The 288,358-nt window shown below is 37.1% G+C and overlaps 2 protein-coding genes, 1 long non-coding RNA gene, 1 other non-coding gene and 2 pseudogenes across 7 annotated transcripts; 3 read left to right on the top strand and 3 right to left on the bottom strand.

Annotated features, from left to right (window-relative positions):
- Positions 1–9,722: 9,722 nt before the first annotated feature.
- Positions 9,723–38,270, bottom strand: LOC144374196 (protein N-lysine methyltransferase METTL21D-like; annotated as a pseudogene). Its single transcript, XR_013433663.1, has 6 exons — positions 37,980–38,270; positions 37,774–37,884; positions 37,531–37,607; positions 36,115–36,234; positions 34,568–34,672; positions 9,723–10,698 (listed from the first exon to the last, which is right to left on the bottom strand). The product of XR_013433663.1 is annotated as a protein N-lysine methyltransferase METTL21D-like (transcript).
- Positions 38,271–104,152: 65,882 nt separating this feature from the next.
- LOC144374193 (axin interactor, dorsalization-associated protein-like) lies at positions 104,153–125,588 on the top strand. The gene is made up of 6 exons (XM_078037133.1): positions 104,153–104,159; positions 107,173–107,236; positions 107,495–107,601; positions 122,773–122,895; positions 124,522–124,644; positions 125,452–125,588. Exons 1-6 carry the CDS (start codon positions 104,153–104,155, stop codon positions 125,571–125,573), a joined length of 546 nt encoding a protein of 181 aa, XP_077893259.1. The 3' UTR covers positions 125,574–125,588.
- A 4,502-nt stretch (positions 125,589–130,090) lies between these two features.
- On the bottom strand, positions 130,091–248,067 carry LOC144374188 (transport and Golgi organization protein 1 homolog; annotated as a pseudogene). Its single transcript, XR_013433659.1, has 40 exons — positions 247,958–248,067; positions 244,912–245,024; positions 241,758–241,864; positions 241,138–241,252; positions 240,286–240,317; positions 232,661–232,742; positions 230,033–230,195; positions 227,270–227,425; positions 226,596–226,688; positions 225,208–225,304; positions 223,204–223,277; positions 221,810–221,920; positions 218,021–218,135; positions 217,081–217,234; positions 213,548–213,713; positions 177,668–177,801; positions 170,379–170,465; positions 168,078–168,636; positions 167,604–167,807; positions 165,282–165,427; positions 149,065–149,196; positions 146,735–146,756; positions 145,723–145,811; positions 145,403–145,480; positions 145,205–145,315; positions 144,050–144,121; positions 143,766–143,870; positions 143,000–143,122; positions 142,796–142,901; positions 141,734–141,789; positions 141,555–141,645; positions 141,245–141,383; positions 136,415–136,516; positions 135,492–135,552; positions 135,341–135,376; positions 135,197–135,264; positions 134,977–135,077; positions 133,634–133,710; positions 131,904–132,054; positions 130,091–130,895 (listed from the first exon to the last, which is right to left on the bottom strand). The product of XR_013433659.1 is annotated as a transport and Golgi organization protein 1 homolog (transcript).
- LOC144374202 (U6 spliceosomal RNA) lies at positions 162,146–162,252 on the top strand. Its single transcript, XR_013433666.1, has one exon. It is a non-coding gene; the product is annotated as a U6 spliceosomal RNA (small nuclear RNA).
- A 160-nt stretch (positions 248,068–248,227) lies between the features above and the next one.
- LOC144374187 (E3 ubiquitin-protein ligase TTC3-like) lies at positions 248,228–280,226 on the bottom strand. Of its 2 annotated transcripts, XM_078037128.1 has the most exons (8): positions 279,961–280,226; positions 259,322–259,445; positions 258,814–258,991; positions 257,349–257,412; positions 252,401–252,523; positions 249,992–250,084; positions 249,298–249,362; positions 248,228–248,432 (listed from the first exon to the last, which is right to left on the bottom strand). In XM_078037128.1, exons 4-8 carry the CDS (start codon positions 257,385–257,387, stop codon positions 248,228–248,230), a joined length of 525 nt encoding a protein of 174 aa, XP_077893254.1. In that variant the 5' UTR covers positions 257,388–257,412; positions 258,814–258,991; positions 259,322–259,445; positions 279,961–280,226. The 2 variants fall into 2 exon arrangements, with proteins under 2 accessions (XP_077893254.1, XP_077893255.1); XM_078037129.1 differs by lacking the exons at positions 248,228–248,432; positions 249,298–249,362; positions 252,401–252,523; positions 258,814–258,991 and having other exon boundaries at positions 250,033–250,084.
- Positions 271,080–279,520, top strand: LOC144374189 (uncharacterized). Its single transcript, XR_013433660.1, has 3 exons — positions 271,080–271,316; positions 279,008–279,059; positions 279,320–279,520. It is a non-coding gene; the product is annotated as an uncharacterized LOC144374189 (long non-coding RNA).
- Positions 280,227–288,358: the final 8,132 nt, after the last annotated feature.

Below are 288,358 nucleotides of genomic sequence, written 5' to 3'. Positions count from 1 at the left end.
TAACTACTCTTTTTATACATATTTTCTTTTATCTTCCTAAAACATTTTAGAATGTATAAATTTATAAATATATACATTGTAGAACAAGAGATCCTATGGCAATAAGTAATATATGAAAGTGACAAAACCTGGCAAATTCAGTGCTAGAATTAACAGTGTTTCCCTGAATTGCAGGTCAATGATGTCTCTAATGCAGATAGTAAGCAAAACATTAAAATAATTAAATAACTGTAATTGAAATGATTCTATTTGGCATGCTCATATATGTCCTCAATTTTAATCAAATATATATTAGATTTATTTCATAATATCTAGGTTAATTTATTCCTTTGTAATCATTTTCTCTTCTTTGAGAAATGACCTCTACTAAAGATCCTTATTTGGCCTCAGGATGTGTGTACAGTAAGCAAAAAAAAAAAAAAAATCTTAAGAGTTCTCCCTATTAAATTCATATTTTTCACATATCCATAAAGAGCACCTGTTACTTCCAATCTGTCTCTTCCATGTTGTCCCTATGTATATGTTCATCTGCACATTAGTCTCTTTGCTTTGATATTGTGTAAGATGGACAAAGGTGTTTCACAAATGTAAAAAAAAATCCAAAGTTTTTTTTAATGCTTGTTATCTTGAATGTGATCTTGAATGTGATTTAAACTGTAGATGCTTAATGTCTTCCACTTGCTCCAAACTGCTTGTCTAAAATGATTACTTAATTAATTCACTTTACTCATAACAATCATTTTACAGGTCCTTCACTCACTCTACTCTTTGCCATTCCTTTCATACTTCCATAAATTCCTTTCCTCATTTCTTGGCCAATCCTACCCTATTCAAATTTCCTTACTGAAGTTTTTTCTTTCAAAAAAGCCATATTGCCTGTCCACAACTCACTAACTTCTCTCCTTCTCTGAGCTCCTGTAGCATTTGCAGTGTACAGCATAATTTATGTATTGCCATAAATTTTGTCTTTCATTATTTATACCACCAAGTATTAGACAGCACACTTTTGAGGACAAAGGCCCTCTGTGTTCTTTTTGGAGCTTAGCACATAGTGTACACTCAGTGCACTGCGATTGACTAAGCAGAGTATTTAAAAGTGATAATCATTATTTTATATCCCTATACCTTCCCTGAAAACTTTGACAATAGCTTCTTTATCCCATAGGGAGAAGGGGCCACACAGCTTTGAAATCATAAAAAACTAAAAGAAAACAACAAATACTCACATGATTGCAACATATTTTATCAATAAAGATTTTTAAATCAGTGTACACACATTTGTAAGATATAATGTCATTGCAAAATTAATGCCCTACAATGTGTTGTAAATTTATTTTTTTAAATCTGCTTTGTATGTGTGAGGCAATGGCTCTGCTACTGAGCCACAAACTCAGCCTCTGCAAATGTATTTTTATACACCATAGAAAACCAAAACAATTGTAAAGCTCACTTTAATGTAGTATTTACCTTATTGCACTAAACTGGCACTTTTGAGGTATACTTACACTAGTTTCTATTTGCCTCTTCCAGAAATCCTAAAACAGACATCAATCAAAAATTTACTATATCACTTTTCACCCTGCCTACTTGGGAACCTTCATGTACAGTAAGGGTAGCCATACATGAATTCATGAACTATTTATACCTTTTTGAATGTACAGGATAGCATGCTACATTATGATCTTTTAGTTCACACAGCCTAAGGTTTAAATTCATTGTGCTCCATTAAATGAAACTTGAGCTATTAAGTAAAAAATAAATAAATAAATAATATGGTACATCAGTAGTGCATCACAGAACTTAATGGTAAGTCTGTTTTTTGTTAGAAGAATAAGAGTTGTATTATTATAGTTATCTGACTTCAGGACTTTGCCCAGGTATTTTTAAGATAATGGAAAGAAAGGAAGAATAAAAATTATCAAGTGTATGTGATGAACACTAACTCTTTAAGTGTAAATGAACACTTGAGTTTTGGCAGAGCTGGTCAAAATTATATATATGAGTTTTGGTATGCTCAATCTGAGCCAAAAATTCCCAACTGAACACAGATTAAGAATCTACCAACTGGGGATATATTTCAGTTGATAGAGTGCTTGTCTTGCATGCACAAGGCCCTGGGTTCAATTTTTCACCCAACAAATAAATAATAATAATAAATAAAAATATGAATATTCTGAATATACACATTCTTCAAAATCTCATGTAGTAATATGACTTGAGAAACTACTTTTCAACCAAAATCTATATTTGATTTTCATGAACACATTTTATAGATACCAAATCAAACCTGGAGATACAATTCAGGAAATTAAGTATTTTGTAACATTTATTTTATTTGTATATTAAAAATAATTTTGTTAAAATATAAATAGTATAAACTACTATTCAAACAATTATATTCAGGTATGTCTTAGTAAGTTGAATAACTGATAAGGCTCTAAAATTTCTATGTGTAAAGCAACAAACCATTAAAAAAGGAAGATTCAGATAAGGCATATTTATAGAGATACTACCATTCTATTTAATGTCCATAGTTCTAAAAGTTTCCTTCATTCAAGTTGGTTTTGTACTTTAGACCCTTTTAAAATCACTGTTCAAAACAAAGCAAGAATTTCCCATGTTCACACATGAGTCTCATTTTAATTCAAAGGTCTGTAGAAGAGACAAAAGGTGCTTAAGTAATTTTTTGGATGTGTGATTAAAAGGTATTGTAATAATCAGAATAAAACTTTTCAAATGAGTCATAGCAGAAAAAAAAATTATTGAGTATTTTTCAAGACACTATCACAGCACGAAAAATCAGGCAAATACAGAAAAAGTAGCAGTTCTTTCCTAAAAATATTTATGTAGTTTATGTGGGCCAGCCCAACACAAATGATGTTACAGAATTGATATTGTCTTCTGAAATTTTGTCCTCATAGCTTACTGTTCACATATCCATTAGTTTTAATTTAGTTTTTAATCTTTGAATTATTATGTCTAGAAAGATAAAAATTAAACAGCAATTCTTGATTTTACATTTATTAAATTTTACGGGATAGAAACTTCTGTATTTGTTATAAGAAAACATTTGCCAATAATTATGGTCAGAGAATATCTCATGGTGTTTATCTTCAGTGTCTAGCAGAGTAAGTTGTAACATGGTTGAATACCTGGGCCCAAAAAATCTTTTAAAATATTTGAAGAACCATTTTACCCTCATGCCTCTGTTTATGGCAACTTTCTTTTTAAATATTTAAAAATAGCTATTTTGGTTTTCTGTATGTTGATTCCTACATTTGGATCAAACACCTAATTGAAATTTACTGTGGTTGTAAAAATTCATAAATCATTTTTTACTTGCTTACTTTCAAAAGTCTTAAGTGCTTGGTTAATTACCATGATTTATTAAGATGTTTGCAAATATATGTTATGGTAGATGTTCCAAAATAGTTTCAACTTAATTAAAGAAATATATTATACATTTTCAGCTTCATGGTTGCAAGATTTTGTAACATATATATGTGTATGATACTTTACATTTTAAATTTTATGATTTTATTAACCTTGTTTCCTTATATTCTGGCAAAAATCTTGACAAACTGTGGCCTAAAACAGAGTTTAAACTAAACTGGAAAAGAAAAAAAACCAGGCATAATAGAATTGCTAGAATTGACACAATAATCTTTCATATCTTGAAAGCTCAGTTTTAACCTACTTTTAAAAAGCATCAGCAAAAGTGTTCTATGTGGATATATTGCAATTAAATCTTTCTTGCCTCTCAATTTTTTCTCTTTACATATGACAACACACCTTAGAGATCATTCAAGCAGAAACTCACCACATTATTCATATTAATTACCATAAAAACACATATGTTTTGTTGGATTTTCCATTTCATTTCATTTTATGTATGTATTTTGCTTTTAAACACTGTATATATTTTTACATTGAAAATATTCACTCTGAAGTCTCTTATTTCTCAATTGGGTAAAGAACAAACTAAGAAAGCAAGAGACACAAGTAAGCTACACTGTCCCTTATTTTGACCACATTAAAAACATTGGTGGGTTAGGTTTGGAGGAGCTTTAGATGTAAAAAAGGAGAGAAAGGGGAATGAGTCGGTAGAAAAGATGGTTAAATAAGATGGACATTCTTACCCTAAGTACATGTATGAAGACATGAAGTTTGTAACTCTACTTTGTATACTACCAGAGATGTAAAAAAAAATTGTGCTGTGTGTATGTACTAAGAATTGAAATGCATTGTGCTATCATATATAATAAATTAAAATAAATAATAATAAACATTGGTGGCAGTCTCACAAACTCTAGTACCTACAATTCAGAAACAAAAACACAAGCTCACAAAATAGACACAAACACATTTGCTCAGCACAAGAAATGAAAGAAGAAACATGAATGAGAAAATATCTTGTTCTCAATCAAGTACAAGACAGAAGCAAGATAGAAATCTGCCAATCCTCAAAAATAAAAACATGTCTGATAAGAAAATTTGTTGGTATCAACCCTACTGTTTTGATCACTGCAAAAGATAAAATATATTCTGATTTATTTTTGAAAATTATGTTTTATAAAGTAATGAGTCATTATTTCAAAGATTAAGAGAATACTTCCCAGGTCACTCCACATAAGTCACACACTCCGAAAGCAGCAGATAAGAAAAAAATTAAAATACTAAAGAATTTGAAGAATTTGCCTAAGCTATTGCCATTTCTGATAATAAGGTAGGCATCTTTCAATTATAATTTGTACATATGTACAATTATAATTTGTACATATGTACACAACCTGAAAACCTCTACTTATATTTGATAACTACCACTTCAGAAGCAGTCAGTTTGGTCAAAGAGTCTATTCAGCTTGCATAGAAACCCTGGATTCCTGTTACTACTAATGAAAATAATCACACACACACCAACTTAAAATAATAGAAAATCATTATTTTATGGATATTGACGTTTTTATTATCATGATACAGCATTAATATCAACTTGTTAGCAAAGCCACACTCCTTTCCAGAAGCTCTAGAAAAGAATCATTCTAGCTTTGAGTGGCTGCTTGTAAGTTTTTTTGTGGTTACAAATGTCTCTTCTTTCTTTATGGTGATGTAGCCTTCAAAAGCATAAAGAGAGAAAAACTATCTTTATATATATACATAGAACATGGTAATGTCACAACAGGTTTCTTTATTAAAACTTCACAGAATCTGATAGCACCATAGATGGCAGATACCCAATGAGATGATTCTTATACTTGCACAGAGTATCTGAGAAATTACAGAAACAATGTCATGCCCAGTGGATAAAGAAGGAGAGGGGAGAATGGGCCAGCAGAATCAAGTAAGACACATCAAAGATCCACAAAAGTGAATGAGATGGATAGAGTGGCATCATACATTGTCTCCAGATGCAGAGCAGAGGACAAAGCCATGTCCAGAGAGCAGGTCTTATTTATTTTTGCTGAGAACCATAAAAACTCTCCCAGTTTTCTGAAGGTTTGAATTCTCTCAACTAATACTCTATTTACTCTTAGTGCCTGACCTTGATCATACCCTAAAAATTAATATGCATGGTAATTTTTTGAATTCCAGTAAAAGAGAATCTACATATATCAGTGGTCTCTGCTACTCCATTTTAAAGACATTTCCCTGTGAATTTCTATGAATTTATATACCAGAAGGCCATTTTAAAAAAATTCTGAATGACGCACATCCAGTGATTCAAGCTAAAACATAAAGTGGGAGAAAATATTTGAGTACATATGTAGTGGAAAGTGAATATAATAGAATAAATGAGATTTTATATTTGTGAGGAAAAAAGACATACCAATAGAGTTAAGCACAATATATATACTGGGTCTGTAACTCAGTGGTAAAATATATAAAGTATATATATATATATATATATGAAGAAACTGCTGAGTATGTACAAGATGCAGAGATGGGAAAAAGTTGGATCCTAAGTGGGAGAAGAAAAGAAATATTTTGACAGCATCATACTTATGCAAGGGGTCTCATTTTTGGAAATTACTAAAAACAAGGAATTCATGATATAATCAAACAAGTATGCCACACACAAGACTCTCTGCTCCTCAAGCTTTAGCACAGATGCCACACTTTTTTCCCCTCAAAACTTCTAATTTCTTCCTCTCCAGGCACAGTTTATCCAGCTTAAATGTGCTGTTGCTCTTCTTCCTGACCTGGTATCTGAGCTCCCTCAGATTTTCTCCAGTAACTCATAACCACATTTTTTTTTCTTCAACCTATCCAACCAATTTATATGCTTAGATAATTTCTCATAACTAAACTTTAATGCCCAATCCCTGGCATTTTGAGATGCACCTCTGTCTTTTGATTTCTGGATCACCCTCAGATTTGCTCCACCAAAAGTGCATCAAGCATGATTGTTTTTAGGTCTGGTTTCCTACACAGTGGACTACCTAATGCTACCATTCTTAATATAATTAAATAAATAAGTGATCTCTCTTCTGTTTTTTGTTTTCTTTTTTTAAAATAGTACTTTTAAAAAGCCAGTTGAAAAAAATAGTTGAAGTTTCCACTAGGGAGAAATCAAGATGACTTGATGGGATTTTTGGTAGCATCATTAATGTTCTTTTTCTTGATAGAAATAGTGGTTATGTGTTATGTTCCCATTGTAATAATTCATTGATCTGTATAATTTCAATTCTGATCTAGTGTTGGCTTTGTTAAAATAATATCAAATTTATTTCATGAAATGTGATGGGGAAGAGCAAAACACAGAGATTATAAAAGCGTACTAGAGGGCTGGGGCTCTAGCTCAGTAAACTGGGTCTATACCTCAGTGGTAAAGCACTTGCCTTGCAAATGTGAGGCATTGGGTTTGAACCTCAGCACCACATAAAAATAAATAAATATACTGTGTTTTATCTACAACTAAAAAAAATTAAAAATGGTACTAGATAATACTTTGGGGGTAATACCTAAATTAATTGATTATTGATCTGGTTATTTGGATGTGTTCATATGTCAAAAAATAAAAATATACACCTTAAATAGAGCTTGGGATATAGATTACTCAGTCAAGTGGTTGACTCACATACACAAGGCCCTGGGTTCAATCCCCAGGACCACAGAAAAAATGTGTATAATTATATCAATAAACCTAAAAAAAAGTGTGTCTAAGTTGAGATTAAAAATAAAATACACTATTAAATGATAAATAAAAGTAAGGATTCACTAGCTAAATATCAATCTCAATATTTTGGGAAAGGCAATTTTTATAAATAGAGAATAAATACTAACAAAAGGAGCAAAATTGCAAACATTAACAGTAAACAGAGCATAGAAATTATCAGTAATGCCAGATGTAGGATTTAGATTACAAATTAAATTAAAAGAGCTCTGATAAATTTCAAAAGTAAAAATTTTATATTATTTATGCATTACATAATTGTAACTTGTAAGGTGTATATAATGATGCCTCAGTTAACGATGCAGATACATTCTGGAAAATGCATCATAAGGGGATTCTGTTATTTTAAAAATGATACAGCATACTGATACATTCTTAGGTGATATACCTAGGTTATAATTTAGACAGTAATGTACATGAAGTCCATTATTAATAAAAAAATTTTTGCAAAATGAATATAAGATTCAACATTATAGCAATGAATATAGACTTCATAATGAGATGAATTATTAGCACTGTGGAACTAAAGACAAAATGCTCTAAAAGAATCTGGTCATTTAGGCAATGGAATAAGAAAAGAAAACTGCACTGCATTAAAAATGAATAAAATGGTACTTTAAAAAACTGCTGAAACAGTGGGGTATCTGCCTAATAAAAAGTCATTGTATCCTTTTCTGATATGACGTATAAACCATATATATATATAAAACAAATAAAATGCTAGCAAATCAAATACAGAGATATATATTTTTAAAAACAAAACAAACTACAACAACAACAAAAAAACACCATGACCCAGTGAGATTTGTCCCAGGAATGTAAGATTGGTTCAATATATAAAAACCAATTATGTAATATGCCATAGTAACAGAATATATAATAAAAACAACACAATCACTAGACACAGAAAAAGAATTTGACAAAATCCACCACAATTTTATAAACAAAAATACTCAACAAATTAGGAATTCAGGGAACTTCTTCAACCAGATAAACAGCATCTATGGAAAACCCACAGCTAACATTGTACTTAATAGAAGGGGGTGGCTTAAATTTTCTTAATTAAGACCAGTATGTCCATTCTATGTAGTTTTATTCAACATCCTACTGGTTAGGAAAATCAGAAAAGAAAAGGAAATAATAATCATCCATAGTAAAATTCAAAACCTAGCCAAGCTAAGGGATGTCATGATTTTATATACAGAAAATCCTAAGAAATTCACTAAAAATAGATCCTATTAAAACTAATAAACAAATTCAGCAAAACTGAAGAATGTCAGATCAACATACAATGTCAATTGTATTTTTACATACTACTTTTAATGGATGATCTGAAAATAAAATTTCAAAAATCCCATTTTAATAGTACCAAAAGGAATAAAATATCTAGGGACAGTTTTTTAAAAAATAAATTTAAAAATATACTCTGAAAATTATAAAATATCATTGAAATAAATGAAGATTCAAATAAGTAGAAAGACATCCCATGAGTTGAAATGTTAATATTTTTAAGACAAAATTAATCCCTAAATTGATCTACAGATTAATGGAATCTCTATCAAGATTCCAGCTGATTGATAATATATATATATATATATATATTTTGCAGAAATTGACAATCTCATATGAAGTATAGATGAAAATGTAAGAGACTCAGAATAACCAAAAGAATATGAAAAAGAACATTGTTGGATAGCTTAAATTTCCTGACTTCAAAGCTTATTGTGAAGCTACAGAAATCAAAAGTGAGATGCTGTTGTAAGAATAGACATAAAGAAATTATAAATCATAAACAAATCCAGAGTCCAGAAATAAACCCTACATTTATGGCCAGTTTATTTAGAGATATCAACTGAAAATAGGGAAATCCATAGAGATGGAAAAATGGATTAGAGTTATCTGGGATTAGAAAGAGAGGTTTCTCTTTGAGTGATAAAATATTGTGGAATGTATAGTGGTAATAATTGTACAACTTTGTGAATATACTAATACTACTGAAATGCACACATTTTTTAAAAGGATGAATGGGTGGATATTCTGAATCATTCTCATATTTCTGGGCACTTATCAAAGTTTACCCTATTATATAATTATTTCTAAACATATATGTTCTCACCATACAGGTTGCATGAAGATTGAAGATATGAATTACATATCACTCACCATTGTGTCAAGCAAAATATTTGTACCTTGAACCTTGTTGAATTAATTGGTATCCCCAACATTTTGGGTTTTCCATCACCTAGTGTTTGTCTAAAAGCCTTGAGATGACTTGAGTAGACTCCAGAAACCACAGATCCAGCATCGCCCACACAACTTCTTTGTGATTTGCAGCATTTACTTGCCAAATAATTAGAACCAAGAGCTTGTTTATGTCAATGCTGATTTTAATCCATTCCTTGTCTGAAGAGTTACTTTGCTGGAGTGTTTTTTCATCAGGAGTTCAGTCATCCAATTTTCTCTAGTGGTCCTGACCAATAATCCAGTCTCTATACTTTTCTATCCTTCTTCCTCCTCCATCTCTCCTTTCCTTCTAACATCCCTTCAATTTGGAACTCTGTATCCAACAGTGAATACTTAACCTTTTTTTATTGTACTGGTCTAGTGCCAGGCTGACGGTTACCTCTATCTTCTGCTTCAGTACTCATTCATCCAGTCCGTCAGTCAGTCAGTCAATAAATTCATAGCAAGTAACTAGAATGTAAGTCATGCTGTTCAAGTTGCCCTGTTGCCTTGATTACCTTTTATGTTTATTCATGATGTGGAAATGGAGTGTTTATTTTCTTATGCAACCAAATGGATTTATGTCACATAGGTAATAATGTTGAAGGAATTTGGTGTTTGTAATGTTCTAATACCTAGTGATAAACCTGCAGACTCACTGATTAATAATTTCCATATTTGAAGGATCTCAAAAAATGAGTCAACTCTTTTCATCTACTATAGGCATCAGTATTTTAATCAATTCCAATTTCAAATCCATCTTGCAATTTAAGCAAATTGCCATCTGTTGCCTGGGTTGTACTGGTTATGGCTTCAGTGTTACTGTTACCTTCACAGCTTAAGTAAAAAAAAAAGAAAAATGAATAAGAAAAATTGTTGAGCATTAACATCTCGCTTGTATGTGCATTCATACTGTATAATTACTGGCAGCTCTCCAGAAAATGTGGCCTAGTTTCTAGAAGCCTCTTCAGTCTGTGATATTAAAAGATGCACAACAATTTAATCAACTCAATAATTTGATTATCTGCACTTATGTTTTTTTTCTTTTAATAGTGCAACAAAACCCTTCAGTCCCATTTGAAGAAGGTCCCAGGAAAAACTGGTGAGCTTCACAATGAGGCTGAGATTATTGGTCCCAGGGATCCCTGGATGTTCCTGGATGGCGGCCTGAGCAATGAAGGATAGGGTGGGCAGAAACTCCAGGTCTGGCCTGACAGATCCAGTTTCAGAGACAGTTTCTGAGCACAGTGCTTGCACAGGCCTGCCCCTTTCTCTCGCTTCTCATATTTTGTAGGTGCTGCCTGCAGAGAAAAGGAACAAAACAAAACAATTTAAATCAAGTCTCGTTTGGTCTTCATGAACAGCTGCCCACCTTCCTGGGCTGCCTCTCAGACTGTGTTTGAATACGTATTGTGCAGTATTCTTTCTTGGGTGTAAAAGGGATACAGAAGCATTTATTTATTAAAATCAAATTACAGGTAAGTGCCCCTTCTCCACACATTTATTTACTATTGAGTTTATTGTAGATTTCAGAAGACTCATTCTCATTATATAATTTAAGTTATTCTAAGAAGCAAGAGTGATATCACTTCTGAATTAAAATGAGAAAGAGAAAGGGATAAAAAATAGTGGAACTGTTAGGTCTAAGAATATTTGTATTTTATAATCACTTGCAAATGATGCTACAAAGACATTACACCAATTTGTTCTCAATGAGAAGGAACTTTAAATACTTAGTCTAGCTATCCTTTTTATCTGACTAGATTTTCATATACAGCTTTGCTGTATATTGTGATTGAGAAATCACTATGTAACAAATATATTGAACAAATGGGCATATTGATCCAAATATTTTAAACTGCATAGTGGGAGGGAGTGTGGGAGCTGGTGGACCCCTGGCAGTTATACTGTCTTGTCAGAAGAGAAGAATCAGGTGTGATTTTCATATCTGTTGCTTAGAAAATGGTCAGTTGTGCAAGATATTTACCATATTTTATTGGGACCTGCTAACACTATACTCCTTTGATCTAAACGCAGGTTGGTAAAGGAAATATCTGTGATATGAACCTGTACACTTCCCTATATGATAAGATAAGCATATAGAACTCCACTCTATAAAATCCACCTTCCCCCTGAAAGCCACATCTTGAGGTTTCATTCCACCATCAGGCTAAGCTGAAGATACTTACTTTTCTTCATCAAAGCCTCCTGAGAATGCATAATACCTTTACTTGTGGCTTTTACAAACTCCCATCTAGGCTGAAGGATTTAGTGTGTAAGGTAATTAGTGCCTGGGACTTATTTATCTCCATCTGAAGCTGTACAGAGGTAGAGAAAAACTGTTGGCTGCAGACTTATCAGGGGAGAAGATTAATGTTATCATCTATGATAAGCTTTGTAGATTAGCTATGATCTCCCCATGTTAAGTCCTATCCCCATTCTCCATTAGCAAGGATGGTAAAAAGCCAACTGTATTATTAACCTAGTCTATATCTATTATGATTTTGCTACTTCTCATCCTTTCAAGGCACACACCAGCAGATAAGACCTAGTCTAATCAAAAATCATATTTAGATGCTTGAAAAATAAATTTCCTATTGAGTCTGGCCCAGACCACTCTATTGACTAAATATCCTGAATCCCTGCCCAAGTCTGGCACTGGACCAGATCAACAGGGGACATAAAGTAAATAGAAAGCAGTCAGACATGGGCAAATTAGAGCAGAAAAGAGTAGACAGGGAATAGCTGGCAAGCAATTGTAGCCATTGAGGAAGAAGGTGGTGAAGGCCTGACCTGGGGTGGTGGTAGAAAAAAGAAGTAGAATAATCATCTTGGGGGCTGTATTTTTCAAAGCCTCCAGGTGACTCTGATACTAAGTAAAGTTTGAGAAACCCTGGCATGTCTGTTATCTGGTGCCACTCTCCATACCCTGACCTTGGCCTAAATCCTTTTCCCACCCCCCTCCCACATCCTGTGTCTTAGATTTCTGTTCCGTGGTTTCTTATCCCTTCTGCTTTATTTCTCCTAGATTAGGTTTTGATTCCAACCTCTACTGACTGCTCTACACTGAAGTCCATATTGGTACCTCATTCCTGCATTTACCCTCTCTTCTTTTTCAGTCTCTTACCTGCTGCCTATAAAAGCCAACTTTAAGCCTCCTTATCAACCTACTTCCTGCCCACAGCTCCTGACCTGATTGCAGAGGGTGAAATCTACACATGAAAGCCACCAGGGCATAGTGCCACTAACACAGGTCTCCAAAGTGCTCTCTGTCATCTGTCTTTCCCCTTGCTGTCCCACTTCCACATGGCTCCCACTTGCTTCCCTAAAGAACAAAATTGATATCGCCCTCTGCCTAAAATTTCCTGTGGATTTTTAGTTTTCTGTAGGATCGAATCCAAACTCCTTAGCATAACATCCAAAGCCCTCCACAAGCTGTAGCTAGTTTCATTGTTATTGCTCCCCTCACCCCAGCATCACCCCTCTGTCAATTCACTTTTCAGTCTCATCTAGCCATTCGCTTGTCAGACCTCAGTCCCTTTGTGCTTGCTATTTCCTCTGGCTAGATTGCTCCTCTCCTTACTTTTTCCCTGGGAAAATGTCTACTACTCAAGACTCAATTGAACTGCCGTCTCCATTCTTCTCACTGAAATATACTGCTTTCTTTAGGGTTGTACTGGTATGTTGTTGGAGGTAGGTGTCTTTTTTAAAAAAATCTATAATGTTGAATAATGCTGGCTCCTTATGCCATTTCTGGTCTGAAGAGCAGAACTGGGTCCTCATTTTCTTTCAGCTACATAAAGTAAGGGATGATTATAAAATACAAGATCTCACTCATGTTTCCAGGGAATTTCTAATCCAACACTGATAGGCAGACTAGAATAGTGGGAACCATGATGTTTCAGCTCCAAGTATCTAATCTTGGGACAGTGATTGTTAGGATGGAAAGCATACATTTATGAGGAATGTCTCAACATTTCCTGGTATAACTGGTTTGATCCCTTGACTCTCCCAAGGTAGAAGAACACAGCAGGTTAAGAAGATAGCTCTGAAGCCAGAACCAGGATGAGATTCTCAGGCTGCTATTCACTAGCTATTTGACCTTGAATAAGCTACTCTCTGGCCTTGTTTTTCTCATCTATAAAATGGAGTTAACTCTAGCACCTGTTTCCTAAAGTTGTCATAAAGATTAAACAAATAAATATAAGTAAAATATATAACAAGTACTTAATCCATGCAGGACATTGCTACACATTTAAATCTATTTCAGAAAGAGAAACAGTCATATTTCTGCTGAGCAAGCATTTAGCTTCAAACCCCTCACTGTTCTTCCTCTAGCCAAGTCCCCCTGCCCCAGGCCATTAATTAAAATAACAGACAAGATCTTTGTCTCTTAAAGTTCTATAGAACATTTTTTCCTAAGCAATGCTGTCTACTGCAATGCAAATAAACTCCTTATTTTATCATGAAATCATTTCTGGATCCCACAGTCATTAATTTCAAACTCAGACTTGTCTTTGTAGTTAATTATTAGTTTTCTCAGGAGTTGAGAATGTAGAGCTTTTATTAATTTATGAAAAGTTTAAGTACCCACCATGATGATGGTTACAGAGGTGACAGTGGTATCCAGGAAGATACAACTGACCATTGGTTCTGGTGCATTAGGAACTCCAATCTGCAGAATTAGACACTATCTCAGTGAAGCCTCTATTAAAAGTGTGGCAGTTTCCTACTGTGTAAGGCGGATGTGGGATTCCAGAAAAGAGGTTGCTGTGGGATCCTGAGCAAGCCTTCACTTGTCTGGACCTGTTTCATTATCTCTAAAACAAAAAGATTGAATTGAAGGCTCTTTTTTGTTCTTTTCTATCAAAAAGACTCTTAATGGATGTGAAGTCTGACTCAAAAAGCTAGGGTTTTTTCACTGAGACAGTTCCCTCAACCAAGTCTTACTACCACCCACTGAAGCACACAAAGGAGGTGAAATAACAGCTCCCATTTACTGAGTGCTAAGTGCTGAATGTTTTATATACATCATTGCACTTAATCCTCAAAATAAATCTGTGAAGTAGCTATTAACTTTTCAGTTGCCCAGAGAGTTCAAGTTGGAGGACAAATAGAGCCTGGCTTCTTTTTTCTGTTGTTTTGGTATCAGGGATTGAACTCAGGGGCACTCGGCCACTGAGCCACATCTCCAACACCATTTTATATTTTATTTGGAGACAGGGTCTCACTGAGTTGCTTAGTGCCTCGCAATTGCTGAGGCTGGCTTTGAACTCCCAATTCTCCTGTCTTAGCTTCCCTAGCCTCTGGGATTATACCCTGAAAGCCTGGCTTCTTCTTTGTAAAAGGGGAAAATAGACTAAATTACTAAAGCCATTCTATAAATGAAGATCCATTGTATCCAGTCAGCCAGTCCCAGGTTGGGGTCCAGAACTGTGGGATTCCTGGAGAAGGTGTGAAAACAGGATCATTCTTGGTTTCTTTGTTTACGTTGTTTTGTATCAGCCATACTGATTTTATGAAACAGAATCCAAGAAGTTCTAGAGTCTTTGAGATCCTCCAGGACAAACACTTGATTCCAGACCTCCTTCTCAAGAATTCAGATTCCTCCACAGTTCCTCTAGGGAGAGGTACTGAACGGAGTTCCCCTCCTGTGGGTTTTCAGTTTGCATCAGTGCCCTGATGCGACTTCACTTTTGGGTCTGGTTTCAAAGCATGCTTATGATTCTACCACAGCCACATATTTTCTGAGTCCATCTTCCTTCCCTGCAATAAGCATTTCAGTCTACAGAGCCAATCCATCTCTCTTTGTTTCTCTCTCACACACACTCACTCATATTCTCTCATTCTTCAAAGACATTTCACAGTTCAGAATAAACACGTCAAAATGAAGGCTATTGCATGAGACAAGAAAGTACATACAAAAGAAGTAAAAGCCTGATTTTTGAATCTTCAGCCAAGAACTGAGAGGTGTCTATAAAACCATGCTACTCTAAGGACTGAGGGCTGCAATAAATAGAACTCATCAGAGACTCAGACATTCTCAGAATGAAAAACACAAACATTTATTAGGAGCAGCTGCATGTGTCTGAGCTCCTGGAGGGATATAGGAGAGCACTGGCTTCATTCACTGTTATGGAAAAGGCTATGCGGTCAGTGCCAAAAGGAGCTAGCCAGGCAGCAGCATCCACTCCTCCCACCTCCTCTGGCTCTGGGCTACAGGCCCTCTTACCCCACAAGGCAACTGGTGACCTCGTGCCCCTGTCAGGCAGGAGAGTGTGGGGACTTCACGGGCATCTGGGGCAGGTGGGTCTGCTGGCCCATCTTCAGGTGGGCAGGGGCAGGATCTGACCTGGACAATAAGGAGTGGGCTCCCCTGCCCCTGAGGCAGAAGGACAATAAGGCATCCCAACAGGAAGCACAAACCCTGGCCTGTGGGCCAGTAAGGAGGTACTATTTCTTGTCACCTGGAAATGGAAGTCATCTTACTTCTGGTCAGACTTTCACTTCTGGTGGGTTCTCTGGATAGTACTTGGCAAATAGGAATATGAAACATCCACTTAAATTTGAACTTTGGATAAGCAAATGGTACTTTTTCAGTATACATTTGACCTAAATACTGGAGAGCATACTTATACTAAAACATTTGGATTTATCCTAAATTTAAATAAATTTGAGCATCTTTTACTTTATCAGCAGTTCTGTCCCCCTTGTAGCCTTCCCTCTGGATAAGCCTGGTCCCAGGTGAAAGTTTATTCAAGCTACTCACTCTTAAGCAGAAATCTGCTTAGTTCTGATTCTCCTGTAGTTTTTGGTGAAAAGGCAAAGACCCTAGACTATATCTGCTGAATAATGCCTCTGGTGTGGGGCCCCAGTACGCATTTTCTCAAGTTGTCATATAAGTGATTTAAATACATATTTATATTAATTATCTATGCTTCTGGACAAATTACCCTAAAAATTGAAGCTAAAAACCACCATGGGTGAGAAATTTACTGATTTAGCTTTATGATTCTGACTCATGGACCTCCATGATGCTGCAATCAAGGTGTTAGTTTAGGCCGAAGTCATCTCAAGACTTCACTGGCGCTAGAGAATCTGCTTCCAAGCTCACTCCTATGGACCCTGACAGGTCTCAGGTACTTGCTAGTTATGGCTGGAAACATCTGTTTCTTGCCACAGGAGCCTCTTTATAGGGACGGCATCTGGCTTTCCCAGAGTTAGGAATGAGGGGGAATAGGGTGAGGAAGTAGGACCAAGTTCATAAAAGTGAACCATCAACACAAATCCACCTAAGAAAGGAGGGAAGAGAATTATAAAAGTAAGAATAATACAGAGAGACAAAACTCATAAAATGCCATTGTAGAGATTGCCTACCTCTTCACTTTCTTTTGAGAATTATTACTACAGATCAGTCCTCAACACATCGCAACCAAGACCATATTTTGAAAATTAGACTTAAAAGTCTTTATTCACTTATTTTTTCCTGCTTTCATCCCTCCTCCTGATCTACCCTTTTGGTGATCTGAAGCAATAAAAATGGAAACTAAAAAGAAATAAAGAAGAAAAACAACTCAAAATGATGATCTTAGAAGAATAGCTAAATGTTAAAAATGTTCACATATATTATTTGAATACAAATCTCATGCATATATAGCTCTGTTCTCCTAAAAATATCTAATTATTCAATGTGGTCTTTGGAGAATCTCCCATGAAATATTAGAAATATATGAGCAGGCTGACCAATTAGGTGTTTGGTCATCTTCATAAGAAAGAGTCAAGAAGAGATCATGTCAGGGTAAAGCATCTGCTTAGTGTGCATGAGACCCTGGCTTCAATCAACACTGCTGCTGCTGCAAAAAATAAATAAATAAAATAAAATAAAATAAAATAAAAGAGATAACATTAGCTATTGTGCTCCTACCTGGAAACTGAGTGGATCCACTTTGTGATGCAGTGAAGAGGGCATGAGCTTTGAGCTGGAATCTAACCAATATGTCACTTTAGCTATCATCTCATTTAGAAAATAGGGACCATAAATCTGCTATAGTGAAACTTAAATGTAATGATGCATATGGAAATGCCTTATAAACCAAGAAGTGTCACTTCTGAAATGAAAGGTGGAACCAAAAACATCACTGGCTTTGTACTTTCACAACCAAGTCTGACATTTGCTCTTTCAATGTTTTAAGCAGGCAGATTCCGATGACTTCCTGGAAAAGTGAACATAGCCCACAGAAGCCATATGACACATATCTAATTTCCTTCCTTCTTTCCTTGTGCCCCCCCATCTTCCTTCCTTCATATATTTTTTTGTTGTGGTGGTGTAGGGGATTGAACCTAGGGCCTCTTTTATGTGATAGGCAGTTTGTATACATCAGCAATACCACAAACACTTGAATAATATATTATGCTACAATGTGACAACAGTTGCAACAATTTTCAGCTTTATTCTAATCTGTGTGTGTGTGTGTGTGTGTGTGTACATGTAGGCTCACACTGGGGAAGTAACTTGTTATTGCTAAGCAAGCACCTTACCACTGAGATACATCCTAGCCCCTTAATGTTCATTTTAATTTGCAACCCCAAACGGATCTACGTTGTTCCCTAGAAAATGCTCAGCTCCCGAAAAGGACAGTCATCTTTATTGTATCCTCGGTGACAAGTTTTACAGGAAATCTGTGCAAAGTTCTGATGAGAAAGACATGATTCATTTTTCACAGTTCTGATGGTATGACTCCCTCCTCTATCAGAAAGAACTGAACCTTCCTAGCAGTGCTTCTTCCCTAACTCTCTTCCACTCCCATTCTTCAATGTTTGGGAGGCATTCTGTTGGGTAAAAAAGGCAGTGATCTATAAATTGTTAAAAGTGTTCATCCCCTCTTTCTTTTTTCTTCCAGCTTTACCAATTCTGGTCAAGCCTGCCCAGTTATATAAACCCAAATTCATATTCAAAACCGACAATATTGTTTCGAACTGACTGCTTTTCTTTGAGGTGGTCAATTATCAAGAAGGGCTGTAATCTGCTTTTGGTCCTTCTGCCTCCTCCATTCACCCCTGTGCCCTGGCTGTGAGTCTGAGGCATCCTTCAAAGACACAGGACTGATTGTGATGCAAAGGAATGATGACCTGACTCTGTCTCTTCTGTTCCCTGCACAGATAAGTGATTCTGGACCTCTTTGTGTCTCAATAGGGAGAATGTTATCTTGCTATCCTATGTCATAGGTGTGGTGGTTTTAAAGATCAAATCAGATAGGATTAATATAAATAAAAGACCTTTTAAAATATTAGCATGCTATATAAATATGAGGTGGTTAGTTTATTAGAATTCTACCTTTGATGTGCTTCAGATATCTGGCCAGCTGAGCACTTAAAGTATTTTTATTTGCATTGGTTACTAGATGAGAATTTCTACTCATTGATCTTAGAAAACTTACCCAATAATTATAATAATATCAATACTTACACATGTGTTGCCTCACACTCTCTGTTTTGTAGTTTCAATGCCTAAGAGGTTGATTTTTCCCTAGTTCTTAATTGGTGGTGATGTGCCACAGACTAGATTCTAAGGTGTGCCTTTCCCGAACATTAAAGATGGTAATATTTCCTCTTATAGAGAACTTACTTTTTGATTTTATATCATTTCTAGATATATCATTGCTAGATTTGACGTGTTTTTAAAATCTATTTTCGAAATGAGCAGTTTTACCTCAATGACATTGAGTTTTTAAAAAAATTAGTAGTACTTAACCTAACCTTAGACAAGTACAATTAAAGAGAAGATTATAAACACATTTTTCCTGATTTGCTAAGTTGAATGCAACTTGCAATTAATATATAACTAAAACATTAAAACCATGTCAAAAGAAATGACAAAAGACAAAAATGTTTACCTACAACCTTAGTAGTCTGATATCAACAAGTGAATAGACTGAAAATGAAACAAATTGTTTGGATATCAGCATTTTCCTTCTGAAGAAGAAAGGATGAAAGAGCTGTGTTAAAAGATTCAGCTTCATCCCACAGCTCTTTTCATCTTTCCAGGGCACTTAGGGATTAGTGGGTAGGGTCAGCACCTTGCATAAGATCTTGCAACAAATTCTTGATGAAGCTGAGCAAAAAACATGGTGGTGTTGAACCCAAGTGCCTACATATTTGTCAAACATTATTTTGGATGTTTCTGGGAGGATGTAAACTCATATAGACATACAACTTTTAGACTCAGACAGGATCCTTAATTATTTTAAGTACACTGGCTGGTGAAGTGACTGTAAGGAGAAGTTTGCGGTTCTGCCCTACCAGGAGCCAAAAGGCTGGGCTGAGTTCCCTTCCTACCAAGTACAGGCTGGGAGATTTGGAATGAGCCACTGAACTTTTCTCATCTGAAAAACTGAAAGCACTTTAAAAATACTACTGTGTAATGTTTGGTATTATTTTACTTACTGTATTTCCTAAGTTAATAGTAATAGCTAAAGTGGGTGTGGTGGCATCTCCCTGTAATCACAGGGACTTGGGAGCCTGAGGCAGGAGGATCACAAATTTAAGGCCAGCCTCAGCAATTTAGGAAGGCCCTATCTCAAAATTAAAAAATAATAAAAAATGGCTGAGAATATAGTTCAGTAATAGATTGCCCCTGGGTTCAATACCACACACATACAAAATAAGAGCTAACATCTATCCAATTACTCCCATTAGGTGAGTAGTATGTCCTTATTATACAAATGAATGAACTGGAGCATAGAAAAGCTAACCATTGGCTTAGGTCATGCAGCTAGGATGTAGCAGAGCCAGGCTCTACAACTAAGTCTATCAGAACAAAGAAATGATTAGCTCTGTGACCATGGGGAGTTATGTAACTGCTTTTAATGGTGATATTCTTGTATGTACCATGGGATACCCATCTACCTCCTAGGCCTATCATGAGAATTCAGGAATGACATTTGGGGCAGAATCTAGCACAGTGACTGGTGTGTGCTCTGAATGTGATAAGAATTTCTATTACAGGCACCTGTATGGATTGCCTCCTCCCAAAATCTATATGTTGAAATAATACCCTCTAATGTGATGGCATTATGAGGTGAGCCTTGGGGAGGTGATTAGGTCATGAGGGTAGAGCCCTCATGAATGCCCTTGTCAAAATGCACAAGAGCTTTCTTTCTTTGCTCTCTGCCATGTGAGGACAAAACAAGAATAGAATCATCTGCATATTGGAAGAGAGCCCTCACCAGCCACCAGATCTGCTGGCACCTTGATCTTGGATGTCCCAGCCTCCAAACTGTGAGATACAAATGTCTAGTGCATAAACTACCTAGTCTGGGTATATTTGTTACAGTAGTACAGGCTAAGACAATAGCTCATGTCCCAAATCACCAGACCCTTTGCACAATCCAATTATATGCTAACAGGGGAAGCCACCTTATTTGCTGGAAATCAATGGCTAATCTGCCATATTTATCAAAATCTTAAGAAATTTTATACTTAGCCAGACTCGTGGCATACTTTCAGTGACTTGGGATGCTGAGGCAAGAGGATTGCAAGTTCGAGGCCAGACTCGGTAATTTAGTGAGCCCCTCAGCAATTTAGAGGGACTCTGTCTAAAAATAATAAAGAACTAAGGATACAACTCTTTGGTTCAATCCCTAGAACCAGACAAAAAACAAACAAAGAATATATAATGAAAAATCTAAGCTATTCTATAACTTGATTTTTGATAAATCAAAGATTCCTCAATATGCACCACCACAGTTTGCACAGGTGAGGGTGGGGAGATAAGGAAAATGGTGAGATTCTTAAAGGAGCATAAATTGGAGGCAATGGTAGTATACATGGGATTAGCAGGAAGTCTGTGAGAGAGCCTTCCAGGGGTCTGTCTGATACACCAATTTCCTGTAGAAGCAAAAGGACTAAAGATAGAGGATGGTGATGCCATTATTAAAATAAGGATGTGAAGCAGAAGAGTTAAATTTTGGAGAAATAGTGCTCATAAATGGACATACTACTGGTTGACAAACTGAAGAAGGTGCCAGACAGGGAGCTGAGGAGAAGAGGCCAGAGCTTGAGAAAGGAGTCTGAGTCAGAGGTCTACACAGGGTGTGTCTATAATAAGCTTGTAGTTAAAATCAAGAAAACTGAAGATCTATGAAGGAGAGTGTGTAGAGGTGAGTGGTCATAGGACAGGGATTGTGAGATATAGCAACAGAGAAAAAAAGATGAATTAAAGATGATGACAACTGAGAAAGGAAAAACAGATGGCTGGGCAGAGGGGAAAACCCAAATCTCCTTAAGTCACCAGGAGGGGCATTCCAGCCCCCAAAAGGAAATAAAGAATGAGAGTCCCCATGTTCAACACTAATATTTCCAGTGAGTGTTGGTTCTGTATTCCTCATACTCTCCACATTCCTTCTCACAAGTGAATTTAGAAACTAAGTCTAATGTATCACCATTAATGTTAAAGATTTACTGCTTTCTGAAAACCAGGGACTTCCATCCTGATCTAGGTTGTATTAATTTGAGACCAGAGCTTCTTATCATTAGTAACAACACATTTGGGAGGAGGTCTTCTCTCATTTTTATAGAATAAGGGACAGGTATTCAGTTGCACAAAGATGGCACTACTGCATATAACCCACTTGGAGACAGACATACCAAATATGAACCTGGCATATGAAAGGCAGGTTGGAAATATCAATGTATGAAATACAAATGAAGCTGTATGACCATCCACATATTTAAGAATTGTTGTTTCTAAGGCCAAAGCAGAAAACATTTCAATATTTCACCTTTATTCATTCTCTTTTTTTTTCAATTATTCCTGAAATTCTGGTATTTCCCTGGGCCTTATCATGGATGTTCAATCCATCTGTACATTTGGGGTGATTTATAAGACTTCATCTTTCAATATCTACCCATTACTCCCTCAAACCTAGTTATTATATGACAATTTCACATATCTAATCAGGTTTGCAGTGTGTGGTTGCTCAGGCTGGTTACTGCAAAGAGTACCATTGAGAGGGGATGTCATTCACACAGGAGACATTGTTACTGTTTTGAAGTTAAAGCAAAAAAATTCAAGTTATAACTGTTGACTCTAAAGTTGTATGATTGTGTACATAACAATTTTCTGGCAGAAGGCAATAAAATCTGTAGTTCTCATAAACTTACCACATTACAACATGAAGTTTTAAGGAAAAGGGTCTCTTTATGATGTGTACCAAGGTGCTATGTGGACTGAAGAGCCTTGACTCCATCAGGATGCTCTATGGACACCTATCTGACTTGCAACATCTTAGTCTAGCTCTATGATAGTTCCTGAAACCATCCCTTCCCCTCAATTCCTACTGCTACTGCCTGAGTGCAGACTCCACTTTCCCTGTCTCTTTTCTGGCCATGGTTAATGCTTCCTTCCTGATCTTTTTATGACATATCTAATCCTATCTAGTCCACCCTTCCTACTGTCAGAATGATTTTTCTACAATAATTTGACCAGGTGACTTCTCTGCTTAAAGTATTTAAATACTTTCTTATTGCTTACAGAATTCAATTTACACTTCTACATATGACATATAGGTGTTCCATATTCTTCCCCTGCCCTCATGCCTACCTATGAGTTACTTCCTCCACAATGATCTAACCACACAGAAACCAAGTTTGATATGCTTGCACTACTTGTCTATAACATTTCACAGGTTGTCCCATGAGTTTCAATTTATCCTTCAAAAATATCAGCACAAGTCTCCTCCATAAACTCTTCCCTTACCATTCAAGTAAAATTGACCATACTTCCTTTGCACTGCCACTATAACTTCTTTATATCTTTATTATTACAATTATCCCAAAATCACAATGATTTTTTTCCTATGTCTCTCTTATTATGGGTGAATGGACAGTTTAAGGATATGAGATACATCTTATTGATTTATTTGTCCCTAATATCCAAGAGAGTGATGTGTATCCCTGATACTTAGCATAGAGCCTGTTGATTGAATGGAATGGGAAAAAAAAGCATTGAGTTTCAGAGAAGCCATAGAGGGAGGCTTTGATAATGAGATAAGGGAAAAGAACCATATTGTGGATTTTATATAAGTTGTTCTAGACTCTTTATACATAGGACCTTAGCTTTGAGTTAAATCTGGAGAAAATGCAACAACAATGAACTACATTTCATTTGCTGTTTGTTCATTTATGTAAGTATTCTGAAAGGTCTCCAGAAACTTCTCTGCTAAGTTCTGCCCTCTGAAGCCTCCAAAAGTCTGCCACACTGGGCTCTACATGTTTTCACAAGTGGACTACTTCTCTTTTTTGGTACATTCTGCTGTGAACTACCAAACCAGTAATGTCCTAAACATTATTGATGTCAAACAGGATTTTTTTTAATGAGAGTAACCTCTTGATTCTTTCCCCCTGTGACTGCTTACTCTCTTCTGTGACAATGGTGGAGTCTAAAAGATAAAATGAAGAAATCTGGGTGAGCTGGACCTAGTGGTACATAATTGTAATCCTAGCTATTAGGGAGGCTGAGACAGGAGGATTGCAAGTTCCCGGCCAGCCTCAGCAACTTAGTGAGACTGTATCTCAAAATAAAAAAATAAAAAGCCTGGGGGAAAAACTCAGTGGTAGAGCAACCCTGGGTTTAATCCCCAGTATGTCCCCGACCAACAAAATAAATAAATAAATAAATCTGAGTGAGATATAAAAGTAAACAACAGGCACACTGCTATTAACTTGGAACTCTTTCTTTTTGACAACTGAAGATTATGTTTTCCTGGATCATGTTATATGCCGCTTACTTAGGACAGTGTCTTAAGTATCCCTCCAGCTTGCAAGAGTTTACCAGTCTGAAGTCTCAGAATGAAACAGTTGGGAGATTGCCTTCTTCCCTACCTTTGTTCCCATACATTACCTAGCTTAACTATAGTCACAATGCTAGTCAGTAGGTACCATTCTCACTTTACAGAAAGGAGAGCATTCAAAGAGTTTAAATGGCCTAAGGAAATACAGCTAGATTAGGTAGTAATCAAGTGAGCTGCTTTCTTTAGAGAAAAATAGACTATTCAAGCTTGGGTACATAAAGGGAAGGTGATCATATCTAGAACTTAAATGGAACTGTCTTCCAGAGTTAACTGGGAATTCTGTTCCTACCAGCTATACAACACCTCTCCATTTTGCTCCTGTTCCTTGGAATCCTAGGTTAGCAACCAGACACTTATTTTATAAGGGCAGAGAGTAAATAGACTGAATATGTGTATCTAGTACATACCTGAAAATAAAAAGCAAATTCTGAACAATTAAAAAAAATCCTGTAACAAAATTTAGAAATACGATAGCTATTTTACAAGAACATCATTATACTTACACAATAAATGTCACTGAAATCCAAAAACATTCTCTGGTTAAACATTTATTACTTGTGAGAATGTTCAACTTGTTTGTCCTGTTTGTAAGTTTCTAGATATCAGTCCTGTGTTCTATTGCATGAGATTATTCTTTACACTCATTCTGAATGCTAAGTGTAAAGCTTCTCATTTAAGCTTTGGATAAATCATGCTATTCTTATTTAGATCACTTTAATATGAAACTGTTCTATACATGCAGTACAAACAGATTTTCAGAACACATTATTTTGGGGGTGGGGGAGGTTAACTGGTCTTTAACCCAGGGGCACTTTACCATTGAGCTATATCCCTAGCCCTTTTTTATTTTTTGAGATGGGTTCACTAAGTTGCTGAAGCTGGCCTTGAACTTGCCATCTTCCTGCCTCAGCCTTCTGAGCCAGTGGGATTATAGTGTGCACCACTGCACCCAGTTCAGAACACATTCTTTAAAAGAACAATATCGAGTATTGAATGGTAGATATACAGTATTGTTGGTACTTTAACTATAACTCTGACAATGATTTATCTAAGCAATAATGAGCCAATATATGGGCCTGGAATTTAAGTAGATTAACAAATGAGTTAACCTTCGAAAAATTACTGAAGATTTCAAAGTACTTGGGCTGGGGTTGAAGCTCAGCAGTAGAGCATTCGCCTAGCATGTACGAGGCACTGGGTTTGATCCTCAGAACCACATTAAAAATAAATAAATAAAAATAAAGATTAAAAAAAAGAAAGTACTGACCCATCAAGAGTTTAATCAACTGCCAGAGGTAGCTCAATAGAACTAATAACCTGAAAGAAATTTGTTAACTACTCATTTATGTCTTGAGCTGTATCTAGCAATGTTTTCATCCTTGTGAATATTAAAAAAAAAGGTGAATTGATTCTTTATCAAAAGAAGTTAATAGATGTAATAAGAATTTTTAAAATTAAGACCAGCTGTTTAGTATTCACAATGATCTTTTCTATCAGTAGATAATAAAAAGGCTTGAAAGTTTAATATGTAGTAGAGCATATGTGTTACTTAACACTGCAGAGCAATTTAAGTTTTCTCATGTTGTCTGTTGATAGGTAGCTCGAGGAATTAGTTAAGACTTTGCATCCTATCACATACTTATTACACACATAGTAAAAGACCATTCATCCGAAAGCAACTTCTATGAAGCTCCTTTATAATTAATAGATCTAAACTCTGAAAATATTGTTATATAGACCTTAGAAATATGACCTTCTGCTGTACTTTAATTACTTGCTACCTAACTGCTCTCAGGTTTAACAGGGATAAGAACTAGAAGGCAGAATTGGCTAAGGGTTGGGGTCAATAGAATGTTAATATTGAAGCTCCAGCCAGCACACCCCGACTCCCTATTTAAAGAAGGTAATTTCTTTCTTTCTTTTTTTTAAAAATATTTATTCTTAAGTTTTAGGTGGACACAATATCTTTATTTTACATTATGTGGTGCTGAGGATTGAACCCAGTGCCTCGTGCATGCTAGGAAAGCACTCTACCACTGAGCCACAACCCCAGCCCCTAAAGAAGGTAATTTCTTTGGTCCTTGGCTTTTGAATGCTCATGGCACTTGCTTTAAAATTGTAAAAAAAAAAAATTAAGGGTAAACAATGATTCATTTCTACCATATTTTCCTCTTTCTAAAACTGCATACTTGTTCAAATAACTGTATGGTGGAACAGTGTTCTCAATCTTCCTTTATCCCAGTTTCCTCTCCTAACAGAAAGGAATGTTTACATGCATCCTATATTCTGAAAAAGATGCCCATATTTCACACTGCAACAAATAAAATCAATTGGCATTTTCCAAATTCTCCCTGTAATTGTACCCCTACTCTAATCACATTTATTGAACTTACTGTGTGCTAAGTATCTTCATGGACTACATGTATTAAACTAATTTAACCCCCATGGCATTGCATGATATAGATACTATTATGATCCTCAACTTACACATGAGGAAAATAAGGCACAGAGAGTTTAAGTAAGTTTCCCTAGCTAACACAGCTAGTAAATGTTAGAACTGGGATTCAAATCCAGATAATCTGGTCTTAGGGCCTACCCTCTGCCATGCAGTTTTCAGAATGAATATGAGAAAAAGATTATCATGCAGATAACTCAATATAGCATATTTTAAATCTATTATTTGCAAACTATCATATCTTGCTATTAGTAGTAAATTACTTAAGAGTATCTCACAATTGATGAATACTTCCTAGGTATTTACAGAACTCCATCAACACATGAGAACTTAAGACAGTGTCTTAACTCTAATCCCTGATAGTTAAACTTAACTATTGGAAATAGTTTGAAAATCTTACTGCTTTTCTATCTAAAATAATGAAAAGTAAAAACATTTCATTTTCCATTGCTTACTTTTCAGTAAGCTTTGTTGGCATATTTTCCCCCCTGTATTTGTATTAGGTCTCTATGGTATAAAATCTGGATATTCTACTTTTATAATGTTTGTTATCAAACAAATCAAAAATACTTTCAAATCCCAATGTTTCTTGAGGAGAAAAATCCCAAAAGGCAAATAGCTGACCTAAGATTATAGGATTGTGAGATAACCAAAGACAGGGCTTCAGTCTTTTGATGTAAAAGTGCTACTCTAATGAGAAAGGAACACTGATTTGAAAAACTAATTAAAATTAATTAGAAGTTTCAAGTCCTCAGATGTAAAACCATGTATTATGTAAAAGGTATTTTCAAGGTGAATTTAATTTTTTCAAAGGTTCACTTGAACTAATTTAGCCTCTTAAATGCCTGTATACCTGGGAAGCTGAGGCAAGAGGATCACAAGTTCAAAGCCAGCCTCAGCAACTTAGCAAGGTCCTAAGCAACTTGGTGAGACCCTGTCTATAAATAAAATGCAAAACAGGGCTGGGGATGTGGCTCAGTGGTTGAGTGCCCCTGGGTTCAATCCCCAGAACAACAACAACAAAAAAAAAAGCATATATCCCTCTTACAGAAGATATCAGTAGCAGATAAAATGTTTAATGAATTGTAATTCATGTACCTTTATGAAAGACATTCAAACGTATCAAAATGAAACAAAAATAGAGGCTTGGGTGGTAGCTCAGTTGTAGAGCTAGCATAGCTAGCATAGCTAGCATATGTGAGGCACTGGGTTTGATTCTCAGTACCACTCTTAAAAAATAAATAAAATAAAGGTATTCTGTCCATCTACAACTAAAATAAACACACACACACACACACACACACACGCCAAATATAATTTTATAAGAAAGTGATCCATGTTATCTTCTGAAAGGAGCTCATAATAGGCTTATTAAAAAAAAACAAATTTAGTTCACCTTAAAAAAATCTAACTGTGATTAATTCAAAATAGATTCTATTTTTACAACTTCCTTCCTATAAACTGTTAAACACAAAGAGAAGTAATGCCATCTACAGGGAACCTTCAGAACAAGTTATACTTCTATGACTCTTTAATATCCAAAATCTAAGTTAATATCATATGTAATGTCACTGAACAAGGAAATTTTCAAGAAAAGGGGTAAAAAAATTGAAAAGGTGTGTGATATAAAAAAAATCCCACTAACATTATGGATTATCAATACTTCTTAAAAGTAACCTAACTTCAAATTCACCTAACATGATTCACAGACACTTGGTTAGAAACTGCAGCAGGTTAAGATGCAAAGCTACACAACCTCAAAGGTCTTTAAAGTTACAGCTAGTAGAAAGACTCAAGTCTTTGGAGAATAAACCTGTGACAGTTTTCTTTTTCCAACTGTTGGATCACCCTTTCCTCTTGAGTAGCATCACCTTTACCTTCTTGGCTAAATTCTCTAAATTTTTAGGCATTTTAATAGTCCATTTCACTTTCTAAAGCTCATTCCTATTTTTAAGTCTCCTATTTCATAGACAATTATAAATCAAAGTTTTTCCTCTTTATGCAGCATATGCCTACTCTAACCACAGATGATTTCATTTTTATATACTCTCTGCTGTCTTCCCTGGCTAAAAGAGGTTTCCTTATTGCAATGGTTTCATTTAGGCTAAATTTTAAAACTATCTGGAGTCCTTTAGCAACAATACCACACCTCTAACTTCCTTGGATTGGGATGGGGCTTGAGTATGGATTTTGTGGCTTTCAATTTTACAAGTGATCTCTCATGCAACCTGGTTTGAGAAATAATGCCTTACTGTGGATTGTAGCCCTTTCCCTAATTGGCTCCAACAGCACTCTTAAGTGGTTTATGGGTTCCAATGTGCACAGTGGCAACCCCTCTTGCCCTCCTGGCTTGTTCTTGAGCTGTTTCCCCAGTCACTAGCTGTGCCTTGAGACGGACAGTTAGCTATATGGTAGCTGACCCCCAGGTAGTGGCATCATACCTCATTCGTTTGCTGCAGCTAACCCCCAGCTCCAAATTATGCTGTTGTAGAAGCTTTCTAGCTCCCAGCTCATGGATCAATTCTGGATCAATCCTCAGGCTGACAGAGTCCAACTGCTACACAGTGCCCACATCACCCCTCCAATTCTGTCTCCATGCCCTGGAATAAAACAACTGAGTTAATCTGGATAAATCCAAACAGAGGAGAAAATGTTGGTCTTCCCTTGTTACAATCATCTTGAATCTTGAGTATTGCCTCAGGCATCCTTCCTATGGTTTCTGAGTGCAGATACATTGTTTCCTCCCCCACACAATGGAGAATCTAAAGGACTAAACCTCATTCCCAAACACTGTATTCCTCCAAGAGGGAAATTCTCCCAAGGCTTCCATGATAGTTGGTGATAGAGCAAGTTCTTTCAATTGGTAGCCCTCAGTAAGCTCTCTACAGTAAGCTCTCTGCAGTACTCATTGGTACTGACACTAGTGGCTATTTGATCTTGTGGAACTGGCATGTTATGATGCCAATGTTGATATTTCAGAATGGGATGGGGGAAATCCCATTTGATTTTGTTACAAATCACTTTTATTGTCAGTGCCTTAGGTAAATTCCCCAGAAATACAATGAGATGAAAGTATGCAAGTGATTTATTATGCAAGTGATAAGTAAAGGGGTGGTACTAGCAAGGCAGGGAAGGCAAGCAGGGATGATTTCAGCAAATTTGTGTGGAAGCTGACTTCAGTCTGATTCACTCAGAAAGTTTTAGACTATAAATAGCACGTTTTTGAGATAAAGGAACTGGGCTTTCATATAGTAAATCTATGGGTACACTTCATGCCAAAGACTCACAAACACTATAAATTAAAAACCACAGTGAAGAAAGGAGGGCATAAAAATTGGAAGATGAAAAGGGATGTGAGAAATCCAGCTAGACTACTACAGTCAACGTCAAGTTTATCTTCACAATTCCATAATATTTTGGAACAAGCCAGAAAGTTGTCATTTGTCCTAAGACCTCACTAATGATAGATAGTGCTATCTGTAACTACCAAAAGCATCACACATTTAGGTTACACGAACTGCCTAGGGGGAAAAAGTGCTCAATGAAATGCTAGGGCAATATGAACAAAGTATTCTGACAAAAAACAAAGCAAACTTTAAAGACTAAAGTAAGCCTGAAAGGAGAGAACTATTTCCTTTGCTTTGATCCTCAAAGTCTCTAAACAGGGCTGTTTTTGCTCTTTCTGGAAGGCAGTCACCTGCTTTAGATGTTTATTTTCTTTAAAGCTATTTCTGAAACATTCACAAAGTCACAGGGTCTCAAAATCAATGTTTATTTTAACACATAAAATGTGACATCTAGCACCAATGCCGGTAAATACCAGAATTTCATCTGGTCACCACTCTGGAACCAGTGTAATGGAAGTCCTTGACTTTCAGTCCATGTGTGCTGAAGATTATCATAACACGAAATAGAAATGACACAGCATAAAAATAATTTGATAGATATGTATACAACTACATTTTTTTGTAGTTACGCAATAATCTTTTACTGTTTCATGTAAACAAGTTAACTTAATACCAGTGTTCTTAAACCAGATTTTCCTGGAAGACAATCACAAAGAAAAATGCATGAGCTATACCAGTGAATAACCCTGGAACTGGGCTTTCCATTCTCACTCCATTCCCAAATGAAAAATTTTGTAAAGGTACCTTTTGTTTCCCTAATCTCTTACTTTTTCTTCTTTGTAAATAATTATAATAATGTTCACTATTTAGAGTACTTACATATTTATTTGAAAAGAATAAAACTTTGGTAAATGTAAGTATACAAGACAATAGTTTTGTTTTTTAAGTAAAAGGACAATTAAGCATTAAAGATACCATATGAAGCAAAAGACAAAACTATTGCCTAATTATGTAAAAGTGAAATATTTAAAATTTACTTATTCCCAAGGCAAACTAATGTTTACTGGTTTGAATTTAGAAAATTATTCGATAGTGATATACTTCTAAAAATTGCATCAGTTTACCTCTAGTTTCCTGAAAATGTGTCAAATCAACCATGTTGCTTCACTATTTACTTTTGGCAAATTTTAGCCTAATCCTAATACCAGTTTTTATTTGAGTAACTGATCTCAATATTTCTTTTAAGCAGAACTTAATGCTGAGGCTAAGTAAACCTAAGATGGATTTCAGGCCCACTGAAAGGCAGGCAGTCATTTTTCATATTGCAGGCAGACCATGGTGGTTGTCATCCATATATCAGACCTCTAAGGACATGCTGGAAAAATCTGTAAACACAATCTTCCCATGCTGTATTCACATGCTTCATTCACATCTTTAGCTTACCCAGGTTGTTAGAGGTTTGGGTAAGATGACTAAAAGTTTCATGACGGCAATTTCTATAAGAAAAAAAAAAGTTCACCAACTATTTATGGAGTACTTAATACTAAGCAATATGCCCAGCAGTGGCTAAATGAAAGTCAAATGAATAACCAAGTATAATGTTTAGAAAGTTTTAAGCTGACACATATTAAAGCTGCAAGCAACTAAGGAAAAAAAAAAGATATACTGGACATTATCAAAATTCAAAACCTTTTTGATATAAAAGATATAATACCAAAACAAGAAAGACAACCTGCAGAATAGGAGAGAGTATTTTGCAAATTGAACATCTGATGTTCAGTATCCAAAATGTTCTCTTAGACTTAATGAAAAGACAAATAACTCAATTTGAAAATGGGTCAATGATATCTTGTCAAGTGAGACAAGATATTCAACATCTTTAATCTTTAGTTATTAGGGAAATGAAAATAAAAAACATAAGATCTGCCGGGGGCAGTGGCGCATGCCTGTAATCCCAGCAGCTCAGGAGACAGATAGGAGAACTGCAAGTTCAAAGCCAGCCTCAGCAACAGCGAGGTGGTAAGCAACTCAATGAGACCCTGTCTCTAAATAAAATGCAAAATAGGGTTGTGGATGTGGCTCAGTGACTGAGTGGCCCTGAGTTCAATCCCAAGCACACCCCCCCACAAACAAACAAACACAAGATCCTATTTCACACCTCCTAAGATGGCTGTAGTTAAAACGATGGACAATGGCTTAGGAATACAGTTTGTCAATTCCTTAAAATGTTAAACACAGAGTTCCCATATAACCAAGCAATACCACTCCAGGCATATACCTAAGAGATCTGAAAAGATGCTCACACAAAAAAAACTTCTACATAAATGTTCACAGCAACACCACTCATTACAGCTAAAGACTGAAAAAGTAAAATGCCACCAAATGATGAATGGATGGACAAGATGTACACATTCATACAAATAAATATTTTTTAGACATAAGAGTAAAAGCATGCCACAATATGGATAAACCTTGAAAACACTGTCTGTGTTGAGTAAAGAAGCTAGACGTAAGAGACCATATAATGTGAATAATTCATGACATGAGCACAATAGGCAGATAAATAGAAATAGAGGTTAGTGACTGCCAGGGGCTAGAGACTGGGGAGAAATGAGTGACTGCTAATGGTATGGAGTTTCTTTTGAGAAAGATGAAAACTTTGTTCTGTGAATATATTTATACTGAATTGTATACTTCAAAAAGGTGAATTTCATGGTATGGGAATTATTATCAATTAAAAAAAATGAAGCAAGGCGTTGTGGCACACTCCTATAATCCAAGCAGCTTAGGAGGCTGGGGCAAGAGAAGGATTGTGAGTTCAATGCCAGCCTCAGCAACAGCGAGGTGCTAAGCAATTCAGTGAGACCCTGTCTCTACATAAAATACAAAATAGGGCTGGGCATGTGGCTCAGTGGTTGAGTGCCCCTGAGTTCAATCCCTGGTACCAAATATATATATTTAGGAACCCAAAATCTTTATGCCTCAAAAATTTCTACTTGTAAAACTGTATAATGCTTTAGTTAAAACTGAATCCCTTAGCTGGCTGTGATGATGGACGCCTGTAATTCCAGTGACTTGGAAGGCTGAGGCAGGAGGATCACAAGTTTGCAGTCAGCCTGAGCAACTTGATGAGACCATGTCTCAAAAAAAAAAAAAAAAAGACTAGTAGCTCAGCAACATCTGTCTGGGTTCAATCCCCAGTACCAAAATCAAAAACTGGATACTTTAAGGCATAAAACATTTTAAAATTTTTGTCACATTTATAAAAGGTGCTGGAGTTACAAAATAGATGAGATACAGTTGTACAAGTTAAAAACTGTAGGTGTCACAGATGCAACTTGCATAAAATGTGATTGTTATATCATGTAAAGGAAGCACCAAACAAGGGGAACAAAAATGAATTCTAGGGCTGGGGTTGCGGCTCAGGGGTAGAGTGCTCGCCTTGGATGTGCAAGGCCCTGGGTTCGATCCTCAGCACCACATAAAAATAAATAAATAAAATAAAGGTATTATGTACAACTAAAAAAAATGAATTCTATTTAATTAGGTGCATTTTTCTTTATAAACAGATTGGTCTATTTTTTTTAAAGAGAGAGTGAGAGAGAGAGAGAATTTTTAAATATTTATTTTTTAGTTCTCGGCGGACACAACATCTTTGTTTGTATGTGGTGCTGAGGATTGAACCCGGGCTGTACATATGCCAGGCAAGCGCGTTACCGCTTGAGCCACATCCTCAGCCCCAGATCTGATTACATTTTACTTTGTTAAAAATAATTTGAATGACTGAAGAAAGTTCACAAAAGTATGAACTGGCATTTTAAAATCTGAGTTAAGAGAAACTACAATATAAAGAGCTAAGTCACCTGTCTGGGTTAATGCCCAATGCTATAGTCTGAATTAGTGTCTCCAAAGGGCCCATATATTAAAGGAGGAAGTGAAATCTTTCGAGATGAAACCTTGTGGGGGAGGTCTTCTGGTCATCGGGGATGTGTTTTCCATAGGACTCTGCCCTTTCCTCTTTCTTTCCTTTTCCTTCCCAGCTATGAGGTGATTGGGCTTTCTCTGTCATGACATACTGCCTTGTCATAAGGCAATGGAGCAAAAGGATTACAGACTAGAAATGTGAGCCAAAATAAACTTTTCCTCTTTTTAAGTTGTTACCTCAGGCATTGTTACATTAACTGCTGCTTACTAACACATCCCATTACAAAGCTATATTAAAAAAAAGCCTGCTGGGCTGGAGGTTTAGTTGAGTGGTAGAGTGCTTCCTTCCACATGCAAGACCCTGACTTCAATCCCCAGCACAGCATGAAAGAAAACAAAAAGCCTGCCTTACTTAGAACAAGAACCAAAGGCAAGACAGATAAGTGATCTTAATCCTGAGTCAATGCCTGAGTTCATTGAAGAGTCATAGCTGTTTTACCACATCAAAATCAAGGCCTTGACCACACATAAGCCAAGAAACAGTGACCAGATGATGAAATATCCTCAGAAGATGAAGAACTGGGAATGTACTTACTGATTTTTTCTTTCTGATGTATATAATATGAATATCTTCACTTCGATACTCTTCATCATGTTTTTCCAAGGGAATTTTTTCAAAATCAAAGTCTAGCTGAAGCAGCTATAAATTTAACAGATATACTTTAAACTCAATAATATGAACAGACCTGTGATAAAGAAGGTACAATGGTGGCTATCTTTGTAGGAATACTGATTAGGAAGGGGCACTGTGGAAACCTTCTGAGGTCTTAGAAATGTATATTTTTATGCTGGGTAGTAATTATGTGGCTGAGTGCTTGATATATATGCATTTAACTATGTTTTACCTCAATAAAAATTATTTTAACTATATAAAAAATTAATTAAGAGTCCCAAAAGCTCAGTAACATTCTTCATATTCAGGAAAAACATGAAGGCTGAGGCTGTAGCTCAGTGGCAGAACACTTGCCTAGCATGAGTAAGGAACTGGGTTCAATCCTTAGCACTGATGAAAAAAATAAATAAAAATACATCTACATCTATTACTACAAAAAAAATTTTTAAAAATTTATCATATATTATCTGAGGCAGTCATATTCTTGTTTTCTCATTAACCAAAGCAGTCCATCAGCAGACAAAAGTTGCAGAGCTATACAGATGTACAAAAAGATTTACTTGTAATGGGATGAATTTTTGCCCATAAAAAGGGCCTGGGTCACCACTGGGGGAAAAAGATTAAAAGATACGTAAGATGTTATGTATTGGGTGCAGTGGGGCATGCCTGTAATCCCAGCGGCTCAGGAGACCAAGACAGGAGGATCTCAAGTTCAAAACCAGCCTCAGCAATGGCGACAGGTTAAGCAGCTCAATGAGACCCTATCTCTAAATAAAATACATAACAGGACTGGGGATGTGGCTCAGTGGTTGAGTGCCCCTGAGTTCAATCCCCTGTACCAAAAATAGCTATGTACTACATTTGCAACTTCCTGTGAATCTTTCTATTAATTAAGTCCCTAAAAACAGGTATGTAGGTCAGAGGTTTCATAAAAATGTAGAGAAAAACAGAGAAGTACAAATTTATCACCTCCTCATTTCTATCATGAATTCTCTTTTTAAAAATATTTATTTTTAAGTTTTAGGTGCACACAATATCTTTATTTTACATTTATATGGTGCTGAGGATAGAACTCAGTGCCTCATGCATGCTAGGCGAGCACTCTACCACTGAGCCACAACCCCAGCCCCTCTATCATAAATTCTCTAAAAGCACTATATGTATCACTGATATGTTCCCCACAGCCAACAATTAAGAAATATTAAAAACTTTCTCAGAAAAGACAGTGTCACCATTATTATTTTACACGGTTCTGTAGATACAATATCAACTAATTAGATAAAAAATAAAGGATGAGAATAGAAAATGGGGATGGGCTTTGTGGAATAGTGGATTTTAAAGAGTCCCCTACTGGCTGGGTTCATACAAACAGATTGTCCAAATCTCCAAAATTGCCATAAAATACTAGATTAGTCATATATAGCCTCCCTGAAGGGTACTCACTACAAAGATAGATCTATAGTCCTTACCTCAACATATTTTTTCTCAATTTCTGGATTTTTCCCCATTGTACGTTGTTCATAGCAACATATGATACAAGTTTTAGAACCACTGAGATCTTTCAGTGTTTTCAGCAATGGTTCCAAAGACTATAAAAGAAAAACGTATTTCATGACTTCAAAAATTTTCTATTAAGAGAAGGTTAGGGGAGTAAAAGGATTAATTCCCCTATTATTAATTTTTGAATCAATACAACAAAGTACATGTAGTTAACATTTTCTAATAATGATTGGTAAACTCCTCTTAATAATTAATTATTGGCCTGGGTGGTGGCTCAGTGGTAGAGCACTTGCTTAGCATGAATGAGGCACTGGGTTCAATTCTCAGCACCGCATCAAAATAAATGAATAAAATAAAGTCCATCAACATGTAAAAAATTTTTTAAAAATTAATTATTATACTACAGTTTTCAGAAAAAGAATTCAAGTGACTGTGTTTTGAAGTTCCCATGGAAATAAACAAATAGTGTTGATTTCACTCTTAAAAGTAATTTCACTTACTCTAATTTAATGTAGGATTTAAACAATCAACAATTTTTCCTACAAAAGTAAATCTGAACTTAACTTGAACATGGATTGGCTCAATGCTCATTATTTTAAATATAAATGATACCCACAATGCTATCATAAACCAATATTTAAAGAAAAATATTGCAGTGGCACATGCCTGTAATCCCAGCAGTTTGGGAGATTGAGACAAAAGGATCCTGGGTTCAAAGCCAGGCTCAGCAATAGCAAGGCGCTAAGCAACTCAATGAGACCCTGTCTCTAAATAAAATACAAAATAGGGCTGGGAATATGGCTTAGTTGGTCATGTGCCCCTGAGTTCAATCCCTAGTTCCAAAAAAAGAAAAGAAAAAAGAAAAATATTTGATCTAGTAAATCTTGCCACAAAACCATGAATTTTTTTAAAAATGCAACTTAATTCTCCTGGTGAAACATTTCATTGGGAACAACTAAGGGCAGAGGTGGGAGGCTAAGGGGTGATTTTAGGGCTGGAGATGTAGCTCAGTAGTACAGCACTCACATGTGTAAGGCCCTGGATTTGATCTACAGCCCCCCTAATGTCTGCCATCCCCAAAAAAGTTTTTTTTTTTTAAAAAAGGTTATCATAGCTTTTCATAACAGATCCAAGTGGTAAAATCCTTTAAAACTTTTGAAGAAGCCTCTAATAAAATGCATATAACACTCTTCTAAACATGATTTGCAGGTATATATGAATGTATATACATAGTCTCTTGTGACTTTTGTTTTTTTTTTGCTACAACCATCTATCAACCATAGACAAATATCTGAATTCAGAGATGTTAAAATGTGAAGAAATGTAGTTTCAGAATACAAAAAACAGTTAATCGATTAGAGAGATTTCACTCACTGAACATTTACCTCCTCGTAGTATATGCAGTCAGCCATCAGTATGTATGTAGTCTGGTGGAGAAGGAAAGTCTTCTATTTCTTCCCCCCTTCAAAATGGCAAACAAGTATTTTAAACTGTTAATAATTTAAAATACTCTTGCTTTATAAGCAAGAGCCAATAAGTTCATTTCGTATTATCATGGCTTTAAAGAGATACAATTTAAAACAAACTATGAATTGTTATTTTAAAACAAGCTGAAAGGCCATACAAACCATTTCAGTACCTTGGCTTTAACAGAACCAGTGACAAGATGTTTGTTCATATTAATATTCATCTTCAGCAAGTCTTGCAATTCCTCAAGATCGGTGACCACAACATCTGCCCTATAAAATAACGTTGATTGAGGGGTAAGCACAGGGTGGGTAACTGGCAATATGAGTTTCAAAGCAAAGCGATGTCCCCTCCCTTCAATTCTTACCTGAGGGTAGCAGCCATGAGTCCCACCGCCCAGGTGCCTGAGCCCAACTCCAGCACCGACCGCCGGCTCAACACTTGGGCCCCGTCTCCGGAAAACCCCGGCGTTTCCAAGTATTTAGAGAGCACAATGGCAGCGTCCCAAACAATGCAACCCACACCACCGGAGTCATACTGCTGCAGTCGTAGTCCCATCCCGCTTCTCCAGAACTCTCACAAAGCTCCGCAGGGGACCCTCCACCACCGACTCCACAGCAGCCGCCATCTCTGCCGGCTAAAGGGTGCCGCTCGCTTAGTGACGACTCATCTGTGCGCCGCTCTCAGGCCAAGCCTTGAGAGGGGCCCGCGCCTCCTAGTGGCGGACTTGGCACCTCGCGTGTGCGCAAGTCAACAAAGCCCAGAAGGCTGCAGCACCTTGGGTGTAACCCAGCACTAACCGCCCTCTTCCATTCCTTCTCCTGTAAAATGCGCCTGGTTTGAGGAACAGCTAGTTTAAGTCACTTTCCCAGATAAAACTAATATAATCCGATCTGTGAAAAAACAAAGCAAACACTGGAGCATTTATACGTGGTTAGAGATTGACTCATACTGTAGTTACCTTAAATCCAGGCAGCTTACCAAAGGTGTCTATTATCTTTCTCAGGAAGTTTCCAAGTGTGCTCCTACTTTTTCCGTATGAATGCATAAAAAGGATTGCTGGAAACTTGCAGCTTGCATTTACCAGTTAAATTTTTTTTAATCCCTCTAAAATTTACATCATATAAATTATTTGGGATTATGTAGTTTTAAGTTGCATGAAATAACTCAATGTGTGTATACATATATCTACAGTACTCTAATATCCCCTTGTTCTTTACAATGAAAACACATTTCTTAAAAAGTCTTTTAAAAATTAAGACTGAGGTGATTTAATTAATCTTGTTAAGAACTCTGATACAAAGCACAGTAAAAGGCCACAGACCAGTAAATAAAGAATGTGGCTTTTGGCTACTTTACAACCACTGCTACAGCCTATCACATAACATACTTTTCATCACTTTGAGCGAAGGTATCCAAATGGCAAATAAAAGTTTTACTCGCTTCTGATTAAAAAGTTTAATAAAGCATTAAGTATTTGCTGGTTTAAATATTACCAATCTAAAAAAATATTTTTAAAAAATTTCAGTTAACACAAGATTTATAGAGAAAGTCACTAGGTTTTGAAGGCAAGGCAGTTGGTTCCTATGCCATAAGAACTTTTCCTCTGAACATATGAATTAGTAAAGTAGCAGATTGTATTATAGACCTCAAGTCATTTAAATGTATATAGGTTATTAACATTATCTTTAAATATACAATATAAACAAAACTGTACATACATGGCATATTAACTTTGTGTTCCAAAGCAATAGGCAACTTTTTGCAAAAACAAAAGGCACATCTGAATGAGATACATGCCCTTTGTTTCCTCTATAATTGGGTTATGTATTCTTTGTTTACATTTTGACAAAATAATATACACAGTGCACTCTATTATTTTCATTACACATTTCATTTTTGTCTTCAGCAGCAAATACTGGCATTTAAGACATGGCATTAAAGAATTTAAGAACAGTGGGTGTTATTCACAATTCTCCTAGATGTAAAAACTACAAGTAAAAACCTTCCAGAAGATGGTCAAAGAGATTTAAAAATCAGTAACACCATACACCTCTATATTTGTGTAAATTCATTACCTTAAAAAAAAGGCCTCTATTACTCAAATTTGAAAAATTCCACAAAAACACTATCCCCTTTCAGTGCAAACAAAGTCACTTTAAACCATATTTTAGCAGAGTCTACAGTGCAAATATAAACTCATTATACTGGCCTTTTGGCAGCACTGAGGATCCAAGACAAGGCAATGCAACTGATCACCTGAGGTTATTGGTAAAGGACTTTTGTATTTTATCTTTCCAATTCTTAAAAGCTTATTTGATCAGTAGCATTTCTGAAGAGCATTATTTGTAAAAACAAAAAACAAAAACCAAAAAAACTAAAATACTATGCCTTTTTGAATAAATTTTTTTAAAAAAAAGCTTTACAAATATTATTCCAGTGTCAATGACTACATATGGCTAAGGTCATTGAGGAGTTTCTGCATTTTCTACCATAGACAGTCTGTACAATGGGGGATGTGAAAACTCTCACTTGTAAGTCTTTGGTGGAAGTTTTGGTAGGTGAGGGCTTGAATTCTGCCTTGGTGGAACAGGGGGAGCTTGAGGATGAGCAAGACTGTTGTGATAGCATCGACATGGTACCCTTGGAGAGGGTGTGCTAGGAGGAGTGCTTGGTGAATTTGGACATGTTCTAATGTCTCTGAGCCAGTCTGGATCTCTGTGAAGATGTCCCAGTGGAGGTGGCTGAAGATTAAACAGACAGTTTATAAAGTGTTCTGGAGGTCGAAGGTGAACTGGTGGAGGGGTATCAGGAAGAGGATCTGTTGGCGGAGGTGGAGGTGGACTATGCAGAAGTCCATTAAATGCACTGGTAGGAACAGGAACTCTGGGTTTTATCTTTGGGGGAGGAGGCTGTCTTGGTGGAATAGCAGGAGGGTCGTCATCAGATTTCACAGTTCCCTTTAAAACAAAAAGTTATATAACTATACTTCTTTTCTCCTGAAAAACTTAAAAGGCAATTTTAAAAGACTGAAAAATTCTTCACACAGAAGAATTTTTTAACTCAACACACAAATTAAATCCAGAAGCTCAAAGTAAATTAATCTGGTTTAATTATCAGATTTATAAGTACATCACTTCTAGTTTAATCAAGGGCTCTGTTTAATACTTCTACATATGAGATATTTTAATTGAAGTCTTAAAACATAAAGCTTCAATTTATCTTGCTTTGTGTTACTATTTCATAAATTTAGGAAATTCATGAATTTTAATTATAAAAATAGGTAAGCAAAAATAATATAGAGTTTTGTAGATGTGAAAGGACATGATGTTAAGGAGACTTAATGTCCAGCTTCTCCTGATTAAGCATTTACTTCTACTTTTCCCAGTGACACTCAGAACAGTGGATTTGAAAGGGTCATCCAAGGACCAGCAACATCAGTACCAGTAGGGAACTTGTTAGAAAAGCAAATTTTTTAAAAAATTATTTGTTCTTTTTAGTTATATATGAAAGGAGATTATATTTTGAGATATCATACATACATGGAGTATAACTTCCGATTCTTCTGGTTGTACATGATGTGGAGTCATGTATTCATTTATGAGCAAAGGAAAGTTATGTCTGATTCATTCTACTGTCTTTCCTATTCCCATTCCTCGTCCCTTCCCTTCATTCCCCTTTGTCTGAGCCAGTGAATTTCTATTCTCCCCTCCCCACTGCTTATTGTGAGTTAGCAACTGCACATTGGAGAGAACACTGGGCCTTTGTTTAGAAAAGCAAATTTTTGAGCCCTCACTCCAGATCTACTGAATCAAAAACTCCTGGAGTAAGGGTTAACATATCAGGTTTTAACAAGCTTTCCAAAAATTAAATTTGAAAAGCTGATGGAAAGTTGGAAGAATCCTTCACATACTAGTACCAGAAAAAAAGTGTATTTCTGAGTCTGTGAATCAGCACCCCCCCCCCGCTTTTTTAAAGGAAAGGTTTTTTTATAAGAATTAAACAACTACTAAAAGCATTTTTCAAATACAACAATATAAATGTGGAAAATGATAAAGAAAAGCCAAAATACAACAAATTCGTAAAAATAAAGTCCTATCTTGAAAATCCATAAATTTTTAAATAAATTAAGGCAAAGCCAGGTCCTGTTGACTACCTTTGAATTTGAAGCATCTTGGTCAAACTTTCTTCGAGGAGGAAGTGGAGGAGGAATCAGTAGCTCTTCACTTGGTTTATTTAAACTACCACACGAACTGAAGACAGACTCTAGGGAGGCAAAGATTAGTTTAACCATAATTTACAGTGCAATTAATCCAACAAAACTTCATTGCAACTGTGATCACTTCTGCCATGGCATTTATCAGACTGTAATGCCTGTTATATATTATCTATCTTCTCTTCTAAAATGTAAGCTCTCTTAGGACAGCTCATTTATTTTGTATCCCTAGTACCTAACACAGTTCCTGGTACACAGGAACTATGATAGCTAAGTGAAGGCACACTATTTATTTATGATTAATAATGAGACTCCTCCTCCAAAAGTCTTTTTAAAATCTAAAACAAAACCAAACAAAAACATGAATGTATATATGTAGTTACTTTTAGAGAAAAATTATCCTAAGCAGAAAACATTTACTCTGAAGCAGCTACAATCAGGTTCATGACTACACAGGTAATAAAATCTCCATATAGGAGACCATAAAGTAGGGTTATATATCATATAACTCTCTTTGCAAATCTCTTAATAATAAGGTATATGTTATAGAGTCACACTGAAGAAAATTTACAAAATAATAAAGTATTAGAGGAAAATTACTCCTGAACAGGTCAACTAGGTACAGAATAAGAACTATTTTCATTTTGATCAATTTCTTTTGTCTTATTTATATGGTTTTAAAGAACTCTAAAATTATGGTCCAACTCCCCATTTAATTTTTCTCCACATTCACAGTTATTATAGAGACATTCATCATGTCTTATTTGTCATTATACTTAGATTGAGTTTGCAGGAATAAGTTGGGAAAGAAGTTGATGAATTTAGTTTTAAACATGCTAAGTGACTGCTTATGGGACATCAAAGTATAGTTTTTGTTTCCTTCTACCACAAAATAATTTTACTTTTGTCACTGACAATATGCATGACAATGTAATTGTATCATTTTTGGTTTATTAAATATTAAGCACACATTAAAAATGTTTTAAGAAATGTGATACATTAAAGAAGTCAAACATATTCCTTCTCAATATATTTTTTCTGTTTTGTTTCATATCCAAATAACAATCTACAAAGTCATAAATAAAACTATCAACTCTTACAATCTAGAAGTATACATAGATTTTGTAGTTTGACAAAAGTTTTCTTTTAGATTTTATAAAACAAACTTGAAATATTCACAGTGTTCATTATCAAATGACTTTATCACATGGTCTTATTGTTTCCCAACCCTTCTGCAGTAACAGACCTTCCAGTGCACTTTGTAAAGATACTAAGTTTAAGAGTCAGATGGGTGCCTGGCCCAGTGGCGCATTCCTATAATTCAAATAACTCAGGAGGCTGAGGTGGGAGGAATGCAAATTCAAGACAACCTCAGCAACTTAGCAAGACTCTAAGGACTTTGTGAGACCCTGTCTCAAAATAAAAAATACTAAAAAGACTGGGGATGTGACTCAGTGGTTAACTTACCCTGGGTTCAATCCCTGGTACCACCCTCCTCAAAAAAGCCAAAAGGGTGAAAAGCCTAGATTTTTAATAAAATAGCAAAGAAGGTTGCTATTTTAAAAATGCTACTACAGTGTAAATACTTATATTATCATTTAAATGATATATAACAAAATTCAAAATTTAAAAAATAAAATCAAATTCATATTAGTCTTTGTAAAAAAAAATTCCCGAGACTGTTAGAATAACAGAACAAATAATAGCCTAAATTTCCTAAAATTTACTTTTGGATCATTGCTTTGATGAGTTAAAACTGTAAGGATAAAAACAATGGCACACAAATAATTTTAGAAAGATATAACTCATAATTCCTACTTCTTCAGAAAATATTAAATACCTACTGAAAGACACTACCCACCTAGTAATTTGTTAAATAACCACTCAAGATTTACTAGGTATGCATTGCAATTTTATGTAATAAAAAGGAAATTTTATGTATTGTTTGTTTAATTTTATACATTTTTGCAGACCTTCACTGATAGCGCATAAAATTTAGAAAAAATATTCCAACTAGTATTAGATTTAAATGATTCAAATTGCAAATAATACTAAGTACTGCCATTATTTTAATAAATATAAGTTTATAGAAGTTTTACTAATCAATCAATACAAAAATGATCTGGTTCATACAATTCACTGCCTGCATAATGTTTAAAAATTAAATATTCTTTGCAAAAGAGCAGATTACAAGAAATATTTTCCATTCTTATATTTTAAAAGACAAGAGTTGCTGGACATGGTAGTGGCACACCTGAAATCCCACAGCCTCTTGAGACACTGAAGCTGGGGGATCATGAGTTCAGTCAGCCTGGGCAACTTAGCAAGACCCTGTCTCAAAATAAAATAAAATAAGGCTAGGGATGTAGTTCAGTGGTTAAAGCACCCCTGGGCTAAATCCCTAGTACCAGTAGAAAAATAAAAGAAAAGAGTTTGCTACATACACAATGAATCTAAATAAAAATTAAAAAGTGGTGGCTGAAAGCCTGTTAACTTTCAGCCCAATACAACACAAATCCACATTTGTAATGTATGTATAAACAATTTAATGGAAATGTCAACAAGTCATAGCTACTACTCATCACTACTCACAGATTCTACTACACTTCAACCAGGTACAATAGATGTATGCAGCGAATGACTGTTTAGAAAATTAAAGCTATCAGAGCTATAAATAAGGAATAAATAGAGAATAGCAATGCCAAAGCATTAGGGGCATTAAAAATAGTGTATAAGATGTGATATAAACACATCTGATAATTTTAAGTCACTTTCCACTGACTTATAGAGCTATGTTTTTTAAAAAAATTATTTTTTCTTTTTAGTTATACATGACAGAATGTATTTTGACAAATTATACATAATGGAGTATAACTTCTAATTCTTGTGGTTGTATACAATGTGGAGTTACACTGGTCATGTATTCCTATATGAACAAAGGAAAGTTATGTCTAATTCATTCTACTGTCTTTCCTATAAAGCAATGGATTTGTGTTTCTTTTAAAAAGGAAAACTTTTCTATACTGATGTATATAGTAATTTTACTGTACATTTTTTACTTCCAATCCTCTTGCAGAACTTGACATATCTCACTAGTATTTTTCAAGAATGTTACATTTTTAGCAGCCATTCATGGTCTTGGTCACTGCATTTAGATTCCCTCCTACCCCTCCACAACTGCTACATTTTTCATGATGAAGAACAAGGAGCCAGGAAAAGGGATTGACTCAGAATTGGAACTTTTTCCTCAAATACAGATATTAAATTTATTATTCCATGTCAAAAGTTGCTGCCCTGATTATGTGGACTCTGCAGTTACTTTCAGGGGTTCTGCTGGTTCAGGGACCCAACAGTTGATACGAAAAGTATACTTTTGGGAGTATTGATAAGAAGTGGGCACGGGATTCACTTTCTCATTTTCTTACCACAATCAGATTTTTATCCACCTTCTCATACATGTAGCCATGTGTGCTTCAGGGAAAGCTGACCTTACCCCTTAGCAACAGGAATAAGGCCTGATTAGTTCAAGTCTGAAAATTCCCGCTAAAGAAATGGAATTACTCTATTAAACTCATCACTTAGAACTCAACTGGTCACTGAAATACCAAAGGAGATTTTTCTGGAGGCTATTAAAAAGGATATCCCTTGGACTGGGGTTGTGGCTCAGTGGTAAAGTGCTTGACTAGCATGCGTGAGGCACTGGGTTCGATCCCTGGCACCATATAAAAATAAAACAAAATAAAGGTATTGTGCCCACTTAACAACTTAAAAACTTGTGCCCACTTACAACTTGTTATTTTGGAAAAGTACTTTGCCATTTTGTTTCTCAACCTTTCTCTATCTGCTGAATAAAGAAACATATAACTTTTATCATTCCTGCCAGCATTTTTTATGACCTTATGGAAAAACAGCTGTAGATAAAGATGTTAATCTGGACAAAACAATGAGAGTCAAAAGGAACTTCAGTCTTTAATAACATCATTGAGCCACTGAATCAACTAGTCCTAAAGCATCTTTCCTATACAGTTCCAATTATGTCTTTCAGAATGGGTTCTTACGGTTTAAGGTAGTCTTACATGAGTCTTTTCTTCTTTATAAACACATAGACTCATGGAAACAGAAGATATCTAAATGATGGTGGGACATATTTGATAGTTTCTGAATTTGAGTCTGACTCTATAGCCACCACATAACCACTATGTTTATACAAAGTAGACTCTCAATAACCCTTGTTGTGTGAACACAATTTTATTTTCAATGAAGAGCATTTTGTTACCAGATTGTTTTCATTAACATTGGGCTATTTACTATACTGCCAAATACTGTTCTACTTGATAGCAATATAATAGTGACTTGCTTATGGAGTTTATATTCTGGTTGGAGAGAAATAATAAATATGTAAAAGTAGCATAGCTATACACCATAAGAAGAAATAATTTGTAGGAAAGGGGTTCAGGAATAGGTGGATGGGAAGCAATTTTAAACAGGTGATTGGGGAAGAACTCACTAAGGAAACACTAAGCAAAAACTTGAAGGAGTCAAGGGAGCAGGCCATGATGCCAAGTGGTCAAAGAGCATTAGAAACAGAAGGAATAGCAAAAGCAGAAGTCCTAATGTAGTAATGTGCCTTTGTGTTCTAGAGGCAGAATAACTAAAGCAGTGAAGAGTAAGGGAAGAAAACAGCAGATTATTAGATCTCACAGATCAAAGGAAGCCAAGCCCTGTAAGGCCTTGTGGGCCCTATGAAGGAACTTTAACTTTTAATCTGAGTGAGATAGAAAGTTTTATATACAGGAGAGTTAAGGTCTTATTTATTTCCTAAAAGGATCAGTCTGGCTGTTGTATTAAAAACATACTGGAGGGGCTGGGGTTGTGGCTCAGTGGTAGACCGCTCGTCTAGCACGTGTGAGGCCCTGGGTTCGATCCTCAGCACCACATAAAAATAAAGAAAATAAAGGCATTGTGTCCAACTGCAACTAAAAAAAATATTTTTAAAAAATATATGTATACTGGAGCAGGTATAACCCTAACATCCAAACCAGATACCAAATGGCAATTATCAATTATCTAGGAAAGAAAACTACAGCCCAATTTCCTGATAAATATAGATGCAAAAATCCTTAATGAAATATTAGCAAATCACATTAAAACACATATAACGAAGAAAATACACCATGACCACAAGTAGGTTTCATCCTAGGGATGCAAGGTTGGTTCATCATACACAATTCAATAAATGTAATTCACCACTTAAATAGAATAAAGAACAAAAACCATATATATGATCATCTCAATAGATACTGAAAAGGCCTTTGATAAAATACAGCAACCATTCATGTTAAAATGCTGTAGAAACTAGGGATAGAAGGAACTTATCTAGCATTATAGAGGCTGTATACAACAAACCCAAAGCCAACATCATACTGAATGAAAAATAAATGAAAGCTTTTCCTCTAAAATCAGAAACAAGACTAGGATGTCCACCCTCACCACTTCTATTCAATATAGTTCTCAAAATTCTAGCCAGAGCAATCAGGCAAGAGAAGGAAATTAAGGAATACAAACAGGAAAATAAGAAGTCAAACTTATCACTGTCTGTTGATGACATGATCTTATATTTAGAAGACCAAAAAAATTCTTCCATAAAATTCCTAGAGCTAATGAATGAATTTAGCAAAGTAGCAGGATTCATTCATATATCAATAGCTTTTCTGTATTCCAAAAGCAATTCAGCTGAGAAAGAAATCAGGAAAATCATCCGTTTCACAATATCCTCAAAATTAAACAAACAAACAAACAACTGGAAATTAATCTAAACAAGGTGAAATATTTCTACATTGAAAAATGAAGAAAGAAATTGAAGATAATCTCAGAACATAAAAATACCTCCCATGTTCTTGGATAGGAAGAATTAATATTGTCAAAATGGCTATATTACCAAAAGCAATATACAGATTAAAAAACTCAATTCCCATCAAAATAACAATGACATTCTTCACAGAACTAGAAAAAAACAGTCCTTAAATTCATTTGAAAGATTAAGATATCCAGAAGAGCCAAAGCAATTCTGAATAAGAAAAGTGATACAGGAGGATCTCAAATTATATTACAGAGCTACAGCAGCAAAAATAGCCTGAAGATCAATGGAATAGACAGAAACAAACTCACATTTCTACAGCCATCCAATACTTGAAAAATATGCCAAAAATATATGTTAGAGAAAAGACAGTCTTTTAACAAATAGCTGGGAAAACTGGATATCTCTATGTAGAAGAATGAAAGTAGATCCCCATCTTTCATTCTGCACAAAAGTCAAATCAAAATGGATCAAAGAGTTAGAAATTATACCAGAAATCTTAAAACTGCTCAAAGAGAATAGGGTCAACACCCCATCTATAGGTGGAGGCATCAATTCCTCAGCAAGACCCCTAAAGCTCAAGAAATAAAACCAAGAATCAATAACTGGGATGTCATCAAATTAAAGGTTTCTTTCTACACAGCAAAGGAAATGATTAAGCGTGTGAAGAAAGAGTCTACAAAATGGGAAAAAATCTTTGTCAGCTGCTCCACTGACAGGGGATTAATTAATATTAATAATATATAAAGATCTCAAAAAACTCAATGCCAAAATAACCTCACAGTTATAAGGCAAAAAACAGACATACCTCAAAAGAAGAAACACAAATGGCCAACAAATATATGAAAAATGTTCAAAATCTCTAGCAATTAGGGAAATGCAAATCAAAACTACACTAAGCTTTCATCTCACTTAATCAGAATGGCAATTATCAAGAATATAGATAATATATGCTGATGAGGATATGGAGAAAAAGGTACACTCATACATTGTTAGTGGGACTGCAAATTAGTATAACCACTTTGGAAAAACCATATGACCCAGCTATATCCCACTCCTCAGTATTTGTTCAAAATAACTAAAATCAGCATACTATAGTGATACAGCCACCACAATGTTTACAGCAGCACAATTCACAATAGCTAAATTATGAAGCCAACCCAGATGCCTGTCAACAGATAAGTGGATCAAGAAAATGTGGCAAATATATATACACAATGGAGTTTTTACTCAGCCATAAAGAAGAGTGAAATAATGGCCTTTGCAGGTAAACAGATGAAGATGGAGAAAAGTATGCTAAGTGAAATAAGCCTGACTCAGAAAATCAAGGATCAAATATTTTCTATTATATGTGGAAGCTAGAACAAAATAAGGGAAAGAAGGCTTTGGGGGAGGAAAATAGATATCATAAAGATACAGGGAATATCACATTGGAGTAGAAGTAGGAAAACGAGAAGAAAAAAGGAAAGGAAAGTTAAAGAAACATGAAATGAATTTAACAAAATCATTTTATATACATATGTAAATGTGCCAAAGGGAATTTCTCCTTAATGTATATGTAGAAAATACCAGTTAAATATAGATAAATAACGGAGTGAAAGGAAGATAAGTAAGGGTCAGGGAAAATTCGGAGGAGAGGAAATCAAATTCCTTGTATGTATGATCTTGTCAAAATGAACCCAAATACTATGTAGAATTATAATGCTTTAATTTTTTAAAAAGGAAAAAATATACTAAAGCAAGAAAAATGGAAAATTAGGATGCTATCATATTGAAAAAGGTTAAGAGATTGTAGTGGCTATCAGCGTAGTAGCAGTAGAAATGGTAAGAGATAGTTAGATTCTTGATATATATTGAGGGTAATCAAGATTTGTTGATTGGGTCACATTTGAGGTATGAAGAAAGAGAGAAAAGCTACTTCTCATATTTTTGGCCTAAGTAACTGAATTGAGATGAGAAGGCGGTAGGAAAAACAGCTTTGGAGGCTCAGTTTTGGAAAGGTTAAGTTTAGATTCCTATCAGATATCCAAATGAAAATGTGGAACAGGTCATTGAATATATGAGTCTAAATCAAGTTGGAGATATGAACCTGGAAATTATCCCATAAATGATATATTAATGAATTAGGTAAGTGAGAAACAAAGAAACAAAGAGGTTTCAAGATCAAGTCTTTCCAATGTTAACAGTTTGGAAAGCTGAAGAGGAACTAACATAAGAGACCAAGGAGCTATAAATGAAGTAAAAAATCAAGAGAGGAAGATGAGCAATATAATCTGCATGCACATGATTTTTTTTCCAAAAAATTTGGAGGTATTTTGTATAAACAGGCAGAAAGTCTTTCTTGTTTGCCACCAAATCCCTTGTGCTTAGCTGAGAAGCTGTACAAAATAAGTGTAGGTTGAATACTGCTTATCCAAAATGGTTGGGACAGGAAGTAATAAGGATTTTAGACTTGGAATATTTACATATATAATAAGATATTTGGGGGTTGAGGCCCAAGTTTAAATAAAAAAAATTCATTTATGTTTCACTTTATACACATAGCCTGAAGGTAAACACAAAATTCATTTATTTTATTTTCCTTTTCTTTGTTGTTACTAAAGATTGAACCCAAGGGTGCTTAACCACTGAGCCACATCCTCAGCCCTTTTAATTTTTTTAATTTTGAAACAGCTTCTTACTAAGTTGCTGAGGCTGGCCTTGAATTTGCAATCTCCTGCCTTAGCCTTCCAAGCTACTGAGATTACAGGCATGTACCACCATGCCTGGCTTCATTTATGTTTCATCTTTGAGAGCCTGAAGGCAAATAATTTTGTGCATGAAACAAAAATCTGTGTACAATGAAATATCAGAAAGAAAATGTATACAAGAATTGCCAGCTAATACCAGAGGCTAAGAAAGCCTGTGTGGTTACAAACAGCATTTCTTAGCCTACCTTGCAGCTAGGTAAGCCCATGTGACTAAGTTTTGGAATAAGAGCAGAAGTGATGTATGCATGCTTTCATAACAAATGTTCTTGCTCTCCACCTTTCTGCTAGCTGAAAAATGGTAACTATTGGAGCAGTTGTTCAAGATAGAGATCGAAGCCACATCTTGAGAATTCTGAATCACCCTGCTAGCCTGAAAATCCTGTGGAGCAGAAATGTCTACTTGTTCTGGCTTTTGTGAGAAATAAACTTTTACTTCATTTAAATCCTTTTACAACTGTAGTTATACCTTGGCTATTTAAAAAAAAAAAGGAAACAGAAACTGTGGTCACTGAAAGAATAATTTTTGTCTATTTTGTTCACTGCCATATCTCTTGTACATATCAAGCATTCAGAAATATGTACTGAACTGGGCACAGTGGCACATGCCTATAATCCTAGATACTACAGAGTCTGAGGCAGGAGAATCACAATTTTGAGGTTAGTCAAGGCAGCTATCTCAAAATTTAAAAAAAACCCTATCTTAAAATAAAAAATAAAAAGGTTGTGTATGTAGTTCAGTGGCAGAGTATCCCTGAGTTCAACCTTCAGTACTACCAAAAAAAGAAAAAAAATTACATTCAATATGTGAATGAATTAATATGGTATTAGCAATTATAAAAGCTAGAAGACAGTAAAGATAATTTAAATTCTATACTCAGGCACACTATTAACAATTAAATGTATAATACACTTCCAGAAACTTAAGAACTTAAACATTTATATACTATAGTATACTTTAACAGGTTACTATGCAAGTATGTGCCCCTACCAAAATGAGGGAACACATAAAGAAAGGAATCTAAGAAACAAAAATTCAATACAGGAGGAAGGTGAAGGGAATTTCTGGATGATAAAGAAACTTCTAAGATGATGGTTGGGTCAGAGGCTAAGACAGCAACCAGTTCAAATTGGAAAATGTCAGGAAGGAGGTTTCCAAGTGGAAGAGGAGAAGGGGTGGAAAGGGGAAGATAAATGAAAACTCTGATAGGTTTTCTAATAGGCTTGATCTTATGAAAATGTGCTATAAAAGGGCATGGGAAGACCAAGCAATGTCTTAAACAAATCCATGCTTTAATGAGTAAATTCTTAACTCCAGGAAATAGAAGTGTATTAAAAAGGAAATACAATAAATACCATTTGATCTAATAGTGAATAATATCACATTGCCCTCAATGTGCTAAGTATAGGTAAGGCAGAACATAAAATCCTCATCAGTAAATAGTATGCAAAATTAATGATTCAAAAGAGGAAGCAATATAAAAAATCATTTTAGAAATGAAGTTTCAATGAGGAACAAGAAAAGGGGTGAAGAGACATGGGGTAGGGAGCTTCTGTTAATTTCATTTTAAATGTTTAACCAGTTTGCATTGGTTGCTGTCTCAGCCTCTGACTCAGAGCCATTGAAAAGACTGGAATTCCTGCTACTGTCTATAACATATACATTTTACTATGTTAGACGGGAGGTTCTCCAGATTGAGAGAATTATTCCCAAAGCTGCTGTGTTCCTTTTTGGGTTTTTTTTTTGTCTTAAACAAATTGCCACAGAAAGTTAATAACATTTTGATAATAAATGATGAAATAATTTAGAATGATAAAATACTGCTTTTCTTAAAATACTACTTTAACTAAGTAAGATATCAAGAAATAAATTATCAAACGCTATCCTGGGAACTTTAAATAAACATTTAATATAGTCATCCCTTGGTATCTGGGACTGATTATAGCATATTTCACAGATACAAACTCCACAGATGCTTAAGTCTCTTACAATGCATAATAATGTTATATAATGCAATTTACTATGATATATTTGCTTTTAACCTACATATATTCTGCAAATTTAAATCCTCTCTACATTATTAGTATTGTTTTGAGGTGGGGTACTAGGGATTGAACCCAGGGTGTCACATATGCTAGGCCAGTGCTTTAGCAGTGCAGGGTTTGTTTTTTTTTAAAAATACAAACCCTGGAGGTATTTCTAATTGTCCAGGGTGACACTGAATTTGCAATACTCCTGCCTCAGCCTCCTGGGTAGCTGGGATTACAGGTGTGTGCCTCCATGCCCAGTTCTAGATTATTTATAATACCTGCTATAGTAGAAATACTATATAAATAGTTACACTGTATTGTTTAGGAAACAATGACAATATAAAAAAGTCTATATGTGTTCAGTACAGATGCAAGCACTGTAGGTATAACTACATTTTCAATATGTGGCTGACTGAATCCATGGGTATGGAAACCACATATATAAAGTGCTGACTGTGTATTATTCCTACAGGAAAATGAATTGGAAGGGGTGGGGAAGAAGATAGGCAACTGATATGAAATAATTGTTCATTCTGTGCTAAGAAACAAATTAGGTATTCTAAATAGTTATTTCATTTGGTCCTTAATAAGTTTGGAGATAAAAAATAATTTGTTCAAGGTCACACAGTCCCTTGAACACAGGTCATAAAATAATTTTAAAAAACTATAGGAAAATTTAAATATTACATAATAATAAGCAAATAATTCAATTTATTTATAAAAATTTCTTTCAAGCTGGGAATATAGCTCATCGGTAGAGGGTTTGTCTAGAATGTATAGGGCCTGGGGCTCAATCTCCAGCACAACAGAAATAAAGAAGAAAAGAGGGATAGGGTGAAGGGGAGAGGGGAAGGAGGGAGGGAAAAAATTTTCTTATTCTTTCCATGTTGCTAAGCCCCAAAATGTTCAAATACAAATTTGGTCAACCAGATTATTATTATTATAGTAATTTCATTAGAATCATACTTACTTGAATGTGGCAAGAGCACTGTAGCAAAGATGCTATTGCTACCTATTGAAAAGAGAAAAATTAATTTGAAAAGATAGGTAACATGTATGGTTTTATTTTTACATGTCAGCATAAAGTAACATGTAATATACATAGCACAAAATTTTATCACCATCTTTTAATGTGTCAGTTTTTTTTAGAAAGATGAAACTAAGTATTCCTTGTACCTAGAATGTTTTTCTCTTTCTTAGTGTAAATGGTTCCCCTTCTGTCACAGTCCCTTTCAATTTTCCTCACTGAACTTATGTACTTATTTTTTTATTCACTGCCTGTTGCTCCCTTTCAAGTGGTGGTGAGGTCCCAAAAGTACTAAATAAATCTTTTTGAATGAATAAATCAGAAAACAACATGCATTAACAAATGCATAAGTGTGATAATCACCATTTTCACATTTAGATGCTACTTTTCATACTGATTTGATTACAAAGGATTCTGTAGTTTGTTAATTAAAATGATGAGAATTATCCGAAACAAAAATTCCTTTTTTACCAAATGGTTTGTATCAAATACTTACCACAGGAACTATTGAGATCCATATCTGAAAACACACTATGTTCTGAAGAAGCAGACACTGGTGGAGTAGATGTTGTATTTGGAGAGGTTGGTGCTGACACTGTTGATTCGAGCTCAGTTTCAGCAACTCGACTAAAGCTTATCTTATAAGGTTCTCTTTCTAATTGTGTTGGATGACCTCGTAAAGTGCCTGAGGTAGAGCCATGCCGTCCTGAATTAGGCCCTATTCCAGGAGATTTTAAGGAGTAGGTTGATTTCCTAGCCTAGGAAAAGTAAACATAATTAGTATCATTTATTTTCATGAGTTACATTATTAGTTAATTAGTTCTCAAGGAACCAGTTAATTAATTCTCAAGGAATAAATTAAAAGAGTGCAACAAAATACCAATCTGCAGGGGCAGTTTGTGGTATTCTAGTAATAACTTCTGGATTTAACTGGATTAATTTAAAAATGAACTTGAATATAAGTAAATCTCTTTCAATAACTGTAGAAATAAAATGCCTAAAAAATTGTGTCAAAACAACCTTTAGCTCCTAAAACACTTATATCTAAACTTTTTTTCAAATAACTTATATCAATTTAATAAATATTTACTGGTAACATAATTTATGTTTATATTATGTTATGTGCTTCACTTTTTAAAAAGTCCCCTTTTCCCCTTTTCTTATACTAAATGTTCAATCTCTATAACAGTGTTTTCAAAACCCTTTGGTGAAGAGGGCTATCATTGTTCCCTATCCTAAACTCCATCCCAATTTTAAAACTCTGGCAGTAGTAACTTGATGAAAAAACAAAAAACTCAGATTCATAAATTTGAGTTGGAGGCAAATGCTGTGGTAAATGCCTATAATCCCAGCTACTCAGGAGGATGAGGTAGGAGGATTGTCAAGTTTGAGGCCAGCTTGGATATTGTGGTTTGGATATGTGGTATCCCCCAAAAGTTGATGTGTGAGACAACGAGGGAATGTTGAGGGGTGAAATGATAAGATTATGAGACCTATAACATAATCAGTGGATTAATTCACTTCAATGAATTAACTGAGTCGTAACTATGGGCAGGTAGGGTATAGCTGAAGAAGTATATCACTGGGAGTTATACCGTTGGGTTTATATTTTGACCCTGGTGAGAAAGAGTGCTTCTGCTGCCTGGTTTCCATATCTTGAGCTGCTTTACCTCTTTCACGCTTTTCTGCTTCTGCCTGATGTTCTATCTCACCTCAGGCCCAAAATTAGGGGTCCACTGACCATGGACTGAACCTCTGAAACCATGAGCCAAAATAAACTTTTTCCTCTTGATGTTGTTCTTGTTGGTCATAGTGATGAAAAAATGACTAAAACACTGGGCAATGTAAGAGACATCCTGTCTCTAAAATTGAAAAAAAAAATAAAAAAGACTGGGGATATAGCTTAGTGGTAGAGCCCTTGCCTTCCATGCATGAGGCCCTGGGATAGATCCCTAGCACCCACTCAAAAAAGTTTGAGTTAAAATCTCAACTGTGCCAAAAACTAGCTGTTCAGTCTTGAAAAAGTTATTTAATCTCTTTGAGCCTCAATTTTTTTATTTATAAAGTAAAGATAATCTCTATCATATACTGATGTGAGAATGAGATACCATGCAACTACCTGGTTTACTGCTTTGCCAAAGGGAGTCTGTTTATAAATGATTTTTACTTTTTTCCAAATCTTGCTTCACTTTCAGTGACTTAGAATTAGTCTTCCATTATTTCTGTTGCCACTGCAAACCTGTGGAATAACTAGAAAGTGTAGAAGCAATTCCTAGTGTGAGAGATGGGTTTCACTGGCAACCACAGACCATGGAGCCCTAATGGCAAGAGCCAATGGTCAAGTAAAAAAAAAAAAACCTATATACTACTGCTTACTCTTTTCCCAGTTCTTTTCACTTCCTTTGTTCCATTCAGCTACTGCTAGGCTCTCATATTCTCACACCTGTTTCTCTTATACTAGAAGGGATCAAAAATTGACAGATAAATGGTAGTAGGACAAAGGATACATCAGATTTTATCAAAAAAGCTGATATCTTCCTTTACAGTATACATAATTTTAGAAATAGTACTATATAATATCTAAAAATAGCTATTTGATTACAATTTTAAGGAAATAGGTTGTTAAATATTAAAAATAATATTTTCCAACATTGTCATGGACTTACAAATCGAGGAGGCTGTTTGTAGTTTCGGGGTTCGATTTCTAGTGACTTGTTGAACAAATAATCTGTAAACTCTTTTTCAGATGAGCTTCGCATGGGGTTAAGGTTTTCAAAGAACCTCTGGAATTAAAGAAATACTCCTAAGTATATACTTACTCAAATTTTTAGTGAAAATTATTTATTTTATCATTTTTAAAACTAAAAAATTAAGAGATCACAATGTCTGGAAAGGTTACAAAGATTGTTTATTCCAGTCGCTCTACTTTTCAATAAGATTACATAATTTCTCTGGAAGTCATATTCTAGTCAAACATTATAAGATGAACAGGTTTTAATGGCTCAGTAGTTAACACTTATCCTTTAGTAGTCCTACTAATTATAACATAATGATCACGAGTAAGCTAACAAAAGTGTTTAGAACCAAAATTATAGTTTAAAAAACCACAATAGAACTTTGATAATTGGAAAGACATATTCAAAAGTAATCAAGAGAAATTATAATAAACTTTATAACTTACCTGTGTCAAATTCTAGTACAAAAGTATTTTTATCAAAAATATTTTATCTTTATCAAAAAATATTCACCAAATATTTTGCAAGTAAAAATTTAAGCTCCGAAGTAGGAAATTTAATACTTTAGCAAAGTACTTCCCTCAAAAAAAAAAGGAATCTCACTAATTAGAAACCACCCTGTTTATATTTTACTATATTTTCTGGTGTTTTATTATGTGTGATTATATATACATAAATAAATAAATAAATAGAAACTTTTTCTTTTTTGCAAAATTGGGTTAACACCGTATTTATTTTTAATCTTTTTAAAAGTTTATAGTCAAGTTGTTCCCATGTGGTTTACTTATCTTATAAAGTACAAATTTTAAGTCTATGGAATTTTATCAGACATGTTCCAGAATTCATTTCACTAATCCTTATATAGGCAGTTATCCAGATAAAAGCCTTTTAATTCTTTGCTATAATAATAATTATTAACTCCTGGTGCAAATATTTTTCTACATAATTCTTATGGTTATCTTTGAAAATTCCTTAGACGCAAATTTCTGGATTTAGATTTATTTCATTTTTGAGTGTTTAGAAGCAAGTAAAAGATATTTATTTGGTTTGGCTTTTGTAAGAGGCAAAATGAACTTGAAAAGTATATCACTCCTCTAACAGAAACAATTATTTTTTATACTCAAGTTAGCTAACTTATATTACACTAGCCAACGGTAATTTAAAAACTTTTAGAAAGCTTTATTTTTAATTTTCTCATCATTTGTTCTAACTTAAAAATATGATTTTGTTTGATTAATGTTGGTTTTGTAAAATGAATAGCTTAGTTTGTATATATTTTAAATGTACTTTGATTCAATCATAAAGAGGCATTTCCCCTTCTACAAAATGCTTTAAATGATGGTAAGAAACCTAGATCAGAACAAAAAAAACCTATTGGCATATATGCTACTGAGATACAAATGCTTAAAGTATTATTTCAAGTATACCCAATGACAATGTAAAATTATTTCTGTGGAAAAAAATATATTGTGAATTCTAATCTGACTTTAAGAACACATTTTCTTATTAGCCTTCTGAAGATCCACATAGAGAGGGTGGGCTCAATGAAATAGGCAACAAAAATTACTATTTACTTTAAAACAGTTATATGTCTGCATTTTAATTAATGGTATGCTTTAGGTCATTCTTTCTAAGGACTGTAGAGTATTTGAACTGGGAACAAAGAATAGTAACTATCTCATAATTCAGGAAGGTAGAAATGATAGTGGCTATTTTCATTCAATATGCCCAATTTGTAGATTCTTTTAAGAATGTAGCATAATTTTTAACATGAAAAGTTAAATTACAATATGTTCTCAATTTCAAATACATATGATATATTAAGCTCATTTAATATAAACGTGGTATCATAATGCACTCTAATTTAGATGGCATCCCACATTTTTCCCCTGTTAGAAAAAAAGTACAATCCTAACTTTCTTAGGACAAAAATTTCAATAAAGACAGAAATAGCAACAGGTCACTAGATAGATATATTGGCAGAGTTAAAACTAAAATAATGCATTCCTATAATGCTCAACTTAAAATGAGACAAAGCCATAGAATACACTAAGCATAATGTTTCTAAGAGGGTTCATCATGTGATTTCCACTACCAAAATATTAGCAAGAATGTATGTTCCCAGTGAATTAAAGTATACCTGTAGGAAAGCCAGAAAATGCACACTTATGATATCACAGTATCAGTATTATACACCATTGTTCAAAATAGAACATCAGTTGATAGAATATTAAAGCCCTTTCGTGCTATGCATATATACCACTCTTCCAAACTCTTCTCCTACTTAAGCATAGTCATCTTCTGAGAAGATAAGTTGTTTAATGTTATACTGGCTCACATAAAATATTTAAAATGGTTATCCATCAATGATGAAATTAGTAGTGGATTTTTACTACATGGACATCAGAAAGACTTCTTTTGTTCAACTTTGCCATTCGCTTTTTTGGAAGTGTTGCTTGAACCAACTCAACAAAGAAGTGATATTTTCAAGAGAAAGCACTTTGTATAAATAACTGCAGATAGTGTAGGTATAATATTTAACATTGTTAACTACCAATTATTAACTCATTTTATTTACAAAGCAAAATAAACAGCATGATATGTGATTATGGTATTTTGTAGAGATCACCGAGTACTTAACACATTCCCTTTTAAAGACAAGGAAAAAAATATTTACCCTCATTTCTGGTTCTATTTGTAAACAATAAGGCTGATTCTGATATTGCTGAATTTCTCCAGTAATTTCTGCCACTTTTCTCCTCTTACTGAAATTGTTCAAATCTTTCCCTTTCTTTTTTAAAAAATCATTATTCCCTTCTTCAGTCTTCAGAATATTTGTTAAATATATTCCTAGTGAAAAAAATATTTAAAGAAAATTTATTTTAAAATTGGTCATTTAATCAATCATTTGGGAAAACAATTTTGTAAAACTAAAAGACTTACTAGCAATTCCAGTCCATAATGTTGATAAGGCAAGGCTCTGATAGACTTTATGGTTATGATTAATTCTCCATTAATTTTTTTAACATAGAAAAAATTTAAAATAAAAAGAAAATAAAGGCTACTAGTCTAAGAAATAGCAAATTGAGCTTTCCTAAACCGTGTTTATAAAGTCTAAATTATAAGTTTTAAATCGAACCAAAATTTTTAATGCTTGATTTTATTTTATTTTATTTATTTATTTTCACATTACAACACTTTCAAATTTTTATTGAGTATGGTCTTATTACCTCTGTAATAATGCTTGATTTTAAATATTTATTTTCAATAATCTTTAAGTGATCATCAATATCATAAGCACTGCTGATTAATAAGAGTTCAGACTTAAATTGTTTTCTCAGAGCCCATGATTTAGATTTAAAAACCAATTATATTTTAATCTTTCACAATAGAAACTTTAATCTCCTTTTTCAAATAATTACTAATATATTTAAATTAGTAGTTATCAATTGATAATTTTGTTCCTAAGAGTGTATTGGAAATGTCTGGAGACATTTCTGGTTATCATGATGTAGGTGTTACCAGCATATAGTAAACAGGAAACTTGGAGGCTACTAAACATCCTACAAGCACATGACATTTACTCATTTATTTGATTCATATGCCAATAGTGCTGAGGTTGGAAAACCTTGATTTAAATAAATTATACAATTTCAACAGTTTAGTCATACATCACATTATTATATTTATATAAAAATGATCTATAAGGCTAGAATGGAGGGGCTAGTAATATAGCCTAGTGATAAGAACAGGTGCTTAGCATGTGAAATGCCCTGGGTTAAATCCCCAGCATGAATGTGTGTGCGCCCGTGCGTGTGTGCACGCACATACACACACACACACATACACACACACACACACACACAGACTAGAATTAAGCTGAAAAACTGCTGTAACATTATAGTACAATATGCTACTCAAGTGTTTGTGGTGATGCTGTTGTAAACAAACACACTGTTACTGCCCACCATATTAAAGTATAGCACATAAAACACACCACATATACGACAGTGGTCCCGTAAGATTATAATGGAACTGAAAAATTCTCATTGCCTAGAGATGTAGCTGTCATGATGCCAACATAACACATTTTTCAAGCCTCCATAAACAGACCTGTCAGAAAAGTATAGCATGTTTGTCTATGAACAGTACTTAATACTTGATAATAGTAATAAATGACTGTTACTGGTTTATGCATTTACTATACTACACTTTTTATCATTACTTTACAACAAAAACGTTTACTACAAAACAGTATTCCATATTATGCCACCAGCAGCCTCACATGTATCATCTATGTTGAATGCATCAAGAGATCACATTCAAAGCAGAGGCACACACCTAAAGTTCCAGCTACTCAGAAGGCTGAAGCAAGAGGATTGCTTGACCCAGGAATTTGAGACCTGTCTGGGATACATAGCAAGACCCCATTGCAAAGCAAAACAAAACAAACAGGCAATGTTGAGTAATTGATTTATACAATCTAGAATTGTGTGAATACACTGTTTGCAGAACAGAATTGCTGCCTACTGATGCATTTCTCAGAATATGCCCTTGTCATTAAGCAATGCATGAATGTATTTAAGAAAAGTTCACTTTATAAAACTTTGCCTAATATATAACAATTCTGAGTTTACTTTTTATTAGTGTATTAAAATTATACATAATAGTGGAATTAGTTGTTACATGTTTGTACATGCACACAATAATATGATTTGTTCAAAGTTGTTCCAATTCTGAGTTTTAACAAATCACTTAAAAGCCTTTAATAAAGAGAAAACGACCACTGTAGATATGACATAAATAGATAAAAACAATAGTTACCACTCTCTGAGTGCCTGTTCTGATAGAATTTGTATTAGGTTGTATAGATAAAATATTTTTAATTCTTACAACTCCATGAGGTAAGTATTATAACTTGCATTTTACAGGAAAATAAATAATAGAGTTTTAAGTTTTATTTATCAATACAGATGAAAATAGACAAGGTAATATAAAATATGAACAACTGACCTCTAAAGACTGGCCTCTTTGGACTATAACACATTTTGCCTCAAAATACAATATCCATCTTTAGTAACTTACCAAAAAAAGGCACACAAGGTGGATTGATTGACTTCAGTTTTACTAGGTATTTTTAAAAGTGATCTTGACTTAATTCCACAGCTTCATCTAAAATTTTCCATTTTCTTTCCTGTAATGCCTTAAAAACATATAAAATGAGCATAATCTCCGTTTATAGTTCAATCAAATGTATGGATACAGAAATTTAGAAATTATAAAATTTTGCAAACATTTGATATTAAATATTTTAAAAAATTAAAATAAGAGAGGTAATCCTTTGGGCATTTGCCTAAAGTGATTTTTCCTCTTTTTATCTATAATATGAAATTTAAAACCTTAAATTTTTCTAAAACAAATTAGAAGATTAAGCAATCAAAAAATTTCATCCTCAGGACCTTGATAGTCATAATTTTGATTAGCCAGAGTTTCAAGTCTTAGATGTAGGAAGCGAGAATCATAATTGTTCAGCATTTAAGTACTTTTCCACTGAAAGGTCTTTTGAGGACAAGGGTGGAATTTTGGTAAAGAGATGACTACAGAAGGGTAAGAAAGCATTAAAAAATTTAGTTAATGTAATAAACATAGGAATTTCTTTTTAAATTTCATTGTTAAATTTTCTTACTAGATGTTAGTTTATAACTTGATAAGAGCAAACATTATACTTGAGAACCATTCAATATATTTCCTTTAAGTTATGAAGAAAGAGTGCACCCATCGCTTTTATTCAAATCTATCCAAAAGTCCTAGCTAAAAGGGACAAGAAACAAAATAAATAACTAGGAATTGCAAAGAAAAGGAAAAAAAAAGAAAGAAAAACGTCACTATTTACAGAGATTATGACTATCCGCAAGGAAACTCCAAAACTCTATCTGCAAAGTGTTAATAAGAGAATTTACTAATGTTGCTGAGTCAAAAATCAACTAGATATGAAAATCTTTCATCAATAAGAAAAATAATTTTTTTAAAAAGTCTAACATAAATCTAACAAAAAAGTATGAAGTCTCTATCAAGAAAACCATAAGACAGAATTAAATGGGTAAATAAATGGAGAGATATACCATGTTCCCAGTTGGGAAGACTCATGACTGTAAATTGGCACTAATTGATTTTACAGATCTAATGCAACTTCTATTACAGTTCCAATTTTCAACTTGGCAATGGTGGCACATGCCTGTAATCCCAACAACACAGGAGGCTGAGACAGAAAGACTGCAAATTCAGCCTCAGCAATTTAGCAAGATCCTCAGCTACAAAGCAAGACCCTGTCTTAAAATAAAAAGGGCTACAAATGTGACTCAGTGGTAAAATGCCCCCTGGTTCAATCCTCAGTACCAATAATAATAATAAAATCCAATTTTTAAAAATGAAGCTTAAAATTATTCTAAAATTTATATATGAAAATAAAGGGCTAAGACCAAGTCAACCTTGAAAGATTGCTAAAAGATCTGCTATACTTTCTTTTCAAGAATTAGTATACAAGTAGGCTGGGGTTGTAGCCCAGTGGCAGAGCACTTGCCTAGCACATTTGAGGTACTGGGTTTGATCCTCAGCACCACATACATCTACAACTAAAAATAGAAAAAAATATAAAAAGACCAGAAACAGGACTACACATAAGGATACTAAATTTATGAGGGTTGATACTATAGGTCAATGGGGAAAAATGAATTAACAATAAATGAATGCAAACAACTGGGTAGCCTTATGGAAAAAAATGTAATAGTAGGGGTTGTGGCTCAGTGGTAGAGTACTTGCCTAGCATATGTGAGGCAGTGGGTTCAATTCTCAGCACTGCATACAAATAAATAAAATAAAGGTCCATTTACAACTAAAATTTTTTTTAAAAAAATGAAATAATATTCCAACCTCACCCCATATTCAAAACTCATTTCCACCTAGAGTAAGGATTTAATGAGAAAGATAAAACATTAGGATAATGGGGGGGGCAATTAAAGTGGAGAACAAAAGCATTAATAACAAAGAAAAAATAAGTAAATTTGACTACATTAAGAATTCTTGTTCATCAAAACATACCACAAAAAAGATGAAAAGGGGAGCTTTTATCTGGGAAAAGATAAATGATGATATTTTAGAATCCAGAATATAAGAGCATTTGTATATAACCATTTAAAGTTAAAAATTTTCCACAAGAAGAACGAAGAACCAAATAGAGGTTCAAACTCATTAAAAATCAGGAAAATATAAAACAAAACCACAATAATGGAAAAGATAAAGGCCTGAAAATATCAAGTATTGATGAGAATATAAAATAACTGGATTTCATACATTTCTGATGGGAGTGTGAATTGGTACAATTACTTGAGAGAACAACTTGGCATTATCTAGTAAAGTTGAAGACATCTATATCCTAAATTCTACTTTTAGAGTAATATATTTGGGTATATCAGGATATATATAAAGAATGTTAACAGCTATATTGTTCATAACAATTCCAAATTATTATTAACTAATTAAAAATGATTAAATTTTGGTAAACTAATTTCTATAATTATGATATAGTTATGAAAAAGAATGAACTATAGCTATAAACAACATGGATCAATCTTAGGAATACAGTGCTAAGAGTCATTGAAGAATTATAAAATTAAGAAACATGCAAAATAAAACAATATAGGTTAGATAAAAGCAAGAGAATTAAAAGCCTAAGATTCATTACAGTGAAAGAATGGAGGGGCTCTTAAACTGAATGCTAGGTACACAGATATTTTTATTCTTTATACCTTATATATAATTATAGAAATACTGTCAGGCTGGGGATGTGGCTCAAGCAGTAATGTGCTCGCCTGGCATGCGTGTGGCCCGGGTTCAATCCTCAGCACCACATACCAACAAAAGATGTTGTGTCCACCAAGAACTAAAAAATAAAATGAATAAATATTAAAAAATTCTCTCTCTCTCTCTCAAGAAAAAAAAAGAAAAAAAGAAATACTGTTGTCCAATAGTTTTTAAAATGAATGCTTAGCCTGTAAAATGAATAAAGTGCCTCAGAGTTTTTCAATATCTGAGTTGAAATAATTAATCTGAACAGATAGTTAATTTCTTTAATATATAAAGTTCATAAGTAAATAAAATGCGAATACCCAAATAGAAAAATTCAAACATAAAAATATTTTTTCTTCTTCTCCCTCCAATCACAACCCACTAAAAGAATTAATGAAGAAAGACATATTTTTCCACACTATTCTTAATATTCATGCAACTCCACTTAGAGGTTTAGGGTTTGTTCTGTTTTGTTGTACTAATATGGAATCACACTATAGTCATTCAGAACTTCCTTATGATTTTTTCCCCACAAATATCACATATATTCTTGCAAGATAATGTACAAAAATGACATCATTTTTTTCTATAGAACAATATTCCATGTTATAGGTATAAGATAATGTATTTAATTATTCTTCTGCTGATGGAAAGAAGAATATTTCTAGTTTTTTGCTACTAAAATAATGCTAAAATAACTATATCTTCATACATATAACTTTATGCTGTGGTGCTTTTATTTCTTTAGGATTTTATTTATTTAATATTCTGGGTCTGAGAGTATGTGTACTTTAAATTTTAACATACATTGCTGGGTTGCTTTCCACAAAGGTTTTACAAATTTATATTCCCAAAGGCAATATTAATATAGTTGAGTTTTTACCTTGTTAGCTTTCACTTAGAAAAAGTCTTTCATAGTAAAAACACAGGAAGACTCCATAAATTTGGATTGATTTATGAGTCTATATATCAAGGCAGTATAAAAATGTTTAAATTAAAAAGCAGTCAAAATAAAGAGACACTGAAAAGATATAGTTTGACTGTCTTCATATCTTTAATATATTAAAAAGTCCATAAGTAAAAATGCAAACATCCAAAAAATGAAAGAAGACATGAATTAAATAAATCATAAAGAAAAATAAAAATGACCAATAAATACATTTTAAAATATCCAATATCACTAGTAGCCAATAAATGCATTTGAAAATAGCTAACATCTCACCACTTTTTAAAAACACAAGTTTAAAAAGAGAATTTTTAATTTTGGCTGATAAAGTCTTTAAAGTTTTCAATACAGTAATACCCAGAACCATTTATCATATTTTTTGCTAGAAAACACTTGGCAAAAGTACCATCTTTAGAAACTTCTAAGGAAATAATCATATTCTTTTTTTTAAAGAAAGAGAGAGAGAGAGAGAGAGAGAGAGAGAGAGAGAGAGAGAGAGAGTTTTTTAATATTATTTTTTTTTTAGTTTTCGGTGGACACAACATCTTTTTTTTTATTTTTATGTAGTGCTGAGGATTGAATCCAATGTCCTGCGCATGCCAGGCAATTGCACTACCACTTGAGCCATATCCCCAGCCCCAGGAAATAATCATATTCTTAAAAATACATCTACATATGGGTGGTCCATGATAAATTATTTGTCACAACAATAAAATCCAAAATAACTTAATTGTTCCACAACAGAATGATGGAATAAATTATGGTTTATGTGTGAGACAGAAAACTATGTAGGCATTAACAATCTTGTTTTTGACAACAAACTAAAAAAAAAAGTGTTAAAGAGAAAAATATGTAGGCTACAAAAATCTACTTACAATATAATCTCAATTTTGTTATTAAAAGACATAAAATCTTTCTATACACTAAACACATTATTTTATAATTTAAAAGATAAAATTTTAGAAAGGGTTCTTTCCATATTATTTTTTTGACTATATCTAAAGGTGACACTTCTCAGAGGAAGATACACAATCTATCAACAAACATGAAAAAACGTTCAACATCTCTAATAATCAGAGAAATGCAAATTAAAACAACTCTAGGATTTCATTTCACTCTAGTCAGAAGAGTAGTTATCAAGAAAACATGCAAAAATTAGTGTTGGCGAGGATGTAGAGGAAAAGGCACATTCATACATTGCTGGTAGGACTGCAATTGGTACAGAAAATCTGGAAAACAGTATGGAGTTTTCTCAGAAAACTTAGAATGGAATCACCATTTTGACACAGCTATCCCACTCCTCGGTCTATTCCCAAAGGACTTAAAAACAGCATACTATTGGGACAAAGCCACATCAATGTTTATAGCACCACAATTCACAACAGCTAAACTGTAGAACCAAACTAGATGCCCTTCAATAGATGAATGGATCAAGAAACTGTGGTATATATACACAATGGAATATTACTCAGCAGTAAAAGAGAATAAAATTATGGCATTTGCAGGTAAATGCATGGAGTTAGAGAATACCATGCTAATCGAAGTAAACCAATCCCCAAAACCAAAGGTCGATTGTTTACTTTGATAAGTGGACACTAATCCATAATGGGGACAAGGGGATGGGTTGAGTGGAGGAAGTTTGGATTGGCCAAAGGGGAAGGGGCATGGGAATAGAAAAGATGGTAGAATGAGATGATCATCATTACCCTAGGTACATGTATGATTGCACGAATGGTGTGATCCTACTCTGTGTACAACCAGAAATGAAAAATTGTGCTACATTTGTGTACAATGAATCAAAGAACATTCTGCTGTCATGTATAATTGATTAGAACAAATAAATTTTTTAAAAAAGTTATTTGTGTGATTATATTTAATATCATTTGTCATTTATGGGAGACTATCAAAGTGCCATTGAAGAAATTCATGTGAAACTATTATATTTAGGTTAAGCACATTAAAAAGAGGTACAGGTCCTAAATTCTTTGACAAATCCTAAACTTACTAGTATATATTGATATATTTTTAAAAATATCTTTAAATTTCTATATTTAAGTGGAAAATATGGATTCATTCAAAGATAAATTCAAGCCAGGAGTGGTTGTAATCCTAGGTACTTGGGAGGGTGAGGCAGGAGAATCAGAAGTTTGAGGCGAGCCTCAGCAACTTAATGAGGCTGTAAGCAACTTAATGAGACCCTGTCTCAAAATAAAAAATAAAAAGGGCTGGGGGTGTTGTTCAGTAGTTGAGTGTCCCTAAGTTCAATCCCTGGTACCAAAAAGACAGGCAGTAGGAGCAATCTCTTTGATATTAATTTTATCTTTCCCCAAAAGGATGAAATATTTAAGCCTAAAACTTACCTAAAGGTATGGTCTAGTCTGTACACTGACACTGAATTTACTGCACTGACTATCTCCAGTACACCACTGAAATTATTCAAGTCTTGAAAAACTTGCAGAATTTCTATAATTCTACTTAGTACTGCCACCCGTTCTTCAAAATTTTCTGCTTCCACAATGCATCTAATAACAACAACAAAAAATCCATGGCTTAGAAAAGTTTCTCCACCTAACTTAAGAAATAAGAAACTTCATTAGAGCCAGAATTCAAGCTTAAATAGGACTTATTATGATGATGATTAAGAAGCAATAATAAAGAATAAACAAAACTTACTTTTCAAACCACAGGGTGAGGTTTCTGGTATGGCGAATCATTTTTAATAAATTTGGAGAATTTATCTCTTTATCTTCTTTGGTCCACACACTCCCTACAAGTTCAGAAGGCTGGACTTTCCTAGAAATAAATTTAAAAATATCAGTACAACCTAATCTATCTATAAAGGATTAGTATCAAGATTATTTAAAGATCTGCTAAACTTAATTTAAAAACAGATAATGACAAACATGAAAAAATATTTTCTCTCAGGAAAAAAAAAACTGCAATAAAATTCCATTTTATTATTGCCAAAGCCACAAAACCTTAATAATATCAAATTGGTAAGAAATGATAAAATAATCTCCAACTCCAATATGCAAGTAAAAATTGATACAATCACTTTGTAAAACAATTCAGCAGGATCTTCCATTACTAAAGATATACATACTAGCTGACCCAACAATTCCATTGCTAAGTACATTCCTATGTAAACTCTTACAGAAAGTTACAAGAACTCATTCACAAGACTGTTCACTGAAGCACTATTTACAGAAGGTAAAATGCCAAACAATCTACCAGTTCACCAAAAAGAGACTGAATAAACTGTGGAATACTCATAGAATGGCTAAAATAAGTGAACTAGAACTATATTCGTGGACTTTAACAGATATCAAAAAGAATATAAGTAAAAACATGATGCAGAATAAGTATGTTTAAAATGTACAAGCCAATACTATATATTATTTAGGAAAATGTGTGTGTGTATATAGAGAGAGACAAACAGAGTAAGCATCAAATTCTGGGTAGTTGTTATTTTTTTTTTATTGTTGGTTGGTAGTTGTTATTTCTTGCGGGGAAAGGAGAGCAATGAATTAGGGAGAATTATAGAATTTCAATTTCATTTGTAATGTTTTTGTTATACATGAGCACTCATTACATGGCTGCTTATCATTAGGATAACTTCTCTACATATTTATATTTCAAATGAGGGCTCCTGGATACAGAAAAGATTTTAATGGAATGATAGTGGCAGGGGCTTACTGTTGAATAGTTGTTACTATTGTAGTGCATTAGTCTTCCTACCATTCCTCTTGTGAAGGATTGCTCATCCTTAATCTAGGTCTATATAGCAACATGTTAGAAGACTTACGTACAGGACATACTGTGATTAAAACTGCTATGAGCTTCCCTCCAAACCCAGGAAAATAAATGAGATATTTTTAAGCTGTCATGATATGTAGCAAAATGTTTAAAAAATAGGTAAGAGGTATGCTCAAGGTTTTTGAAAATAGACCAAGAAATAACAATTACCTACCTGTAGAGATAAGATTCCAAAAGTGTTAGCTGACGAGCAATTTCTATTGGGTGAAGTGTCATAAGATCAAATGTTTCAAACTGCCCTGGTTTACTGATATGCCATTCAATTGGTGGAGGTGGACTTTCAAAGGTAATATTATGGCTTATTCCATTTGCCTGAGCTTGCTTCTTCCTCTTGATGATCTTAGCAATTGACTCTACCCATTTCTTCATAGCTTTCCCTAGAAAAAACACATAATTAGAATGTCTTTTACTTGACAGACATAACTGTAGATCTTCATATAATTTTTAACGTTCACTCAACTTCAACAATTATCAACTCATGGCAAATTTTTGCTTCATCTAACCCAAATCATGCCATTTCTTCACTCTGTTGTTTGTTTTTTTGGTACTAAGAACTGAACCCATGGATGTTTTCTCACTGCACTACATCTCCAGTCCTTTTTTGTTTTTCATTTTCAGACAAGGTCTTGCTAAGTTGTTGAGGATCTCACTAAATTGTTAAGGCTAGTCTTGAACTTGTGATTCTCCTGTCTCAGTCTCCTGAGTTGCTGGTATTATAGGCATACACCATTATACCCAGCTCTAGTTATTCTTTAAACAAATTCAAAAATCATATCATTTTGTCTATATTTAAGTCTTTTTAAAATAATCATTATGTCATTATGACATATAAAAAATGAATCATTTTTTTCTTTTTTAAAATTTGTTTTTATTATACATAACAGAATATATTTTGACATACTAGATGGAATATAACTTCCCATTCTTGTGGTTGTACATGAGGTGGAGTTACACTGGTCATGTATTCATTCATATATGAACATAAGAAAGTTATGTCTGATTCATTCAACTTTGTTTCCTATTCCCATCTCCACTCCCTCTCCTTCATTCCCCTTTATCTAATCAAATGAACTTTTATTCTCCATCCCTGTTATTGTGTGTTGGCATCCACATATAAGAGAGAACATTTGGCCTTTGATTTTTTGGCTTATTTCACTTAGCATAATGATCTCCAGTTCCATCCATTTACTGGCAAATGCCATACTTTCATTCTTCTTTATGGCTGAGTAATACTCCATTGTGTATATACACCACATTTTCTTTATCCATTCATCTTTTGAAGGGCACGTAGGTCGGTTCCATAGCTTAGCTATTTTGAATTGAGCTGCTAAATTTCTTTGTCAAAAAGTGAGATTTTAAAATCTTCAAATACTTGGTTAATATTCAAATTTCTATCTCTTAAATATTTTTCTTATAGTTAATTTGTTTTAAAAGGACATAAATAACATTTAATTAATTATATTTAGTCCATATGTCCTAAGTTTCCTTAGGACTACAGGTTCTCCCTTTATGTCTCATTTTTGCTTGCAATTTATTTGTTGAAGAAATGGAATTGCTTGTATTGTGGTGATTCTCAAATCTGTCTTGCCAACTGTACCCCTGTGGTATCATCTGCCATGTTTCTCTATCCCCCCTATTTTCTGAAAACCAGAGACATAGAGATTGATGTTTTTGTTTGTTTTAGTATTGGGGACTGAACCCAGGAGCACTTAACCACTGAACTTCATCCCCGGCTCTTCTCTTTTTATATTTTATTTTGAGACAGGGTCTTCTTAAGTTACTTGGAGACTTGCCAAGTTACTGAGGCTGATTTTTGATCCTCCTGCCTCAACCTCCCAAGGTGCTGGAATTATAGGCTTGTGCCACTGTGCCCAGCAAGATCAATGTTTTTACATGAATACTTGCCAAGAATACTTTAATAGGATTCTTAACCAATATCTTATACTGTTAGATAAAACACAAATGTTCTTAATATAACATATGTTTGATGACACATATTATAGCCTGGAATTTTATCACATAGGCTATGTTTGAAACTTCAAGTTGGAAATTCCTATCTTTTAGACACAAAAATGTATTCCTCTGGGGGCTGGGGTTGTGGCTCAGAGGTAGCACGTGCAAGGGCCTTGGTTTGATCCTCAGCATCGCAGGTGCTGGATTTGATCTTAGCACCACATAAATGTAAAATAAAGATATATGTCCACCTAAAACTAAAAAACCAATATTTTTAAAAAATGTATTCCTCTGGAATATGTTTCTAAGAGAGGAAATATTATTTTAAAAAGCTGATAATCATCTAAAATTAAAGTACCAGATTAAGGAGAATAAAAAAGCATAAAATTGCTGGGTGTGGTGATGCACACCTATAATCCCAGTGGCTGGGGAGGCTGAGGCAGGAGGATCATGAGTTCAAAGTCAAGCCTCAGCAACTTAGCAAGACCCTAAGCAACTCAGCGAGACCCTGTTTCTAAATAAAATATAAACAAAGGGCTGGGAATTAGGCTCAGTAGTCAAGTGCCCTGCCCCTGAGTTTAATCCCCAGTACCAAAACAACAACAACAAAAAGCATAAAATTATATATATATTATTTATTTAATGGAAACAAATGGCAAACTTGAGGGGACATAAAATTAAATAGCTTTAATTTATTAAAAAGGACTTTTGACATTTTTAAAAGCAATATTCTCCTTAAAAACTTAAAAGGGGGGGCTAGGATTGTGGCTCAGTGGTAGAGCGCTCTCCTAGCATGGGCGGGACCCAGGTTTGATCCTCAGCACCACATAGAAATAAAGGCATTGTGTTGTGTTCATTTGCACCTAAAAAATAAATTAAAAAAAAAAACTTAAAAGGGGGTTAAGAGTATAACTCAATGGTATAGCACTTGCCTAGCACGTGCAAGGGCCTTGATTTGATCCTCAGCATCGCAGACAAATAAAAATATGAGAAGACAAGGTTCTAAGACTTTATATGGTTCTAAATATATGTGAGCTTACTGGAGTCTATAAAGATCATTCCAAATGTTATTTCAGCTTCTTAAAAATGGAAAGCAATTTACATTCTTAGTCATACAATTTTGAAAATAAGCTCAAATGCAACATAAGAGCCAATCAAAACTTTAAATAATATACCTCTTACACTTGAAATGAAGGATTCCAGTCTTTTAAGCAATTCCACATCTCTTTCAAAGTCATAAAAATGGTGTTCAACCCAATGGTGAAATACATTTAAATCCTGGTAAAATAAAAGAATCACATTTTAGTGAAATCTTCAATTATACAGTTTTTACTTCTATACTTCTTCATTATACTTCTTTCATTTTTCTAATGCCATGGCGATAGTTTTATATGCAACAATCAATATAATACTTAGAGTCTCCCTTTTTAATGAATACCTTAAGTGCTTCAATAAGAAGAAGAAAATCAATCTCCAAACTGTACATTATTTTTAAATTATACTTTAGCCAAAAGTGGTGGCTAACACCTGTAATCCCAGCTACTTGGGAGACCGAGGCAGGAGGATTGCAAGTTCAAAGCCAGACTGGGCAACTTAGTGAGACCCTATCTCAAAAAAAAAATAAAGGGCTGAGGATGTAGCTCAGTGGCAAAGTGCCCCTGGGTTCAATCCCCAGTACTGCAAAAAAATAAAAATAAACATAAAAGTTATACTTTAAAATATGTATTTGTATAAAGATTATGGTTTCTGTGCTTAATCACCAATTAATGTTAAGGAAAAGTGTCTTTTATTTATTCATATATAGAAAATACATGCTCTATAATAGAAAAGCTATTTTAAGTTTTTAAATTGAAAAAGTATTTTAAGCTGTAAATTTTTAATGTATTTTTCATATAAAATGGAAAATTAACTAAGATTTATTGTATTTGGTTCTAAATTCAAGTGCTAGCCTAGTGTCATTGCACATGTCTATAATCCTAGTGACTTGGGAGACTACAGGAAGAAGACTGAACTTCAAGGCTAGACTAAGCAATTTAGCAAGGCCCTAAGCAACTGAGTGAGACCCTGTCTCAAAATAATAAATAAATAAATAAATAAATAAATAAATAAATAAATAAATAAATAGGGCTGGGTATGTAGCTCATTGGTAAAGCACCCCTCTGTTCAATTCCCAGTACCGCCCCCCAAATAAATAAATAAATAAATAAATAAATAAAAATAAATTCAAATGCTATCATCAAATTTCCCTGTAACCTACAAATATGCCTATAACCTTATTTCATTTTAAAAGACAAAAATATTTTTATCAAGAGAGTGATTTTGTTTTGCATATCACTAAAATGATTACTCCTGATCTTGCAAGTATTTAATTATCTATACAAATATAAAATGCTCTTTACCAGAGACATCCTAATAATATTACTTTTCTTCATTACTTCAACAAATGGCCATTTGCAGGTTAGATTTTTATTTCCCTACCACAGACAACTATATTTCTCTCAGACTATGCAAGTACATTTAATTACCAGTCTTCATCATGCTATTTATATTAAAACAACATTAAGTCATTATGGTCTGGTAAGTTCAGGAGCTTAGAAAATATATCAAAGATCATAAATTGTTAGCTTCTAATTTCCACTTATATCAGTTCAAACAGTTCTGCTTATATTTTCTTTCTAGTTTCTATAGTATTGATGTAATTTTAAAATTACGATCAGATAAAAGAAAAAAGTCTAATCAGACTTCATCAAACTTAAAAACTTCATCTCATCAAAGTATCATTAAGAAAACTAACAGGCAAACCACAATCTGGGAGAAAATATTTACAAAACCTTTTTCTGACAAAGGACTATATCCAGTCCTACTCGATATACTTATACAACTTAGTAATAAAAAGATAACTCAACAAATGATAGACATGAGTCAAACCTATTCTTCAAAGATGAAGAATGACTAGCCAATAAGAGACAGTAAAATGTTCTCAACATCATTAGTCAATAGGGAAGAACAAATTAAAACCACAGTGAGATACCACTATACACCCAACAGTATGGCTAAGGTATGAAGAATAACATCACTAAACAATGGTGAAGATATGCAGCAATGGAATACTCATATATTGCTAGTGAGAATGTTCAGAAGAAGTTTTGACAGTTTCTTTTTAAAAGAAAACACACATCTACATTATGTCCTAGCTATTCTACTCTGAGTTATTTACCCAAGTGGGAAAAAAAGAAATACACACACCCACCCACACCCACATTCACAATAAGACTTCTAAGATAAAGTTCATAGCAAATTTACTCATAATCAAACACTGGAAAAAATGCCCAGGTATTCTTCAATGGGAAAAAATACATGAACTGTGGTGTATTCTTATAAGGAAATAACTATCTTAGTAATAAAATTTAAAAAAACATTGATTCAAGCAACATGGATGAACCTCAAAAGCATGTTGAGTCAGGCATGAAAGTTATAGAATCCATACCTTTCTTTCCCATACTAGTCAGAGTCACACCCACAACAGGAATGAAGTAATTCAGACTTGGGGATGGCACCAAAAGATCTCAGAAATTATTATCTTCTAAATTAACAAGTGAATTACAACTCCTGAACAGAGAACAAGGAATGTAGCCTTTGAATGCTTCTTTAAAAACTCTTGTTCCCCCTGATCACCAGAATCAAAGCCTCTGGGACTGGAGTCCCCTGTGTTTCTTTTTTGCTAGCAAAGCAATAAAACTTCTCTCTCCTTTTCCTCAAAACAAAAACAAAAAAGTGTAAAAATCAATTTATACAAAATTCTAAGACAAGTAAAAGAGTCAATAGCAGGATAAATCAGAATACTGCCTTTGGGCAGTAGCAACAAAAATTGACTAGAAGGAGCACAAGGGAACTTTCTGGGTTGTGGTCTATCATTCTGTATCTTGAAAGGAGTTTGAATTACAAAGACATTAAAATTTAACCAAAGTACACTTAAAATGTGTGTATTTCATGTTATGAACATTTTAGAACAAATGAATAATAAATACTGAAATGTTATTGATATATAAGTTGAAGCATTTAAGAAATAGTGTATTTTGAAACACATTCAAAAGATTAGGTGATTAATGAACTGAGTGAAAAATGAAAAATAAATATATGTGATAAAAGTAAGTAAAATAAAATGTTAACAGTTGATCTGGTGGGTTTATCATTGTTCACTATGAAATTCTCTCAATTTTTCTCTTTTTTAAAATGTCAGAATAAATTGCTAAATAAAATATATTAGCTTACATTTTACTAAAATTCCTTCAATGCTCACAGAAAAAGTTTAACAAACTGGCTTGAATTTCAAAGCCATCTTCAACTCTACCCCAATATAGTTAATCTCCTCTATTACAACTTACAATACAATGTCTTCATTCCTCTAAGTTCAATTTCCTTACCTATTTCCTCTGCACACCATTCTCAATCCTGTCTTTTAACCTTTGTTCATACTACTTCTAGGTACCCTCCATACCTTCAATCACCTTTCTGCATATCTAAATTCTACACATCCCTTCGGGACAATCTCAGATTTTACCTCTTCTAAGATGTCTTCCCTAACTACTGGAGTCTAATCTTAGCTATTCCTGAAGTTTTATAGGAGTATATTTTTGTGAGCCATTGAACTATTCAAAGTAGTATAATGTATAACTATTTCATGTATATTTTTACCCCAATAAAATCATAATATTATGGAACCATATCATGACAGTCTATTATTTTTGTATTCACCATAAGTCGACAAGTATACAACTGAGAACATGCTTAGATATAAACATTTAAAGAATTCACATGACTGAGATCTAAGATCTTATTTCCTGTCTGCCCTATAATAGGGACCTCATAAATGTATGCCTCATTTGAGTAGATTAGTGCAAATGCATTACAGTTACTTGAGAAAAATTATTCTTCTTTCTTGCTAATGTAATGGGTAAAAAATCTCATTTTCTTATACAAAGAATGACATGTTAAAAGTTTTGGCTAAAAGACATATAGCTAGGAACACCAATATTCCTCTAAAATTGAATTTATTTATGGTAATTATCCTGGAAAATAATAAATCCAGCTCAAAGCTATAATTTATTAGTTAACAGTAATCAAGGAAACAATATTTAGAAAAAATATTTAGATCATATATAGTTAATATGATAACTCAATATCCAATGATAAGGGGTAGATAATACTTTAGTTTTCATTTGGATTATAAGAAGGTTAAAGGAGCTTCCAAATTTTAATGCTTAGTGAAACAAAAACACAATGGCTCAAGAGGTCATATATGGTCCCATCCTGTCACTCCCTTTACATGACCCAAGTTCAAATTACTTAATCATACTAAGCTTTCCATTTCTTCATATACAAAGTTAGAATAATCATTGTGTTGCACCATAAAAAAAATTGTGTTTTGAGGATGAGATTAAAAAAAGATAAAGCACTTAGGGTAATATCTAGCACAGAAAGTACCTAACTGGCAACTCTATAATTAAATCTATTATAGAAATTACTGCAATGATTCCTTAGGTAACTTTACATAAGATAAAGAGTAGAAAAAGCAGTAGAACTTCCATAAATATTAAAAATTATAAAAAAACAAACAAGGACCAAGTACCATTACAAAGGGACATAAGGGAAATAAAGTGGAAAGCTGACAGTAAGCAAGCTTATATATGTAAGTTTTACTTATAATAACACACATTTATTTTGATCTGTAAATATATCACATGTCAGAGAGAGCTGATGTAAATAACATGGTATACTTATATAAATTTCTTCAGGATATTTATTTAAAATAGCTTCACAGTGAAAGAAATTTGGAAATTTAACTGTCATAAAATTAACAATAATATTTATATTTAATTAAGAGCTAAGAATTTTGTGTTAACTATATACTGAAAATGGCACAAAAGAAATGTAATATTCAGGTCAAACCTAAGTTGTACTGGTTGGACATATTCCTTTCGGAATCTTTTAAGGTCTGCACTGATTGGCTGCTCACCTTTCTCTATTGCCAATTTGTCTGCTTCAGTAAGTTCTGGCTCTGGAATTTCAAATCTAAGAAGAAAACCAAAAGGACAGGAATTTGTTCATAAATAAATGAAAGATATTTTAAATACAACAACAAAAAAATTGACCAAAGAATCCCCTTTCCTATCACTTTGTAGAAAGTGCAATTACTGTTAAGCCTTCCCTGCAGTACTCCATACTACACAAGTACAAAAATTGCCTTCAGCTATATGATCCTAAGATTTTATATCAAATCTTTATAAAAAGTTATTTATGATTAGCATTAATCAACCAAAAAAGGGTTCATGGAAAAGATCCAAGAAAAGATCCAAGAAAAGAATCCACAGGAATATAACTTCTCTAAAGATCATAAAGAGCTGGGAGATTTAGTGTATGCCTGTAATCTCAACTACTAGGGAGTTGAGGCAGGAGGACTGCAAGTTCAAAGTCAAACTCAACAATTCAGTGAGACTGTCTCAAATAAAATAAAAGAGACTGAGCATGTAGCTCAGTGGTAGAGCTCTAGCTAGCTTCTGCGAGTCCCTGTATTCAATCCCCAGTACCATAATGTGAAAGAAAGGACTTATCTAACCATCTATCCTTAATATTTATATCATAAAATGAAAGCGGACTAATCAATTTCCTTAAATACGTGAGTATGAAATTCAAAAAGGAAGCCCAAGATGAACTTTTAAATTAAGAACATAACCTAAGTGGGTAAGGTAAAAAATCAAAATTAAAAAACCAAAAACCTTGCCTAACCAGAGGAAATAAAAGTTAGGAAATATAGCTATAATGTAAGTCTAGCAAATATACTTTCCTTATTTTGGACACAGAAATAGAACAATAGATTTTCAGAACATATTATACTAAGTCTTGTAAGTTTAATTTCATAGAACAAAATGGAAATAGGGGTCAAGACAAAATTTTAGTTAAGTTTATAAACGTAAAACAAAAATCATTTTGTAGTTCAGATTATATATGTACATATTCATATACATGTGTGTATATACATATGCATATACATATTTGTGTATGTATATATGTATTTTAGTACATTTTGTTTTTTGAAATTGGATCTCATTATGTTGCACAGGCAGTCTGAAATGATCCTTCTGCCTCAGTATCCCAAGTACCAGAATTATAGACCCATTCCATGACATCCAGCCAGGTTCTTCTTTTTAAACTACAAAGCATTTAAAGTATCACTAAGTAAAAACATTCAGTTAAAAAATTTTTTTTCAATTCAAAAAATGTTTAAATATTAATAAAGGAATTGTTTTTAGGCTTAATAATAATACATGATTTATTTAAAATAAAAATTTTTAACTTTCAGAGATACACATAGAAGTATTTACAGACGAAATATGTTTTCTGAGATCTACTTCAAAATAATCCTGGGGGTAGAATATTTAAATCTGTAGGGAAGCAGATAAAACATGTGTTGATAATTATTGAAGTTAGATAATGGATAAATGGGTTCATTATATTTTCTGTCTACTCTTGCACATGTTTGAAATTTTCCATAACAAATTTGTTTTAAAATCAAAAAGTGGAAAATTTCCTTAAATAACAGAACAAATTTTACTATAATGTTGTTTTTTTCCTCTCTAAATTGGGTCTTTAAGGGGCTGGGATTGTGGCTCAGCAGTAGAGCGCTCGCCTAGCACATGTGAGGTGCTAGGTTCCATCCTCAACACCACGTAAAAATAAATACATAAAATATTTTAAAAATAGTATTGTGTCCAACTACAACTAAAAAATATTTTCAAAAACTGTATTAAATTGGGTATTTAAGATTACCTCTTGGAATATTGCTAATAGCCGAAAATAACTATGTTACAAACAGCAAACACTACTTAAAAAGTATGGTAATACATCTAATGTAATGCCAAATAAATTATGTCAACACCTACCTGAGTAGGTACCAGCTACTAGGCACTTTGCAAGGTACAGAACAGTTAATTTTTTTCATAAAATATTAATGCAAGTAAAATATACATTTTTCTCACCATTCAATCAGTAAGCTTAGCAATTCCTGGTTTACAAAACGAACGATATGTAGTAAGAAAAGTATGAACAAAATTGGGATCTGAAAAAGTAGAGCATAAACATATTTCATGTTCAATTTTTCAGTTTAATTAATTCAAAATACCATATTTCCCTTCCTTTTTAGTTTGGTTCTTCCTGCCAACTGTGGTATTTTCTTGATAAATAAGGATTGTTTTCAAATTTTTAAAATTTGCATTAATATGCAAATTTTATGAGCACTTATTTAATAACTAATCAAGTTAATAATATTTAATTAGCTATTTATCCCTTTTGATTCTGCAGTATTTTAATATTCTGGAGGCAATTCATTTTTTTTTCCTGAGATCTTCTAAATAATTCTGGGAGTAGGTATTTAAATCTGTAATGAAACAGATGAAACATGAGTTGACAATTATTAAAGTTGGATGATGGATAAATGGGTTTATACATTATCTTTGAACACCATTTAAAAGCTTTTGGGAATTAGGCCCTAGGTAAGTACTCACAATGAGTTTCACATACCTGCATACATATGATATGTTAACCTTTCAATTAATTTCACCACAGTTCCTCCTTTAATAATGGGGATTCCACTTCTACTTTGCAAGTTGTCTTCAAAAACAATGTTTTCCTCAGAGTCTTTTACCACAAAACGATACACATCTGGACTTGGTAATCTCAGTGGCTGATCATTTTCTTCTTTCAATAAAACAGAATCTAGCATTCTATCTAGAGTACTACGATAATGAAGAGAAATAATGGTTGCCATCCAATTATTTTTCTCTTCTGCAGAATTAGCAGCAAATATTATGCTGTCTTTGGATACTAATTCAAAAGCATGTCTGCACTCACAAGTATCTTCCTTATCACAGATTTGTACTTTCCTTATGACAAACTTTTCTTTTAATCTATATTCTGCACTACTATAACCTGGAAGCGGGGTCTGGCCATGATTAGGTTTACAGCTGATCATTAAGCCATCAAAGAGAAAAATATGTCGTTCATGTTTAGCACCAGTTCTTGTCAATGGTCCTTCCATTATAAATTCATTGCAGCACTGTCCAATATCTTTGCCTTCCCATCCATCTATGTTTTTCTGAATTTCTTTCGTTTTTTTGATGGCCAGGTGCTTGCTTCTTAATTGATGATTATAAAAAGGGCAAACAGGATCCCTAATAAAAAAATGAATATAAGATTATTCAATGATTACACAGTTCTAATTCCTAATTTCTTCAAGTGAGAACTATCTCAAATCAAGTGACAAAAATATTAAGTTGGAGTGAGGGTGTAATCCAGTGGTAAAGCACACGGTTATTAGAATACATGAAATTATGGGTTAAATTTCCAGACTTTCAAAAGAAAAAATTAAACATCCAAATACTAAATTTTATATACAACATTTACTTTTTTTCATTACTGTGAAAGTGAAGTACTACAGACTATATTTCAAAATTCCTAATGCCATAAGTACTAAAATTACAAAAGAATCCTAAATTCTTATACTGATTATACAATTTTTTTTAGATTCATTAAGTGTATCTTAACATATGATCTTCTTTCTTTTGTAAAAATTCAAGGTTGGGTTTGGCAGTCCCTGGCTGTTGCTTTTGCATCTCCCCTTTATTCCCTACAGCAGCCACAGGGCTGCTTCCTAAATGCCATACAAACAGCCTCACTCCTTTGCTCCAGACTCTCCAATACCTTCTATCCACCCAGAACAGAGCCCAGAGCCCTCATCATGTCCTACAGACCATGGGGTGGGAGCTGAGCAGGAAACAGGGTGCCCAGGCTCCCAGACTTGTTTTCCTGGGGCTGTCAACAGAGCGGGGATCCAGACCTCGTCCTCTGGTGCTGCCCTGGTGGTGGGTGAGGTTCTGTCCTCAGGCACTGTCCCCAGAGTTTACCCTCCCATCTCAGCAGAACAGAAAGCTGGAAGCCTGGAACCTGGTCTCCTTCCTTGTTCATTCAGTGACCACCTAGCTGGAGGACTGGCCGAATGTCTTGCACAGACCAATGAGTGTTAAGTGTGCCTCCTTCCTGCACAGCAAGCCTAGGGCCTCACCAGGCGCAGAGCTACGCAGGGCCGGCTCTGCAGAGAATTTGTTTAGGAGGCAGGTGAGGCTTGGTGGGAGGGGACGTTCCCTTCCGCTCTCTTTCCCAAGTTGAGTTGGCATCTGAAAGACATGCTTCCACATTAAAAGAAGGAGAGAGAAGGCCATCATGGTGGTTACCCCAGCATCGATGTCCATACCCGCTGTGTCCGGCTGGTGGCAGGTTCTTAAAGTGGTCCGTGGATGTGCAATCACGCAGGATCAGGAAGCCAGAGAAAACCAAGGTTGGGAGAGGAAGGACATGGCCAAGGCTGTCGGGTCAGAGGGGCTCTTGCCTAAAACTCTCTGGACCATGCGTCTACATTTTTGCCAGAGTCTACATAAGAGTAATTTTTTTTCTTTGAATTCTCAGAAAGTAAGTTTTGTCTCATTTTTTTTTTGGAACAGTCAGAGGTTTTACATGTTTTACCACAAAAGCGGGAGCAACACCATCAAGTCCATGGTTAAACTGAGCTTTTTGTAAGACAGAGAAACAGAAAATAGATCGTTCTAAACACACGGAACTCTTTTACAGATATCTTTTCTGGCATCTTGTTAACAAGAACAATTATGGTGAGCTGGGGATGTGGCTCAAGCGGTATCACGCTGGCCTGGCATGGATGCGGCCCAAGTTCGATCCTCAACACCGCATACAAACAAAGATGTTGTGTCTGTCGAAAACTAAAACATAAATATTTAAAAAATTCTCTCTCTGTCTCTCTCAGTCTCTCTTAAAAAAAAAAGAACAATTATGGTGAGGGTCTTTGTAGAAGCTTAATTAAGATGCATTGGCGGAGAAGGGGGCGCCACTACAGGGCAGCAGTGAGGTCCCCCAAGAGGTGACTGGGTCCATAGGACTACAGGACATGACAGGAAGGCACATGGCTACCCATCTATGAAGAGGTGTCAGTGGTCACTCAAGGGAAGGGAGGTTGGGGTCCTTCTGCTGATGGATTGGACACAACATGGATGTCCTGGTGATGGGTACTTCTATCTCCAGGTGATGCTCGGAGCCTGGTGTACCATGGGCCCTCCAGCTGCGTCTGATCAGGCTGCATGGGGACATGGACTCCTCCCTCGCCTGCATCACTTCATCTGTAAAATGAGGAGGTAAGGGCCAGCTCGTCATGCCCACCGAGGACCTAAGCTGCAGCTGTCTGTCACCTCTGGTTTCAACACTTGCCTGTGTGGTCAGGATGGACCGTGCTGTAACACCACCAGGCTTTGTTCCCTTTGGTTCCTGTGGTGTCACAACAGAGCACCACATTAAGCAAGTCTGCAGTGTGCTCAGCTGGTGGCTGTGTGATAATGGATAATTCTGGGAGAAATGTCTTACCTTGGGGGATATTTATTCCATTTTCCAAATGAAGTGTGTCTCATGACCACCTTCAAGTCTTGGGATTTATTAGAAGGACTCACAAGACCAATTCACCATGATTTGCTAGAAGGACTCAAAGTCACTGTCCTGGCTAAGGTTCATGCCTGCAGGTGGACAGGAGGGACAGCAAGAGGTGTACCAAGCATGGAGGAGCGAGCTAAGACCTCCAGAGCCCTTCCTCAGGGAGTCACATGGGAAGTGGTTTTCTCATCTAGCCGTGACCTTCAGCAATCCATAAGAAACATTTTCACCCAGGGAAGCCCACCCAGGTCTTTAAGCCTGAGACTTTCGCCGGGGACCATGACACAGGTTCCACATTGGCAGATGACCACAGTCCAGTTGGGCAGGTTTCCCACTTTACAACTCTGGGGGATGATCATTCATATTGATAGTCCATGCAACATTCAACATGTATCATGTGATTTTCTTGCAGATTACTGCTAAGTATCTTACCAAAGAGGCAGATTTTTCTAATTTATAATTCAGTGTATCATTTGGAATAGTAATGGAGCTGGAAATAATGAGTCAAGTGGTACATATTTAATAATAAATATTAACAAAATGCTTATGTAATTTAAAATGTATATGCTCTAAGGACCAAATGTTTTTGGCTGATCAAGAGAAAATCTGTAGAATACTTTCTAAGTGATGATATTGGTTGCCCTTGGCAGTGGACTTTAGAGAGTTGGTCCTTGAGTAATTTTTATTTCATATATTTACTATGAAACATATATTTATAATAAAAGACTTAAGACCCATAAGCTTGAACCATACTGACTTGAGTGGTTTGCATTATGAGCATGCTAACAAACTTCCAACCAGTGAGGCACCTTGGAGCTTGACCTTTTAGGACCAGGTCATGGTTCCAAGGTGATTTCCAGGAGCTTCCGCACCTTGGCAATTCTCCAGGCCTGGAGCAGGCTTGCTCTGACTTGCCTGTGTAAATCCAAGTTCAGGATTCTCAATTTCATAATTGACTTAGAGGCTTCTTGTCCCTGGACACCAAGGAGACTCCACTTCCCCCTTTCCTGTGTCCAGCAATGATGACTGCAAGGCTGACTCTAGGTCTTTGTGATTTTACCCAGGTTTTACCGAAGATTAACTGAAAGGGCTCTAATGATGAATGCCAACCATGCTTCACACTCGTGACCTCCCAGGAATTGGCTTTTGTTAGCTGCAAAAAGAAAACCCCCAGTCTATCAAGCCCCTGCTCGGATCTGCCATTAGTATCTAACAAGTGAAATTCAGTTAAATCGTGTGTCACCAGGTTTCTTGCAAAGAAAACTTGAAGTTGAATTTTGCAATTGATTCCCCAGGCCCTCCCAGAACCCACTGAGAAAGAAAGATAATGGAAATGGATTGTTTCAAGCCCACTTCAGAAGTGTAATTAGGGACGGCCTTGGGCAGCTATGGCTTCTTAGGCATTCGAACAGAGTTTGGAATTTCTTGCCAAATTTGTGAAGTCATTTAAATTTTTTTTGTAAAGAGCTCTTTTGTTCAGATTCTCTGCCTTTTAAGAAGGAAGGCTTAGCTCTCATCAGCCAGGGACTTGGGCTGTCGCTTTCTGACAGTCCTCCCTTGGTCTGTTCTGTTCTTCCACTTATAGCTCCTGGTCTCAGGGGCTCCCAAATAACAGGTGCCAAGAAGGAGCCCCTTCCACCAGGCAACCAGGGGGGCTGGCGGCAGGTTCAATGAGGGGAGGAGCTGCTGTCTGAATCCATTTTTTTTCCCCAGAGAAAAACACAGAGAAGAAAAATATCTTCATTCAATATAGTGAATGTTCCCCAAGGTACCAATTGACCATCATCTCAGGTTCCACCTGCCAGGTGTGGCCACACCTGACAAAAGGCCATCTTGTCAAAGCCACCCCATGCTGCAAAGTGCAATTGACAACCTCCAGGAAAGGAGGGCACTGCACGTGCTACTCGGATGGTAAACAGGTAACACATCAATCCCTGTTTTTACAGCCTTCCAGGGAATTCTGAAGCAGGTCTTGCTTAGGAACCAGAGTGTATGGGGCTGGGGGGGGCAGCCTGATACTTAGGCTTTAAAGAACAAAACGAGTTGTGTCATAGTAGATCAATGGGCTCTCCTGAGGGATTCCTGAAGGTGGGGCTGGACCTCAGGAAGGGGGAGGGGCGAGACTCGCCAGCTCTGAAGATCAGACCCCACAAGCGTGGGCACTCAAGGGCCCACCCAGGGGCAACAGCAGCACAACCACTGGAGGGATCAGCCAGTGGCAGGGATATTGGGAACATGGGACATCTGATGGTCTGTCAGGCTTGGGTCATGGGAACAAGAGACCTTCCAGAACATTCTCACAGAAGGCTCAGGCCCCACTCTCTCCATTCTGTGCTGCTCCTCTCGAGGGCTTGGGCCTTACAGGCTTTGTCTCCATTCCCAGTGCTTTCTGTTCCCCTGTAAATCTTGTGTGTCTTCAACGGCCACCAAACCTATCTTCCTCCTAAACGGCCCTGGCCTCTGCACGTGCCTCTGTGCATGGCTTCTGGCTACAGGGGAGAGGATGCCTGAGCTCCAGCCCAGCATCTACCTCCCCAGCGCCTCCTCGCCCTGCTCCCCCTTCCAGCCCCTGGGACTGGGAACCTCTGGGGAGAACCCATCCTTCTCAGACATCGGTTTTCATATTTAGCAGTAACATGCCTCGTACTAAAAATCCTAAACTTGTTACCCCCGCGTCGCTCTCCTCTAAGCTGGATTATTTTTTCCAGTTACATTAACCTGCCTGTTTTGTTCTTTTATGAATCCGCATCAGGGCCAAACAGGGGTTGAAAGGACGACTATCCTAGGAAGAATCCTTGCAGAAGGACAGGAAAGCCCCATCACGAAGGGACTTCGCCACAGAGACAAGGACTTGAATTGGGTCTGCAAACCCCTGTCCCTGTGCCCTGTTGACAAGGTGACCTACAGTCCCCTCTGACAGGACTCAGGGCTTCCCTGGGATAAAAATGTTTGAGTGGTAAAGCCAGAAATGTCCCAGACAATCTGGGACCAGGTGACCGTCCTTCTGCATTCAAAGCTGTGGGGACAGCAGGACAGTGGGGTAGAGGAGGGTGGATTCTGCGTGAACCTAAAGGCTGTGTTTAAAGTCCAGTTTTCCTACCGCTTAGCAAGTGACTTTGCTTCTCTAAGACTAAAACTGCTGCATCTTCAACATGATATGCCTGCGCTCTTCCTGCTAGGTACCATAGTGAGGAGTAAATGGACCTTGAATAGGCCTGGCCCAGCATCAGCCCTGGGCAGCTTCTCCCTGAGCCTCATGATCAGTGCATCTCATCAGCAGCAGCTGGGGAACAGCAGATGCTGGGATTGGCAAGAAAACTTGGGCTTTCCTTGAGACACAGTAGTGAAGGGGTGTCACAGACACTAGCAATCAAGATCCAGGTCATTATAATAAATGCAGGAAAAAAATCCATGATGGACAAAATGTCAAAATGTCAAATAAGGACAAGGTGAGGTTCCCTGTGGGTCGTACTGAAGCCCGAGACCGAAGGCACTGTATATGCCTCTGCATGTGTGCTCCATGGATGTCTCAGTGACCAAAGCTTTAACAAAATTGATTTTGATGATTCAAGAGGTCAAGAAAGCAGTTATAATAACATCTGTGTGGGGTATAAGTGAAGTATTTGAATTTAAAAATATTATTACGACTTTTAAGACACCTACTTTTTAATTTTTTTGATTTTTTTTCAATTAATAGAATGTTCTGTGGAAAACTAACTGTGAAAAAAATCATGGAAATATCTACCCTTCAGATCTGGCTTCTTAAGCTAGCTGGGTGTTCCCAGGTTTGCCCATTCCATAGCACGGGTCTGAATTTCCTTCCTTTCCAGGGCTGGAGGACACCCCGGAATGTGGACGACTACCCTTTCCTTAGCCATTCTTTGGCTGAGGGATCTTGGGAAGGTTTAGTCCATGGTGACCAGCACTGCCTTGTGAGCCCCTATTTCTGACTCTGCCTGTGTGAAATGTCTAGCATATGTGAATCCAGAGGGAAAGAAAACAGACCAGTGAGGGTCAGGAGCTGGGAAAGAGGGAAGGGTGCAGAGGTACTGGCTTCCTGCTGAATGATGATGGGTCCATCATTTGGACTTGAATCCTGATTTGGTTTCATTGGGCTGATTTTTCTTTTCTGAGGCCTCAGGCACCTGCAGGATGAGCTGCTCCCATTGCTGAGTCCTTTGGAAAAACACCTAAGCCGCCCTCTGAACAAGGGCAGCATGTGTGTGGCTGAGGGCAGCATCTTACATCTCCAGATGGTGTTGGTCACTGGTCATCATGTGGCTGTGCTAGGTATGAGCACAGTATGAGCCTTTCTGACCACAGTGATGACCTAGTCATTTAGCACGAGCAGGGTCCACTCATGGGCGAGGCTCGATGTCTGTTCAACTTCAGGGCCAGTAGTACAGGAGGAGGTGGAGATTTCCTCTGCTCCCTAGAGTTGGTTGCCATGGCAACCGATGGACCATCGCTGCACAGTCCTGGAAGAACTGGGACAGGGGAATCAGTAGGTCTCAGAACACCCCAACTTTCACGGCGCTTCAAGGTCTGACAAGCCTGTTTGCCTCCCTTTGTTTTGCTGTCCTGGGAAAGGAGCCCAGGGCCCGTGCAGGCCTCCCTTCCCTCTGACAGATGAGGAAACTGGGGCTCTGGGGGGCAGGCAGCAGGCGGGGAGCCACTCAGCTGCAATCAGGCAGGTGAACATGCTGGGGACCATCAGAGCCCTCAGGGAGCTTGGGAATGCAGCCCCAGAACACTGCTTGGCTTCCGTGGAGATGGAGAAGAACAGGGAGGCAGGCCAGTCATTGCTACTCCAGTGTGCGAGTGCGCTGGAGAGCAGAGAGAATTCCTGGGGAGGTGTGGGCATGTGCTTTGCTTCTCAATTCACATCGTTTTCTTGTGAACATGAAATAAGAACTTAAGTAACAGCAGGGTGAATGTGCTTATGGCCCTCGCCGAGTTTCTACAACTGAGAACACCTTGTTGTATTCGCTTCCAAGCCTCCTTTTTAATTGCTCGCCATTTTCTAATTGTAGGTTGAGGGGGAAGTATAATTAGCACATCAAATGCATCCTTTCATGGGACAAACCATGAGTAAATATTTAAGTCAAGAAAACAAGTCAACTAAATTAAATGTATGAAACTGCAGATGGCTGCGTACCAAGGAGCCCAGGGCCACCTGCTGAGAGCCATAGCTGAGTTGGAATGACGCATGGCATTTTTGCCAGAATGGAGTGGTTGAGAGGTGAAGCCAGGGATGGTTATGTTAAGCTGTGTATACAATTGTATATTAGACCCCTGCTGTCCGCCTCAGGTGCTGGCTACTTGGGAGTTCTCGTGGGGATTTCTGGGGAGTTCTCATTGGTTGGAGAAGTGCCGGAGGAGGGATTTCCAGTTGGTATGTGGTGTGTCCCGGGAGAAGGCCATGTGGGTGGCATTTGAGGGAGAACAGAAATAAAGTTTGTTCCTTCTTGAGTGGCTCGTGATTTGTGCCCAGCCAGACTGTGGCAGCCACCAAGGCATCCTGACTGAATCTGCAGGACACCTGGGGTCACTAGGGCCATAGGCCAAAGGCTTTAGCTCTTGCTGTGGGTGTTCTCCAAAGTCTGTGGGAAACTGTGGTCCGAGGTGCCCAGCCCTACAGTGTATTTTATAAAACATGAAAATCATTCCTTCCAAAGGAACAACATACGATGTAATGAGCCAGCTGTTCTGCTCCGGGGTCAGGATGTGAGGGTGGCCTGCTGTCATCACTAGGCAGCTCTGCACTGGTCCTGGTCTCTGCCTCTTCTCCCCTGCCTGTTCTCTGTCATACTCACCTGAGCAAGTGAATGTCAGCAGCAGGAAATTTATGTTGCTCTACCCTAGAGGCAGGGCTCAAGCAGACTCTGTGTCCTTGCCACCTGTGTCCTTGAGTCCCCTGGGGCCAGAGATTTGGGTGCCTGTTCCCTTGCTAACAAGGGATCTAGAGCGTGGGTGGAACAAGCCTGGTCCTTGAAGAAGCTGGCCGTGCTGCAGCTCAGGATGACCTGCAATTTGTTCCCAAGGCCCCACAGTGACACCCTGAGACAGGCATGGGCTGTCAGAGGCTCTGCAGCCTCCACCTGTGCCTACAGGGGCAAGAATCTGGGTGCTTCCAACCGCCTGAGTGACCATAGAAGCACGCACAGAAAACTCAGCCCACATCAGCAAGGTCCAGAGCAAACCTGAAGGACCTTTCCAGAGTCCCCTCCCAGCAGGGTCCCACAGGATGAGCCTCGTTCCTCCAGCAAGGAGCTGTGACCACTCGTGTTCAAGTTGCGTGTCAGGCTGCGCTTCAGAGGCTCAAGGTCCAGGGCTGTCCTGGACGTGGGTCACTCGGGCACCTCTGGAAGCAGGTGCTCAGCATGAACCACATTGTCAGTGACAGCAGTAGGGTGTACTACACCATCCTGCACAGAAGGGGTGCCACACTCTAGAGAACCAAGTCCCACGTGCCATGGAAGCCTCTTTCTGAGGGTGGCAGCCCCAGGCCTGCTCTATTAACTCCTGCACAGGATCCAACACGGGTAAGTGAGCCATCAGGTCCAGAGAAACCTCAAGGACAAGGTGTCCTTGGAGTGGAGCCACAGCAGGCCTCAAAGTCACCCTGGGGTGGGGAGCATTGTGAGGCTGGGTGGTTCATGGGGAAGACATGTGCTGTAGTGAGCCAGCGGTTCTACTGCGGGGCCAGGACAACAAGGGCAGCAACCCCAGCACCTGCTGGGCAGCCCTGCTGGGCCCCAATGGCAGTCTGCTATGGTCCTGGTGTGTGAACATCTCAGGACCCTTTGATTCAGGGCTGACCATTGCTCCTCTCAGCTCTTCTCCCCCTCCAGCCTCCTCCAAGGAGGAAGCCACACCTCACAGCAGGCCAGGGACGCTCAGTGGGTACACCTTGCCCCCGAGGCTGAGGGCAGCAACCCCAGCCTGCCTTGCCCTGGGCAGCACTCTCCTCCTTAATTCTGGGATTCCTGCCAGGAAGGTCTGACAACACCCACCTCCATTCTCAGATGGCACCACTGGACTGGAGACAGGGGGGTCCTGTAAGGGGGCCATTAAGAGATGACTGTAATTTAAGATCTCCTTGATCAAGTGTGTCAATCATTTGGAAGGTTCTAGGCCAGGGAATGTTTTGGATTGTAAGGGTCCTTCGGAGCGTCGGAGAAAGAGACCACAAGTGACTGGCTTCATGAAAAACACACAAGGGGATTTTTTAATTTAGGATCCAATTCAGCGCGCTGAGACTCTAGGCCCACTCAAGAAGCAAGAGCAGCCCAAAGCCCAGAGCAGGAGTTGAACAATGCTTAAGTACACCTTTTGGGGAGGACTGGGGGGGGCTTTGCATACATCACAGTCTCCTTTAACAAATCACCTTACACCTCGGGAAAATCAAACAATAATTCTTAGACTTGATTAGTACATTTATTGGCGGAAACAGGGCTGGCTGGAGTGATAGGTCTTTCCTAAGGAGGGGGTTACATTTAAACTGATTGGTTTGGACCCTGAATATCTACGTGAGGAATTGCACAGGACTCCAGGCCATAATTCAACTAAATGGCCAGTGGAGCCTTGTCCTAACTGCCTCAGGAATTAACCCATGCTTTGCAGTTTAGAAACTTTACCCTTTCAGGATTAGCTATCAAAATCTAAAGTTGGGGGCTGGGGCTGAGGCTCAGTGGTAGAGCACTCACCTGGCAAATGGGAGGCACTGGGTTGGATCCTCAGCACCACATAAAATTAAATAAATAAAATAAAGGTATTGTTTCTGTCTACTACTTAAAAAAAATTAAAAAATCTAAAATTCAGGAATCCTCATAGACCAAATTTTCAGATCCTCCTAATTCAGGCAGAACTGTGCCCTGTGGCCATGCCCCCCAGCTGCCATCCCCGGATAGTAGCAGAATCACCCCAGGGGCACCTGTCTGGCCTGTTCTCCACCAGCCCCTGCTTCCCTGGCTCTGAGGCCCCCTCGAGAGGGAAATGTGGGAAGTGCATTGCTGATCCCTGGTCTTTGGGCCCTCCAGTCCCAGCCTGGGCTGCTGACCCAGCCCTGTGCCACCAGGCTCTCCTTGAGTTTCACAAGCCTGCCCCACACCTGCCTTGGCATAAGGGAGCCAGCAGATGATGCCTGCTGAGACCTCTCCTGTCTACTCACACCCATTTCCTTATTACAGGAGTCGGGCTAATGTGATTTCCTGAACATCTATCACATTAATCCACTGGCTGTCACCTTGTTTTTTGAGCCAAATGAAAAACATAAACTAATCTTTAATTTATAACAAACTAGTGACACCTGAATTTCATTAAACCACGTGAGACTGAGGACACCTTTGCCTTCATTCCAAATGCATGGGGGCAGGCCCACGGGGCACCATGTTTTCTCAGCAGGTGGGATGCTGGCCAAGCAGCTGTCACCAAGGGAGGAAAGTTGGTCATGCCCTCTAAAATCTCTCATCTACTCCAGCTTTTATTTGAGAAAACTTTTCTCATTTTGGAAAGAAATACCCCAGTAACCTTGGCTCTGGAAATACTGTGACAGCCCTCTGGGAACACCTTCCATCACCAAGTCATCTCTGCCCCTTCTCCTTCCACAAATTATTTCATCCGACTCCGGTAGGTACTAGGAACCATAGTAACACTGCTCACCCACCTGGAGCACAGGTTGTGCATAGCCACTGCCACAGCTGGTCCACCTGCTGGCAGGTTCTGCCTCCTCACACTCAATCCTTGGCAGAGACAAAACAAAACCAAAATGCACTTTTGACTTTCTTTTTTGACTTTTTTTTGACTTTTTGACTTTCCCTAAACAACGATTTATGTAGCACATGCATCGTAGTGAGTATTATAACTAATCTGATGGTTTGAAGTCCACGGGAGGATTTACACAGGTCCTGTGCAAATACATGGCCACTTTACATAAGGAACTTGAGCAGCCACACATTTGGCTTTCTGAGGGATCCAGAACGTGTCTCCTACAGACACCAAGGTGGCGGGGAGGAATGAAGCCTGAGCTCATGTACCCCTGCGTCTGTCATTGTGCATCACACACACTGGCCTGCATGGCCACAGCTGGGAGGAGCGTGTCTCTGAAAAACTCTAAGCTACTAGAGCCCCATGTCCCCCCAGATGCAGGTAGATAGAGGGCCTAGAGGGGACATCACCTTGAAAAGGGGAGAAGCTCATCAGTTCAGCTGTGACAACCACTCCAAGCCCATCTGCCAGGGGATGGGGACTAGAATGTCCCAGGCAGGCACTAAGAGCAGGTGACCAGTGGGGCAGCCGAAGGAAGATGGGGACAAGAACACTGGGCCATTAAGCAGCTGCGGTTGCATGGCCTCCAGCTAGATCCCCAGGGGCATGGCCTGTGTTCCCGCCTGCTGCAGTCACTCAGTGGATCATAGCGTGATGCTGAAGCCAGATTTAAAGTTAGGTAGTCAGTGTAGTTAGGTAAATTGGGTCTAATATCGAGTGAAATCCAAAATGGAGGCCATGCTGGGAATGACTCAGGGAAAACACAGGACAATTCATGGAATGTTAATGAAGTCCCAAAAAGGCCCTATGCCAAAGTCCATCCCAAAGAAGTGATAATGAAGTCCTTCCTGATCAGATTACTTCTTTGGCCCACCTGTGTCCCACCCCTTGGGCCCTCCAACCTACATTCCATCACCAAAACTATAAAAAGGGGAGACAACCGCACTTCCACAGATTCCACCTCTTCAGTCCCCTTCTTCCTCCGGGAGAAGTCTTTTCTGCTGTCCTTTAATAAACTTCTAATTTCTACTCTGACCTTGCCTCGGTGTGCTTCTTTGGTGTTATTCTTCAACATCGGGGAAGCAAGGACTCGTCACCGGCCAACAGTCACCGGTCAACAACACAGGACCTGTATACATATGCACAGGACCACGTGTATACATATGCACAGGACCACCCCTCTGTGTCTGCAGGGCCCCTGAGATGTCAGTGACTGTGAGCTAATCTTATTCTGGGTTCTGAGCACCTTCTCCAGCCATCGCACCTACCATTGTAGTTTCCAATCTGGTGAAGGGAAAAGAAAGACTCCTGTGGGGGTGTGGGTAGCAGAGGGCTCTTGTCATCAAAGACCCTTTGAAACAGCCAGTTATTAAGGCTATGGCAGTCCAGAGGGGGACAGAAGTGTGACTTCAATGCCCCTGCCCAGAGGACCCCTCAAGCCCCTCCTCAGACCTGGGTTCTGTATCATTAATTAGTTGCATAGCTTTGAGACATTTCTCTATGGATTTTAAAAAAATGCATTTGTAAATTAAGGAGCTTGTCACGCTATTTATTTATTTGTTTATTTTATTTTTGGTGGTGCAGGGGATGAACCCAGGGCTTGCTTGCTGCCACTGAACCACATCCCCAGCCCCAGTATCAGACTTCAAGAAAAAGTAGAGCTTTTTTGATTGAAGTCCAGGGTAGGAGCAGGGGCAGTGTCCTTTCTCCACTTTTACATAGTAGCCCTGCCCTTCACAAGATCCTGAGGATTCCTGTAGAGCAGGGTTTGAAAACTTTCTTATTTATCTTTTTTTTTTTTTTTGTGGGGGAGATGGTACCAGGGATTGAACTCAGGGGCACTCAACCACTAAGCCACATCCCCATCCTTTTTTATATTTTATTTAGAGATAGGGTCTCACTGAGTTGCTTAGCACCTTGCTTTTGCTGAGGCTGACTTTGAACTCATGATCCTCCTGATTCAGCCTCCCAAGCTACTGGGATTACAGGTGTATACCACCAGGCCCAGCTTTATTGTTTATCTTAAGGTACCTATTTATCCACATTCTATCTCTGCAAATAGCCAATTTTTTTCAAGCCTGGATCCTGTCCTAACTCTGAATTTACTTCATTTGTGTTCATTTAGCTAATTCAGCATTTCATTATACATAGCCTTATTTTCTTCTCTGGTTAATTATATAAGTAAATCTTGTCTCAAGAACCTTTAGAGCAGAAACCTGCTTCTAGAGACAGAATAGGCATTTAGGGTTAGGGTTAGGTTGGGTTAGGGTTAGGGTTAGGGTTAGGGTAGTTAGGGTTAGGGTTGTTAGGGTTAGGGTTAGGGTTGTTAGGGTGAGGGTTGTTAGGGTTAGGGTTGTTAGGGTTAGGGTTGTTAGGGTTAGGGTTAGAGTTGGGGTTGGGGTTGGGGTGGTTAGGGTTAGGGGGTTAGGGTTAGGGGGTTAAAGTTTAGGGTTGGGGTTGGGGTTAGGGTTTGGGGTTTAGGGTTAGGATTAGGGTGAGGGTAGGGTTTAGAGTTTAGGGTTAGGGGTTGGGGTTAGGGTTAGGGTTGGGTTAGGGTTAGGGTTTAGGGTTTTGGGTTAGTGTTGGGGGTTAGGGTTAGGGTTAGGGTTAGCATATATTATGATTTTATTCCTTTTTATTGGTGAATTTACAGTATTACATTGTATGGCTGTCTCATGTTTTATGTGCCTATTCACTCATTAGTTGGTTGACATTTGAATTTTGGTTATTATCAATAAAACTGCATTGAACATTCATGTCAATATTTTATGTGGACACATTCTTCATTTCTCTTGAATAAATACCTATAAGTAGAATTGCTGAGTCATATGTTCAGTTTGTAACTTTTTACAGTAGCTGTCAAATTTTCCAAATTGGGTGTACCATTTTATATCTCTACCAGCAGTATGAAGGGGTTTTCTGTTTCTCTGTATAGCAGCATTTATTATTATTTTTTTTGATTGTAGCTATTATCAGTATACTTAACTATAGGTTTAATTTACATTTTTCTAATGTCTAATAATGTTGAATGTCTTTTCATATGCTTATTTTTCCCTCTGTAAATCTTGTTTGTGAAATGTCTGTTCAAATCTTTTACCTATTTTTTAAATTGAATTATCTCTTACCTATTGAGTTGTAGGTGTTCTTTACATTTATGTGGTGCTGAGGATCGAACCCAGTGCCTTGTGCATGCTAGGCGAGCACTCTACCACTGAGCCACAACCCCAGCCCTGATTATTAGTATTTAAACAGGAGTTGAAAACTATACTTTTTTTTTTTCCTGACAAGAATCCTGCTTAGGGGCTGGGGCTGGATCTTCGGCTTATTGGTAGAGTACTTGCCTAGCATGTGCAAGGCACTGGGTTCCATCCTCAGCACTACATAAAATAAATACATAAAATAAAAGGTATTGGCTCCAACTACAACTAAAAAAATAACAAAACAAAACTATTTAAAGAAAAAAAAGAATCCTGCTTAGGTTGATAGCAACACTAAGCAAATTATATGTAGAAATATTCAAATAAAGAAACTATTACACTATAACTTCCCTGAACTCAGGGATGTATAGTTGACATTGCTAAGGGTGTATAGACCATGAATTCCTTTAAGAGTCCACATAGGTCAGCAAGAGTTTAAAAAAAAGAAAGCAAATCCAGAAAAAGGACAATGGGCCATATTTATTTGTACCTTCTCCTGCATAAGAATTCATAAAACTGTGAGACTGTGAGTAAGTGAATGACATTTTAGGAAAATATATTGTGTGGTTTCCAGCTTTGGAAGCAAGTAAGTAAATGGATGAAAATTTGACTAAGTAACATGGTGGAGCTATCTTAGCAAATGTTAAGATTTCTTGTAAGAATTTATTGCTTAATGATAAAGGATGCAGACTTTTCATAAAGAGGATAGAGACCATTGAGAATACTACTAGATCTTTAAGGATATGATTGCATAGAGTAGAACTCTTATCTAGTACTTGTTTTTTGAAACTGTGATGAACTCTCTTTTTTAATTGCCTTTTTCTAGCTAGCACTTGCTGCCATTCCTACTCCTATACCTCAACCAAAATAGCAATCTTATTTTCAAAATCTTTTGCTAGCTTTTTTCTTGCATTTTTTTAGCATATACCATAAAACTCACTATTTTAATGTGTACAGTGAAGTGGTCTTTAATGTATTCACAGTGTGTTATAACCATCACTATTGTAATTCCTAAAAATTTCTCCTACTCCCAGAAGAAACTTCATACCTGGTGTCAATCATTCTAAATTTCTCCATATCCTGGCAACCACTCATCTGCTTTCTTTCTCTATGAATTTACCTTTCCTGGACATTTCATGTAAATGGAATCATATAACATGACCATTTACATCTGACTTCTTTTATATAGCATAATCTTTTTGAAGTTCATTCATACTGTAGCTAGCATATTATCTGAGTTTCATTCCTCTTTATGAGTGAATAATATTCTACTGAATATATGTACCACGTTTTGTTCATCCATTAATTGATGGACAATTTGGTTGTATGACTTTTTGATCATTACAAATAATGCTGCTATAAACATTTGTGTACATGTGCTTTGTGCGAACATTTATTTTTAGTTTTTTGGATATATCCATCTAGGAGTTGATGGAGCATACAGTTTCTCTGTATTTAACTATATTAAACTTTTCCACAACGGCTGGCACCAATTTACATTCCCATCAGCAATGCATGAGGGTTCCAGTTTTTTCCGTACTCTCTCTACGCCTATTATTTTCTTCATCTCTTTTTTTTAAAATTATATCCATCTGCATGGGTGCTAAGTAATTATTTTATGATTCTGATATGCATTTCCCTGATGTCTAATGATACTAAATATCTTTTCATGTGTTTATTGGCCATTTTTATATCTTGTTTAGAAACATGTCTAATCAAATACTGTGTCTAAAATTGGTCTTTTTTTCCCCTCTTTCTTCATAAGAGTAAATTTTTGCCTTTTACTGTCTCAGAAATAGCTTTGGATCTTCACTGTTGAGCTTGGACTAGCATCATAAATTCATCCTGGAAAACTCACTCAAGGCCTACCTGCCATTTTTAGATATGATGATAACTGGGCAAGCAGTATTTTCTGTTTTTGATTGGTGGACAGCTTTTCTTTATTTTCCATTAAAAAATGTTTCAAAAGCATATTTTGATGGAGTTATTGTCATGGTTGTAATTTGGATTTGGGAAAATCTTATTGGGAAATTAATTATGATAGAATGATAACGTATCTATGGTTGATACTCTTATTGGTGCTCACTGGAAGTGTTAAAGTAGAATCTAGAAAACTATTTATTGGTTGTTTATAGAAGAAATTAGTGCATAATAAAGAAAGTTAAATTATGTGCTTTTTGAGATTCTTTTCAGCTTTAAGATTCTGAAATTTGTCCCAGTGAATGGTATGAAAAGTATCTTATTGCATCATTATTTTGTACAAACTTTTTTTTGTAAAAAAGTTTGATTCTCAGGGTAATGTAGATTTGCCTTGAAAATGTGAAATTACTTCAAAAACAGAACGAAGTATTATGTACTTTATTGTTTTTAAGAGATTTAATTTGTTTTACTTTGTTGCAGTTGAGATAATTTGCTTTCAGTCCTTAAAAAAAAATGTTTTCTTACAGATTAGCAAGACATCTACAAAAAGAGGCCCAAGCTCAACACAACAATTCTGAATTCACAGAAGAGCAAAAGGTACCATCAAATAATATCTAGATATATTCAATTCCAAATGAAATTGCTCTTGAGTCCATTAAGCAGAAAAATAAACAAAAAACTGTTATATTTAAGTAAAAAAAATCAGATTGATCATGCTTTGCCTAACATTAAGTGAACATTTATACAGATATATAACTTATCACTTAATGAATTTCTTTTCTTAACTATTTAGGCCTTATTTAACTCTAATGGAAGTCATCCACACTTTAGTTGAAAAGCATGGGTAACCCAAAGACTGGAGTTTGTTCCGAGTCACTTGGAAAAACAGAAGGATTGGGAATAAGTGCATTCCACCTCAATGCTTAACTCTGAATTTTCATAACTCTTTATGTATCACCTCTAAAAGCAAAAAAGAAAACACACACAAACCCCCCCAAACCAAAAAACAAATGGAAAAAAAATTAGGTCAAGTCAAAAACTTGGCATACAAACCTGTCAGCTAAATAAACATATAAGATTGCAAAATGTTTCACTACTGTTCTTTCTTCCTTGAATTAAAATTTTTGTATGTCAAGTTGATTCCCTGATAGAGATTATGTAAAAGGAGATACTTTAAAGTAACTTATTCTAAAAGAAGAGAAGAAATGGGAGGAAACAACACCCATTTTCTCCTGGCACAGAGTAAGTAGTGTTAAGTCAATTTTTAATCTTGTAGATAGTGAAAAATATGTGTTAGTCTTTTCTTCATTTCTTTTTTTTTGAATAAATTTTATTTTATTTTTATTTATTTATTTATTTATTTATTTATTATTGGTTGTTCAAAACATTACAAAGCTCTTGACATTTCATATTTCATACATTAGATTCAAGTGGGTTATGAACTCCCATTTTTACCCCAAATACAGATTGCAGAATCACATTGGTTACACAGCCACAATTTTACATAATGCCCTATTAGTAACTGTTGTATTCTGCTACCTTTCCTATCCTCTACTATCCCCCTTTTCCTCATCTCTAAAGAAAAGGCAGTGTGAAAACCCTGGTGACCTAATTCAGTCTTATTAATACTTTTCTTTTTTTTGCACAAGGGGAAATGGGAGTAATTTTTTGCATAACTTTTTAATTAAACTTAAGCAAGTTTTTAATCCATAGGCCTGTGTTTATTGATTCTTAGTTACAGGAGTTTGGGGAGAAAAAGCCCCCAGAGGGTTAGCCATATTTCTTGCCCAAATATATTTGTATTTTTAAAATATTTAAAATCTACTTAAAAAATTATGTTACTACAATTTGAAAGGGTGTTTTTCGTTTTTCCTTAGTAAGTGCTAATATCCACAATAGATTTAAGAGACTTAGGATGTTAGTCCTGGAAAATAATTATCACAAAGGAAATAGCTGATATGCTTAAGGAAAGGAACAAAGACTATACACTATCCCACTTCTGTAAGATTTGTGAAATCTATCTAGGAACTGATTAGGAAGTGATCAGCTGGCATCATTGAATTAAGACTTAAAATATCTAAATCTTGATGAATAGAATCTTAGATATCCAGGTACATAAATTAATAGTTAATGAAGTATGTTATGAATATGAAGACAATAAAAAATGTAAAAAAGTTTTAATGATCCCATATTTTAGTCACCTATTTGCCTTCAATTAGTTAGATTTCTCCAGCATTTGTTGCTCAGGAGTAGAACCTGTGAGCCACATGGCCTGAGATTAAAGTCTTTTGACCTCCTAAAACATTTTAAAATTACAAAACAAACAGGTTAATATCAAAAAATGAACCTTGTTAAGTGATGAGGAAAAAATTAACTTTTTATTCATTTTCTTTATTATTCTGAGACTAGAGTTATTGTTGATAATGGTATTGATTCTTTAATTTATAGCTGTTCAGCTTGTCTTTGGTTATAAAGACCCCCAGATCTTGTACTCCAAAAGATCCAGGAGGCTGCAGGACCTAGGGGAGAGAGCTGAGACCTAGAGTCAGAAGACTTAAGTCTTGCATCCTGGCTTTGGCTCTGGGCCTGGTTTTCCTTATATAAGAAATGAGAGATTAGAGAACTCTTAAGTGACTTTAAAAGGTTTTTCCTTCCTAAAACTCCAGTGACCTCTACCTGTGAAGTGGTCTGTACCTCCTCCTTTGCTGGAAGCCTGATTTCTGAGGAACATATTATTTATAATATCTGCCCAGGAGGCATTTCTGGCTGCCAGGTGTAACTGCAGACCATATCTAATTAAATTATATATAATTAAATTATATATAATTAAAATAATATATAATTAAATTATATATAATTAAATCATATCTAGACCTATCACCAAACCAAACTTGATTTAGAATTGGTTGTGGCATATTAGTTTAGAAGAGAATATATACTCATCTCTCTCCCACTTCTCAGCCCTTTGTCTTCTGATTCTCTTCTCTAAAATCTGCAAGGTGCTAGAAAAGGAATAATAATTTATTTAAAGAAGTATAGATCTCTTTTGTAAATTTTTAAAATTGTAGATGGACACTATATCTTTGTTTTATTTATTTTTTTTTATGTGGTACTGAGGATCGAGCCCAGTGCCTCACACATGTGAGGCAAGTGTTCAACCACTGAGCTAAAATCCCAGTCCCTATAGATCTCTTATAAATAAAAATTCTTGATTTTAGTAACTGACAGTTAAAATTATCTTGGGATTTATAGCATGTTTTTTCCTACAGAAAACCATAGGCAAAATTGCAACATGCTTGGAATTGCGAAGTGCAGCTTTACAGATAAATGGATTTTTTAAAATGAATTATTCTAAATTGTTCTGATAAGATATTAGACATTCATGCCCAAAGCAATATTATCTCAGAAGGGTTTTATAACAATTGGAATTGATCAGTTGAACTCACACTTAAATGATTTAGTTCATACTTTGTAAACGGTAGAAATAAAAGATATGATTCTAATTTTTTCTGTTTCTATTAGCTTGAATATTCCAAAAATCAGTTTGGAACTTTTCATTTTCTACCTTTAAAACAAGAAATATATTTATTTTAAATATTTTATTCTTGCCATTTAAAAGACATAGGGTGCAGTGAAATCTTTGTAATGAAAAGATATAATATGCATATTTTAAATTTAGTCCACACAGTCCCAGGAAGAATTTAAACTGGAGGACCTGAAGAAGCTAGAACCAAGTAAGTTTTGTTTTATATTTTTTAGTGATATTCCTTTAGGAAGAGAGTTTTATCTGTTGTGAATATTAAGATTGTTTAGCACAGAAAGTGATTGGATTTATTTCTCTTATTTTTTGGTGCTTTTAAAATTCCTACAATATTTGTATTTTTAATTACCATTTGGATTTAATCTTTATTATAGAATATATATGTTGTACTTCATCTAAATATCCAAATTAACCTTTAATTTGTCTTAATGGCTTTAATAAGATTATAATTATTTTGATAAACATTTTCAGTAGAGTCCAGTAGAGAATATAAGGTTACAGTCATTAATGCCCATTCACATTACATGTTATTGAAAACTACAGTCTGAATATTGGGAATGCATTACAAAGTGTATTTTTGTTGTCTCCATTTTTTTCCCTTCTTCAAAATTTTAAAAAGTAAACAATTCCTTCAGTTATCTTGTTGGTTAGGATATTCCCAAATAAAGCCTTTCTGCTATTTCAAATGATTGCTCTCTTAGAACTGTCTGCAGTATGGGCAAAGGCACAGTGTGAATAACTGAATGAATGTAAGTTAATGTAGCCTTTTTTAAAAAACTTTTTTAGTTGTAGACAGATACAATACCTTTATTTTATTTATTTGTTTTTATGTGGTGTTGAGGATCGAATCCAGTACCTCACACATGCAAGGCAAATGCTCTGCCAACTGAACTATAACCCAGCTCCTGTACTCTTTTTTTATTGAGATAAGATTGCACATCTCAGTGCATTTATGTGACTAGGGAATAGTAGATTTTATTTATCCAACTAAGTAAGATTTTTAAGTAGGGAATCATAAAATCAAAGCATTTTCAAACAGAAAGGAGTCTCAGACTTGTGATCACATTCTCTATTGAGGAAAGAAATTAAATGATTTGTTTGTCCTGTTTCACTTCAATCTCCAGTAACTGAGCAGGGCCTAAATCTCAGAACATTTGTCAGTGTATCTCAGTTCACACTAGTGCAATCCTTTTAATGTAAACATGCTTTGAGTAAGAGATAAAATATTAATTTAAGAACTAAAGAGAGCCTTGCACAGTGGCGCATGCCTGTAATCACAGCCGCTCGGGAGGCTGAGGCAGAAGGATATCAAATTCAAAGCCAACCCTAGCAAAGCAAGGCACTAAGCAACTTAGTGAGACCCTGTCTCTAAATAAAATACAAAATAGGGCTGGGATGTGGCTCAGTGGTTAAGTGCCCCTGAGTTTAATCCCAGTACCCCCTGCCAAAAAAGAACTAAATAGAATGTTCCAATAAATTCCACAAACTGCCAATATCTAATTCATTATAGCAATTCTAACAAAGACATATATTATTGAGATAGCTGAAATGTGATTGTATTGCAGATCCAGGATAGAAAAAGGATTCTCAGAGTATACTGAAGGGGATCTGATTTTCTGTTGTTTGGGTTGGAAAAGAGAAGTTAACAACAACAGACAACAACAAAGGAATGCATAGCAGATTTTTTGTGATTCTGGTGGCTTTTCCACAGTTTTAGATGATCATATTTCATTTCTTCAGAACACCATTCTTCTGAATATGGCAAGAATTCTGTCATTTTAATAGTTTTGGTTTCTTTATGTAATCCAGATCATAAAGTTTTGTTTTATTTGTGGTTCTGGGGATCAAACCCATGACCTCACACATGCTAGGCAAGTATTTCACCACTGAGCTACATCTCCAGCCCTAGATCATAAGAGTTGGAGATGTTATAAGAGACACAACTTATATTCAGAAATAGTTCTTATGCCTATATCCAATGTATATAAGGATACTAATCAATGTAATATTTCTCACAAATTTTGGGTTTTTTTTGTACCTAAAACTTTATTTCTCAAAAGCATTAATAAATACTTTGTATAAGATTGAGATATAATTTATATAAAGCACAATTCACCAATTTAACGTATCATTCAATTTTTTTAGTAAATTGGAAGAGTTATGCAGACATCACCACAATCAATTTTAGGACATTTTCATCACCACAAGAAGAAACCCTATTCCCATGAGCAGTCATTCACTTCTTGCCATCCCCCTAAAATCCCTTCCAATTCCCAGCCCTATGAAACCATTAGTTTGATTTCTGTCTATAAATTGTCCTATTGTAGACATTTTATTTAAATGGACTCATATGATATATGATCTTTTATGACTGACTACATATAAGATTATTTTGAGAAAAACACATTGATGGCTTTAAATAAAAGATTGCAACAGTTGTTTATATGGTGGTTCTACTGAAAATTATGTTTGTGTGTGAGTGTGTGTGTGTGTGTGTGTGTGTGTGTGTGTGTGTGAGAGAGAGAGAGAGAGAGAGAGAGAGAGAGAGAGAGAGAGAGAGATGATGCAGGGGATTGAACTAAGGGCTTTGGGCATGTTAGACAAGTGCTTTACCATAAACTATGTCACCAGCCCTCAGTTTTTTATGATAAAAATTATTAGGATTTTGGCTTCTTATTCAGTCACTATTTCCTATTAGTTGTTTGTTTCCAAACAAAATTTAAGAATCTTATAGATACACAGAGTGGCCGTAAAGACTGTGGATGTTTATTTCATATATGTATTATCTCTTCTCTTCCTCTGAGCATACTCAAGTACTTCTATTGCCTCACAAGATCTTTCATTAATTGCCTTTTTTTTTTTAGAATAGCATCTATATGCTAAGCACTCGAATCCTCTCAGTAACATTCTGCTAAGGACAACACCGACACTAGCTTGTAAATCCCAGCAATGAGTTTTAGGGTCACCTGGATTGGTTCTTTCACTATGCTCTTAGTAATACCTGTAGTGGTGCTGTACTACATCATTCCTAAGTACAGCTCTCCAGTTCAAATTCCTAAGAAATTATTGACCCATGTATTAGTCGAAGATCAGGTTAAAATCTATTACTTTTTTGGCTTTTTAAAAAAGATTTGGAATAGAAATGGAAAGAGCATTTTGGAGATTCACTTTATTATACTTTATATAATGTTTTTCATTTGTACTTTTCCCTTCTTGATAGTTATCTTTTTAGATGATTTTAATTTGCTGTTGCTTCTCAAAGAAACATAAGTGAGTATTCTGTATTTCAGTAGGGTAGACTCTGTAATTTGGAATTTATCCAAGCAGGGCACTTGTTGTGAGTTAATTATTGAGTTGGAATTAAATATTTTCTACAAATTGGTATTTAGTAATATTTCAGATTAAGTATACTTATTCAAGCTTTCTTTTTAAAACGTTAAGCCTCTTCTAAGGAAAATAGTGAATTCTAACTTTTAATATGTTGAACTTAACTGGTTTCCTTTCTTTTAAAAAAAAGTTTTTTTTTTTTTAAATTTAATGCGTGTGTGTGGTGCTGGGGATCGAACCCAGGGCATTTCCCATATAAGGCAAATCCTCTACCACTGAGCTACATCACTAGCTCTTGGCTGGTTTATTAGGCTGATGTATTCTTTACTTGAACATTTTGAAATCTTTTAAATTCTGCTGAAAATACTAAAACTATGATTGTGAAAGTCTGAGACATTTTTTTCTTATGTTAATTGCAGTAATGTACTGCTGCTTACTCAAGCATATCTCCCCACCACCACCCTGCAAAATTCCCTTCTGTTAAGCCACCCTTCAAGGCTTCACAGAAATCCCACCTCTCCCTGAAAGCTTTCTCTGCTTTCTCTATAGAGGCATAATTAAACTTTGCCTCCTCTCCTGTATAGAATCATTTTAACTATCCATTGTCAGATTCTCACATGTGTTATTTTCACTTGTATTTGTTTTAGTCCTCAAAGAGATTATGAATGGACTCTTCCCCCACCCCAGAGCCTATTGAATGCTTTAAGTGTAGTATGAACTTGGTAAGATTGTGTTGAGTTAAATAGATTTGAATGTTTTGAAGGAATCTTTTCCTATAATTTAAAAAATAACCTTTCAAAATTGAGGCAGCTGCCCATTTTCCTACCACAAAAATGAAACACGTCAGTCACCAAAAGCAAAATGCATTTTGATATTTGCCTGTGTGTCATCTTTTGAGGGTTAGCTTCAGGAGGTTGGTAGGTCTGTGCTCCAAGAGAAAAGCTGGGAGTGCTGAATTTTCCATGGTGGAGTAGCATCAGATGTCTGCCATGTAGTGATCCAAAGTGTGTAAGTCCTACCAAATCAGCCAATGAATCTCCAACCCATGACATGCTTCATACTTACGATAATGTCTTGTAAAATTCAAGCTCCTCTTCAATTCCTCCTAAGACATCATTGCTAGTATTGGTAGAAAGAAAACTCTATGTAAAGTTTAAGCTATTTTAAAAGAACAATAGAATCTGTTATTCCATAGTTGTTGAAAATGTAAACCTATAATACAGTTATAGAAAGTAAAACAGAATTTGTTTTAAAGCTATTTAAATTTGTTCTAAAGCTATTCACATAAATTAAATGTTTCATAGTACTTTAACTTGTAAAAATAATATAACAAAGCTATTATTCTAAAGCAAATACATCCTCTTCAGAGCTTTGATACTAAAGAAATGAAAATACTATTTAATTATTCTGTTACAATACAAATGCAAGATAACCACTGAGCCACATCCCCAGCCCTATTTTGTATTTTATTTAGAGACAGAGTCTCACTGAGTTGCTTATGCCTCACTTTTGCTGAGGCTGGCTTTGAATTCTTAATCCTCCTAAGCCTCTGGGATTACAGGTGTGCACTACCACACTCAGCCAAGATATTCTTAATAACCAAGATATTTTTCAACTTTTTTGTTTGTTTTTGACGTACTGGGCATTGAACCCAGGGGTGCTCTACCACTGAGCTATATTTCCAGTCCTTTGTATTTTTATTTTTTAAAACATTTTTAGTTGTAGATGGACACAATACCTTTATTTTATTTATTCATTTCATGTAGTGCTAAGGATTGAACCCATTGCTACATGTGCAAGGCAAGCACTCTACCACTGAACTACAACCCCAGCCCTTTTATTGTTTTATTTTTATTTTGAGACAGGGTCTCCATACATTGCTTAGGAAGATGAACTTCTAGTCCTCCTGACTCAGGCTTTTGGTACCTGGGATTACAGACACATGCCACCATAACAGGATCAGCTTTTAAAAATTATTGTTATATACATTTTTAATGGTTGATTTTTTTGCTCATTTCATTAAACTCTTATTACAATATGATCATTTCTGTGTGTTTGTTTCTGGTATGAGTGAGACATGATCTTTTTGTTACCTGCTCCCCATTCTTGGTATCTATTCCATTGTTGTGTAAGTGATCAATATTTATTAATATTACTTATTAATATTGAGTTGATTTAACAGTTTAGTAACAATGATCATGCAGAAGTATAGAAAAGATGTTCCTGTATTAAAAATAAACAGTACTTCTTAGTGAGATAAGAAATATTAGGATTCTAGTCAACTAGATCAAAAAGGTCATGGAGAGAGTGAATGTCCATTTTATATTTTCCCTTGCCATTTTGTATACATTTATTTAGGCTGTAATTCTCTCAATAGCCTGTAAAGGAAGTAGCATTCTCATTTAAGAACTGGGGAGATTAGAGTATTTATGTAAATGTTCAAGTTATTGTTGTAATTGTAGGGCTAGGTTTTGGTTTAAACCTTCTACTTTGATCTCCTGCTGCTTCCCCTTTGCTTGTCAGACTTAAGTTCCCACAGTCCTTTCTGTGCCTTGAATAAGGCAAACTGTTTCCTACTTGGAACCTTTGTTGTTGCTCCAGCCTGTTCTTTAATACCTGGGAAGCCTTATGCTAGAGCCACTTATGGATGATTCCTCTCATCTCAGGTCTTGGCTCAAATGTCTTCTTACAGTTTAGTTTTGAAAGGCACCCTGTCTACCTTAGCTACTCTACCAGGTTCTCTCTGCTTTTACACAGCATCCTGCTTGTATCCTTCATACCACTAATCACATCTTACATTATCTTGTTTATTTGTTGGCATATTTATTGTCTACTTTTCCTTAGTAAGGTCTAAGGTCCAAATATGAGTTCTTGATTACTGTGTATCTTTAGCACCTAAAACAGTGATTGGAACATTGTGAGTACTCCGTATGCATTTGTTGAGAAGAAGAAAGAGATAAAGGATGAAGAAGAGCTAAAGGGAGAGAGAATAAGAGTGAGTAATGAGAATCTGGGTACAAGTTTCCAACTTCTTTCTCACTGTATGATTGACTCCTATTGGAATAAGTTATGTAATTACAACCTGTTCTTTTTGAATTTCCTTATTTAGGAACCCAATATGCCATACTCCTTTTAACTGAAATCTGCAAGACTCCAAAATTAAAGTCTGAGTAATTAGAGTAAAAACCATGGGTTGCCCAATTAATAATGCTAAATATTCACCTTGAAATAATTGCAGGTAGTCACTAGGAACCCATAAATTGGGAAATGAAACAATAAATTTCATAAAATACTTTTCCAGATACAGATAGAATTGTAGAACATCTGTCTGTAGGCTTACATGCCAGAAAGTAATCAACCAGGACACAAGAGGTGATAGCATTATGTTGTTTGATGACTTCCCTGAGGAGAAAGTCTGCTGTGTGTGTGTGTGTGTGTACACATGTGTAAATATATATATATATATATATATATATATATATATACACAAACATATATATATATATATATATGCATGTATATATGTGTGCACACATATACAATAAATTTCATCATAAAAGGAATATTGGAATTATAACCTTGCTGCTACAAACCTTACCAGTGTCATAAGTATTGAGGGAAATCTATTTAGGATAAAGAATAAGATGTGATTATCTATTTCTCTTTAATTAGTCATCTTCAGTATCAATCTTTTAATTAAAATACTTCAGGAGAAGAGGTATTCTCTTTCACTGGTACCCCATATCACCTAGGACCTTGTACATTGGAGAACTATTTTATGGTTCATTTTCTATGAGGGCTCTGAGACTTTCCTTGGAGATCTTACAGTACTCTGAAAATACTGGTACCTGCAGTCCACTATGGACATTTTTATTTTGCTAAGACACTCAGTAGTCAATTGCAGAGTCTTAAAATGATAGTGAAGCTCAGAATTTAAAATACATATATTAATGTGTGCTTAATACACTATAAAATATGATTAAAAGTATCAATTTAAGATATAACATATAAGACTAACTAATATATAAGACTTACATAACATGTAAGACTAAGATATAAGACTAATGTTTGTCTATGTCTTTATTCTAGTCCTAAAAAATATTCTCACATATAATAAAGAATTTCCATTTGATGTTCAGCCTAGCCCATTAAGGTAAATAAATAAGCATCCATATTTTGTCTTCTGATTTTATTATCTATTTTATGCCTGTTTTTCAAATATTTCTGTATTTTTTTCCCTATCAAATTTGGTATTGGTGATATGACTGGTAGCAATGAGATGATTGACATTGACATTTATATCAACATCAACCTAATAATCAGCATCTTATCTGGGAAGTTAGTGGCTATGAGGGTTAGCTGGTGTATTAAGTGGAGTAGCTCACTAATTTTTCTGTCCTTTTTTATATAGGAGAATTTTAGCCCCTGGTGAGGAAGAGCATTTGGAATTTGAAGAAGATGAAGAAGAAGGTGGTGCTGGAGCAGGGTCTCCTAATTCTTTTCCTGCTAGAGTGCCTGGTGGGTACAAAAAAATGTACATTATATAATTCAAGGTCAGGTGTTTGGAACTTACTTTTGTACTTGTTAGTGGCGGGTAAAACATCTCCAGGTTTGCCAATCTTAAGCAAATTATCATGGCCATTCTGTTAGCAGTAGCTATCGGTTTATTGTGAAAGTATCTTACTATTTGTGTCAGGGATCCTCAAAACATCCCATGTTTAGTGATTGGCTAGGAATACCCACAGGATTCAGCATATAGCTGTACTCACAGTTGTATTCTGAGTCATTACAACAAGAAAACACAAGAACAAAATCAGCAAAGGGTAAAGGCACACAGGCAAATTCCAGAGGAAACCAAACTTCTAAGAGTCCTCTCCCAGCAGAGTCAAATATGTATTTGATTCTCTCAACATTCTTTCACACCTGTGAAATGAAAAAATATTGTCTATTGGGGAAGCACTGTAGAGATTCAGTGCACAAGACACTTATTGGGGTTAGCGTGAACCAAAACTACAGACTCCAGGAAGAAAGCAAGTGTTCAGCACAAACCATATTGTTTGCATGGACGGTTTAGGCACAGTGATCTTCTTAACAGGACATGATGGGAATCCTGCTGAAATCCAGGTTCCCAGATGCTAGCCATAGACCAACATTGTAAGTAGGCTTTCTAGAGTAACTGTTTGCTATGTTAATTCTTTTCTTTATATATCTAGCTGTTCTTTAAATAATCATATATGATTGTGAAACCTGGACCTGGAGGAATAGATACTAAACAGTTGCCCTTAACAGGGAAATAAAGAATACATAGCAAGTCCTTTTTATTTTTGGAAGATCTTGACAAGGTTGTAAAATACCCTAGTCAAGCACCCTGATTAAATTATTTGCCTCTTCTACTTCTATACTTTCTTCTGTTCTTATAAAGTGCACAGTTTTTACTTCTGATGAATTAGTTCATTTTTGGAAGTGTAGAAATAGCACTGTACTATTGTGATGCATTTTTTTAAAAGACTCTATGCTTTATGGTATAATTAAATATAATATACATATCATCCAGAAAACTTCATAATTAAAGTCATATTCCAGTAATTTAAATACTCTTTGGTAGAAGACGTTTGAAATATAAACAGTATAGGCTTAGACCAATAAGATACCTGCGCTTTTGAGTCTAACATCTGCCAATCAGTAGTTAAGTGACTGTACTTAATTCTTTATAAAAGGAGATGTTGACAATGTCTAATTCATAGGGTTACAATGAAAATTAGGCACCACATACAAATCATTTGGCATTATACTTTTCATTTGCTGGGGTAGTGGTGGCTACTGTATTTTCATTATCACCTATAAATGATGCTAACAGTCCTACACCATAGGATTTTTAGAAAAATTACAATCACTATAAAATGTTATTGTTAGTGTTTCTTTGGTACAAGGTAATTATTTCCAATCTGCTTGTCTTTATGAATAAAGAGCTATATTTTACTTGTTATATTTGTAGGAAATTCAAGATTGCTGAGATGATGAGGTAAATAAATTTGCTAAAATTTTTCTGCATTTTTTATTTCCTTTTCAAACCACATGCTGTAATTGAAATAGATTCCAGTTCTATAAATTTCTGGGTTTGGTTATTTGTTCACTAGTTATACTTCTGTAGCAAACAAGATCCTTAAAGCAGATGATGTAAGTCATGAAATGGACAGGTCTTTATGGGGTTCAGGTTGCTGAGTTGAAAAGAAACTCTGTAAATTAAGTCTATTTGCTATGAAAGATTAAGCCCAAAGTAATTAGATTTTTTTATTCTGATATAGCATTTTGGTATTTTATTTCAGAGATACAGAAAGCTCACTAAACCTTTCTATTCCATGAATTATTTTCCTCAAAGTAAGAAAGAGTACATATAGTTCAATTGGCTATATTTGATTTTTGATCATATTTTCCAGGGCCTGTGTCATTATAAAATTGAAAATGTCATTGAAGGACAATTTTACCTTTAACTTAATTGTAGAATGGGAAAAAAATTGTTATACTGTGGACATCCAAGATTTTATTTGTGATAAGGCTGTTGTGTCTACATTATCATGGCAGGGTGCTTCTAAGAATTATAACATTTTTATTACCTTTATTTTATGTAATTTATATAATTGTAAGTTTGTTGTACTTTTTTTTTTTTGGTACTGAGGATTTAACACAGGGGTACTTTACCAGTGAGCCACATCCTCAGCCCTTTTTATTTTTTGAGACAGGATTTCACTTAGTTGCTTAGGGCCTCACTTAGTTGCTGAGATTAGTCTTAAACTTGGGATCCTCCTGCCTCAGCCTCCCAAGTCACCTGAATTCCAGGCTTGTGCTATAGCATCTAGCTTATTGTGATCTTTTTAAAAAAAGATTTATTAAGGTGTCCCTTACATATATAAAAGGCATCTTTTTTAATGTACAGCTTTATAAGTTTTGACAAACACACATGGTAAACACTACTACTCTTAAGCTAATGAGATAAAGTATAATATATGAATATGGTATGATCAAGAGTAGTTAATTCCCATTTAAAATCAAAAATGGATTTTTATCCAATCTTTCTTGAAAAGAATAAAAAATTGTTGAACCTTTCTTTGACATTATTATCATTTTCAAAGCCTTCAATTCTCATAAGACAGTAACTTTTTTGTACTGCTTTAAACACTAACTGGCTTAAGTCCAAATAGTAGTTTAATTTTCTTAAGGTAATCTCAGTAGATTTCATTTAAATAGAGGATAAAAATTTATAACCTATTATTTATTACCTGAAAATTTATTTATCATGTTGAATATTAAAGCTTCTAAATGATAAACCAAAGTAATACAAATTTAAAAAAAAATAGCTCGCCAGGATTATATGCTTATAATCCTAGCTACTTGAGAAATTGAGGCAGGAGGATTGCAAGTTTGAGGCCAGTGGGGGCAACTTAGAGAGACTTTGTCTCAAAATAGAAAGAACTAGGGATGTAGCTAAGTGGTAGAGTGCTTGCCTCACCTGTGTGAAGCCCTACATTCATTTCCTAGTACCACATGCACAAATAGCCATGTCACAATTTTAGACAAAATTTAAAAAAACGTTTCTGAGTGACCTAAACATAAGCCTAGCAATCTCAACATTATTCTAGATTTGTATTGGTTATTCATCTTTTATATAATCTTAGATATGTACAAAAAATGTTTTTTTGAAACTCAAAATGAAGAGTGAATCTTACTTCTTTAATATCAAACCTGTACTTGTTTCTTTCCTGCATAAATATTCAATTCTGAGTTGAACTTGAGAGTTAAGCAAATATGTATTTCATTTTCAGCTAAAGTGCAGTTTTTTTCTTACCCATGCATATAGGAAGTTGAAAACTGCAACAAAATATTCATTGCTGTTCCATGAATATTAGGGCATCCTTATTTCACAGAATTTCAGAATATATTTAGGGTTAAACAGTAAATACCACCAAAGTGTGCAGATAGACTCTGGCTCTCCGAGCACATCCTTTCTCTCAAAGTCTCAAATTCTCAGACTGAGCCAAACAGTCAGAGCCAGAGTCCCTCATCCAGTCATGTACTTATATTGAAAGGAAAGGAAAATACCATTCAATGTTATCTGGTAGTTCTCCTAGCTGTTTTTCAATAGTTTTAAGGCTTGTTAATATTCTATTACTCTCAAGCAGTTTTGAAAGATTTATTTTTTATAATTTGTTTCTACATGTTTGTTTGTAGTACTGGGGATTGAAGTCAGGGATGCTCTACCACCTAGCTACATCCCCAGCTCTTTGATTTATTTTTTTATTTTGAAACAGGGTTTTGCTAAGTTGCCCACGCTGGCCTCTCTTGCCTTAACTTGCCAAGTTGTTGGGATTACAGGCATGCAGCACTATGTCTGGCTCAGTTTGTTTTGTTTTGTTTGTTTTGTTTTTTAATCCATGAATCTTATCACTTGAAGTCAAAAGGTTTTCTCCAGAGCTTTGCAGAAATTGGTTCATAGGAAATGTCTATTGAGTAGGCTCTTCATCAAGGCTCTAAGCAACATCTGGCCTGCTTTTTCTTTCTTTTTTTTTAAAGAGAGAGTGAGAGAGGAGAGAGAGAGAATTTTAATATTTATTTTTCAGTTATTGGCGGACACAACATCTTTGTTTGTATGTAGTGCTGAGGATCGAACCTCGGGCCGCAGGCATGCCAGGCGAGCGCGCTACCACTTGAGCCACATCCCCAGCCCCAGGCCTGCTTTTTCTTGAAAGTCCTCTGGCCACTCAAATTTTTAACCCAACACCTGTAGTAACTCTTCCTTGCATGCTAAATGGCATCTGTGTATGAAGCATATACCCACTGATTCATCTTAGGTTTTGTGAGAGTATTTATTATTTTTTTCCAGATATGATGGTGACACTTAAGAATTCAGCCATTATCCAAATCACATATTTCTGAACACAGAAAAATACATATTTCTAGTACCAGTCAATAAAGAAAATAAAAACAAGAATATACTCATATAACCTATATACAAACAACTTTAATAAAGTATAATTTTTGACAGACCTAGAAATATTATTGTTTGAATGCTAATGACCCCTAAGATTTTTATCAAACTTTTAATATAATTTCAAAGTGAATAAACTTCTTATGATTTTACTCTTTATCTTGAAAGGTTGGAGCAGTTCCTCAACTACTAATCAGTTACCAACCAAAAGAAATTGTGCATGTGTTTTCATATTTTCACACAATTTGTATGTGTGTACAAATTGCAGATGTGCAGTACAAATTGCAAAATTTTTCTCTTGCTAGATTTTTAAGACCCATTTCATGTTTTGTGCCATTTACAAAATGTTATGACCAAATAATGATTTGACAATACCATTATTTTAAATTATGTTAAAATTATCCCAAAATAATAGAAAATATTATTTTTTATATATCCTTTTTATTGGATTTTAAAATTACAAAGAAATGTGCACTTAAAAAATGTGTGTGACAGACTTTGAATTGGTAGTATCAAACATCTGAATTTAATTGCAAGTATGATAAATCTAAAACAAAGAAGACATAAATATATAATCACACACATATGATAATGCTTAGTTTACATTTTAGATATCAGGTCCATCTCTGTCCTAAAAGTATGGACAACAAATTTTGTACTCCTTATTCATGACATTTAATTCACCAAACACCAAGGCAAAATGAAGACTGACTCACCTCTTATTGAAGTAAATGCCTGTGACAAACATTTGTACAATATCATGTAAAAAGCAAATTCAAATCAGTGTTTTAAAAAAAATATAATCTTTGGCAATTTTCCTCTTTTAATGTTCTTACCTAGACAATAATGTACTATTTTGGAACAAAGACTGTCATGCCATTTCCAATTTTGGACTAGAAATTGTCCTTATGGTATGATATGAGATATAAACAATAGAAATTTTTAAAAAGCAAAAATAAAAAGTTGAAAGAAAAGAATGACTTCCTCTTCTGCATGTGAGGACAGGGCCTTAAGGATCCCACTGACCTTCATATCCATGTCACTCCAGACTCATCCTCGGGTTGGTGGTCCTTTTATTGTCTGATTCTCCATGATCTCTATGGCTACACAGAGACTATTGAATGTGAGGCCATCCTACTTGATACTTAGACCTTCATTTTTCTCAGCACCCTCTTGGAACAAAGAAGTTATGGGCGGGGGGGGTGAGGGGCTTCAGATGTTCTCCCATTGTTTTTCTGTACCTGTTGCAGGTACAGTGGTGTTTCATTGCTCGGTCTGTGTCAGTGCTGTTGGGTGCCCAGCAGAGGCAGAGGCCTTACTTGCACAATTCCCTTTCCTCTCCACAGTGGCAGTTGCTGTAACATTCTTGGCTAGGTCAGATGCTTTTACACAGTTTTTAAAACATTCTTAAGCAAACTTGTCTATGTTTAACAAACAGCCATTTGGGGGATCCATAGCTACCTTCATAAATTGTTTTCCACAGATGAAGCACAATGAAATAGAGCAACTTAAGTTTTTACCCAAGTACCACCTGTTAATAAACAGTTTCCATCAACAAGATGGACTTTTTGGTATCCCCTATTACAGTAGTGTGGTAAAATGGTTCCAAACCTTCCAATTCGTTGTCATTATTTTATCAGAGTTGTCTTTAGGTTTAGGCTTAGAATCTTCCTCTCACAGAAAATCACACTGAATTCAGTAATTCCTTCCAACTCTTTTTGACACCAGTGAGAGCATGCTTGCTCTGGTTGGTGCATAAGAGGTGGTTGGGGGCAGATAAGTCAGAAAAAGACGTGCTTTCTGTGTTCAGTACAACTTGGGGCTCACCAGCTACCAATGGCTTCCTTTGTCTTGCAGTAAAAACTGAAAATGGAATTAACCAAATGAACACAGTCCTGCTGCTCACTGCTATATGAGTGTTAAAGACCTATCATATTGCTATCTGGGCTACTCAGTCTCTGTCCATTCCTGTGAATGTGCACTGCTCAGTGTACAAAGTTCAAATGTTACTATTTTTTAATCAATCCCTTATTTGGGAGTTCTTAGTGACAGCTCAATAACATCCCTGAGATGTTATTGAAAACTTGGTTTGGACAGCTGTAGCCATTTAGAGTTTTCCATATTTAAAAGTATGAGGCACAAATAGTGGCCTCACAAAAATGTCTATATTCTAATCCTGGGAACCTGTGACTGTTATGTTTACATGGCAAAAGGAACTTTGCAGAAGCTTGAGATAGGGAGGTTCTCCTGCAGTTCCTTTTAAGGCTTTAGGGACAATTAAAATAAAAATGTTAAAATGAGACATGATGGTTAAAAGCATGGAATCTGTAGCCAAACTGCTGTGTGATTATGGATAATTTGTTTTTCTATGCCTCACTTTTCACCTCTGAAAAATAGAACTAAACTATTGTTGTGAGGATTAGATGAGAGGAGTAGGATAGTATGTGGCACAACACAAATACTCACAAGTGTTAGCTATTTCTTATTTACATAGCAGTTCCATGTGGAAGAACATTTCTTCTGATCTTTGCTCTAGATATGAGAGCAGATGATCTAGCTGGAATAGCACAGTTTACACTGGATTGTGTGTAGTGATTTCTTTCTTATCCTTGTTAGTCTTCGAATTTTATGAATGTAGTTGACTTGTTCTCATATTACACTATGTAATTGGATATGTTAATTCTTCACTTAGAAATCTTCCTTTTAATGCATTGGCTCAATTTACAACTATCATGGTTCTATCTTTGATGCAAAAACATGCACCCTTTTCCATCTACCTGGGAGCTATAGATGGTATGGTATTATTCTAGTATTTGATCTTCTTTTATGTTTATTATTTCTTCACTCATTGATATAGATTCTCTAGCCATTTGTTTACTAGAGCATGATAACCTCTAGAACTGGAAATTCATTCATTCATTCAATAAAATATTTCTTCAACAAAGATCTGTTTATTCCTTGTGCATACCACAAAAGGAACAGTTCCCACACCTTTCAGGATGCTTATTGTGTAGTCAGCAAGACAGAGCCAAAAGCACATGATTATGATTAGAGATGTGCACCAATGTCGTAGGTTGGCAAAAAAGAAGGGCTGAGGGAGTTCAATAAATCTGGCCAGATTTACGACTCACTGAGTATGTAGGAGTTGACCATGTAGAGAGAGCACATCATAGAGCATTCTGAAACACCTTAAATAGGCACCTTTCTATGTAATCTATGATCTTAATTACAGTCAGCTTCCTTCATTATGGAACACAATGTTTGACATTCTACCTTGAATTAAACAAGAAATTCAGACTTGAAATCACTGCCTCCATATTAAATTATCTGAAGCATAATGATTACATTAAACCTTACTGTGTAGTCTCAGGCAAAAAGATTGTTGGTAAGGAATGTAGCATCAGCCCTACCATTTCAACTAAAAGATCTAGATAATGACAGCTTATAAAATTGACTCACCCCAAAGTAACAACAAGTTTAATATCAACTTGGCAAAAAATAATCTTAACATCAAAAAGACTTTTTGAAAGTTGTAAAGCAATCATCTTTTGAATGTCAAAACAGGTAGTAAAGAGGTAATACATAAAAGAGGTAACATTCTTGGGGGTTTTGGGGGGTGGGGTGGGGTGGGTTCTTTTTTGTCTTTTTTAGAACTGGGGTTCGATTCCAGGATTTTGCAAATGCAAGGCAGACACTTTGCCACTGAGCTACATCCCAACCCAACATTCTTAATGTATAAAGAAAAATTTTAATTGTAATAACCAAAGCAGAATACATGAGAGGAACAGACAATATGAGCAAGCGCGTGAGCGTGCACACACACACACACACACACACACACATTTTAAAAATACCCGTTAAACATATAAAAAGATACTCAACTTTATTTTTAATAAAAACATAAATTAAAGCTACTGTTGGAGAGTCTTAGGGGAAATAGATACTTATTAATCACTGGTGGGAATAGAAAAATGGTACAGTTCCTTTGGAGGGGAATTGAGCATTCTCTAACAACATATAAGTACATATTTTTTCCTTAGCAATCCCATTCCTGAGAATTTATTCTGAAGATGCACCCCCAAAATACAGGAAAAAGAGGGGAAAACATATGCATATACACAAGATTCTCTGTTTAGGTGTTTTTTATAATGATAAAAAAATAGAAATAATGTAACTGCCAAATGAAGATTGACTGAATAAACATAGGATGCTGTGGAAAATAATTCAGAAAATCTCCCTGAACTAATGAGTGATTTTTCAAATTATTGTTAGCAGAATTTATCAAGGTAGTTCACATTAGCAGATTAAGGGGAAAGATTTCATAAAGTTGTCAACAATGCAGAAAAAGTTTTCAGTTAAATTTGAAATACAGCCTTGATTTTAAACAATTCTTGGCAAAGAACAGAAAAACATCCTTAACTTGATAAAACATGGCTACATGACATTTACAGCCCAAATCATTTAATGATGAATTTGAACAAAACAAGATTATCTATTACTTCTTTTCATCAGCATTGTTTTGGAAGCCCTAGCTACTGCACTAGGACAAGAAAATGAAATATAAAAGGGGGGATGTTCTTTATTTGCATATTTATGAATATATAGAGAATATATGCAAAAACCTATTCATAACTCATTAATAAGATAATGCAGTTCCTGGATATAAAATCTGTACAGACAAATCAATTCTATCTCAAACAAGTAATAGTTGCTTAGAAAATGAACTATTATAATATTTATAGTAGTATTAAATAATATCAAGGACCTTATTATAAATTCAACAAAAGAAATATAAGAATTTTATGTAGAAAATAAACCTTTGTTGAAAAAATAAAAGAATATCAAAAGAAAATGAAACTGGAGCCATCTTGAAATTAGAGAAAAAGATGGAAGAGTGACTTAATAATTGTTATGGTTTGTGAGATGTTGAATTATACATTCTCTTTTACTTTTTTCATTTCTCTCAATTGAATTGTTTATGAGAATGCATTTTATAAAAACAGTGAAGTCATTATTCTTTTTTTCATTTGTTCATAATAGTTATTCTTGACATTAGATTTATTTGGACTAATTATAAATGCATGGAATATAATTTGCTCCAGTTCAGTCCCTTCACCCTCCTCATCCTCCCTCCCACTGTTCCCTTTCATCCACTTTACTGATCTATTTATTTACATTTTTTAAAATTAGTATCTTATAGATATTCAAAATGATGAGTTTCATTATAGTGTATTCACATATGTGCATTGGAAAGTAAGTTTGGGTTCATTCCACAGTTTTTCCCTACCCACTCCCCATTCCCTTCTTTTTCTTTTATTGATTTTATTTTTTTTAATACACGACAATGGACAATTCTTATTACACATATAGAGCACAATTTTTTTATCTTTGTATGAAGTATGTTCACTCCAATTCACGTTATTCATGTACTTGTTTTTTTTTGCATTACAATTCTTATTACACACATATACCACAATTTTTCGTATCTCTCTATATAAAGTAGGTTGACACCCAATTTGTGTCTTCAGACATGTTCTTTGGATAATGATGTCCATCACATTTATTAGGAGGCTAATCCCCTGCCTCCTTCCTTTCCCTCACTCCCCTCTTCCCTATCTAGAATCCATCTATTCATCCCATGCTCCTCCTCCCTACCCTATTATGAGTCAGCCTCCTTATATCAGAGAAAACATTTGGCATTTGTTTTGGGGGGATTGACTAACTTCACTTAGCATTATCTTCTCCAATGCCATCCATTTACCTGCAAATGCCATGATTTTATTCTCTTTTAAAAACGTTCATAGTGTATATATGCCACATTTTTTAAAATCCATTCATCCACTTAAGGGCATGTAGGTTGGCTCCACAGTTTAGCTATTGTGAATTGTGCTGCTATAAACATTGATGTGGCTATGTCCCTGTAGTATGTTGTTTTTAAGTCCTTTGGGTATAGTCCAAGGAGAGGAATAGCTTGGTCAAATGGTGGTTCCATTCCCAGATTTTCAAAGAATCTCCATACTGCTTTCCAGATTGGCTGCACCAATTTGCAGTCCCACCAGCAATGTATGAGTGTGCCTTTTTCCCCACATCCTCTCCAAAACTTATTGTTGTTTGTCTTCATAATAGCTGCCATTCTGACTGGAGTTGTATCTTAGTTTTGATTTGCATTTCTCTGATTGCTAGAGATGTTGAAAATTTTTTCATATATTTGTTGATTGATTGTATATCCTCTTCTGAGAAGTGTTTGTTCAAGTCCTTGGCCCATTTTTTGATTGGGTTACTTGTTTTTTCAGTGCTTAGCTTTTGAGTTCTTTATATACCCTAGAGATTAGTGCTCTATCTGATGTGTGAGGGGTAAAAATTTTCTCCCAGGATGTAGGCTCTCTGTTCACCTCACGGATTGTTTTCTTTTGCTGACAAAAAAACTCTTTTAGTTTGAATCCATCCCATTTATTGATTCCTGGTTTTAATTCTTGTGCCATAGGGGTCTTATTAAGGAAGTTGTGGTCTAACCCACATGATGAAGTTTAGGGCCTACTTTTTTCTTCTATTAGACGAAGAGTCTCTGGCTTAATTCCTAGGTCCTTGATCCATTTTGAGTTAAGTTTTGTGTATGGTGAGAGTTATGAGTTTAATTTCATTTTGTTGCATATGGATTTCCAGTTTTCCCAGCACCATTTGTTGAAAATGCTATCTTTTCTCCAGTGCATGTTTTTGGCACCTTTGTCTAAAATAAGATGATTGTAATTTTGTGGGTTAGTCTCTGTGTCCTCTATTCTGTACCATTGGCCTACCAGTCTGTTTTAGTGCTGAAACCATGCTGTTTTTGTTACTATTTCTGTGTAGTATAGTTTAAGGTCTCATATAGCAATACTCCCTGCTTCACTCTTCCTGCTAAGGATTTCTTTAGCTATTCTTGGTCTCTTATTTTTCCAGATGAATTTCATGATTGCTTTTTCTATTTCTATGAGGAATGCCATTGAGATTTTGATTGGAATTGCATTAAATCTATATAGCACTTTTGGTAGTATGGTCATTTTGATAATATTAATTCTGCCTATCCAAGAGCAAGGTCGATCTTTCCAGAAATAGTAAATAAATTCAGCAAAGGAGCAGGATATAAATCAATACCCATAAATCAAAGGCATTTCTGTATATCAGTGACAAAGCCTCTGAGAAGGAAATGAGGAAACTACTCCATTCACAATAACCTCAAAAAAATGATACTTGAGAATCAATGAAAGAAGTCAAAGATCTATACAATGAAAACTACAGAACCCTAAAGAGAGAAATCAAAGAAGATCTTAGAAGATGGAAAGATCTACACATTCCCTTCTTAAAAGGAGAAAGGGAGGAGGAGGGAGAGAGAGAGGGGGAAGGTGGGCAGGGTCAGATCAGAATATGATAGCCCAAAGGGTGAGGTTTTGGCCTGCTGAGAACTTCTAACTAAAGGAGATTGGAATCCCAAAAGCAACCTCAGCAGCAAAGCCTCTGCTCTCCTCCTGCCCTCCTGTCCATTCACCCTTCTCTCCCAAAGCCAGTCATAAAACCTAGAAAGCGCTCTCTCTCTCTTTTTCTTTCTCTTTCATTCCCTCCCTGCTATTCCCTTACTGTCCCCCTACCCTCCCTTACCCCTCCCTTACAAACCCTCATTCCAGACAGGACCTGCCTTAGGTCCAGAAGGAAAGAAAGCTATACAGAGAGGCCAAGAAGAATCTGACCAGACAGGGCTTGCTGGGACCCTGGCAGCCTTTTACCATTACCCCCTTTTCCAGTCATTTCTACATGGCCATACATTCTTCATGGAACATAAACAAAAAAACAGGAGTTTTCCCTGGATCTGTAGGTCTTTATTTCTGAAGGCTTTTAGGTCAAATAAAATTCTATTAAATAATTGTTATGATTTTTAAAATGTAAAGATATATACTAGTTCATAAATTAGAAGAAGCAGTTTATAAAGATAGACTCTTTCTGAAACTCATCTGAATTTTTATTGCAGTTCTTGGACCTTTTATACAGCTGTAGAATTAAGATACTGTATTAGTGGTAAGAGGATAAACAGTCCGGTAAGACAGAATAGAAAACTCAGAAAGTGATTGCCACATGATTTATGATTGAGGTGGGACTGCAGATCAGTGGTGGAAAATGTCAGTCTTTTTAATGAGTAGTGCTGAGACAATTGAGTATTTATGTGAAATTGAATAAAATTAAAGCTCCTACTATACACCGTAGTCAATAATTCTATGTGACATATAGAATTAAGTGTGAATGGCAAAACTATGCTTTCAAGATAATACCTTTATGATTTTGGAGTGGGGTAAGTTTTCTTAAATATGACATAAAAAGCACTGATTGTAAAGGAAGATATTAAGAAATTTGAATATTACTAGCAGTAAGTATTTATCATAATCAGAAGACACCATGGCAGAGAAAAGTCATTCTTAACATTCAAAACTAACACTTGGTGTTAGAAGTTAGCAATGGTTGCTATCTTTTGGAAGAGTGAATTGGATAGGGTGGGGGGAAGGACACTCCCAGGAGGCTGATCATATCTTTCCTAGATCTGATACTAGTTATACAGGTGTATTCACTTTGTGGAAGTTCAGCAAACTGTACTAACAATTTGTGCATTTTAAAATGTATATGCTCTACTTCAACAAAAAGTCTTTATAAAGGAAAACTACTAAGAAGCTATTTGTAAAACATTTGTCCAGCAAAATAATAGAGACCTCCTACAGCTCAATAAGATAGACATCTCAATAGAAAATCGAGCAAAATAATTGAACACACTTCAGAAAAGAGGAAATCATACATTTGATTTATTCTAAAAGGTGCTCAACCTTATTAATCTTCAGAGGAATGCAAATTAAAATGATTGATCACTTTATACCAAAATTGGCTAACATGAAGAATCTGAGAAAACAGTACCTAGTGAGGATGTGGAGCAATGGGAACACTACTGCACTTGGGCTAGGAATAAAAGTTGGCACAACCACCTTGGGAAATGGATTGTCATTACATAGTAGGTATGGAGGTAACATGCCAGGTGACTTAGTGATTCCCCTGTTTCAGAAATGGGTGCTTATGGGCACTAGAAGATGTTAGAAGAGTATTTATAATAGCCTGTTAACTATATCCAAACACTTGAAGTAATTCAAATGTCTATCAACACAAGAATGTGTACATAAACTGTAGCATATTTATACAGCCATGTACTACATAATAGAATGAACTTTTCTGCAGAAAAATTCATATATGATATACATACATATGAATATGTATGTATATATATAAATATAAATGTATACATATTCACATTTTTCATAAAATTTCAGAAGTGTTTCTTAACTTTCTGAAGTTCATCCCAGATGTCCAGGTACAAGCCCCTCTTCTAAAAGTACCCTCATTTGTCAATCAAAGAAGATGCATAAAAGGTATTATGTATATATTTAATGATATCAGCCTGAGCCCATTTAGGTTTGTTAATGCAACAGTGGAATGCAGCCTCCAGGCCTTCCTATTATTGCATTTGTCTGTATTGTCTTCATATTTGTTTAAATTAGAAAGTAATACATTTTTAACAGCACTGTTGAGGTACAATTTGCATTTCATAACATTTCCCTTCTGTAAGTATAAAATTCATCGATTTTTGACACCTCTATAGAGTTTTGCATCTGCCATCACTATACAAGTTCAGAACATTCCCATCATCTCCCAAAATTTCCTCAAGCCACATTTGCCATCAATCAAATGTGTATTTTCAAATGTAGTGTGTTGATTACTTCATGTATTTCAAATAACTCATCATTAAAAGTAGCATAACACATTGTTGAATAGAAACTTGAAAAACATCAACCAAAATCTTTTGTTAAGTGTATTTTGAGGTTCTGTATACATACTTGATTAAAATCAGCTTATTTGCATCTGTTCTCTATTGGTAGTTTCAAAAAAGGGAACATACTGAACAGTTGATTTCTTCCTTCATATGTTCTTGGTGGGTGAATGTTGTCATGTTGTTCTGGGTGGGTTTTAGTTTTAAAAATTTTAGTTGGTTTTGGAAAAAATGTTCAGTTATACAAATGGCCATTTTATATGTCAGTCTGTATAGTACTAATTTCTGAGGGAATAAATCATACAAAATAGAATGAAGAATAGAAGTTAGACTATATAGTTAAATTAAAACATAAATATCAAATTGTAAATTATTTTCTTTATTAGGAGTAACTAAAGAGAAGAATGTATTGATCAACTGTGATATTAAATGTCTCAGACTTTAGAACAGTATAACAAGTATTTTAAAAGCTTTTCTTGTCTTTGTTCTACCACTTCATATTAAGATGCTGAATATAATATAGAAGTACATATTGAATATAAATATTATGTGAGCATATTATACTATTAGGTATCATTGGGCTTCCTCAAGTGATGTTTTTAACATACTTTTATTATACATACTATATACTATTATTATAGAAATTATTATTTCTGCTTAAAGGTGATTGTATGGTTGGGAAATGCAGATATATTATGTGTAAATTTAAATATTTTTCTAAAAATGTATAACATCAGATGTTCATGAATTTTGGAAATAAAAATACATAATGCCTAGCTAGTTCCTAAGAGGTAGGCTATATCTTCTGTTTGTGAAAGTATTTACTCTGCATTATTGGTGGAGCTAACTTTTATTGAGGTTTCTCTGTTGCCAGGTACTTTATTACCAAGGTTGCCATCAGAACCGGGAATGACATTACTCACTATCAGGATTGAGAAAATTGGTCTGAAAGACGCTGGACAGTGCATCAATCCCTATATTACAGTTAGTGTAAAGGGTAAATAACTGGCAAATTGCATTATGTTTTTTCTCATATGGGACAAAGTTTTTGACAGGGGATGATCTTGTATATGTGACAACTTACTTTAATGCATTCTATAATGAGGCAAAATCCTAGAAGAGATCATAACAGAACATAGTTCGAAAGACTTACAAAAAATATTTCCTACTTATACACTCACTTTTGCTTTTGAGTTTGTATAGATTTTTGCTCTTCAGATTCCATCTAACGTGCAGACTAAACATACACATTGTCCTTAAAAGCAGCTACAGCCTTCAGGATGTAGATTAACAATAGCACCCCTCACCTTCTCCTACCCAGTCTATATTCATTTCTCTCCACAAAGCCCAATGTCCTGTTTTCCCATCTCTCCTGCTTCAACCCCTTCTTCTTCCTGTGCTACTGAGGTATCTACTTAGGTGAGTCCTACAGAGGCAGATGAAAATCAGGGGACAGGGAAGTAGGGTGCGTCCATAACATCCATGCCCTGAAAGCAATCCCGTGGGATGATGATGTGATTAAGGAATAAATTATACCATTTTACAGAAATAACTATAGTTAGTACAAACGGCTTATTTTAATCTATAGTTTTGCACCAAAGGAACAGATTGGTGCTGAAATTAAATGGAGGAACTTTTATCAATTGACCACAAAGAAAAACATTTATTTAAAGAACAGAATCCACAGCACTAATACTGGTACACTTTTAAATTCCGATGTTACCAGTTATCAAATATATAGTATACTGGAAAATATTTACATTGTTTGATAGGCCATTTGTAAAACTGCATACTCATTCAGAAAGTATACTTAAAACACAAAAATATTTAATGATGTTGTAAATGTTAAATTACCTTTGCATATGTTAAACTGAAATATTTTTATGTAAATATTTTTTAATTATTAAATGTACTAAATTGTTTTTGAGCTTTTTGAGACACATAAATGAATAACACATAAACACTGAGGAGTTATTAAATGAGTCCATGTTGCATTTGACTAAACTGAGATTTTAAAAACCAGAAAATTAAAACTATATATAACGTACCATCTGGTTGTTGTAAATTCAGGGTATGTTGTAAACAGTATAACCAGAATTTAGATAATATATATGAAAAATTATTCATTAACAAAAGGGTTTTTGTTGGCTGTTCTCATCCATTTTTGGTTCTTAACAGGGAAATTATGATAAGGTTAGGTTTAAAGGCTTTTCTAAATAAGTCATACTTGATCAAAGTTAGAAATTGGTGGCAGAGCTCCATTGTGGCAAATTAAATACTCCAGATTTTTTTTTGCATAGAAAAATATAGTGGGCTATTCCCTAAGAAAAACATGTTTGTTCTTTTTACCACTTCACTATGAAGATCAAGTTTTGTCCACTTGGCCATGTAAAGGCTTCCTTGTCCCCTTCATGAGGTCTCCTATCCAGTCTATATTCATTTCTCTCCACATACCCCATGAACTTCAACAACTGTCACATACTTGCTCACACCAAATAGGAATCTCTTAACCTGAGAATCTCCTCTCAGCTCTTTCCATGCCTCTTTAGGAACTGTAACCTTTGCAGTTTCTATATTTTCCGTCTGTATATGTGAATGCTCATAAGCAGAAACTTTTCTCCAGATCTGAATGGCATAGATTTAACTCCTGTGCAAGATACTCCTGTGGCTTCAAGAAAAGAAGATACATATGTTCATTTTAATGTGGACATTGAGCTCCAGAAGCATATTGAAAAATTAACCAAAGGTTTGTAATTATCAGTTACTGACTTCTTAAGGACACAGTACTTATCTGGGTTTGTGTTCATAGTGTACTTAACACAAGATCTTATGTCACATAGTTATGAATATTGACTTAAAGTCAAATCAATTTTTTTAAAATATGAGAATTAGCAGTTGCATTATCTAGTTGTGTAATAATGTGGTAAAATATTATTTGATAGGGAAGTTTTTCTCATAATACAGAGTTAAGGAAGCAGGTTCTCTAATAATTACCTTAAGTCCTTTTAGGAACCTAATGATTACTTTCTAACAGTTAAATTATTTTTTTTCTTTCAATAAGATGCATTGGGTAAAAAGATAGTATAACTGGCAGTTAGTTTGTAAGAATATGGAAAGGACAATCTGGGCGTGGTTGTTTCAGGAGGGAGAGAAATGATATAAGGTAGAATTTTTTTTAAAGGAACTCTTAAATTTCTATTCTATCTAATATAGGTGCTTATTGAAACAATTTTTATAGGTACTGCTGATACTTAAGTAACTTCTGTTTTTTTGTGGTATTTAATATTTTATATTCTTTGGTAGTTTATGATTCTACCTGTGTACATAACTTACATTCTTGCTATACAATTTTGTTGTACTTTGTAGAATTAAATGATATGGAGAAATGTCACTCAGACATGCTAGTACCAGAGCTTGGAGTGACAGCCACAGTGAGTTATCAACAGTTGTGTCATCAGACTGTTTGACACATTACTTTGTAAAATCATAGGCTTCTGGTGACACATAAGAAATGTGTGGTCTCTGGCTTATGTTGTTTGTTTTAATTCCTTAGGTGCAGCTATCTTCTTTGAATTCAAACACTACAAGCTTACAAAAAGGTTTACCAGCACCAAATGTTTTGCTTTCATGGAGATGGATGAGATTAAACCTGGGCCAACTGTAATAGAACTGTAAGTGATATACATATAGGATTCATACTGTTCTAATGGTTACTAGTTCATGTTTCTTCTTAGTCCCTCTTATCGAGAATGTAACATTGGAGTAGATCAATCATCAAAGTATTTTAAATCTATTGTGGTTACAGATACAAGAAACCCACTGACTTTAAAAGAAATTGCAGTTATTGACCAAGAAACCACTTTATCTTCATCTACATCAAACTTTGCACAAGGAATGATTCTGACATGAGTAATGTCTAATTTCTGTGAATTTTACCACTCAGTAGAAACCATCAAAGCTCTGTGTAGCATATTCATCCTTCAGGAGGCAGGAAGTGAGCCGTACCTATAGGCCAGTGAGTCCATTGCAAAGCTGTACCACAGAACTAAAGTCCAGCACCTCATTGTTATGACTCCTTTGGATACAGGTTTATTGTAGATTTTGAAACTTGTTTTTACTTTCCTATTAATTGTGCAATTAATAGTCTATTTCCTAATTTACCACTGTTCCTACCCTGCTTCCTGGAACAATACTGCTGTGGTAGGTATGCTCATCTTCAAACTTAATACAGCAATAAGAATGTGCTAGGATTTACACATTTGCTCACTTTTGCTCCAATATGGTCTTTTGATTTGAATTAACTTCAAACTTTTGAATTGAAGTGGGTAGGATAGTACCAGATTGCTTTGAAAGGAAATTGGATTAGTTATGGTCTGTCTTATAGGCTGTTCCTTAGAGCTGGCCTAAATTCACCCTCATCTGATAGTTCTACTTAGAAATAGTGTGCCTTGATCAGATCAATATCCTATATGGGAGTGTTCCCCAGATTGTAGCTGTGATTTTTTTTTTCCAGATGACCAGATTGTTTTTCTGAAAGTGAGCACATTTTTAGTCATGTTGATTAGTTGTTCTACATCACATTGCTATTGTTTCTAGGGTTAACATTAATGATTCTAGGGTTAACATTAAAACCATCTCTCTCAGAATAATTACAAATTTTGGGGTGGGTTTACGTCTTCTAAATCATGTCATCTAAAAAATTGAGTCAGATGCTAATGAGATACTTTAGGAACAACTGCTGTTTTTCTGACAACTGATTGTGAAACCTTAAAACCTGCATACCTTGTCTTTATAAAGTGATGAGTATGTGTTGAGAGCCACAGCCAAAGGGGCCCCAGCAAACTTCCAGCTGCCAGCAAGCTTCAGACTGCCAGCTGATGATTGGCTCACAGTGGCCCCAGCAACATCTAGCTGATTGGCTCCTCTGCGGTGATGTTCATTGGGCTGTTTCCCTGCCCTTCAGACTGCCAGCTGATGATTGGCTCACAGCGGCCCCAGCAACATCTAGCTGATTGGCTCCTCCAGGGAGCTGCTCATTGGGTGACTTCTTTGGCTCTTCCCACGCAACCCAGCCAATCGGCCTCAAGAGCAGGAGGATTGTGGGAGGCTGAGAGGCTGGTGTGGGGGTGAGAGGCTTGTGGAAGCCGGTGGTGGCAGTTGGGCTCTGAGGGTTTTTTCCCTGAGGAGCTGTTTTGTTTGGCGTTTGTAGTTGTAAAAATAAAGTTAGTTTCTTTTTGACAAGTGGCTCCTGATTTGTGCCAAGCCAGACTTTGGCAAGTATGAAAAATCTGGAAAGATATTTTATTTTTTTTAATATAGGTAGATATGACTGCCATTTATTTCCTATTTAGATATATTGACATTCATATAAAAATATGCAGGTCATTAGCCTATTATAATTTCACTATTTACATTACTTTTAACTTGATGAGACATAAATAAAACTTTCATAGTACACAAGGTGCATATTTGATACACAGAACATAAAAATTTGTGAGGAGCTTTTTTGTGGGTTACATGTAGAACCCACGTATTTTAATATTCACTATTTTAAATGAACAATGCATGAAGGGAATGCAATACTTGGCCTATTTTTAAACTAGTGTAAACCCTAATCATACCATCCGTTTGCTTTTTAAAACAAATAACAGTTGTTTTAGCCCTTGCACTTCAAGAGATCTATTCTTTAATTTTTCAGTTGTCTGTTAGGTCAGTTTTGTTTACTAGACTCATAAAACTATATGAGCCTGAAAGAATTATCAACCAAATTTAATCTTTTCTTTAATCTGGATTGGGTTAATTTCACAAGTGCAAAAATAGTTCAGTCTACAGTAGTTCTAGGAAATGAAGAATTTGCCTTAATAAAATGTTCACTCAACTGAAACTCTGAGTAGTCAAAATTTCCAGACTGTAAACTTCTCAAGAGAAGGGCCTCATCTTCTCCAATGTCATGTAAACTTTCCAAGGTGCTTGGCAGCAGTCTGTACCCTGTGGAGTACTCAGTACCTTTTTGTTTGATGTTACTGATGTTTGATGTTGCTCCCTTAAAATCTGCTATTAAAATGTAGCAAAACGGATACATTGTTCTTTCTGTTCTCTCATACTATAAAACATGTATATCAAAGTGATAATTTTAAAAAAAAAAAAAACCTTTTTTTTTTTTTTTTGGTTGTAGATGGACACAGTACCTTTATATTTATATGTGGTGCTGAGGATCAAACCCAGTGCCTCACATGCAACCCCAGCCCCTCAAAGTGATAATTTATATGAAGAAACATTTAGTATCCTTCACATAAGAATGCTTTTTTTAACCTCTATTTATTTATGTGGTGCTGAGGATTAAACCCAGGGCCTTGCCTGTGCTAGGCAAGTACTCTACCACTGAGCCACAACCCCAGCTTCCACCAAAGAATGGGGTTATATGAAAAAAAAAAGAGGATGCTTTGTATGAATGTCTTTCATCAGCATTAAACAAACTTAAATTGAACATTGTCATCAGCTTAGCTTTAATTCAGACCTGAATGACCAAACCTCCCCCCCCCAAAAAAAGGTGATTTTATCTTGAAGCAGTTAACACAAAGCAATCTGTATCTCACAAATTAGTTGTTTAAATTTACTTTCTAGTGTGGGAGGAGATGAGTTACTGGACAATAATTACAACTATAGCAATAATACTTTCAGGTTGAAACACTACTGCTTCACAAATGAAATGATTTTAGTAACTAAATTCAAACACAACTTGCTGGAGAGGACTTCTAAAACTTTTGAGATACAAAAGTATACTTGAATCAAGGGACAGTATTCTCTACACAACCTGTATATGGGCAGCTACCTTGGGCTTTGCTACAGAAGTGGTACAATCAATCAGATGGATGTAAGGAGAGGCAACTATGGGTGGGTTCAGAACTGCTCAGATAAACTACGTAGAATGCATTATAACTTACTAATAGAATAAATACAAAAAAGGCTTTAGAGGGAAAACTACTGTTGCTTTGAATAAAATAATAAATCTGCCTTTTCTTGAAAATCTATCTTCCTAGCTGACATCACCTTTATTTAAATGCTATTTTAAAATTAGAAGTTAAGTAACTTCAGCATTGCCTTGTGTCCTGTAGAGGTTGAAAGATACATTCAAAATGTGTTTGTGACTTAAATTTTATTTTACATGGTTAAAAATGGCATAAGCTATTATATGGTTTTCCTCTTACACACAGCTGCTGCTTCTAATATTAAATGGAGGTTATGTAGATAGAATTTGAGTCCTTTAGGAAGAATTCATTTTTATTCTGAGTTATCTTCAGTAGTTTAGAGATTTTGTTTCACAGAGATTTTGTTTCACACTGAAGCTTTTGCCCCTATTTTGAGAATACTTAGGGGACATAAAAAAACAATGATATGTTATGTTCTAGGTTTCAACAATCCTATTACTTTCTAGAATTTAAAAGAATGGAAGAATATGGTCTAGCAGTAAACAAAAGTATCAGGCTTTTATAATTTTATTTAAATCTTAAACCTCTTAAAATGTACTGTTAAAATTGCTGTAATTAAAATTACAGTTCTGGAGAGCTAGTTCTTAGAAACATTGTTTTAAAGACAGTAGTTACAGATCCAGGACTTGCTTTAATTGTTTTTTAAATAAAATATGTTTGAGTATCTATCAAAAAAAAAAAGAATTTAATTCAGCCCGTAGTTGCTGAGTAAAGACATTATAAGCCTTAGAGTTTCATTCATTCTTAGAGGATTATACTTTTCTAATTTTTTTATCATATTCCTTGAAAATCAGTGGGAAGGTATGGGAAAGAGAAGAGTGTGTTGTGTACATTTTTAAAAAGAAATTTCCTTATTTTTTATAGATACAACATACCACCTTATATTTTACTGTTACAATGCAATAATGGCAAAAGCAGTAGCTCTTGCTACTAATGTAAACTCATTCTCAGAAAAGCATTCTCACATGGACAGTGGTTAGAAAAAAGTACATGAATGTGCTACAAAAATAGAGCCACAAGACTTCTCACAAGTAAAAGAAATCCTCTGTAGAAGTCCACAGTTGACCAAGGTCCAGCCTCCTTAACAGTGAGCAACAGGGAATATGCTGCCAAGTCACTATCTTCAGTTCTGAGAGTGCGTTTACATGCTTCCCCAATGGCACAAAATCTCATGACGATCCAATGAATCAACAGACACTTGGGAAATATTAATAAACAATTTTTATGAACTATTACAACAAAGAACTTCAGCAAGAAGGAAAATGATGTTTATGATCTTTGAGTAAACATTTTTAGCCCAACAGTCTCTGCGACCAGATATTGAAAGAGAAAAAATATCAAGCTTATAAAACACCATTTCTCTGTTATCAACTGGAATACACTAATAATAGGATAATGGAAATACATGTTCTTAAAGCATTTCCACAGGAAATGTCCATAATTATGACATTCTAAATCATTTAGCAATTGTATATGCTACATTAACTAAAACAAAGGTATTCCTTATTGCACATTTTTAAATTGGAAGGATACTCTAGCTTAAGTGGGGGATATTTAGGGGGAAAATATTTTGGCTCAAAATGTATACTGCACCAAGGCAGCTTCATTCTGAAAACATAAACCATTTAAAATAAACTTTTATATTTTGAAGCCAATAATCCTTTAACTCTGACTAAGTGTCAGAGGTTAATTTTATGGGCCCTGTTTTTAAGGCCTGTGAACAGCCCTCACTACTCTTGAGAATTAGGTGGAGTTTCATCTTTAAAGCCTGAAGGCATTAAGTCTTTTGCAGCAGGTGGTGGCCCATAGTCTTGGGGACCATGAGTTGGAGGTGGTAATGGGGCACCAGGAATGAAGTACTCTCTTGGGCCAAATGAGCCTAAAGGTCTAAATGGTGCTGGTGCAGGTCCTGGAAAAAAATCACGAGGGTCAAAAGGCAAATCCCATTTTCCAGGTGTAACACCTGGTGCATATTCTCTGAAGCCTATTGGTGGACGCATACCAGGACCTGGAAAATAAAAAGGAAGTTATGTAAATACCAGAAATTTCTGAACTAGGGTGATTTCAAGTATGTTAATATAGTCTTTAATTTCTCCCAAGCCTAGAACATCAGCTGGTGAACATCCTGACTTGCCAGATGAGGCAAACTGAGATGGAACAAGTTTAGGTTATAGCCTTTGACCAACCAGCCATGAAGCAACATATTAAGGATTTAACATGGCTCTACCTAGCTCCAGGCTTGTCTTTTTTCTTTCCCTACTATATAATTGCAGAATTATTTCTATCTCACAAGAGCTCCATTTATATTTGGAAGTATTACCATGACAAGATGATAGATTATGAAATAAGAACTTTACTACATCAAAGAAATTTTGATAAAAGGAAATCTCACTATCTATTACTGTATCCATTAAAAATTCATGAAGTATTTCAGCATGGACTTTACACATGCCATCAGAATCAAGGTGCACGCATGCCCTCCTGGAAAAGGCCTTCCACAGCCACCTAATTAAACCAGGAACATTTATTAGGTAATTGTTAAATCCTCTTTAACACTTCCCTCTGACTTTTTTCAAGGTAAGGAGGGTTTGACTTTTCCTTTTCTATATTCTATAACCTACTGCTTATGCTTCCATTATGGGTGATTACAAACTTTATGTTATAGGATTTTCATATCTGTGACAAAATTTTAAGTTATGGCATGCGTCTCATCCACCTTTCCATCTATTGCAGTGCATATCAACAGATTTTCAACAAACATCTGCAGAAGTAATATTTCTGGCTTTTCTGTATATAGCCCCTTATCCTTGTCTATGAGAGATAGCTATTGTCTATCTCAGTATAAGATTATGTAGTGTCCCATATGTCCCAGAAAACTGGAGGAAAAGTTAAAATGTACTCAGCTTTATCCTTTCATTGTTAAGACCTGAGATAGCAACCAACTGTTTTAGCAAGCAATAGAAGTGGAAGATGAATGTGATTTATAAGTCAATCACTACTGTTCAGATCATCATACCAAATGGTGGAGGAATTGGCCGAGGCCCAAAAGGCCCACCGAGCTGAAGTGGCGGTCCATACCAAATGGGAGGTGGTGGAGGCCGTCCCATCGGGGGTCCCATGAAGGGTACCCCTGAGAAAGGAAGGGGCCCTTTCATAGCCATATGAACCTGTAATTTAAGATTTGAAAGCAGTTAAAAGTTTTAAAATTCCTATGTATTAAGACAAAGTACCAATACCTATAAAAGCTAAAACCCAAAACCTGTCCAGAGAACACCATCAGTGCAACAAAACTCTACCCACCCCTCCTGTGTATTCCCACTGACAGCTTACAGAAGTTGGAAGGATGCCACAAGAGGGAGCAGTTTGTTACTGATTATATCTGCACAGGAAAGGGAAAGGCAAGAGGACTGGCAGGGGTTATTAACAGAGGTGATTTCTGACCAGTATGTCATGCTGTATTCACTACAATCTATTTCAAAGGGTGTCCCCCCATCCCCATCACTTCCCTTTCATCACAATAGCTCATTACTTCCATATTAAGAATGAACAGAATAAAATGAAAAATCCATTCTCTACTCATGTAATAATAGCTACTATTCTACTATATCTTCAGTAAGTCTTTCATATATTATTCAACCTCTGAGATCTTTAAGTAGACTGTCTTGTTTTAAATAAGAGGGAACAAAAGCAAATGGGATATCATAATTTGTTGAAGGCCACACTGCATATTAAAGAACTCAATCCCAGGTTTGCCTCCAAGCCATGCTTTTCCCACCTCTATTCCTCTCTAACAATGGGTCTTTGCTCTCTTTTAAATCTTCTACTACAAAGGGGTTTGGGGTCTTATCTAAGCTGCCCTTAGACTTCTCCAGAGATGTATATTCCTGGAATATATGTACACTGGAACTTGAGAAGTATTTTCCATCACAGTGCTATATACACAAATTAGGAAGACAAGCCTTTAATATTTACTTTCATTTACTGTACACCATTTGAGATATTGATTTATCATTTCCTATGAGTAGTGGGTTTGAAACTCAACAATTAAAAATTTATTTTATTATAGAGCTGCAGAAGACCTACTAGATATAATAGCAACACAGTTACAAGAGAATACACTTATGTGAACAAATGAGACCATTTCTTGGGACTGGCTCAAGAGGTCATTTCAGATGATCATTGTTTCACCGAAAATCTGATACCAATCTAATTCAAATCACTCAAAATAGGGTTTGCACAAATGGAGGAATTCTTAAATAACATTCTTCCAAACAAAAATAAAAATGATGAATTATATAATTTATAATGAATTTACTTTGCCTTAGAACATTCAACACAAAACACCATATAAAGTTAGAGTGATAACTTTTCACATTCTGTAGTTCATTATAGTTGTACACACTTAAGCAACATTCCCAAGTTAAAGAGAAAAGTAAGCTCAATATTGCATGCAGTTTAAAGCAAACAAGATCAGTGTCATGTTCTGAATATCCTTCCCATAAATGCACAGAATAAAACCCAATTCAGTTCTCAACCTCTAAGTACTTACTCCAACTGGATGCTCAGTCAAAGAAGTAAGGGTGGAGACTGAGGGGGTCTCAGGTTCTTGGGGAACAGTTTGCTTTTTAAAAAACAAATGGGATAGTACAAATAGAACACAAAGAAGGATAAAGCAAAGAGCAAGTACTGTAGGAAAGCTACATGTTCCTGCATGACCACATGATTCACAGTAACTACAGAACTTACCTTGCCCTCATTCGTCACCTTAGCTGGAGAAGAACTTTTGGAGCTGCTGTTCATGTGAGCTGGACCACATCCTGAGTCTGTTAGAGATCAAAGAATGGATTCAGACTATTCTAACATGAAAAGAATAAAAATCCTCCATCCACAATTACAGATTCTTTGAAATTACTTGGTCCCTTTACCAGAGGCAACGGGTTTCCCAGATGCCTCAGAAGACCAGTACGAGGTAAAGGTCCATCCATTGACCTTGGGAAAGAAAGATCAGAGCCTTTGTATGTATTTTTCAGAAGAAATAAACCACTGGTGGACAGGTCAGGGTTCAACAATAACTAGAAAGCAACATGAAAAATGGGTTGCCCAGGGGTTGGTGTCATAGCTCAGTTGTAGAGTGTTTGCCTAGCATGTGTGAGGCACTGGGTTTGATTCTCAGCACACATTTAAAAAATAAATAAAGATATCATGTCCATCTACAATTAAAAATATTTTTTAAATGGGTTGCCCAATACATAAATCACAATTTATGAAGAGACTTAAGTAAAATAAAGAACTGCCTTGGGTTGATAGAACAGGAGATTAATAAGTACTGGTCCTAAACTTTAAGCTATAGACTTAAAGTATGTGTAGGCTGGCTTTTCTTTAGTCTGTATAACCTGACTTCCAATCTTACCAAGACTACAGTCCTATTTAGAATTTGAAATAAGATTCAGTATTTCATGTTGGAAATATGTATGCTACATAAAGTTTAAGGCTACTTTTATAATATTTGGGAAAGGAACACCATAGAGATTTAATTTAAAGATAAAGGTTTACACTTCGCAGTGTAAAATTTAAAAGAAAAAAACAATACAGGGACCTCCAGGAAAAAAAAAATGTTTTCTATTCTAGAACAGATTTTCCAGAAAACATTCACTAAGATAAAGTAAGAAATTATGTTCTATATATTGTACAGGCCCAAATTCAATGTTTTCATTAGAATATTCAAAAGGGGAAAAAAAAACCTTGAAGCAGTTTACTATAAAGCAACATGTGAATGCTCACCAAATCCGTTTCTAGGCATATCTTTTTGATTAAGAGTAGCAGAAGGAGGTCTCCCAGCTGGCTCTGCTGTCAGTGGAGGGGAACATTCTCCACCACTCATGGGGGATGGACCAAAAGAGCCATTATGGCTCAGTGGACCTAAAGACCTTACTACTTTAAGGCAGCCTTCTCCCTGACACCAACCCTCACCTCCTGCTTTAGCAAATCATTCAGATTATTTCATAACCATTACACACAGAAATAAAAAGTAATTTACATACATTCTGCACCAAGAAATAAAATAGCTCCTTTTACAAAGTGCCCCCTACCTCTCTGAGGAGGATTTTGTAAATCTGGTCTTCCCAGCATAGGTTTTACAATCCCGGGTTCATCTTGACGCACTGCGATCTTTTGGGTCATTTCCAATAGTCTTGAATATTGAGAAAGAATGGACTGAATTATGAAACAGCAATCTATTCCTTCATAGATAATATCTAGCATAACCTTAAAACACTATAAAACATATAGGAAGATACCAAAATCACATACTTCTGTCTCAAATTAGCAACTTCCCTTTTCTCTTCAGCTATAGCTCTTTCTGCAGAACGAGCTTTGAGCTATTAAAGAGAAAATATTCAAATTCAGTATCAGTAGGCTATGCACAAAATAAAGAAAAGGGGGAAAAAATCTTACCCAATTATCATGAGCTTTCTTCTCATGCATAGCAATCTGAAAAAGACAATACATTAAAAAATATGTTTTTAGGGACTCATTATAATAGCCTATAGTTGTCTGTATTAGATATCAAGAAATTCTGCAACTACAGGACAGTATTAATTACTACCTGGTTTTTAAACGAGTGCTTGGTTTTCTGTAATGCTTCTTCCATCTCTTCAATTCTCCGCCTAAGAATTACAACAATTGAATAACATTTGAAACATTTCTGACCATTTTCCCTTTATTCCATCAGCTATACTTTTAAAGACTTTATCATACATAAGAAAAACATTTCTATAGTTATATGAATCCAGTGTGATCAAAACTAATACTACAGGCCAGGTGCAATGCCACATGCCAGTAATCCCAATGATTGGGAAGCTGAGGCAGGAGGATCACAAGTTCGAGGTCAGTCTCAGCAATTAAGTGGGAACCTATGCAACTGAGACCCTGTCTCAAAGTAAAAAAAAAAAAAAAAAAGGTCTAAGGATGTAGCTTAGTAGTAAAGCACCAAAAATAAATAAATAAATAAATAAAATAAAGACCCAATACTAATAACTTCTTTATCATTTAATTGCTAGAGATTCTGAATGATAAATTATAATTTCCTTAACTGTTCATCAGTGTGTTCTCAAGTAATTCTGCTAGAAATATCTTCCTCCTTAAAACTTTTTTTCTTTTTTTCAAATTTTATCCATAAAAGATTTCCAAGGTCTATCAAATGCCACACTTTTGTGGGTCTTGATACATCACACAGCAAACTGATTTCTTAAAGAATTACTACAACATACAAAACCCCCAGAACTGTTTGCATTGACCAAGTTCCCTATGGTCTTGTCCATTGGGTATAAGTAAATTTTTGTTAACATTTTTCATTTGTAAAGTTGAAATTTATTTTTTCTCCTGTGTGAATTGAATGTATTCATATCCTCTCGTTATTTATACTTCCATGCTATTTTCTTCTATCTACATAATGTAAAAAAAGATTAAAAAAGAAAGCCACCACTAGTTTATTAGACATTGACACCCTCCTTTAGAAACTGAACTCACTTGTAATTTTTAACTTCCTGTACAGCGGAAACCACCTTTTCATCTGCAGCTGACAGCTGCTGCTCTTTTTCTAGTCTCTCATATTCTTCTTGGCTCACTTTCCTAAAATAAAGCCAGTTATCAAATCAAAAGTTTCTCTCTGTGAATATCACTTCCCACAATTCTATAAAATGCTTAGGCACATAAAATAGGAATTCAAACCTGCAATTTAGTAAATCAAACTCTGGCAAATCACTTACATTTTCTAATTTTTCCTCTTAATTCTCTATTTACCAGTAAATAAAATAAATGTGAAAACAACATGTGCCCCAAGGGCAAGTCTCCTGTGTGTAAGATAATAAAAACTCACTTTACTTCAATGTGGAAGATCAGGACTGATAAACCAAACATAATTAAACATATTAGGATAAAGCAAGGGATAATTCTTTTCTCGTTTCTGCCATGGGTAGGACACTAAGTATATCTTTGTCATGGAGGAACTCTTTTCTCAATCCAAGACTGGTACCATAATAAAGATATAGTCAATCAAAGAAAAAATCTTCTAGAATATGTCTTTTAGCTATGCAATTAGCCACAGAACATTTTTCACACTTTAGATATATATTTCAAAAGAATTGCAATTAAGCAAAAAGACAAATCTGAGTTTTGATAATGTCTGTCAACCAGAAAAAGAAGCCAAACTGACCCACGATCAGAGTATTATCTACTGACAAGTTTTAACTCTGATCATGAAACTCAAGATGTTCATCTACTGAGACAAAGGTAGCCACATTTAATGATTTTAAAAATACTATTTTCTGCTATCCTTGTACTACTTTAGCCATAGTTCCAATTCAAAAGATAATTAACTTGAAACTTAATTTTCCATAAATCAGAAGAACTATAGTAAAAAAGAATTATTGATACCAAATAGAAAAAGGGGATTATATATTCTTATATAGCTTCTCATTTAATTCTTCAGCAAGTATTTTATGAGTGGCTATAATATACTAGTTACCTTGTAAGATGCTAAAGAATAAAAGAGCTCACTGTTTCAGGTATAAATGACGCCTAAAGGAATATAATAATTTTCCCCACTGGCTTAAGAAGGAATATGGAGAAAACTGAATCTTGAAGGACAGAGAGAATTTTGTTTCCAATTACCAAAGAGTTAGTCTGAGAGCACTAAGAACAATCAAAACATCTTTATAAGAATATAAAATTGTGTTTGAAAGGATACAAGCTAAAAAGGCAGTGAAGATATATGTATGTGGCCAAGATCCATTAGAAAAAGGAATCTCAGAATTACAAGTAAAGCTGGCACTTTAAGGTACTTTTCTCCTAGGTTTACCCACATATTGAAGATAACACAAAGATATAATGAGTCTGAACTAAGCCTTCATCAAATTCCTGGGCTTAGAGGAAAAAAGAAGTGTTTGGGGCTACAAATAAAGGGACCCTTAATAAAAGCCCTAGCCTTTGAGTTTAGATTAGAAAGTACTGCACACTTAAGTGATGAACAGGCAAAAAATCCAAAAGTAACAATACTGAAACATTGAAAAGACAAGTCATTTTTGAATTATCTTAATTGCTGACTAAGTTTGAAGTGACAATCTTACTCAAGTAACCTCAACACTTTTCTATAAGAAGATAACTTCATCTTAGTCCTCAAATTTCATGTATAATTATCACAACAATGTTAGCCAATCAAAACTGACCAGGTACTCCATAAGACAAAATTCTGTGAGAAAAAATCCCACAGAAAAGGAAACCACCTAATGGGGTTAACCGCACATGTTTTAAAATCACTGTGCTTTATATAGTCAAAAAAGTAAAGTCAAGATTATGAATTTCAGGTCTGGGAATATAGTTTAGTTGGTAGAGTGCTGTCTTGCATGCACAAGGCTCTGAGTTCAAACCCCAGCACCACAAAAGAGGAAAAAAAAGATTATGAATTTTGTCAAAGGATTAGAAACTATAAAACCAAGAAATAGTTGGGTGTGGTGACCTACATACAGTTGAAGATACTTGGAGGCAGAGGCAGAATGATGAGATTAAAGATAGCTTGGAAAGCAGTAAGACACTAGTCCCTTATGAGAAAGAGCAAGGAGTCTGGGGAGGTAGCTCAATAGTAGAGCACATGGCTCAAGGTCCTGGGTTTGAGCTGTAGTACTGAAATAGGACTGGGGTTGTGGCTCAGTGGTGAAGCACGTGCCCCACATGTGTGGGGCACTGGGATCAGTCCTCAACACCACATAAAATAAATAAAATATTGTGTCGGGCTGGGGATGTGGCTCAAGCAGTAAGGTGCTCGTCTGGCATGTGTGCAGCCCGGGTTCAATCCTCAGCACCACATACAAACAAAGATGTTGTGTCCGCCAAAAACTAAAAAATAAATATTAAAATTATCTTTCTCTCTCTCTTAAAAAAATCCTATAAAAAATAAAATAAAATATTATGTCCATCTACAACTAAAATAATATTTTAAACCCTGAACTTTTTAAAATCCTAAACTCAATGAATGATTTTAACATCAGATTTGGGAAGTAAAATAAATCCTACCGCTTTTAAGACAGGTCAGAAGAAAATATCCAGAAGAAGTAAATCCAGAATGTAGGAGGCAGGGGAAATCAAATTCTAATATGCATTATTATAATCAGAAGAGAGAATGAGGTAAAATCAACATTTAGAAAAAGACTCGAAAATTCAAGAAATGTTTAATGGTCCCAAGCAACATAACTGCAAGAGGAAAAAGTGGGTGGGGTGGGGAAAACTACACCTAGGCACTTCCCAATACAACTGTTAAAAAAAGAGAGAAATGACTACAGGAACTAGGGGAGGGAGATAAGACCAAACAACAATGATAATGGACTCCTTAAATTAAAACAGATGGTAATTAATTGGATATTTTCAAATTGCTAAAACTAAGTAACAGTCAAAATTCAGTAGCCAAAAGAAAGATCCTTTAAAAATGGAAACTGGTTTTAACTCTAATCATGAAGTTCATGTCAACCTAATACAGATTATAAAGGTAGCAATATTTAGTGGATAAAATACTATTCTCTGTTTATCCTTGTACTACTTTGATACACTAATCAAATCTATCATTAAAGGACAATGTTCAAATAGAATGAAAATAATTTCAAATAAGAAACCAACAGTGTAGAATGCAGAACTACAGAAACTTTAAATATGTGTATAAATTGAATGAATGTCTTGTGGAGTTCACAGTATATGAAGTACTAACATATGATGCCACAACAGTTATCTGATTCAGGAGCTACTTAAAGCCCATAAAAACAAGTAATAAACCTATTAATCTCTATCAGGTTTTTATTAAATCCAGAATATATACCAAGGCCTTTAAATTATGAGAAGATGAATAAAATTATAATTATAATTATATAATTATAATTCCATTATAATTTATGATTACATCAAGCTTATACAGGTGATGAGGAAAATAATTAAAAATATTTAAACTATTAAAAAGATACAAGGAAGAAAAAAAGAACAGGTCATCAAATAGAAAGCAAATTCTTCATAAACCACAGGCACATATTGACATGGACAGACTTATATTTTAGAAAGTCCACTCAAGTGGCTATAGAGAAAATTACTAAGAATTTGAAATAAATTATATAAAAATATAAATAATGGAGAATGAAGACAGATGACCTAGGTTAGAAACAGAAAAGATGACACAGGCATGAACTAACATAGTACCTGGGAATGAGAAAAAAAGAGTACAAACCACAGATGATGACTGAATGAATTTTGGAGGAGTTGAGGAAAATAGTGCTACAATTTAACTGCATTACAAAGAAAATTAATTGCCATTTAGGTCATTCATATTACTTGTAGGGACAGAGAAAACAAGTGTTCTTTTGAAAAAAAAAGTGATAAAATGAGAAATGTTTCTTTGAAACAGGCCAGGCATTTAGAACTGGCCTGAACAAAAATTTGAGATTCTAAAAAGGTCGCTTGGAGATCACAGAATTTTAGAAAAGTTAATGGAAAGGTTTCAATATTTAATGCATTAATTAGGCAACAGAAGTCAAAATACCTAAAAATAGTTAAGTCTATAAGAAGGTCTGTATATATATATATATATATATATATATATATATATATATATATATATATATATATATATATCTTGTTAATAAATCAGGTGCAAACAAATAAAATCTGACACACAAAAAAACTATTTTTAGAGAATTCAAGTATTTTTGTGGATTAAAAATTTCAAATGAACTTCCAAAAAATAACTAGCTCCACACTGAGAAGATTAATATATAAATATATACTACAAACAAGTACTTCTGTAATCGTAACTCCTAAAATCCTTTCCACAGTTCAATTTTTAGTGTGAACATCTGAGATACTCAAGTCCAAAACTTGTACCATCAATAAGTAAATATTATTCCTTTTTGAAGTTTTTATTCTACTAAAACATGTCATTCCAAAACACTCAGTATTTTTAAAGGTCCAGAGTTAGAGATACAAGTTCAAAATATTAGAATTACATAACTAATCACAATGAAAGGAAATTAAAATAAATAGTGGGATCATAGAAAGGGTCTAGATCTTTGAGAGGTATTTCCACATCAGTGACTGTTAATACCAGTTTACCACTTCTTGCCTTCATATGAATTTGACAATTGATTACGATGTCCTCACAGCCTTAGTTTATGGTTCCAACTACCTCAGGACTCTTAAGACTGATGATGGAAAGAAAAATGCAACTTATAGGAAACAAAACACAAAGGAAAAAAGACAAATCTCTACTAGATAAAATTATCTGTTAGTTCACACAATGATAACAATAACAAACAATGGAAATCTTACTTTTTTAGTGCCATCTCATTTTGCTGGTAGAGTTCATTTAAAATCTCCACTTTCTGCCTAAGAGTTTTGCATTCCTCTTCCAGTCCAACTTTAGAAGACCGTAGTGAATTGCAGTCACTTTCTAATTTCTTTATTTGGTCTGTAAAGAATAAAACAGCTTATCTCTATATGTGTACAAGGACTTAAGAACTTGTTTGAGGGAGTAGTGCCAAGAAAAGTAAAAAGCATGAAAGCAAGAAGCCATTCTTTATCTTTCCAATAAATTTTTAAGTCTTTCCAACATGGCAATTTCTTCTCAAGAAGAACCCACCTTCTAGATTACATTTTGTGGACATCGAGGCTCTTAGCTTAAGTTGTAAAAGTTTTAGATCCTCTTCAACTACTGATATTGTAGTTTTTGTCTAAAAATTGCAGGAAAGAGAGGTATTCTTAAAAGTGAGGCACAGGAAGAATTCACAGGTACTATGGGACTCTTACAAAGAACTATACCTGAGAGACATCCATCATCTGCTTAATTTGATCTTTGATCTTCTCGTTCCGATCACCTAAAAAACAAAAGACTTTAGCTTTTTCTTTCCTTACTTTTAACTCTATATTCTCCTAACTTCCCTAAACTAAAGAATGATTGTGTTCAAACACTGGAAGAAAAAAATCAATTAAATAATTATACTGATTAGACTAATGACTTTTAAGAGAATTGCAAGCTTAGATTTAAAAAAAAAAGAGAGAGAGGTGAATTTCAGACTGGGGTTGTGGCTCAGTGGTAGAGTGCTCACCTAGCATGTGTGAGGCACTGAGTTTGATCCTCAGCATAAAAATAAATAAAAGTACTGTGTCTGTCTTAAAAAAAAAGGTGAATTTCTAGTTTGCACAACTAAAATGTTATCTATGCTATTCTTGTAAGATAAAAGCTTTTCTTCTCTCTCAGATCTATCTTCACCTGGGCAATAAGTGTCTTGTTTAGAAAGATTCAATCCTCTATTTTCTCCCTGAATCTACTACCAGGTGTGGTTTGAAATACTTGCTATGTAAGCAATATCCAACTTGGGAGAAAACATCTGGAAATATTTTCCTCATCAGTAAACACTGTTACACTCCCTCTCTAGCTTTCTGATAGTCTCTAGCCTCTGTTCTCACAGCCTTAGTTTATGGTTCCAACTGCCTCCGGACTGACTGTGGACCTTAAAACCACAGAGCCATAGAGATGATGAGTATCAAAATCAAGTATCATCTGCATAAGTTAAGAAATAAATTTCTCTTACTGTACAATGTTCAATACTTAGAGGTATAGGATATGACTATTGTAGCTGCAGTGTACTTACTAGTTTTCAATAGGATAGAAAAAGTCAGTGTTCTTCACATGCCTATTGCTACATTATACCCCAACAACCCACCTCTGCCAATGCAACAGACATATCTATAGATCCAGTGATATGTGTCTACAACCCTGAAGCTTAAGAAAAAATTAAGCCAGCTGAAAAGTGGCATCTGTATACTTAATTAAAGACAGGAAAGCAAAAAAGGATTCAACCTCCCTGAGACTGATCTTACCTGCTAACTCTCCATTGGTTAATTCATCTGACTCATCTCGACTTTGATCCTCAGATTCAGATTCACATTGAAACCGATTCAACTGTGTAATGTGATTAGTCAAAGCCTAGAAAAGAAGCAAAAGGTTGGAAGACTCTGGATTTTAATTCAGAAGATTTCAGGAGAATTCATGAGATGAAACATGTATTTGGAGTATAAACTTACATTAATAGTATCATCTTTTTGACTAAGAACTACTTGTAAATCTTTCTGGGTCTTCTCAAATGATTTCATTTGTTCACTGAGCTCAGCGTGTGATGTACTCCAGTCTTTTACTTCCTGCTGCAACTGAAAAGTCAAAACACATGAATTCCCATGGGTTAGGGAGGGGTTTCTGCACTGGATATATCAGGACTACAAGACTTAGACAAAGAAATAGAGAGCCATACTCCTCGGTGGCCTGCCTCAATCGAGGGGGTTGAGACCTTGGTTAAGGAAGAGGGCAGAGTGGCCCCAACTCTCACAGCTGCAGTAAGAACATCAGAGCTATCAGGAAGTTGAGCCTGTTTATTGCATTCCCCAGAAAATTGCTGCCAATTCAAATAATTTATCTCCAGCAGGAATGGCTGGGCACATATGACTGTCTCCTAAATTTAGATTCCTTATCATGTAATCTTCCCTTGGCCGGTGAATCAGTAACTATTCAAAAGAGGATCATAAAATACTTAATTTTCTGGTTTAAAAAGTTTCTTTGAGGCTATGCAAGTTAATAACTGATTGACATTTGATAAGAAAAGCAATAATCCAAAAATCCAAAACAGATGGAGACCATATATATGCACTCAATTTGGGGAGCATTGTTTAAACTTTGCATATCTAGAAAAGGTCCTACATGAAAATTCCTTACCTCAGAAACAGATCCAAGAAAGATACAAGATAATGATATTCACTTCTCTAGTTTACATTATGTATGACATCAAATTTTCTTTACCTGCTCTTTCTCCTTCTTAAGCATGGTATTTTCTTTCTGAAGCTGACAGCATTTCAACTTCACCTTCTCTTCACGAAGCTTAGCTTCAGTAAGGAGAATTTGAAGCTAATGAAAAACACTACAGTTAGTGAATTAATTCCAAAGAAGAAACAAAGTTATACTTTCCCAAACAAGACATCATATAGTTCTCATTTTTTGCACATTTTAGCACACCTCAAATTTTTGGTCCGCAACAAAACTAAGATGTAGTACTAATATCCGTTAGCAATAGTTGGCAGCTTTACCTCTGAAAGTTCAGAAGTATTTACTGAAATGACATCTTTAAGCTTCTCTATAGATTTCTTATTTTCCATTATCTGCCAGGTGAAAACAGAACACAAAATATGCATTAGGATTTCAGTAGAAATACTGATATGTGTGTGTGTGTGTGTGTGTGTGTGTGTGTGTGTGTGTGTGTGTGTGTGTGTACGTACACATACATATATATACTAAAAAAGATAAACACAACAAAATTTTTGTCAAGCCATCCCATTACATTTCAGGTAAATGCAGGGGATCCAGCTTTGGACTAAGCAAAAAATCAAAAACTGAAAGAGATGAGGGAAAAATGAAGTCATAAATATTTCATGGCATCCACAACCTTACTGTTTATGAGATAACCAGAAAAAAAGTTCAAAGTATAGAAAATCATAATGCAATAAGTAAATAAAATGTTTTAAAGCATAGAAAATTAACTAATTAATTACTGTTTCAAGTAAACCAGTTCAAATTAGTAATTTTTTTTCTAGTGATAGAGAAAAAAATTTCCCAAGATCATTTTTAAAATTTTCTTATCATAAGTAAAAAATGATAAAATTTAAGGAAGAATAGACTAATCTCACATACAGAAGAATTCCAAAAAAATTATAAAGATACTTGCTCCTTAAGGAAGTGGACATAAATCTGCAATCTTTGTTTGCAATGCCTGGGATTGAATCCTGGGCCTCATGCATGCTAGGCAAGTGCTCTACCATGAGCTGCATCCTGAGCTTGTAACTCTTCATACTTTAACTGTGGGCTGTGCATGGTAACTTCCAAAGAATACAATATGAAAAGGATTGGAAAGAATTTTTACAGTGGAGAAATCTGATAAATACTACCTCAGCTAGGTGATCAAGCTTACTTGGGGGTAGGATATTTCAGAACACACTCTCTACCATCTTTTGCAACTTTTATGTAATTACAGAAACTTATAGAAATTGAAAATGAAATATGTAAGTAAAAATTTTTTAAGTTGTTGTATCAGTACTTAAAAGTTCCACAAAATGGGCAGAAGTGGGTTCAACTTCCTTGACTCCTAATCTTACTTTAGTTAACAGCTGGACTAAGTTCAACTTAACCAATTTTACAAAATATTTCAAAAGCCAAATTGCAGTAATACTTAGCAGCAAAACTCTTACCAAGTCCTGATTCTTAGCTTTCTGTTCTCTCTCAGATTCTAACATAACATGAAGACTTTTAGCTCCCTCATCCAGAAGTTCTTTAGCTTTTTCAAGAAGCTTCATTTTATCCTGGAAAAAAAAGGTGTCAAGATTACTCACTCATTACATTTACTTTTGAGTTTAGAATGTAATTCCCCCCAAAGAAGGGATTTTTACCTTATAATTAGTTGCTTCATCAGAAAGAATCATATTTTGTTTCATGGTCTCTTGGACCTGTTTCTTTGATTCCTTCATCTATGTAAATAAAGCATTCAGAATTAAGATACACAAATTATAGTGCTACCATACAAGTTACTTCCAGACAAGTGACCCTTTCTCCAGAAGAAAGCAGTACTTAATACATATGACTGTTTAGAATTTGGATGATTTGTAGGAAATAATGAAACAAAAATTTTAAAATATGATTTTTAAATTAAAACAGGTAGGAATGATTCAAGCTAGAACCAAGGGAGAAAGAAAGAAAAAAATAATTATACCTTCTGTTCATAATTTGACAATTTCTGCATTAGTTCTTCATTTTCTTTCATGAAATTGTTCACCTTTTTGGAAATTTGCTGTTCATTGACTAAAAGGGGGAAATACACAAGATTATTACAATCACTAAATGAAATTCAATTACTCAATCTACTAAAAGCAAAGATATGTTATATGGTACTATGAGGAAATACTTCTTAGCATAACTATTATGCTTTTAAAAAGCAATCTATGCTTATTAGCAATAAGAGTATAAAAATTATTAGAATTTAAGAAAAATATAAGAACAATGATATTTTGCTGGGTGCAGTGGTGCACACCTGTAATCCCAGTGGCTCAGGAGGCTGAGCTAGAAGGATTCCAAGTTCAAAGCCAGCCTCAGCAAGAGCGAGATACTAAGCAACTAAGTGAGACTTGGTCTCTAAATATAGGGGGTTGGCGATGTGGCTCAGTAGAGTGCCCCAGAGTTCAATCCCAGGAACCCCTCTCATCCAAAATGATATTTCAATTTAAGCTTATTTCACAGATGGGAAATACAGTAAAGTGTTGTAGCTTGATATTCCCCCCTTCTCAAAACACTTTCTTTTCCAAAAATGGAATCATTTAATTCTTTGCAAAGAAAAACAGAAATGAAAACATACTGATTCACATTACCATTCTTCAAATTATCTACTCAATTACTTAATGCATGATTAAATCATTAGCATAGAAATACTCTTCAAATGTAATACATCTGCATTACATCAATATTCAAAGTTAATCTTCCCCAAATTAAAACTTATCATTATCTCCCTATCCACAATTTGTTCCTCCTCTTTATCTCCTATCTCAGAGTTGGAACCATCATCATCTACTCTATTATCCATGCTAGCAACCTAGGAATAGTAAAATTTTCAGGAGGTAAAAAAGATAATAGACATTAAAAGTCACTGAATCTACTTCTAACATACATAAAACACACATCAAACACCAATACAAAGGGTTATTACAAGTTTAAGAAACCTAAAAATTTACCTTGATATACTCTATCTTTTACCTAGAAGAGAGAAAAAAGATTAAATTTGATGTCAAACATCTGCTCAATAGAAACAGCATTCCTAAAACAACAGTCAGAATCATAACCAAGTGAGAATTTAATAACATTCTGGTTCAGGATAATAATTTATAGGATTAAAAATAAGTAAAGGTTAACAAGCCTTTTAAATTTAATTGGTAGTGATATTTCATAAATAGCCTCTGACATAAAAACACTAAGATATGTACCTTATTTCACAGCAAAGATGTGTGTATGTGTGTGTGTGTGTGTGTGTGTGTGTGTGTGTGTGTGTGTATACTCAAAATCATTTACTTGACAATTCTAAATAACCAGGATAAAGCCTAGAAACAATGACTATTCAAAAGAAATCTGAGGAAACAATATTAAATGCATAATCTTTGTACTAAGATATGCCACTTTCACTCACCAGAAAACATCTTAGAACTCCAATTTAAATTTGGCTATTGGCTGAATTTAGAAACTAAGAGGCTACATCATCTTATTTCTGCAAACCACTAAATATATAGCAAGAAATCTGAAAGGAAAGACTGCTTGAAGAAAATGCACAAGCAATAAGAAAAATGACAATTAACATATTCTGGAAAGGACAAAAACAATCGTTTCCAAAAAACAGCAATAAACTACCTGATAATAAAACCTAAGCAGAAATTTTTTTAAAACATCACTAAATTTCTTTGTAACTTAGCATATTACTTGTCCTTTCAAATGTTATAAATGGTGATGGGATATTCAGATGTGTCCACGGATCATCCAGGGGATCTTCGTAATAGGAAATTGCATTCAGAAAACTCCAACACAGAAAAAATGAACATTTCTTTAATGTCATAGCCTTGCTAACCTTTTACTCAAAATGACAACAGAGGAAAATGGGAAGTAGCATAAAAGCAGTCATCTAAGGTAGGGAGACTAAAGTTTTAAAGTCAAATGCTGAAACTGAGGAGCAACAAGCTAGGAACCACATCCCACATAACCTAGTGAAAAGAGAAACAGGTACCAGGGTTCTTGAAATGAAAGAAACAAGAGAGAGAAATATAAAATGTTTTCATGTTTTTCCCTTCTCTTTATCCTTCTATTTCCTTTTTACTTTTAGCTGAGAAAAAGTTCAATGAGATTAGAAAATTCCTCACAGGAATCCAGGCAAACAATTCTTCTATTTAAGAAGAGAATACTTTTTAAGAGATTTTACACTCAATTGTACAAGGAGAGGAAACTTATCTTAACAATGATATGTCTGAAATAATTAAGAAATCAGAAAAAGAACACTCAGATTTGAAAAGATTTGTATCCAATGTTTTTGGCCTCTTTAACTGTTAGGCTTTTCATATGCAAAGTCCATTTACCTAAAATAATTTTCTTCCAATTATGTTAAATAACTATGAAACAGAATGACCTACAGTACAAACATAAGTATGTATAAGCGCATATATATATATGTGTGTGTGTGTGTATATATATATATATATATATATATATATACACACACACACACACACACACACACACTTATACATATATGTACACACATACACAGAGATAGACTAATTCTGCTCAGGAAAAAAAAAACCTTAATGAACAAAACATTTAATGGATTTTTGGACAACACATAATCTATACTTCCAAATAAAAAGGTATTTTCTGTACATATGATCAAATCATAAAATCTGGGAAAAATTTATATAAAAGACTGGAAAAATTATATCATCTCCTTTTTCTCATTTTACTGTATTTCTTTGCAGCATTTCCCCCTGTTTGTATGTTTATATTAACATACAGTTCATCAACATTTAAATCTTAGTTTCTGCTTTTTTTCCCACTTCACATTTAATTGTGAGCATTTTCTGTAGCTCAAAGCTTTGAAATAAATAAATCTGCCTACTATTCCACTAATCGAACATACAATAACCCCTAAATGAATTATGTTGTGCTAAGTCTTCAATCTAATACACTGTTCCATTGAAAAACATTACCAAAATCTTCAAAGCATAGTTATTTCTTTAAGATAGATTACTAGACATATATGCTACATAAAAGGATATTTATCTAACCTATCCCTTCTTTTATCCCACTTTTAAGACTTCTGATACATATGAAACTACTGGTCAGGATGGCTGTAAGAATTACCAGTTCTATCAACTGCACCCACACTAAATTATTTTATAATGTTAGTTTGACTTAAACCACTATTTTGTGTTTTAGCAATTGAAAAAGAAAAAAAGGGGGGGGCAGTGACTATATAAAATAATCTTTGTGCTTATGTGCTAAGGTATAAGTAAGTTAATTTACTCACAAGAGCAGTTCTCCTCCAAGAGAAAATGACAAAGGATACAATCCCAAAGAAAACAGTGAATACTACAGTCTTCCATGGTAGTCCATAAAAATCAGGCCCAGGTTGAGTATCATCAGGCAATGTAGTAAACAGCTTAAACAGACAAATTAGAAGAAATGGGAAACCTTAAATTCATAACAAAACAGTCACAAAGAATCATGGCAATTCTAAACCAACTTCCTCATCAGAAATCCACCTCCTCAATATTTTCCAATAGCTTCTTCAAGAGAGAGGATACTGGCAGTCTCATATTTTTTGTTTGCTTCCAGTGTTTTCAAGTATAATGAATCTAAATACTTTTTAAAAATATTTATTTATGTATCTTTAGTTTTAGGGTAGACACATTGTTTTGTTTTTATATGGTGCTGAGGATCGAACCCAGTGCCTCATGTATGCTAGGCAAGCGCTCTACTGAACCACAACCCCAGCCCGAATCTAAATACTTTAAATTGAGCATACATTTCCAGTTTGTAACAGGCCCTATATCATCACATTGTCTAACACCTGGCTAGAATCCCTCTGGATCATTCTTTTCTCTTAGATAACCTGGTTTTTATAATTTAAAATATTCATTTAAGACAAAACTTAAATATATGAAAGAACTAATTAATTTTATGGCAACAAATAAAAACAATGACGATATATGTATAAGATTTTAAATCTTACTTCCATTCCACTCTTATATACAGATACGTGACATGTAATTTCAGACAACTCTTGAAAACTGGCTTAGATAAACTTCTCTGAATTTAACATCCTTCTATAAAATTCAGAGCCTAATTTTAAATGGTTGCTCAAAGGCAGTGCAGTAAACACCTGCCTACTCTTCCCTGTTTTCACCGCCCTCTACACGTAATAGGAGATAACTGTCACTTGGGCCCAATTCCCCAGCAGTCTCCTTAGGGAAAAGACCTGTAGTAACATTAGCTGTTTGGATTGTTGGCTGCATTTCAGAACATACCATGAGGTTGTCACCTCTATTCCGTCAAAAAAAAAGTGCAAGTGGGGAAAGCTCAAGTACACTCTCACCGGCCTCGCTTAACCATACAGTCACGTCCTGCCTGCCTTGGGCCTGACACACTCCATTTCTCCGTCGCCACGACAGTCAGTGCACCCACTCTGCCAGAACTCAGCCACCCGACAGGGGTCCCAGGAGCTCTGGGTCCCCCAGGGAAACAGTGACAGAAGGCACAGTGGCAGGTACTGAGTCCATGGTGTAGGGACAGCTGAGTGGAAGCGACGCTTCCCTGCAGAACAGCACAGGACCCTCTCTTTCACCGTTTCCTACTTCAGTAGGACCCAGCGCAGGGGGCAGGTACTGGGAGTGAACTTTGCCTTCCTCCACCACAGGCGCTTTCCGCCCAAGGCACGTGAAACCCGTCATCAGAGAAAGCCCCTGGGTGGACTGCAGTGAGCAGACAGAGGATGCTGAGGGGCGTGGCGGGGAGCGGGAAGAACCAACTGCGGAGCCCGGCGGGGGACAGCGCCAGTAGAGCCAAGCGGAAGAGTCCAAATGAAAGGACTCCAGAAGGAAAGAGGCTCACCTGTCCCCGGAACTAGGAGAGGACCGGCGATTTAGAAGGCCCTGGAGGAAGCCAGGGAACTAGCAGAAGGGGATTATAGGCAGAGACTAGGAAAAAGGAGAAAGTCAGGCCTCCCAGCCCCTCCCAGAGCAAAACCCTTTTGTCAACGTGTTGAGACACCAGGTACCTACCTGGCCCAAAAGTGCAGACAGAAGAGGAGAAGCTTCTCCTGCTCCCTTCTAAAAGACTACTGCTGGGCTTTCCTTCCCTGCTCACTCTAGTCCTGTTACTTTCTCCAATTGTGGATGACACTCTTTTTAAAAAAGCCTAACCCTAAGGAATCATGTCATTATCACCCCACGCCGGTGGCTTCATTTCTGGATGCCACATTTTAGGGTTGCATGACTTGTGGAAAAGAACAGAATCATGAATAGCCCGAAAAGCACGTGCTAAAAATTGAAGAAACTGGGGACATTTAACTTGGGGAGGAAATGAACATCTGTGGATCTTTAAAAATCTGTCGTCAAGTTGAATATAGTCAATTCAAAAGAACAAGAATAAGCAGGAAAGCACTGAAAAAGAAGAGCAATGAAGGGTACAGGGAGGGCAGACTATATAATTAATTCATGTACCCTCGTCCAAGCCCAGGAATACATAGAGATTGTGGGACAGAATAGAGAATCCAGAAACAGAACCAACTGGACATTTGGGGTACAATAAAAGTTAGTTTGGGGAAAGTAGACTTTCTAATAAGTAGCGTTACCACATGGAAAATTATAAAATTGGATTTTTCTCTACTTATTCAAAAGATAAACTACAAATGGATAAGAAACATGAATGTAAAAATAGAAAATAAACAAGTACTAGAAAATATTAAGTGAAATTTTCTATGTATTATGAGTGGGCAAAACCTGCCTCATTGAAAAAATCTTTCCTGGCTGTATCTAAACCTGCTACACACACACACACACACACACACACACACACACACACACACGCAGTTTGACAATGACAAACTGAGAAAAAATATTTGCAACATATTATTGTCCAAAGAATCATGTTCCTGAAATATAAAGAACATTATAAATAAAATGGCCAGCAAACCTATACAAAAATGGGCTGAAGAAATAAACAGATCTCAGGAAAAGAAATGCAAATAGCTATAACATATGGAAACATGCTCTGCTTAGCTCATAATGAACAAAATACAAATTAAACCACACCAAGACACCATTTCTCACTTGCATTGGCAAGATCCAAACGTTTGACAACATACTCAGTAGGTGAGAGAATGTGGGGGAATACAAATTCTCAGACACTGCTAATAAGTATACAAAATGATACAACCCTTATGAATGAGATTTGGCAACATCTCCCAAAACTGCTTATATATTTACCTATTAACTCAACAATCCCACTTTTTTTTTAACTTTTTCAGTGCTGGGGAAGGGTATCTTGGGCAAGTGCTCTACTGCTGAGCTATAGTCCACCAGCCCTAATTTCTAAAGATACTGGGAATACAACAACAAATGTTTAAAACTTGTATGTACAAAACTATGTTATTCAAGCATTAATTATAACAATACAAGATGGTCACAAAAGGCTGAAACAACCGTCATCAATGAAAGTTGTTGAATAAACCAAAGAAGAAAATAATTTTAAATACTGCTAAGAGCTGGTTTCCGGAATACATTTTTTAAAAATGAAGTAGAGAAAAATATTTATAGAATACTATTTGTATCTTAGAAAATGAAAAAAGATGAATATATTATTACTTATAGCTTTGAGGTAAAACTGACATGCAATAAATTACATGTATTTAAAGTGTGCAATTTGATGAATTTTAACATGAAATTATAAAATCACCATTATAATCAAGATAATATACACATCCTTTACTTCCAAAAATATTCTCATTCTCTAGGTAATTTTGCCCTTTGTCACCCCTCTTTCTTGCCCCCCACGTTCCCATTCCTCCAGCAAAATGTCTTATCTTAATAGATTGCTTTGTATTCCTCAAGTTTTATGTGTATGGGATAATATATTGCATTTTCTATGGCTTCTCTTATTCAGCATAATTTGAGATTCATCTACATCAGTTTATCTATCATCTATTTTTATTGCTGAGTAGCATTTCATTACATGTACATACCACAATTTGTCTATCATCTATTGATAGACATTTGGATTTTTTTCCAGTTTGGGGCTTTTACAAATAAAATAGCCAAGAACACTGATATAAAATTCCTCCTATTGCTATATAACTTATCTTTTCTTTGGAAAAGAATGGTTGGATATGACTGGTGTATGTTTACCTTTTTAAGAAGGTGATTCTAGCACTTTATATCCCCACCAGATGTGTACCCATCCAGTTCCTCCATCTCTTCTCCAACCACTCAGCACAATTGTCTTTAATATTAGATATTTAATAAGTGTGTAGTGGTAACTCTTATGCTTCAAAATTGCATTTCCCTGATAATTATGTCAAGCATTTTTAATGTATTTACTATCTGTTTATCTTCTTTGATGAAGTGTTATTTTACAGGACTATATTTTTTTCTAATGCGTTCTAAGAGTTCTTCATATATCCTTGATGCAAGTCTTGATAAATGCTTTACAGTAATTTCCTCCCAGCTTGTGTTTTGTCTATTTCATTGACTTCAAAGTGTATTTTGAATTACAGAGGTTTTAGTTTGATGAATCCCACATTGTCAAATCCTTTTTAATGCTTTTGTTGTCAAATTTAAGAAATCTTTGCCAAACCTAAGTTCAACAAAAATTTTTCTCTTATTTTTTTTCCTAGAGGTTTTGTAGTTTTGAGTTTAATATTTAAGTCTGTGAGTTAATTCAGGTGTCTAATGCAAGGCATGGATCAATATTTTGCATATAAATATGCAGTAATTTCAGTACCATTTGCTGAAAAAACTTTCCATTCTCTACTTGTCTTTCCATCTTTGTCAATGACTGTTGCCATATATATTGTGTATCTATCTCTGAATTCTTGGCTCTGTTTCAATATGTTTTGTCTGCAATCCTGATTACTGTAGCTTTAGAATATTTTTTTTCCTCTTTGTATGGTACTAGGGATTGAACACAGGACCTTGCATATGCTAGGCAAGTCCTCTACCACTGAGCTACATCCCCAGCCCTAGATTAAGTCTTGAAGCCACGTTGCAATCAGCTTGTCATTTTCTACAAAACTCTGCAGGGATTTTGATTGGAATAATGTTGACTCTGGTGATTAAACTGGGATGAATGGACACCTTAGTCTTCTGACTCATAAATTAGGTATATCTCTGCATTTAGGTTCTCTTTAAATTCTATCAGCAATATTTTATAGTTTTTAATATATACATTTTAGTTTTTGCCATGTTTATGTTTAAATACTTCATATTTTTATTCTATTGTACATGGAAATCTTTAAAATTTCAATTTCTAATTATTCATTGTTAATATATAGAAAATATAATTGCTTTTAGATGTAAATTTTATCTGTCAACCTTACAATAGCTTTTTTCTAGATCATACCAGATTGTATCTATATATATTCATGTTATCTGAAAAGAAAGAGAATTTTATTTCTTCCTTTCCAATCTGAGTGCATTTTATTTCTTTTTCTTGCCTTAGTATACTAGCTATTTCCTTACTGCACCCCAGTACAATGCTGAATAGATGTAATGAGAGTAGACATCTCTGTTTGGTTTCTGATCTTGGGGAAAAGTATTCAATCATCAACCATTAAGTATGAGGTTAGCTGCATTTTTTCAGAGGATGTTTTAAGCTCCCTTCTATTCCTAGTTTGTTGTTTGTTTTTCTACATCAATAATCAATGCTGAGGGGCTGGGGTTGATACTCAGTGGTAGAGCACTTGCCTAGCATGGGTTCAAATCTCAGCACCGCATAGAAATAAGTGAATAAAATAAAAGTTAATCAACATCTAAAAAATTTTTTTAAATAATAATCAGGGCTGATTTTTTTTTTACATGTCGATGCGATTTATTGTCACCTACTTGTACATGCACACAAAATAACAATATAATTTGGCCAATATTACTCCCCAACATTTCCCCCCTCTGCTATATTTTTTAAATGCTTGTTTTGTATCTCTCGAGCTAAACACAAAGATTGTGCTTTTAGGTACATCAATGTGGTAAATTTCATTGATTTTCAAATGTTAAATAAATTTTGGATTCTTGATATAAATCCCCATCATCCGTCTAGTTTTTGTCTATGATGTATTTTCCTTTTACATATTGTTGTATTTGACTTAAATTTTTGTTTAGAATTTCTGTACAGATTCATTGGAGATCCCATGAGAGGTATGTGGTTTTCTTTTCTTATTATATCTTTGTCTTGGTTTGGTGTAGTGATAACACTGGATTCATAGGAGAACTATTTCCTTGCTTTAATATTCTACAAGGGTTTAGTATTATTACTACTATTAGGAATTAGTATCATTTCTTCCTTACAGGTTTAATTGGATCACCAATAAAGCTATCTTGGTCTTATATTTTTTTCTTTGAAGAAAGGTTTTTACCTATACCTTCAATTTCTTTAATAGTCAACAAGGTTTATTAAATTGTCTGTTTTTCTTGAGTGAACTTTTGCAATTTGTGGCTTAAATAAAATTTCTTCATTTCATCTAAATTGTCAAGTTAATTAACATAAACTGTTCATAATATCCCCATTATCAGTCTAGTATCTGTGAAATCTGTAGTGATATCCCTTCTCTGATTGCGAATATTGGTAACCCGTGTCTCCTCTTTTATTTCCCTCACTAGATGTTGATCAATTTTATTCATCTTAAAGAACTAGCTTTGGGTTTCATTGATTTTCTTTTATTTTCCTTTTTTTAAAATTTTACTGACTTATGGTCTTTATTATATCTTTTTTTCTTGCTTACTTGGAGATTAACTTATTTTTCCTTTTCTAGTTTCTCATAGTAGGAACTAAGTCAATGACTGGAGACTTATTTTTTAATAAAGCTATCTTGGGCCTGGTAGTGCTATAAGTTTTCCAATAACATTTTAGTGACATTGCACAAATGGATATGTTGTTTTCAGTTTTATTCAACTCAAAATATGAATTTCTTCTCTGATTTATTTGACTAAAAAAATATTTAGCAGTGGGGGCTAAGGTTGTAGCTCAGTGGTAAAGTGCTTGCCTCAACACCACATAAAAATAAATGTACTGTGTTGTTCATTTATACCAAATATATATATATATATGATAGATAGATACAGATATACATATAGATATAGATAGATAGCAGATAGCAGCCTGGCACTTAAGTTTTCAAATATTTGAGAATTTTCCAGATTTTTCCATTATTGATTTCTCATTATTGTGTTCAGAGAATAAGCTTTGCCTGACTTTGAATACTTTTATATTTACTGATAATTTTTTTAAGATCCAGAATATAGTTTATCTTGGTAAATGTTCCATGTGTACTAAGCTCCTTGGGGGTTTTCTATAAATGTCAATTAATTTCAAATGGATGGATTGATTATGTCATTCACACTTTCTACAACCTTACTTTTATTTTTCGTTTTCTGCCAATTGCTGAGGAGAGGATATTGAAATCTCTAAATGTAATCTATAGGATTCATCATTTTCCTCATAATTCTATCAATTTTGATACTTCATGTATTTTGAAGGTCTAATATTAAAAGTACAAGCATTTAGGTTTATTATATAATCTTGACTGATTCGTTTATCATTAGGAAATAACTTTCTTTAGTCCTGATGATATATTTTGCCCCACAACCTCTTTTGGTTTAATGTAGCTACTCCAGATTTCCTTTGACTAGTGTTTAACATGAGATACCTTTTTCAATCATTTTAATTTTGACTTCTTTGTGTCTTTCTATTTACAGTGTTATTCCCTTAGACATCTATTTGGGTCTTGCTTCTTTAGGCAATATGACAATCTCTGTTTTTAACTGATGTATTTAGATACTTTCCACTTAATAGGATTACTGCCGTGCATAGGTGTAAGCTTAATATAATCTTCTATTTGTTCCTTCTGTTCTTTGTTCTTTTTCTTTTCTTTCTGTCTTCTTTTGCAGAAATACCACTATCGGTATTTTTAGTGATTCCTCTATTGGCTTATTAAGCTATAACTCTGTTTTCTAATCTTAGTGCTTCAGGGTTTAGAATATACATCTCTAATTTGTCACAATCTACCTTCAGATGATACTATATTACTTCACATATTCAATAAGAACATTACAATAGTTACTACCCTTCTGAGATTTATACTGTTGTCATGTATTTTACTTTACATGTTTTCTAAGTCCCATACTACACTGATATTTGTCTTTAAACAGTCAATGACTTTTTAAAATGTTCAAATAAGAAAAATTATTTTAAATATTTATGCACACAGTCACCATTTTCAGTGTTCTTTACTCCTTTATTCCATTATTTCCATCTGCTGTCTTGGTGCAAGTGTAGGTGAATTCTTTCAGCTTGTATGTCAGTACAAGTCTTCATTTTAGAAAGATATTTCACTGGGCATGATATTATCGGCCAACATTATTACTCTTCAAATATATTAAAGGTATCACTCCACTATATTCTCTTATGCCTAATTTCTGACAAGAAATCTGATGTCATCCTTAGTTCTTCTCTACATAAATGTCTTCTCTAACTACTAAGATTGCTCTTTATCACTGGTTTTGAGCAATTTATTTATGATATAATATACCTTGATATAGCTTTATTCATGCTTTTTGTACTGTAGTCCCATTTAATATCTTGGATCTGCAGATGTACAGTTTTCACAAATTTTTGGCCATCATTTCTTAAAATATTTTTCTGAATACCTCTCATAGCTCAACTTGAAACTGTCCCACAGCTCACTGATGCTCTGGTTCACTTTTCTTTAACAGAAGAAATTTTCCCTGTTTCATTTGGGGTACTTCTCCTGCTATGTCCTCAAGTTCACTAACAATTTCATCACAATGCTTATTCTGGCATTAATCCCATCCACTGTGTTTATCATATATTTTCAACTCTAGAAGTCTGATTTTCTTAAAATATATCTTCTATATCTCTTTTTACCTTTTTAACACACGAAATATAGTAGTAATGACTTTTTTAAAAATGCCATTACCTCATTCTAACATCTCCGATAGTTCTCAGTTGGCTTTGATTGGATGATTCTTCTCCTCATCATTGTGGATTGTATTTTTCTTGCTTCTTTGCATGCCTGGTAAGCTTTGATTCGATGCCATACATTACGAATTACTATTCTTAATATTTCGTATACAATTAAATTACTGGAAACAATTTGATTCTCTTGGGTCTGAATATTTGTTAGGTATGACATAAATTGTAATAGTCAGTCCGAGGTAACACCCTTCTGATTATTCTACCCAACTTCCTTAGATAGTTTTTTCCAGGTGCTATTCTGGTCCCTGTGTTAAGACCTGTTCCTTCTAATCACTTAAGATGGTTTCTCTGACTTGCTAAGCAGTTTCATCACACTTATGTGCAGATCAATACCCTGCTGAACACTCAGAGAGCCTTTCACAGATTTCCAGAATTGTCTCTCAATGTAGCAACCTTCTTTTGGTACTCCACCCTGTGAATTCTAGTCACTTTGGTTTTCCTGGAATCTCAGCACCATCTCTCAATACATGGTATCCTCTGGTTCTGCCTGACTTCCCCTTCTTTGTCATGGCTTGGGAATCTCTTAACATAGTAAAAGCTGGGGCAACTAAAGAGCTCATAGCATTTGTTCTTTATGTTTCCAGAATCATTCTTTGTTGCTTGATCTTCAATGTTACTGGATCTTAAAATTTTATATGTTTGTGGGTTTTTTTTCATATTTATTTTAGTTGTTTCAGTTGGGAAGGTGAAGCCAGTACCTATATAAAGCTATCATAGCTAGATGTAAAAATCATTTGCTTTTCTTTTTCTTTTTATGGTGCTGGGGATTGAACACATGGCCTCCTGTGTGGTAGGCAAGTGCTCTACCACTGAGCTGCATATCCCTTTTCTCATTTGCTTATTTTTTTAATAGCAGAATGCATAATGAAATAAATTTTAAAAGTTAACTATAAAAGAGAGTAATATCAGGGTAGACAGAACTGGGACAAAAGCTAGAGTTCTTTCAAAATCAGGCAGGAGAATCACAAGTTCAAAGCTAGCCTCAGCAACTTAGCAAGTCCCTACGCAACTTAGTGAGAACTATCTCTAAATAAAAAATAAAGAGCCTAGGTATGTGGCTCAGTGGATAGGAGCCCTGGGTTCAATCACCAGTACCAGAAAACAGAAACAACTTATTTTCACAAATTAACTTTGGCTCTTCTAAATATTTAAATAATTGTAAAATAAATAAAAAAAATCTTTAAAAATTAACACCTAAATATTGAAAGCAAAAATGAAACAACCTGTGATATCATGTTGGTGACAAACCACAGAAATGAATTATTTCAAACATACCTTAGTGGGATATAGCTTAAAGACAAGAGAATTTCATTTCATTTCAGGAATACATTTCTGAAAGTATTTTAAACAACATAAATATAGTCGTGTGTTGCTTAATAATGGGAATAAATTCTGAAAAACACATCTTAGGCAATTTCAGTGTGTAAACATCATTGAGTATACTTATACAAACCTAGAAAATATAGCCATTTCCACACGTAGGTATTCATATATGGTATATCATCGCTTTGGGGATAAAAACCTATAAGATATTATTATACTGAATTCTGTAGACAATTGTAACATTGTAAATGTTTATATATCTAAACATATCAAAACACAAAAAAGATTAAAAATACTAGGTGTCAAGAATTTTCTAGCTCCATTATTATGCACTAATGACCAAAATGTCATTAAGTGGCACAAGACTGTAAACAATTATATTTATGTCATTGAAAACTGGAACTCCAACCTCAGAGAAAGAAAACACAAATCTAAGATAGATGAAGTGAAGTAAAATCTCTCTAACATCCTGAATTTTCATGGGAATTATCTAAATGACATGATCAAAAATCCCCACATATTTCTGAGCTTTGTTCACTAAAATGGCTTACAAATGACAGTCAATTTGAGCAATAAGCAATCCTAGTACTTGGAATGTAGCCTCTAAATATCATTTCCTATTGAAAGAAACCAAAGTTCTTTTAGAGAAATAGTTCCTTCAAGGTCTGGATAGGAAATGTTTAAGATGAACTTGGAACATCTCATAGTTCAAAAGCAAGGGAAACAGGTAACAATGACCACTAGGTGGTGGCAAAGGGTCCCAGGAGCCAAGATAAAGAGGCTTCTACAAGGCAAAAGGGGGAGAAATTGAGCATCAGATAAGAACAATTACTATTCCTAACTGGATTAAACACACCAAATATTTTTAAATGCATGACATCATATTGACTCTTAAATAAAAGTTAAAAAGATTTCAAAAGCCCCTTTGGCTATCATTTGATAATGCTAGAATAATACCTTACTATTCTGAAAAGTGTTTAAATGAAGAAAAGGAATCAAATGTTTATCTCCTGCCTTAACTATACAAACCGAATATCTGTGTAAAGAATAATCAATCATAGCCAGGCGCTGTGGCACACACTTGCAATCCCAGTAGCTTGGGAGGCTGAGGAGGGAAGATAGCAAGTTCAAAGTCAGCCTCAGCAAAAGTGAATTGCTAAAGCAACTCAGTGAGACCCTGTATATAAATAAAATACAAAATAGGGCTGAGGATATGGCTCACTAGCCAAGTGCCCCTGAGTTTAATCCCCAGTACCAAAAAAAAGAAAGAATAATCAATCATAAATTTTTATTTGTATAGGCATCCCAGCCTTTAAATGAAGAAAGAAAAATCCCAGCAATTCAGACCATTGCTATTTTGCAACCTGTAATATATTAGCAAATCTCACCAAGGTCACTGTTGACTAGTAGTCAACATCAAAGGAGAGGACATGCAGATGTCAATGCAATATTTCCTATTAAATTTTCATAAGAAACAGAATTGAACCTAAACATGACTACCAATTTCCAAGAAATATAAAGCAACAGAGAGAGACTGAGGTTGTTAGCTCAGCACTTGCCTAGAATGCATGGAGCCCGAGGTTCAATCCCCAGCACCACCAAAAAAAAAAGGCAATAGAGAAAACAGGTTAAATTGTTGTACCAGGGGGATGTCATTTATTCACCCAAACTACAATATATCCTAGAAGTCCCACAAACATATTTTTTTCAATTATTGCAAAAAGTTACAACAAAAGGAGAAATCAATAGAGAGTAACTTATATGAGACTTGTTCTCCCACTGAAAGCAACCAGAAAGTTGGAATATATATATTGGTACCAGGGATTGAACTCAGGAGCACTTGATCACTGAGCCACATCCCCAGTCTCAGCCCCATTTTGTATTTTATTTAGAGACAGGGTCTCACTGAGTTACTTAGCACCTCACTTGTGGCTTTGAACTTGTGATCCTCCTGTCTCAGCCTCCCGAGCCACTAGGATTAAGGCATGTGCCATCATGCCCAGTCAAAAAAGATTTTTAAAGAGCTATTTTTCAGATAGAAAGCCACAAGGAACATGCAACTGTCACCCCTAAGAGCAGGAGAACAAATAGGTGAGCATTCTACCTGGAGGCACCCTCTAGACCTCAGTTTGAAAAGGGGAACACAAATGGGGCACAACAGTCTCACTGAGGAGAGAGAGACCAGAGTTCCAGGAGATTAAGCAGCCAAAAATATGTAGAGAAAACTACCAGAAACATGGGAGCCACAAAGAAAACGAGTTCTAGAAATCTGCATGGAGGCGGTCTTCAGTTTGGGGCTACATTCTAAGCAGTACCTGTGAGGGCCAAGAACAACTATAAGCTAACCAATCCCACAGTTGGCACTGAGCTGGGAGAAGTCTGGATTCCAGCTAGCCAGAGAGAGTTGACGTACAAAAACAGTATGGTCAACAAGCTCATGAAGAAGTATTTGATCCTGGCATCATGGCACATATCTGTAATCCCAGCAATCAATCCCAGGTTGAGGCAGGAAGATCCCAAGTGTGAGGCTGGCAACTTATCAAGGGCCTAAGGAAGTTAGTGAGACCCTATCTCAAAAGAAAAAAAAAGTTCACTCAATATCATTAATTATCAGGAAATAAACTCACAAAAAAATACCCACTAGAATGGCCCAAGTGCTAGTGAAGATGAAGTCAAGTGGAAGTCTCCTAAATTGCTGGTGGAAGGATAAAATGATTGTGGTCATTTTTTAGCATGGCTTGACAGTATCACATAAGACAAAAACATACATTAAACGTAGGAGGCAATTGCACTCCTAGATATGAGTCCACTTATAGTGGCATATATATGAAACAGTACTGTAGGAAAAATGAATCTATAGTTTAAAAAAAAAGTTATCAATGGTTGCCTGGAACAGGTGGTGAAGGCACTCACTGGGAAGGATCCCAAGGAAACCCCTTTTCTAGTGAAAAAAAAAACTGTTCTATATCTTTATTATGGTAGTTTTTACATGGGTATCTACATTTGTTAAAACTCAGAGTGTGCTTGCTTTGGCAGCACATATACTAAAATTGGAACAATACAGAAAAAATCAGCATAGTCCCCGAGCAAGGATGACACCCACATTTGTGAAGTATTCCATAGTTTTGTGGAACCAACCCTTCAGCAGATGAATGGATAAAGAAACCGTGGTACATATATGAAATGGAATATTACTTATAGCATTAAAAGAGAAAAAAATTATGGCATCTGCGGGTGAATGGGAATATCAGGTTAAGGGAAGTAAGCCAATCCCCAAAACCAAAAGCTGTATGTTCTCTCTGAAAGTGGATGCTGACCCATAATGGGGGTGAGGTGGGTGGTAAGGGGCATGGAAAGAATGGAGGAACTTTGGGCAAAGGGGAGGTAGGACAGGTGAGGGGGCAGAGGGATAGGAAAGATGGTGGAATGAGATGAACCACATTACCCGAGGTACATGTAGGACTACACGTGTTGTGTACAACTAGGAAAAGTTTTGTTCCATTTATATACAATGAATTGAAATGCATTCTGCTATCATGTATAACCAATTAGAACAAATTTAAAAAACTCACTGATATTGGCTATCAAGGAATTACTGTTAAGTTGTGTGATGGCCCGTGGGTTCATTATACTATTCTCTATGCTTTTCTTTAAAGCTTTTCTAATTAAATTTATTTTTTAACTAGTACATAGAAACAAACATTATAATTATTGAAGTAGGTAACATGACATTTTGATGCATGTATACACTATGTAACATTTAAATCAGTTAAATATATCTACCTCCTCAAACATCATTTCTTTATGGTAAAACTTTCACAATCTTTTTTTCTAGTATTCTAAAATATACAGTATGTTATGGTTACCTATAGTCCCCTACTATTCTCTCTGCTCTTATTTGAAAGTTTCCATGATAAAAATACTAAAAATAATTTTTAAATTAAGATATAACTTCAAATATTTAAAGGATTTCTATGTAGAAAAGAATTCAATTTTATAGAGGAAATCATGTGGAGGAAAATTTGGAGTCAATACAAGGATGAACTAGACAACAGAAGAACATATAGCCTTGTAAGAGAGTGACTCATGCTAGGAAATACTGGTGTACAGGCCTCATAACTATTCGTCAGGGCCACAGTAAAGAAAATAACAGCAATGAGTGAGAAACTAGACTAACAGCCTTCCAAGGTTTCTTCTAACACTAAGATTCTGCTAAGATTCCATTGATCAATGAATCTGATTGGTGCACATCTCCCAAACACATCAGAGCCTATTACTCTCCAGTCCTATCAGATATCATACTACTTGTTTAAGATTTTACATTGACTTGTTCATAATTTTTGCATATATTTGTTAAGTCCTTTTCTTAAGGCTTTCAAAAATCACAATCATACCTTACACCTGTTAGACTCTTTTAGTCCTCGCACAATGTCCTGTACATACTGGGCCATCAAAATGCCTTTTTGAAATCTCCTTTCAAATCAGTCTCCTAACATTGTGCCTCTTCTTTGCCACTCACGTCTATGTCTTACCTATCACCGTACAATCACTGACCATACCTGCACCACATTCATGTCCCCTGACCTAGACCTAGAGGAGGGCTCTGTGCATACCTAAAAAATATGAATAAAGAAATCCTTCCCATATCATGAGGCTGTTAACTTTCCAAGTGATGCTGATTCATTCTGATAATCAAATTATGACTGTAGAAGACTGCTTTAATCACTGGAAATATAATTATTCTAACTGCCTGGCTCGTACATACCCCTTACCCAGGTGGCTGCCACCATCATGAACAAACATGGAGCCAACTGAAAAATGATTTGTTTCTCCCCACCACATCTTTTCCACCCTGGTGGTCTTTCCTCCCCAGGTATTCATTGTCTTTATATCACCTTCTGACTGTCTACATGAGAATTAGGGCATGTGTAGGGGTAAAACCCTTCAAAATGCCAGACACCTCACCAGACATTTTACCTTGTCAAATCATTTAATTCTTATGATTGCAGTAAGCATTATCTACATTTTTCAGATGAGGAAAACTTTTTTCAAAAGTTTAGTTATTTGCCCAAACGTCTAAATGATAACCTTGGGATTTGAAACCAGATCTACCTGGCTTCAAAATCTACACATTTTACAAGGAAAACAACAACATCATCTTTCTTACACAAGCCTTGAAATAACACAACCTACAGGAAACAACTTCAGTTGAGGAGGATTACTGTCACAATGGCCCTAGGACCATCTTATCCTCCAACCTCTAAAAGCTTTCTCATTCCTATAATTAAACTCTAAAAGTCCAATATCAACAAATACCAATAGGGGGGAGGTAAGTCCTAAAATGCTTAGATAAGCTTCTAGACAGATTAAATGTCTTGTTTGGATCATGATTTTCTTTAGAAAGATCAGCCTTAAGTGACTCTTTCTAAGAAACAGATCTAACCTAATTCCTTTCATTCTTAAAACTTTCTAAGGATCCCCACTATTAATGGTCTAATGCTACTTTGGCTCATGACTTCCTTTAAGATTTGCTGGCCTCTCCAAAAGGCCCATCCCCCTCCAACTTCACACTTTACAACACCAACTATTCACATTCTCCTGCCCTCCCCAAATATCCTTTCTTCATGTTTCCATTTCTCTGAACACATTTCTTCTGACTGCCAGCTTCCCCCACCACCCCAGCCTGTCTAATCAACAACAAACCACATGTCAGACTCCTGTTTGCCTTCTGCCTGTGCTTCAAACACATCTCAACCACTTTCTGACCTTACTGATCACCCTTCCAACCATAATAAATGCATTTATGGACAATAATGTTCTACCATCGAATAAATACCTCTCTTTCTGCCATTATCATACTGTGTTTCAAGTGAATGCTGTTATCTCCCTGCCAGAATGAAAGGTTCTGAGGGGAAGAACCAAGTTTTTACAGGTGTGTAAATGTCCAGCCTTGGTAGACAGCAAATCTTCCTCATGTGCTAAACCAAGTAGCCATTAAAGCCACACCCCTATGGCTTTTGTTTCAGGAGCTATCTACTCAAAGGGTCAAGAGTCATTTTCATAAAGACATTTTAAGTTTTTCACTTCATGACCAGAAGCCACTTAAAAACTAATAAATAATCAACATTCTAATTGAAGAAACTATGTCAAACTTACCATCTTAGACAAATAAAGCAAGAATGAATATAACAAGAAAAGTATGTTGTCCAAAAGGGTGGCATCTGCTGGCTCTTCGACCTTTATCTCTAGTTGGTTTTCTGTATCAGCAGCATCAACAGGAGTACCTTCTGTTATAAGTAGCTCTAAAATTGAAAGGGGAAATTGCTATTTTATTTTATGCTATAGAATAAGAATTGTCTCTCTTCAGTTTCAATATTCATTGAGTGTTTCACTAAATATATGAGTCACAGTGCCTGGAATATGTGGCTCTCCTAAAGACAATTAACACAACAGAGAAGAAAACTTCAAAATCCTAATTAGAGCTGTCAAACCCTTCAATTATAAAATGAACAATCTCCAGTCTACTCTCCACTACTTCCATGGCCATACAACTGCTACCAGAACAATATTTACTCAAGGAAAATTTTTAAAACCAGAGACATATAGACAGGGTCACATTCAAAAAACATGGATTTAGTGCTGGTGAAACTTTGTGTTTAAAATTTTAGGAAAGCTGAAAGAGAGGGAGTCTTGGTTTGCAGATTTGCAGGTGGAATGGGCCAAGGCTTAACACAGTATCTGGCACCTGGCAGAGATACTCAACAATTATTTATTGAATGGACAGATGACAACTATTTAAAAAGAACACAGTATTACCAAGAGAGACTAAAGGGAATTGGGTACAGACCTGCATTGAGGCTCTGTGAATGAGGTAGAATTCCAGTTAGACCTGAGAGCTTGTAGGGGTGGAATTTCAGTATGAGTTACATGAGCCTGGGGTATATTTGATTAAACAGCAGGAGTCCAGCATGCAGTTATTAAGAAGTTGGACCAGTTGCCTCTCAGGTCTTTCTCAACCCTGAGATTCTATTCACTACTATTTTTTTAAGCTTTTGCCTAATTTTTTTTTTTAGTTTTTGATGGACCTTTATTTTATTTATTTGTATGCAGTGCTGAGAATCAAACTCAGTGCCTCATATGTTAGACAAGCGCTCTACCACTGAGCTACAACCCCAGGCCCTCCATTCACTATTGGTCTATGAATTTGACTGCTGGTGAAGTCTGCCCCATTGGCTCAGCATCTCAGCACCTGAGACACATTAAATGACATTTGGGAAGATTTTACCTATTAAAGGTCATTGACATCATTTTGTGGTGGAACTTAAAAGGCCAGGGAAATAATTCATTCTTAATTTTGTAAGTCAAGTTTTCCCTATTCTTGAAAGTTTTGGAGCATGAAAATAACAAATCGTAATGGTGCGTGATTCATTTTCATAACCTTATAGAGTTAAAGACAGTTCAGAAGTCAGTAGTGTTCATATATGGATGCAATGTCTTCTGGAAAATGGGAGAACTCATATGTTATTCCTTCTCAAATTAACTGAATCCCCCCTTGCTATGAGTTCTCCTACACTCTGTGTGTGCAGATGGTGGGGGGGGGAGGTTCAGATCAGTGCTGCCAAGCCATGCACTGGTGCAGGATAATGCTTATAGCTATGCTTACAGACCAGAACCTTTAAAAACACAAAATACAGTAATTATGGCTTCATAGCACCATACTGGATGGATTAAAATAAACAATTAGTCATCATCTAATTTACTGATAAAATGAGAGTGAGCAACACTAAAGTAGAATGCTGTTGATGCCATTATTGGGGATTTTTTTGAAAAATTGTTTCTCATCTCCCACTGGATACTGTGCACTATGATGAAGTATTTGTAAGTGTCAATCTAAAATCGATTGCAGTTCTGTACTGTTTGCTGTAAGTATATAGTATAAAGATCTGGACCATTGACTGCATTTGAAAAAGTTTAATTACAATGTCCAGGAAGCAAGTCAAAACAGGACTTGAGCTATATTATATTCCATTTAGAAGAAAAGGGAAGAAAAACACAGAATTTATGAGACTATGAACAGTGATTATTCAAGCTAACTTGTACTAGGCCAGACTTTCCTGGAAGGCCTGCTAAACACAGATTGTGGGTCCCACCCCTAGAGTTTCTGGTGCTGTTGGTCTGGTTGAAAACTACAGTTTTAGAGCATAAGGCCTTTGAAGAAAAATATTTTAGTTGTAAATGGTTTACACAAGCTAGTCATACCTAAACATTTGCTTTTAGGTGAGTTACAGTCTCTGGCCTATTTTTGATTTCTAGTCATCTTTATTCTTGCTTTTCTCTCACTTAAGATATATTTTTTTTTGAACTCACATGTACCTATATCACTCTCTGCTCTATTTCGTACCTTTGGCAACAAATATCCTTGAAAGCCTTCATTATGGTAATGCCTCTACTTTGTAGAGAAAAATTGGCAAGCTTTACCTGGGTCTACTTTCTCAGTATTTGGGATCTGAGACACTTCTGAAACACCCATGTCCTCAGTCACAGGTTGATTCAAGAGGCTGGGCTCTTCAGGATGGTTCATATTAAAATGATGACGCAGGAGGTTTGGCTCTTCATGAAGATTTCTATTAAGACGATTTGTGTTCTCTTTAGGAAAATCATCTTCATGGGGTGGCTGCATCTCTACAAGGGAGAAGAATGCATTGAGCCAGATGGATGACACTATCTACCCCCACTTAAGCCCAATGATCAGCACTCCCCCTCAGCACACAGTTCCAGATACCTCAACACTGCCCTCCATGTCCTGGCATGAGCCCATGAGAACAACTGGGCAAGGATATGGGAGGGTTAATTGTTTTCATCCCATTTAAAGGATGACTGAACTATACAGTCAAATTTATAAAGAAGCCTCATCTGCCAGAGGACTTTCCTCCTTTCCCATTTCCATATCACCTCGTTCCTTGTCCATCATGTCTACCCTTTTGGCTGTGGTTTCAGTTTTCTTTAAAATCTTCCAAATTATACTCATTTCTTGTTTGTTTTCTTTGGTTTCTAGATAAGGATTGATTTCTTTTTTCAAAAGTTTATAAGCATCAGTCTTCTCCTGTTCGTTTGAGACCTGAGAAATGTTGCTGGTTTTGTTTTTTTCACTTTCTGGCACTTTCAATTTATCTGGTAGTATTTCTTCAAAAAGTTCAAGTGAAGTTTGTTCACCCTGAGCATTATCTGTTTGACTATCTGCATGAGGATGGTTCTTCTGAGCCAAAAATTGTTCCTCAAGATCCACAGTGTTTTCTGAGAATGCACTTTCAATTTGTTGTGAGTTTGCTACTACTGGTTTAGGTTCAGGTTCAACATCCTGGGAGACTTCAGGAAATTGTCCCACTTTTTCTATAGCTTTCTCAGAATCTTCATTTGCAGAATCATACAATTCCCAAAATCCTAGAAGTTCTTTTACGTTATAATTATCAAAATCATCTCCTCCAACATCAAAACAAACAAAATCTGTCTCCTGTAAGGAAAAGAAAACCATTAATGTGTCAATAACAAAGTATCACAAAAGCAAACTCATCCACGCTCCCAAATTCAGGATTGGTTCTAAAGAATCTTTGAGGTCAACCAGATTACCCTCCTCCAACCCCCACTGCCTAACTCCATCTATGGCTGAGTAAATCTGTCTTTTTCTAGACTACAGTGTTAGAAAGTCTATTCTTTCTTTCTTTCTTTTTTTAACATGGGTCATATTCTTTAAAAAGCATAATGAGTAAAAATGGTGACAATTTGGTCTCCAACTGCCTGACTCTTGGGTCTCTCTCAATTTGCTCTGAACATAAGTAGGGAAAGGCAAGGTATCACTTATAGGATCCTCCAGCTCTTAATATCTACACCTATGTTTCAGAAATTGAACTCTTAATCATTTGCTCAGTAGAAGCTGGAAGATCCTGCAGCATTGAGAAAAATGAATCAGTTTTAAAGTATCTTACTGAGATACAAGTACATTGGATGGAATAAAGAATGATATTAAGGAGGCTCCTCACATTATTATTACCACAAGAACAAACTGAAAACAAGATTCAACAAGGTATACACCTTTCTCTTCATCAGGGTTTCACAGTCACTAAGATCTCTCTCAGGATTATGTGTATATTATCTAGTCTTCCTTCTTGCTACTAGTAAGCAAATTGATATAAAAGGAGCCATAGTATGAATGGACATGTTTTTAAAAAATTTCCATTCCTAATTAAATCTTCATAATATTCTGCGGGGGTTCCGGGGGTGGGGGAGGCAGTTCAATGTAGTAGGGATGAGTGATTTCCTCTCCTCATCACATGCATTTCTAAGCCATGAGGGATGCATGTAATGGGAAATACAATGAGAAGGCAGAGTTCAAAACAAATGAGTTCTCTGTAATCAGTGAACTGCTGTCACAGCTTAAATCCCAAGAACTCTCTTTACCAACAATGAAGTCCAACAAGCAACAGAAGTGATTTTATGGCCCCTGAGATTATAAAGAAATTTTAGGAACAGCAACAACAAACAGGATGACTTTATCCATTCAGTCCATCTAATCTAAGAACTGTCCTAGCCTAGCAGTTTGCATATTCTACAGCCACTACAAAGAGCTGCCCAAAGATGTTTCAGTGTTGGTGGGCATCAATTACTATACAATTTAAAACTCTAGAAAATAATCAGCTGAAGCGAGAATTCTAGAACACGAAATCCTTTCAGTCACAAAATCAATTTAAGTCAGAGCACCATACAGGAATGTTGTATAAAGGAAGCAGTTGGGGCCTTAAAAGATCTGAGACTGAACATCACCTGAAGCGCTCAGGTCCCCTTTTCCAAATCTATAACATGACTATGATCCCATATATGACTAAGAATAAGAAAACCTTTGTAAGTACATATTTCTAGCCTAGTATAAAAGTTAGAGTTTATTAATTTAACCTAAATATACTTAAAATGTCTAATAACTATCCAATGAGTTTTGCCTGTAAAATGAAATTATTTGCCTCTTAGAATATCTGTTTCAATATATTAGACAACTCTCAGATTATAATATAATCACCCTTGAATGCCTTTCAAACTTTTTTTTTTTTACAGGTAGTCTGATTTCAAATGAAAATCTGACACACAAATGTTAGATTGCCCCCAAAACACATTATAAAACATTCAGAAGCAGTTAACTGAATATAACTGATGGATTTATAAGCCAGTTTACAACTGAGAACAAAAAAGAAATCCATAACTTACATCTGTTGGAATTTGTAGCTCTTCTTTAGTATATTCACGAACTACCTTGATGAAATCTTTTGGAAAGTATCCAAACATACGGCCAACCTATAGTGCAAAAGAGACAAATATCAAATAAATTCTGTACAAGGAATATAAATAAGAGATTTCTCAGAAGTGGCAGGAAATATACACATAATAGATAGGTATATGGTATAACCAAGAAAGAAAGTTGCTATAACAATTACACTGAGATTATTATTCCAAATAAAAATTAAGTACAGAACTATTAAAAAGCAACATTTCCAACCACTGAAGTTTTCTTTTTTACATTTAGCTTAATTCTCAACACAGAGCATATAAAGTTAAGACTTCTGAAGTAAATAAAAGATCTGCATAGAAGATTATTGGATACTATATGGTTAAAACAATGTAAATCAAAGCTGGTTATAAATGCAATTCCAAATAACCTCTAGCAAGAATTTACCTGTACATTTTGTAGCATTGCTCATAAACCAATATTTATGTCTTTCTTAACCAATACACAACAGTCATAAAAATTAATAAGTAAAAACAATACAAAAATCTCTAAAATGTATTACCACTATAGCAGATGTATTGATAGTATATGCTTTCCTAGCTTTGTCCAAATCTACTTTTACAAGTACTTGGGGAGTGCTGAGGGCCATTGTCAAGTAGGAATGAAGCTTCAAAATTTCCTTGCCAGCGTACCCCATGTTAAATGGATTTCACTGTTGACATTGCATGTAAGGTGACCTTGCTCAAGGACCAAGGCAGATCCGGGTTTAGAGCTGATCAGGTTTGAGGAAGTATCCCACTCCTTAGGGTGTTCCCGGTTTAAGACAAAAGGAGTTTTAGGGAAGTTGGAGGTTGAAGATTATTGCTGCTGGGAGTAGGGCGTGCCTGCAGCCTGAGTTCCCGCTGAGTTCTCCTGGAGAAAAAGTTTTTAGGAGGTGAATTGTTTGGGAGATTGGATTGCCCCCGAACCTGTGTGGAGGCGGTGTGAGTCGGGAATAAAGAATTTCTGTTTGAATCTACAAGGCTGTGAGTGCCTTCTGATTCTGTGCCCAGCCAAGACTGCGGCATTATGGTGGCCCGTACGTGGGATGTCTGAAGCTTGGGGGTAAGTGAATTTGCTCGCTCCTGAAAGAGAGCAAAAAAATGGGTGACCATTTCAAAAAACAATGTGTTCTTGTTTTGATTTATTTTGCTTTCATTTCAAGTGGCCTGTTCCTAGAACTTTCTCAGGCAAACTAAGGAAAATGGTTGACTCAAGGTTTGAAGTTGTTCGCCTCCGAGGAAGAAAAATTGTTAGAGGAAGGAGGTACCCCAGTAAGACCAAGAAAAACTATGGCATATGTTGATACAATACAAAAAATGTAGCCCATGGCTTTATAAAGATGAGTTATTAAGTATATCAATGGGACCATTATGGTATCCTGTAGAAGGATTTTTCTTCAACAAGAAAGAGATGACTAGTTCTGTTCACTATACTTGTCTTGGTTTTTACAGACAGCTGATTCATTTACAAAGCTAAAATGTTAAAATATCAACCACTAAATATGAAATCAAGTACTCTTTACTTATTAAGTTCCATAAGGTAATATATTTAAACATTATGTGTGTTTTCATAAATTGGCAAATGGAAAAATGTTTAATATTGCTTTGGTCTGTGTCTTTGCTGAAACAAGGTTACTAAGTGTTAAGATTCTATCATGTGTAATTTATATACAGAGAGTATAAGAAGTTTCAGCTGGGTTTCAATTACAGTATAACAGTACCTTAAAAAACATGAAAGTATTTCATCTTATTAAAGTGGAGTAATTTTATAAGGGTTGTTTTAGAATGTGAATTTATAAAAAGGGTTAATGGTTAAAAAAGAGGTATAAAAAGATTCAAGATGTGGAAATATATTTTAATATAAAAGGTTAAAGGAAAAATAAATGTTTCTAGTTGAGATAATCTCTGTGTGGTAAAGTGAAAATTTGTAAAATGCCATTTAAAAAGATTTTGAGGAAACTAGATTTAATTTAAAAGCTTGAGAAAGGTAGAAAGAAAAAAAAGGTATTTGTACATGGCAGATTGAGACAAAGCTTCTTAATGGAGTAAAAAAGAGCCTTTGGTTGAAGGGCAGCCATGTAAACTAATATTAAGTGATTTAAACAAAATCTAAGCCTCGTTTAAAAGAGTGAAGCTGTAGGTGGTGAAAAAGTACATTTAATAGTACAGTATAGATGATAAATGAAATGCTTTAAATGGTTAAATTGAAGGAAGATTGCTTTACTCATCAAACTATTAAAATGTACTTATTAAACTAAAAAGAGGGAGATGAGATAATCTTTGTTTGGTGAAGTAAAAAGTTGTAAAATGTCTAAGTACATTGCAAAAAGCTTTAAAAGGTTAAATTGAAGGTGGTTAAGATGCCTTCACGATGGAGGGAAAAAAATATAACCCATGAAAATGGGAAGATAATAAAAGATTTAGATAAAGAAGATTAAAAATTTGAAGTGGAAAACTTCAAAAACAGAAGTACAAAAAGGTTAAAAAAAAGAGAGAAGATGTAGAAAGATAAAGATATAGGAAGATAAAAAGATGTAGAAAGACAAGAATTTTATACCCACAAAATAGGAAATGAAAGAAAACTAGGAGAGAAGAAAGCAACTAAGGGTAAATATAAAAACCTTAGAAGAAAACTAGAAGATAGAAATAAGATGGAAAATGGTTAAAAATGTCAAGTAAAGGTATTTCAGATAGAAAATACAAAGGGCTAAGACAACTATGGTTTCAAACCACATCTAAAAATTAAAAGGACTAAAGTAATTCTAAAAACTAAGGCAAAATGCTTTTGAAAGACTTAAATTTAAAAGGATCTTAAAGGGGTATATATCCCCCAAAGATAAACTTAAAATAACCCTTTTTTTACTCTAAACTTTTTAAATTTGGATTCATCAGGACTTAATGCTGCGGAAAGACATATGTATCCAAAAAATGTACATAAGCCTAAGGTACTTTGGAAAGATATTCTAACAGGACATTGGAAAGCTCCTGACCCAGTGTTTGTCTGGAGTCGGGGTTCTGTTTTTGTGTTTCCACAGGGAGAACAGCAGCCGATTTAGATTCCAGAGACACTAACTAAAACAATTTCTACAGACCAAAAAGAAGATAATTTGACTCAAATCCATAACAGCTGATATCCAGAGCTCCAGCTTGGCTATTCTTACATCTGCGACAGTGATTAACCACGGTGCCTTTTTTCAATATCTATTTTATTATTGCATTTTTCCCACATCATAAAATTCTATTTTATTTTTTGAGCTCATACAAACCTAGGTTAATGTTTTTCTGATCAGCTTGGTTTTTTGACTGTGTTTTATTTTTTGACTGTGGAGTTTTTAAACATTGCAATGGAGATTTTTACCTAGGTAAAGCTACAAGGCTGTTATTATTGTCTTATGTGTTGTATGTTATGAGTGCACTGTTTTGTGTTGCATGTCAGTATGTGTGTATGTCCATATTTTTATATGAGGAGCGCTCATGAAAAAATGGATCCGAATTTTCTTTTTTTTTTATTCACGTGATTTAAGTGGTTTAATCTAAATTAGGTAAACAGCTGTTAATGATTGTTTTCAAAGGTGGTTAACAGATCTGTTTGCTTACTATTGTTTTTAAAGGTGATTAACAGATCTGTTTGTTTACTTTCACTTTTCCTTTTCATTATATTTAATAATTCTGTTCAGGATAATGTCTCTTTAACATCATTGCCAGAATTCCCATCTCCATCCCAGTGCCAGTGAAGACTAAGAAAACCAAACTACAGCTTCTATGATAGCTATCACAGTAAACTGTATAAACTGACGCATCAATGAATATAATTCAACAAGTAATGCTCAATCAAGGACTTGATTTACTTTGGGAGGAAATGAACATATTGATAGACTCCTCCGATTTGAACTGCTTGCAGAACTTGCTTGGACTATATATGAGTTGCATGCATTGTGAACTATCATCTGGTGCAGCGAATTGTGGTACTGCTGGCATATCCTTGCTGATGGTGTCACTAGTGATGCAATTTCCTTGCCAGCGCCCCCTATGTTAATTGTGGTAATGCTGGCATCTTTGCTGATGGTGTCACCAGTGACACAATTTTTCCAAAGGAGCCGTCAATTGGCTTGGTGTCGTGGCATTTCTGTATCCTCCTCCCTTCTACTAGTGATGGTCTAAAATTTGGGGGCCAACAGAGGTGAGGCAAGAACCTCACCCCCCCACTGGCACCAAGGTTAAATTTGGGGGCCAACAGAGGTGAGACAAGAACCTCACCCACCCACACTGGTGCTTAGGCCTATCCACAAGCATGGCTGAATGCTGGACCGGTAGTCAGTGACGGGTTGATCTGGTTGCAGTGGATTCAACCCAAGACAGGAAACTGACGTCTAAAGGTCAGTTCTCCCATGACGGGTAAGAACCATATGTTGAATTGGACAACCTACCTGGCACGGTCCTTTAGCCACATTGCTTGTTGTTTAATTAATCAGAAGGGGGGAGAAAATTAATGCTGCAGTCTTGGCTGGGCACAGAATCAGGAGGCACTCACAGCCTTGTAGATTCAAACAGCTATTCTTTATTCCCGACTCACACCGCCTCCACACAGGTTCGGGGGCAATCCAATCTCCCAAACAATTCACCTCCTAAAAACTTTTTCTCCAGGAGAACTCAGCGGGAACTCAGGCTGCAGGCACGCCCTACTCCCAGCAGCAATAATCTTCAACCTCCAACTTCCCTAAAACTCCTTTTGTCTTAAACCGGGAACACCCTAAGGAGTGGGATACTTCCTCAAACCTGATCAGCTCTAAACCCAGATCTGCCTTGGTCCTTGAGCAAGGTCACCTTACATGCAATGTCAACAGTGAAATCCATTTAACATGGGGTACGCTGGCAAGGAAATTTTGAAGCTTCATTCCTACTTGACAATGGCCCTCAGCAGGGGAGAAAATAATATTACAATATAATGCATATGAAACCACATATCAAGCTTCAGTTTCACCCAAAATAAATCCTCTGCAGAAAAGAACCCCATTTATTTTCAGCACCAACAGTTAAATTATATGAAGTTACATAAAGTATACAAAAGGTATATAAAGTTCCCCTTGAGGAAGACACTCCTATTTCTAACTACTGACTAAAAGCAACAGAAGATTCTTGCCAATAATTAAAGGAAACTGATAGGCAAATCAAATGCCCAAAAAAGAAAATTAAAAAAGGCATCTTATCACTACCTCTAAAATATCCCCATTCATGAATGTTCTTGTTATATCTAGAAACCATCTGAGAGCCAGTATTAGTGGTAGAATACTGCCATGAAGATTAGATAAGACGGAGCAATTAAAAGTTTCATCACTGCAGATAAAGTCTGAGACTCTAGAAAACCAACAACAGTGCAGAATGAAAACTAAAAACTCAAAAGGAGAATCATTTTGAAAACTAAAGAGTTTTTAATTTCTTAAGTATAACACTTATGACATGAGAGGCGAGTCTGAGGGGAAATACACTTTTCCCTTCTGATGAAAATTCTATTAAGGTTAAATTTGGAAAAGGGAAAGAAACCAGAGATGTATGGAGAAAGGGAACACATTTATCTCTTCTTAATCTGTGTCAAATGAGACCATAGATTATATAAAGCTCCATAATTACACACTGGGTGGTATCCCATTTCTTGTGATATGAAAAAAATGATGCAGAATCATGGAGGCTCATGACTGGAAATAATTTTTATATCTAATTTTGCTTCCATACATCATCCCTGCTAAGGTGCTGTTGATTTGATTTGTGGGTGGGGAGCCAAGAACTGCCTCAAGAGAACAAATTCTGCATAAGCTACTATCAGAACAAATGTACTTAAGTGCCACTGCCCTGAAAGGAAATATTCAAAAGGAAGATGGATTAGACAGGGGTCCTTTCCTAACTGAGTTTTTCATTTTATAGGGAGCTAAGATAAAACACAACCTGACTGAAGGCAAAGAATACAAATGAATGCCAGAGGAGCAATGCAAACAAGGTGCCACCCAAACACTCATCAGTCGGCAAAGATCCTTTCTGGTCAGGTGCTGAAAGCAGGGCTCCTCAGGAAGACAGGATGAGTGCTGCCACCCAGAATGGCAAGAGTCCTAGGGATGAACAGAGTTAACAGGCTACAATGTGAGAGGAGAAAATGCAAATCAAGCCCATTTATCCAAAAGCTCAAAGAAGGAAAGAAAGACGACTACTACATGAAAAATGCCACTTAGGTACATGGAAAAACAGTTCCAAGTTTAAAGGTTACCAATCCTATTTGGTATACTTGAAAGAAACAATAGATGGTTCTTTATATGGAGTACTGCAACTGGGACTCTGTCTAAATATAAAGTTTGTACCTAGAGGCACCATGTTTCAAGATCATTCCCTAAGAGTCAGAAATGGCAACAAAATGAAACTAGTTTTCCATAGGGATTACTGTCTTATTTTCTGCTGTGTGGTGTTTTATTTAGGGTGAGAACTTTCAAGGATGCAACCCGGAATGTCTCTAAACTGGAACATTCCTACAGTCATCAAAACCCTTGCTACTATTTTACGTAAACAATCCACATATCACATTTTTTTAAATGAAAAGGACAATACTCATAAGCCACTAGGAGGACACTCCTAGTGAATCTCCCCATTTAAAATATCAAAGCATGATATAAACAATGTCATGTCTTTCATCAGAAGATCCATACAACTGGCTGGAAGTAGAACCCCTGGGGGAACCTTCAGGCATAGAATATAGGAAAAGCAGAAAATGGATGACCCAGAAGTTGCAAAAAAGAAAAAAAGGGGGGGAAAAAAGCACACAATGGACATAATATTCTGCTTTTTTAGAGTAAAAACAGCACAATTGATATTAAAAAATCAACTTTAAATATGCATGCCTGAGTTACTATCTCAGACTTAATTTACAGGATTAACTCTAATGTCCATGAATCCTTCCCTTTTGAAACAGCAAAGCTAAGAATTGTCATGTTTTCACCATGACGACCTTTATGATGTGTAGAGCCTTCTGGAACTTGATGTGAGGGGTAGCAACCACAACCAGTTCAGTTCTGTTTCAGAAAGTCTCCTGACTTTCTATGCTGTGCCAGGCCTTAGGTGTATTAGGAGCACAGGGCCTGGCAAAGAGGTCAGGTTAACTCTACAAAGACCCCAAGAAATCAGTCATTTAAATCTACACTGCTACCCATCAAAAGTAAGAATATAACACCTGTCAAACTTTTACTTACACTTCCGGCCCAAAGTTCTGGTGATACCTCTGCAAGTTTATAGTAGACAAATACAGGGTCACCTTTTTTAAAATTTACAAAACGACAATCTGGTCCTGTGAAATCTTCAACAGCTTCACCTCGATACATTAACACTGTATATAAACATTGAAAAAAGAAAAAAAACAAACATTAGGATTTGATTTTTCACAGTCCATATTGACTCATCAGGAAATATGAATCCCACTATGAACAAAAATCAAGTTTTTCCAGTACTCTCTGGAATCACTTTTAATTCACCTGCTCAAAGTATCTAAAATCCTTAGAGATTTTATTGCTATAAAATACAATATTCCCTGCAATTAGACGAGGGAAAAGGAAGCTTCTCTATTTTTCTCTGTGCTGAGAAATAAAAAGCAAAGTGGCTACCACCAACCATAGCTGGTTTCAGTGAAACTCTTGGTTCTTGCAGGCCTCCTCAACTTTTTTCTGTTTCATAATCATAGAAAGCTTCATTTTGCAAATATGTAAATCCAAGTGTAGACATGGACAGGCTTAAGTATGGCTTCATGCAGAGGTAATAGGGAAGAGGTTAGAATATCCAGGAACCCCCAAGGGGTTAATTAACTTGAACTAACTGCTAAAAGACATTACCTTTAAGTGGCTGCAAGTGCTACCATGCAGCCGTAAACACTGTCAATTTCATTTGCAGCAGAGTTGCTGTCTCTGGGTTCAGGATCTGGGTAAATAACCAGGAAATATGTTTTCTCTGAGCAAATATTGTTGACTATATCCAACATTAAGATTGTTTCAAAACATCCTCATTCGTATTTTTTTTTAATAAACAAAATCAAAAGTGGGTATCCTATCTGACAAGGAACAAGTTTAACCACGAGAAAAGGTCAGGCAATACCTTCATGCTTAAAATGCAGGACTAGGATCACAATTGATCTAGAAACTGGTAGAAGCAACATTTTTCTTTTGGTTGACCAAATAGACAGTTTCTGATTTAAGATGAAATGGACAATAGATGTATGTAAAAAGCACAAAGAAATGGAAATAACACTTTTTCTAAAAGCCAATTAGCAGTAAAATACACGAGAATGTTTGTTTTATAAAAATATATGTCTGAGGAAGAAACAGATTTGGAGAGGGTAACTTGTTTTTTTGAAGCTAAAATAGGACTATTTTCAGAACTGTCAGCATCCTAATTCATATGTAATTAAGAGGCCAAGTTGAAGGTGAGAGACACTTTAAGGTGGGGAATTTTCATCACAAGTGGAAATGGCAATGTTTCTCTTGTTCCCCCTTAGGTCATAGAGGATTTATAAATCAGTAATATATTAGGTGACAACATAATGCATACTATGGAGCACCTATTTAGTTCTTTTTTTTTTTTGGAGCACTTATTTGGAAGGCACACAAGGACACCTTACATACACACCTCACTACTTCCTACAATGCAACACAGACCCACCTGTTGTTTTTGGTCACATCTGTTTGGACACAGGCCATTTCTCAAGTTATGTTACCCCACTGAACCTAACCAACACCATATCTTAGTACTGACGAAGCATCAGTGATGAAATTGTCCAGGTATCCCACGTAGGATAGCGCTCAATAGCAAAGAATAGCAAAAATGAAAGAAAATATCATGGCAGCTGCTTTGCTTCTCTGAGTGTTTATTTATTCCAGCCTTAGGGTTACCTCTAGGAACTTCTTAACATATATTGGAGACATCTTTTTTCTTTATTGGAGTGGAACAAACAATTCAAATTACAAAATTTGGTTTTGGTAACACCAATTTAGACATAAAGAGCTCAATGGTAAACTTCTTGGCCTTTTTAGCATGAATATTTTAAAATATGTACTGCTTACAATTTATGGACAACACGGTCATCAAGTTGCAAGGTTACTAGAAACCAAGCGGGAGTCCATAAGAAGTATTCTGGGCCAGTAAATATATAGAGGAAAGAGGTTCCAACAACACTAGTGACTGAGTCTAAAACTGAATTGGCTTATAAAAATCTTGGAGTATTTATTATTGTTATTGCAACAAACCTCTTCATCTGAATCTGAATGGCTACATCCTCCCCACTGCCCACCTCCAATCCAGGAATTCTGTCCGCTTCCTGCGCACAGAAGAGGCTGCAGTTCCCAGGTGGCTGGTGCAGATCCTTGGCCTCTTTCAAAAGCAAAATATTATTGGCCCACCTGCTACCCTACCTCAAATATGAAGGGAGGCTTCTATGCACAGAAATGACAGGATTGAAGCAGAGTCGGGGCCGAGACCTCAGAACACATTGCGTGCCTGGACTCGGTGCTCTTCCCAAGCCTAAACTCTAGTCCCTGTTAAAAGGCAAAACCAGCCTTTTAACGATGCAAAAGGACGAAGGGGCCAGTGAGCCTTTCCCAAGGAGCCCCACCATCAACCTGCCGCAGGAATTAGGGCCACCGAGCCCTGGAGAGCATCTGCCCTGATACTGCACCGGCCCAGGTCCCTGTAGAGGGGGCAGAAAAGCGCTCTGCTACAGCGTGGGCACAACCCCATCACCTACTGAGATCCTAGGCGAATCCTGGAAGGGAATAAACTGAGAGCTGTCCCTGGGGAATCGTGTTTCCCACCCCCCCGTCTCAGTCAGTAGAGAAAAATAAAACGCTGGCATCAAGTGGGAGTCGAAGCCCCCCACAACCCGAGCGGGCTGGCTGGGGCGCCAGCAGAGCCAGAGGGGACACAAGCAGGGTCCCGAGGCTCTGTCACTCCTGCTCCCCACCCGTCATCCTGCGACCCCCTCACCCAGCCCTCGGGGCTGGGGACCGGGAGATCGGAGCCCCATGCGGCCCCAAAGAGCCACAGTGGAGACCCTGGGCTGCCCGCCCGCCTGCGCACTCACTGCTGCATTTGTCGTCTGCACAGAGTTTGTGTTTTGACCAGCGCTGGCCGGTGTTCGGGTCCGGTTGGCCTGGCACTCGCCAGTTCGGCCACAGCACGAACAGCCAGAAGAGCACCATGAACAGCCAGAAGACCAGCACCTGTGCCACAGCCATGTTGTGGTCACCTGGGTGAGCCGGTGAAGTAGGCTTCGGCGGGCGTCTGTGGGCGCGTAGGAGGTAGGGCTCAGGGGGCGTGTGGGTAGCCAAGCGCAGAGGGGTGGCACCCGGGAAGGCTTAAGCCTTTCCCGGGTGACACTTCAGCAGGGATATCTGGGGGTTGATCCACAGACTCTACTGGAGAATGCACAGAGCTGGAGCTCCGTCCTTCTCTAGTCCAGACCTTCTCCTCGACTGAAGACCTTCTCCTCTAGTTGCTGCCTTGGCAACTAGGACTCTCCTTCTCGTCCAATCACCTGCCTTTGCTTCTGTGCCCTCACAAGCGACCCTCCACATGATTCTAGTCATCACCCACCCATCCCCCCCCCTGCCAACTGGTCCTTTCTGGCTTTCCTCAACGTCTCATTTCTGGTTCATCCTGAACTAGCCCACTCCACCATCACTCCCATCCCCCATTCCTGGTCTGGTACCTCCTTTTCTGAACTACCAAATCCCACCCCTGACTTGTCACAGCTAGTCTATGGTTCCAGGCTCCCTCCCCTTCAAACTCCTAGAGGTTCCTTGAAGCCCCACCCCAAGATCCCTCTGATTAGGAAAGGGGAAGGTGAATGGAACTGTGAGTGAGGGTGTAAACTGGAGACAGTGGCCTGCTTTCTTTTAAGGCGGGGACAGGTGGGGGCAGAGAGATGGACATTAGTCTTCAGGCTAAGATCTTGAGATTCTTATCTTTATCCGTAAGGGAAGAAATTATTTAATTCAAAAGCATATTTTTAACTCTCATTTTGTGCTACCATTCATGCCAGACGCTGGACAAAGCCCTAGCATGGTGTGGGAATGGGTGAAAATCAAAAGACAAGATATCTGATCCTGGTCCAAAAAAGTCCACAACTTAGTGGGAACCAACTGACAAAACCGATTGTCAGAGAAGAAAGCTAGTAGCTAACATTTCTTGAATGCTTTCTTTATGTCCAGTTGTTATTCTGAAGGTTTTATACATATCAATTCATTTAATTTTCATAACAATAGTAACTTACAGTAGTAGTAGGTCCTATTCCAATCCTTATTTTAGAGTAAATTGAGGCAGTCACACATCCAGTGAGCAATGGAGCTAAGTATCAAGCCCAAGGAGTAGACTCCTTTTCATCACAACCTATCAACTAACAAGCAATTGTACTTTCTGACAAGAGGAGCAAAATCTGATTTAAATCATAATATAGCTGAATTACTGATATGTACAGTTAAGGGGGGAAAGGCACAAGCTAGCCAGCCCAAGGAAGAGTGTCTGCAATGCTCCCATCCTGGGTGGAGCCATTCTCGTTTGTCTGTGACCAAGGGCTTGTTACTATAGTCTCTGCTAAAGTTATTCATCAACCTCCAACAATGAACCCATCAGTTGTTTCTCCAAATTAACTGAATCTTTAAAACTTAGAGAAAAGAATGTAGTCCACCATGTTCATAATGTTAAATAAAGAAAACGATGGGAAAAAAAAGGTGTGCACAAACATTTGTCTACAGGGCCATGAGAGGTCCCCGTTGGTCCAGTGTACTTCTGCGCTTTCTGGAGAACCAGTGGATCATACAGAGAAACTGTCTATCTGAGTCATTCTTCATTTCTTTTCTACCATGTATTTATTATGTTATAAAATGTATCTAGTAGGCATCTCTAACAACATGTTGAAAACTGAACTCATTTTTCTCTCAAAATCTGCTTTCAGTCTTCCCTATCTCAGAAATAAGAATGACAATTTAATTCCCATTATCCAGGTGCTCAAAGCCCAAAACTTACAAACCACCTTTGATCTCTTTTCTCTCACATTCCAACTCCAGTCCATTAGACAATATATATTTTTTTTTAATCGTGGTATTTGGGATGACCATTTTTTAATTTTTTTTTACATTTTTGTTTAAATTATCTTAAATTACCTATCACTGTTATCTTTATGAAAGGGGTAAAAACTATTAAGTTATTTATATTGTCCATTACAGATTTCCCAGAGTCTATTTGATCACCTATCTTACTCTCCATATTTCAAGAACATTTAGGTAATTTCCTAAAGCCACCAACAAGCTGGTAACATAGTCACAGACTTTCTGACAGCTAAGTTGGGGGTCTCACTATGTTCCTACTGGGTTATTTGCACTCGTTTGTTTTAGGCTTTCTAATGGTGGTGTTTGGTTGGTTTTTTTTTTCTTTTTTTTTTTTTATTGGTTGTTCACAACATTACAAAGCTCTTGACATATCATACTTCGAAAAATAGTTTCAAGTGAGTTATGAACTCCCATTTTTACCCCAAATACAGGTTGCAGAATCACATAGGTTACACATTCACATTTTTACATAATGCCATACTAGTGACTGATGTATTCTGCTACCTTTCCTATCCTCTACTATCCCCCTCCCCCCCATATTTTCTTTCTATCCCATCTACTGTAATTCATTTCTCTCCTTATTTTTCTTCCAATTCCCCTCACAACCTCTTTTATGTAGTTTTTTATAACAATGAGATTCTCTTTCCATTTCCATGCAATTCCACTTTTCTCTCTCTTTCCCTCCCATCTCGTGCCTCTGTTTAATGTCAATCTTTTCTTCCTGCTCTTCCTCCCTACTCTATTCTTAGTTGCTCTCATTATATCAAAGAAGACATTTGGTATTTGTTTTTTAGGGATTGGCTAGCTTCACTGAGCATAATCTGCTCTAATGCCATCCATTTCCCTGCAAATTCCATGATTTTGTCATTTTTTAGTGCTGTGTAATACTCCATAGTGTATAAATGCCACATTTTTTTAATCCATTCATCCATTGAAGGGCATCTGGGTTGATTCCACAGTCTAGCTATTGTGAATTGTGCTGCTATGAACATCGATGTGGCAGTATCCCTGTAGTACGCTCTTTTAAGGTCTTCAGGGAATAGACCAAGAAGGGCAATAACTGGGTCAAATGGTGGTTCCATTCCTAGCTTTCCCAGGAATCTCCATACTGCTTTCCAAATTGGCCGAACCAATTTGCAATCCCACCAGCAATGTATAAGAGTACCCTTTTCCCCACATCCTCACCAGCACTTGTTATTATTTGACTTCATAATGGCTGCCAATCTTACTGGAGTGAGATGGTATCTTAGGGTAGTTTTGATTTGCATTTCTCTGACTGCTAGAGATGGTGAGCATTTTTTCATGTATCTGTTGATTGATTGTATGTCCTCCTCTGAGAAGTGTCTGTTCAGGTCCTTGGCCCATTTGTTGATTGGGTTATTTGTTGTCTTATTGTCTAATTTTTTGAGTTCTTTGTAAACTCTGGATATTAAGGCTCTATCTGAAGTGTGGGGGGTAAAAATTTGTTCCCATGATGTAGGCTCCCGATTTACTTCTCTTATTGTTTCTCTTGCTGTGAAAAAACTATTTAGTTTAAGTAAGTCCCATTTGTTGATTCTTGCTATTAACTCTTGTGCTATGGGTGTCCTGTTAAGGAATTTGGAGCCTGATCCCACAATATGTAGATCGTAGCCAACTTTCTCTTCTATCATACGCAGAGTCTCTGATTTGATATCAAGGTCCTTGATCCATTTTGAGTTAATTTTTGTGCATGGTGAGAGGAGGGGATTCAGTTTCATTTTGTTGCATATGGATTTCCAGTTTTCCCAACACCATTTGTTGAAAATGCTATCCTTCCTCCATTGCATGCTTTTAGCCCCTTTATCGAATATAAGATAGTTGTAACTTTGTGGATTAGTCTCTGTATCCTCTATTCTGTACCATTGGTCTACCCGCCTGTTTTGGTACCAGTACCATGCTGTTTTTGTTACTATTGCTCTGTAGTATAGTTTGAAATCTGGTATTGCTATACCACCTGATTCACACTTCCTGCTTAGAATTGCTTTTGCTATTCTGGGTCTTTTATTTTTCCATATGAATTTCATGATTGCTTTATCTATTTCTACAAGCAATGCCATTGGAATTTTGATTGGCATTGCATTAAACCTATAGAGGACTTTTGGTAATATCGCCATTTTTATGATGTTAATTCTGCCTATCCATGAACAGGGTATATCTTTCCATCTTCTAAGATCTTCTTCTACTTCTCTTTTTAGGGATCTGTAGTTTTCATTGTATAAATCTTTCACCTCTTCTGTTAGGTTGATTCCCAAGTATTTTATTTTTTTTTGAGGATATTGTGAATGGAGTGGTTTTCCTTATTTCCATTTCAGAGGTTTTGTTGCTGATATACAGAAATGCCTTTGATTTGTGCGTGTTGATTTTATATCCTGCCACTTTGCTGAATTCATTTATTAGTTCTAGTAGTTTTTTTGTAGACCATTTTGGGTCTTCTAGGTATAGAATCATGTCATCTGCAAATAGTGATAATTTAAGTTCTTCCTTTCCAATTTTTATGCCTTTAATTTCTTTCGTTTGTCTAATTGCTCTGGCCAGTGTTTCGAGAACTATATTGAATAGAAGTGGTGATAGAGGGCATCCCTGTCTTGTTCCTGATTTTAAGGGGAATGCCTTCAATTTTTCTCCATTCAGAATGATGCTAGCCTGGGGCTTAGTGTAAATAGCTTTTACAATATCAAGGTAAGTTCCTGTTATCCCTAGTTTTTCTAATGTTTTGAACATAAAGGGATGCTGTACTTTGTCGAATGCTTTTTCTGCATCTATCAAGATGATCATATGGTTCTTATCTTTAAGTCTATTGATATGGTGAATTACATTTATTGATTTCCGTATATTGAACCATCCCTGCATCCCAGGGATGAATCCTACTTGATCATGGTGCACAATTTTTTTGATGTGTCTTTGTATCCGATTCGCCAGAATTTTATTGAGGATTTTTGCATCTAGGTTCATCAGAGATATTGGTCTGTAGTTTTCTTTCTTTGCTGTGTCTTTGTCTGGTTTCGGAATCAATGTGATGTTGGCCTCATAGAATGAATTTGGAAGGACTCCCTCTTTTTCTATTTCCTGGAATAACTTGAAAAGTATTGGTATTAATTCTTCTTTAAAGGTTTTGTAAAACTCCGCTGTATACCCATCCGGTCCTGGGCTTTTCTTGGTTGGTAGTCTTTTGATTACTTCTTCAATTTCATCCATTGATATTGGTCTGTTCAAATCGTGTGTGTCCTCCTGACTCAGTCTGGGCAAATCATATGTCCTAAGAAATTTATCGATGTCTTCACTATCTTCTATTTTATTGGAATATAGGTTTTCAAAATAGTTTCTAATTGTCTTCTGTATTTCTGTGGCGTCTGTTGTGATATTGCCTTTTTCATCCCTTATGTTAGTAATTTGAGTTCTCTCTCTTCTTCTTGTTACTATAGTTCTCTCTCTTCTTCTTGTTACTATAGTTCTCTCTTCTTCTTGTTACTATAGTCTCTGCTAAGGTTATTCATCAACCTCCAACAATGAACCCATCAGTTGTTTCTCCAAATTAACTGAATCTTTAAAACTTAGAAAAAAGAATGTAGTCCACCATGTTCATAATGTTAAATAAAGAAAACGATGGGAAAAAAAGGTGTGCACAAACATTTGTCTACAGGGGCCATGAGAGGTCCCCGTTGGTCCAGTGTACTTCTGCGCTTTCTGGAGAACCAGTGGATCATACAGAGAAACTGTCTACCTGAGTCATTCTTCATTTCTTTTCTACCATGTATTTATTATGTTATAAAATGTATCTAGTAGGCATCTCTAACAACATGTTGAAAACTGAACTCATTTTTCTTTCAAAATCTGCTTTCAGTCTTCCCTATCTCAGAAATAAGAATGACAATTTAATTCCCATTATCTAGGTGCTCAAAGCCCAAAACTTACAAACCACCTTTGATCTCTTTTCTCTCACATTCCAACTCCAGTCCATTAGACAATATTATGTCTTTATTTTTATAATTTTATTGAGATATAGTTGACCTACAATAAATTGCACATTTAAGGTGTACGATTTGATAAGTTTTGACATGAATATACCCATGAGACTATCACCAAAATCAAAAAAGTATTTCATCCTTCTTTGTAATCCCTCCCCTCTCCTTTTCTGGGCTGTCTCCAAACATCTCCTGTCATCATAGATTGTTTTGCATTTTCTAGAATTTGATATAAATTATAAAGCATTTTATTTATTTATTTTTCTGACTTCCTTCTTTCCAAATAAGCAGTTGAAACATGCCCAGAATCTGACCACTCCTCTGCATCTGCTAAGCCAATATACAGGCCAAACCCACATCATAAGTCACCTGAATGATTCCCATAGCCTTCTTCTGTCCTTGCTTCTGCCCTCATTTTCCCCAATATCTATTGTCCTGATGGCAACTAGAGTGATATTCTTAAATATAAATTTGATTGTGTCTCTCTGCTCAAAATCTTCCTATAGCTTCCCATTTCCAAATAAAAGGCAATGACTTTAGCCAGGCCTGGTCGTACTCATCTGTAATCCCAGCAGCTCAGGAGGCTGTCAGGAGGATCCTGAGTTCAAAGCCAGCCTCAGAAATGTAGTGAGTCCCTAAGAAACTCAGTGAGACCCTATCTCTAAATAAAATATTTTAAAAAGGACTGTGGGTGTGGCTCAGTGTTTAAGTGCCCCTGGGGGTTCAATCTCTGGTATCAGGAAAAAAAAAAGCCATGACTTTATTATGGATTTCCCTGCCTTATTATGGACTGTTCTTATTCAATGTGACTCCCCTCATCCTTTTCTCCCCATTTCCTAACATTCTTCTCTAGTCTGTTAGTTCCATTTAAATACACCAATCCCACCCCTGCTTCAGAGCATTTATACTTGCAACTTTGCCTCAACCTTAACTGCCCAAATCATCTAACTAGCTAACTAGTTATCACTTTATCATGTCTCTGTAACAGTGGCATTTCATGTGATAAAGACTTTTCCTGGCCATCCTACACAAAATAGAGCCTCTTGTCATGACTATCAAGCCCATTACCCTGCCTTTCTTTCTCTTCAGACTTGCCTTACCACTTTAGACTTCTCTTACCACTTGCCTTACATTTGTTTATCTACTTGAATGCTCTGACCCAACCTCCAACACAATTTCCAACAGGAGCAGGAAATTAGTTGTTTTGTTCACTACTGTTACATCAGTGACTAGGGAAATGCCTAGAATGTATGAGAGAGTTAACAAATGATTTGTTGGATAAACTCATGGTTCCAATAATATTATAAATATACTACACTATTAACCTAAACACATATATTAACTATTAAGCCCCCATATATAAATAGTACTGAGAGGAAATAAGCTATGAGAACAAGGCATTTAAGGTCCACCTCTCAGCAGCATGCATCCTCAACTCCAGGAATGTACCCCTGAATGTGTTTGTTGAATAAAAACATACTTGTGTGGAGAGTAGTTGTTTGGTTACATGATACTGGAATATTTAAGTAGATCTTTTAAAACTAGTTTTATTTTTTTCTTATTTTTCTTATTATAGAATATGGTATGTTGTAGATTTTTTCTTATTGTAGAATAGAAATTAATGATAATTCATTGGTGGAAAAATCAGAAGAGCAAAATGATCTAATTGCATATTACCTTCTTGATATTTACTTTGACTCATAATCAGATATACTTTTATATGCATAGTCAGTGCTTCCAGTTACTGAAGAACTAGCTGCTTAGTTTGTAGAGTTTTCAATATTTTGATTTATCAGTATTATTTTTTAAACTTATTGCCTTAAAGACATATTAACTAGTCTGGTGGATAATGAGAAGAAAATTTCTCAACTGGCCACAATAAAGTAGTGGTGGTTCTTTCTACCAGGATACATACAATTAGTGGATGAATCAGCATTCACTTTTACTCATAGCATTTAAATATGTGGCATTGATGTTTAACATGTTTAATATAAGGTTATATTAAAAACCTTCAGAAAAGGTACAGGATAGAATGCGGTGGTGATTGTTGGCATGGAGATAAATAATCTCAAGTGAATTATTCTTTAATACCTCAAAGGGAATTCTTACGGGGTAAGGGTTGAGTAATTGTTAAAGGTAAATGTGACCAGTTTGGGTGGAGGGGACATAAAATTCTAAGATATGAAGGGTTCCTAATGTCAGAGTACAATCTAAATGAGACAAAAACATATCTGAAACAAATAATTGGCAGCATAATAACATATACCATTGGAAATTTGTGAAGGCACTTGCCTAGGAGCATTCAGTAGGCCTACCGCTGCTGTTACCAGGAAGAACCTCATCTATTGTAAATGATGTGCCAGAGAATAGTGTTAAACATTTATGGAAGACTAAATCTCTCCAAGAGGGGCAACAGATTTACCCTCGCATATGAAACATTGGAAAAAAAAGTGGACAAAATACAAACAACAGTTCTCAGATATTAGATAATAAGCAGCATAAGAGTGACCTCTAAGATAAAGTTAGGCATGAGAGATGAGTGCTAGGATTATCCCAATTTACTCCCTGGAAAGAATTTTTCAGGCCACATCCAGAGAAGGAAAACTCAAATAGAAAATCTCCTGAGTTGAAGAGATGGATTTTAAAGTCTGAAGAGACCGACACAGCTAGAAGTCCCAGAGCAGAATAAAAGAGAGAGTAGAGAACTGCAGAGGGAGGGAGAGTGTGTACATGCACTAGCTCTCTAGACATCTATGGAGGGTTCCCCTGAAGTCTGCGGCTATGTAACAATGGGCTCACATGTAAGGCCAGAGAAAGAACTTTCAGAAAGGAACAGAATGGAAGGTGGTGGTGATTGTTGGCATGCAGATCAATTTTTGTAATCACCAGCTAGAATGGAAAATCTATAATAAAAGGGCATCAAGTAACATAGTCAGTAAAAGGGACAAAATAGCCCAAGATTGAAGGTAACTCCTGTCTAGAAGAATCTTAAAAAGATAAAAATGTTTCCAAGATAGTTCAGAAAAAAGCTGTACACAGCTCAAGAATATTTAAAAGAATACAAAATGTTTCCAAGATAGTTCAGCAAAAAGCTGTACACAGCTCAAGAATATTTAAAAGAATACAAAATGTTTCCAAGATAGTTCAGCAAAAAGCTGTACACAGCTCAAGAATATTTAAAAGAATACAAAATATCCAGTACTGAACAAGGTAAATTTACAATGTTTGGAATCCAATAAAAATGTATGAGGCATACAAAGAGCGAGGAAAATATAACCCATGTTGAAAAGAAAATTAATAAAAATGATCATTAATTACACTGTGATAGAGTTATTATACAAGGACATTAATAGAGTTGTATACCATATGTTCAAGATGCTATGGAAAAGCATAAGCATGTAAAGGAGAAAAAGAAGATATAAAAATGTCTGAATTAGATAAAACAGATAAAATTAGATAAAATCAGATAAAACAATGGCTAAGGTGAAAATTACACTGAATGAGATTAACAGCAGATTCAACATTGAAGAAGTCAATATCAGCAAACTGAATATGCAGTGATAAAGACTCCAAAATCAAACACGGAGAATGAGACTGAACTGAACAAAGCATCAGTATGCACAGCTTCAACCAGTCCAATATATATGTTATGGTAGTTCCTAAAAGAGGTGGGAAAAAAACATTTGAAGAAATAATAAATAAAAATGTTCTATATCTGATGAACACTCAGATTCAAAAAGCTCAATGAATAAGAAAAATGATAAAGATGACACAAATTTACACTAAATGCTTAAAACCAGTGCTAAGAAAAAAATTGAAAAGCATCTACAGAAAACAGATACCATTATGTACAAAAGAGTGAAAGTAAAATGTCAAAATTCATTCAAGAACCATGCAAACCAGAAAACAGTACATCAACATTTTCAAGTTCTGAAAGAAAAAAATAAAACTGATATCCTAGAATTGCATTCCAAATGAAAATATTATTTCAACATTATATAGTCTTTAATGCAAAAGAATTAAGTTAAGCCCTACCCCACATAAAAATTACCTCAAAATGGACCACAGACATAAATGTAAGAATTCAAAATGGACAACACATATATATGTAAGAACCAAAACTAAATGTAAGAAAGCATAGGTAAATCTTGGGGTAGACAATGACTTTGTATTTAAGACACCAAAGGCCCAAGCACCAAAAGAAAAAAATACTAAAGTAATGAACTTCATCAAATTTAAAACTTTTAAAGGCTACCATCGAAGAAAGTGAAAATACAATCATAGAAGAAAACATTTACAATTCATGTAGTTAGAATATATATAACTACCTAGAATATACAAGCAATTCTTATTGTTCAATATGAAAAGACAAATGGCAAGAAATTAGAATAGACATTTCTCCAAAGAAAATATGCAAAAGCAAATAAGCAAATGAAAGGATACCCAGCACCATTAGGGAAATGTACAACCTCAGTGAGATACTACTTCACATCTATCAAGATGGTTATAATCAAAAAGATAATAATAAGTTGGCAAGGATGTGGATCAATGGGAGCCCTCACACACTACTGGTAGGAATAGACTACAGACCTAAATGTAGCAGCTAAACCTATACAACTTCTGGAAGAAAATATAAAAAGCTGCTTGGCAGAGGCTTTTAAAACTAACTAGCTCTCTCTGCCTCATGCTCTCTTTTTTCCTCTCCTCAAAAACTTTGTCTCATGCTGGGCGTGGTGGTGCATACCTGTAATACCAGTGGCTCAAAAGGCTGAGGCAGGGGGATTGCAAGTTCAAAGCCAGCCTCAGGAAAAGTGAGGCACTAAGCAACTCAGTGAGACCCTGTCTCTAAATAAAGGGATGTGGCTCAGTGGTGGTATGACCCTGAGTTCAATCCCCAGTACCAAAAACAACAACAACAACAAACTTTGTCTATTGTATATTCATTGTTATGGAAATGGAAAGGTAAGCTGACAGACTAGGAAAATGTACTGGCAAAACATATCTCTCTCAAGAGAATGATATCTAGGATATACAAATGATTCTTACAACTTATTAATAAGAAAAATCACCCAATTTGAAAAGATGGGCAGAAGACTTTTTTTCTTCACCAAAGTAGACACAAATATGGTGAATGTGCACATGAAAGGATATCCAACATAAGTTGAAATGTAAATCAAAACTGCAATGTTATTACACATACAGTAGGATGGACAAAATTTAAGACTCATCATAACAAATGTTGACAAAGATGAAGACTATGGTATCTCTCTTAGAACTGCAGACTATAACATGTAGTATAAACAATGGCACAAACTGTTAGAAAACTGTTTGGCAGTTGCTTTACAATTTAAATCAAATCTGTCGAGATATTTACTCCAGAGAAATAAAAGCATACATCCACACTGAGACTTGTGCACAACTATTCATGGTGGTTTTATTTGTAATAGTCAAAAAATCCCCAATATTGGACTGTGGGAACATGTCTGTCTTACATGCCTCAGAACCCTTATACTCATATTAACCATATAATAGACATTTGATTACTATTACATGAATGTAGAGATTGATTTTTTTACTGTTAATAGAGCTTCTCTTTTATTAAATATAACAGACAAAAGAAAATCACGTATAGCACAATGAATTATCACAAAGTAACATATCCACTGAACCCTAACCCAGGTCAAGAAATTGGACATCAAATGCACTTTCATGAGCCCTTTCTCATTGCTCCCCGAATTATTCCCTCTGCTCCCCCAGAGTTAGGCACTATTTTAACTTCTAATAACAAGGATTAGTTTTGCCTGTTTTGTTACTTTATACAGTGTAATCATACACATGTGTTCTTTGGCATGTGGCTTTTTTAGCTCCATATGTATTTTTATAAGATTTTTCCAAGTTGTTGAATGTGAATGTACTTCTTATTTTCATTGCTTAATAATTTTCCACTGTATAAATATAACCTGGTTTACTTAAAAAAAAATCCCCAATGTATATCAATAGGAAAATAGATAATAAATTTTGGAAACATACTTAGCAAGAATAAAGAACTATTGATAATAGCAAAAACAGGGAGATTCTGAATGAAATAAACTAGACAAAAAGTAATATGTATTGAAAATTCTTTTTTTTTTTGTACTCCCTAGTACAAATATCCAGGGGTGCTCTACTGCTGAGCTACATCCCCAGCCCTTTTTATTTTATTTATTCATTTATTATTAATTTTTTTTTTTTGCTATCAGAGATGAAACTCTTGGGAACTAAACCACTGAGCCACATCCCCAGCACTCTTTTGTATTTTATTTAGAGATAGGTCCCAATGAGTTACTCAGGGCCTCGTTAAGTTGCTAAGGTTGGCTTTGAAATCCCAATTCTCCTGTTTCACCATTCTGAGCCACTGGGATTACAGATGTGTGCCACCATGCCCAGTTTAGTTTTTATTTTGAAACAGAGTCTGGCTCAGTTCCCCAAGTTTACCTCAAACTTGCAATCCTCCAGCCTCAGCCTCCTGAATATCTGGGATTACAGACTCTGCCACCACCTTCCAGCAGATTCAGTTATATTTAAAGGTAGAAAGTTATAAACCAGGTGAATCCTAGTAAAGGTCTTAGTAAAAAAAAAATAAAATAATAGCACTATGCTTGGTCACAATATGGTAAGTCAGAAAATGACAAGAAATATCCATTTTCTGTGAGGTTGACCAGAACAGTATCATTTCTCAATGGATTTCAAAGGGTCTCCTTCTTTCTTTCCCCCCCGCCCGCTCACCTTTCCTTCCCTCCTTCCTTCCCTCCGTCTCTCCCTCCCTCCCTCCCTCCCTTCCTTCCTTCCTGAGTTTTGGCGTGTGTGTGTATATGTGTGTGTGTGTACATCATCTTCTGTGCCAATGTAAGAGATTCAGGCAATGGATCAACCTTTACACCTGTGCCGAAGGACCCCAATCTTGGATCTATCTCCAAGGGTGGAGGTGACTCTAGATCCTCATTATAATCTCGAGAATGGGAACTCCTAAATTATAAACAGGTCTTTCTTGGTAACACCAGTTTCTTCCTTGGTAAAAGTTAGTGTAGTGGGAGGGTGGCAAGGGCCCTACCCTGCCACAAAATAAATGCTAAAATGTATTTTGGTACAAATTTTAAACACTAAAGAGTTAAAAGTAAGAGATGAGTCTTGGGATTTGAGCTAGACCTGGATAAGTACATAGGATTCAGATTCTAAAAAGAGAATAAAAGGCAAGTGAATTAAACGGCATAAAAGACTCAGCAGAAAGAAGTATGTTTAAAGGACAGTAAGGACACCTCATTTTGCTAAGAGGAAAGGATTCTATAAAGGATGACATATTTGTGTGCTTAGGTCAGATTATGAAATTCCTTGAAAATCAAGCATAAGGATTTAGACTTAATAGAATAAAAATGCATAAAATATTAGACTTTAAGTAAAGGGATCATATAACTTAAGTGGAATTTAAACAAGTATCTTGTCCTTAAATCCAGGGAAGATGGAGGTTTAGGCTGGGCATAATGAGTAGGGCTGAGGCACTCCCCACAATTAAAAAGTCATGTTGAAGTGTACTGTACTAATGGAAGTGAGTCATATACAAGGCAAGGTTATCTGCCAGCATCTACTGTTTGTCTAGCCCTGACAAATATTATTCCACTTTCAACTGTACAAAGAAAGAAACTCAAACATCTGAAATTGCCACTAATATATGGCATGTATATGAGTTCCTGTTTCTGGTTCTGCCTAATTTACCTTGGCATTCTTTTCACAGAGGTCAAATATTTGGTGTGTTGAAATAAATGCAGAACAGACATTGGGGACTTGTGGCCTGCACATCTCAATTTCCACAGTGCACTGTTGGGCTTTATCCATTTAGTTTTCAGAAATATAAATTACTTCCTTACCAGAACAACAGCAGAAGTAAGGAATACAGCCAAAAGGATTGTAGTCAGAAGTCTAATTGTGTGACTATAGGCAAATCATTAACTTTTCTGAGTCTCAGATATTTCATCTATACAAATATGGGTCAAAGTTAAAATTTTATAATTCATTTTTAAAGAAGAAATAGAGATAATATATGAAAGATTGCCCATTTATGTGGTTTAAATAATTAAACAGCAAAATCCTGGCGGTTACAGCCAATATAGACAATTGACAAAGCAACAAAAGTCTTGGCAATAAATGCTTTCATTACTAAGGAGACATTTTTAGATAGTTCCTACTCTGGAAACTGTTCTCTTCTCACTGAAACAAAGTAAGGCTGATAACATCCTCCCAAAGTGTGCTTGGAAGATCACAAGCACCTCTTGGAGGAGACAGGGAGAGTGGAGGAGAAAATATGTTCTTCGGGATAACATATAGTCTACCAGAGCACACACTGAAGCAAAGCAAACCCTCCTGAATCTTCAGCATTTTAACTGATGCATGCAGTATAAAATTAGAAACAGGACCATAAACACTATTATGAAGACTATACTCAGTGGGGGACACTGAACAAACATATATGGGAAAGTAAGTTCTCTGTGATTAGTATGAAATCTCAGTCTTACCCAAATCCACATGAAATTTGAAATGGTTTGGAATACATAAGAAGATCAGTGAATGACATCAAACCCAAATGATGAAATAGGGAATCTGAACATGATCTTTCTCTTATTTCTCACTGATCCCTTAGAACCACCAATAGAAATATAATATTAACTCTACATGTAAATTAAATTTTCTAGAAGTCATATTTTAAAAAATAAGACAGATGAGCTTCATTTAATAACACATTTTACATAATTCAATATATTCAAAATGTCATCCTTTTAATTTGTAATCAAAATAAAAATATAACTGTTATTTTACATTCTTCATAATAAGTCTTTGATATCTGACTTATGGCACATCTCAGTTCAAACTGGGCACATTTAAAGACAGTCGCAGCATAAGAAAGTAGGGATTGTAAATTAACACTAGGCCATATCATATACTTGCACTTATTTTAAAGAAAAGCCAAGTTTAATAGTATGTTTTAGGTTTTAAAATATTTTTGGCCAACCTCTCTTGGTACTTACGCAGAAGTGAGAAAAGATGATTGAAGGTATCTCAACATCCCTCTTTTTTTTTTCACTCAGAGGTTAAGATTTCTGTTGCAATAGCTAGGGATTGCATTGTCATTTTTGATGAATCTCAAGTCTATAATCAAAAAGTGTAAGTCATCATTAGGTTCCTACACTTGTCATTCTTTTATTATTTTCATTGTTATCTTAAATATACTTACTTCTTGACAAACATAAAGAAATAAAGAATTATATTTAAATGGATAATAAAAAAATTTGACTGCATAAAATCCCTTCTCGTTTTAGGTAGACCTACTGGTACAAACAAGTCACCTGGGTGGTCTATTTTTCTTTGGTAACAGGGATTGAACTCAAGGGCTCTAGACCACTGAGTCACATCTCCAGCCCTATTTTGTATTTTATTTAGAGATAAGGTCTCACTGAATTGTTTAGGGCCTTACTTTTGCTGAAGCTGGCTTTGAACTCATGATCCTCCTGCCTCAGCCTCCAGAGCCACTGGGATTACAGGCATGCAGCACTGCACCTGGCACCTGCTCTGTTCTCTTACTTAACTGCAACTGTGTTTTCCTTGGTAGATTACTTCTTTGCACCAGGGTTTCTTGATAGAACTCTATTGGTACTTTGGTTTGGACTATTCCTACTAGCTGAAGGTTATATACTATCTATGGGCCTGGCCAAAAAATGTTAGTAGTTTCCTCAGTGATGGTGAAACAACAACAAAATGCCCCCAGGCATTTCTAAACTTCTCTTTATAAGACTAGTATTACTCTCCCAGTTTGAGAGTCACTGCTTGAGAGTCACTTGCAGAGTTAGTTAAACTCTGATCATTTAACAAAGCACCTTTAGTTGTAAGTATCCTATATTTTGTAGTTTGCAAGTATTCTGTATTTTGTAATTTCTCTTATCAGCTAAAAAAGAAAGGATTATAAAATCAACATTTAAGGCCGGGCTTCATGATGCACACTGTAATCCCAGTGGCTCTGGAGGCTGAGGCAGGAGGATATTGAGTTCAAAGTCACCCTCAGCAATTTAGCAAGGCCTTAAGTAATTTATGGATTTCCTATGTCAAAATAAAAAAAAAATGTAAAAAAAGGGCTGGTGATGTGGATCAATGGTTAAGCACCTAGATTCAATCCCCTGTGCCCATCCTCCACAAATCAACATTTTAAAAACCAGAATCACTAAAACATCAAAGAAACTCAAAGGTCCTTGTAAACACAACTGACTTTGCTTCAAAGGTTTTTTGCTTTTTGTTTTCCACTTCAAGTTAACACTACCTTTAAAAAAAATCACATTTTTTAATTTATTTTTTCTGACCTCTAAGAGGGATCTTACATTTTTCTACTTCCCTTTCCAAGACTATTCCCTCTTTTGCACTGTGTAATCTTGAATTTAAATCTGAATTAGTTGCATTGATTTTCCCTTGTGTTAATAGTCAAATTATGATACAATTTGAATTATTGAAATGCATAGAGGGGTTTCTTTTCTTATTTTTAATGAAAACTCATATCTTTAAAATTAGCCCCTAGGGGACTATAGGTGGAGACTTAATATGTAGAGTCATCAGCATGATAATTGTAATTAAATAAACACAAATCAGTTCATGATAGCTGATTTCATTTACTATTATAATCAGCTTTCTCCTCTATAACACAGCACAATTAGTCCTAAATTGACATTCACTAATTGTATATTAGAGTTTCAAGGAAAACAATGAAGAGTTAGTGACTATCATAATGATTGAGATGTGTTTTGATATCAGTAATTATTATTATTTTTAAGATGGGGGTCTTGCTATTTTGCATAACCTGATCTCCAACTCCTGGACTCAAGCAATCCTCCTGGCTTGGCCTTCTGAGTAGTTAGGACTACAAGTCACCAAACCAGCCCAGTAATTATTGTTTAGTAGATCTCTTTTTGGACACTAAAATCACTACTAATATGATTGTATATGTTTGAAATTGGTTTTATGAGCAACATACAGATTTGATGCAATTCCCATCAAAATGCCCACGAATTGGTGTGAATATACTTTGTATACAAAGAGAAATATGAAAAATTGTGCTCTATATATGTAATATAAATTGTAATGCATTCTGTTGTCATATATAAATTTAAAATAATAATAATAATAATAAATGTCATTTTTCCAGACCTAGAAAAAAACAGTCCTGAAATCCATTTGGAAGAATAAAATATTCAGAATAGCCAAAACAATTCTAAGTCAATAAGCAAGCTGGAGGCATCATCACAATACCTGACTTCAAATTGTACTACAAAGCTATTGAAATAACCACTGCATGGCTCTGTCATAAAACCAGATACATAGACCAATGGGAAAGAAGAGAAAACACAGAAAAAGATCCAACACAGTTAACAGTCATCTGATTCTTGACAAAGATGCCAAAAATATATTGGGAGAAAAGACAGGCTTTAAACAAATGGTGCCAGGAAAATTGGTTATCTATATGTAGACAAATAAGACTAGACCCTGTATAAACTTGAAAGAGATCAAAAGCCCAGGAATTAGACCAGAAACTATGCAAATCCTTGGAAGAAAATATAGGTTTGAGACTCCAGCATATAGGTACAGGCAATGACTTTCTTAGTAGAACTCCTAAAGCTCAGAAAATAATGACAAAAGTTAATAAACAGAATGGCATCAAATTAAAAAGCTTCTGCACAGCAAAGGAAACAATTAGTAACATGAAGAAAGAACCTACGGAATGGGAGAAAATATATTTGCTAACTATTCTTTTTTAAAAAAAAAAGAGAGAGAGAGACAATTTTTTAATATTTATTTTTTAGTTTTCGGCGGACACAACATCTTTGTATGTGGTGCTGAGGGTTGAACCTGCACTGCATGCATGCCAGGCGAGCGTGCTACCGCTTGAGCCACATCCCCAGCCCTGCTAACTACTCTTTGACACAGGATTAATATCCAGACTATATAAGAAACTTTAAAAAACTTAATACCAAAACCTCAAATAACCTAGCTTAATTGGGCAAATGACTTAAACAGATTCTTCTCAAAAGAAGAAATAAAAATGGACAACAAATCTATGAAAATGTTCAACATCATTAGCAATTAGGGAAATGCAAATCAAAACTACAGTGTGCTTTCATCTCACTCTAGTCAGAATAGCAGCCACCAAGAATATGAACGATATGGGGCTGGGGTTGTGGCTCAACAGCAGATTGCTGGGGCTGGGGATGTGGCTCAGGTGGTAGCGAACCTGTCTGGCATGCGCGCAGCCCAGGTTCGATCCTCAGCACCACATACAAACAAAGATGTTGTGTCTGCCGAAAACTAAGAAATAAAAAAAAATGTTAAAATTCTCTCTCTCTCTCTCCCCCCGCCCTTAAAAAAAAAAAAACCCCAGCAGATTGCTTGTCTAGCACGTGCGAGGCCCTGGGTTCGATCCTCAGCACCACATTAAAAATAAATAAATAAAAATAAAGGTATTGTGTCCAACTACTTAAAAAAAAAGAATATGCACAATAATAAATGCTAGAGAGAATGTGGAGAAGAAGGGACACTTTTTTCCCTGTTGATAGGATTGTAAATGAATATAACCACTACTGAAATCAGTATGGAGGTTCCTCAAAAGACTAGGCAGGAAACCACCATATAACCCAGCTATACAACTACTCAATGTTTATCCTAAAGAATTAAAGTCATAATACTAGAGTAGTACATGCATACCCATGTTTATAGCAGCACAATTCACAGCTGCCAAACTATGGAACCAAACTAGGTGCTTATCAAGGATGAATAAATAAAGAAAATGTGGCATATACACACAATGGAGCTTTATTCAGCCATAAAGATGAATTATGTCATTTGCTGGAAAACGGATGAAACTTGAGAACATTCTGTTACACAAAATAAGCTAAACTCATAAGATCAAGGGAGCATATGTTTTCTCTCGGATGTGGAAGCAAGAGAGGAAAAAGGAAAAGAAAGTGAAAATCAAAAGGAGATCAGTAGAGTGTAGGAAAGGGACCAGGAGATGGAGGAGTGAAGGGAAAATACTGGGGAATGATATAGGCCAAACTAGAGTGTTATATTGTGCATGGGGAAATATGTAACGACAAATACTGCCATGATTTACAACTATAATGTATCAACAAAAAAATGGAAAAAATAAAAGAAAGCAAACAAAAGAACAGAATTGCTTTCATGTATGCATGTATGTATGTATGTATACAGCCTAGCCAAACATCTATTGTGAGCATAGACATTAATACTCTGGAAAAGTGATGAGCCTGACACTGTTTTTTTTTTAATTGTTCTCTTTATTCCTTTTTTCCCTCCCTCCCTCCCTTCCTTCCTTCTTTCATTCTTTCCCCTCTCTCTCTCTCTCTCCCTCCCTCTCTCTCCTGTCTCTTCTCTCCCCTACCCCCCCCTCTCTCTTATTTCCCAGGCTGGCCTAAACTCCTAGGCTCAAGTAATCTTCCTGCCTCAGCTTTCTGAGTAGTTGTGACTGTTGGAGCACACCACGATGTCCAACAATAACACTTGCTTTTGTAAACAAAGTTTTATTAGAACACAGAAACTTATATTATTTACCCACAGTCTAGGCTGTTTTGTGCTACATTGGCACTTGAGTGGCAATGAAGACTTGCCTACAAAGTCTAATATATTTATTATCAGTCTCTTTTCAGGAAAAGTTTGTTGATCCCTGATTAGATTATAAAGTCAGCAGAATAAATATATAAACATTTCTTTTCTTATGACTAAAATTGGCTGTATGAAATGAGATAAATGATCTATTAATTGCCAAGATAAAAGTCTCTTCCCTATAGAAAGTGTGTATTCAGGACTAGAAATCTTGGCACTGTGTCATGTCAAATGTAGGAAAAAACCTGGCAGTTCATTTTGATGAGAGTTAAGAAATTTCTTTTCCAGGGCATTTTGAGGTTTATCTAAACTTTATAGATAATACAGGGAAGAACATTTTAATCTGCAAATAGATTATGTTCATTATTAGTTTGTAATCATTTCACAACTATCATATAATATTAAAGCATCATAAGAGACTGCCTATCATAATAGAAACTTTTATGCCTCTAGCCATTAACATGTATTTTTCTAGTTATTGTAGACTCATACTTTTAAGCTAGTGCTATTGGTGAAATATATGATTATTTAAGTCTGATTGCCTTACTAATTTTGACCAGTTTATTTTTCAGATATCCATTTTGGGTTTACTCTTTCAATTAATTTTTCGTTCCATGGACAATGAAATTGTTGTTGAGTATATAAGATATTGCAGTTTCTATGTAAGTTGACCTAAGTGTCTCTACCACTATTGATGGGCAAAGATATAAGTAAGTTAGTATTTTTACTTGAAACTGTTATAGATCTAATGTACTTGATTTGTTTTCCTGACACAAAAGAGTATAAAACTAGAAAAACTAAACATTTTCAGGTATTAATTTCAGACATGACTGTAGGCCTGGTGCAGAAAACACAATTAGGGAGATGAAGCTCAAGTAAGATGGTGGTCATACTGAGTTAAGGAGAAAATTATCAAAGTGCAAGATTATCATAGTGGTTGGAATTTTGTGGACAAGAATGTCTGAGCTATTTATGGTGGGTGCAATGTAATTATGTGTGTGTTAGAGAGAGAATACTAAAAGCCTGGAGGAAATTCATTTTTGATAGGAATGTACCAGATGAGACTCTTTAAGGCTTAGCAGAGTTTGACTGCTATAAAGGAGACTGAAGATGATGCTAAATGGCAATGTTGGAAGAAATGGTTTCCAGCAGAGTCAGGTTGCAACAGCTTCACTAATATATCAGGTACTTAATTAAGAATTCAGGAATAAGCCTTAGCAAAAAGAACCACACACAAAAGAGTAAAGGGAAAATGGTAGACCTAAATTTGAAATCAAAATTGATTCATGCTGAAAATGTATGTGGCAGCCAGAAAGGAAAAAAGAAAAGAAAGGTGTGTGTGTGTGTGAAAGGAATCTGATGACAATCAAAGGGAGATCAGTAGAATAGAGGAAAGGGATCAAGGGAGAGAGGAAAGCAGGTAAAAGAGAAATACTCGAGAATGATATTGGCTAAGTTTTATCACTATATTGTACATATGTATGAAAACATAACAACAAATCCCACCATTATGTACAAGTATAATGCACCATGAAATATGGAAATAAAGAAAAATACCAAACCTAGTGAGGCGAGGTGGAATATGCTTATAATCCCAGTGACTCAGGTGGATGAAGCAAGAGGATCACGAGCTCAAAGCCAGCCTTAGTAAATCGAGGTGCTAAAGCAGCTCAGCAAGACCCTGTCTCTCAATAAAATACAAAACAGGTCTGGGGATGTGGCTCAGTAATTGAGTACCCTGAGTTCAATCTCTGGTACCAAATAATAATAATAATAATAATAATAATAATAATAATAATAATACCAAATCTAATATGATCAAAACAATTCACCAGTAATTAGCCTGCATGACACATAAAACAGAATATCCTTTATAGGAAGACAATATAATCCAGACTTCCTATGATGTATCATCTATAAATGATCAGAATATAATTTAAAATTTTTTTTGGTACCATAGATTGAACCGAGGTGTGCTTAACCATTGAGCCACAACCTCAGCCCTTTTTTTTGCATTTTATTTAGATACAGGGTCTCATTGAGTTGCTAAGTGCATCCCTTAGTTGCTGAGGCTAGCTTTGAACTCTTTTTTTTTTTAACAATTTCAATTTTTAATAATGGAAACACTTTGCTATACCAGAAAAAATTTCAGGGGAGAAAAATCTTCCCTATAAAAATAAACTCATCAAAATTATAAATATTATAACTTTTTTACTTCTTCAATATAAAATGCTCCCCTGCAATACCACCCCTTCACATAACACCTTTCCTGTACCATCACATTTTGAAGAGAAAACAGTATTACAGCAAAGCTCAGTTTTAATTTAACGTAACATTTGTAAAATGACTTTTTAAAATCTTTGGCCTTCAGAGCCTTTATTCTTATTTTACAACATTAAAAATGCTGCTGTAGTAACCAGTGTTTGGGAGAGAACATCACTCTTCTAGAACCATGAACAGACAGAATTTTAATACAGTAACTTCCAAATTGTAACTTGTAGTGCACATGACAGGGAGGTTTGGATAAACACAGAGGAGAATATGCCTGTTTCAGACAATCTACTACAAGTAAAAAAAAAAAAAAAAAAAGAATTCACAGATACCCATCAGCTACTACTTCAGGTTCTAACAGTGTCATGAATCTGAGAAACAAATGCTTCACAAACTATAAGTTTACTGGGATGAGTAATTAAAAGACCAGGTGGTTGATAACAGTATATTCAAACCCAATCCACAGTCTGAATAGGAAAACCAGTATTAAAATCATGAAGGCATTCCCTGAACAACAAAGGCCAAGTGTTGGATGACAATGTCACTAAAACCTCATTGATGCACTAAAAAGAAGTTACATGCAAAATTAAACAATGTGTGCCATGCATAATTTATTAGCTTTGAACTCTTGATCCTCCTGCCTTAGCCTCCTGAGTCGATGGGATTATAGGCATGTAGAATATCATTAAATTTTGCCAGAATGCAAAGAAGATAGAAAAATGAGAACCACGAGAGAAAATGTCACATATAAAAAAAGTTCCGTGAGCTGACCCAGATGTTAGGATTAGCAGAAAAAAAATTTATAAAGTTTTTATAACTAATTTCAAGGAATTAAAGAAAAGCTTAATCATAATGAATAAGTAGATATGGGTGTCAACATATAAATGAAAAATTTCTTTTAAAAGAAATAAAGAGTATAGTATTTGAAATGAAAAATTCATGAAACAAATCTATCATCAGATTATATAGTGCAAAAACAGCAAAAAGTTAACTTGAGATAGACCAATAAAAATTATCTGGTCTAAAAATCAGAAAGAAAAAAATAGAGACTTGGTTACTATCAGGACAAAGTGACCTAACATACATATAATTATATTTCTAGAAGAATAGAGGCATAAATTTTACAGAAAAAATATTTAAGACAATGATGGCTAAAATTATCTCAAATTAACAAAAAAGATGTTAACAGATTTAGGAAACTCAGTGAATACTAAAGTTAGTTACAAAGCAAATCACATCTAGATGCATCAGAGTCAACTGTAAATAATCAATTAGGAAGAAAAAGGTCTTGAAGGCAATTAGAAAAAAGTGGTGTGTTACACATAGGTAAAAATGACTAAAATGATAGCTGACTTCTTATCAGAAATGAGAGATTAAAGTTAACGGAAAGGTTTAAAGTGCTAGAAGACAAAAACTGCTAATCCAGGATAAATACTCTTCAAAACTGAAAGCAGAATAGACATTTTCAAATAAATAAAAAGTAAGAAAATTCAATACCAATAGATCTCTACTATTAACAATGCTAAAAGAACCTCTTCAGGATAAAAGGAGATGATCCATCAGGTAGAAACAGATGCACTGTGTGTTTTAGTTCACTGTGTAATAAACTTAATGGTTTAAAATAAAAATTCTTTGTTATTTCTCCTTATTCTATGATTTGGCTTTACATAACCTGATGGGTCCTTTGCTCTAGGTATTTATTAGTGCTTATGTGGTTTCCTTTAGCAGGGATTGTTTAACCAAAGGTAGAACTGACAAAATAGCTTTGTTTACATGTCTGCTAGCTCAACTGGTTGGGTAAGGCTTATCTCCTCAAATGCTTTTAGTCATTCAGTCATTCTAAAATTTTTTATTTGTTGATTAGATTTCTAGAGGATAAAAGTAGAAGGTATACACCTTCCCAAGGTGTTAGGTCTAGGATTGGTATGGCATCACTTTCACCAAAAATATATTTTGTTCATTAAAACAAGACAAAAGACCAGCCCAGACTCAGCGGGTGGGAAAATAGATATTACTTCATAATGAGAGAAGCAACATGATACACGAATGTGGAGAATTTGGGGTAGATATTTTTAAAGACAATGCACCATAAACAGAAATGAAAAGTACTAGAAATACTAAAATGTAGGTAAATATAAAAGGCAATATGTATACATATTTATTCTTTTAATTTCTTGGAAACATGACTAAGGTAAAAAACATAGGGTATACAGCTGTAATATGTATGACAACAAAGCACAAAGGACTTGGGGAGATGTGAGAAAGTAACACAATTTAAATTATGAAAACTGTGATAAATTAAAGAATGCATTTCATAATTCCTGGAAACATTGCTAAAACAATAATGAAAAGCAATAAAGCTAAAAGCTAATGGATAAATTAAATAAAATTTAATTTTTATTTAATGTAATTTTATTTAATTACATTAAATAAAAATATGAATAGAACGAAAACAAGAAATAGATAAAAATACATCATGAATAGTAAGCCAAGAAGAATGCAGAGGCTATACTAACATCAGATGAATTTAATTCAAGATAAAGAGTTTTATAAGAGATAAGAAAGACATTTCATAATACCATAATGTGTTTTTAAGAACACAGAAACATGACACCATACAACCAAACATTTATATGCCCCAAATATATGAAAGCTGACAAAACTGAAGAGACAAATCTATACTTTGAATTTTTAACACCCTTTTAACAACTGATAGTAACACTATAAAAAAATCACTAATGATACACAAGAGTCTGAACAAAACTATCAACCACCTTAACCTTATTGACATTGACTGACAATGCCCAACAACTCCAGAATATATATTCTTTTCTAGTCCTCATGGAAATTTGCAAGATAGGTTATATTCCTGGCAAAAAATTTTAAATATTGAATTTCAGTTTGTTTGCTGATCACAGTAGAAATAAATGGGGTATTCTTTAATAAAACTGGTCATTAAATAAAAGCCCTACAAATCATCAATAAACAGTGTTTTAGTTATCTATTGTTATATTTTTAAAAATTCCAAAATTTAGTGGCTTTAAAAAATAACCATTTGCCGGGAGTGGTGGTGCACACCTGTAATTCCAGTGGCTCAGGAGGCTGAGGTTGGAGGATCGAGAGTTCAAAGCCAGCCTCAGTAATGGCGAGGCACTAAGCAACTCAGTGACACCCTGTCTCTAAATAAAATACAAAATAGGGCTAGGGATGTGGCTCAGTGGTCGAGAGCCTCTGAATTCAATCCCCACTACCAAACAAACAACCATTTTATTTCTCATACTTTTGTAAGTCAAGACTTTTACCAAGGTTCTGCTCCAGTGTCACCTAGGCTCACCCATACAGCACACTCCTGATTTAGACTACAAGGTCTGAGATGGCTTTGTATGTCCGGAACTAAGGTGCTGACTGTTGGCTTTCTGTAGTCTCCCTTTCCATGTAGTCTTTCATATATCAGGGGCTTTCTTCAAATGGACTCTCCCTCCAGCAAGATAGCCTGGGCTTCTTTACAGTGTGGTACAGGGTACCACAGAGAAGAAAAAATGAGTTTGTGCCTTTAAAGGATACAGTCAGTCCTTCCTCAAGTCTCAATCTTGGGTAGGATCTTGGTCCATGCATTTTGGGGGAATTTATAGTTGTATGACATTTTAATCTACATTACTATGTGAAATGTCTTTGTTTTTATGATTTCATTTTTGCTACATTGTTTCTTTTCCATACAATTAACTACAATATAGGATAATCTATTAACAATAATGTCTCTTCAATTGGTTGTGTGAAGCTTGCTCTATAATAATTTATATAGAAAGAACTTATGGGAATAATATTCTCTAAATGACAATTTCCTGATTTAAAAACATAATTTGTAGCCAGTACAATAGTGCATGCCTATAATCCTAGCTACTCAGGAGGTTGACAAGTAGGAGAATGGTAAGTTTGAGGAGAGCCTGGGCAACTTGGTGAGACTCTGTCTCAAGAAAAATAAAAACAAAACAAACATTAATGACTGCAGACGTAGCTCAGTGGTAGAGGACTCCTCAGTTCAATCCTCAGTGCTGGGGGTTAAAAAAGGTCATTCATCACCATACTAAGACACTCCTTAGAGAAAAGTAATTGCAAGAACATTGTTCTCCTTCCTTGGGATATGTTTTTTTTTTTTTTTTTTTTTTCTGGATTGGAATCTAAAAAGCCTTTTGTGTGCTTTGTGCTCTCATTATGGTTATGTGGCTTTTTAAATCTTGTTCATACCATTGGATGTAATATCAGATTTTGGTTTTTTTTTTGGTGGTGCTGGGGATTGAACCCAGAGCCTTGTGCGTGTGAGGCAAGTACTCTTCCAACTAAGCTATATCCCCAGCCCCAGTGGATTTTTTTTTTTGGAGGGGAATCTCTTCTCAACACATTTTGTGCCAGATTGTACTTGAGAAAGGGAAGTGATATGTACAGCATGAAACGATATTAGTTTCTGATTTTCCCACTTTTTTAAATCTTTTTTAAAAATTTATTTATTTTAATTCTAATTTGTTATATATGACAGCAGAATGCATTATAATTCATATTACACATATGGTACACAATTTTTCATATCTCTGGTTGTATACAGAGTCACATCAGTTGTGTCTTTTTTTAAGAGAGAGAGAGAGAGAGAGAGAGGGAGGGAGGGAGGGAGGGGAGAGAGAGATTTTTAAATATTTATTTTTTAGTTCTCGGCGGACACAACATCTTTTTTTGTATGTGGTGCTGAGCATCGAACCCGGGCTGCATGCATGCCAGGCAAGTGCGCTACTGCTTGAGCCACATCCCCAGCCCCTAGTTGTGTTTTTATATGTGTACTTAGGGTAATGATGGTAATCTCATTCCACTGTCTTTTCTATCTACTATTTAGATGTATTTGAAAACTTTAAGAAAAATCAGAAATACTCTTTCCTATTTTCATGAAAGCATAAATTTTTAGCCATATAAAATCTGTCCTGATGGGTTTTGGTTATATTTTTATACCTCATGAAAAGAGAAGAAATGTTCGCCAGGACAAGCCTCTAAACTGGAAGCTAATAGCCAGGTTATCTTGTGTGCTCTCTTCCTCCACATCATCACTTAGGTTTGAGTGAGGCCAAGAACTAATGACACAAAGAACAGAAGGAACTTTTCTTGTGATTACTGTATATTGTTTAAAGACAGCAAAGAATCAACTATTTGTAGCATTTTGAAAAATCCACATATAAATTTTTACTAGACTTTAAAATTTCTTCTTTGATACTCTGGTTCTACTCAAATGGTCCACTCTCAGAGGGGAAATTCAGAGAATCCTGGGAGAGTCATTATTTGTGAAGTCATAGTTATGAACAAAATCCTTTCTTGCAAAGACTTTCAAGCTGCCTCCCTTTAGCTTTCACTCATTAGTGCTGGTTGATACCTGATGCTATTAAAAAAAATCTGATCCTTATCTCACACATCCCTCTCACAAATATTGTAGAAGTACATTGTGATCCCACTAATCTTTGTCCATTGCCATCTTTCCCAGAATTCCCCAACTGTCTCTCATTTCACAGGGTTTAATCAACCTCCTTCCATCCTATTTCATATAAAGTAATCAACATTCCTTATAAAAGCTGACAGCACTTGGGTCCCCAGAACAATCCTTGTTGAGAAGGAAAAAAAGAAATTCATGACCAAATAGTAGAGAAGGCAGCCGAGTCACTTAAAAGCTAAAATTGTAATAAAAGAGAAAAGAATGATCAAGGAACCAATTAAAAGACTATTCATGTATTTTTCTCCTAAGAACCATCAGCCATGCTTCCGTTTGCACAGGGCGTTGGAAAGCGAAGCAAAATCCAAAGGACCACCAGGAAAAGTAACATCTTACTCCTCTAGTCCAGCTGCTGACCCCTCTCCACAATCTCTATTTGCAATGGAAATCTTACACCTTCTGGATGAGACAGAATGATGTAAATCGCTGGCCAAACAAATGGGAAGGCAGTAGCCTATTTTCAGTTCCTGGTTCACTTCCATTAACCAGTACCGGCTCAAGGGAAGGGCAACTCCATTTCCACCTTCAAAGGAGGAGTTGGGCGGGGCTAGGTTTTGCGCATGCTCCCAAGGCAGGTTTCTGGGCATGCTCAGCTTACCATATAACTGTGCTTTTTAAAAAACATGGCATTAAAGATAAAGCAACCTTACTTTATACTTAATTGTGAATGGGCTGCTCTAACTACTCCTCTTTCATATTCATTTCTTATTTTTAACCATGCTTTATGTCTTCACTCTGTTTCGAAGAGGCAGCTGGAGCCCACAGGTCTAGACCCTCATCTGGGTCCTGCCAGAGGAACCATCTACCACAAAGAGAATCAAGACAGTCATCGAAGACAACATTCCAAATTTTTATCCAAGTAGAGAATCCAACAGTTAAACTGTCTGCAAAAATGTAACTTTTTTTGTAGGTAGACTGAGATACATAATTATCTTTCTGAAAACACTGCAATTTTATTTTGTTCTAGTAAATAAAGTCAATCTAGATGAGTACAGAAAAGGGTGGAAACTTGGTACTAAGGTAACCAAATACAACTTAAAAATATGACCACACACATCTATTTTTTCTCTCACCCAAAACAGCAAAAGGACAATACACAGATTTCTAAAAAGATATATGAGGCAATGGTAGATGAAACAGTGCATGAATTCTTTGGAAGATAAAAAGTGGATAAGAAGAGGACAACAGATTCAAAAGAGCTGTGGAACCAAAACACTGGTATCTAGCTGGGGCTGACTGCAGGAACTGAAACCCTTTCAGTCCTCCAAAAACTCAGATGCACAAGCACAGGCACCACAGTATGGAGGAACTGAGAGGATCAGCACACCAAACACCAAGAGCACCATGTGCCCTCAGCTCCCTGTCTTTCCAATTTAAACCACCAATTTCACTGTAATGGTATAGGACTCGTCTTAGGATACAATGAGTTGTCCAGTGAAATCTTCAAATCTGACTCCCCCAGTGCAAGAGCTGGCTTGCCAACCAGTGCTGTTGGCATGAGGCCCAAAGGCCACCCACCTGTTCACAACAGAGCTGCCTGTCAGCTTTGGGGAATTTCACCAGCACGATGATCAGAGGACACCAGATGTTTCAGATAAACTGCTAACAAGAACGAGAGACTCCAAAACAAAACTTTTAAAAAGAGGAGGAAGAAGGAAAAGCAAATAGAGGAAAAAGAGATAATACAGTGGGCAGGGTAACACTTTCTGAAAAGATATAATAAATATCCTCCCTGAGATATATTTTAAAAAGCTATAATAAATGTCCTCGGGGAGGATATTATATCCTTGAAATGGGAATAGGATACGATTAAAACAACAAGCTGAGAACAAGAGTTCTTGAAGAATATAAATGTGATAGTATCATAACAAATTTTAAAGATAAAACACAAGAAAAGTCCAAGAACTGTGTTCTGTAAAATAATGCCAATTGCCTAGATTTTGAATTCTCCATATATTCCATAAAAACCACACCAGTCAACAAGGATAATGAAACCACCCCTAATCTAAGCCTACCACAAAATTAGGAGTCGGGAACTACTATAAACTTCCACTTGAGGTAAACAGAGAATGAACATCCCAAACCAGCTGAGCTCTGAAGCCCTCACTGGTCTGGGGAGGCAGACAGAGACTGCACAGGAGCAGGACAGTGGGGCTCTAGCAGTGCCAGACAGATGAAGTTCATCTTCCAGAATGAGGTCACCCCAGGATGACTGAGATTGGTAGTTCAGAGCAGTGGCTGCTTAGGAATTCAAAGGAAGGAGACGCAGTCAGACATCTAGGGACGCTCTGCCCTCGGGTGAGAAAGGGGTAATGCAGACAGCCTTTGACAGTCTATGGCAGGGAGAAAGAGAGAAGCAATGGGAGAAAATTCAGAAGGACAAAACCAAAAGCCTCACCCAGCCCTTTCCCTACCAGTAAAGGAAGCACCCTACTGAAGCCACTGTGCTTCTCTGTATTGATGAGAAAAAGAACTCTTTTTTGTGGTGGGTGGGATGGGGTGGGGAGGGAGGTACTGGGAATTGAACTCAGGGGCATGAACCACTGAGCCACATCCCCAGCCCTATTTTGTATTTAATAGAGACAGGTTCTCACTGAGTGCCTCGCTTTTGCTGAAGCTGGCTTTGAACTCATGATCCTCAGCTTCTGGAGTCACCGGGATTACAGGTGTGCACCACTGTGCCAGGCTAGAAGGAACTCTTGAATTAAGAATCTCAGTAAGGGTGAAAGATCTATATAATGAAAATTACAGAACCTTAAAGAAAGAAATCAAAAAAAGACCTTAGAAGATAGAAAGATCTACCTTGCTCTTGGATAGGCAGAATTAATATTATCAAAATGACCATACTTCCAAAAGCGCTATACAGATTTAATGCAATTCCAATCGAAATCCCAATGACATTCCTCATAGAAATAGAAAAACAATCATGAAATTCATCTGGAAAAATAAGAGACCCAGAATAGCTAAAGCAATCCTTAGCAAGAAGAGTGAAGCAGGGGGCATCACTATATCAGACCTTAAACTATACTACAGAGCAACAGTAACAAAAACAGCATGGTATTGGCACCAAAACAGACTGGTAGACCAATGGTACAGAACAGAGGATACAGAGACTAACCCACAAAACTACAATTATCTTATATTAGACAAAGGTACCAAAAACATGCACTAGAGAAAAGATTGCATCTTCAACAAATGGTGCTGGGAGAACTGGAAATCCATATGCAACAAAATGAAATTAAACCCCTATCTCTCACCATGCACAAAACTCGAGTCAAAATGTATCAAGGACCTGGGAATAAAACCAGAGACTCTGCGTTTAATAGAAAAAAAAGTAGACCCTAATCTCCATCATGTGGGATTAGGCTCCAACTTCCTTAATAAGACTCTTTTGGTGCCAGAATTAAAATCAAGAATCAATAAATGGGATGGACTCAAACTAAAAAGTTTCTTTCTTCTCAGCAAAAGAAACAAATCTGTGAGGTGAATAGAAAGCCTACATCTTGGGAGCAAATCTTTACCCCTCACACATCAGATATAGCACTAATCTCTAGGGTATATAAAGAACCTCAAAAGCTAAACACCAAAAAAAAAAAAATAAATAACCCAATTAATAAATGGGCCAAGGACCTGAACAGACACTTCTCAGAAGATAATATACAATCAGTCAACAAATACATGAAAAATGTTCATCATTACTAGCTATTAGAGAAGTGCAAATCAAAACCACTCTAAGATTTCATCTCACTCGTCAGAATGGCAGCTATTATGGATACAAACCACAATAAGTGTTGGCGAGGATGTGGGAGAAAAAGGCACACTCATACACTGCTGATAGGACTGCAAATTGGTGCAGCCAATATCGAAAGCAGTATGGAGATTCCTTGGAAAATTGAGAATGGAACCACCGTCTGACCCAGCTGTCCATCTCCTCAATCTATATCCAAAGGACTTAAAAACAGTATACTACAGGACACAGATGCATCAATGTTTACAGCAGCACAATTCACAATAGCTAAACTCTGGGACCAACCTAGATGCCCTTCAATAGATGAATGGATTAAAAACTGTGGGGTGTGTGTGTGTGTGTGTGTGTGTGTGTGTGTATACACACACACACACACACACACACACACACATACAATGGAATATTACTCAGCAATAGAAGAAAATAAAATCATGGCATTTGCAGGTAAATGGATGGAGTTAGAAAAGATAATGCTAAGTTAGCCAATCCCAAAAAACCAAATGCTGAATGTTTTCTTTGATATAAGGAGGCTGATTCATAGTGGGATAGAGAGTGGGAGATGGGAGGAACAACAAGCTCTAGATAGGGCAGAGGGGTTGGAGGGGAAGGGAGGAGGCATGAGGTTATTAATGATGGTGGAATGTGATAATTATTATCCAAAGTACAGGTATGAATACAGGAACTGGGTGTGAATATACTGTGTATACAATCAGAGATATGAAAAATTGTGCTCTATATGTATAAGAATTATAATGCTTTCTGCTGTCATATATGAATAAAAATGTTTTAAAAGGTCCATAAAACCCTCTCACACCAGCCCATACTGACTCCCTCTTGCTGATACAGGAGAACAGTCATTTTAAAAATAATCATGAGAAACAAAAAAAAAACCCTTTCAAGTCTGAAATTCAAATATTTCAGAACAGAAAATGGACAAAAAGATAAATATTGGGGCTAGGGTTGTAGTTCAGTGGCAGAGTGCTTACTCAGCATGTGTGAGGCACTGGGCTCGATCCTTAGCCACCACATTAAAAAAATAAAATAAGGGCATGCTGTCTATCTACAACTAAATTATATATATATATATGAGAGAGAGAGAGAGAGAGAGAGAAGGGGGGGACACCAAATTTGAGAAAAAAGAAAAAGGAAGACAAAATGATCTCCTACACCTCATGGGTCTTTTTTTTAATATGTATTTTTTTAGTTGAAGTTGGACACAATGCCTTTATTTTTACTTTTGTTTTTATATGGTGCTGAGGATTGAACCCAGGCCCTTGCACGTGCGAGGTGAGTGCTCTACCACTGAGCCACCACCCCAGCCCCCCACCTCATGGGTCTTAAACGACCTAAAGCACATGACATAGTAGTACTGTTGATGAACACAATAAATGTCCATAAATATCAGTTGCAATTTAAAAAACATTCTACTATTGAGAAGAGGAATCACTGTGCAAAGCACCATCATAAAGATAGGAGGTTTACCAAATAAACTCCAGAGAAGATGTCTGCGTCAAGGGAGAAAAGGTTCAAATTTAATCCTTGAGACTGACAGGACCATAAACATTAATACCATCACTTGGATTCAAAGTCCAGCTTCAAGGGAACAAGGATTACTCTGGCAGTTCTTGGACCAGGAAGCCTTAAGAATGTCATCAGATGACTACAGGGCTGGGTAGGAAAGAAAGGTCCCAGACTTCCCGTGGGGACGCATCTCACTCACACCCTACCTTGAGGTGATGGAGTCACTGGCTCACCTAACCCCAACTCACTTCCTTCCTCCTGCTCTCTGATCCCTCCTCCAGCTGCAGGCAGGGCATCAGAGGCCCACTGGCTATTCTCTGTCTCTCCCAGGATGGACTCCAGGTCTCCCTTCTCCAGGGTGCTCCCCTCAGAGGACAGCAGTTTATCCAAGCCAAATTTCAGTATGTCACTCAACTTGAATGAAGAAAACGAGAGACCCAGTTAGTTCTCATGAAAACACAGATGAGGATGTGTGACTTGCTAAGTGTCTAAATGATACCAGGTAATTCTTTCCCTGATGGATTTTCTTCTCTTCCATCACAAATGACACCTGCCAGGCTGTTTTGAAGTTGGATGAGGAATAAGCAGAGAGGTGATAAATGATGGTCAGAGATGTTGACTTTGACAATTATTTACAATACCAAAAAAAATTTGGGCCTCCAATTTTTTTGAGGAGTGGGGGCAGATAAAATGATTCCAGCATCTTCTATAGCACTTCTCACCAGCATTTTTTACAGGCACTTCCAGCAGTCCTGAGAGAACTCAGAGAACCTGTTGGCTACCTTCTTACCTCTCCCACTGCCAAACTCTTATAAAGAGAAGGTGCCACTGAATACCTCATCTCACCATGAGCTGCCACCTGTCCTTGCCAAGCCGCTTTGATACTACAGTGGTTTATGAGACCCACTTTGGCAAAACCATAACCACCCTGATCACCAGACCCAAAAGCCCTTTCTCAATTTCAATCTCCCTGGATAATCCTGCGGCACTCCCCATCCTGCCCTCTTGCTCCCCCTAGGGGATATACTCAGCCTACTTCCTATGGCTACAGGAACCAGAATCTTAGATAGTGTTACCTGGCTTTCATTTGCTACTTGCAACTCTCCACCTCTCTAAGTACTATCTCTTAGGAATTCTGAACCAATTGGGATCCACATCATGGGACTTCATTTTCATTTTGCCCTTTTAGATTTGGTTAATTATCTCTAGATTGCCTATTCTGTAACTTGGAAACTTTAGCTTGAAAATACCTGAGATGAAAACTATGACAAAAACTAAGCAAAACCATACCTGTTATATTTATATTTAACTTTGGTGTACATATATATAACCAAGCCAAATGGCTTTGGCATTTAGTACCCAAAACAGAAGAAAGCCAAGTATTTATGATGAGGCTCAGTCCATACTGGGACCCTTCCCTCTTCCACTCCTTGGACTATGTCTCCTGGCTTCCCTCGCTACTGCTCACTCACAACATGTCTTTAAGGAACTACCCATTTTTTAAATGAAAACCACTTTATTATAGTAACTAAGAGCATGTAGTTGGAAGTTAAAGAGTGCTCGGATTAGAGTCATGAATCTGATGTTTGGAAAATTTCTTAAGATGGAGGTAAAGACAACGTCTATCTCATTTTTTTGTTATTCTTCTAAAACAACTGGAAAAAGTGCACATCACACAATGCTTAGCACACAGTACACATTCAATAAGTGTTCACCGCATCTTTATCTGTTCTCTGTTTCTGTTGTGTTCTCCTTCTAAAACAAGGAACCTGCTTTACTTTTTCAGGACTTCACTGCTCTATACTGCTTAGATTTATCAAACCAGAACCACGTCTTTTACTATTAGATTCTTTTAATAACTTAAAAAAATGTCCTGCTGTATTTTGAGACAAGGCAGTGAGTTATCACCCTTGTTCCTGGCAACCATAAATAACTCACAGTCTGGTGGGGAGGAAAGAATCAAGACAGAACCAGAGTGTGATTTCTTGCCATGGCTTGGGCAGGAAGTCCCACCGAGGTCCTCTCCACCAGCCCATAGTTTGTACTGGCCCCAGGATCTGGTCCCATGGCAGAGTTTGTGCCTGTGCATTTCACAATGATGTGCTAGCAGCTAATGCCACAGGGAAACCCCTGACTGAATGCCTGGAGCTCCCTCCACTGGGGAAGCATCTCCTCTAACTCCTGACGCCTGTGCCTTCACAACAGCCCATGATGAGCTCCTCTCCAAAGGTCCTGTAAAGAAGTATATTTAGACACCTACAGTGTACACGCACCTCTCTCTCAAGCTTTCACCTTCCATTTGAAATTGCCTCTTCAATAGTGTGAAAATAAATGCACAGCCTGCCCGGCCACCATGACAGATGAGCATGCAGAAGACTCAAAACACAAAAGGCCAAAGACTCCAGTTACTCTCTAAGATAAACTAAAGTCAAGCAAACAAACAAAACCTAGGGTTCTTCTTTCGGGTTCTAGTACCCCCAAATCTGTGACCCTTTCCTGCAGGTGAGTGACTCCCTAACAAAAACAGCGCCTTCCCTGTCTGCAATGCTGATGTGTAAAGATACAGATGTGAGAAAACTGCCATTTTTAAACTCATGCTTGGGCTAGTTGTAAATTTGATGATTCTGCTTGTAATACTGTGTAATTTTTTCCCTTTCATATACCTCTTGAATTTTTTGTTTGATAAGCTGATCCTTTTAAAGCCTGGTTTTTCTTGCAAATTTTTCTAATTCCTTTCTTTTCTGAGTCTCCCTCTAACAATAATGTATATTGATTTTTACTACAAATTCTGTTGACTAAAGCCTACATTATCTTCATCTTTCTAATTTCTATCCCTATCTTCCTACTTTCTACTCTCATCTTTCAGGCTTAAAGGCTTAAAGCCATCTTGGAACTTGCTCTCTCTCACTGCCTGCCTCAAAACAATAGCCAACTCCTGTCATTTCTCTGCAGTTTCCTACAGCAGACTTTCCCACAGCTACTACCTTTTCTCAGACATTTATTACTCTCTTCATGCTTGAATCATACTAGATACTAGGGGTTGATCTCTCTGCATCTAATCCCTCAGAAGGACTTGGGGTATATTATAATATAGGTTCAATTTTATCTCAAAGACTGCTGCTAAGGAATAACTCTAAACCTCCTACCAAAAGAGAGTTCTCTAGGATATTCTAAGACAGCATTTGACTCCCATCTAATTTTTCCTTCTTCAACAAATTAACTCTAGTGCTTTCATCCCTATATCCTATGGCATAATTTTGAATTCCTAATCTTGTTCACTCATCTCTGAGTATGGAATGAGTACTGTAAGTCACTACTCAAAGCGTCTGGGATTAAAGAGGAGCTATGGAACTAATCATCACTGATTTAAAAAAAAGGAAGAAAAAAAAAAGAACTTAAACAAATTCTCTCTGAGGTAACTCGTGGCACACTCATCTTTAGAAGCCATAAAGAGATTAGATTCTTGATGTTCAGATACATGCTCAAAGTCATACATCCAATAAGGGATAAGATGTGAATTTCAATCCAAGTTAGATGGTTCAAAGCTCATTCTCTTTATTCTATTTTCTCTGCCTTTAAATGCCACCTTCATTTTTAGCTTGTATGGCACCTTGCATGTAGTTAGGTACTGAGAGGGTAAGAATTAGGCCAATGAAAAAAATGTGTAATTTGCAACAATGGGTGGTTAATGCTTTTATTTTATTCTCATCTTTTATTTGCATTCTCATCCAAAGATAGTACTGGTTATAAATCATGAGACTCTAAAAAGAACACATTTTACCTGGAGGTCAGGATCAGCCAAAGGTTTCTGGGCTCCCAGAGTAAAATGGTCTCTTTTTATGATTGTGTTGGTGAGCTGCAGTTTGGAGGCTGCTTTCCTATAAACTATTTCTTCCACAGTGTCTCGGCCAATCAGCTGGATCACTTTCACAGCCCTGTACAGGAGTCAAATGAGAGCAGTGTTAGAAGTCTGCAAAGCTGGGGAAAAAAGCATGCCAGGAAAATACACCCAAAAGGAAGCAAAACCAAATGACACATTCAGGGAACAATGAAAAGGACACTGCTCATTGGGACCTGAGCATTTGTTAGAGAAATCTGGCCTCAACTTCTTTCTGAACTTTTCCCCAAAAGAGGAAGAGGAAGGAAGATGAAGTGACCATTATTGGGCCTTCATCTGTAGCCAGGATAACCCCTGGCAGGCATGTTACCTCAAGTCAAAGGGTAGCTGAACACAACTTTGTTTCCTCTTTGTGATACTGGGAACCCAACCTAGGAGAGCTTTACCCTGAAGTTATAATCCTAGCCTTAAAAAAAAGTTTTGAGACAGGGTTTAGGTAAGTTGCAAGGTTGGCTTTAAACTTGATCTTCCTGCTTGAGTCTCCCATGCTGATAATGATTACAGGCATGTGCACCCACTGGCTTTAACTTCATTTTTAAACTGAATTAGGATCTAACGTGAGAAACATGAACTAAATAAATTCTAAGTTTCTTCTAATCATTTTGGAATTTAACTGTTCTTTTCAACAAAGTGAGTCTGAACTGATCATGGGACCACTGATCCACCAACATGATTCTACAAGCCAGCAGCACAACAGGGTTCAAACCCAGTGGACTCTAACTCCAACGTGGCACTGTTGTCAGGACTACATGGTCCACCTTCCTCCCCAATCCACAGCTGCAAGCCAACAGAGCAGAAAGGTGCCAATGACTAACTCACTCACTTGTTCTGGCCAATTCGGTGAGCTCTGGCAGCTGCCCACAAGTCATTTTGAGGATTAAAATCACTGTCAGAAAAAATAACAGTATCTGCTGCTTTTAAGTTCATGCCAACTCCACCTAAAAACCATACAAAAAAGGAGCATGATCAGCAACACACAAATAAGGAACTAGAAAACACACAAGGCAGGACTGGGTCCTACTGAAAATCTGAAATCAGTCCAACTGACTGGTTTCATCCTTCAAACTGAAATTTCTGCCCCAAACTTCAGGTTTTGACCACCCTACAGTGGTCAAAAGTGCTACCTCACCTTTCATTGCGTGAACTGGGAAAATTTAATTATCAAATATAACAGAATGAGAAGTAAGCAGAAGAAAAGGATGCTTAAGTTAATTGCACGAAGACATTTAATATTTGTTTGAAAACCTTGATTGGATTTTGCTTCAAACAGTCTGTGAATAAGGACACAAGTTCTTTCAGAAAACAGCTACAAAAATAAGAGGTCTGGGGGCTGCAGTTGTAGCTCAGTGATAAAACACAAGTGATAGAACACGTGAGGCACTGGGTTCCTTCCTCATCACCACATAAAAATAAATAAAATAAAGGTATCATCTGTTATGGTTTAGATGTGGTGTCCTCCAAAAGCTCACATGTGAGACAATGCAAGAAGGTTTGGAGGAGAAATGACTGGGATATAGCTTTAACCTAATCAGTGAATGAATTGCTAATGGGATTAACTGAGTGGTAACTGGGGCAGGTGGGTGTGGCTGGAAAAAGGGGTTCAGCAGGCACATGGATAAGGGGTATATATTTTGTATCTGGACAGTGGAGTCTCTCTCTCTCTGCTTTCTGATCATGATGTGAGCTGCTACCCTCAGTCACACTCTCCAGCCATGATGCTGCCTCCCCTGGAGCTCCAAGGAATGGAGTCGGCCTTCTATGGACTAAGACCTCTGAAACCATGAGCCCTCCAATAAACATTCCTCCTCCACAGTTGGTTCTGGTCACAGAGGTGAAAAAGCTGACTAAAACAGTGCCCATCTACAACTAAAAATGTATCTTAAAACAACAAGAGGTCTGCAGTGGGCAGTAAGAAACACACATGACCACACTTGCAGCTTCAACAAGGTAGGAAGACCTGACACTAGCTATGATTAGAGCAGATGATACCTGCCTCTGAGTGGAGAAAACCTGAGAGTGTCTTCCTGTACTGGTTTCCACATTGATCAAAGAAGATGTCGTAAAATCAGTTCAAGACAAGAACACTCAATGCAACAACTCTCTGGTCTTTCTCCAATGGTGCAGGAAAAGGCCAAAAGAGCACTTTGGGTTCAGAAATTTAGAGTACTAAGAAGCAAACCACAGGCTTCTCTTTGATAAATGTGGAAACTGTACAGAACACACTCTAGCCAGGGTCGTTGGAGCTCATTGCTAAAACAGGCCTAAAAGGGCTTGTTCCAAGAACTGAATGAAGGGTTCCTTTCTACAGGACTATTAACTCCTGGCTGGATGTAAGACAAGCCAGGCAGGAACGTTCTCATTGAAGTCTTCCTATAAAATCAAAGTTGGAATAAAGAAATACTAATGACTGAATACGGAGAAAGGCTAAGTTATACCCAATAATAAGAGCTACACTTCTATTTTACTACTGCCAAGCACTGCTCATGGCACTTTACATGTGTTGACTCTTTTAACCCTCACAACAACCCTGTGTCCTTGCTAGCACTATTCTCATTTTGCAGATGCTGAAATGGAAACAGCTACATTAAGGGATTTATTTGAAGTCGCACCACTAGAAGATAAAACAGTCAGGATTCCATCCCATATTCCAGAATCTGAGGTCATTACTCCTGGGACAGAGACAGGGTCTCACAGTGTTGCCCAGGCCGGCCTTGAACTCCTGGGCTCAAGCCATCCTCCTGCCTCAGCCTCCTGAGTAGCTGGAACTGTAGGCATGCACTAATGTGCCAGGCTCCAGAACCTTTTTGTCCACTGTATGCTAATTATCAAGGCAGTCATATCATTTGAAAATGTGTTTGTGTTCCATAAGAATTATCTTTCTTGGGCTGGGGATGTGGCTCAAGCGGTAGCATGCTCGCCTGGCATGCGTGTGGCTCGGGTTCGATACTCAGCACCACATACAAACAAAGATGTTGTGCTCGCCGAAAACTAAAAAAAATAAATAATTCTCACTCTCTCTCTCTAAAAAAATAATAATAATAAAGTTGCTTTGTCATCACTAAAAAAGTTAAAAAAAATTATCTTTCTCTTGAGTTAATAGTGGCTAGTGCAGCCCTTCCTCACCAAAGATATTTTAAGCTGCATTTAGTTGTTTGGGACATATTCCTAAGCTATCGCTGCCATCTGCCGGCAATATGTGGTAACAACCTCGTGGAAAGCTGGAAGGAAACATTAAATGAAAACGCGGCACAGTTATAGCTACAACACGATGGCACGTATGACAGTTAGTGCGTGAAAAAGGCTAATGTCCAGGACTGCTTCAGCTTCTAGATAATCTACTCTGAGGCCTCCAAGGAGATTAACTAATTTTAGATGTTTCAAACATTATTTGCTCTCTAAATATGAAAAATAAAATCTTAAAACGCGGGGCTGGGGATGTGGCTCAAGCAGTAGCGTGCTCGCCTGGCATGCGTGTGGCCTGGGTTCGATCCTCAGCACCACATACAAACAACGATGTTGTATCTGCCGATAACTAAAAAATAAATATTAAAAAAATTCTCTCTCTTCCTCTAAAAAAAAAAAATCTTAAACACATAAATGGAATATAAATGGAATTCCTCTCCCAACACTGACCATGCCTTTGACCACATCCTTTGAGCTTCCCCAAAGACTAATCATGAGACAATGGGACTGAATGACAGGGTGTGGTATATGACCTGGGAAGAGACTGGACCAAAGGAATCTGATTGTATCTTATTATTGGCTTTAAGACACACACTAGAGAAATGATCTCCTGATACTCAAGGGTCATATCTAACACTTCTTTTATAGACCCATATAGTACAAAGCACTTACTAAGTGCTTTCTACATAAGGATGACCTTTCATTCCATAAAGACATTAATCTCTTTATCATCAAGGACACAATTCCTGTTTGTGTTCCTATATCTATTCCATCAGGATTACCATCAAAAAAATAAGATCATGAAACTCAGACTATGAATTCAAAATTAATTTAGGGTTTTTTGATTCAGAATGTAAGAAAAATTCCATTTCCCCAAACCGATTTCAAATTATTTAATACTATGTGAAAGCAACTGGCAAAACCACAAGTGTCATTTATTTATGATTAAGTCATATGGACAATACCATAATAATTATAAATAGCTGTCAGTTTCACTCTAGTCACATTTTAAACAAATCTTTATTAAACTTTATAACACTCTTTCAGAGGTACTCCTGGAGGAAGGGAAACTAGAAAAGAGATTATCTTATTTTCCAAATTCATGGCTAGAAAGGAGAATGAATGAATGTGAATAAAACTTTCCCCCAAATTAAAAACAAAACAAAACAGGACGTTCCTGGTCAGTGGTCTAAGTGGATTAGAATTACTTTCCAACAGGCCCAGGTTTCAGCCTCCCTTCTCACGATCACAGCTTCACAGGTTGAACAGAAAAGAGCTCCACACGAGAAGTCCAGTACTAGGCTACGTAAGTGCTTCGATTCTCTCCTTTTTCAATACTCCTTGGTAAGAACCTCTCCTTTCAGAGAATTAGGGGAAAATGTACCAGTGGTGGGATGACTGTCTGCTTCCTCAACACCCATAGGCTTACCTGCCCTGGTGCTCAGGAGAAAAACAAAGATGGGCTGCTGTCCAAAGCTTTTGATGGCCACGTGTCTCTCTTCGCCTCTCACAGAACTGTCCACACGCTCATAGCTGTAGCCTTTACGAAGAGAAGACAACAACCACACACAGGTCCTTACTCTTTGCAAGGACTCTTAGGAAATAAAATAATCGAGTCATTCCTAAGCCAATGCCTATTTGTCCTTTCCACACCCAAGCCTGCCCTACTTTCAATAAAGCCCAAAGGAAAAATCTCAATTGTTTTATAACTTGATCTTGTTTCTTATTTTATGTGGTACTGAGGATTCAAACCAGTGTCTCTCACATGCCAGGTAAGGGCTCTACCACTGAGCCACAACCCCAGTCTGAAAGATCTAAATTTAGGGGAACAATTCATCACTTCAGTCAAGAGCTTTGTAATGTTGTGAACAACCAATAAAAAAAAAAAATTCATCACTTCACCAAAAAAATCACCATAACACACTATCCTGGGTTTTAAAACCACAGGCAGCCAAAGTCTTTGGCATTTTCATAGGTAATATTTGGTTTTGACTCTTCCCAGGCCACCCTAAATATCCACACACTGGCAGTTGGTGACTACTGAGACACAATCCTGACTTAGGCAAGCAGTAAGACAAGCGCTTGGGAGCCTGCCTGATGACCCAGCACCTGCTTTTTAGTGAAGCTCTAGGGCTCTCCACTTGTCACCACGCATCAGGTCAGGAAGGGGAATTATAATCTCAATTCATGTTTTGGTACTCGAGATTCCTCAATGTGCCAGTAGCTGAAGTGTCCAGTTACTGCAGTACTTGGGGGGCATCAAGTAGATCTGAGAGACCACTCCCAACTAAACTTTAAAACAGTTATTTCTGCGGCTGATACTCTCCCACAGGCTCAAAAATCAACCCCTGTTCAAGCTTTGTCCCATTATCCCACATCAATTTTATTATATATTAAGCAGAGTTCTCAAGTAACTGCCTACATCCCCTATTGTCACAGAAATAACTGCTCTCACCCTCCCTCTGCTTGATTTGTGGGATCTCCATACTATCTATCTTCCCTTTCTTACTAATCCTGCATAAGTACACAACTGCTGAGCTGTCGAGAGACGCTGCAAGTGTTTGTCGCTGAAACTCGACTCACACATTTTTGAAGCCACTCAACATTTTCACAATGTCTGCTCCATACCCATCACCTACATCACCTGGTGAGAATGTGGGTGTTACTTCTGCCCATGCGTCTCTACCCTGCTGTTGATCTTGCTTCACACACCACTGTCCCCTCTCCTCAGCCTTTTCACCTTCTTTGTCTTTAACTTTTTCCTCGGTAACCTTCCCACACCCCTTAAGACTCTCAGATGATGTAGTGGCCAAGGGGAGTCACCTTTGCAGTCCATATAGTACTGGAGAATATCCAACATCTGGGTCATCTGAGAGAAGAGTAAGACGCAATGGCCCCTGGCAAGAAGAAGAAAAGGAGAAACTGCCAACTCTAGTAGTGTTTACGGGGAGTGACCCTCAGGCAACATGACAAAAGGGGGTAACTTTACACATAAGGGAAATGCTAAAGTAGAAATATCAATGTCCTGTACTTTCTCAGAAACTCTGAATACTTTATACAAGAAGACAAAGTGCCTCCACATGTAGCTGCATCCCTCAGAGCAGTCCCAGGGCACCTGTCAATTCACCAGGGAGTGTGGAAGCCCTGTCGTAACCAAGGATCCTCTTTCCGGAATATCACTTCACTCAATGAAGACAGAAGTTTCATTTCAATAGTAAAATAAATATACATGTGAAGAGTAAAGGCAAGGTACAAATGTGTGTGCACCCACTCCCCAAGATCCTGAAGAGCTATGGAAGGCTATCTACTGCTATTCCCACTTGGCGGTACAAGTCATTACCATCTAGAAAAGTTGAAAAGCATCATGTTAGAGAAGCAATCCCCCATGGTACACAAGAAACTTACATATAGAGTGTGAATAAAGGAAAGGATAATTCAAAATAATGTAGAAGAAACAAAATCAGGGTGACAGCCCTTATCATCAGACATTGTTTTAAATTTGCCTGAACAAACAAGGACAATGCTGTCAAAAAAATTTTTTTTCTAAGAAAACGAACTTACCTTAATGTTGCCAGGAGAGTAAGACCAAGAGTTAGGGAGAACATCGGCCAGACTCCAGCCCCATATTGTTGGAAAAAGCACTGAGTTTGAAGGTGAGTACCTGGATTCTTATCTCTCTCTGCCACTTACTACCTATAATGACATTGGGCGTGACCTTTCGAGGTCATGAAAAACTTGGATGGAAGGTATCTATAGGTTCTTCTCCATCTCTAACACACACACTTATGGTAGATACGTCAAAGGCCATAAAATACAGTAAGACATGTAATTATGATTATTAACAATTTTTCATATTTACGTTTTAGTCATAGTTGAACACAATACCTTTATCTATTTTATTCTTTTAATTTCTTTAGTTGTAGATGGACACAATAACTTTGTTTTATTTATTTATATTTTTGTACATGGTGCTGAAGATCGAATCTCCTGCCTCACGCATGTGAGGCGAGTGCTTAGTCACTGAGCTATTTATTTATCTTTGTGTGGTGCTGAGGATTGGACCCAGGGCCTCACATGTGCTATCTAGGCAAGCACTCGACCACTGAGCCACAACTCCAGCCCCAGGACATGCAATTATTTAATTTGCAAAAGACTGGGCAATTTTGACAAATCTGAAGTTTTAAGTTAGTTCAGGCCACACCTGGGGCAATCATCCTAAAGGCACAATTCTGAAATTCTTGAGTCTCTTGTCTTTTCCTAGACTCCCCCTTTCCTGTGGTGATGAAGATGTACATGCTGGATACCAGGCTGCTGAACACTAACCAAATGTCATCTTCTGATACCCAACTTGCATTTCAGGGAAAGAGTATTCCCCAACTACGCCTTGAGTTTAAATCAAATCCCAAAGATTAACAAGAACCAATGTTTACTCAACCTTTATTATGTGTCAGTTCAATTCAAGGAACCAGCAGGCAATTTTAAAAGAAATGCTCAATGTTGACTCATCCTTGTGGATGCAACCAACATAGCTGGACAGATGAGGTGAACACACATTGATCAACAAGGTAGCAGAGTAAGGTAGGGCTTGCCAAGTCCTGGACTGGGATCCTAAATGCTGCAGGAATTCAGGAAAGAAAGGATCAAGGTGGAGGAGTGGGGTTGGATGAGATAGAATGGGGTGGGTGTACAGTTGCAGAGAAAGTAGGCCCTGAATTCCAGGCTTCTAAAAAAGGGAACTTGAATCAGTCTCAAGAATCAGTAAGTTCTTCATTACTCAGGTTTGAACCAGTCACTCCCCAAGAGCAGTACATGTCAACCTATTCCTACCTGGAATTCAGGAATGCCAGCAGCTTATCCAGCAGGTGAAGTTTCCCACTAGCCTCAATCAGGTGGTCTCCAACTTCAAAAGGCTCTGGCTCCACACCTGGAAAGCAGAGAGCCCAATCCTAATTGTGTGCCCTGAGTCAGGGCAAAATTCTTAAGTAGAAAACCCAATAGGTAGGCAACAGAGAGAGCCCAAGCTCTTTCTAATGCAGTAGGCCCTTCAGTCTCACCTATTCGAGGCATTTTCTAATTATTTGCTTAATATCAACTGCAGAGCCTGGCACATCCAAAAAGTCTAATAAATATTTATCTAAGAAACAAACTCACTCTTTAGGAAACTGAGGGAAAGGAAGATGCCAGAGATCAAGAAGATCCACAAAGGAAATTCTAAGGCTCTCACTCTAGATAAGAAATCAAGAAATAGGCTTAGGTGTGTATAAAAGTGATTCTCAAGGTACAGGCGGCAGTCAGAATATTCTGGAAGATGTCCTTCAAAATCTATGTTCCTAATGGCCTTTCTCCCTTAAAAAAATAGTTCTAATGTGCACTTGATTAAAGTTCTGTTAAACTTTTAAACAGCTCCTAATGGTACTTGGCAGACTCCTTAAAACAAGTACAGCAGACCTTTTGCAATCTTTCTACTCTAAGGAATTCCAGGGCCAGCCATCAGAGTGCATCCAAAAACCCCAATGGGAATGAAAATGAAACACTACACATAAATTTGTGGCAACAAGAGCAGTGCTTAGAGGGACATGTACAGAAGTAACTAGGATGAAAGGAGAGAGCAAAGGACACAGAGCAGGAGCATGCAGACAGGAAGAAAGGCAGGAAAAACTGCTACCCCAGAAGCTGAGTGAAGAGCATCCCAAGGAGGAAGCCATCTGCTGTGTCAAGGGATCTGAGAGGTTAACGAAACGTGAACTGACAATGCCTGGGCATCACAGAGAACACAGAGAACTGGGCGTAGTGACCAAGAGGGCTCAAGACGAAAGGAAATCCAATCCTAAAGAAGGGTCAGATGAATCGCCATTATGACCCATTCTGTAAAGCTGCCAGTTTTCCTCTCCACAACTGTCACTATCATGAAAGAAAGAAAAGCTCCCTGCCCTCCAAAAAATCTTAGAAACATTTCTAGATTGCAGAAAAGTAGAGTCCAGGCAAATGCAATGGATCCTGCATTAAGAGAGAAAAAGGAAAGCAGCTTAAGGAATATTACGGGACATGTGAAGAAATCTTCAGTATGAATAACACGAGATATCATTAATATACAGAAAATGAGAAGAAGCAGAGTAGACACATAAATGCAGCAGTTCTGTTGAAGACTCTGGCTATGATTTTGGTTACAGAACTACTAATGAAAAATAATGGGGGGAAACAGGACACTGGCTCACCATCAAACAAATACGGGTGATCCACGCACTTTCGAAGCTGGGATAAGATATTCTGAAGTTTAACTTTCCTTGCCATCTCATTTTCAAATGCATCTGAAATTTTGAAGATAGAGAGGAAAAGGGACTAACAAATCAAAACACAAACAAAACACAAACATAACCTTTCTCATTTCATAGTATTTCCCTCAAGTTTATACTACCCTCCCAAATGGCAATCAATTGCACTGAGAATTAAAATCATATCCATATGGGATTTTCTTACTCCTCACTTTGTTTTGAGAAGGAAGTCTACAAGGTGAACTTAGCAGTGCTTTGTTAAAACAATTGTAAACTTCTAAAATTTCTTCTTTAACTGCTATTGTGGTTTTAAGATGGGAGAAAAAAAAGCAAATAGAGGATAAAAATCATGAGTAGACACTTAAAAGTGTTTGCTATATTGCAGGCATAAGAAAAACCATGCAAGAGGAAAAAGAGAAATTCCATCATGCAACAACCAAGTCTGAGCTACACTTAACACTGCTATTGTTCCACATCAGGTGATTGGCATATCATTCAGAATACAAAATTCTACCTTATATTCTTGCTACACAAAGTGAGTGTAATCATAAATATTTCCCTGCACAAAAATCACATCCCCATTTAGTTTCTTAATGGACCAAGTGTCCTCTGAATACCTAGGTCTTTCATCAAAATAGCCTTGTAGTATTTTTTCTGCAATGCTGACATGCCATGGTATATCACTACTTCTGTCTTTTTGGGAAGTTCTTTAGCTACCACTGCTTTCACTCTCCTCAGCAGAAACGGCTGCAAGAGGTTGTGAAGTTCACTTGCTGTGGAAGGAAACAACATAAAAGAGTGTGGTACAAAAATACAGCAGAGGCGCCGAACTACTAGAGAACATGGAGCAACTCACTTTCCTCATTTTCATGCTAATTCTGTGTTCTAAGTCTGTACAGTAAGTTTTCAGTTACAGATGCTCCTGGACTTACAAAGGGATTACATTCCTATAAACCCATCACAAACTGAAAATATCTTAGATGTAAAAAGTGCCTTGAACGGACCTAACATACCAAACACCACAGCTCAGCCCACCCTACCTCAAATGTGCTCAGCACTTACATTAGTCCACTCAGCAAAATAATCTAACCCAAGCCTCTTCTATGAAAAACTGTGAATACTTCATGTAATGTGCTGAATGCCTGTGACTAAACAACTGACAACACAGAGCACTGTGTGGTATCAGTTACTTACCCTCAGGGTCTCTGAGTCATTGGGGAGTGGTGCCTCGCTGCTGCCACCCCGCCTCACAGGACAGTACCTTACAACCTATCCCAAGTCTGGGAAAAGACTGAAACTCATGCCTTCTTATGGCTGAAGAGCATCCCATCCTGTATCTACACCACATTTCCTTTTTATCTGCTAATGGACGTCTAGGTGAGCTCCACACTCTGGGTACTGTTAAGAGTGCTGCAATGAACACAGGAGCACAGACATCTCTTGACATGTCGATCCCCTTCTTCGACTATATGCCCAGTATGGGATTGCTGAATTGTACAGCAGTTCTATTTAGTTTTCTGAGGAAACGCCATCCTGGTTTTTACGATGGCCATACCATCTCCATTCCCACCCGGGTGTCTCAGAGTTCCACTTCCACCACAGCCTTGCCAGTGTTTGGTGTCTGTAATAACCATTCTAAGGGGGGGGGAGGTTTCCCATTATGTTCCTGATTTGCATTTCCCTGATGATTATATTGAACATTCTAATATAACTAACAATAATGCATTTTATATCTTAAACCAGTTAGAATCTAGAATTTTGAATATATTCACCATAAAGAAATGATAAAGGTTTTGCTATATGATATGCTAATGACCTAAGTGATCACTATGCAAAACATCAACAGGTATAAATATGTACCTCAAACATAGGTACAAATAGGTACACCAATAAAAATTTGAAATTCAAAGTACAGTTTCTATTGAATGTTGCTGCTTTTGTAAAGTGGTAAAGTCAAAAAATTATAAGCTGAACCACCATAATTAGAGGACCAATCATTTCTCCCTTTCCTGGTTTCTTCCTATTCATTCTGGACTTGTTACTGGCTTTTAATACCCAAACTACAACACTCAAAGAACTGGATTCTTCTTAGGAATAATCTCATTTTCAAGACACTGTTTTCCAGGGTATTCTTCATTCCATCTCACTGATCAGCATACAGCGTAGAAATGCAGGGTGAGCAATACTGTCTCCATGTTTATGACAGTTAAGTGAGGCTCAGAGAAATCAGACCACTTATCCATGGACACACAAGTGAATGTGAAAATGGCGAGCATTAAAAGTGGATTTTTAAAAACTTCTAATCCCTTGTTCTTTTACAGGCATCTTAGACTTCAAAAGCTACACTAAGTTGGAAGTATACATCATGTAGGAAAACCAGAAACAGAAAACAAAAATACAAGCAACCTGTTAAATGTGAAATTCAGATAAACAATTCATAGCTCTTCAGTACCAGTGTGTCCCTTGTCATTTGTAATTAGATGTCCCATATCTGACAACTCTAAACATGGGAGTAATCAATCAGAGCAGGTTTGCTGGTCATCTTTACCCTGTGGTTTGGGAATTTTTGCTCTAAGAACCCTCTGCAACTCATATTTAACCAGCACACACATAATCATTGGGAGGCCCCCTGCCATCTGTTTTGGACAATCATCCTAGGGTATTCAGATATTATGGGAATGTTCCACAAGGCAGAGTGGCAAAGGTATAAGAAAAAGCTACGGTTATACGAATGAAGGCTTCCCTTTTCCCTTCCACATCCCAATCATCTCGAACTTCTGGTTAAAAGAAAACAGCAGTGTTGTAGAATTCTTAACAGTAGTCTGGATCTATAGCATGCACTTACTTTTCTCCACTGGCAAGTGGAATGGAAAGTTAACAAAGTCTATAATTTTTATAAATTACAAGTTGAAGCAGCATGGTAACATGAACTTGAGGCTTGAGGATGGTAAGCTGAAGGCCAGCCTATGAAACTGAGGAAGACCCTGTCTCCATTTTTTTACAGAAGGACTGGGAATGTATGCCTGTGGTAGAGCACCCCTGGGTTCAATCTCCATACCACAAAGAGAAAAAAAATGAAAAAAAATTAGAAGTTGGTTTTTAAAAAAGCACACATATCAGTGGGTACTTTCTACTTTTTCCAAAAGTGAACCAATAAGCCCCACTGCAGAATCATGTAACAAACAAGTAAGAGCCATGGATAGCAAACAAGTGGATACCACATGAGGGACCATCATATGCCTTATATCTGTGGTGGTTTTTCTCCCTGGAAGGCATTCTCCAGTTATTGATTCTCTTCCTTTTCAATCTACAACTCTTATGCATTAGGGAAGTTTCTGTGTCAAGATCTCTTGGGGATAATTTGCTAAATGGGAATTAACCTGATTTGGACTCTTTTTCAATATCCCAGTAACGTTCAACAAAATCCTCCATCTGTTCCTTGGAAAACAGGTCAGGTTCCACAAAACTGAGGAGAGAGTAGAGCTCTTGGAGGCTGTTCTGGATAGGAGTTCCAGTCAACAGGAGACTGAAGACCACCGAGAACTAGAATATGTACATTAACACAATTAAAAATCTCTACCACTGGTAAGCAAAACAAAGTGACCCATCACAACATTTATTTGAACACAGAGGGACATGATATAACACAATGAACCAAGGCAAATGAAATCAGAAGGCTCAGGTTCAAGTTGTACACTCTATTTAATTGAGAAATAATACCTCTCCAGTTTCGACCATAAGGAGGGGATAATAATCTATAAGAAGACACTCTTGTAAGCATGTAAGTGACATCGAGTTGTAAACTCTTGAGTATTACATGAGTATTCACTAGGGTTAGTAAATGCAATCTATGTGAGGAGTCAAACTATGTTATGACCTACATGGGGGAATTAATGGGAGTATCTGAGTAAACACATTCATTCAAAGAGTTTAAGAAGCCAAAGTTATTTATAGCATCAGGCCTCTCTGCTACAAGCAAACAGCAAGATTTACACTGACACAATGTCTGTTCATAAACTTTGCAATATATCAGAGTCAAGATATCAAGATTTCTAGATGTTTCTGGATAGTAAGCCATGGACAGTCCAATATAAAAAGGGATTTTGTAAATTTTTGAGAAACAGGGCTGGGAATGTGGGTCACCAGCAGAACGCTTGCCTAGCATGCATGAAGCCCTGGGTCAAACCCCAGCATTTCCAAGAGAAAAAGGAAAAACATTGAGAAACAGACAGGAACACGGAGGATAAGAGACTAATGAAGGAAGAAAAACAGTAACAACAGATATCAGGCCAAGCAAGGTCAACCTCTGAGCTGACATTAACAAGAACTTACACCAGCAGAATTAAGTAATGTGGAAAAGTCACATCCTATGCATGTGTATTATTTTAAATATAGAGTACAAACTCTTGGGAAGGACATGTAATCAAGGGTCCCTAAAAAAAGGCAAAGAGGACAGCAGAGATAGAGGATGCCCTACCAGGCAGGAAATAACAATATTTGAAACTAATAAAAATGATGATATCTTCAGTAAAAACTCTAAACACTGCAACTTTTAGGCCAATAAATATTTTTTTTTTTTTTTAAAGAGAGAGTGAGAGAGGAGAGAGAGAGAGAATTTTTTTAATATTTATTTTTTAGTTCTCGGCGGACACAACATCTTTGTTGGTATGTGGTGCTGAGGATCGAACCCGGGCCGCACGCATGCCAGACGGGCGCGCTACCGCTTGAGCCACATCCCCAGCCCCTAGGCCAATAAATATTAAAATACATAATCCAGGTCTAAGATCTTCTTCTAAATGACCTCTAAATTTAAGTGATTTATTATAGGATGAGGACCAAATTTTGATTATCTCAGAAATTAACAAGTGTGGTCTCATGAATGAGCAAATTTTCAAGTCAACAAGGTACTTCACATTTCATTGGCTTCTCAGAAACAAGGGCAGGTCCAGGCCACAATGATCTTTCTCATCTACTTTGCTGAATGATACAAGAGATCAAGAGAAGGGAATGCAATCAAGTGTATCATACTAAAAATACAACAGACGAGAGACTGAAGGCAATATGCTGTAAGAAATTGGTCTCTTCATGACTCCACGTGAAAGGTAAGTTTCTAAATAGGTAAATTGGGGGAGGCATAAGGTATATCCAATGCATCTACAACTGCAGACAGGAGTATAAGATCTTTATTTGTAAAAAAAAAAAAAAAAAAAGAGAGAGAAAAATTAAAATCACTCAAAAGAGAGTTGAAACATCTCCAAAAATACAATGCATTTTATTGGGGTAGGGTCTGACTCATTTGATAACTAGATTTTAGTAAATGTTATCTTCTATATAAAAGAGAAAGGAATAGTAATTAGCCATATTAAATACTACTTTTGTCACTGCCCTCCAAAATAGGTTTATTTAGCTCTGCAGAAGTCTTAATACAGAAGTTTTAATTTATGAGATGGACATCATTATCCGACGAATGGTGTGACTCTACTTGTGTACAACCAGAGATATAAACAATTGTGCTCTATATGGGTAATGTGAATTGTAATGCATTCTGCTATCATATATTACAAATTAGAATAATAATAATAAAGTTTCAATTTAGTTGGCTCTGTATAGACTAAACTAAGTGGTTTTAAAGGGGAGTTAGAGGGGAGAAAGAACGGTGAACAGATGGGTATAGGATTTCTGAGCCAGGAAACTGCTCTGCATGATACTATAGGGTGGAAACATGCCATCACCTGTTTGTTCAAACTCACAGGACATGCAACAGCGAGTGAATCCAGCATTATGGACTCTGGTGACACTGCGGTGCCAATGTAGTTTCATTAGTTTTAACATCTCTCTTCAGGGAGAGGCTGAGATGGGGGAAGCTAGGCTTGTAAAGGGGCAGGGGATATATGGGAACTCTCTACCTTTTATTCAATTTTGTTGTAATCCTAACTTGCTCTAAAAAATAAAGTCTATTAAAAAAGGAAGGGGGGTGTGTAAAAACTATGACTATCCTTTGAGTTTACCTCTGAGAGTGTCTTATGCAGCAGAGAGCTTTGGCTTTTCAATCTGTGGGCTTCATCCACAACAAGAACACTCTAGGAGAAACTGTGAGAGAAAATCCAAACTTTCAGCTTCATGTAGCTCAAATATATTTCACAATCACATCTTACTATACAATTATGACTTGTTAGAAAAACTAACAGCCCACTCTGATAGAAGCATACCTGGCATCATGACCTTCCTATCTGGAAAGGTTACCATGTGCTTTGTTTTCCCCTCATATGAGAGAGCTCTATGCAGAAAGTAAGGAGCCAGAGACAGAAATGGAAGGATACATTTATCATATTGTACTCTGTAACAGACATTGTGCTTGTGGCTTTGTGTGCAATTTAATCCAAGGAATAAGACAAGTAACCATAATCGTGCCAACAAGGACACTAAAACTCTGAAAGGCTAGGTAACTAGGTAAAGATCATAAGAGCAGAGCAGAGATTCAAACCCATAAGAAAAATCAGGAGACAGTGATGTCACAGCAGCTAAAGGAGTAGGACTTTAAAATGGGAGAGTGGTGAACAGGATCACGGAGATGTCCAGGATGATGCAGCCACTGGACTTGTTAACGTGGAGGTCACTGGGGGCTGCTGCCACAGCAAGTTTATAGTATGGTATGTCACGAGAGCAATTTCTCAAGAAGTTTCAGTACTAGAATCATATTTTTAACAGATGCTACTGGTGGAAAGCTGTTTAAAAAATCCAAAATATGGAAAAAGATTGGATGATATTATAGATGCATTAACTTAAAATAACAAAAAATGAAAATAAACTATCTAATAATAGGTGATAAAATGATAAATGGTAGCTGCAAAATACAATAATGAAAAAGGTATAAATATTGAATATCCTTTTAAAAATGTGAAAATCATGCAAAAGATAATAAAGTGGGCGTTATAAGACTTTTAAGTTTTTAATTTTATTGGTAAACATTATGGAATCCCACTGCATTATTTTTGCACTTGTAAAACTAAGTGTGTCAAACAAAAAAGTGGGTAAGGAAGGACAATACCTGAAAAATTAAAACAAACGTCTGTGTAAAGGCTGGCCTATAAAAAGGAAGCCTTCCTTCCAATACCACGACAGACACTACAGACAAACAGGAAGATAATCAGAAATGATGTTGAAAACTTGTACTCCAATAAAATAGAAAACCTCAAAGGCATTGACAAATTTCTAGAGTCATATGATTTGCCTAAATTCAATCAGGATGAAATACACAATTTAAACAGATCAATTTCAAATGACGATGGGCTGGGGATGTAGCTCAAGTGGTAGCGTGCTCGCCTGGCTTGCATGCGGCCTGGGTTCGATCCTCAGCACCACATACAAAGATGTTGTGTCCGTCGAGAACTAAAAAATAAATATTAAAATTCTCTTTCTTTCTTTCTCTCTTAAAAAAAATTCAAATGACGGAATAGAAGATACTATCAGAAGTCTACCAACCAAGAAAAGCCAAGGACTGGATGGATAAACAGCCGAGTTCTACAAGACCTTTAAAGAAGAACTAATACCAATACTCTTAATTAATTTCAGGAAATAGAAAAAGAGGGAGCACTTCCAAACTCATTTTATGAGGCCAATATCACCCTGATTCCAAAACCAGGCAAAGACATCAAAAAAAGAAAACTTCAGACCAGTATCTCTAATGAACAAGATACAAAAATTCTCATAAAGTTCTGGCAAATGGAATAGAAAAACATCAAAAAGATTGTGCACCATGATCAAGTGGGATTCATCCCAGGGATGCAAGGTTGGTTCAACAGAAATCAATAAATGTAAGTCATCACATCAATAGAATTAAAGATAAGAATCATGTAATCATCTCAATAGATGCAGAAAAAGCATATGACAAAATACAGCACTCCTTCATGTTCAAAACACTAGAAAAACTAAAGATAACAGGAACATATCTCAACATCATAAAGGCTCTCTACGCTAAGCCCCAGGCCAACATCATTCTAAATGAAGAAAAATTGAAGGCATTCCCTCTAAAAACTGGAACAAGACAGGGATGCCCTCTTTTACCACTTCTACTTAACACAGTACATGAAACACTGGCCACAACAATTAGACGAAAGAAATCAAAGGGATACATATAGGAAAAGAACTCAAATTGGCATTATTTGATGATGATACGATTCTACACCTAGAAGACCCTAAAAGTTCCACCAGATAACTTCTAGAACTAGTAAATAAATGAATGTAGCAGGATATAAAATCAACATCATAAGTCAAAAGCATTTCTGTATATCAGTGTCAAAGCCTCTGGAAAGAAATGAGAAAAACTATCTCGTTCACAATAACCTCAAAACAACAACAATAAAAATAAAACAAAAACAAAACCAAAACCAAAACAAAAACCCCAGAACACACACAAAAAACTTGGGAATCCACTTAAGGAAAGAGGTAAAAGATCTGTATAAAGAAAATTATAGAACCCTAAAGAAAGAAATCAAAGAAGGCCTTAGAAGATGGAAAGATCTACCTCGCTCTAGGTTAGGCAGAATTAATGTTTTATCAAAATGACCATACCACCAAAAGCAGTTTACAGATTTAATGCAATTCCAATCAAAATCCCAATGGCATTCCTCATAAAAACTGAAAAAGCAATCATGAAATTCATCTGCTAAGATAAGAGACCCAGAATAGCTAAAGCAATCCTTAGCAGGAAGAGTGAAGAAGGGGGCATCACTATACCAGACCTTAAACCATACTACAGAGCAATAGTAACAAAAACAGCATGGTATTGGCACCAAAACAGACTGGTAGACCAATGGTACAGAATAGAGGGCACAGAGACTAACCCACAAAATTGCAATTATCTTATATTAGACAAAGGTACCAAAAACACACACTGGAGAAAAGATAAACTCTTCAACAAATGGTGCTGGTAAAACTGAAAATCCACGTGCAACATGAAATTAAACCCCTATCTCTCACCATGCACAAAACTCGAGTCAAAATGGATCAAGGACCTGGGAATAAAACCAGAGACCCTGCATCTAATAGAAGGAAAAAGTAGGCCCTGATCTCCATCATGTGGGATTATCCCCCAACTTCCTTAATAAGACTCCTTTGGTGCCAGAATTAAAATCAAGAATCAATAAATGGGACAGATTCAAACTAAAAAGTTTCTTCTAGGCAAAAGAAACAATTTGTGAGAGTGTACATCTTGGGAGCAAATCTTTACCCCTCATATATCAGACAGAGCACTCATCTTTAGGGTATATAAAGAACTCAAAAAGCTAAACACTAAAATAAATAAATAAATAGATAGATAGATAGATAAATAAATAAATAACCAACCAACCAACCAACCCACCCAATCAATAAATGGGCCAAGGACCTGAACAGACACTTCTCAGAAGATGATATACAATCAGTCAACAAATATATGGAAAAAAAATGTTCATCAATGCTAGCAATTAGAGACATAAAAATCAAAAGTACTCTTAAGATTTCATCTCACTCCAATCAGAATGGCAGCTATTATGGACACAAACAACAATAAGTGTTGGCGAGGATGTGGGAGAAAATACACTGCTGGTGGGACTGCAATTGGTATAGCCAATATGGAAAGCAGTATGGAGATTCCTTGGAAAGCTGGGAATGGAACTACCATCTGACCCAGCTATCCCACGCCTCAGTCTATACTCAAAGGACTTAAAAACAGCATACTACAGGAACACAGCCACATCAATGTTTATAGCAGCACAATTCACAATAGCTAAACTGTGGAGCCAACCTAGATGCCCTTCAGTAGATGAATGGATTGAAAACCAACCGTGGCAAACATACACAATGAAATATTACTCAGCAATAAAAGAGAATAAAATCATGGCATTTGCAGGTAAATGGATGGAGTTGGAGAATAATGCTAAGTGAAGTTAACCAATCCCAAAAATCCAAATGCTGAATGTTTTCTTTGATATAAGGAGGCTGATTCTTAGTGGGGTAGGGAGGGAGAACATTGGAGGAACAGACAAACTCTAGATAGGGCAGAGGGGTGGGAGGGGAAGGGAGGGGGCATGGGTTTAGAAGTGATAATAGAATGTGATGGACACTATTATCCTAAGTACATGTATGAAGACATGAATGGTGTGAATATACTGTGTATAAAACCAGAGATATGAAAACAACGTGCTCTATATATGTGATATGTATTGCAATGCATTCCGCTGTCATACATAAATAAAAAAACTAATACAAAGAAAGATAATTAACCCATAATGAATGTGTTGGTCAGCTTTCTGCTACTGTGACAAGTAGCTGAGATAATGAGTTTATAAAGTAAAAAGTTTTACTCTGGCTCACAATTTTGGAGGGTCAGTCCACCATCAGCTGGACCCCTTGCTGTTAAGCACACCATGGCAGAAGGGCATGGCAGAGCAAGCCAGCTATCTCAAGGCTGAGACAGAGAGAGCAAAGAAGAGGCTGGATCCCTGCTACCCATTACAAGGACACATCCTCAATGAATGACCAGAAGACATCCCATGAGGGCTCACCTTTCAAAGGTTCCACACACTCTCACCAGTTTCATGCTGGGGACCAAGACTTTAACATATGAGCCTTTGCGAGATATATAGGATCCAAACTATAGCAGTAAATCTCAATAAGTACTAGCTGTTAATAATATCAACTTCTTCCTCACTTTTACTCAACTCTTTTTTAAGCATCTCCCATTTTTCCCTCTTATTTAAACCATTTAATAAATATGTTTACACAGTTCTTGTGTCCCACAAGCACTGTAAGAGGAATTTTGGAGGGAAGGAATTAAATGTGGGAAATCTGATCACAGAGGCTCACAGTATAGGCGGTGGGCAGGTTAATAAATACACTGGCACTCTACCTACTGGTGAGCACATGCCACCCTTTTGCCTTTGTTTCTGTTTGTCTGCATCTGCTACAAGACTACACACCCCTGAAAGTCAAGGTCAATGTCTTAATTTTCTCTATCCCTATGGCCTCATCTGGACCATGATTCAATAAATATTTGCAGAAAAACAACAACAACAAAAAGGAAGCCTTCCTCCTCAGAGGAAGAAAAAATGAGAAAATTGAGAGGAAGAGAGCCAGAGATAGACACTCAGCTAATGAGAGTGGAGTAGGAGAAGACTGAACTGGGGATCCAAAGAGAGGGCAGGAAGTCCAAGGAGAGCACTGGGCAGAATAAGCAGGGGATATATTTAGGATTATAAGGAGACAGGGTCCCCATGAGGTTGGATAGTAGTTATGACATAGGTGGTGAGCGTTCATAGTATAGTTCCACTCAAAACAGACTAGGTCTTATTCTTTTGGAAGGACTAGACACAGATATGTATATACACAAACATCTAAAAATGCTTATTTAACGCAAAAGGCTAAGTGAAGTGGATTTTGGTTCAATGAGTGAAAGTGGATTGAATCACTCATCAAAGGAAATTAAAGATTGTTTCCCGGAAACGAAAGTAGAGGGAATTCCAACACAAGAATGGAGAGTCCAACAAGGGAACTCCTGATCTTCTCGATCCAAGATTTTACAAGTCTACTGTCTGTTGTCCAAAAGATTTCAATATTTCATGGCAATAACATACAACTTTAAATGGCCTTCATAAACCTCTTGAGTGCAGATTTTATCACATTGCCTATTTTCAGAATGTAAAATATAGCAATGGAGAAATATAACATTAACAAACATACTAAAAGAAACAACTATGTTGTTGGGATTCTTGATATGAGTCAATATTATAAATGTCTCTTTATTACTAAGGCTCTTAAATCCACCCAGAAATGCATTCAGAACAGACTGAAATGTAAAAATGTGTTTCTACTGAATAAGACATTTCAATGCTTCTACCTACTTAGAGACACTCTCTTAAAAACACGGTCCAGGGCCTGGGGCTGTGGCTCATCAGTAGAGCACTTGCCTAGCATGTGCGAGGCCCTCGTTTTGATCCTCAGCACTACATAAAACTAAATAAATAAAATAAAGGTATTGTGTCCAACTACAACTAAAAAAATAAACATTAAAAAAAAGAGCCCCAAAGCACCAAGTGCTGGGTTTGAATGTCTGCTCTGCCTTACTTGGATTCTTAATCTCTTAATTTCCTCATTTGTAAAATGAATAATAATCTCTGCCTACTAGGATTTTCATGAAACCAAAATGGGACAATTTACATAAAGTACCCAAGAACATTTATGTCCCAATCTTATTACCTTCTGAGACCTGCCAGATAGTACCATGTTTCATGGATATCTTTGTACTCCTCATCCCTCTATTGTACAGACCATGGGGCAGCTCTATAATTTACTTTCCTGGTTATTACCAGTAACTCTCCCTTTCCATGGAGAGACTTCAAAACAAGACAAGTTGGATATTAAGTAGCCAAGAAGAGCTGGGGGAAGGACTGAGTGGAAGAGCAGTTGGGAGGCTCTCAGCTCAATGCCCAGAACCATAAAATGAAATGACATGAAATAACGTGACACGACATAAAATGAAATAAAGTAAAAAGAAAGAAAAAGAGGGAACACATCATATGCTCATTTAAATGTAAATTAAGTAAAACAAAATACCGGAGGGAATCATAAAATCTTGGGCCCAGTCATCAAAGTAAGAGTAAAACAGAAACTCATTCACAACAATCTGGATGAGGAAAAAATATTTAAAATATTGATAAGGCCCTTTGAGAACAAAACCTTCTGAGTATGAAAGATGCACACAGGGTACAACGGGGCACACCTACAATGACAACTACTTGGGAAGCTGGAGGACTGCAAATTTGAGTCCCGTCCCAACGACTTAGTGAGACTATCTCAAAATAAATAATGAAAAGGGCTGGGCATGCAGCTCAGTGGTAAATGCCCCTGAGTTCAATCCCCAGTAACAAGACATAGTTAAATGGACAAATTACAAGTATACTTCAAGCTTCTTTTCCAAATAGTCAGTTCTACAGCACTGACTGATGCTTGGTAATTGCCAGGAAAAGGCTCCTATACTACAGTGAAATCTCAAGCAGCAGTCCTGAGAACGTGTCTGTGCAAGTTACAGTGTAAAGAATCCAGTTTCCAGGCTGGATGCAGTGGCCCACCTGTAATCCTGGAGACTCTGGGAGCTGACGCATGAGGATTACAAATTCAAGGCCTTCCTTGGCAACTCAGAAAGACCCTGTCTCAAAATTTAAAAAATTAATAAATAAAAAGGACTGGAGATGTTGCTCAGTGGTAGAGTACTCCTGGGTTCAATCCCCAGTACCAAAATAAAACCAAAAAATGATAAAAATCTGCTAGTAATAAAAATCTCTAGTAATCTGCTAAACATCAACCATGTAGATTTAATCTCAGTTGTCACAACAGTCATCCAAAGTAAAAAAGGTAACTGCCCCCAGTTTACAGATGAGGACACTGAAGTTGATGGAAATTAAGAAACCATCCCAATAACACAGAGCTAATCAGTAGAGGTTAGATCACAGAATTCCCACCATGCCTGCCTATACATCCACAGGACCCAAAGACAGACCAGACATATCAGGAAAGAGGCCAAGTATCAAAAAAATGTAAGAAAAGACAAGACTTCCACACATTCAGCACAGTTTCTGACAAGGTACAGTATACTCACGATTTTAGAAACGGTGCATCTTTCAAGCAAATCTGAAAAATTAAGGAAGACACATTAAAAAGACTGGTATTGCTGGGCATGGTGGCCCACACCTGAATCCCAGCAGCTTCTGTAGACTCAGGCAGGAAGGTGGCAGGCTCAAAGCCAGCCTTAGCAACTTACTGAGACTTTGTCTTCAAAAACAAAAAGGGCTGAGGATTGGCTCAGTGGTTAAGTACCCTTAGGTTCATTCCTTGGTACCAAAATAAAAAAAAGTTAGAATTAAAAAAATAAAGACTGGTATTGATAAATTCTGATTATTTCTTGTTAACTCTCTTAAACCACAGGATCTAAGCCTTTAACTTGTTTACTAAGTTAAAAACTAAGCACAATTTCTAAGTAGCACTATCACACAAACAGATAGAAGTTATGGTTAATTAGAGACTTCAAAACAAGACAAGTTGGATATTAAGTAGCCAAGAAGAGCTGGGGGAAGGACTTACTTAGATAAGGATTTAAAACAAGACTGAAACTAGGCATACTGCATTCCTATCCCCCGGTTATCAGACATGATGCCTCTGTACATGAAACCCTCTGCCCTGCTACCTGACTCCTCTTGTTCATCAACAAAGAGGGCTAAAGTGCCACTTTCTGGGAAGCTTTCCACTTAATCCACCAGTAGAGAGGGAAATATGTCTAGCTACCTTGAAGCACAGTGATCCTGCACTTCGTTTGGTCACAGTCCCTCTTTGACAATGTGATGAAGGTGGATGTCCTCCTAGAAAAATGTGTGCTCTCAAAAAAAAAAAGTCAATATAATTCAGTGGGTTCTACAACTTCTAAGGTCCCAGGTTAGGAGAAACGAATGAATACTTCATCAGTAGTCAGCAGCACATGAAAACATGACTTCTGTTTTAGGTCTTGCTGAAGATGGGCTCTTTCCTCCTCGTCCCCTGCATATGTTACACAAGAAAGACCTGGAGCAAATCTAAATCCAAGGAAAGAATCAGATGAACCCAAATGCCACAGCCATGAGATGGTGTGTGCATGTCATGGACGGACTGCAGTGTGCAGACGCCATTCATTAGGTGCTGGTCACAGAACTGTACCTAGAATAATGGTTAAACCCCAGGATAAGGTCTGTGTTAAGCAGGGAGAAGGATCAGGTCTAAGAGGGTCTTGTGCTAACTAAAAATGCAATAATGTTTCTCACTTTAGTTACTTCCTATGTTACTGTGAGAAGGACAGTTTCTCCTTTACATCAGCAAAATTTACTGAGAATAAGTACTAGCCTTTAAATTGTAGAAGGGTAACAGTAACACCCACTGGATCCTCCCCTATCAGATCTTGTGTCTTGCCTACACTGTTTCAGTTCAACCTTTCTGGAATAAAATCATTGAATATGACAAGATTTTGCTTTATGATCTTCTATCCATCATCTAGAAAAATATCTTAACATAAACAATACAAGTTCAGCTACATCTACTCTGTACCTTTCCATTTCTTCTTTCCAGTTGTCCAAAACAGACAGAGGACTAAGAATCAGAAATGGTCCTTCATCATTTAACCTTCCCGTCAAGTAAATGAGGAGAGCAATCGTCTGAAACAAAGCAGGCAGTTTAGATCACCTTTCCAGGAGACACAACCATAAAGTTCCCACAACCATAGGCAGAGAACACAAACTGTTATACATGACTTGCTTTATAAAGAAATTCCATACAATCTTCCACATATTAGGAAACTAGTACGTTCTTAGAACGACATCAGGTAAGCTCAGTGTCTTTGCTAAGGAAATTGATAGTGTTTAATTACTTCAAGAGTTAACGAGCAATGAGGCTCAATATTTATGTAACTGAACCAAAGGGAAAAACATCAGGAAAGAACAAAAATCAATGAAACCAATACACCTGTTGGAAAACAGCAGGAGTACTTTGAAACTATTAAGCCAGAAGTGCTAAGACCTGACAGCAAACAGTACCCGCACATCACAGCCTTGGCCCTTGGCTCGGCTGCTCTGATGAGAGTGCTTTCCTTCTTCCCCAACTTTATCCCTCTTTCTATAACCATTTAGAGGGTGCCTTCTACTGGCTCAAGTTTTAAGCTCAAGTTATATGTGAACAAAACAGATACAACCTTTGGTCTTTCATAATGGGTGCATTATAATCATACTGTATAGCGAGATCTATATGCCATAGTTGTACATGCATATATCTACAACACATATTCAAATGCAGAAAACAGACAATAAATCATTCTCACAAGAAGTAGGAGTATGAAATGAAACTTTGCAAAGCCAAATGTGCATACTTCAGGACATGTTTGAGTACACTTATGTCTCTAAAGTTGCTCTCAACAAACAAAAACATGTGAAGAGCTTGCATCCCCAAATACTGTGCTATTTCTGAGGAAAAAATATGCCCTAAGGATCAAATTCAAAATCCTGAGAAAACTATAGGCTCAAAAGTGTTCACATCAAAATTAATTTAAGTAACCCCAAAAAGGGGGAACTCATGATTCCTCATCAATAGGACGTTTAAGCAAATTATAAATTCTCGATGCCAGTTGAATGATTGTGAATATAATAAAATGCAAAACTACAGTGCCAATGTTACATTAATGAATAGAAACCATATAGGCTAGGCGTGCACTGTAACTTCAATGATGTAAAACATACCTTGCTGCTTATGGCTGTGGTTAGAGTGCTGTGATGACAGAGTGGCAGTTCATTTTTTTTGACACAATCATATTAATCTTATAAAGGAAATGATTTTCTCATTTAACTATCCCAGCCCAAATTGTTCCCAGAGCATCCCTCTAATAAGTGGCTTAACTGGATTAAAACCATTCTGTTGAGTGCTCCCTGAAGAAGCAATTTAGAGAAAGTTTGTCTTTTATTACCACAAATCAGAAGTGTCTACCAAATAAATTTAGAGTCACTAGTGAATTTTATCAAACATCTAAAATGGAAATGAGAACAATTTTACATAAACTCTTGCTGAAAATTGAAGAGGAACACTTTTCAATATATTCTATGAGGCCAGCTTTACCCAAATACTAAAACCAGACAAAATTAGTATAAAAAAGGAATATCACAAAACAATATCCTTCATAATATAGATGCAAAATTTCTAAACATTCTTTTACCAAAACAGACTTGGAGTTGGTATATTTTTTAGAGAATTTAAAGTAGAGGTGGAAAGGCAAAGGACAAGTGGAATTTGCTGGCTCTCTGTGAAGTCAGTAGGACAATTTCAATGACTGAGACAAAGGAGATTATAGGGAGGATACCTCCAGGAAACTGATTTTAGTTTCATATTTCTCGTTCAGGAATATACCAGGAACAGATTTGTTTGCCCAAGAGAGAGAAGTGATGAATCTCAGGGGACCTTATATAAGTGGTTGCATTGTTTCTGAATAATGCCAAGATTGATGAGATACATCTGGCCTAAGTAAAGGAGGCTTCAACATATGATCAGACTAGCCTATGTGCACCGCTGCTCCAGCTTAAAGTTTATATATATAGTGAGCATTGGAGGGGACAGTTGAACTTCTAAAAGGATGATGAGACCCTTGCTCATTCTCTCCAGTGACCACTGGTGAAACTTTCCTGGGATTGAAAAGTTTTTATCTTCCTGATTTCTGATCAAGCTGCCTCTGACGTATATCATGATTATACCAAGATATCTTTTGTATCCTTCAGATAAGTAATCCTTATGTGATTAACCCAAGAGGTGTTGTGACTGAATTTTCCATTAATCAAAGGCCATGTGTCAACCCAGGGCAGTATTGCTTATTATTCTCGCAGAAGCATCAATTTCAACACTCCACCATTAATCACTAGATCAATGCCCGAGGGGGCCACATCTCATTCTCCCCTTTTAAGGTCAGAGAGTCTAAGTTTTATTTTGGAAAACATAGGGTACTTCCTCCATATTTCTCTATCACTGTAGAAAAATGGACAGCAGCCCGACCCCAACCCACCCCCACTGAGAAAGAGAGAGTAATATTAGAAGTAATACAGTTAACTTCATATAGTATTACTAAGGAGCACAGTCAATTTGGTCCTTGGGCAAGTATACATGCTTCACACAGAGAAAAGCCCTAAACCTGGGCCCATTAACTGCACTTGTAACTCAAGTAACTTTTCTCACAGACACATGTCAATGCTCATATAAAGGTAATGACATAATTAATAACTACCCCTACAACTAGAAAAATCAATCCCAAGGTTGTGATCTCTTAAAAGTTAAGCATTTCACATTCTAGTATATATATACATATACACACACATACACCCTCACACACACATATATGTAACAGCACTTAAAGATGGTATTAAGCCAGGTGTGGTGGCACATACCTATAATCCCATTGGCTCCAGAGGCTAAGGCAGGAGGATCATGAGTTCAAAGCCAACCTTAGCAATTTAGCGAGGCACTAAGCAACTAAGTGAGACACTGTCTTCAAATAAAATACAAAAAAGGGCTGGATGTATGATTAAGTTTTTAAGTGCACCCGAGTTCAATCTGGGGTACCAAAAATTTATATATATATATATATATATATATATATATATATATTATATGGTAATGAGTTGTGAGGAGGTGTTTTGGTGTAGGTAAACAGTGCTTCTTCAAAGTAACATACCTGGCAGGTCTTACCAAGGCCCATCTCATCTCCCAGGATGCAGCCATTTTGACAGTGGAATCCCTGGGCTAGCCAGTTGACTCCCTTCAGTTGATAAGGGCATAAATGAACTCCTAGAAATAAAAAATAGAGCAAAACCAGAGAGCAGACATTTCAGCACATATGTGGGCTAAGCTCTAAGGCTTTGAATGAAGAACATGGCTTACATTCCCTTAATGTCAAACTTTATTGGCTCTATCTTTTATTGGGACGTTCTATGTATACAAACATTAGTTGATTTCCAAATTTCTTTTTGGGCAGACTTGGGTTACCATTCAAAGCCCTGAAATAGCCAGTCACTGTTATATAATCTTCTTGATCAATGAGAAACTCAGCTTGGGATTTGTTCTATAATACCCAGTCTCAAGCCACTGTCCTTTTCTGGAAATAAGTATTCCTGGAAGTGATGTGACAAACAACACATGGACTGTTCATATGCTTGCTTAATGGCACTCATCTAAATCTGCCATTCCTGCTATATTGTCCCTTAAAGAAAAGGGGGACAGTAAAACATCATGATCCTGAATGCTCCCTTTCTGTTTACAAAAACCTAGCAAAATTAAGGGACCAATGAGATCAAGCCTAGGCTGGAAAGTCCAGATACATATCATCTTGAGGGACACTGGCTTTCTCTATGCACACTGGGCACTAGGGCAAGTTAGTGTTATCTGTAAAAAGCTACTTTCTTGCATGTATGCTGGTCATACACACAAACTAATGCTGATGTCACTGCTTCCTCAGTCTAACATGTAAGCCTCCTCCCTTAATGGGGCTGGGCAGAGAACTGAGGGCTCTGTGGAAAGGATACATATCACTTGTTTGGCCAGAGCCACCAGGCAAAACACCAGGAGCAAGAGAGGTACTGCTTGGAGAAGCACCTTCAGGGACCCAGATGCTATCTGTTCAGTCTGTTGCCACGGAACTCTTCCTGGAACCGTCACTGATCTGTTAGAAGCTTTCCCAGATAAACCATGTCTCCCATGCTGTCTCCAGCACCTTATTTGGCCTCCCCACAACCTAGTACAACTGGGATGTGGACTGCTCCTGCTAAAGGACAAAATGAAAACAGGACTACACTGTGCGCCAACAGAGAAGCAGGGTTAAGAATGGAGATGCTGCTACATAAAGGGTGTTTAAAACTGAACAAGGATGGCAAGACACTATAAATATTTATGTTATATATATATATTTATAATTATCTCTATAAAATAGACAAAAGTAAAAGGTTGATGGGATGGGGATGTAGCTCAGTGGAAAGAGCACTTGCGTCACACATATGAGGTCCTGGGTTCGATCCTCATAAAATAATAAGTAAAAATAAAGATATATATTTAAAAAAGTAAAAGGTTAAAGTGGTGGATAAAGAGTGACCCTCAAAGAGTTCATGCACAGACCTCAGAATCAGTGAATGTTACCTTATTTGGCAAAAAGGACTCCACAGCCCTGACTAAGGTTGAGGGCCTGGAGGTGGGGAGACGATACTGAGTTACCCTGGATTACCCAATCTAATCACTCACCCTTTACCAGATGTGATTAGGAGGAGGTGACTATAATGAGGCAGTCCAGGTACCCCCGCCCAAAAGACCTTGCCATGATTAACCTTCCCCTCTTGTGAGATCAGGATGCCTTGCAGTTTGAAGCTTCCTCTTGTTCTAAATGATCTGTTGGCTCTCCAGAGTCAGGCCTCTGTTCTAAAACTCCAGTCAATGTCTGGACTATGATATTCTACAGAAGTTTTGCAAGATATTATCACTGGGGAAACTGAGGAAGGTTCCATGGGATCTCTTTTTTTAAAACTGCATGTGAATCTGTAATTAGTATATAATAACATGTTTAATTAAAATGATATGAAACTATACAAAGATAACAATATTTAATACTTAGAAGATGACTGCAAAAGTAAAAAAAAAAATTATCCAAAAAGAAGTTAGACAGAAAAGGATTTAATATAGGGAATTAGGTCACCATAAAATTTTTTGTAGGAAGGGCTGGAAAAGCAGCCCCCGGCTTAGCTTCCTGGTACAACTGCTGGATAACCATCACAGAACTGGCTCATGACGGTGGTATCTACCTCCAGGACCAGGAATCCAGGAACCCACCAAAGGCATAGGCTATTTCCCCAAATGTTTTACAAAGAACACACACGACTGCTGGAATCAGGAAAAGAAAAATCTTAGCTCACAAACAGTTTCCCAAAATATCCATTTACTTTAACAAACAGGATGACCAGTCGCTACCCTTGGGTCCAGTGTTCCCCCTCTTCCCTGCACTGCCTGGTAGTTTACACCCCGACTGCTCTTCCCAAGGCTTCCCCGGCGACCCGCCACCTCCGCAGTCCCCTGCAGTCTCTCCGGGTCACTGTGGCGGACCAGCTGCGCGCCCGCACACAGGCCCCTCTCCACCCGCCCGTTTCCCAAGAGCCACTGAACCGCGGGTGGGACCCCACAGTCAGGGGCGGGCCGAGACGCACAGCCCCCCCCCTCCCCGCGCGCTCCACCAGAGCTTCCGTGAGACGACTGACGGCGACTCCGCCTCCCACGGGCGCCGCGACCGTCCCAGGCTCCCGTGAGGAACGGGCCGGGGAGGCCTGCGAGGGTCACTGCGGTGTCTCCCCAGGGCAGGACGGGACCCGGACTGACCGCACAGGAAGGCGCGAGCGTCCCTGGTCCGAACGTGCGGGGAGGACAACCACCCAGCGGCCAGCCACCTGCGGGGCGCGCAGGCTCCTTCAGGAGAGTCAAAGGGGCGGTGCGTCTTCCAAGTCCGACCGCAGCGCCACCCTCACAGCCAGAGCGCCTGGACCGGGGTTTAGGGCCCCACCAGGCACATTTCCTCGCCAACCCCCCCCCTTCCCGGAAGTGCCCCAGGCCGAGCTCCACCCACCCCCTACCAGTGGAGGGGAAGCCCCGGCGCCCACGGGGAAAACCTCCTTGGAGACCCCGCTCCCGAAAAGTTGGTGTGCACCACGTGGCGTGTCTGGGCGGCCCTTCTCCTGCAGCCCACTTACCTGTCAGGTCGCACTGCTGTAAGTCCTGCTCCTGCACCCTCGTCCTCATCGCCTCCGGTTGGCCCTTCGCCTGGAAGGCTACTAAGAAGCCCGGCACTTCGCCCTCCATCTGGCTGCAAGAGGCTCCGCCCCGTGCGCTGGGTGTGCACAGCCTTTCCTGTGAGCCCCGGAGGACCCTGGGAGCGCCGCTTTTAACTGAATTCTATATTTTAGTGATAGTATGAAAATACTAACTGAAATCTATACTTCAATTAAATAATAATATGAGCCTTATAATTCTGTATTTGTACGTTTAAGCAAATGCATACTATTCTTATCATGTTTGGACTTCTGCATACCTTTCTGTTCTTCGTTTTTGGGTGGATTACTTTCTCTTAAGTCCTCTTTCATTCTTTCTTGTGCTAATTTTTTTGCTTCTTGTTTTTGGATCTTTCTTTTCAATTTTCTGTCTTCTTTCAGTCTTAGCTTCTCTAGGCTGATAAACATTTACAATTAGTGACAATTTACCTTTGTTAATTGCTCAATGAACTACTTTCTGTTGCCTACTATAGAAAACATTCTCCAAGCAATAGGCTGTGACTTTTAATTAAGAAAGCTATGTATAATTTGTATAGATGTTATTTCCATGTACATAATGTATATAAATTACTGTGTAGGGTAAATAAGAATAGTACATGTACTCTGCAAGCAAGATCCCATAATAAAATATTATTTTCACCCAATAACAACATGGGAATTTGGTTGATTTGGTTACACTGATTCCTTTTCAACAAATAATTCTATACATCTTTTCTTTTGGTTTTTCTTGGTCACAAATTATAAGAAAAAAAAAATCACTTTTTAGGATGAAAAACAAGAAGCAGGACAGAAAAGAAAAGAAAAAAGGATTGGAATTATTTGATCTGAACAGAAAGATACAGAGGTGAATAATTTTGACAATACACTAAGTATTTCAAGGTAAGAAATAGTCATTGGTTCAAAATGTTTAAAGTGGAGAAACATAAAAAAGCAAAAATGCTTTTGAAATTAAAAGCCAAAAGCTAACTATATAATTTTTGTTAAATGCCAAATCTGTTGATAAGTAATTTCATAACATGAAATGTTATAATTTTACTTACAAGTTCCACCACTAAATAGTGACCTTTTTCAAATTTTCAGTATTTAATCATTCTAAAGCTAGTTCTGTTTTAAATATCCATAAAAATAATTTTTAAAATACTTATTTATATATGTGTACACAGCCAATTTTAAAAAATAGCACAATTTAGAAATCTGCATTTAACAGAGTTATATACTAAGAGACAATATAAAAACTACTGATTGATTGATAAAAATCTTACCTAGAACATTTCTGTTTCAGAATAGGTCTTGGAGGAACCTTTTCTTTTATGACCTTGTGTTCAAACTTTAAATAAAACAAAGACATTCAAAATTTGTCTCATACTCCCATGACATAAAGCACAAAACCACAAGTAACAAATATTTCAGAAGCACACACAATGTTCAATTTGATACAGAACAGTGATGATGTTTTGACCCAGACAAAAGCCCAGAAAGCTTTAGCAAAATAATTTACTGAAAAGAGAAAGAAGAGAGTAGACACACTTTATGAAGAAACTTTAAATAATTAAGGGTAAGCAGAAGATCCAATAAATTATATATATATTATAATTTACCCACTCCTGCCACATTCAGATGGTGATGTTAAAGGTAATCCCTCAAGGCACTCTTCCCCTTCTCTAAAACCCACACCTCCACCACTACCCCTTTTGGGGTATTAATAAAATGGAAGTTATCAAAAAGAGTAAAACCACAATATAAAAAGTATGCTTTTCCTAGGAGGAAATAAAAGAATGTGAAAATGCTTCACTGCAATGCATGTCCTAATATTTATTTTCTAAAATGATATAACTTTTTTTTTCTTACAAAAGACAAGATTCAAATCACACAACTTCCTCAAACTTAAAACATTTTAACAGGTGTAAACATTTTGGTTACAAATTTAATAAAGTTTCTCCTTTATTAGATACTTACTTCACATTTAACTTGACCACCACTGCTAAAGATGATAAACTTAGAAATGATACCTTCACAGTCAGGGGTAAGACAAATTCCTTGTAGAAAATCCTATTTGATTTAAAAGAAGAATGGTATGTGTAGGAGGGATAAATCTATGCATGTATACCAATTTTTTAAACTACTTTTTTAGCTGATGGACACAATACTTTTATTTTATTTTATTTATTTATTTTTGTGTGGTGCTGAGGATCGAACCCAGTGTCTTACACATGCTAGGTGGGTGCTCTACCACTGAGGCACAATCCCAGCCCCAACACATATACTATTTTAACCACAAAGTACATTCAAAATATACCATGAAATTTCCTTTAGGGAGGCAACGAAAGTGCCTGATTGCTGCTATTTCAGAGCCTTCTTATAGGAAGACTGTATCCACACGTATGGGGCAGACCTGTCCCTGTGACTTGCTTTGTGGTAAAGGAAGTCAAACTTCCATAGCATACACCAGGTCTAAATGAGCACTCTAGGAAACACAGTGTGAACTGGCTATTGTTCTTTTCCCTCTGTTAAAGAAACATGTTCCAAAAAAAGTACAACTTGGATTTGGAAATAAAGAACATGGCCACAGAGAATAGACCCGGCTGCAGCTCAATCCTGGCCAACAACGACAAAACTTCAGGACAAGTAATATAACCAAGAAAAGACCCTCTCATTGTTAGTCATAATATTTGGGTTGTATATTACTTCAGCATATCATAGTGAAAGCTGACTAATTAATAGAAGGTATTTAGAATTCTGGAAATGGTTAAGACAACTAATGGAGAGTATATAGCTTACAAAACTCAATGTAAGTAAAAAGACAGTAGAAGTGGCTCCAGGGTTACAGTTATATCTCTAGCTATCTATGTGAAAATTAGTTTCTACCAAACTTAAATAATTCCAACTGCTAAAAGACACCTAATATAATCACATTTTTCCCACTAGAGATAATGGTTTGCATAGGGCTATTAAAAAAGGCTTTTTGTTAAGTCCACAGATTATATATATCAGAAATAAACATTGTAACAAGGAAATAAGACTGTAAAATTGTGCCCTCTTCCAAAGTATTCTAACTAATGCATTAACTAATCATTATATTGATAATAAGAATAAACCCCTGAGAAATGGCAGTATAAAATTTAAGTTAATTTCTTAGGACAAATTACCTTAACCAATTTTGGTAAAAAAAACTAAAATGTTGGAACCTTAATTCTACATCAACGCTTTCAATCTATGATGAGCTGAATTGTCAGTGCATAATTTAAGATCTGTATTTTAAAACAAGAAAAAATTAAATTTTTATTTCTGATTATAACATCACAATACAAAAGTTAGTTAAATAATTTTTAAAGGCCTCTACAGTTACTCCCTTCATACTTGCATAAAATTTAAAAACTCATTTTCCACTTTATTGTTAAAATCATAACTTAAAACTTTCTAATGAAGTTTAGAATCCTCAAGAAGGAATTTATATTCACTTGAAGACTTTTTAAAATTTTTTTTTAAACATTCAATATACATATTTTAAAAATCCAGACAATCTTTATTGTGGTTTACACCTTGTCAATTTTATCATTAAAGGTGGTTGTTTTAAACTTCCAGCAGTTCATGTGAAATTCTATATTACAATACTGGCAATAGCTGATTCGTATAAAACCCTGGATTTCAAAACATTTTAATTCACATTTTAAAGATGTCTATGCACATGCACTTACTCATTCCCTCATAGCACACATATTAAGATAAAAAGAACTGTTGCATTCACTTGGCAGATATAACTACATAATCTATCTCCTTGAAGAGGGATAAAATACTCTGTATTACAAAATGCTGAGTTCTATAGATACAGAACTTGGCAAAAATCTTCATTTCCACAGCTGACATCTGCATTAGCCTTTACAGAATATCAAATATCTTAACAAACATTTCATCTGATCTACTAATCTAAGAGTAGGACAGTTATCTTCCTGAATAAACCAAAAAGTTAATCACTTAATTAAGCACAAGTTAGGTTTTTGGGTTTAATTCAGTGATTGCACTGGCCTTTATATTCTTGGACTCAATTTTTTACAAGGCATTAGAAATCCAACAAATTAGAGGTAACAATCTCACTTTGTTTCTATGTTCCTAAGGAAGAGGCAGTTACATGAAACATGGCTAGAGGAGGAAATAAAATTAGCTAGCCTGTCTTCTATGGTCACCACACCAGCCCCAAACATTTATTTCAGTGTCCCTGGCTTCCCATGTGAGATGACCTAAAAAAGTCCAGGGTAAGGGGCAAGCAGGGTGACAACTTGGGTGCCTCCAATTACAGAATTTATTCTGGATTCATTTTTAAGGCATGACTTTGCAAGTTAATGTTCCATTGTACATTTCATTTTTTACCTTAAAGTCTGGAGCAGTTATGTATATCTGGATTTTGGAATATCCATGACACTTCTGATAGCAACAAATAGCATCTGGCACTGGAGGGAACCTGCATTCTTCAACAAATTTCTCTAACAGCATCTAAAGCAAAATAAGCAAATCTGATAGTATCACAACACTGATTTGTCAATAAAAAATGCTTGTGATTCCTCTTGCCATCAAAATATTTTTAGCATAGAAATGAATGTTTTTACCCAGGACAAATTATATGTATACAATTTTTAAAGATTTTCCTTTTAAAAGGAAGCTGATACAAAGATATGTAAACAAAGAGAAATGAACAAAATTCTTGTTTTTAGAATTTCAGTCAGAATCAAAATCTTGTCCTCTGTTATCATCAAAACTGGTTTTGTAATTTATAGTTTTTATAAATCTCCTTTAAGAATCAAGAGGGAAGCTGGGTGTAATGGTGCATGCCTGTAATCCCAGTGATTTAGGAGGCTGGGGCAGGAGGATCACAAGTTCAAGGCTAGTCTTATCATCTTAGGCCCTAAGCAACTTAGCAAGAACCTGTCTCAAGATAATCTACAAAAAAGGGCTGGGAATGGCTCAGTGGTAAAATATCTCTGGGTTCACAGCCCAGAAACCAGGAAAAAAAAGGAAAGAATTAAGAGAAATCGAAAAATTAAGATAAAAATAAGCCTTAGGGCAAGCCTGAAAATCCTATGATTCATCTCTTTCTCAATGTAACTTGATCTAAAATCCTAACACTCACATTCATCTATCTCTGCCACATGTATTTGTTAATACTCTAGAGAATTAGAAGCCCCCAAGAGACTAACACCATGCTTTCAGTACTGGTTTTTTGTTGACAATAACTTGTATATCTCCATCCCAATATGGTATAATGAGAGAAAAATCTAATAATCTCTGTGCTTTATTTTTCTGTAACAGCTTTGTTGATATAAATATAATAAAACTTACATAAGAATACAGTTCAGTGACTTTTAATATATCCAAAATGTTGTACAACCATCACCAATCTAAATTTAGATCATTTTCATCATCCAACAAGGAACTCAATACCATTAGCAGTTCCTCATCTTTTTCCCCTAATGCCCAGACCTAGACAATCTATTTTCTGTCTCTGTATACAGATTTGCCTATTCTGGATATTTCATATATACAGAATCATACAGCATGTGATCTTTGTGTCTGGCTTCTTTTATTTCGTACAGTGTTCGCAAGATTCATGCATGTTGTATCATATATCAGTACTTATTGTTTATCTATTCATCAGTGGATACTTGGGTTGTTCCCCCTTTGGGGCTATTATGAATTGTGCTGCTATAAACATTCATGTACAAGTTTTGGGGAGAACATGTTTTCCTTTTTTTGTACAAATCTAGGAGTGGAACTGCTGTGTCACATGGTAACCCTATGTTTAACTATTTGAGGAACTGCCAATCTTATTGTCCCAAAGCAGCTGCACCATTTTACATTACAACCAGCAAAGTATGAATGTTATAATATTTCCATACCCTTGCCAACACTTAATATCTATGCATATCCTCAGAGTATGAACCAGTATCTCACTGTGTTTTTATTTGCATTTCCTTAATGGTTAACAATATTGTACTAATGGGTTATCACTATATTTTCTTTGCAGATATGTCTATTATATACTTGTATATTTGATTATTTGTCTTTTTACTATTAAGTTGTAAAAGTTGGCCCCTGTACTTTTAAAAGCTTCATACAAAAGCAAGTTCTGGTATATGAGATAAAATTTATTAGTTTTTCTAGAATTGGTAAAGCATCCATATGGCTCCAAAAATGACACTAAATTCATAATTCAATTCATAAACTCAGGTACCATCTCAATAATTATATTAATATAATAAAACAGTAATACTGTACCTTCCTCTAAGTACAACCAGTACAGCATCCTGCTTAATAACACATGCTCTAATGTCAGAATGCCTGAACTCAAGTTCCAGCTCTACTACTTCCTTGATGCTTAACCATGAGCTCATCACTTCACCTATCTAAACTGTAAAATGGAAATGATTTTACAATCAGATAGAAAGAAAGGACACATCATTTTAGTAATGAAGATAAGAAAAGACTATGACATTATTGACACATTAATTCCACAGCCAGTGACTTCTCTCCTAACTACAGAAGGAAGAAATCACCCACCTAAGGCAGAGTGGTTGGGGAAAGGGTTGGTGAGGATGCAGCCTTTCTTTGGTCTTAAGATGAATGATTTGGACAGACTGGTTGGAACCCAAGAGTAGAGTTCATTTATAAATACTAAGTAAACCTGTACAATCTTAAGAGCTCTAGCAAGATAGAAGGCTAGAAAATGACTGCAAAGGCAGGCTGGGGTGAGTGTTCGCAAACCCTTTGCTTCAGATACCCATGAGTCATCAGGCTAGCCTTTATCCCACTGGCAGGAATCAAGCCTCTGTGTAGCAGGGGAGTGACACATTCAAAGCTACATGGAAGAGTGAGCATGGCAGAAGGACAGAGAATATGTGCTAGGTTTGTGGGGACAGCACAGAGCCAATCAAGGTCAATGAAATAAGAAGGGTGGAGCCCAAGCTGGCTTCAGTAGCTTCAGAAACGAAAGGTACAGGTGTCTTAGTGTAATTTCTGCTTGTGAGGTTGGGCAAAACTATTTAACCCTAATCCTGGGATTTCAAGTTCTTTTACTGAACGTGGATACTGATGAGAAGATAATATTTAAATAAATTAGTTAAATGTGTTGTCTGCTAAAAATGGCCTAAGAAATATTAACAAATTAAAAACTACCATTCTAAAAAAAAAAAGTTTAATCCTCAAAGATGTTTCACATGGTGTTGGAATCACAATAGGTTAGACAAACACCTAAGTTCCCACTCACTGTAAGCACACTAATTGCTAACGAACTGCAAATGTTCAGGGGTTCAACATGTGGAATTAGACACCAGAGAAGACAGAATGTAGGTAGTAAAAGATAAAAATGGATAGAAACAAAGCCATTCAAAAGAAAACAAATGAGAGAAAGTAAAGAGAGCAACAGGGTATCACTAACTGGAGGCCAACAATTCACTTCAATAACCTTGAAAGGTACTCTATATGAAAGCTTGAGATAAATAACTATTGGGTATAATAACCTTTAGAATCATTAAAAAAAGTCTATTTCCTTAAACTCTTGTTTTAAAAAACAGAGAAGCATTTAATCCACGTGAGAAAGATTTCCTCAAAATTAAAACTAAAAAGGAATTAGCCTAAAGCATTCTTATGGGCTGAATGTGTTGCCACAAGATTTGTTATGTTGGAAATCTAATCCCCAATGGTTTTAGGAGGTAGAACTTTGAGGAGGTGATTAGGTCATAAAGTAAAGACCTTGTACAGGAATTAGTGCCCTTATAAGAAGAGGCCCCAGGAGATGCCCCCATCCTTCTATTATGTGAGGACACAGCAAAAAGTTAGGCATCTACTGTTGGGCACAGTAGTACACCCTGTAATCCTAGCAACTCTGGAGACTAAAGCAGGAGGATCCCAAGTTCAATGTCAGCCTCAGCAACTTAGCAAGACCCTTTCTCAAAATAAAAAATAAGAAAGGCAAGGGATTGCGCTCAATAGTAAGTCCCTGGGTTCAATTCCCATTATCCAAAAAAAGGTCATCCATTAACCAGGAAAAGAGGCCTCACCAGATATCAAAACTGCTGGCACCACAATATTGGATTCCCCAGCCTACAGAAATGTGAGAATTGAATGTTTGTTGTTTAAAGCTACCCAGTTTATAGTATTTTTGCTACAGTAGTTCCAAAGGACTAAAGTATCCATTCTTTTTTTTTTTTTTTTTTTGGTGCCAGGGATTGAACTCAGGGGTACTTAATCAGTGAGCCACATCCCCAACCCTTTTAAAGTTTTTTAAATTTAGACACAGCATCTCACCAAGTTGATTGCCTTGCTAAATTGCTTAGGCTGGCTTTGAACTTGCAATCCTCCTTCCTCAGCCTTCCAAGATGCTGAGATTACAGGTGTGCACCACCACACCTGACAACAGACATCCATTCTCAACAGGAGTTGAGTATTACCCCAAATACAGTGAAAAAATTAAGTTGTTGGGAGACGAAAAAGCCTAGTTCTTTTTATATATAAAGCACAGATGAACATATTGTATGTAAACAGACAAGCAGTACGTATGGTATTAAAAATTTCAGAGGGAGATTGATTAGGGGGAAAATGTAAAAAAAAAAAAGAAATAAAGGCTGCTGAGATTAAGGAAAGGGAGATAATAATGAAAACTTTCAAAAACAAGAAACAAAGGTGGCCTAAAAGTGATTAAGGACAGATCAAGAAATGCTATGTGCTTAAGTGTTCCTTTCCATTCTTCTTATTGAAGTTCCAAAATTAAATGTATTAAGTAATGAAAAGACCGAGCATTGATTTCAAATACTCAATGTTTTCTTAACAATAAAAACTGCCATGTTTATGCTGAGTGTTCCCCAAAAGTCCACGTGCAAAGGCTTAGTCGCTAGGGTGGCAATATTAAGAAGTGCTGTAGAATCTTGAAGAAAGTTTGTTAAATCGCTGGAGAAATGCCTTTGAAGAGGAATGTGGGAGCCTGGTCTTGTCTTCTCTCTCTGCTTCCTGGCTCAGGATATGAGGAGTTTGCTCCACCACATTTTCCCTGCCATTGCAATCCACTGCCTTACCAGCACTGAGCCAATACAGGCACCATATCTTCACATCTCCAGAACTATGAGCCATAATATAATTCTCTTTACATCATAGCTAGCGTTTGCCAAATATTTCATTATAGTGATGGAAAGCTGACTTATACAGAAGCATTATAAATTAAAATGAGAACAAGAGCAAATATAAATGAGGCTTGTACAAATTTTAGGGCATAAAGTTTAGGTAATACTATGACAATTCAGCAACAATTTATATAAGAAAAAATACTCACTTGGTGGTGGTAAAAATTCAGGATGACTGTCACAATCATCTACCTTCAAAGCCTCATCTACCACCTGCCCATGAAAATAAAACTAGTGAGACTGTAAAAATAATATAGCCATTTCAGTTATACCAATACTCAGCATTTATACAAAAGAACTAAAGTCAATATACTATAGTGATCATGCATATCCATGTTTGTAGCAGCATAGTTCACAATAGTCAAAACTATGGAACCAGTCTAGGTGGTCATCAATGGATGAACTGATCAAGAAAATGTGATACATACACACAATGGAGTTATACTCAACTATAAAGAAGAACAAAATTATGCCATTTGCAGGAAAATGTATGGAACCTGAGCACATCATGTTTAGTTAAAGAAGCCAGACTGAGAAAGTCATGGGTCATATGTTCTCTCACACTTGGGAGCTAGAGAAAAAATAAAGAAAAAAAGAGGACCGGTCTCATGAAAATAGAAGAGAGACCAGCAGAGTAGTGGAGAGGGACCAGGGTGAAGGGAGAGGAAGTACTGGGGAATGAAATGGACCAAATTGTTATATGCATGTATGAGAATGTAACAATGGATTCCACTTGATGTATAATTATAATGTACTGTTAAAAAAAATAAGAATTCAATGGCCGTGTAATAGAATTTGTAGTAGAATATGATAGAATTCACTCAAGCGCTTAAAATATGCATCTAGTTACTAAGTCTAAAAGTATAAGTAAGCATACAAAATGATAACTAGTGACCAGAGATCAAGACAAATGACAAATTCTTGAATGACAATTCTATCTCTGATGCCTAGAACAATGTCTCATGTGGCAGCTATTCGACAATGACTAAACTGAATATTACCACATTATTCCTGTGCTCTTCTCCCTAAATTAATACAGCCTCTTGGAAATTTTGAGGACTTAACGGTATATTAAGAAAGTTCCTTTCAATGCCCATCACCCACCCAATGCCAAAACATCATGATCTTTTCTTTCCTCAAATCTTGAAGAGAAATATAATGTGACTTAGTGATAGCTTCTGAGTGTTGGATGTATATCACAGGTAGAGGAAAACTCAGACACATTTATCTGGGTCACCTGACCTCAGAGGCAGGCTAGAAGCCTTAGTGTGGTGCTCTGAAAAAAACCATCAGACCAAGATTGCTACTGAGCACAGCCATGAAAGGGCAACAGAAGCTGTAGATACACCCTGGCAGAGGTGGGGAAGGAGTGCCTCCTAGGCACACCAGCTTAGCACAAGTTGGCTGGTGAGCTGCTACAGTGCCAGGTCACAAACAGATTACAAATCAGAAAAGGGAGAAAAAGACAAATCCAAAACACAGGGAGGGGCAGAAGTGACTTGGCCAACAGACCCCATTGTCACTCATTCCTGAGACTGGCTGGGTGACCTAAAAGGAGGGTATAAAAATGGACTAAATGGCAAAATTATATCTAGAAAAAAATACTTTTAATACCTGTAAATATAGTCAGGCTTGACAGTACATTCCTATAATCCCAGCAACTCAGGAGGCCAAGGCAGGAGGATTCCAAGTTCAAAGCCACCCTCAGCAACTTAGAAAGGCCCAAAATAAAAAAAAATAAAAAGGCTGGGGATGTGGTTAACTCAGTGGGTAAGCATCTCTGGTTCAATCCCTGGTAAAAAAAAAAAAAAAAAAAAGATATGTAAGTGTGATTTCAGAAGAAATTCTGTGACTTTAAATATATTATTTTTATGTATTTGTATGAGGTATAATTGGTTGTAGTTATATGAGGAATAATTGCACTACGGATGTGGTTCAGTGGTTAAGCACCCTTGGGTTCATTCCCTGGTACCAAAAACAAAACAAAACAAAATCCAAAACAAGAATAATTTTCTTGATCTCAACAAGTAAGAGTTTATACCACCAAAATAGTTGGTTTCCACTATCACCAACATGTTACTATTAATAGCTGAAATAATTTTAAGTTTTTAACTGAGCTTACCTTTAGATTCTGATTACCACCATTTGCCATCTTGTAGTTAGTATTTTTGAGATCTCTTTCCGTCTCAACAAAGTTAAGTGAAGTACTAAAAGCAGGTGCTGATAAATTCCTAGGTATATAGGCCCTAAAATGGGATAAAAGAAATGACCCCTTTATTCCTACTAATTAATGAGCATTTTTAAAAGTTATCCTTCAAACAAACAGGTTGCAGCAATTATAGCCTTTCTTCCTTGAAAGCAAGGTACCACTGTTTTGAAAAGATCCTCTACCTCTCAGATAAGCCTTTATACATAAGTACTATTTAAAACCAGTTCAAGGCTAGTATTCTGGGTTCTAATATTAAAGTAAATAAATCTTCATGTTTCACATATTAACAGCTTCACTATCCTGTGTGCTTATCAAGGGAGAAAGGCTTAATCTATTTAAATTGCCAAATAAGCAAATGTAGAATCCTGGCTATTTATTTTCTTATAAGCATTCCTAAATCGATTTGTGCTCTTTGAAAAGTATCAAGAGGCTGGGGCAACGTTTCCAGGGCAGAGAGGAAGGGCATGAGGCAAAGGCTGTGTATCAGCTCTCTACTGCCAGGACCCCGTGACCAATTGCTCCTCGTCAAGCACAATAACTTCAAATTAACATTCCACTCCTCTTTTCTCACTAAATTAGGCTACTAATCATCCAAGTGGTTCAATAAAATAAATCTGACAACTCACAGATCACCTGATATTTTGTGTGCAAACACACACACCAAAAAAAAAAGAACCCTCTTATTCTCCCATCCCTAAATTTACTATAGTTGCGCTTAAGTTTTTAAAATGACAAACACAAGTGATTCTTAAGTTCACAGGGCAAAGTAATTCCAAGTAGTAGCTACTGATCTGATATTAACTCACCTGCTTTCATAAAAAGCTTTAATTGGATTCTTATTTGGTGTTCGACCTATAAAAATCAATCACACACACACACACACACACAGAGTAATCAATGGATTGGCAAAACAGACTTCAACACATTTTCAAATTTCCTTTAAGCTGAGTTAAGAACATCAAACAACTTTAGAAAGTTGAAAAATAAAACAATTTTACAATCCTAGATGTCAGTAATTTCAGAATGGTGTCAACAAACTGTTGTACACCATGTCTGACATCCCACTGCATGTGATTACTGACAAGATGACAGTAATATATTGATTTGAATCAGAGACGGTACCTGTCTTCAAGGAGCTCACAATCTAAGAATCTTGTTAACAGCTGGATGACAACATCCGCTAGTTACAAAACTGCTCAGCTCAGCTCGATAGACACTGAATATCCAAAGAAGAAAAAAAAAAAAAGGAAAGACCTAGATACTCAAAGTGTAAAGAAATTTTTTCAAGCACTGAGAAAGAAAAATGACTAAGTACAGAAAACAAGGTTGAAGAATGGAAATTTACAAGTCCTAGCCTGCACAGCCAATTTCTGATTATAGATGTTCAACATGCTATAGAATTATTTGCAAACTTGGTGCAAACAAATTAAGCAACTCTATTGAAGAGCCCTTTCTTTTAGAAATAACTTAAATGATGAAAAGTTTTACACAATTTCCTTTCAAAAGCATTTATTTTATTCAAAATTTCTGAAAAGAATATTTTTCTATAGAAGAATAAATAATTTAGTTACTGGCTGTTTCAAATAAAAAATACAAATCATGTATAATAACCTAATGGAACATATTACTAACTCTACACAGAAAGATATAGAAAACGTAAGTAACTTGAAGATAACATAACAAAATAAGCACAAATCATCTGAGAACTGATTTATGATCCTCTGATAATCCAAGAAACCCACCTTTGAAACTTTAAAGAAAACTCAACTGTAACCAAAAGAATCTTAGGTGAAATACCTTGTCGGTCTTCTATTTGTTTTTGTAACTTTACATGCTGCTGAATTAGATCCTTGATTCACTCAGGGTCATTTTTACAGAGTTCTTGAGCTTTTATGTTTGCTTCCAGGGCCCAGTCATATTCCCCCAGCATAGAAAGAGCAGCACAATAATGATAATGATAATGACCCGGTTCCAAAAAGATAAATTTAATTTTTTTTTCTCAAAAATATGCTTAAATTAAATAATAGGTAAGGAAAAATATTGTTTGAAAATGAATTAATTAAAATGTTAGATCAGGCCCCTATCATGAAAAATAAATAAAAATGTTAACACCTCAAGAAATAAAACTAATGAATTAGTAGAATGTTATAAATAGGCAAGTGATTTTTAACAATTAACTAGAGATAAATATTTTTGCTTAAGAGATTTTGGTACCCCAGCGAAGTATTTAACTTCTGTTATATTTTACTAATAAAGTACTAAACACAGTATTTTGTGAATAAAAGTAATTCATTATAAGAAACAAACTTTTAAAAAATACTTTAAGGGAATAATATTCACTAAGTCATGACATGCCCTACACTTTGGAAATCAAGATTTTGGAGCTGGAAGGAGCAACCAGCTTGGCCAGCATTCCCAGTGCCTCCAAGAACACAGGCTCAAATAACAGGTGTAGTCAGGCTAACTCTTCTCTCCATCTCTCCCCTTCAATCAGCTTTTATTTTATCTGTAAGTGTAGTTCCTAGCTTTAAGAAAAGGTCCAAAAATCACTGACTTTATTCTCAATTCAAATGGTAAGGTTTTGGCTTCTTGTCTTTGTTTTTTGGTATAGAACCCAAATCCTTACTGACTCCAATATTTGGAAAATCCATTATATCTAATATCTTAGTCTAGAAAGCGAATTTAACTAACCCGGCTCCCAGTTATTCACAAATCAAACTTCCATTTTAGGTACCATGTCTCCTCTAGAGAGACAATCTACCGTAAAAAAAACAGGCCAGAACCTGGCCTCAAGTCACAGTTAGAAACAAACTAAAGAACAATGATTTTATGATACCTAGTCCAGATCTCCTTCCTACTTACTACACATTTTTTTAAAGAGAGAGTGAGAGAGTGAGAGAGAGAGAGAGAGAGAGAGAGAGAGAGAGAGAGAGAGAGAATTTTTTTTTAATATTTATTTTTTAGTTCTCGGCGGACACAACGTCTTTGTTGGTATGTGGTGCTGAGGATCGAACCCGGGCCGCACACATGCCAGGCGAGCACGCTACCGCTTGAGCCACATCCCCAGCCCCCTTACTACACATTTTACAAAGAACATTCTAATTAGATGAGAACCCGGGAGAAAATCAAAATAAGTGAACCCTTTAAGTGGAAAAATCAAAAATAAGTGAACCTTTTAAAAAGGAGTAGTTTTTTGCTAAAAGAATCACTGGCACGTTTATTCAGAGTCAGTACTGTGTTCTTGTGGACCTACGAATTCTGAAGATTTTATTCTAAAGACTATGCATTTCATTAAACTCTGCTTCCCCTTAGAGGGTAGAAGTCCTGTTTCCTGACACCTGCAGTATAAGAGGACAAAGAGATCTCTCATATATACTAAAAGGTGGAAAATCCTACCACTAGATATTTGTCAACTTTCAAGTTCAGATTACTACATTTAAAAAAATAAAACACAGAATAGAAATAATGTTAGATCATAAAACATACCTGCTAAACTTATAGTGAATACTTTCTTCTTTTCCCCTACTATTCTCACCACCTATTGGATCTTTTTCCCTGGACCCCATGTAACTTCTGCTGGTTGAGAAAGCGGTTTATCCAGCCCCCTGTGCTGAAGCTTAATGAAGCTCAGATTAAAGTATCTCAGTTTCTTGAACCCAATTACCATAAAAATTTTTGTTCTTCTTTGACACTCTCATTCTCTATCATATATGGACATTCCCTACTATCTTTTGGTCTAGCATCCCCTCACCTAGGGGTAAACATTTCCCACTCCTCATAGATATGGCATGGCAGTACTATCAGTTTTAGTGCACCATCCCAACAAGGGATAGCGGCTCTGATTGGTCAGTGGAAACATACCACTTCCCAGGTCACTGTAACTGATCCATGCTGGGACACATGACCCAACTGAAATCAGCCTGAGCCTTAGGCTTATTATATAGAAACTGACAGGGGTTTCTTTTCATTAGAATTAATAGCTATGACGGATATTGGTTTGGGGCTCCTACTACAAAGTCAAAGTTTTTTTTTTTTTAATGTGAATATGCTTTACTTTCTATATATATAACTGTAAAGTTTAGAGACGATCAGGGCACATCTAGAGTGGAATGTCCATACACAGCCAAGCAAAGGTCTATACTTGTTCTTTCTTTTTTTTTTCATGTATGACATGCTTCTGCTTGTGCATTGGTGTATATATATGGTATGCAGTCACTTTCTGATAAAAATTACTTAATTTAGAAGATAATTGGAGAGGGAAATTGTCAGTTCATCCCTCATATTGAAGGACCATAACTTATTCCCAATGATTAAAACTTTATCCTGTGTATATTATCTAAATAGCGACAGGGTATATTTATTTTTTTATTGAGTGATTTAAAAAAATAATAAATGACAGTGGAATGCATTACAATTCTTATTACACATATATAGCACAATTATTCATATATCTGGTTGTATATAAAGTATGTTGACACCAATTTGTGTCCTCATACATATACTTTAGATAATGATATCTATCACATTCTACCATCCTTGCTAATCCCCTGCCCCTCCCTTGCCCTCCCACTCCTCAGCCATATCTAGAATTCGTCTATTTCCCCCACGTTCCCCTTCCCTACCCCACTATGAATCAGCCTTCTTATATCACAGAAAACATTCAGCATTAGTTTTTTGGGGATTGGCTAACTTCACTTAGCATTATAGCAGCACAATTCACAATAGCTAAACTGTGGAGCCAACCTAGATGCCCTTCAGTGGATGAATGGATAACAAAAATGTGGCAAATATATACAAAACAGAATTTTACTCAGCCATAAAAGAGAATAAAATCATGTGGTTAAAAGTCTTTTTTTAAATGAAGTCACAAGAACCTATACTCAAACTTCCTCTTCTGGCCAAGATGGAGTAACAGAGACCAGATTTACCATCCTGCCTAAAATGATTTTTAAAAACAAAAAAGATATGATTCCCTGGCTTATAAAACACTGGACACTGGGCAAGAAAACTTGAGTGATCCTTGAGAGAAGAGAAACACACAAAGTAAGACTTAAGACTGCTCCAGCGTACTGAGACAAACCCTCAGCCCAGGAAAAAGTCACTACTCAAAGACTGGCAGTCTCTCTCAGCTAAGGAGAGAGAGGTGGGAGGCAGGATTAAGGCAAGCTTGAGTTCATGAAGCAAGGACCATAGAGGGGAGAGCTGCCGAGAGAACTTCAAGGAGTCCTCAATGGGTCTTCAGCTGAGCACTGTCAGCACATGTCTGTGGGAAGAGCTCTCTATCAGGGAAAGAGCTATCAGAAAGGCTAACAGTACAAGAGTCGGACTCATACAGTGCTGCTACACCCACAAACCTGAGTGGAAAATGTCAGAATTCAGGGAGCATTAAGTCCTCAGAAAGTTTTGCCTCAGTAGTGAAGGAAAAAGTTAGCCTTAGGTTAATGACACTATGGCCCCACATAATAGAGCAAAAAACAAGATTATTAAAAACTAACCTACTTGTATGTTATTTCACTGTATTCCAAAATAAAGCTCAAAGGTAATCAGAGTAAACCAAAGATATGCAGCACTAAACAAAGTAACATTCACAATGTTGAATTCCAATAAAAAATGCCAGGTATGCAAAGAAAGGAAATGTGTTCTATAGTGAGAAAAATCAATCAACTGGAAGCCCATAAATGACATAAATGATGGAATTCAGGATATTACAACAGTTGCTATAATCACATTCCATTCATTGTAGAAGCAAGTAAAGACATGAAATATAAGACCCAAATTTAATTTCTATAGATAAAAATTAAAGTATTTAAGATGAAAAACACCTGAATGTTAAGAAAGGCAAATGAAGCATTATAGATGAAAATATCCACGAACTTGAAGATACAGGAAAAAACAACTTTGTAAAATCAAACAGAAAAGAGAAAAAAGAACGAAATATGAAACTGACAAAACAGGGAAACACAGCTGAGAAACAGAAGGACACACACAGCTCTTGCCCAGCCACCACTGAAGCCAACCCCTAGACTTCTCAGGTACAACAGCCTACAGATTCTCTCTACTACCTACACCAAGGACCTGAGTCAGGTTTCTATCGTTCACAAACAAGAATCTAACATACCCTTCAGAACTCCATCTCTTGAGGACTTTAGTGAGTCTATTATTTTGTATCTTGTAAACTACAGCAAAACACAATACGCACATAAACATTTACATATCTCTATTGACTATACCATAAAATTTCTCATTTTTTAAAGCACAATGACTTATCCTCTCTCAAGCCTGAAAGTACGTCTAGAGACAGGTGACCCTCTAGTAGTCTCCCCTATCTGAACCAAAGAAACCAAAAATGGCCCATCCTCATGCAGAAATGGAAAGTACCTGCCTCTATAGCTTATATCTTAGAGCTGTGACCCCATAGACTTGGGCTCATAATTCTCAAACAAAATATTCTTAGAAAAGTAAAGAACGCACCTTGCATGCTCTCCTTTTTTTTTTTTTTTTTTTTTGGCATTAGGGGCCTCAGAGGGGTTTAACTACTGAACCACATTCCCAGCCCTTTTTATTTTTAATTTTCAGATTCAGTCTTGCCAATTTGCTCAGGGGCTCACACTAAGTTGCTGAGGCTGGCCTCAAACTTGTGATCCTCCTGCTTCCTGAGTCTCTGAGATCATAAGTGTGTGCCACCATGCCTAGATGCATGCTCTATTTTAGCTTCTGAAGTAAAAATATTCTTCAATGAATACTTCTATCTGGTCAAATAAAAAGGAAAAATAGCTTACATATATAGTTACCGAATTTTGTGAATACTTAACTAGTGGTTGTATGTTTTTAATCTATGCAAATTTTTTGCAATCATATGACATATCATAAAACATCCCAACTTAAAAATTAGTAAATATTTTTTCTGAGAAACAAAACCAGGAATACTCTATGAAAGTCTTCAAAATAATTCAGAAAGCCTTAATATTCTTCCCTAAATTTGATAATAGATTAAAATTTGCAAGAGGTATCTCTGGAAAACCAGTATATAGACTGGGTTTCAGTATTCAGAACATTATCAATTCATTTGTTCTACAAATATTTATAGAGTACCCACAAAATGCAAGGTGTAGTCATCAGCAAAGATACTGTTTCAAGCAAAAGAATGACTCATAATGGAAATACCAACAAATTTATCACCCTCTAATGCAAGCGCCATCCAGTTTCATCCTTCACTTGCAATGACACCTTGAAAAGTCATTTCACATCTGTTGAACTCAATTTCTTGATGCATAAAATTAGACATTTAAAAAATTACTCAAAAACTTAGATGTAGAAGTCCACCTGGAAAACTTCACCATCTCCAGACCACTAGATACACTCCTAGGCTGCCTAAATTGTAACTTTAGGGGAGGGTAAGAACATCTTTAAAAGGTTCCCAGGCTGAGTCTTCCCTTTTACTTCACAACCTTCTGTACTTTCTCTTTTTTTATCATAGCAAATTAGAATATAAAGAAAAAATATAATTTTAACAACACTAAACAAAATAAAATTAAGTCCTGCAAAGAATTTAATGAAGTCTATCTGCAAAGCAGTAATGGAAGTATGAATGAGAGTAATTCTCTAAGGCCCTACTCACTGTAATTTTTTTTAATTATGTAAAATCAGGAATACAGTATGAAAGACATGTGCCTTTGTGTGTCTTATTTGAATCTTTACTTTGAAAAACTTTTTGAATATTTTTACAAATTGGAAAAATACAGAGAATAATGTAATAAACATCCAGAATTTTGTTTTTATAACATTTATAACATTATAACATTTTGTAATATTTGCTCAGATTCTCTTTTTGTTGTTGTTGTTGGTACTGGGGAGTGCACTCAGGGACACTCAATCACTGAGCCACATCCCAGCCCTATTTTGTATTTTATTTAGAAACAGGATCTCACTGAGTTGCCTAGCACCTCACTTTTGCTGAGGTTGGCTTAGAACTCACGATCCTCCTATCTCAGCCTCCTGAGATGCTGGGATTACAGGTGTGCACCACTGTGCCTGGCCAAATTCTCTTTTAATAAGAGAAAGGCAATGATATCAATATGGCTGCTTTGGAATCTCTTCAATCTCCTTTCCCTCCCTGACTTTCCAAATGCAAACACTATCATGGGTATTGGGCTTTTATTTATTTTTTCATTTCATGTTGTTTTTCAAATCCATAAATATTGATATGCCAGTCAACTACAATCTAATATTCAACTACTCATTTACTAAGTCAACAAATACTACTCCTGAGTGCCTGCTATGAACCAGGCAACTTGTCAGACAGTCCAGATTTAAGAGCAAACCAGAAGAAAAAGCCTTTCCCTGTAAAGCCCACATTACACTGGAAGTCACAATAAACAATATAAATAAATAATGTAACAATATTGAATAGTGTAACAATATTTTCAATAATATGCCAAATGCTAAGAGGAAAAAAGGGAAAGAAGATAGGAAATGTCTCAAAGGAGCAGGGTTTGCATTTTAATAAGATGGCCAGGGAAGGTTTCATTGAGAAAATAAGGGAGCTAGCTATGTTCTAGGGGTAAAGTGTCTGAGGCAGAGGAAAGAGCAAAAACAGAATGAAATGGGCCTGGCCTGATGGGAGCAACAGTGAGGAGCCCAGGGGCCAATTCAGAGAGAGTAGCAGGAATGAGGTTTGAAGAATGAAGGGTGTTCAAGATGGGAACAGATTAAACAGATCAGAGTAATAACTTTGATCAAATAAAAATACCAACTCATCCACTGCTTTATCAATGGAGATTATCTCTTAGTGATAACATTTTTTTAAAAATTTTTGCCTACTAAGAGTTGTTTCAGTGTAATGTCTTTACTGTTTCCACAATTAAATTGCTGAAAACAACTGTGTTGTAAAAGATGGAGGACAATGGGAAAAGTTTAAGCTGCATTTGGACTAATCAAAGAACAAATTAATGTATTTTCTGACTTTAAAAAATACTAAAAAATATGAACAACTTTTAGCTCATGAATATTCTTCCAAAATATAACAAGTTATATATATATATATACACATATATATATGTATATATATATAGATATATAGATATAGTATTTATATATGAAGATTACTGTGACATTGTTTATAGCATCAGAAAATTGCTTGTAGCTTCTACAAGTCTATATAAAGGAATGGATTTAATTTTAGCATATCCATTATGTGAAAAAAAATTAACTTAAAGTTATGATGCCAATTTATTTACTCTAATAATAGGTATAAAAAGGTAATAAAGTTGAAAAAAAACATGTTTGATCCTGGTTTTGAAAAATGCTAATCCAGTAGTAATGATTCATAAGATTATACAGAAAATATTAGCCATAATCAAGAGGATAATTCTTTTTTATTTTACACTGAACTTTATGAACATAAAAAATTGACATCCTATTCCTAAAGTATTGTTAGATGTTTGACAATAAATAGAAATAACACAAAATTAGAGAATGAGTACTAATGCTAAAATTTAAGCTACAACTTTATTACCACCTATGTGAATAATGAAACACATTATTTTTAAGTGTTCCTCATTCTTTGGTCATTTGAAAATGTAAGGCTGTATATGAATATACTTTGAACATGAAATAATATTTATAAAATTACTTTTTTTTTCCAGAATAAAGTCTTAGAACCCTAAATTTTCTTATGCTTCATAAAAGTACTATTGTTGTTCTTACCAGGCCAATAATAATAACACTAATAATAAAATTTTTTTCAAGGCTGAGATTTCCCTTTCATGCTCAGAAGATAAACAGACAATTGGCACCAAATTATAGATTTGGGACAAACAAAACCTTGATCTCTCAGCACAAGTAGAGAAAGTGAAGCTCAAGTGCTACAAAAGGATTTGATAGTACAACAGTTTGTTTGTTTGTTTGTTTTGGTACCAGTGATTGAACTCAGAGGCCCTGGACTACTGAGCCACATCCCAACTCTATTTTGCATTTTTTTAGATATTTTTTAGTTGTTGATGGACCATTATTTATTATTTATTTATATGTGGTGCTGAGAATAAAACACAGTGCCTCACACATGCTAGGCAAACACTATATTATAAGCCACAACCCCAGCCCTCATATTTTGTATTCTTATTTAGAGATGGTCTCACTGAGTTGCTTAGCACCCTGCTGTTGCTGAGGCTGGCTTTGAACTCATGAGCCTCTAAGCCACTGGGATTACAGTTGTGCACCACCGTGCCTGGCTGATAGCACAACAATTTATTAAAGCAGAAGCATCTTCTGTGAATTTATTGGACAGCTTCTGCTAACACCCTTTCAAGTGCAATCATGGGCTTTCTTTCATTCTAACTGATGACTGATTCCTTTCTCTTCTTCTGTCCAGATAACTTTAAGCTCCTTATCTTTATTGAATCTAACTTAGAAAACAAATGTGTTGTATTCTAACATCAAATATGAAACGCATTTTTGTAATAGAACATTGTTGTCTATTTTATTCTAATTTTATTCTGTTTAAGAGGTAATTTATTAAAGAATAGTCAGAAATCATGTATCTAATGGAAGGTTAGATTTTATTAGCATAATCCCAAAGTAGCATTTATTACTGGGGAAAGTAAGTGGTGTGGGGCTTTCATTTGGGCTTTAAAGTTTGTGTCCACTTGCACTGTAGAATTATTGTAAGAAGTTCCTTGTCACAAAATATAGAACTAATATTATAGCTCTGAATATTGGATATAATACACAGTAACTAGAAACTTTAGATATATTTTATATTTAGATTATTCTTTCACTTTTCCTTTTATATACTAGATGTTGATGATATAAAAAATGATACAATATGATACCAATCTTAAAAGAATTTGCATCATAATGGAGAAGATATCTATTTGTAAAAACTGAGACAAAGCACACTTAATGTTATGATTAAAGCTTTTGAAAAAGTATATGGATATTAGATTAATAAGCTCTCACTTCTATTAGGATGGGAAAGCAATGATGGTGCAGCAGAAATTCTTTGGGGCATGAAAAAAAGAGAATTCAAGGTGAAGCTTAAAGAGCTAGAGGCAATGGAGGCTATGTTGGCAAATGTTAACCATAAATAGAGACAGAGAAGCAATAAAAATCAGAAGAGGTAGGAATTGTGTGAAGCAAAGGAATTATGTGAACAAGTATTAGTGGGGCTGAGTTTGTTCCTACGGGGAATTTGGAAGACTATTTGTGATCATGCTTGGAAGAGCTGGGGGACATATGAATAAATATTGAGTTTATTGTATAAATAATAGAATACTTTCTCACTTTTGTGGGTATGACATGGTTAAACGTTTATTTTAGAAACTAATGCTTGTGAGAGGGGAGAATGGCACACTTGAGAGAGGCTCATGACAGGAAGAGCAACTAGGGGCAGGTCACTGTTCTCTAGGCTAGAGATAAGAGAAAGGAGGGTTGTAAGCACTGGCAATAATGACAAAATGAGAACTTATTTAGAAAGCAGAATAAACAAAACATAAGAGTAAGGATTTGATTTTTATAAGGTTCGTTGTAGCTAAAATCACAAAATTTAGAGATTTAAAATTGCCTATAGTTATGTCTCAATTATGATAAAAACTGCATTAAAATAATTGAATACTTGGTGTGTCGCAGCAACTCATGTGGTGGGAACAGCAGCAGTGGCCAGGCAGCACAGTTTCAGAAGGTTCCCAAAAGCCACTGCCTGCAGCACCTGTGTGAGCCTTGTGCTCTCAGCCAGGAAGCTCCAGAGGAAGGTCAGCTCTGAAGAATGTGAGGCTAAGTAAAAGCCCAAGAGGAGGTCTTCCAGGCTGTCTTCTCCGACTGCTGCTGCCAAGGCGGATGCCAAAACCAGAAAGGTTTTCTTTCATAGTCAGCAAATGGAAATAGTGACGTGAATGAATAACTGTGATATGAGGTAATAAATGCAGTTTTGCAAATATTTCCAAAATAGAATCGACGGGAAGCATCAAGTCATCAAGTTGACTGTATAAAGTGTATCCACAAAAGGGAGATTTTTATAAGGATCCCAAAGAGGAGTTGGATATTTACAGATGGAGCAGAGCGAGACTGAGAGGTCTGTGAAAAGAAAATAGGATTTCAGGAGGTGCATCATCATTTGCCTAACTAGAAATATATTAGACAGTTAAGGGAACTGAAAGATTTTAATTTGATTGAAATGCACATTATATTTCTATATCAAAGGGAAAATAGGCAAAAGAGAAATTAGAGAGTACATTGCTTGCTCCTTTAATAAGCAAAGACAGGAATAACATGGGGACGTTTACATTTTAGAATAATCTCATTGGCTTTATTGCTGACGATGGGATAACAGATGTAAGACCTATGAATGAGGGGTTCAGAGTAGAGCTTACTATATTTTAGCAGAAAGATGATACAAATTTTAATGTCACTATCAGTTACCAGACGATGTTATTTAGAGTCAACAAAATATGATTACATTGAGAGGTAAATTGAGAAGTAAATTGAGAAGCAAAGTTGATATATGTTTGATTTGATATATTTTGACCTGGAATTTATATATTTAAAAAAAAAACTTTTATAATTTACACTAAGTGTGTACTGTGCCTCTATAGATGAAATATTTGAAGGATTTAATAAGTCTGACAATTTTAGTGTTTTAGCCTCCTGATTCATTAATATAAAATATTACATTTTAAGTCAGGGAAGTATTTTGTTTGAATTACTGCTGTCTAAAAAAGATATTTAAATGATTATATCAAACAAGAATTTATTATGTCTGTTTTTATTATTTAATTTTCCCTTTAATGTGTTATGGAAAACAAAAGTTTAGTAATGGAAAATTACATTTATTTTACATAATTTTGGAATAATTTTTAGTTAAGTTATCTAAGGCAAAAAATAAAAAGTAAAGTTTTAGAAAGCCTGATATGTGGTAGGAGGTGGAAAACTAGAGGTGTGCAGAATTTGTGGTTAGAGAGTGAGCCTTCCCATCTCTTCTAGATGCTTCCCTTACTCTTACCATTTCTCCAAATTTGATATTGATACTCTCTTCCCATCTTTTACCGAAGAGGCAATTACATTACTTTCTATGATTGCAGAAAGTGATGATTACATTATATTAGATTCTGACATTAAATTACACACTGGAGAGAAAGCCATGTTCTTCATTTGGTTTTTATTTTCATCACTAAGAAAATACAAAGGCGACGTGCATTCTGTAGTCACAAGTTACTTCAATATTCCTAGTAAAACATAACAGAAACATATATATGTTTTATTTCAGTAAGATCTCCTGAAGGGAGACAATTCTTTGTTGTATACTAGAGCCTTTTCCCCCAAGTTTTGAAAAGCAAAATGTCTCCAGGTATTGTCAACTATCTCCTAGACTATGAATATGGGGTAGAGGCAAAAACTTCTGTGATCAAGATGCAAAAAAACATTAAATGTTTAAAGATATTTCATCTTTTAAATTCTAATAAAATGCCCAAACACAATTCTTTTTTTAATTTAATGTTTAGTTGTAGTTGGACACATAGCTTAATTTTATTTATTTATTTTTATGTGGTGTTTAGGATTGAACGCAGGGCATCGCACATGCTAGGCAAACACTGTATCACTGAGCCACAAGCCCAGCCCCACCAAATACAATTATTGTTTAAAGTAATACGGAAAGAAAAATCATCACTTTATATGCCTGTAGATCTAATAGATCTACAAGTGGTTTTGTTATATCATATTTATAGAAAAGAGAAGAATGGAAGATAAAGTTTTCCCATTCAGTTTTCTCAATCTGAATGCTCTTGTACTCTAAGCAAGACTTGTTGATTTTCCTCATAATTAAACATAATCTACATTTTGTTACAGCAACACATTCAAGGAGAGAATAAGGTACCAATCATTTACTTGCAGAAAGAAAATTAACAATTTACTTCATGTTGCTTTGAAATAACCATTTAGGTTTTTAAAAAGTACCCAAGGTTTTCACCCACTTTCTCCTTACATTATCGTCATTGAACATAATAGACAGCTAATAAAAATGTGACCTTATGTGGGGGAGATATTATTTTCAATCAATCACTCTTTGGATAAATGTTTTGAGTTATTCAATGGTAACTGAGTCCTTCTGCTCCACTGGCATATATGGGAGACACAATTAGGATTATTGTAATTATCAACTACTTTCTATAAGCAAATAGAAATGATAGCTAAATAATCTTTAAGTGATTAATATTAAATATCACAATTATGAAAAAAGTAACGAATATGAGTTACTTAATATTTTTTTCGAATTCCAACTCACTGTTTTGCCTGGAATTACACTACATTATGTTGAAGTAATTGGTAAACTATACTATTATGAGTGTAAATTTTACAAATATTGAAATTACTGTGTTCTGAATGAAATCACAAACTCTTAAAATGGGATATTTAAAGAGGGGAAAACATTAACTAATACAACTATCTAAAATTTTTTTTTATACTTTACTGGGCAGTCATAGTCATAGTATTCTTATAAATACTTTTTAAAACATTTTTTTTGTAGTTGTAGATGGACAGAATGCATATATTTTATGTTTTTTTATGTGATGCTCAGGATCAAACCCAGTGCCTCACACATGCTAGGCAAGCATTCTGCCACTAAGCTACAGCCCCAGCCCCAAGGCATTCTTTTTAAGTATCATTAAGTTTATAGATATTTTTTTGGAAGGGATTGAGTATTTGTTCATCTATGATCAACACTTTTAGGCTAATTTTCTGTTTTAACTCAAGTTTTTAAAATCCTGCTTTTATTCACATTAAAAACAAACTGCTTGATATATACTGAATAATTAGATGATGAATTAAGATGCAATTATTCCTATAAGTAGGATGTGGATGCACTGGAGCAAACACCAGCAAGAGTGAGGGCATGCTGATAAACTGTCTCACCTACTTTTATCATGCTGTATCCACTTTAGGGATCCAATTTATGTGGTTAACAAAACTTTCAAGAAATTCATTTCATCCTCACAAAAATTATACAATGGGGAGATCAACTTAATCTTCATTTTACAACTTGGGAAACTGAAGAACAAAAATATCCCATAACTTATATAAAGTGGCATGCCAATAGTGGCACAGCATGGATCTGAACAGTCTTGCTTCAGTAGCAGGATTATAAAGTGGCATGCCAATAGTGGCACAGCATGGATCTGAACAGTCTTGCTTCAGTAGCAGGATTTTTCCAACCTCAATAGACATACAATTCAGTTAGCAATCTTACTCAATTCAGATTTGGACTCAGTACTTCTGGTTAGGGGAAAACAACATACTGAGTTTTAACAATCACACCTGTGATACAGATGTTGCTAGTCTGAAGATCACCCTTTAATTAGCAAAGTTCTAATCTACACTGGACAATAGCGAGAGATATGGCAACCATCAGAAACACAGTTTATCCTCAGAAAATTACTCTTATGTGCAAATTGCCAACATCTGACTTAGAACTTATGCTACTTCTTTTTCTTTCTTTTAAAAAGGGAAGTTAACAAAATTTGCAAGTATTATAATATTTACAAGTATCATTGTAGCTGATTTCAGGTTTTGATAGTCAACATATGATTAATATAAACTTGAAGCTGTAATATCTACCCCCCCATAAGGCCTTCTCCTTAACCAAAAATGATTTACAATTACTCTTGAATATCTTCTTTAACATAGATTCAGTCCAAACCCATTAATATTTAGGAGTACATGTTTGTACCCTCTATACAGGAAAAGAAATTCAAGATTAACTTAGAAATCCAGCACCTTTCTAAACTTTTGCTGTTTACACAAGTGCTGACTGTAAGTGAAAAAGGAAGCACATCCTTTGAAAAATAGAACATAAATGTCAACACATTACTAAACAACTATCGTCCATAACTTTCTGTAAAACAAAGGGATGTTCATAATAATTTCCCTTCCCCCTTACTGGTGAATTGATTTTTATACCCTAATCTAAAATATAGAATGTAAAAAGTACAAACGTAAACCAAAAAACATATATTATTTCCCTGTGTTTAAAATGCATTGGCCCACAGGCCTTCAATACTTAAAACCTAAAATACCATCAAATCATTAGAAATTAAATATTTATAAACCTTTTTTTACTAAAAGAAAAAGAAGTATTCCTATTGACATATAATCAAACACTTTTAAAGTCCTGCATTTAATTTGACAATGATATCTACCCAAAGGCCATCCTGGATGTGTATATAGACCTAATTATGTAACTAAAGAATAACTTATTAATTAAAACAAAAGATGGGGTTTAAGACAAATCTCCCTAGTACAAGTAAATCTAGTTTTCCTATATCTCATTCAACATTTTCCTGAATGTACCCAGATACAATTAACATTTCTTCCCTGAGGGATAATTAACACTGTCACATACTTTGACAAGTTTATACACACACACACACACACACACACACACACACACACACACACCTTACCAAAAGCCATAATTAAATAATTGTACCTGGAAGTAGCAAGCATAAGGTTTTAAAGGTCTCATGCAATATTAACCCACAAATTATAGATGTACTTATGACTGTGGAATCCCATTTTTAATTACAACATAAATTAACAAATCTAAATAATACAACCACCATAAAGCTAAAATTCTCATTTATGCAGCTATGAGTTAAAAGAAATATAATACCAAAATCTATTGCATTTTCTGGCATGAAAGCAAAAACACAATACAAATTTAGGCTTTTCTATCAAAATTACAAGAAGTAACCTTCTACCCAGAAGAAACCAAAGACACACAAAACATCTGCATTATTTTACATATGAGGTATATGGAAAAAAGTCTCTCCCCAAAGTAGTAAGAAACAACTTCTAATTTCCTAAGAAACTTGTATTTTACATTTGTTTTTTTTCCTGAATCACACAGCCACAAAGAAACTCAGATATTAAAGAACAAGAGAAGTTAAAAGATGTCCTTTTCAATAGCCAACAGTCACCAAAGACTGTGACAAAAGAAAATAGATATAAGTATTCCACGATACTGTGCACAAGCCAAGCCCAAAGTTTTACTGCTTCACTAGTTAAATCACTAAATGTTAAGCATTATTTCATGAACTTAAATGAAATCTGGTATATAAAGAGAAAAAAATATGCGATAAGTGAAACTTACTTTCTATTTCACAGAAAGATTTTACTCCATCTAAAATAATCCTGTGACCTTGTGGAAACAGTCCTGGGTTAAACACTTAAAGTACATTCCTTTACCAAATGTACCAATACATTACTGCTCTGAAAGCATTCAATATGTCTACTATGTTCTCTAGATGTATATTCATACACTGGTTTAAGCCATTTGCAGAAAATCAACAGAAACCCTTAAAAAAGTTTGACCTGACATGCAACTTTAAGACATGTGAGTTTTAAATTGACAGATCTTTACATCTTTCATAATGGAAATTATCAGAATATACTCTGAAAGTTAAGTGATTCTTCCACAGAACAAATTTAACTTGACCTCCTACATGGTACAGATTTGACACACCATTTAGAAGGCTAAAAGAAATACTGATTTACTTCTTCTCTAAAGCAATACTGTTCAACAAAATTATAATGCAAGTTATACACGTAATTTTGAATTTGCTAATAACTATGCTAAAATGATAAAAATACAATTTTTAAAACACTTACTAAACATGCCAAATATTATTTCAACATGTAATAAATATCTTTAAAATATTTATTCTTTTACAAATTGTACTGAGTTTTCAAAATCCAGTATGCATTTCACACTTACAGCATATCACATTTTCAACTAACCACAACATCCTGGTCCATAGTCAGAATGTGGCTAGTGGCTACACTATTGAGCAGTATACTTTTTAAGTAATACTTTGAGATCTGAAATATCACTCTGTTTATAATTATAATTATATAATAATTATAATTCACATTCATGTCTCCTTTTAAACTGAAATGGCTGCGACTACAAATATAAGCAAAACTGTTAATTCACTGGATAAATCAGGATCAGATCCCCTTTATCTGGGGATCTGGTTAACACAATAAATAGCAAATGGATTATTCCTTATTATGTCTCAAGTAGACTTCAGAGATGGTGCTGATCAACATGAGCAAACACAATTTGTAGCAAAAACACAGGTTAAACACCAAAATATTTTTATATCAAATCATAACACTTCCTTAATTATAGCATCCCTTCCCCTCTCATTCTTGAGCACATACTTCTATGCAATTTATTTATAATATTGCTCTCTAAATTTGATAAATTTTGTCAACCACACAGTCACCATTCAATAATAAACAGAACACTATATAAGACACAAATAAAAAAATCAATCAGCTACTTTTAATACAATTTGTCAACCAATCTTAAATTCTGAGTTCCACTGAATTTGATTCTTCTCACAATTCCAATTAATTTACTGCTAAGAATTTTCCCAAGTCATTAGGATATTTGCTTAAAATGTAAATAATTCCAACAATGTGTTTTCTAGAAAATAACAACTACAACCATAGCTTAGCACATAAAATTTTTCCTTTAGGCAAGTTACTGAATAAATCAAACAGATACAACTATACTCCTGTTTAATGCTTTTACATTTTGTAACAGCATATTTAAAAATTTCTAAATTTGGAAAATCAATTCAGATTGCACACAAGCACTAACTTTAAATCTTAAAACCTTACAGGTTTCTACAAAATACTTGTGAATAAATATATTCCACAGAAAAACAACAGAAAAATCAACACCACTCAAACAAATCTCAGCAAGAAGCACAAGATCACTATATTCATAAGTACAGAATATATGATACATGCTAATAGTATTTTTCTCCTAATTTAATTCACCTAGGCAATTTTTGTTTAAAGCACTTGCAAAGCTTTAAGGAAGCAAACATAGCTAGCTAGCCTCTTCTGCTGCACATACATACAAGGATAATACATTCATCTCCTGATATTGTTCCACAATTTAGAAATCAAAACAACAAAATTTGTTTCTTACCTGCAGTTAGGAGAGGATTAAGGGTTACTTCAGCTAAATCCTTCTGAATTCCATTAGTGAAATGAGAACAGACAAAAAAGATTTGAGACAGTCTACAGAATAACCAGAAAATCAGAATGCCCTCTATCATCATGCAGGTAAATGCAAGGCTGGTTTTGCCTTCAGTAATGCTAACATGGCTGCTTCCTCTTTGTTCTCAGAGGCATAACCCAAACTCCTTAACAGAAAATTGCAGATTTTTTCTCACTTGCTACTGTAAATAGATAAGTCATTTACACCTGATTTGAGAAAGTCCTCCACTACTACTCAACAAAAGGATATAAAATCTATTTTAAAACTCTTCTTACCAAAGAAATTCTCTTTTCAAGCTTATATGCAAATGAGACAAAACGGAAGGAGAAAAAGCACTAGAATATTTTTGACAATGACTTCAATCCACTTTTACTGTGGTAAAAATTAGAAAGCTATTGCAAGAGTACATTAATAGTTTTGACAATATTTTATCTGTTTAAAAAAAAAGTTTAAAATTTACAAATACCTTTACCAATGAAAAACTTCCAAGGACTATTTTAGCAATCTTAACCATTTCTTTTCTCTGATCTTAGGTACAGCACGTAAATTTAAATTTCATACTCTTGGAGGAAAGAGGGCCTTGAGGTAAGGGGAAAAAGAGCATTTCTCTGATTTTCTTGAAATTTAAAATGTTTTCAAAAGTTGTTTAATGTTCTCTCCATAAGATTACAACACACTGAGAAGAATTTTAAATTATTTCAAAGACTGCTGCTATTCAATATAATATTCTCAAGTTCATTAGTGTTTGGTTAATGGTGCAATGACGGTAAAAATGTATAGAAAAATAAGAACATGAATCGCTATAAAATACAATAATAAGTTTTTATATTTTCTTTTTCTTTTAGTTGTGATCAATGAAAAACAACAAAACATCAACATTAGGTAATGCTATAGGTACATTTTATGTTTGATACAAGAGTTCTACTCAATACAACCACTATCACTGATGGAGTCCCATTGATGGATTTTTTTTTGCCATCATAGAAAATAAAAGTCAGCAGGAAACAAATAATCTTTCACTTACAACCAACAAAATGTTTTTTCCTGCTGTTGATTTTCACTACTATGTCAAGAACATCCACGAGTTTTAAAGATGTGCAAAGTTTTAACAGCAAAGTGACACCTGAGATTGTTAATGGCTACTTTTCAGTTTTATTTGTTCTCACAAGAACAAGGAGGGATAACTATAACTACAAAAAATTATATCTATTATGCAGGATTTAAAGACTTGTTTGTAAAACTAAGCAAATTTAAAATCTGCTTTCAAAAAAACCAATTCCTGACATTCAACATTTTTTAGCAAATATAAACTTTTTTGATCATTTCCTTTCATGAAAAGTGACACATTTCTTTTTATGAAGCTGCCACCACAGATGCCTGGACTGACACCCACGTGGACACATGCTAATTTCACTCAAGAGTATAACTCACAAAAGGAAACAAAAGGAAGCATCTAATTGCTTGGAAGACAACCTGACAATGTTACCTTTTAGCACTAGTGGATAACTTAGCAGTGGTTTTGCTAGAGAGTTTGGTGCTCTTCTTCCACTGGGTGGCAGAAGGTTCTTTCTTCATGATCTTCAGGCTCTGGAGCAGCAGGGTCTTGCTGGTCTGAATCTGAACTGCCAGTGCTGGTGCTGGGGCTGTCATCATCATCGGACATTTGCTTATCACTGGCCATCTTCATGAAGTTTTCTAAGTGATAAGTTTTCCAAGTTTTCCAGCAGGAACGAGGCCACTGAACAGAAAAGAGAAAAGGGAAGACATGTTAATCTAAGAAATCAAGTAAGAGCTTTTCCTTATCTTAATATCATTCCCAAATTGTATCTTTATAAAAAGGCTTCAAAAGTGTTCACATTTATTGTATGAAAATGTTACTGGGGATAGGATGAGTCTTACAATGCCAGCTCTCAGGGACTGTGGAAATAACCCACTCACGTTTTTTTCCATTCCTTGGATAATCTATCAATTGTCTACTTTCTCAGAAGACATGAAAAAGATTTGCTGGGGAACTTAAGGCAAGGAGTATTAACAACATATGACACACTGTAAATAACAGATTTTTATGAAAAATGTTAAAAAGTCACTACAGGTCTAAATATTCACAGACTGACATGGGTCAGAGCTACCAAATTCCCTTTCCAGAGGAAAACATTCCCTGTTATCCGCTCATATGCTTACTTAAGGCGAACATTCCTCTTCTATGCACTTAAAACCTTTAAACACAAACTGGGAAATTTAAAACTCAACTAACAAGCTGTCCTAGCCTTTTCCAGGGCCAGCAGTGAAGATTCATCTGGCCATCACCAATGAAAAAGCAGAATCCAAACTGCACTTTCTGCAAAGCTCCCCATGTCACCAATGTTCCTTGCTCTATCTTTACATCACGGGGGTCATTTTATCCAAAATTAATGAAAAGAAGGGTAAAAGCCCAAGGAAAAACAACAAAGACCCAAGAACTGCAACAAATGTCTGCGCCCTCATAGGCGAGCTGCTGCCGCTGTCGCTACTGCCGCAGATGACCACACAGCTCTGCAGCCCTTTGTGGGGAAGGCAGCCCACAGACAGCTCGCAGCCCCAGCTGCCAAGTTATAGGAGCATCCAAAAGGCCCCGCAGCTCCCGGACACCGGTAGCTCGGACACCCTGTGACAACGTAGCTGCCACCACCACCGCCAGTGCCCTAACTGCCCACCCCCCAGGACCCCGGCCCCGCCGCCCTACCTTGCCGCCTGAAGGAAGCTGCCGCCGCCCCTACTTCCCCCCAAGCGGACCCCAGCCCCGCTGACTTACCTCGTGGGAAGGAAGCTGCCGCCACCGCTGCCACCACCACAGCCCTAGCTGCCAACAACCCCGCCGGTCCGCTGGAACGAGGCCGCTGAAGGCCCCCACGCCAGTGGGCCCCCCAACCCCCGAAAGCCGCCCCCCCAACCCAGCCGGAAACAGGCCGCTGAAGGCCCCCACGCCGGCTGGCAACCCCACCCCCGCCAAACGGCCCCCCCCAACCCCACAGGCCGCCCCCGACCCCCGCCGTTCGGCCGGAACGAGGCCGCTGAAGGCTCCCACGCCGGCCGACCCCCCAACCCCGCCGGCCGGCGGGAAAGAGGCCACTGAAGGCCCCCACGCTGGCCGGCCACCCCAACCCCGCCGAGCGGCCCCCCCCAACCCCGCCGGCCGGCCCACCAAACCCCGCCAACCGCCCCCCCAACCCTGCCGGTGGCCCCCCCCAACCCCACCGGCCGGCTGGAACGAGGCCGCGGAAGGCCCCCACGTCGGCCGGCCCTCCCAACCTCGCCGGCAGCCCCCACCACTCAGCCGGCCAGCCCGAAAGAGGCCGCTGAAGGCCCCCACGCTGGCCGGCCCGCCCAACCCCGCTGGTCCGCCAGAACAAGGCGGCTAAAGGCCCCCCACGCTGGCAGGCCCCTGCAAAGCTGACGGACCGGCCCCCCCACCCCCACCAGCCGCCCCCCCCAACCCCATCGGCCGCCCCCCCCAACCCCGCAGGCCGGCTGGAATGAGGCCCCTGAAGGCCCCCACGCCGGCCAACCCCCCCACCCACGCGGGCCGGCCCCCCCAACCCCGCGGTCGGCCGGAACGAGGCCGCTAAAGGCCCCCACGCCGGCCGGACCCCCAACCTCGCCGGCTGCCCCCACCACCCAGCCGGTCGGCCGAAACGATGGCCGCTGAAGGCCCCCACACCGGCCGGCCCCCCCCCCTGCCGGCGGGCCCCCCCGAACCCCGCAGGCCGCCCCCCCAACCCCGCCGGACGCCCCCCCAACCCCGCCGGACGCCCCCCCAACCCCGCCGGCCGGCCGTAAGGAGGCCCCTGAAGGCCCACACGCCGGCCAGCCCCCCCACCCCCGCGGACCGGCCCCGCCCAACTCCGCCGGTCCGCCGGAACGGCTGCTGAAGGCCCCCACGCCGGCCAGCCCCCCCACCACCCCACCACCGTGGGCCGGCCCCACCCAACCCCGCTGGTCCGCTGGAATGAGGCCCCTGAAGGCCTCCACGCCAGCCAGCCCCCCCAACCCCGCCGGCCGGCCCCCCCCAACCCCGCCGGCCGGCCCCCCCCAACCCCGCCGGCCGGCCCCCCCCAACCCCGCCGGCCGGCCCCCCCCAACCCCGCCGGCGGGCCTCCCCACCCCCACGGGCCAGCCCCCCAACCCCGCCGGTTGGCCTCTGAAGGCCCCCACGCCGGACCCCCACCACCGCGGGCCGGCCCCCCCCAACCCCACCAGCCGCACCCCCACCCCCACCAGCCGGCCCCCCCAACCTCGCCGGCCGCCCCCCCCAACCGCGCCTGCCGGCCCCCCCAACCCCGCCGGTCAGCCAGAACGAGGCTGCTGAAGGCCCTCACGACGGCCGGCCCCCCCCACCCCCACCAGCCGCCCCCCCCAACCTCGCCGGCCGGCCTGAATGAGGCCCCTGAAGGCCCACACGACGGCCGGCCCGCCCACCACCGCGGGCCAGCCGCCCCCAACCCCGCCGGCCGCCCCCCCAACCCCGACGGTCCACCGGAACGAGGCCGCTGAAGGCCCCCACGCCGGCCGGCCCGCCCACCCCCGCGAGCCGGCCCCGCCCACCCCCGCGGGCCGGCCCCGCCCACCCCCGCGGGCCGGCCCCGCCCAACCCCACGGGCCAGCCAGAATGAGGCCCCTGAAGGCCCCCACGCCGGCCAGACCCCCCAACCCGCCGGCGGGCCCCCCACCCCCGCGGGCCGGCCCCACCCAACCCCGCCGGCCAGCCGGAATGAGGCCCCTGAAGGCCCCCACGCCGGCCAGACCCCCCAACCCCGCCGGCGGGCCCCCCCCACCCCCGAGGGCCGGCCGCCCCAACCCCGCCGGTCAGCCAGAAGGAGGCCGATAAAGGCCCCCATGCCAGCCGGACCCCTAACCTCGCCGGCTGCCCCCACGACCCAGCCGGTTGGCCGGAACTAGGCCGCTGAAGGCCCCCACACTGGCCGGCCCCCCCAACCTCGCCAGCCACCCTCCCCAACCGCGCCTGCCGGCCCCCCCAATCCCGCCGGTCGGCCGGAACGAGGCTGCTGAAGGCCCTCACGACGGCTGGCCCCCCCCACCCCCACGAGCCGCCCCCCCCAACCTCGCCGGCCGGCCCGAATGAGGCCCCTGAAAGCCCACACAACGGCCGGCCCGCCCACCACCGCAGGCCAGCCGCCCCCAACCCCGACGGCCGCCCTCCAACCCCGCCGGCCGCCCCCTGGCCGGCGGGAATGAGGCCCCTGAAGGCCCCCACGCCGGCCAGCCCCCCCACCCCAGCGGGCCGGCCCCGCCCAACCCCGCTGGTCTGCTGGAACGAGGCCGCTGAAGGCCCCCACGCCGGCCGGCCCCGCCCACCACCGCCGCCGGCCGGCCCCGCCCACCACCGCCGCCGGCCGGCCCCGCCCACCACCGCCGCCGGCCGGCCCCGCCCACCACCGCCGCCGGCCGGCCCCGCCCACCCCGCCGCCGGCCGGCCCCGCCCACCACCGCCGCCGCCCGGCCCCGCCCACCACCGCCGCCGCCGGCCGGCCCCGCCCAACCCCGCCGCCGGCGGGCCCCGCCCAACCCCGCCGGCCAGCCGGAATGAAGCCCCTGAAGGCCCCCACGCCGGCCAGCCCCCCACCACCAGCCCGGCGATCGGCCAGAACGAGGCCGCTGAAAGCCCCCATGCCAGCCGGACCCCCAACCTCACCGGGTGCCCCCACCACCCAGCCGGTCAGCCAGAACGAGGCCGCTGAAGGCGCCCACGCCGGCTGACGGACAGCCGGAACAAGGCCCCTGAAGGCCCCCACGCCGGCCGGCCCCCCACCACCGCGGGCGGCCCCCCCACCCCCACCAGCCGCCCCCCCACCCCCACCAGCCGCCCCCCCACCCCCACCCCCACCAGCCGCCCCCCCACCCCCACCAGCCGGCCCCCCCAACCTCGCCGGCCGCACCCCCCAACCACGCCTGCCGGTCCCCACAACCCCGCCGGTCGGCCGGAACGAGGCCGCTGAAGGCCCCCACGCCAACAGCCCGCCCACCACCGCGGGCCGGCCCCCCCCAACCCCGCCAGCCGGCCCCCCCCAACCCCGCCGGCCACCCCCCCAACCCCTCCGGTCCGCCGGAATGAAGCTCCTGAAGGCCCTCACGCCGGCCGGCCCCCCCACCCGGCCCCCCCAACCCCGCCGGCCGCCCCCCCCATCCCCGCGGGCCGCCCCCCCCAACCCCGCCGGTCCGCCGAAACTAGGCCGCTGAAGGGCCCCACGCCGGCCGGCCCCCCCACCACCGCTGGCCGGCCCCCCCCAACTTCGCCAGCCGGCCCCCCCAACCCCGCCTGCCGGACCCCCAACCCCGCCGCCGGCCTGAACGAGGCTGCTGAAGGCCCCCACGCCGGCCGGCCCCGCAACGACGACGGACCGGCCCCTCCACCCCTACCAGCCACCCCCCCCAACCCCGCCGGCCGGCCCCCCAACCCCGCCGGCCGGCCCCCCCCAACCACGCCGGTGGGCCGGAACGAGGCCGCTGAAGGCCCCCACGCCGCCGGCCTCCCCAACCTCGCCGGCAGCCCCCACCACTCAGCCGGCTGGCCTGAAAGAGGCCGCTGAAGGCCCCCATGCTGGCTGGCCCGCCCACCCCCGCGGGCCGGCCCCGCCCAACTCCGATGGTCCGCCGGAATGAGGCCGCTGAAGGCCCCCACGCCGGCCGGCCCCCCGACCACTGCAGGTCGGCCCCCCCCAACCCCGCCGGCCGCCTCCCCAACCCCGCTGGTCGGCCGGAACGAGGCTGCTGAAGGCCCCCACGCTGGCAGGCCCCTGCAACGTGGACGGACCAGCCCTACCACCCCCACCAGCCGCCCCCCCAACCCCGCCGGCTGGCCCGAAAGAGGCCGCTGAAGGCCCCCACGCCGGCTGGACCCCCCCACCCCCCGCGGGCCGGCCCCCCAAACCCCGCCGGTCGGCCTGAAGAAGGCCGCTGAAGGCCCTCACACCGGCCGGCTCCCTCAACCCCGCTGTCCGGCCCCCCCAAACCTGCCGTCCGGCCTGAACGAGGCTGCTGAAGGCCCCCACGCCGGCCGGCCCCCCCAACCCCGCCAGTCGGCGGAACGAGGCCGCTGAAGGCCCCCACGCAGACCGGCCCCCCCCAACACCGCCGTCCGGCTGGTAGGAGGCTGCTGAAGGCCCCTACGCCGGCTGGCCCTCCCACCCCCGCTGGCCGGCCCCCCCAACCCCGCCGGCCGCCCCCCCAACCCCGCCGGCCTGCCGGAATGAGGCCCCTGAAGGCCCCCACGCCAGCCAGCCACCCCACCCCCGCGGGCCGGCCCCCCCAACCCCGGCGGTCGGCCGAGGCCGCTGAAGGCCCCCACGCCGGCCGGCCGACCCCCCAACCTCGCCGGCTGCCCCCACCACCCAGCTGGCCCAAAAGAGGCCACTGAATGCCCCCACGCCCCCGCGGGCCGGCCCCCCCCAACCCCGCTGGTCCGCCGGAACGAGGCCGCTGAAGGCCCCCACGCCGGCCGGCCCCCGACCACCGCGGGCCGGCCCCCTCCAACCCCGCCAGCCGGCCCCCACCAACACCGCCGGCCGCCCCCCAAACCCCGCTGGTTGGCTGGAACGAGGCCGCTGAAGGCCCCCACGCCGGCAGGCCCCTGCAACGCCGACGGACCGGCCCCCCCACCCCCAGCAGCCGCCCCCACCAACCCCGCAGGCCTGCCCGAATGAGGCCGCTGAAGACCCCCACGCCGGCCGGCCCCCCCCAACCCCACCGGCTGGCCCCCCCCAACCCCGCCGGCCGGCCATAATGAGGCCCCTGAAGGCCCCCACACCGGCCGGACCCCCACCACCGCGGGCCGGCCCCCCCCAACCCCACCAGCCGCCCCCCCAACCTCGCCGGCCGGCCCGAATGAGGCCGCTGAAGGCCCCCACTTCAGCCGGCCCGCCCACTACCGCGGGCCAGCACCCCCCAACCCCGCCGGACAGCCCCCCCCAACCCGGCCGACCGCCCCCCCAACCCCGCCGGCAGGCCGGAATGAGGCCCCTGAAGGCCCCCACGCCGGCCAGCACCCCCAACCCCGCCGGCCGGCTACCCCCAACCCCGCCGGCCAGCCACCCCCAACCCCGCCGGCCGGGCCCCCCCATCCCCGCCAGCCACCCCCCCACCCCCACCAGCCGGCCCCCCCCACCTCGCCGGCCGCCCCCTCCAACCCCGCCTGCCGGTCCCCCCAACCCCGCCTGCCGGTCCCCCAACCCCGCCTGCCGGTCCCCACAACCCCGCCTGCCGGTCCCCCCAACCCCGCCGGTCCCCCCAACCCCGCCGGTCGGCCGGAATGAGGCTGCTGAAGGCCCTCACGCCAACCGGCCCCCGCAATGCCGACGGACCGGCCCCCCCACCCCCACCAGCCGCCCCCCGTAACTTCGCCAGCCGGCCTGAATGAGGCCCCTGAAGGCCCCCACGCCGGCCGGCCCCCCACCCCCGCCCAACCCGCCGGTCCGCCAGAACGAGGCCGCTGAAGGCCCCCATGCCGGCCGGCCCCCCCACCACCGCGAGCCGGCCCCCCTCAACCCCGCCGGCCGACCCCACCCAACCCCGCCGGCCAGCCGGAATTAGGCCCCTGAAGGCCCCCACGCCAGCCAGCCCCCCCAACCTCGCCGGCCGCCCCCACCACCCAGCAGGCCGGGCCGGAACGAGGCCGCTGAAGGCCCCCACGCCGGCCGGACCCCCAACCTCGCCGGCTGCCTCCACCACCCAGCCGGTCGGCCGGAACGAGGCCGTTGAAGGCCCCCCCAACCCCCCCGGCCGGCCCCCCCAACCCTGCCGGCCGGGGGCCCCCCCCAATCCCGCCGGCCGGCCGGAACGAGGCCCCTGAAGGCCCCCACGCCTGCCGGCCCCCCCACCACCGCAGGCCGGCCCCCCCCACCCCCACCAGCCGCCCGCCCACCCCCACCAGCTGGCCCCCCCAACCTCGCCTGCCGGCCCCCCCAACCCCGCCTGCCGGCCCCCCCAACCCCGCCGGTCGGCCGGAACGAGGCTGCTGAAAGCCCCCATGCCGGCCGGCCCCGCAACGCCGACGGACCGCCCCCCCACCCCCACCAGCCGCCTCCCCCAACCCCGCCGGCTGGCCGGAATGAGGCCGCTGAAGGCCCCCACGCAGGCCGGACCCCCCACCCCCCGCGGGCTGGCCCCCCAACCGCGCCGGCCGGGCCCCCCCAACCCCGCCGATCGGCCTGAAGAAGGCCGCTGAAGGCCCTCACACCGGCAGGCTCCCCCAACCCCGCTGTCCGGCCCCCCCAAACCCGCCGTCCGGCCAAAACGAAGCCGCTGAAGGCCCCCACGCAGACTGGCCCCCCCAACCCCGCCGGCTGGCCGGAACGAGGCCGCTGAAGGCCCCCACGCCGGCCGGCACCCCCAACACCGCCGTCCGGCCGGTAGGAGGCTGCTGAAGGCCCCTACGCCGGCTGGCCCTCCCACCCCCGCTGGCCGGACCCCCAACCCCGCCGGCCAGCCATTCCACGCCGGCCGGAAGGAGGCCGCTGAGTTCGCCAACGCAGGCCCCCATGCCGCTGCGGCTGCTGGCCGCCTTACCTTGGGGCAAGAAGGAAGCAGCCGCTGCCACTCAGGGTGACGCCCACGGGAGCCCAGACCCGCTGCCTTACTTCAAGGCGGGAGGGAAGCTGCTGCTGTGTCACCCATGCAGACCCCAGCCTCCTGCCTTTCCTCACTGCCTGAAGGAAGCCGTTGCCGCCGCCCCCCTCCACTGCCCCCACGTGGACTTGGAAGCTGCTGCTGCCACGCCCAGCTACCCCCCACGCAGACCTCAGCCCTGACCCTTACCCGAGGGCCAGAATGAAGCTGCAGCCTCTGCCCTGGCTGACGACCACCGTACCCAAACCCTGCCAACTTACCTCCCT

The sequence above is a fragment of the Ictidomys tridecemlineatus genome, unplaced genomic scaffold (genome assembly GCF_052094955.1).
Source record: "Ictidomys tridecemlineatus isolate mIctTri1 unplaced genomic scaffold, mIctTri1.hap1 Scaffold_61, whole genome shotgun sequence".
Classification (NCBI taxonomy): Eukaryota; Metazoa; Chordata; class Mammalia; order Rodentia; family Sciuridae; genus Ictidomys; species Ictidomys tridecemlineatus.
Note: the sequence above shows the minus strand (reverse complement) of the source record. Positions and strands in the feature narration are given on the sequence as shown.

What these genes read in the sequence shown, in the direction of transcription:
- LOC144374193 (XM_078037133.1), top strand. An exon ending in TTTTCCTGCTAGAGTGCCTG is followed by an intron (nt 107,602 to 122,772) that starts GTGGGTACAAAA and finishes CTCTGTTGCCAG; the next exon opens with GTACTTTATTACCAAGGTTG. An exon ending in TATTGAAAAATTAACCAAAG is followed by an intron (nt 124,645 to 125,451) that starts GTTTGTAATTAT and finishes TTAATTCCTTAG; the next exon opens with GTGCAGCTATCTTCTTTGAA.
- LOC144374187 (XM_078037128.1), bottom strand. Translation starts at nt 257,387, where the DNA reads ATGATTGTGACAGTCATCCTGAATTTTTACCACCACCAA. An exon ending in GTGGTCAAGTTAAATGTGAA is followed by an intron (nt 249,363 to 249,991) that starts GTAAGTATCTAA and finishes TTTTATTTAAAG; the next exon opens with TTTGAACACAAGGTCATAAA. An exon ending in CTGAAACAGAAATGTTCTAG is followed by an intron (nt 248,433 to 249,297) that starts GTAAGATTTTTA and finishes AATGTTTATCAG; the next exon opens with CCTAGAGAAGCTAAGACTGA.